Genomic DNA, 288,358 nt, shown 5'->3' with positions numbered 1-288,358 from the left:
GTGAACTGATTTACTACTGAAACTGCTGTTATGATCAGAGTGAAGGTATAAATTACACTTGAAAAATGATACAAAAATAAGAAAAAGAGCATGCTCTCTGTAAAAAATATAGTTTTCTGTTTCTTCAAAAAGAAAAAAAAGGATAATCTTAAAACACACCCAAGGGATTTTTAATTAAGACAAAATGAATGGATCTGATTAAGATTTATATAACATTAAGCCATTTTAATGCCTATTTGTTATCCAAACTTACTATTCAAGGAAGATTCTAGAAAGGAAAGCCTAATTATAATACACAGAAATTACAAAAAAGAGACTAACAGAATTTAAAGTAGGTTTGAAGAGAAAAATTTAAGACCAAGAATATTTACCTAAACATATAACCTGAATGTGTGAAGTGATGAAAGCATAAACTGTCAAGCCACATCCACTTTAGACAGTGGCAAAATGGATTTCCCACCAGCTGCACTTCCATTTTAAGTTTCCAGGCCCTGAGTTACAGCATACCCAAGGTGGTGTTAGAAACGCACCCTTTTTCAGGTCATGTGAAGACATGTTCAAGTGCTACTCAAAAGGGAGAACTCAAAAATTACATTTTTGCCATTACAGTGGCTTCCCCCTCCCCCTCATTCCTGCTTACATTTCCACCCAGGGCACAGAGTGTTACCCCATCGGTGTTTCACTTTACAATACTCAATCAAATCATGGTATTTAAGAATATTTCTTCATATTAAGTTCATATTAAGTTCTCATATCATACCTATTCACGGCCAGACTAAAAATAGGTTTGTACATGTTGACTGCCACCTTCTTTATTGCTGCTGCATTTGTTGACACTTTTTAATTTAAAACTGTGCTAAGAGTTAAACACCCTTTGGTGTTTGTTACCTCTCTCCCCCCATTCATTTTACTTCTTTCCTTTATAAAGAAAGAAAATTCTTGTTTAAAAAAAAACAGAAAAAAAATCCACGAAATTAAGTCCCATTTTTACACAAGAATTTCCACCTCCATTGCCTTTTTTTTTTTTTTTTACAGCCATTCATATAATGTCTGGAGAATCCATACTGCTCAACTCAAAAGACATAGCAAAGGAAAAGACACACTGGAAGGCTTGGCATAACTCCTACTGTGCTTTCATGAAAATGCAAATAAAATTCTAAACCTCTCAGATGGGTGCCATTATATAGAGTATAAAAGCTTTCTAATATTAAAGACAAAGGTCAATATGTGCTTTGCTGCTAGACAGGCCTGAGAGAGTTCAGAGGAGCACAGCCTTCCTGTTTTACCTGGCAGTTGGGTTTAATTGTTACTAAAATTTAATTCTGCAAGGGGGAAGACAGCAGCATATCAATGCTCCTCAAATTATCCTTTGAGAGGAACTAGTGCTTTCAGTTGCTATATTACAGTGTTTCTTCTCATTACAAGGTAACTCAAGAGAAAAGCCAAATTTAAAAAAGTCATGTCTGTTTAGTTTAATTATTCCCACCTCCCCCAACACAAAAAGCCTGCAAGTCTTTAATGCATTAACATACAAATGCCTTGTACATACAACATGTACAACAGCTGAGCCCTTCTATGACAAGTATCTACAGAAATAGAAATATATGATACCTAATATTTTAGGAACAACATTTTCGTGCCCTCTTTTATAAAAAGTATCCGCCTGCCTTCCTTCCTCTTACTTCAGTTTATTAGGAAAGGAAGATGTAGTTACAAACTTTCTCCTCCAATTCATCGTACAAGTAACTGAAACATCTGTATGCATGAAAAATTGAACCTAACCAAACCAATAAAATATCCTTCTGTGACACAAAAATTAGCAAGGAGGAGTTATTTTAAATGCAGTTGTAAATATGGAAATACTAAGATGCTAATACTTCCTTGGTGTTGCTATCAGTTTTAATAAAGAACCCAATTCAAAATTGAGCTGAAGAAGGAGACTTCAGGCTGCTGCATCCATTATTCTCACATCACAGGGAAAAACAACTAAGATAAAGGGACAAACTAGTGACATCAGTGGAGTTAAAGGGATCATTCTGTTTCACTTCATTACGTAGTCAGGTCTCCAAGTATCTTCCCAGCTTTTAATGTCAGTAAATAAACATTAAAAGTGCTTAATGTGCAAGGCTAATAGTGATGATAGCACTTTCACTGTTTTGTTTCATTTTGGTTTTTTGGTTTTTTTTTACAAAAACCTTAAAAACAAACATGAAGGTATATATAAAATACACTTGGTTTATGTAACAGACAGAATATAAACCACCAGACAAGAAAAATTATTGCAAAATAGATGAGGATGTTCTTTTTTTTTTCACTACCAAGTTGTAAAATAAGAAAGTTTCCTTTAGTTCTTCTAGGATAAGATACTAGCTCTCATTGCTGGATGTTGCAGATGTTATTTTCACATACTGGCTGAGAATCGTCTCAAAAGCTTCATCTCTGTGTACCATGGCACCAAAAATCAAAGGCTAAACAACAGAAAAAAAACACATCACGTTAGTCCAGGAAGAAAAATATTCCTCCAGGTATAATTTTGGTCAGGTCAATAGGAACAGATCAATTGTACTAGAAGTGCATTAATAAAGTCATAAGATTACTTTTCTCTACTAAATCCGTATTTATATGGTAGAGTTTCTAATATTTTCCACTTTTTTATCTTCTTCCTCAACTAATCATGGCATAAAATGCATCTGGACTGAGTATGAGGATTGGAGAACACTGTAACCCACTTTCGTCTCCATGCCCTTGGAGCATGATGTTTTCCTGATTGACCTCTGCCTTCATTAAAGGTCTAAAACTCTTTATCAGTGCCTCTACATTGTGGCTCATAGAATATATATTTAGGTAGATTACTATTTTCAAACTCCTAATTGTGAAGTACTTCTCAATATCAAACAACAAGCTGAAAACCTCATACAACTGTCATGTAACTCAACGAAAAGTTATTTGTAAGTGATTATTTTGAAATATGGTTCAGACATATGCTAAGAAATGCTTCAGTTGCCCAAAAGGCATTTGAGAATCTTCAGTCTTATGGTACTAAAGACTGAAACAGGAAAACTTTATCTGAGAGTCAGGCTCTTCCACTCCAAAGCCTCCTCATCCACAGATACTCTCAAGCCATAACCTTTTTGTTTCAGACTATGCAGCAGAGCAGCCCCCAATGCTCCTCAAGACGGATGCCAGGGAAAATCTTTCTAAAGTGTTAAAGTAAGATAGTCCAGATGCAGTAGAACAAGCTGAATGTTTAATTCATTAAAATTCTGAAGACAAACATACTGAATAGTAGACGAGTGAATTTAAAACAAACAAACAAAAAAAGCCAAAAACTGCTGCAAGTGGACAAAAAACCTTTATGCTGGTGCTAACCAGAGAAGGAAGAAAAGAAGGGTATGAAGTCAAACCCAGCAATATCAATACAGCCAGCTACTTACTTTTTGTGTAGATGGTGTCGATACAGCAATACCCATCCCTGATCCTGGGAGAACAGAGAGCACTTTATACTAAAAAGAAAAAAAACCACAAAAGATATCTTACATACTGAACAACTGCAAAAAATGCTGTGGAGGTGACACAGCTTATCACTGGTATGTCCTTCCAATATTCACACAGAGGAAGAGACCCCCAAGTCAGACCTTTGTTTCCCACCTCCAAATAAAAGCAGGCACAGTACATGTTCATGCTTGGTTGCACAATCCCTGTCTCACCTTTGTTAAAAAAAACCCTAAACAGATGCAAAAGGACTTTTATGGCAGTAAAGACTAACCAACAAACGTGCCAGCATTACTTTAAGTATGATGTTTGAAACCCATTCATATGGATTATTAATTCCAATAGGAATGTTAAATTTGAGTGTAAGTTGTCTGCTTTATAGACATGTGTTATAAATAGAAGGAATTAATTTGGAAATCTGGAGGTACCTACACAGTAGCAGACACCACGCTTTGTTTCTTTGCTCAACATGATTTAATCTGTGGCACTCATGGCCACAAGATGCAGCAGAAAGCAGGTGTGTTTAAAATGAAGACAAGTGAAGAAGGATGACATTGTACTTGCTGTGCTTCCAACCATGCACTTGGTGCCCATTACTGATGGGTCCCAACTAGATAAAACTCCAGCCCAACCCAGTCTGGCTATTCTAATGACCTGCCTTTCTTCAATGACAACAATCCTTCCTCACTTTGTGGCACCTACTTTTAAGATGGTGCATCTACCAATATCCACACCAAAAATAAAGTTAGTATTACGCCATTCCTGCTTCCAATAAGTCTTATTAAAGAGTATGCAGTATCTCTATCAATACTGTAGTTAATAAACAACACAATTTTAATCTTTAAAATAATTCAGGAGTATAAGGGTTTAGTAAACTACTTAGTCTTCATGCTCATAGTAAGTTTGCTCGTGGTGAGTCTGAATGGCTAAACAACCAGTTCCAGGAAGAATTACATTTTACTTGATAATAAAAATTTACTTGATAAGTTTACTTGATAGTAAAAATTATCAATGGTATGCTTTTTCAAAATAATAAGGAAAAATGCAAAACATGACTAGATGAAGAGAAAATAATTTTTCTCCCCTATTTGCAACACCAATCAGACATACCTTCTGGATATCCGTTATATCTGTTAGCTTTATAACCTTATTTTTTTTAGATGATCCAGATTTTGAGCTTTCGAAGCACAAGTAACTGAAAAAGAGAAAAGAAAATGTTAATTTTGATAAAGTATTCTAAAACAAATTTCTCAAATATTCCTCTTGTCTCTTCTGAAGTTTGAAATCTCAGAGGTTTAAATCAGCTTCAAAACCAAAGAAAGAGGCACACAAATTGCAGTTCAGTTATGGCTTGTAATTTAGAGCAAACATTTATAAATTCTAGCAACTGACTGATGTGTCTGAAAGCCCAGAACATACGGTATGCATACAAACACCCAAGAATTCTTGTATTTATATTACTGCATTTAATGGTTAAACCTCACAAGCATTTTAAAGACACACAAGGGACATATATCCTTAAACAACTAAAATACCAAATCTCAAAAAGCTTATAAATCTTTTACCATTCTAAAAGAAGATTAATGAAAAACACTGTGTTAGTTTCATGGTATTGTGATGCAGACAAAAGCTCAGATTTATAAATGCTGGAGAGTGGTCTCCATCACTAGGTGACATCGCATACAGATGAGCTTTACTTCTTTTCATTACACTCCAAAGGAACTTCAGTGCAAGACCCAAACAGTAATGATCAGAGTTATTCAGCCCTGGGAGGCTGGGAGGTAGTAAGGATTTAAAAAAAACCCTAAAAACAAACAAAAAGAACCCCACCAAAAAAAAAAACAAAAAAAAACCAAAAAATGAAAACAAAAACCAAACCAACCAACCAACTTTAAAAAAAAAAAAACCCACCACTAAAAAAACACCCATAAAAATCAAGTACTGGATCTGAAACCAAGGCTTGATTTTCAGTTTTCTTTCTATTACATGTAATTTCAAGGAAGCTATATATTAACCTTGCTTTAAAATCCAAAAAAACTATTTGCCAAATACCTGTTGATCACAACTTTCAAAGTACACTTAGCTTTTAGGTTTCTTTTCTAGTATATATATAGTTAGCACATTATCCACATCAAGAACTCCAGCTACTAACAACTGCCTATACAGAGCTACTCTGCATTCCTGTGCAAGCCTTTCAAAGCAAAATCACTTTTGTTAAGTGTTGCCATACGCCAGATTCAGCTCTCCTTGTGATGCTTTTTTGAACCTATAAAGCACTTGGAAACGGCATTTTTGTTTCAAAACATTGTTAAAGGATCACTTTTAGATTCAAATTCTTTAATGTCTTGCATTTCCCTCCTAAAAAATGTGTGGAGTGCAATGACTCACTTTTCTGTGACATAAAGAATTCCATGCCTGATGTAGTCTGTAGGCATCTTCTTATCTCTGTTAATCAAGCAACAGCGCCAGCCATTTTCAGATGCTGAAAAAATCATAACAAGAATTCTTAGTTTAAGAAAAAGAAAGAGAGAGACAGGCACTACCCCCAACAGTTTCCTTATAAAACAGAAAGCAATAAATATTAAACTTTAGATACTTAAAACTAAAAGTGCTTAGAAAGAAAAGCCTAAATAAGGTGTTTTAGCCATCATAACATCTGTTTTAACACTGGTTTTAAAAAACCCAAAACAAAAACCACCCACACAATTATTCCCTTTAACTCCACTATTGGATTTGCATAACCACAAAAGGCACATCAGGCTGTGCACTTTTTCAAAGAGCAAGGACATGGAATGAAAGCGGCTGTCTCCATTCATCCTAATTTAAAGCAAGACTTTTTAATCAAAAGCTTACACCTATGCAATGAACAGAAAGAGAATTCAACTTTAAACTGTCCTTGGCTTTTTACAAAATACTCTACTGATGGCATCATACCTGTCAAAGGACGTTCATTCTCTGACAGGTTAAAAACTTCATGGAAATTCCCCTTCTTGGTGGTATGCAAACGACTTGTGTCTTCATCTTTGCTTATTCCGGCTGGGGTGCTTGAGCCCACGTAGATTCTGGATCCTGCTGTCTGAATCTGCAGAAAAAGAAAACCACAATTCCAAAATCTGAGCAGCAACATTTAAGCTACACTCTTAAAAATAATTTGGCTGACTACTCTTTCTAAAAAATTAAAAAATCTATAATGCAACAATTTTCATTAATTACTTCAATAAAGTTAACTTTGGACTACTGCACTATGCTGTTGCTATAACACCAATCTCTAATACAGCACCTAAACACAACCTTTCAAAGTGCTGCCCTTTAATGGACACCCTTTGCAGGGGTGAAGCACATGGTGCTAAATGCACCTACCTTAAGATACCATTTATCTACAGTAAAGGCTATATCCGATTAGATACAGCTAAGTCACTGCACACAGCTCCAACGACTGTAACTAGTGGGACTACTAACAGACAATAGGTATCAGCACTTGGCTTGTCTTCAAGAGTTAGACAAAATATTACTGCACAAAAGAAGTTTAGAAAGAAAAAAGAGCAAAGAAAAAGCCACGCAAAACTGCATAAGCTCATTACAAATACAAATGCTGAAATTGAAAGCAAGTTTTCCACGCTACGATCCATACCTTTTCATGCCCTGACAGCTAGCAGGAAAAGAAACAAACAACACAAATGTGACAGTGACAAAAGAAAAAAAGTAAAATCTATTTAACAGTATAATACACAGAATAAAACATGAACTGAGTGACACTGCAAGATCTTGCTCACAAACCAAGAGACTACACACAATGAATGCAATTAAAAAAAGAGTTATCCGTGGTTAGAGCACACCAGTTCAATTTATTCAGGTTGCATTAGAGCCATTGATCTTTCCTTTGCTTTGAAGTTACACTGAATTTTGAGAGTGTTGACACATGAAATAAAATCTGAATGGCTGTCAGCATCCTTGTGGGGAAAACAGGCAGCATGGAGTTCCCAAAACCAAAGTACTTGAGTAAAATCTACTTCTAAACAGAGCTCCTCAAGCACTACTAGGAGACTACCCTAGCAACAAGCCTTGCTTCTGGAAGGATAGCAGGCAGTTTCTTTGGAAAGCTTGCCTGCATTTGGTTTTTCATCTTGGTGGGGCACCACATGATTCCAAAAGCTGTCTTTTGTCATTGATGCATTAGCAGCTCCGTTCTTAGCCCTAGCATACACATGGAGTTAAACAACTGGAAAACTGACAACATGGAAGCTCAGGACTAAGCTTTTCCTCTCTAAAGGCCCAATGCTGTTGAAGGCACTAATTTGGCAGCACTTGACACTTTGCAGGATTTAGAGCTAACAAAAGAAATCCAAAGCAAATGAAAAAATGTGTGTTGCAATTGCTAACTAGAAACCAGACTGACAAAACAGGCACAGAAGAGAGTTTTTGTCATCCACCTTTTAGGGTACAATGATACAAAAAAATAAAGAAAGTTGACATGGGAAGCAAATGGCTGATGGTAACTGCAATATTGCCTCAGGTATTGGCCTTCTGCGGTGTTCTTAGCAGTGATCAAGTCCCTGGAACCAAGGAAAATAACAGCTTCTCCAACAATCTGTGTACAAGTAAAGATGAGAAGAACTTTTTGAAATCCTTCTTAGACAAGTTATGTGTCTGCACATGCACATAACCAGGTGAAACTCCACGGCCCAAAACATAAAAAAAGATCAGGGCAAGAGGTCTATTGTTTTTTTGTGCTGGAATAAGGACTATTCCTGCTCTTTGCTACAGTGCTTTATACCTACCTGTTATACAAAGAGATTTAAAAAAGGAGTTTAAACTTCAGCACTACATCCCATCTGGCGGCTAAAAATGTGAGAAAGTTCTGCCCTTATTTCTAGTCCTGCCTAACACATGCAAATGTTTCCCCTAACCACTCAGGCTTGAGACAACCTGTGGTCAATTACTAAGCGAAAAGCATTGCATCCAATTTTGATAAGCCTTAAATCTAACTGGAAGTGATTGGATATGTAATGCTGAAGAGTCCTGATTGTCTAAAAATGTCACCAACAACCTAGAGGTAGAAATACCCGGAGGTATTCCATTTCACTCGATCTGTCATCAGCTTTTGACATACAACCTTTACCGATCAGATACTGTTGTCAGGACTGTTCTCTAAGGACATGGGGTCAGAGTGGTGGTACAAGCAATGAATAATGCATTGTGTCTAAGTTTACAGTGTCTTGTATGCTGTTTAATGATAAGAAGCAAAGACAATGCACACATGCTGGCATTACATGCATTTGGGCTCTATCTGTTCTATGAAGGAAATGAAAAGCCCATCTGATTTTTACCATTTTTGTATAAACATTTATTTTTCATACTATGAGGTCTGCAGAAATCTCTCAAGGGGTGTAAAATTACTGAGATCAAGTTAATGTTTTCAAAGATACTTGGAAGCACCTACTGCAGTCTTGCACATACTTTCCAGGCAGAGAAGCCAAGGCCACCAAGCCAGACATGACAGCACAAAATCTCTGGTCTACTTGTCAAAACTTAACCCATGAAGAAAACCCAGAGTGAATAATTACTCTCTAACTTTATGGATTCAAGCTTAGCAATTCAGAACCCTTCCCCCTCTAAGGCAGATTAGAGAGACCCAGCAAGAAGCTGTCACAACCACCACAGTATGTGAAAAACAACCTTTAAGCTCAAGAAGCACAGAAACTTTTAAGGCCATCTTCTGCAAGCAAGAGAAATACAGGCCACGGATGGTTTCACCGAAGTGTTCATTTATTCCTCTCATCCCTTGAAAAATAGGACCAAAAGATTCACTTTCTGTCATAGACTGTCCTTCTCTTCCACTTCCTTCTGAAATACTCGGATTATGCTGCAGTTATTTTACCACCAACTGCTCCATCACTCCCAGAACTCAAGATTTCTTCTTCACAACTTAACAACTGAGGGTTCATGTGCTTATCCCTTTTGCTCTCCAGTTGTTGTATCCAGGCTGAATTATTGCTCAGTGCTGAGCATTTCAGACAATACTCTCATACTCCATGACTGCAATCAGATATTGTGCTGAGAGGCATTAAGCAAATGCTAAAATGGGGATTAGACTGAAGATCCATTACAACTACTTTAATTTTTAAACTAATAAACATTGACAAATTCAGGGACAACGAAAAGCATAACTAGCTTTTCAGTTATGTCAGGCTCCAAAACAATTTATCAAGATGCACAAAAGACAACACTTGAGATCTAACTATGACATTTTAACAAAAAGAAAATGTACCGTTGGAGTACCAACATGGAGAGACGTCATTTATCACCACTATGCTGAAAGGTCACCTAATAAAAATAACTAAGACATAACACCTAAATCTGTAAACCACGTTATTACCTCTGCTAATGCTTATCCCATTAGTAAGGCACATACTATAATCAAGTCTTTTTTTTTTTTTTTAACTAACTGTTCTTCAATTTACCTAAGCATCTAAATTGCCACTGAAAAGGAATGTCTAAGTATAGAGGTGGATGCATAAATACTAGATTTTGACAATAAAATCACACAGAATGTATGTTAGAGAAACTGATATGAATATGGAAGGTGTTATATTTCTGTGTTTAGCTTCATATGATTCACAGTGTATATATATATATACACATATATATATGCACACACATTTTTGATAATTGATTCTTTTCCTACAACAGAACCCATAGTAAAACTGTGAATCTTGAAAATAATAAAAAAATAGAACTAACGTTGATTGTTAGGATTTAATTAACCTTATCTTTAATGTGCTCTAGTCACTGGAGAAAAGGGAAGGGGAGAAAGGGATCTGATTTTCAGATGATGGGAACAGAGGAACAAAAAGATTTATTACCCTTACCCGTCTCGACACTGTAGCATTAGATCTTTCTTTGAGCTGAGGATCTGTCAGGAGATTTATCCAGATGATATAAGGAGTATCATACTTAGCTCTTAGTCTGGGGCATCGTTTGAAGATAAAATCAACAAGGAAAAACTTTGTTCCAACATAGAGTCCTGAAAAAAATTCACTTCAGTATACATGTTGAAAGGCATTAAGAACATCACTGTTTTAATAATGTTTTAACAAGTTAATGAATGAAACCCAATTCTGCATCTTCAATCATGGTGTTAAAGCATTCCCTTGGTTTTATATTTTGATTCTTCTTCTAATGACAGAAAATTATTTTTCTTTTCCTCCCTGCCCAGATTACTTCCTCCCCATCCTCAGTTCTTTGAAACCACTTACATAGCTGCCATTATGCAGAAGAATATTAAAATAACCCAAACATATGTTCCAGAACCATTCTGAAAACGTGATATACTTCCAAAACAGAAAACAGACCAGAGCATTCAACTCTGCAGCTCCTGCAAGAATTTAAATGGCAACAGAGGGCTCTCACGTACTACATAAAAGCCTATCTTCCAGTCCCTCCTCTTATCCTATCCAAGTTATTTCCTCGCATTCTGCCAGATTAAAAAGGGCTTAAAATACTCTCTCAAAACTTTACTGAGTGTAATTCAGAACTCCTGAGAGTCAGAGTAAAAAGATAATTCCTCACACATCTAATTCAACTGCTGCATTAAGCAAACCTACATTTATGTTCAAGCTAACACAATTTCAAGTTCAGTGCCACTAAAAGTAATACTCATTTTACTATATCATTACTTTTATGAAGAAAAAAAAAAAAAGAGGTTCTTGGTTCACAGTACAGGGTTTCATACCTTAGAAAAACGATGGTCTCATGCTATAGTGACAAGCCTCTTTTCCCAACTTCCAGTTGAGACTAATTACCTGCAATTTCATCCACAGTTCATTTTGTCCAGCCTATCCTCCAAGTTTTACAAGTATACCCATCAACTTTTCCATTTTTTCTTACCCTGTCATCTTCATGCTTTCTATGTCTTGCCACATATTTATAAGGATGTATGAGCAAAAAAACCTCAAAATGTAGGACCTTCCAGAAGCCTTATATTTGACAGTCTGAAGAGCTCTGCTAACAGCTCATCATAAACTTCTCTTCAAGAAGCAAAAGCACTAGCCAGTCTTTTTCTGTTATATACAGAGGCGGTTTTTGAAACTCTCAAGACAAATGATGCCAAGTACAATGACAATACTTTAAAACACTGCGTTATTTATTAATGAAGGTTTTCTTTCTTAAACTCTAAAATTCTCCCTCTAAAGATCATGTAAATTTTAGCGCATTAAATCTAGACTGTAACAGGTCAATTATTTATTGTGTTTACCCAGTCCAAGGCCAAGAATCCTGTAGGGCAAAAAGCAGGATGCAATAAAAGCTGCCCACAGAGCAACATAGAGCTTCTGTGTTATTTCTGGCTGGACCCACATAAACAAGCTGCACAAAAAAAAGAAACAAAATTTTATTACTAGTGTTCCAAATACCAGTCAAGTCTTGTTTTAAAGGGAAAAAATACTCATATCAGATAACTTACTTTTTAAATTTTTCCAGTATGTCTGCCATCTTGCCAAAAAGGTTCTGCACAAGAAGCAAGAGAGTTAAAACCAAGTCCTGCATTGTTTTGGGGTTTTTTGTCCACATAATGGAAACCAACAGTTATCTTACTCTGTTGGTAAGCAATTTCCAGAAGTGTTTCTTTTTTTAACTAATTTTTAGCCACTATATACTCCACAACTGAGGAAATTAAGAACAGAATAGCAATACTCAATGACTTCCATCTCATTTAACACCTTGTTCTGGAACTTGCAATTAACTGTTAGAAGTGAAGAAACTATTTGACCCCACTGTCACTATTGAAATGTATCTACATTACTTCAAATACAGTTGTCAATCTAGGAGCTCAGAGTTTCTGTCAATAGGTAACAAAATGGGAAATTTCTTAGCCCTTTTTGAGCACTGAAATTTCAGGAAGTGGTTACTGAGTTCATGAAACGGACTATTAGCTTCCTAGAAGCCAGACACTATCAGGTTTTTATAATAAACCCATGGAGTTACTTGATTCCATGTAATTCCAACAACTGTTGATGCAAATTGACCTCTGCTTAGGACTAAGAGCCACCTTCCCTGCTGTCACAGCACCTGAAAATTTCACCTTCCCAATAAATTTCCATAAACATATGCACTGCCACCAGCAGAAGGCAGGAGCTGAGCATACGCAGCTGGCAAGGGAAAGGTAAATGCCGTTCAACAGCAGCACATCATTTGACATGGCACAAGGCTGCAGTTAACTGAGTGGTGCAGTCACTCAGCTGCTACCTCATCAAAGTGATGAAGCTGGGAGAAAACCTTCCTTCAGCCTCTCCCACACAAGCAGATTTCAGGGCTTGAAGGGGGTGGAGTTTTTAAAAACATGCTATTTTAGAGATGCAGTGCAAACTGTTGAATTAACACCTAAACAGACAGTAGCCTTCAGCTAAATCTTGAAGGAATAGAGCCTCCTACATCAGTTTTGTGACTAGCAGATTTAATATAAGGACCCACCCTCGAGTACATCGGTAAGATTCACTATCCAATCTACATTATCAGAAGCTTATATGAATATATTAGGGAGAAAACTGTGAAAACTCCAGAGCTCACTCAGGGATGTGACCAGAGAACCCCAATCAGTTATCTGAAGCACCATGCCACTTCAGAAGCTACCAGGAATCTTAACAAGATCTCCATTGCTCATAGGTAAAAAAGATCCCTATGCAAGGAAAGTATTTCTGAGTATTTGTTTTCACATGCTGCAAAACAACATCCTTTGACCACTTGGACTATGAACCTCCTTGTTTCTAAGGGAGCAGCCAGAGAGGTCTGAGAGCAGCACAGTACCTGCGCCTTCTGAGCCACGTCCAGAACAAGCTGAAACTTTTCAGACACAGTCAGGTCCTCTTTTGCATGTTCCTTAGGCAAGAAAGAGACAACCCATTAATTTTCAGTTCAGATGAAACGTATTTTACAAACTCCTCAGAATAAGGTGATCCCTCAACGTTCTCGGCAACAGTCCTCTCCCTTTAAATAGTCTCTAAAGTAACCAACATCCTCCCTTGTTTCAGATCTACTTTCTATGTGTCTTCCATTGCTGGTTATCTTTAGTATTCAATGCTTTGAGGGGCTCAGGGGAGACCTTATTGCTCTTTACAACTACCCAAAAGGAGGTGGTAGCAATGTGGAGGTGAGTCTCATCCCCCAGGTAACAAGTGACAGATCAAGAGGAAACAGCCTTAACTTGTGCCAGAGGAGGTTAGACTGGATATTCAGAAAAATTTGTTCACAAAAAGGGTTGTCAAGCCTTGACACAGTCTGCCCAGGGAAGTGGAGTCACCACCCCTAAAGGTATTTTATGTGTCACTTAGGGACATGGACCAGGACTCGCTGATGGACCTGGCAACGCCAGGTTAACAGTTGGACTTGATGATCCTAAAGAAAACAGAACGCAAGGCTTCTTGAAGATCCCACAGGACCTAACTTGTCCCAAACTACCATATTAAGATTTATTTCAGGAACGTATTTCAGATTTTGAGTATTTTAAGGTGAAGCACCTGAATCTAAGAGTGCTGTTAGTAAAGATTTCTGAAATTACAAAAAGAAAAAGTCATGTCTCTCACTCTTCCTTTCACAAATACCCACAGAGATGCAAAGGAAGGTTTAAACATGTAATTTTTTTCATAGGTGTACAGGCCAAGCTGATCAAAGACCTACCATGGGTTCAGAAACTTCAGGCACAATGCTCCACTGTATTCTCCAACCCCTAGAAATTATGGAAACAGTTAAAGAAAGCAAAAACTTCTCCACCTGCCAACATGGATTACTTGTAAATGGTTAAAAAGTAGTTTTCTGCAATAAGCATTTACGGCTTAAAAGTTAATATATAATCTCCAATTTAACAAAGAACCCACAACATGAGAAAAGCACAAGTGGCCAACAACAGCCAGCTTTAAAAATATTAGCTAAGTAGATACTACACAGAAACTACACAGAAGCACTGTTTGTGGGTTTTACAACAAAAGTTAATGGTGTACACAGAATAAATGATTAGAAATATTTTTTCTTGTTTTTTCATGTGAACAAAATTACATCAACTTATTCAGGAGCCTATTTCCTACCATGAATTTTCAGGGAAACGGTAAGTATCAATTAAGAAGTCAGAAGCTTATTTTAACATATTCACGTTAAGGTACTCTGCACCATTTTAAGGGGGAAAACACCATCAGCCTAAAAGAGCATTTTAAAAATATTCTCTTAATACAGAAAACATACATTAAAAAAAAAGTTTTCATTTTTAAAAGAGACTGAATTTACAAATGGAAGACACTTTGGATAAAGCATGCCAAGAGCTACGGAAAAAGGCAAAACTGCAACTTTAGGTGAAAGTTCTCTCCAGGGAAAAAGCAGCTGACTTAAATATTTAAGGTGATGTTCTCCAAGTACTCTAAATGCTGCAGAATTTTATTTTAGAATTTTAGTGTGCTGAGGGTACACTAGAATTTTTTGAGAGCATGCAATATTATTTATGATGACACAAGTCACAGGATACAAAGATAATTAATTCCCTGTAATAGTAAAAGATTTTTAGAAACTGACCAATGACACTAAGGATATTAGAGTTTGAATTTCTCTTTGTTAGACATAGTCCACAACATTAGAAAAGGTAACAGTTTACAACTCTATGCAAGAATAATAAGACATCTTTCAAGCAAAGCATTACAAGAGAATAAGATAATATTTAAGTAAATACCTGGCTATGAGGTAATTTAGGGATAACCTCAAAATTGCTAAAAATAAGAACATAGGAATGGCCCAGCCATGCCATACAGCATTCATGTAAATCTGCAGATTAAGAAGAAAAAACAAACAAAAAAAAGAGAAATATGGATTACAAACTGGGGTACAGTGAGTTGCATGAAATACTGTTTCCCACTGTGCTGCTGGGCTCAGAATCCTGCAATTCATTTAAAAAACATTAATAAATTTCAGCCCCCATGACTGACAACAGGCCTTATCAATGTAAAGTCAAAACTGAAAATTAATCAAATCTCTTGAGATTACACCTAACTAGTTTTCAGCTCCAACACTACAATTACCTGAAGGGGTAGGGGGAAAAAAGGAAGTAAACTCTAAAGTCTGTGAATCTGCTACATGACCATGATATGGTCACTAATGGTACAGAAGCAGAGTAATAATGATTAGCTCCATACTGGGCAACAGGGATAAACTCTCGCTCTAATATTTCAAGTAATTAAATCCCAGATTTTTACCAAGGCTAAAAAGATTGCAGGGAAACAGGTTTTATTTTACATAACAAGTACAAACACAAAGAGCTTCAAAAGGTATCCTGTTCCCTTCCCAGCTTCTGAAAATAGAGACTACAGTCTCTCTGTGAGACACGATACGGTTTTTACTGATAACCCCAAAATGAAACATTGCTCTGGCTCCCAGGTCCAGAGCTTTTAAAAAAAAATCAGCTGAACTTTCTTCTTTCAGCTTTTATCTGAAAAATATGTTTACCAGCAGAGGTAAGAGGAAAATCAGCAGATTCGGAGAAGGGACAGACACAGGGCACTGGGAAATAGAAGTCTCCTCCTCAATATTCCTTCAGTTGTGCCATGTAAAATAGCACAGGTTCTATAACTTACAGGAAGGAATCATTTAATGAAAAGGTGTGTGATATTTTCACCAGACAGGTTTATTCAGCTATGCCTATTAGTAATTCCTTTGATAGAACAGTATTTCTATACACTTGTGACCAAAAGAATTTACATCATTTAATTAACAATTAGAAGGAAAAGAAATCAAAACTCCACTAAATACTTATATCTCTCTGTGACATCCAAACCTCCTTAGATAGTACAGGAATGCTTGAATTTATCTCACAGACCTGATATTTGCACATTAAACAATACTGAAATCAAGGAATTTTTCCTCTCCTCACTATGATCCTAACAAGTGGCAGAAGAGCACTGATGGGGAACGATAGCTTCTCATCAAACAACCACTATCAGCATTTCAGCCCTAGGCAACAAGAGACCTTGCAGAGGCTGAAGTCACCATCAAATTACCAGGAGTGGGAGACAAGAAACAAGAGAACAATGCCCAAATCGTTTTAAGTTATTTTAATAGTGACAAAACTATGCTACAAGAAACACAGGATACACAATTTAAGTGGTTTTGAAATATAACTAAAGTGACAACTATTGGTATTTTGTGTTAAATGAAATTACACTATTTGATTTGACTTGAACTGTAGCACAATCCCTACTCAGATACGGTAATTTCAATGAATTTCAGCAAATAATAGATTTTTTAAAGTTCTTAGTACTCCCAGAAGAAAAGGATAACTTACAATAAAGGCAATAGCAGAAGTGTAGATAGAATACCAGTCTGATAAGGCAGAAAGATTCTTCACAAAATTAGTAACAGGTTTGGCACCTCTCTCTAAAGAGAAGTGGAGAAAAAACAGAACTGTTAGAATTAGCTGGCAGTAGTTAAATCACTTGTAAATGACAACCAACCAAATTAGAAAATTATTAAGAATACTCAAGACATGTAATGACAAAAGGTTTATCCAAATAAAGAAAAATTAAATCCATCAATGCAACTGAAAAAATAGTTAAGGAATGCTTTCCAAAAACTAAAGTATTATCCAAGACAAAGGTTATGTCTAAACTCTTAAACCATTCTATAGACAAAGGGAAAAAACCAACATCCTTTACAAGGGTACCCTGGATGCTAAAAGCAGTCTGTTCTGAGCCCTGTCCATACTACCCTGAAGACCTCCACACAGGGCAGTTCGTCCCACTGTAAAACAACGTACATCAGCCTCACTGCATTGCAAGCCACCAAGGAACAACTTAAAATCACAGAACCATTTAGGTAGGAAAAGACCTTTAGGATCATTGTTGCATCCAACCATTAATCCAGCACTGCCAAGTCCACCACTAAGCCGTGTCTCTAAACGATCTGTAGAGCCTTCCTGCCCACAGTCCAGGTAGGCAACACCCACAGCCCTTCCCTCCCTTGCTGCTGATTCAGCTATCTTAAAACAAGGCTAGATCTGTCTTAGCTGTGTTTCTGCAGGACTCTATCCATTAGTAGCACTTTGCTGCTTACTCTTTCCAAGCCAAGCAGCACAGCACATCACTGCCTCTGAAGAAGTCTGTCTCCCACCTCTGCAGACCTTTGCTCTTGCTGTCACTGTACGGGAGACTGACCTGTGCTGGGAGAGGCACATGCACAGATGCACACAGCCAGCAACAGCAAGAGGGGCTCTTTCTCAGCTCCCTAAAACCCACTAGTCCTTTACTCTCTTCCTCTAAGCTCTTCTACCACTTAGACAAAGTAGCTAGGGAAACAAGGAAACAGAAGAGGGCTGCTGCAAGACCACCTCTGCTTTCTCTGTTGGAACACACCGGTTTTGCCTTCCCTGCTGAGAAGAGTGATGACTCCTCTTGTACAGGGAGCCCCAAAAGCTCTCACCCTCATTTGCAGTAGAACTCACAACTTTTAGTCTTTCTTCAAGACAGCCTGCAACTTGCTGTCTTAGTTAGTTTGGCTTGAAATTCAGCTATTCTGAGCACACTTTCTATGGGAAGTAATTAAACAACTAGGACTAGATTTCTTCAGCATCAGTGACACGACCAAAGCAGTAGCTGAACTGAGTGAAATGGCATGCCCAAAGCACTGGAGGAGGTCATGGACTTAAGCATTGCTTCCATCTGCTCTGCTCCAGCACACTAAACTAAACCCATAGTGGAAACCACTGGTGATAACAAGGTTCTGGAGAGCTCTGAGTGATCATCAGGCACCTCGGACAACAGGGATCTAGATTTTATGGCTCACCTACTGGAAGTTAATAACCACTCAAACTTAGGTTTAATACTGTTTTTTAAAAGGTATTCTGAAGGTAATGCATGTATACCACTGAGAACAAGTCACAAGTATTCTCCCAAATGAAACTGGAACCAATACCAGAATTAATGAGAAAAAAACCTCACCTTACCTGGAGATTACAGACCCTTATTTCATCTCCATCTTCCTACCTACAATAATTTACCAATTTGGAACACATATTAACTTTTTTTTTTTCAGGTTAGCAATTCTTTGACAGACAAACTTTTGGAGGGTTTAACTGCTTTGCTTAACCTGACATCTTGCATCCTCCACCTTCCAGAAAAAAAATTTATCAGCTATCCAAGAGAAAGAAATGCAAGACACCTCAGGGTATGCACTGTCTGACACCCCCTTCTTCGAAAGCAAAAGCAATAGACCAGCAAGTAAACTACAAGCAGCTAGGACATGAGCAAATGAACACTCTTACTTCTGCCAGTGAACAGATACCCTATTCTCATTCATTGCATGTTCACACATTTTAATTAACATTATAGGTTTGATTCAGAGATAGATACCCTATGTAATTCAATACTAAGCAGAATCACAGCTTCTATCCCTACTTCTCTAAGTTACTTTGCACTCCAAACACTAATTCAGGGTTCCAGAACCTTTTCTGCTTATGAATTTTAAATGTTGTATTTTAAAAAGCAGCAATCCTGCCAAAAGAGTTACTAAGAACTACTGTTATTTCTAGACAATAAAATAGTGCTAAGTACTTACTTAATCTTCTCAAATTTTCAGTCAACCTGAAAAATAACAGATAAAAGCAATGTGTTAAATAGGTAACCAGTGCACAGTTGTGTACATTTGGTCTCTGAAATACTGCTTACAGTTATAAATTATATGTGCATAAAGCTTCACTCTTGCTTGTCACAAATTGTGTTTCTAGAAACTAATACAGTCCATCTTGCATCAGACCAAAAACTGAAGTGCAAAAGCACTTCAGCCTACAACTTGGTGCACAGTTTTTGGGAGGCATATGAAGGAGTCTGGTAAATAATATAAATCTTATTTCACTTCAGACAGCAGAAAAACTTAATTTCATGTATTGTCATTCACAAAACTTTTGAGATGGTTCTATGCTTTCAGTTTTATTACTTGTTATACAAACACTTGCTCAGACCATGTAAGAGGTTGTAAAATAAAATTAGAAGTGATGAAGAAAAGCAACTTGTAAAGAAGCCAATAATATCTCGAAATCACGTTGGGGATTTACCTTCTAGCACTGAGTGGCTCTTCTGTTTCCACTGTACTCTCTTCTGGCTGAAACCTGAAGTCCTCAACATACTCCCCAAATTTGTCACCAAGCCACTTCTGGAGTCTTGAAGAGACTGTGTGACATTGCTTATCTATAAAAAATAAATTGCAAATATTGGGATAATGCTAGAAGACATCTTTATCCAATGCCTGCTCCTGTTCCCACACACGATGCTTCACTGGGAAGCAGATTTTGTACAGATTTCCTTCACTAGAGCTGACTCCTGTATTGCTCTCAGAGCAGTACATGGAAGAGTCTTATTACCAGAAGTACAGAGAGTAAAACATCCTAACAAACAATAATTTTTTAGCAAACACCGTAAAAACATTTTCTAGTTAAGAGGCTTCTGTAAACAAAAGGCTGATGGAAATCTCAGTGCTCCTGTTGTGCTGAGGGGTGACCTTGAGAAAAGCAAGTGCAAAGCAAAGCACTCCAGAGCAGAGAGCACTCAGAGCAGAGAGCTGGACAACCACCTTGCAGCCACGTGAATTTGACAAGAAAGGAAAACTGAAGGAAGATGCTGCAAGAGGCATTTTTACTACCACTTTCTGACCACTTACAGTCTGTAAAAATTGTGTGTGTGTGTCTCTATATATCTATACAAATAAAACATGCAGTTTCTTTTTTCTAAAGTAAGGCTTCAGAAATTATGCTGCATATCCTACTTTCTATATATGGAATATATATGCACGATATTACCTGGAAAGTCTCATACAGCCAAGAAATGAAGTAATGCACACTTTCTGTATGTCGGTTTCAGTGGAAAAATATAACATAATATTTGGGTATATGGAAATAATATAAGGGTAAAAGGCTTAGGGCAACACAAGTGAGAACAAAATCACCTGTAACTCACAAAATTGTGTCTAGAAGGACCAGACAGACTATTCTTTGGAAATGTAGATCAATACAAAGTTGTAAAAAGGACACTGGTCATAATTATTCCAGGACCAAGTTTAGTACAGAACTCCATAAAATTAAGACACATGAAAGATTAACCAGCCAACTACAACAGCCAAAATGATGCTTTTAAGCTCATGAGAAAACACAACTGGTGCTCAGAAAATAGAATCAAATTATTTATTAATGAATGACAATGATATCTAGAAAAACAAGGCATCTAGTGACAGTTTACAGCTGTTGTCCATTTGGAATAATACTTTCATTGGAATACTTCCATTGGAAAATAAAAATATGAAGTAGCTTCCCACATGCTAATACTTGAGAAAGTACTGAGAAAGAAATGTGGAGTGTATCAGACTAAAAAACAGCAGGTTTTTTACATTGTAGTTCACATAACAGAAAGCACTGACATTATGGGAGTACAAGAGGAGCAATTTCAAATTTAGGACACAGATTTAAAAGCCTTAAGTCTCAATCAGGAGGTGTGGGGATGAAAGCTTAACGGTACTGAAAGACTGAGAATCTGACTGTTGCCTTAGTTCTTTCAAAAATCATTACATTCTTGAATTCATACTAAGCATTAGCTTGAGGAATGTAGATGACAGTGCAGGTGTCCACAAATGCTCTGACCAAGCTTACCTGTTCCATTGGTTTGCACTGGTGGTTTTGCAGGTTGCTGAGCTGCAGGCACCTCTTCCGTCCTGCAAAGAAAAAACAGAAACAGTGTGAAATGTTAAAGAAGAACTTATTCCCTTTTAAGTAAAGGAAGCACCAGAACCTCTATGGTTTCCATAGCTGAGATTATAAAATCACAACAAGAAAAAAAAAAAGAGGTACGCCCCTTCACAAGGTTCAAAACATTCATTGCACTTAGGATCCAGGGAAATACCATCCACTGGAAGGAGAGGTGGAGTTTAGCCATTTCATGTCACCAACAGCTCAATTTCATCTTACAGTTACTAAACAATTTACTATCAAATTCGTTGCATTAGTTTGTGTGGTATCATTCATTGCAATGCCTACCAGGAAAACTTCACAGCCACGACTTTTCTCACAGTAATAAATCAAAAGGGATTCCGTATCACAAGTTATAGCCACAGCAGTAGAGCAAAACTACAGTTTAATGCGTGAATCTTGAATTCTGCTATCATTACTAAAGTCAAACACCACTCAACCTCACAAGAGGAGTAAGTGTCAAGAATGATTTAAAATGTTATAAGCTCTCAAAATGCACAGATATCAACCAATTTTAACGTATCCTGAAAAACTTGCAAAATTGAAATAACAGCTTGAAAAACTGAGACAAAAATGTTCTAAAAATATATGTCAAGTAGCAGGCATCATTGGTCTCACCTTTCAAAATGAGTCAAGAATAATATTCTCATCCATTAAAAGTGAACAGATTTTTGTAAACACAAATGTTTTTGCCATTCTGCACATGTGCAAGCCTTCAAATTATATTTGCACTATCCACAGCCTCCAACTGCCAACCTGTCTTGAGAATACTTCAGGCTTCAGTCCCAAAGTCTTCAGCCATCCATGTACAGCCATCCTACAGAAAGATTTTTCTAATGAAGCAGCAGCTTTGACAACATAACACCAGCCACAGCAAGCTTCACTTGACAGGGAGTTGTATGATTGAAAACGTTACTGCTTGAAACAGAAAAGTGTCGGTTTTGCAATTTCATTATTACTCATTTATCAGATAATATAGGTAATTTCAAATGTTCCCTTCATCTTTTGCTCCTCAGGAAGGGAATCAAGTGAAACGTGGTCAAAAAAACGAAGAGTGGGAAGAGAGATCCTACTGCATTGGGCAGATTGCAGAAACATAGACATACAGTTCTCTCTCCTGATGTTCCTCTGGAAAGGACATTAGGAAAACATCTCACTGTACTGTCTGCACATGGAAAAGGCCATTACTAAAATGTGCTGACTCAACATCACCATACATCAACGGGTATGATGGAGAAACCTCAGAATTAATTACCTCCCTTCCTTCTTAACCATTCCTCAGATTTAATGAGATTACAACATCCTTGTTCATTTCTAAAAAGAACACTTAGAAATAATTTACTGATTTATGAATTATAACAGGACATTTAACTACACAGATGAGCTGAATTCAATGGTTTCTGCTTTCAAAGACACTTGTTTTCATGACTCTTCAGGACTTTTCCCCAGCATACACCCCAGAGTGTTTGCAGCAACTCTTCTTTTCAAAAGCCACTTGAAATTCCACCAATTTTTTTCTAGCTAAACATTAACTTTGGTTTCTATGCCATTTTCCCCCAGTTTCTATACAAACCTCGGGTTCCTCACCTAAAAACTCCTCCTCTTCCTGCTTCTTCTCCCACACCCTTGCATCTCCTCCATTTCAAGCACATTAGATGGTTACACCATATAGCTGGGCATTTTCATCTGCAATCTGTCACTGTCACTGTGCTTCACTGAAGCTGAAGACATATTTAGGTGGAAAGGAGGCAGTCACTCAGAAGCAGGAGCCAGTAACTCAACCCACTGCAGTCATGTGAAGGCACCAGGGTGGTGTCGCACCTGAACAACTCCTGTGACAGAGCCAAGACGGGATCCCACCGCTGCCAGCTGTCAGACTCTTCAAACTGGGTGTTCCTTTGACAGGCTGGGATGTATTTTTAGAAGCAGCACAGTGTCATTACTCCCCATGTTTCTTGGGCAAAAAAACCTCATCAAGAAGCAGTTCTGGATAGCAGCCCTACTGGGCTCCATCAGGAGCACATGACAGTTGGCTTTGGCCCTTCTTGGTGCTTTTGTTTCAGTTTTTTGGCAATGTCTTACTTGCCATCTGCCTGTTACTCCTTCCCTATGAAGAACCTGACCTTTACGAATCATCAGGTTAATGACAGCTCATTACTGCACCTGTGAATCAGGTTATAATTAGCTACTTAAGACAGATCTGGGCCAGGAACCTCAGAATTCATTGTTTAGGTTTGCACACCTACTGGGAAGCTCAATCCCAAAACCAGGTCATGTCGAACCACAGGTTCATCAAGACCACTGACAGAGGGGAGAAATTATTTTTGCTACAGTTTCTGCGCCACTCTTCATGCCAGAGACCAGTTATAAGGCTTAAAAACATAAAGAGTCCCCAGAACAATGCTGTGTTCCTGTGCGGGCCTTCCTAACCACAGCCTGCACCAAAGAAAACAAGCTGCATCACCTCCTCTTGGAGCACACTTTTCACACAGGAGAAGGTTTTAACTGGTAAGACCAACACATCCCAACCTGAGGCGAGGTCATGTTTAGGTAACCAGAGATTGTATCCATTTAAAGCACAGGCTGATTAAAGCAGGTAAGAGTCTCAATCCGTTGGGGAAACAAACATAAATGTGCCTTTTTCTTGTTTTCATTTTTTTTTCCTTCAATATACTGAAGTCAGGGAAACATGAATATTAATGAATTTTAGAGCTGTTCATGACCAGTACACACATACTACTCAAAACTGATACACTGTCCACTTACTGCTTCTCCACAGAACATCACTAAAGCACTATTTTTGTAGCTGCAAGTATGACACAAAAGTTAAGTGAGTCTTGACACTGAAGGCCATTTATCTTCAATAAATATTTTTGGTTTGTGCATATTAGGCCCTGAATAGCTGCGAGTTGAGATGTATGCAAATCAATAGACTCCCTCCAACAACTGGGTGAAGACTAGAATTGCTGTACACAACAGGTCCAGTCATTGCCAGGATGTTCTCAGACATATTCAAAGCAATTTTGCTACAGGCTAACTCCAAACTCACACGCAATCCACTATCAATCTTTCAAAAGCTCTTATGGAAGCTAGTCAAGGCTATTCTATGTTTCCTACTGTTCAAAGCAATCTGAATGTGTGTGCACGTCCATCAAAAGCACATTCCAACCTCATACATGCAAAAAATAAGAATAAATTAGGTATTTTCACAGTCTAGTTTAAAGACATCATTCAGGTATGCATGGCTTCTTAACCAGAAGAGCTCTTAAAAACCAAGTTAAATAATTTTCATGTTTTGCATCTCTTTCCCATTAAATACACCAAGCACTTCAGAAGCCTTTGCCATTCTCATCCACAATGAAGGAAGAGTGTCTTATGCAGAAGCACTGTCTATTTGGTCCTTGTAAAAATAATTCACAAAGATACTAATAAAAAGGTTTGCATGAGTCACAGCCTGCTGGTAGGTGTTGTTGCAAAACTTCTCTTCCTCTGTGATTCTAGCTCACAATTGGTAATATGTGGCAGCAATAGCTCACACATTTCAGATAATTTATGCACTTTTCTACCAGCAAAATGTCATAAGCTCCAGCTGCCATACCAAATGGGATGTCCTGAAGTGCATCTATAGAAAACTTTAACTGAGGCCATAATGTTTCTGAATACTAATACACACAGACAATTAACACCATGATAAACAAAACCATTAAAAATCCTCTTCTTTCACTGCTCTCTGTGCACAACTCAATGAAGGAGGCCCATGTTCTTCACTAGCAAAATAAAAAAAAAATCTAGATTGTGAGCTCATTGTTTTCTCTTAGCAAACATTTTGCATCATGTTTTATATTGCTACATGTATTGATCTGCTTCACAAATACTTCTAAAACTGCAACTTTTAAAATTATTTCTTTCTTCTTACACCACAGCATAGTTTTGTTTTCATTTCACTTCTGTAAGCAAAAAGAAAAGCAGATGCAAATATGTTTATATACTATCGTGGTTTAACCCCATTCTTCAACTAAGTACCATACAACTTCTCACTCCCCCTGCCAGGGGATACAAAATTTTAAAACTATGTAAAGAATTACCTGAGAAGTGGGACGAATTTGGTTTTGTGGACATAAGCAGAGAGAACTTTCTGCCATTACTTTGTTTAATAAAATTAAGTTTCCATAAGACATAAATTTGGCCTATTACTTATTTGACTATGCCAACATTTCACCTGTAGTCCTAATAAAAGTATTTTAAAATGTCCACAATGAAGTGCAAAAAGTAAGCAGTGAAGAAGAATTTCACATAATGAAGCACAAGTTAAGGAAAAATCACAGACAACCCAAATTTTCTCCTCCTGGGTAGGAACTGAAAAATTTTCCAAGTCTTATTTTGTTGTACCTTACATATCCTACCTGTCCCAAAAAGATTGAAATACTAGTAAAACTACTTAAAGACTCAGGTAAGAGGGATAATTGGCTGAATGTAATCCCCAAGTGCAATACGCAAGCTAACAGGACTAGTGTAATCCTTAGGATATCTAAATGGGAACACAACGCTCAGGAAGTAGCGTCATCCTACCTTAATTTAGCAACAACATGACTGCTAGAGATTTACTATTGTCCGCAATCCAACAAAGCACAGATGTTGACATTAACACTGATAAACAAAGACCTTCCATCTCTCTTCTCTGTAAAATGTGTACTCACAAACTGCAGTGGGCCAGATCAGACTCTGGGCCACCCTCATTACTCTGAAACAGGACAGGATGATGCAGAGGACGATGGCTCCTCATCCTCCTCCAGGACTCCCAGCAATGAGGAGATCACTCTCCCCCTTCTATGTGCACAATCTAGAGCCCAGTCATACCTGTTTTCGAGAGAAAGTCAAAGGCCCAGAGCTAAATACAAGCATGTGGAATTTGCATCTCAAGCAACTTCTTCAAGGCAGCAAGTCACAGACAAGAAGGTATCCTTAGTTCCCAGTTCCACCTACCACAATACTCATTGCTTTGTACTGCTGTTACAGAGCTAACAGATACTCTCAGCTTATGGGGATGGGTCCAGGTTTCTCCTCTTCAACTGTCCACTCAACATCAGCCTAATACACAGCCAGACCAACCAGCATAGGTAATAAAAATGAACTCTCACATCCCAGCTGTAAGATCAACTCCAGAATGTCACTAAAAAAAAAAAAGCCCAGATCAGAGCACTCTGGACCACCTTCTCACTTCATGGTCATGGCCTTGGAAACCAGACTCCTCCACAAGGACCTTCCTGAGCCCCTTCTAAGCACACAACTTGGCAGCACAGGTCAAGATTACACATAGACCAACCTTGCATGGAACCAGTGATTTTGGAAAACCATCAATGTGAAACATGACCCAAAAAAACCCGCACTCTTCATCTTAGGGCAAAATGGCTGAAGAATGGCAGCTGAATTGATGAAAAGGATAGAGTACTCTTAAGGAAAAGTTGGAACTCTTCAGTCTGGACAGAAGCATAAGTGAAGGAAGGACTGATCAAGGGTGGCAAATTAACAGGCACTGAACAGTTATTCACCAAATCTCACAATTCTGTAACCATGGGGCACTTGTTGAAACCATTAAGAAATCTGTTAAAAAGGAAAGTAAAAAAAAATGTGTATTTAGAGTCAAGGGGACTTATGTAATGTATTGCCTCCATAGCTTCCAGTGGTAGATAGCTCCAGCACTTTCAACGTTGTTAAATGGACAGCAGGTCTGCAAACAGAGATTGAAGTGAAAGGCAGCAATGCACCTTCTGATACCTTAAATACAGTGCTTATGAGGAGCAGCTGAGGTACCTGGGTCATTTAGCCTGCAGAAAAGGGGCCTCTGGCTTTCAGTAATTCCAGGTAGGCAAGATCCCAGAGGGAGGGCATCAGAAAAGGTGAAATAAAGAATATCTCAACTAGAAAAGTGTCACAGCACTTCTGTAGCTATGGAAACATGTATGGCCAAGTAACTCATACGTACATGGTGTTAATGATGTACTTTTACAGGAAAACAGGCACCACTCTCTCTGTGAGCTATTCTTTTAAGAGCACCTAGGGTGAAAACATACGCTTTCACCAGAACTTCTCATAGACAGTCAGAGATCTCAAGTGGCTTTCAGCTTTACAGTGAAGATATTTCTCTTACCTTACTTTAGGTGTTTCATTGATTTTTTGTTCTAGTTCCATTCTCCTCTGCCGTTCCTTTTCTAGCTCCTGCCTTAATGTTTCAGTGCTTGTTTCTTCTCTCAGCTTCCTGAGCTCCTCCTCTGTTAATTAAAGGAGAAGATAAAGATTTAGTTACCCTGAAGTATTTCTGTAAGAAATTTAAAATCTAATTATGACAGATTAAGTGTGGGGAATTTTTTTATCTGTGCTATACCAAATATGTTCACCAGAAAAAAACAAGTAATCAAGGGCTAGACAGACTTAATAAAAAGCACACAGCTGTATAATATACAAAATATTTAGTTACAATTGTTAAGCAAGGGAAAAAACAACTCTGAAGTTTTCTTCTGAAGATGCAAAGTAAGCCCATGGTACAAGCTATCTTTATTTAAATACAACATGACATGCTCTTCACTCCCCAAAGAAATAATCAGCAGGAAAGGCTGTCTACTGCTAAATCCAGTGGCCATAACAAGAAAAAAAAAAAATCTGTTTTTTTCCCTCATGTCTATGGGTAGGAAAACACAAACAATAAATTCACGTGAAGTTATATGATGCCTTACTGGACTGATTGTCCACACATGTTGTCACAAGCTTTATTTTCTGTATACTAATATGACCATCAGCATTTATAAAATTAGGCACTTGAAAAGTGTCTGCAGGGCTGAGCCATTTCTTTTTGTGCTAAAAAGAGAAACCTAATTATTTTGCTGTTGTGAAAAATTCCCAGAGAAGAGCAACAAGGCTGGTGAAGGGACTTGAACACAAGTATGAGGAGAGGCTGAGGGAGCTGGGGCTGTTTAGCCTGGAAAAGAGGAGGCTCAGGGGAGACCTCATCACTCTCTACAACTACCTGAAAGGAGGCTGTATTTGAAGGTTGGTCTCTTCTCTCAGGCAACTATCAGTAAGACAAAAGGGCACGGTCTTAAACTCTGCCAGGGGAGGCTTAGGTTAGATATTAAGAAGAAATTCTTTACAGAGAGAGTAACCAGACATTGGAATGGGCTGCTCCAGGGAGCTGGTGGATTCTCTGTCTCTCGAGGTTTTTAAGGTGATACTGGATGTGGTAGTGGATCAAGGGTTGGACTTGATGATCTCAGAGGTCTTTTCTAACCCAGCTGATTCTATGATATAAACCCCTGCCTGTCAACTTCTGGCACCCCTGTAATTTTATCTAAGTCAGATGGTCCCATTATGGTCCTGAGAATCTTACAGTTTTAAAGAAGGGTTTATGAAACAAGGAACTAAGTTTAAATTTTTACTCTCTTCTGAGGTTACACTGTGCCCTATTAACTTCAATGTAATAATTACATATATAAACATATACACACATACACACAACTTCCTTCTGCATAAGGCTTTTTTGTGTCTAATTAGCCTTGCTTTTTTGTCACTGGCAGAGTCCTTGTTCATGACCTTATTTTACTCTAGAGTTAAAACATAGTCACTATTACTGATAACTTTTCCCAAACAGGTATACAAGTGACATGAAAAACTGAAGAGTGAGATTCTCTTTTCTTTAAGTATTTTTTAAACAAAAAATTTACTTCACATTTTGTTCTCTGGGCTGTTTTTTTATCCGCTGTGCAAGTTAGCTGGTGGGAGATTATCTGCACTCCTGCAGCAATAAGAGGTTTAGAGCACAGAATTAGGAGAGATGGGAAAAAGATACATGAATCCAGAGGCCAACGTGATGGCTTCCACTGTGAAGCTACAGCTTGAACTCCACCAAAGAGAAAAGAACGCTGTCATCCATCTCCCCGCTGATGGATGGTTAGTGATCCTGGGAAGAAGAGCTGGAGCATAAAAACCAAGTTATCCTCCAGCAACTAAACCTGAGAATCCCCAAGAGAAGGGTAGGGAAATGTCACTGTTGCAGCAGGTATTATCTCTCATGTAAATAAATGGAAAGATATGGACATAAGGGTAGACTTACACATGGAGCTGTCCCTAATTACGTGTCCACAAGGAATTTTAAATCCAACAAGAAAACTAAGTTTATAATTAGTTTACACTACTGTCAAGGGCTTGCCTTGTTCCAGAACATGAGCCTGCACACAGCTGAGGGAAAACATCTGTTGCACGTCAAATGCACTGTAGCTTGTGCAATATCATGAAGATATCACAGAACATTCCAAAGCTTGACAGGGATGTTATCTTCTCAAGACCATTAAAGGAAAAAAATTCTCCATTAAGCACATTAATTTTTTTTTAAAGAGGAAGTGACTATGCATTTTGTGTAAATAGGAAAACCACAAGCAGTATAAATTAACTTCAATGTCCTTGAAAGTTTACTCAGATCTTCCAGCTTCCCTAATTCCCGTTGTTCTGATTGCTCTACATCTTGTTCTACTAAAACCAAAACAAAACCCCCAGAAATTCAACCACTAAGAGGACAAGCAGTGCCAAAGATTCTTTAAGGAAAGAGGCAAAGTTAAAGGGTTCACAACAAATGATGCAGAACTCCTATAAAACAAAACAAAACAAAAAAATACAACATCCCATCATTACGGTTTGTCACAGCTTCACATTTCAGAGCATTTCCTAACTTTCCCATACATGACTGCAATTCAAATCCACCCCACTGCAACTGCTCTAGCCCATTTAAGTCCTTAAAGCAGTATTTGTTGCTACTTTGGCAGCAGCATGGTCTGGCACTGTAAAACCTCCGTGTCTGGTTAGTTAAATACTCTTAACTCTGCTAAGCAACAGAAGCCACAGAGAGGGGAAGGGGGGGAATTTCTTCCTTGCTCTCTCCCCTGAAATAATCTACCATTTGGCCAAGCTGAGCTGCACTTTCAAAGGATATTTCTCTATCCCAGTGGGGTCCTCTTGCAGAATAAGTGAAGTTGGCTACAAAGAGCAGAGGTCACGGACCCCTGAGAAGAATCCCTAAGAACAGTTCACCACGATATCTATCTACTGAGCTTCATAGATGAGTATCCTTCTTGATGATGAGAAAGGAGTGCTGCTTGGATTCCATCTTCACACAGTCAAAACTGAAACATCCTGCCCACTCAGCGCATGCACAAAAGGGTAAAACATAAAAGGTCAAGCTTCAGCTTCAAGATTAATCAGCTTCCGTAATTTCCCTCCCAGGCATATCAATCACAGCTCGCTATCTTCTGCTGGGCAAGAAATGTTAAAATACTGCAAGAGGCTCAGTGTACATCTTAGCTGGGCCTGCAGGTGAAGTGAGCAGCCATAAAGGTGACCTGGTTAGAAGTGGAAAATTACTAACAGAAGAGTCTGCTGAAATACTGACAGGGAAAATGCTGGCAAGGCTGGGAACTAGGCCTGGGAACCAGAAGCATTGTCAAGAAGTGCAGCTGGCCTCTCTGAAGTACACAGCCAGGTACCCAGAAACCAGAGACATCCTGAGATACCACTGAGAGGGATGAAAACAAGGAACTGTAACAGCAACTTATCACTTGAAAGGTGAAAAATAGTCTGGAAAAAAAAGGAAAACATCCTGGGAAAGTAAGACTTGGTAATTGCCATTGGCTGTTCTACCTGCAAGAACAAGAAAACAATCTGGAAAAATAAAAGCTGGCACAAGAGAACAGAAAACATCATCATCTATTGGCTATTCTGAGTGAAAAGTAGAAGTTAGCAGTATCTATTGGTTGCTGAAGTGATTGTGTCCTACACATCTTTATTTCTCTATTATATAAGTATGGCCTAATTTTTATTCAAAATGAAGCTTCTCTCTCCAAGAACTTCCCATGCTCCATTCACTTTCCCTTTCCTAAAGAAGATGACTTTCTATGAGATCCTGGACCTTTGCCAAGGAGGGTTTGGTTTGTCCTCCCATACCTGGGATGGTTTGGCCCATATAAGGGGCCAAATATGGGCCAATTAGCTTGATACTGGTATTAATGTAAACATATGTATATGTGCATGTAAGTAATTCATCATAATTACATTTTCTGCTGTATTACTGAAAAGTTTGCTTCATTAGTGATCATTTTGTAGTAACCTGTAATATTATACACCTATGTGGTTGCTGCTATACTATTGATTGCTGCCAATAATTTATAAGAGCTCTCTTTATATAAATATATATTTATTCCACTCATATATATATTCACTTTATAAATCATAGGTATAGTTGCTAGGGGTGATTTTTGTGGTATTTGTGGCAATCTGTAATAAAGTAGAGAAATTTAAAGTAAAAAGCCTCCATGTCTTTGAGTATTACACAAGCCTATCAACCTACAGTCATAACCTTTATCTACCTACACACTGAGTAACCCTTTAGGTTGTGACAACAGGTATGACCCTGAAAAAATGCTTTAAAAGCTCACTAGAAAAGTCAACTTGTGTAGAAAAGCAGGACAATATCTGGATGCTACTGCACTTCTAAAAAAGAGCTGTAGATGTCTGTGAGATAAGGCCAACAGTGGTGTTCCAATGACATTAATCCAAGTATTATTGCACTGTAAACCCTAGGAGAACTGACCCCATAGCAAAGAACATCATCAGCCATGCATCTCACATGTTACCAAAAAGTTATCCATTTCATTTTTCCCACAGCATTTTATCCCCTGTGAGGTCTGATGTAACTGTCACACCTAACTCTTAAGTATTCAACCATTCAAATTCAAAGATTAACATTCAAAAAAATTTAGTTTATACAATGTAACTGCTACAAGATGAGATACCAAGTGTTGTGTTGCACCGTTGTCTGGCATCAGCTATTAGGGCAACTGAAAAATTTCAGTCTGCTCCTCAGAATACACAAGTTTGCAAAAAATGTTCTGACAAAAAGCACTTCAATACCAAAGTATTTAGTTCTGGTGAGACAAAAAGAATCTGAGTAGTATTTAGATAAGAAGGATGATACATCAGGCTGGGAAGGCGTGGCAGAGGGTTGGATTTCTAATTCCAATACTGCATATGCAGTAAAGCGGATGTTTCCCTTAATCCCAGGACTGAAGGTAGATTAGGGAGTTTCCTCGTGGCTGTTTCACATTACATTCCTTCCTAGGTCTAAAGGTACACTACAAAACCTCCCTCTGGGACAAAGTGATGAAAAATTCCTTCCAGAGCACAGCTACAGACTGCCAACCCACTGTTTCTAGCTACCAAATCAGTTTAGTGTTAAATCTAAGAAGACCAAGTTGAAAACTAGAAATGCCAAAAAGCATATATGTTCCCCATCATATTTACATGAGGAAACACCAGCACTTAACAAGTCAAAAATAAGCCTTCTACATCTATGTTTATCATGGCAAATCTCTTTACAACCCTTTGAACATTACCAGAGTTCACATTATTTAATTGGTCCTAAACACACTAAATTCAAACCACACACCTTCAATCTAGATTTCATCAGCCACACTGATGGAGTCAGACATTGGGAGTTGTCTCCAGCGCAGGCAGTTTCTACCCCTCCCAGACTCCTAATTCCTATAGAAAGCTAATATTTTAATTTTGTCCTGAGTAGACTGACTATATTACATTACTAACAAGATGTTAGAGGTCTAAAAACATATCTATTTTCATCATCATGGATACTGAAGAGCTTTTAGTCTTAAAAACCAGCAGCAAATGGGCAGGGCTGCAAAAGACATGAAATAACTCCATCACTTGAGATAAAGCAAAGATACACAGAGAACGATGTCTGACCAACAAGGCAGTGATGGAGGAAGGACCCACAACAAAATTCCCTAGTCTGCTTTTTTCCTGCTTACAGTTACTTTGCAATTTATATATACTCCTCTGAAGACACATTCACAATTTGCAGCTGTAACTGGATACAGCTTAGTTGTGCTATTTGTTACCTTACTCCATAATTCTCCTTCTCCAGGGCATGTCTTTCCACCAGTGACTTGAGAACCACAGAGACTGCCAAAAAATTATCACGAATTTACCCAAAAGGCTTCAAATAAAACATCAGCCTTTGATTCCAGACATTGTAAGATATTCTACTTCCTTGCATGCCAGATGCTTGGGACAGAAAAGTATTTGTTTAAGTCATCACTCTAACAGCTCCACTTTATTAGCTGTCCTTTCTTCTGCAAGTCACCTTTTAAGTTCATGTCCTCTTTCATGCTTGGACTTCCATGCTTCAATTGGGAAGCACAAAGCTCACCTCTCTAGGAGTACTAGCTTGAAACTTTTAGAAGAACCTAAAAATGTGCCTTGAAAAGCATAGGTTGACTGTCTAACCCCTTCCTTTGTCTTGTATGATTAGGTGGTTGCTTCTGAAATGGATACCAGCATTCTTATTCTTCAGAGCTCTTCCAGAGCTGGACAACAAGCAGTCTAGAAGAACTCTTTCTTATTTTTGGGTGGGGTTTTTTGCATTTGTGAACACCTTGCTTTATCAATTTAATGGTTTTCCCTTGTGGTCAGACCTCTTGCTTGAATCTGGCATGAATCTTTCATCCAGAAAACAAGGCAAAAAGATTTTCTAATAAGAATACTGGTGTCATAGAAAGCCAAAAAGCAGACAGACTCATTAAAGATTATGAATATTTATTGAGTTCATATCCTCCCCTCCTCTCTACCCTGTTTTATATAGGCATTTTGGTAGAGTGGAGAAGTGAAACAATCAGATATAAATCTCACATTTTCACTATGACCATCCTCCAGCTAAGTCTGCGCATATCAAAACAAGGAAGTGACCTGTCATGCACAATGACTTAAAAAACTTTAACATGGATCTGGTAGTTAAACAACCTCTTTTACTTTGTTTCCATCATTCTTTTGTTCCTTTCTTTGCTCTTTCAAAGGCAGAGCTTCTGCTCCAGTACTTACAATAAGCATAGCTTTTGAGGACCAGTTTTTGAGTCTCTTTGCATACGCCTACAGGGCAGGGAGCAGCGTGGGCTCTTGCTATGCAGATAGGAAATAAGCCAACTCCAATCCAGAGGCAAGGCCGAGTCTGAACCAACAACCTGCCTCTCGGTGCAATTAATATTCCCTGATACTATTCTCCTCACCTGAATAACAGAGTCTCATGTGAAGCGTTTTTCTCTTTTGTGAGATGGAGGCTGATTTACAAAGCACCTCGTACTTGACAAAGTCTTCCTCAGTGCAAACTGCTCCATTCTCTCTCACCATTCCCTACTTGGAGCGGGTGATGTTAGAAAGAACTAAGATGCCATTGTTATGGTTTGTACAAAACTGTTATGCTAAATACCAATTAGTAACTTTACATACAGTGCTTTCAGTGCAGCTTTATTGTGTTATAACTGACACAGATAGGATCATTTTTCCCCTTCATTATGAAGGGATTTTAAATTATGCTTCCCGAAAATATAGCTTACTGAGACAGATCCCCTTCTCAAAACACCAAGTGGGAAGTTTTCTATTGCTAGATACACTTAAAAAGTCAGCTTAAAAGTCATGAGAAGTACTGCTGCTCTGTGAATTTCCAGAAATTTCAGGGAATAAAAGTGCCAGAAGAGTTGCAGAATCCATCTAAAATGAAGGGAGCTGCAAAAATATTGTCATTATTGCAGGAATGGTTTTCAATCACTGGTTTTGGCAGAAGTGAAACAGTCTACAAATGTTGAAATAACGTCTGGCTTAGAAATAGCAGCAGGCTCTTCCAAGGCTTTTGTGTTACTAAGCCAAACAGGGAAAGGCAAGTTCCACACAGGGCTCCCAAAATCTCCATCCCAGTTCCACAAAAGGCAGAGGCACAACAGTGCTGACCATTGCCCTGCCTGGATTTTCACACCCTCTCAGCAATTCAGGAAGCTGAGCTGGGCATGCAAAAAAGGCAGAAGCAAGAACACAGCCCACCTACATAACACAGTGAGGAGATGGCATCTGTTCAAGTCTCTGGAGGAGCTCAAACAATACATCTCTCTCAGCACAGTGCTGCATTTTGGTTCATCAGTCCCAAAGATGGTGTGTCAATATGAGATCCTCCAGCTTTCTGGCATCTTCATGTACAGCATCATCATCTATGTCTCCATGTACATGCACTGTCCAACGATTTGGGCAGACTGCACAAGCCAGGACCAGAACAAGGACCAGCCCAGGACTCCAGCCTGTTGCTGCACTGGGCTGGAGTCACATCCTTTCCCTCTCTTCTGTGCTCAGAAATATCGTGCTCTTGGAAGTCAAGTTGAGAGCAAGAGCCCAACCCATCTCCTCCACCAGTCAGAACAGAGTCCTTGCAGATAAGAAAGGAAGGTCTGAATGTTCCTTAGTCTATATTGAGGCCTCTTAAACCCCAGAGAAGTGCTCTAACTTGCCCGTGACTGCCTCGTCTATCAGTGTTTCCAGGAAAATGAAGCCAGGGTTTTGGAGGTTTGTTTTGTTGTGGGTTTTTTTGTCCAGGAAGGCTGTACTCAATATACACAGTACATCATGTAAGCATCTCTGAGTATAAGCAATACCTTTCCTACACCTCTTCAGAAACTTTCTGTAGTTTTTGAGAAGCCTTCCAGTCAGAAGTCAGACCTAGAAAAACTTTAAATTTTGTTAGTACAAAGCAAGTGAGAGCAGCTCTGGTGAACAGACAGCTCTGTAGCAAAGCCTGAACTCACATCTTTCTACTGTGTCTTCTCTGGGTGCCCAGGCAAAACACTTAAGATTCCCCACCAGTCACCATACACAAACCACATCCTCATCAGAGAAACTCCACAATCTCAAGGGACACATGCAGATCTCCTAGGGACATATTTTTACTGCCTGAGAGTACAGGATTTTAAACTGAAAGAAGCTTAGGGGAAGAAGCAAAGGATGTGAGAAACCCAGGGTAAGCTCCACAGCTACAACAGCCTCAGTGCTCACCAGCACAAGCAAGCTTGGAGCCCAAGCTGCAGCATCAGGATCCCTTGGCCAGGGTTGACCATTTAGCAAGCAATGGCTACTATAGCCCAGAGCTGGTATTTGGGTGTCTCAGATATAGACAGCAGTTGCTTACTCTCTTGCCAGGGTCTTCACCTGCCCTGGATTCTGCTTCAGCTCTAGATTCAGCCTCAAAATTTTTGAACCTAAGATTCAGCTTACAGGCTGCCAGGTCATAAGAAGACAGCAAAACCAATGCAGTGAATCTGCTCTTCTCTATCTCTGCTATTGCAGCTGGTGTTTGACCCTCACGTCAGGAGAAATTACACCAAAGGTATTCTAACACAGTTGATAATTGATTCTGACTCAGTTTCATAGTCAATTTGTTGCATACAACTACTGTGGCTACTTGAGGAGGTATTAGCATTTCTGTACAGGACTGGACTTTTCAGTGTAGGTCTTCTGCTGGTCACAACCACCACCACACACTTTGCCTTCAAGATTTAATACTTTCTAACATCCCAGATCTGCCTGAGAATCATGTATGTTTTTCTAGAGCTCTACTTCCATGTAGTCAGTATTCTGCTAGGTCGTTCTTCATTCAAAGAGTCATCAAGTCATTTATACCAGAAAGAACGAGCCAGAGAAAATACTATGGAGTTAGGGACATAAAGAGTTCAAAAAGACACATGAGGATGAAGACTGTGCTGGAGCAGAATTTCAATGGGAAAGCAGCATAATCCCAAGTTATTTTGTAATACTGGTATAAAAATCACAACTGAAACCAGTGGTTTGGTAAGCCTCTGACAACTCCTGCCACAGTCTGCTGTACAAAGTGGAATGCAAAACCCTTGTGGGAGAGGACTTTATTTCCTCCTAGAGCTCTTCATCCTCATGTAGTGTTTCTTTGACTTACCAGGTAATGACTAACCCTCTTCTCTAACAGTCACCTGGTTTGTTTACTCTCATCTGCTGCTGCCACCAACTCCTCTTCTGTGAGCTGCTAAATTCAGCACTACAAAAGGCCTGAACATCCTTGAATAAGAATTAGCTAATACTTCATGTAAACCACAGGATGCATGTGTGCTTACAAAGCACCTTTTGGCACCAGGATCAGAGTGCTGATATCTCCAAAACTGTCCTCTATAAGCAGGCACAGGAAGCAACAGGAAGAAAAGCAGAGTGTTTACCTCTATGAGGTGCAAACCCAGAAAGATCATGGGTTTGCATAATTTTTGCCTTGCAAATGCAAGAGCAGCAAGCACAATTTTACTTCTTGTTTAGATACAATTAGGTTTTGAAATGGAAACACTAAAACCACTACTAACCTTACCATATCAACATAACTGCCCTGGGTCAGTAGTTGCCTTCCCACCCTGAACCCTCAACTAGCCCAAGGCAGTGCTCACGTGCATAAAAATCATGTGCATTATTAGGTTATAACAACACAAAATCCTTTAGAAATGCAGGATTCTGAATTGTCACAGCTCCAAGAAAAAGCTTTTTCCATCCACATTCACTTAAAACTCCAGCAGACTAAGCTCTGTGCAGTTTTCATTCAGCTGGTGTTCAAGTCTTTTTCTGCAACAGTCCCCACCAATACTTCAAACCCAGCAAACACGGTTCTCACGATTCCTGTAATAAGGCTCAGAAGGAGCCATTAGATCACAGAGACTAAGACCATTCCCACACAGACAGGAAAAGCAACTTCAGCCCCTTTGGCTGGAAGAGTGACATGATCACTCCTCCTTGCTTAAGACATTATTCAAGATCCCCTCCTCTGCCTGCCTCATCCTCCTCTCAGTCTGCAGCTTAAACTCCTTGCATTTCCAGTCACATTTTATTTGCATTTACAGCTATGCACACACTAAGCAATTCCTCTCCATCTTCACATCTTTGCATGTTTAGATTATCTCTCTGCTAAAGAAAAGATTCATCTGGCATCTTAGATGAAGATATTTTCCCTTTAAAGACAACAGCTTGTCTCTAGTACCTATTTGATCCAGATTTCCTTTGCAGCTTGTAGAGGCTACAAGGATTGGGATGTGTCTCCCTGAACATACTACTCAGCCAAACTACACCTATTACTTGTGCCCTACTAATGGCTGAACAGAGTTTAGAGAAGACTAATGGTTTGCTCTTCTTTAGCCAGGCACCTGCAACTACAGACCCACGCTGACTTGTAGCTGTGTAATGTACATTATGCATAATGTCTAGCTGAGAGGAAATCTCCTTAAACCTCCTGGCTAATGGCACAACAATACAAATAAGAGTATAGAAGAGGTGAAAATAAAGTCAGAATCAAGCTGATAACAGTTAGAAACTCAACACATTAAAAAGCAAATCCATGAAACTTTTAAGTATTTCCCTCACGTACTAGCAGTTGCTTTGATTTTTGCACATCCAGTTGGAGGAAATGGAGTTCAGTGGCTGTGGCAAGTGGTCTATGAGAAAACACAATTATAGCAAGGTGTCCTTAAAGAATTCCATCATTAAAAATAGTATGGAAATAGTGCAGAGCAACTAGCCTTCTTAAAAAACACCTGCAGAGAAACTAGCTGTCTCAAAAAGCACCTACTGCAGCTATAGGATTTAAAAAAAAAAAATGATCAGGTTTTCTTCCAAGGAAAACTAAACAAACTGCACATTTCAAGAATATTTTTCTGCATATCATTAGGTCATTTTTGGGAAGAAAACAATAGTGAAGCACTTCTAGTATCAAAAAAGCCCAAAACACTAACTCACAGAGAAGGAAAAAGAAAGAACTGCTACTTCACTCCAACTGACAAACACAGACCTATTTCAGCCTAAAATCTTGAATGGAGTGTAGGGGAATAAAGGACAGGCTTTAGCTCACTTATTTCTCAACCTGTTAATGATTCTTATTCTTGCTTTTTGGTACAGAGTTACAACCAACTTGCCAGGAGAACTCCACAATTTCAGCTACAGCAAACCTCAGGCTTGGGCGAAGAACTCCTGACCTCACAGGAAGGGCTGGAGACATCCAGAGCTGACTCAAGCTACACAGCTGAACTATCAGCCTGAACCTCCAACCATCTGCTCAACGTTTATGTGAAAGGGTGATCTTTGTTACCCTTTACCTTGGAGTTTGCTACAAAGGTCTGTGCAAAGGAAAAAAGATTCAGCTAGAAGTGGTAACATAGTTTATCAGAAGGTTTTCAAATTACAGCAAGAACATGAAGATTACAAACATTCATAAAAATAACATTCACCAGCCGTGGAGGTGCCCTTAGAACCCTATTACATTTTTATATTAAAAAGCATGTCCTAGTTCAAACCAGAGATCAGTTCTTGTAGGTCCTGCTGCTTCTATTACACACTAGATTACACCAGGAAATCATACCTGTTCCAACTACTTTAAAAACAGTTGGATTACAGAAGCTTAAGCAATATATTATTGGAGATGGAAGAAGTACATGGTAACTCTGTAGTTAAATAGATTCAAGTAAATCACTGAAACTAATGAGGCAAATAAAACAGATCTTTCAGTTTTTGCCTGATATTTCAACTGTGATACCTCTTCCAGGTATCTGTAGAAGCTGACAGCAGCTTGTTATAAATTCTTTCCCAGTTTCCTTTATCACGCCTCCCTCACATACACAAGAGGGGAAACATATCAAAGAAATATTGCCAAATGAAAAACAAGTTAGGGAAATTAATGGCAAACCCTTGAGAACATGCTGAAGATAAAATACAAGTCTTGTTGTTGGATTATAGTCTAGAAACTGAATAGCATCTACAGGCTTGTTATTCCTACCCCTGTCAAGCTCTGAACACATAAAAGCAACCCTCATATTCTGTAGTTAAAACCAAAACATTACAGTGACCATTGTGGGAAGCAACTGACCAAGAATTCTCACTGATTTATTACAGAAATCTCTACTTTATCAAGTTACAGGAATGTTTGTCTTCCATTTTTCCGTTTTTCACTATCCTATCTTAAAAATCAGCATTTCAGACATTTTGAGATTAAATCCCCAAAATCTTGCAGCTGCCTCTAGCCATAAATGACTCATATATATTTTCTCATGTATACAAACACACATATATATACAAATAAACCCAAACAAGTAACATCTGAAATCTACAGACACTCTTCTCTGTATCTCTTACATCACTTACCAGTAATCCTTATACTGTTAAGAGACGTATTTTAAGATATACTATTTGTCGAAACAGCTACCAAGGAAATGCACTGGTTGCCCCTTCAGAAATCTCTTCTTATGAATTACTACTAGAAAAAAAAAACTCCACCTATTCCGAGCATATTACAGGTTGACTTAGTTTCAAGACAACCTGCAGATGTCAACATCAAGACTTCAACTAAGCAGCTGTAGTCATGTAGTGAGGTATGTTGTGAGAAATGCAATGAAGAAAAAATATCCAAGTGACCCAGAAACCCAGAGAATGCTTTTAAGTTCTTCTTAGGGAAACATCAGCCCACGTGCTATCCGCACATCAGCACATCTCAAAATTCTGATGCCAACTTCTACAGCTTAGAGAAACCTTATTTCAGCAGGCTTAAGCCATTCCTCTCCACAAAGCATTTTATACTTACGTAAAAAGTGTTTTTCCAGTAAGGCTATTTCCAGGTGACCTTTGATCTCACTCAGTCTGTCAGACTCTGTTCTGTTAAAATCCGAGACTCCTGAAGCCATGATGACGGTCCCTGGACCAGCCTATAAGAAAGCCAGAACACACAGCTCAGAAGCATTTTTTTTTTTTTTTAAATTTAAATACATCAACTTATTTCTGGGGCAGTAAAGAAGCAACTGTGTGAGAAACATGCATGTATCATCAACTCTGCATGCCTCTCTCAGCATTAAATTACCAAAACAAATGAATGAAAGCTAATCAAATGCATGGTCTCTCTCCCATGTGAGTTTACAGAATACACTTCTGCAGACCTCAGGGAGTTACGGAAAACTAAGATTTCCCACCACCACCCTTACCAGTTTTGCTGCATCATTTAAGCCTTTCTTCTGCTGATTTAAAAGGCATATCTATCCCTCTCCTCTTCCCAAAAAATGAACAGTCAATGCATCACACTTTACCTATAAAATTGTAAAGCTATCAAAAATAACACTTTTCTAGATAACTGCTGAGCTATTAGAAAATACATATTTTATATTTTAATATCCATTTATAGAATGTGTACCTCTGAAGACCACAGGCTCTCAACAAGGAAAGGGTTCCCTACTCCCCCATCTCCCCCACAGCCCAGTTACTGCAGAAGGATGTTGCTGATGCCCAGAAGCTCATCCTGGCAGGCTAGGAGAGGGGGAGTCAGGAGACTGTGTGACTCAACAGATTTACCAGCACCCCTCAAGTGAACTCAGCACTGGAAATACTGCAAAAAGCAGGATTTAAAGAGAAAATTGATTAATTTGCAAGAGCAGTGATAACCACCACCTCCAGGAAGTGAGCACAGAAAAACTCCAAGCCTACATAGCAGAAGGCAGGTGATGCCATCTTTCTCTCATTAAGTGGGCATCTTCAAGCAGCAGGGAAAAGGGTGGGTGAGGGCATCTCCTGGGTTATGGTTGTTCAGCACTTGTGTGCCGTCCTCACCAGGTACAAGAAGTCTGTCAATGAGAATTACAGGAGCTTCTTCAACCACTTATACGCAAAATCAAAGTGATAGATTACAGAAGCCTACATCGCAGAACAAAGACAAAAAGGGATTTATTTTCCCATTCTAATCGTTCCCCCACTCCTTGTTTGAATCCTGAAAACACATAGGAACTGTACTGCTCTCAAACACCAGCTTGCTTACATTTAACCACAACAGCTTAAATTACATATATATATATAAACTCAAGTAATCTATAGGAGAGTTAATTAAAAGACATTTTCTGTGTTTTAGGAAAAATGTGCAGAAAGCTTACTGACAACAAAGTACTTTCACTGTAGGGAATGATTTGCACTTCTAAGGTAAATCAGTGTGGAAATATCTATTAAACATCTGTTTTCTTGCTTGAGCTGAACAGATGCTGAGTTTAAGCCTCTGAATTTGTCTATATAGGCAAATTAGCACTCTGTAGGCAGTTACTGCCCAGCATTTACCTGGTATCAACTCCCCACTTGAGCATGCTCAATACAATGCCAAGCAGAGATGCTATTTCGAGTGCCAAAAGCAGCAACCCACCCACACAGCACTCAGTCAATGCTGTTGGCCACGACGAGGAGCAGGAGCTGTTAGCTCAGCAGCAGCCCTAGCTGCTTCCCATTTTGGAGCCAGCACAACCATGTCATAGCAGAGGCAGACAGACCATAAGCAATCCTCACACAGGAAGCTGCAGCACAGCATCCTCCTCCCCATGCTCTACATTTCCTGTTCACCCCTGCCTTTAGCCAGAGAGGTGCAACAGCTCCAGACACTGCTGAAGAGTAACAGAGCCTGTTTTCAGATGAGCATGGGATGACAATTAACCTCTGTGTTGATTTCTTATCTATAGAGCTGGGTTGTATTTATTTACACTGCAAGGTTTAGTGCTATCACTTGCCAGACACTTGGAGAGCCCCAGGGAGGATGGTGTGGCTGAGGTCGAACAGCAGCACCCTTACAACACACTCCACAGGCAGGCACAAGGAAAGTGAGGGAGGAGAGAAAGAAGAAAGGGGTAAAACATATCTCAGCATATCCAAGTTTTCATCCTCACTGAAGATACTCAAGATATTTCACCCAGAGTTGTGCTACCTTTCAGAAATCCATCTGGAGAACCAGCTCTGCCTTTCCTTCTTCAGAGATGTTAAGTCATTAATTAAAGTCCAGCACACCTCTGACTGTGCCTCTTAGAAGGAAGGAAAGAGCAAGAGGTGAATAGCACTGGGGAGAGTGATACCAGTTAACATGACTCATTCTGAAAGTTTTCAAATGTGTTTATCTGCTTAAGCATTAGATTTTCAAGCAGCCTGACATCCGTTGATAGGTTAAAAATCAGGAGATACAGATCTTTAAACTAAGTACAAAAGGTTAGAATGACCTTCTAACTTAGAGGGAGAAAAGAGGAAAAAATTCCACTAAGTTAAAACATAAGGTTGCTTGCTAATAATACTAGGAGCAAGATCATGTAATTATCATGCAACAATAATACAGTTTAACCAGAGTAGTAAGATACACAGTAACACAAGTTTGGTGGTAAATAAAGCACCAATTTCCAAAATTGGCATCTCCATAATATTTTATGGATACCATTTAGAAGTGTTCAGAAAATTAAGCATGCCCAGGACAGCAATACAGGAGATATTTAAGCAGATGTTTCTTTTTGTCCCAGAAGTTTTTTCCCCATACCAACATACCTAAGATGACAAGAAATAAGGTTTCTACATTTGCTGAAGGTCTGCTGCCTACGTCTGAATTCAAGAAGTCCTTCTGTCTGAAGTTAGCATATCTGACTCAAGTCACAGGTTAACAAAATCCTTCTATTAATTCCAGCATTATATCTGGGTGAAGGTTTCTCCTATCTGCTGCCTCTGTAGGACAGCACTGGGACTCTGGCTGAATTAACTACATTGTACTGTACAGATGTCCTTTTTAGTTACTGATTCACAGGAAAAGCCTTGAAGGCTTCTGCAGATTTCTGCTTTTACTTCTACCTCTCTGGCTTTGACAGTATTTGACACAGAAGCCCTCTTAAAATGTTGGCAATTGCTATTACTTAGCCAAGACCATGCACAAGGCCTAGCAGTGCCCAGGAAGCCATTGAAATGCCCGAGGCGAGCGCAGAGTCAGAGACAGAGGGGTTAAAGGAACATTTCTGATGATGACAGACTGTCTGTAACCCATTATCAGAGTTGAGGGTTGCTGCTCCAAGCCACACCCAGCTTCGGGTCTAAAAACCACATCTCCCCACCAATGTTTTTCAAACCATCTGCAGTTTAGGCTTTTCATGACAGCACTTCCCAGTCCAAGAGTTCTCTGCCTTCCCTCTCCAAACTCCCTTTATCCTGTGAGCCCTGGGATTTTGTTCTATGTGCTGAGCACCGACACCACTGCCATTGTACAGCCACAGAAAGGGTCTAAGTAACTTCCAAGCAGATGTGAATTTGTCCTCTCCATGTGCAGCACAGCACATTTCAGCATTACACAGAAATATAAATGGTCAACTCTCTCCTAATTTCCTTCCACAACATTGTATGTATGTGGATGACTTTTCTCTAGGAATAACAAAATAGTGGTCTCATTTCCAAGTTTGCAATTAATCTGGAGAGGAACAGTTCTCAAACACAGCGGATGGGGAACAATAAGGACAAGGCAGGGCAACCCCAGGGGCATAACCATCCACCCAAGTCACTCCTCAGGGCCCAAAAAGTAACTGCAACACAACACAGGGAAGAGGTAGTTTGAAATACAAAAATTTAGGTTGCATTCACAGCTTGTCTTGAGTTTCTCAACTCTCACTTCATGTGCGTTTTCTTACTTCAAATTATGAAAGGGTTCCTCATGAATGCTGCATTTACCTGCTGTAAGAAAAGGGAAAACTCAACAACACTGTTTAAGAGTGAAGGCATCTGCATGAATAGTTAATGCTTAGCAGCTATTCTTGGAAGCATGCCCATATTGGAAGTCTCCTAAAACACAGCTATATTCTACATAAATTTTAAAAAATCTAGTGCTAGTCAGTTTTAGAGACTTTAACATCTTAACTGTAATATTTGCATCATGCTTCATACCTCCCAAGCATCATGCTTTATACCTTGCAATCACTGTAAATGGGGCTGCATTTTAGTTATAACTGACGTATCAGGAAAAGTCAAGCTGTACTGCAATTAAATTAATGTTTTCTGTACCACAATAACTCAGATTTAATCCAGGCATACTGGCAGGGAACTTGCATAAGTAGATTAGATTGCTTTCAGTACAACATGCCAGGTACAAGAGAGATTTGACTTATAATTCTCACTGCCTCCACAGGTTTAGACACAATTTGTTCTTTCACTCCTCTGCAAATGGGATGGTATCTCCTCTGCACCACGTTCATTCATATACCTGTACTGAATCTTTTCTCTGCTTTATAAAAATGGGACATGGTGGCACAGAATGAAGGGGAATTAATTACCGAGAAAGCAACATTGCCTCAATTTCCAATGTCACAACAAGTCAAATGCTAATATGTTCAAACTTAGGAAGTAAGAACGACCAAATTACTGCCTCTACCTATTTTGCACTTGTGAAGTTTCTACATACATACAGTATTGAATGTCTTTGCTTTAAAAAAACAAACCACCAGCTATGGTAAAGAGGGAAGAGAGGAAGAAATCCAGGAAACCATTCAAGAACTAAAAGAGATGTTTAGCAAAGAGTTAAATTTGTTAACCAACATTGCTGTCTTGGCAATGATTTGATCACAATGCCCAAATACCCACAGAGACCTAAGAAAGTATCTGCTATCCAAGGCATTATCTGGTAGTTGGCACACTTAAATGAGAGGGGGAAAGTACACACACAAGCTAGCAGCCAGCATGTAAGCCGAGTCCAAATTAGTTCAAATTTGGAGTAAGACACTTTTTGAAGAGAAGAAACCACTGAGGAGAACTGAAAGGAAAATATAAATCCTTTCAGACCCAGGCCCCTCCTATAAGAAGCTATCTGTGTGCTTTACCCAAACACAGATTAGTATGTTCATTATTGAACTAAACAGATAAAGCTCAAAGTTGTAAGGTAAAGAATACAAGATGACCTCATCTGACCATCCTTTCTGTCTTTTCACAGTGTAAATTTTGCATGTGTAACTGTGGTAAGATACGTTGGGAGTAAGCGCCACTCCGTATCTGTGGTCTGAGACAGAACATTCTCTTCACTTGTTGGAGGTGCACAACAGAGGATGATGCCCTTCTTCGCAGATGATGAGGGCCCTGCAATCACAAGCTTTTATGACAGGGCTTTTTACTCTAAAACATCCATTTGGGTCAAGTTGCTGCATACGCTTGTCAGGTTCAGATACATACCTAAAGAAGAGGCACCTAATGTGCACATTTCTAAGAGCGCTGCGAACCCATGAGGCAAAGAAGGACCCTTCATTCATATGACTGCACTGTACTGTTCTAATAGACAGAGATCTTTCTTTATTGACTCCATAACGATTAATACACCAGACAGGGGCAGAGGGAGGGAAGTAGAGGGACAGAGATGAAGTCTTTGTCAAGGGAATGGCTGACAATGAAGATGCAGATAAGGGGACCAGGACTTTAATTTTGCATGTATATGTTCAATTATAAGCCACCAATTTTCAAACCACGAGTTCTGTACTCAGATTTTAACAGAAACAATGAAGCAACAAAAGTGGAAGCACAGTACAGCTCACATTCATCTGGCTGCAATTTACACAGATTTGCATTAGCTTTTGTATGCTTTCAACATTTCCCTAAGGTATTAAACAGGAAAAGACCAATAAAACTTGGTCTTCTTATGATCAGTGTAACAGAACTATAATACTTAGTTGCTAACAGAACCTTTAGAAGAAAACAACCCTGTACACAGCAATTTAAGATTTGAGTTTTAGACACTGAATTAAAACCAATTCAGGTACAATTCAATCACATGATCTCAATAAAATAGAGACATAATTCAGAATTGCCCAATTCACATGATCTGAACCAGTATTTTAATATTGATTTAAATACATAAGCATTACTTTCTTTATTCTTGGCAACTCTGGAGCACAGGGGATTATTTCTTCTCCCTTCATTTTACAGATGGACAGCAGCACTCAGTTTCCAGATGTCTGTGAGGCCAACTGCTAATCCCTCAAACTTCCCATCTGAAATTTATCCCTGAATGTCAGACCTCTTTGATCATCCCAATTTGCTTATTTTGCCCATACGTGTAACACAGCTGCTGCTCTTAGGCTGTTACTCCCCTGATTATTTGGAGCTCCCAAATATCAGGAATGGGGCAAAACAAGTTTGATGCTGTTGCTGCTTTCTTCTCTCCCTTTCTCCCTAGTTTTAAAGAACTGTACTCAACTGTATCCCAAGTACTTAGATCACAACAGCCTACTACAGTATGTAAATCAGCCAGAAAGCAAAGTGTTTCTCTTCAAATTCCCTTCTCAGCACACAGAGCTCAACATTCTCAGAAATCAGAGACCATCACTGCAGATATCTAGTTGTAAGGCTTTATAACTATTCAAAACTGTAGGCTGACCTTGCTGCTCCCTCAGCCACCCTCCTTACCATCCTGGAGCTACTATTCCCCTGAAGAAACACAGAAGATAGTATCTAAAGTTTAAGTAATCCTTCTGTAGCCTCTAGCTCTGCCATCCAGATACTTCTGATTAGATACAAAGGGCATCTAATATATACCCACACATAAATATAATGCCTTAAGTTTAATGAAAAAAGTATTTACGCATAAAAACCTCAGAAAATACAACATTAGAAGGGCAGTAGCAGAGATTACTCCCAGTATACACAACACTTACATCCTAACCAATGACAGATGTCTACAGTAAAATAAGAGCAAAGGAATGGCATTTAACAGACTTCCTTGTCTCAGAAGCTTGAGGATTTGCATACAACAGACTTTCTGTGACCAAAACATGCTCTGTCATTACCACCTGTTTGTTCCATGACCATAGGAAAAACATTCTGGCAAAAAGGCTCTTTATAACCAGAATTGTATGTGGTATCATACAAGCCCACTTAAATTTAAAAAAGCTAATAGACACAGAAAAAGCTGCCAACCTCAGAGAAGATACATAAGCATATATGATTTGAAGTCTTTTACTTTAGAATTTGCTGTAAGCAAGCCCTGTCCTCTTAGAAATGAGCCTTCAGAAAACAGTCTGGTCACATTTTGGAGATAGAAACCGCACAGTAGGTTTCCAAATAGGGTGATATAAATTCTGACTTCCAAGTCACATTCTAGAATACAATTAAAATAGACAAATCTGAATTTAGATTGTAGCACTCCCAGCTCAAAGATCCATAGCCAATTTTTAACAGTTAAAGCAGGAATTTATTTTACTTTTTTAACCAACATTTAACCCTTCCTGAAACAGTGGCTTTTAAAAAGGTAGGTCTGTTTGGGTGCTCCCACTTACAAGCACCAAAAAGTTTTAACACCTCCTGCATAGGTATAAACCAACTCAACAGCATGAAAGCATTACCGGGTACAACACTGCAGTGGAGAACAAGGCGGTGTGACCCTGTAATGAAGCCATCAGAAGCCTTATCCCTACAGTCCTGGACGGTGCCATTGAAGCAGATCTGAGCTGCTCAGACTGAAAAGTTGTCTTTCCTTTTCATGTGTTCATTTGTAATTCAACAAAACAAAACAAAACAAAAAACCAGAGAGCATTCAGAAGCACACCCAAGGTTAACAAAACTCTCACCCGCAATATCTAAAATAAAAGGTAGGGACAGAGAACAGTAATACTAAGAAATTAATTTATCCTTCCACAAAATGGATGACTATTACTGGAAGGCTGCTTCCTAGTCCATAAATCCTCAAGTGTTAAATCCAAAATATAAGGATAAAGAATTACTAATTTCTGTTATTTTCTGCGTGACAACTATAAAACATCATATAACAATACTTAAATCAAGTACTTACAGGGTCTCTCAGCTCTTCATTGTCTCGCGCTGACGTTCGAGGTATTTTCACCGGAATTTCATCTCCACATTCAGTGTCTGAAGCATTTGGAGACTCTGCTAAATCAAGTAACTCATCTCTCTTGTGACCTCTGAACCTTATTTTGTCCAACTTCTTTAGCATGTTCAGCACTGCACTTTTCTGCTTTACCTTAACATGACGGTTGGAGTCTCTGCAAGATCAAGACATCAAGAGTATTTTAGAAAGCTTGCAAAAAACCTAAATAAAGACATTCTCATCATTAACTACTCCTAACCATCTTGCAAGGGCCTTCCTGCCACTGGATGAAAAACGTGGTGCAGCTTAGTTTTTTAATAGGCATTTTTCCTGCAGTGTAACAAATGCATGGTTTGTTTTTCAGTAGTTGATGATTTACCCTCTTCCCAGACTATTATGGCCTCTTTCTCCTGGCTATTTTTTAAGCAAGTCAGAATAGGCACAAGGTAACAACCTGCACTGTAAAGAAAGTTTAGGAAGTCTGTTCCTAACAGGTCACATGAAACAAAAACAGTTTAGCTGGTAAGTCCACATTCTTCAACTTACGATGTTTCTAATCAAAGACGTGAAAATCCACTCAGCTTCACAAACAACCTTTAAATTCCCAGACAAAGTGGAGCAAAAGAGTAAGGATGCTATGATATCTCCCTACTGCTTCAGGCTAAGAAAACAAAGTAGCAAGGGTTTACTGAAGAAAGCCACTAGACAGATCCATGCAGAAGATCCCATGCAAAGTCAGAGATTTTTTGAAACAGACTATGGACATTTAAATGCACTCCTAAAATCCTTAAAATTACCACAACTGAAAATCTTGTATATCCCTTGCTAGATTTTTATTACTCTCTTTGAGGTGCAAATGAGAATCACTTTATTAGTGATGTTTTCGCAATTTTTTAGGAATAGTAGGATGGTTAAACTTTTACTGTAAGAGAAACACCATAGCCAGTATTTTTACAGAATATTCAGGTGCCACGACATCCAGAGGAATGAGAAATGCCCAGAACATTCCACTTCCAGTGACGGTATTTGACATGAGCAATTCCTAAATCCTAAATAGTACTGGGGGAAGCATTTTGCTTTTTAAAAGACAATAGAAGAAAGAAAGCTAATTTATGTATGTAAACTGATTGTAATGATAGCTTTCCAAGACGTTGCACTGTATAATTTCTAATTTAAACCAGACCTGCCAAACTGGTCCCATTCAATGAATCACACTCTGTACTAAAGGTCCAAAGCCCCATCTTTAAAAAGAAAAAAAAAAACCCAACAGTTAGTTCATTTATCCTGTCATTCCAGCAATCTACCACTCTGGCCATTTATAACAAAGCAGCCACAATTTTCTCTCCTACAAATGCTGCTCCTCAGCTCACAGAGTTCCATTTGGAGGATGATGCAACGCTCTAACAATGGATTTTTAAAAATTTTGAGGTACTTGTTCCTGTTACTACCCTTTTGTCCTCTGTGGTCAACACCACCATCCTCTTCATTAAGAGTCATGCTTAGCTTCACGGCACATCATCCCAAGCACTGGTGTGAGATGAAAAAGCAAAGGCAGATTCAGACACACCTCACTTCAGGAGTAAAAAGAGCAAAATAGAAGAGCCTTTTGCTACCACAACCTTTGCACCTGAGGTAACTCTCGCCTCCTAACACAAACCTCTTTTCAACAGAGCTCTTCAACTTTCCCTATGAATTCTCTGCTTACCCTAACACTTTGGCAATGACTATTCACACTGAGTTCAAACTGGATTGTTCCCTTCAAAATCTACCTGAGTTCGCACCTCAATTAAATACAGAAGTTTTAAACTAATACTTTAATTAAATACAGAAGTTATTAGCATCCTTCAATTAAATACAGAAGTTTTAAACTAATACAAATCTTCTACAGTATAGTTGGCAAAAAAAAAAACCATAAAATTCTTCCTTTACCAGAGATGCTTAAAGTTGCAGCCCTGTGTTTAATCTACCACTTAGAGAGAATCACTTGCGGTAACTCACACCAAGGTTATTTTCTATGAACAGCTTTTCTTTGAAGTTCTTTTGCTTGTCAAAGCTGAGTTTAAAATAGAAACACTTCTTGCTCATTCATTGACTATTTGATGAAGAAACTTGTCAGTTATCACATCCATAAATATCTCTAGGCCCTTCTATTAATAGCAACAAGGGAACAAATCGTATGAGGGAAGTTCAAACCTCTGATAAGCACCGGCACAACTGTATTGCTCTCCCTCCCATTGCAATGATCTCCATCTACCTTCAACCAGTTTCACACACCATGTAAGAGATCTACAGCAAAGCAGCTGTAAACCAAACCCCGTCTGTTCATTATCCACAGTCACTGCTAACAATACATCCACACAAAGAAATAATAAAGCATGGTACAGTGTTATTCTTTTTCTGGTTGGCACCCATCAGCCCATATCAACATGGATAACGAGTATGCATCCCATGCCTTCTTTATCCCTCTTAAGGATGGAGCCATTACTCAAGGCTGCAGATGAGTATTGCTGTCCTGGATAGAATCAGGAGTTCTTGGCCTTGTCTTGTTAAAACCCCATTTATCTATCACTGCCCAAAGACAGGAGCTGGATCTGGACATCTTTTTATAGCCTGGCATATACAGCACTTCAGTGGATGTTTCAAGATCCAAATTCAGTTTTCTTTCCCCTAAGCAGAGATTCACATTCACTTATCACACAAAAGAAATGAGAAATCTTGAGACAGAGCAATCTCCAATCCTTCCCATCAAGCTTTGAATGAAGAATGAAAAACCGATGAGGTCAGTGAAAAGGCCCATCGAGATAACTGCCTGGAATGGACACCATTTGGGAAATTAAAATCCTAAGCTCCAGTCTCATCCTAGGATAGTTGATACATTTCAGCCCTAGGTCACAGAATAACCTGGCCAACAGATTACCCATGAACACGTTTTATGGCATTTTTCACTCACAAAACTGGGGTCCTTACCCTTATGTGTGTTACCACCTAGCCTTTTAAAAATGCAAATCTTTCTTTAAATCACTCCACAGAATGGAGTCAGCTAAATTCTGAAGCTAGCAAAACAGAGATGTCATGAGGGTCAGTATTTTTAAAGGATTATTCAGTAGGTTGACCATTAAAAGAGGAAATAGTAAAGAATCACATTCCAAGGCATTTTATATAACAAAGCTATTATATAAAAATATCTTCTCTGTTAAAATTTAAAAATAATACAATCATTTTGTCTAAAAATTGGTTTGTATGTACCAGGCTCCCAAATTACTTACAGTTACATTACATGAACCTAAGCAAAAACGTAAGCTTGCCAACAAGCTCCTATAGAAACTCATTATCTGGCCTCCAGCCAAATGCTGGATCTAAAACAGGCTTTTTATGTCAGCAGCCTGTTCTTGCAACCTGCAACTTTTTTTTAGATAAAGATCAATAAATCTGGCGACATTTCAGCAGTTTCAGGCTCCCTAGGTAAAATGATTCTTGAGGATTCTGTATTCCAAGTGAACTTGAGTCAAATTTAGATAAGCTTGAGGAAGCTTTTATAAAATGAAAGACCAGAATCTGACCTAGAATTAGATTTATTGTAAAATATAGTAACTAAATATCAAAACATTTGCTTCACCATCATAGCTATTCACCCCTCACCTTCTCTCATCTCTCCATCTCTATCCAAACACCCCTTCTGGACTCAGCCAGTTCAGCTGTTTCAGGTTGTTTCTAGTAACCCCCCATACCCACAGCATCCAAAGCACCGTGTAGTTTTGCACATGTAGAGTTAAGAGTGTGAAGGCAGACCCACATCTCCCTCTGCTTTCAAACTAACCACTAATAAATACTACAAAATTCTAACAAAAATACAGGTATTTTAACCCCATGTGTTGTAAACATTGTCATTTCCCAACACTTTCATACATGTGACAATAATTGTTCTCACTACCATACAATAAACAAGCTATAAATGAGAATTAACACTGGTATCATGCCTGAAAATCAACCTGAGCAAAATAAAATCCAATCCATGCTCCCCAATCAAATTTATTTCTGCATACAAACACCCTACCATTAATGCAAGCAAAAAAAGACGTTCCTCACACTCAATGCCACAACAGAAAGTGCCGCAGAGCACAGTAAGGCAGACACTGACTCTGCAAGAGTGATTTACAGCCAACTTTGTTGCAACTCACCCAGATCTAATAATAGTAGCAGGTCCTCAATCATAATATAGTAAGGATATCTTACATTAACATGCTTACAAACCAGGCTATTCAGGCACCCCGATTTTCAAGAAAGCAGCTTGCTTTTCTCTTGTTTTACTAATAGATGTCACACTAGCAAAATTAAACAGCAGCCTGTAAAAATTATTTCAAAGTCCTAAACCATAAAAAAACCCCTAGAAAACAGATTATGTATACAGGCTTGATTAGCCCTATAAGTCTATATTTTCCACGCTCAAAAAAACCCCCAAACTAAAATAATGTTCAAAGGTATTTTTTATTTGCCATTAAATCTAGTTGCTAAAGCAAATCCTTCAAGCCTGGAGTTCTATTCCTTTTACAGAGGGCCAAGGAAGAGATGACTTTATTTGGACCTAATATGTGAACCCTCAATTAACTCCCAAATAACTGTCAGATGTTCATTTTAAATGAAATGAAACCCAAAGACCCAAACCAACACATTCCAAATTTATTCTAAAAACAGAAAAATCAAGTTTTCCTAAACTTTCACCTAAAAATCATACAGAGATCTACAACAGCTTTTTCTGCCTACATTTACACAGAGGCTTCAGTAAGGAGACAACCTTACTGGTTGTCCAGGGAATACTAAGAGTCATCCTGCCTGTGCATTCTGGAGGGACTTGGTTAAGAGGCTTTTTCCCATGGACAACCTCCCCACCCCTTCAATCCACTGCTCCCCCATGCTCTGCTCTTGCATGAACATGGAAGAGGTTGAGATGCAGAAGGGAAAAGGGAACTCAGGCAAGGGTAGCACCCAGTGTACCACTATGTCTAAAATATGCCTTAATTCATCCCAGAGTCTCCTACTCTCAAACCCTAATGGCTTGTGGGTTTTGGGTTTCTGTTGTTGCATTTAGTTTTCACACATGAATACACTGAATCAGACCACGTGGCCTGGTAGACCAGGCAGAGATTGAACAGCTAAATTTTTATGTGGAGTTTGTTAGATAAAAGGTTCTGCTTCCCAACACGGGGTTCAGTTTTCCTTAGCTGTTAACAAAATACAAACCTGCGACACAAAGTCAAACAGCATTGCCCCAGCAAGTGTTAGTCTGAAGCCTGGTGGAAAAACAAACAACAAAAAAACCACTAAAACTTCATGGATTAATTTCATCCCAGGTCAAAAAGACCCTACAGGACTACGAGACAGTACAGCAACCTTCAAAGCATCCATGTTCTTTTTGCTAGAAAAACAGCTTTTCAGAAAGCTGAATATGACGCTGCAAATCTAACATGTCCCTAGTTCTCATCTGTACATCCCATCTCCTTCATATCCTCCTTTCAATGTGAAAATGTTTCTGCAGAAGTCCAAGGTGAGATCCCTGGTATTCAAGAAAAGCCAGGCTGTGTGTGGACAAACAAATACAGACATAGTTGTCAACACAGGGATGTTTTTTGTCTCATCATGAGGGAAGGATGTGCAAATTGAGGGAGTGGAAAGTATCAGGATTACATTAGGTATTCGTTACTTCTACACTGAAATGCTCCTGCATATTATCCTAGCAGTTGACAGGAGAGCCGGAACCCAGCAAGACACACCCAATCCATCCACATACCAACTAATACTGAAAACAAAGCTTGGTGGGTTTTTTAATGGACATCTGACTAAAACTGGAAGCCACAGTAAGTACATCTAAGCCTACAACAGATTCACAGTCCAGCTCTATATACTGCTCTGTGCAAAAAGTTCCCTATTGCTACATGACTTTTCCCCCAATTTCTCATTTTAATGAACAGAATCTCATTTCAAGTCACTGTCTGAACATTTTGTACCTATTAATATTTAAGAAACTCACCAGAGAAAGATCAAGACTGCACTTGAGAGCTCCTTGCCTGCTCAGTTTTTCAGAGAATCACAAAATGGGTCAGGTTGGAAGGGACCACAGTGGGTCATCTGGGCCAAACTCCCTACTCAAGCAAGGTTATCCTAGAGCACAGGATAAAAGAAGAAAAGCACACTATTTTCCCCCGTGTGCACACACTTCTCCCAAACTGCTCTCCAGAAGACTCACATCTGTGAAGAAAGCTAAACCTTACACACAGCATCTCTCCTTGAACAACAGGAAGTGGTTTCATAAAGGTGAAGTTGGCACCTTTCAAGAAAACTTTACATTAAGCTCAACTCAACAAGTTGTTTAGCACACAGATGGGTTACAAACCTCACTGAACCCAGCTCATTCATGAACAGCACCCACGTGAGACTGAGATCACTCAGGACAATGCAACATTTTAAATCCTCTGTACAGAATGATGTCATCATTTCTCATTGGAAACCAAGATACTTCGGGCCAAACATCCAGATGGATTGGCCAAGAGCAGCTTACAAACACTCTGTGAAGGTTGCAAGCATTGCACAAGTGCCCTCAATATCTGACATCAACAAGACACACAAACAAAACTTCAGAGCTGAGCTGTCCCCACACTGAACTCAACAGGTTCATCCTGAAATACTAGTCACTGCCTCAGAGTCACAGTCTGGTAAAGTCTTCTTCCAGTTACATACACTTTTGGCTCCAGGGCCATAATATACCCAGAATAGACTGCTTTCTGGTTTTGAGGAACACCTACTAAAAGCTCCTTTCAGGGTCAGGAGTCCTTAGGCTAGACAAGACAGAGATAGACTAAAGGGATAGATTTTGTTGGCATTTTTTCTCATGAGAGATGAAGTTATTAGTTAAGCTACCTATGGAGAAACATTATCCTTAGTAATTCAGGTTTATTTCTCCTTTAAACTTAAAGGGAGTTGAACAAAAGAAAAAAAAAAATCCCACCAGAATCACTTCTGCTGCATTCCTCTGCTGGCAGAAGCAACACTCGATTAACATGGGTTGGGAACTAGCAGGAAGTTGTGCTTTGGTGTTGCAGCCTTAATTAGATGAAGCTATTAATTAAGCATCAACTCTGAAACAATTTAAATTGTCCACTGACTGGGGGAGGAGGGGAGGAAGAAAAAAGTGGAAAGCTATGTAGCATGAGCTATGGTTCAACCCAGGGACTGGAGACAGAAGTTCAACATACTGATCTCAACTGCCACTGGTGAGGTTGTCACAGCAACCACAATACAGCTTCATGAATATGCATTACACTAAAATCTATTTTTTTCCCCAAAAGAGACTAACGTGTCATTCAGCTCACAACATGATGCTGCCTGGGAGACAAATCAGGGTTGCACAATAAAAGTGACTTGTCTTCAAACCTTTCAGCTTGGCTGTTGCAAACAGAGGGCTGGGGGAAGAGGGGAGTCACAGAACATGGTGGCATGGGGCTGTAGGGCTCTCTTCGGTACCTGCCTCAGATAGAGGGCACTTCAGACATATTTGGCAAACATTTCAAGGAAAACATTCCCAAAATGAGCTGTTTTGTCCCTGCAAAGTTGCAGACCTGTGCAAAGCATGAGCCTTAATCCTTCAAGAACCTGAGGACCAGCCCTCCAGTCAGACACAGGCAGTGGCACGACTGACCCTCCACAGAAGGATGGAGAAGGAAAGGGGATTGGCAGCTCAGTGCCCAACCCAGCCGAAACTGGAGGCCTTGGCTTGACCACCACTAGAAAATTGTAGGTGGATGGGCTCACAAAAAAATCCCAACCCACACACATGTACCTATTCAGGTCACACATCAGCACAGAAACAAAGGGCAGTAACTGTTTCCACTGAATAGCTGTGGGAGTTGTACTTCGCACTTAACTCTCTACTTAAGGTAACACTTCTTCCACAAACTCATAGCCACCCTACACGCCTCTGTCTCTCATCTGTCTGTCACCATGAAACCTAAAATTAGCAAGCTTTATTAAATTAATTTGTCTGTAAATTGGAAATTTTAACTCCCAAAGAAGGAAGATAAAGCTAATTTTTCCTCAAGACATATGTGTGGGAGAAAATTAAAGCAAACCATTGACTATGTCATCAGAAGAGCCACACCAAAAACCTTGCATGAAAAAGACCGCCTGCAGAGGAGGGAGGAGCCACCAGTTCAAGCCATGGTAGATATTCTGTAAAAGGGGTAGCATGTAATAATAGTAATAAAAGCCTATCGCAGTGGAAGTGAACCCCTCCCTTCCTAGTCACCCACTGGGTCCTCCTTTGCTGCCCTCATCCCCCCTGCTGTGTACCCTTCCTGATTCCAGAGGAGCCCAGCCAACCCTGAAACTGACTTGATCACAAGTTGACACCAAAGGGAGTAACCCCATTCTCTTCTGCCACAGCCTTTATGTCACTTGACCATTCATGCAGTTTATCAGCTCACTGCTGATGCAACTAATTTTTGTGTTTGTTTTCTAGCAAGGTCAGTCTAATCAGAGCAGACAAAGATGCAGTCTCACTTGGGTGGCACAAACTATTAGAGCTGTTGTGACTCCCACACAGAAAATGTCTGTGGTGGTGGGCAGAGCGAGAAAGCATCCTTTTACAGCAGCCACCTGCATTTACATGAGGTTAAACGACTCTCACCATAAAGACATTGTTTATAAAGCTACTATAAGGGACATTTCAGACACTGGACACCACAACTTCAATCCCTACTCTGAAGGACAGGAGAAGAGTTTGTCACAGCTTGTCATTGACAAAAGGGTTTTTTTCTTCTTCCTTGCTCTGAACTTTGTCTACTAGTCAGGGTAGAGCTGAGGGTGAAGACAGGAAGATGAACACTGCCAGCTCAGCAAGAGCCTCCACATACAAAAAGGCTCAGGCATCTCAGGTCTGGATGGGCTTCAAATAGGTAAAAAGCCGGGGCACAGAGGAAGTGCTGCCCTAAGCAAGCACCACAGTTCTATAAAAACAGAGAAAAGGTGTGACAGATGGGAAAGAAGGACGGGACACAACTAACAGAGGGTGAGATGATCTCAGAGGTCTTTTCCGACCTAGTTGATTCTGTGAAAATTAGGCTATCGCTGCATTTATCTGTCTTCCACTGTTCAAATAGAAAATGTAGGAAGCCTAGCTTGACAAAGCACTAAGAATAAAATTGGCCTTTTACAACCTACTTTAAAATAAATATTTAAAGTCAGAAGAACATATACTGGCATGGAACATTGTATTCAGACTAATAGGTTTATTACAGAAGATAATCACTAACTGTTTAGAAAGTGTGAGCCCTGCCAGCCCAAGAGAGTTTTAATTCTATCCCTTCAAGTAAAAAAAGGGCAAGTTATTGAGACCTGTTTGATGCTGAGTTTTTCGTGACCTCAACTGCATGTTCATCATCTTCAGATGGTAACTACAGATAAATCAGAGAATGGACGTGCTGCTAAGAAAAAGTGACACTGTGGAGATGAGCCGTAATTCAGGCTTAGAAAAAGTCACTTTGAGAACAATCTTCTAAGGTCTATAAAGAATAGCTTGGACCTAGCAGGCATTTCAAGGAGAGGACTCTCGGAAGCAGGCATCTGCTCAGGGTCTCTGGTCATACCTCACTCAGCAACCTTTGACAACAGAATAAAGGTATATTGCATTGCCCATTTTTGAAGAATGACTATGAATTCCTTTTTGTTGTGTTTATAAACAAAGAGGTACCCCTTTGAAGCAGGACACAGGCCACAGTTAATGACTGCAGCCTGACAAATCTCTGCTGAGAGCATGCAACCCAGTGATGAAGAGAAGCCTGTCCGAGCCCTCACCAACATCTGGACCTTGCACAGGCAACTTGCACTTTTGAGTAACACTTCCCATGTGCCACAGTGCCAAGCTCCCTGTGCATTACAGTTTCACTTATGGCTAGACCATACAGCAGGAATTACAGACAAAGACCACAGACCTACAACTGCTGTGCTACATATGCACTGTAATGAAATACCTATATTGCAAAAAAATCAAGTGTTTCTGATACACTGACTACAAAAATCAAAGACAGACATGGCTGAGGGAAGGAACTGAGTATTTCAACAAACACTAGTAGCTCTCCAATTGCCATACAGTTATAAAAATAACTTTAACCAATTAAAGGTTTTTAACTTCTCCCCTCATGGGTAAATAAGTTGAATATTGCTGTTCTGTGAAGAACTACAAAGCTACAGCTAGCACATGCCAATTACAGCCACCATTATAACTCCTATATGCCAGCCTTGAGCTTACAAAAAATATGTATAATCCCCAAATCACATACACTTCCATCCAAGAAGCAGAGCTGCTGCTCGTTCTGTTCCTTCTCCCTTTCTCCCAACAAAAACCTGAAAATACTTCCGAAGTTGGTGCTACAGGCCCAGAAGAGAGGGCAGGGGGAAAAAGAAGCCACTCTGCGGATTATGTAATTTTGCAGTGTTATAATTACTCATCATGTCAACTTCTAAATGAAGAGGCATGAAATATTGTGTAAAAACTTGCATAAATAATGCATAGAAGGACACTACACTATACACAAAGGAGGGAGTTACAGTTAAATGAAAAAGTAACAGAGAAACAGCAAGTTCCATACAGTAAGTCTGGCTTCAGGTATCAGCTTAATTCTGGCACTGTCTGTTCTACACAGCCGCTTGTAAAAGCCATGTAAACTATTCCTTGAAATCTTATCACAGAGTAAAAAACTCAAGGTCAAGTTCCCACCAGACTGACAGAAACATGAACAGCAGCTCTGCCAGAAAGCAGCACTCTGGAAAAGCCTCCTTCATCCCCCCCACACAGCCTGTCAAAAGATGAGATATTTTACTCCACATAGAAGAGTTTGGAAATAGCAGAAGTTGTGTGACACAGGCAAGCACCAAACTTGGCCTCTAAGTATTGCAGACCCCTCCTCCATTTCTTGAGAGTGCACCCTTTTGCATAAGTTCAATTGCACTGTTGGCACATTTGCTATAAAAAGAAGTAAATCACTGCACCTGAAAGACAGTGTGAATATCTGAACTGCAATTACTTGTTTGAATAACTAACATAGTGAAATGGCAGGGTCTGGATTGAAAGGCCCTGCTGTTCAAGGTAATCTCCCTTACAAGAGCAAACCTCTACGCTGTCACATTTCAAACTGCATCATTCCCACAGTAGGCAGAATATCTGCTCTTTGTCACCATGCTTACAATAGTAATCCTAAATAAAAACAAAACAACCACCCCCCCCAAAAAAAAAAAAAAACACAACACCAAATCTCAAGCTGGTATAGCCACACCAGGCAGCAGAGGGTACAATCCTGTGAGAAACTGGAGAAGCCCTCAGGAATATAATCACAATCCTGCAAATTAACTCTTTTGTTCAGTAAACTGCTTGGGTATTCTTCCATAACTGCAAATCTTTCCTCTCTCATGTTGATTTTAACATGTTTTGGAGCAAAACTCAGTGGAAATCTTTGCTATTAAATCTGATTCTTCCAAGAAGCACGTGTAGTGTGGGCATCTCCTCCACACTCTTTCCCTATAACCTCTGTACATCAACTGCTGTAAAAAAAGCCAATTTTGGTGACACTGCTAACTGCTCTAAGTAGAGGATTGAAGACAGACACCAGTTCAGTCCAGGAGAAGGCCGCTGTACGTGGTTTGCAGTAGTTACAGTTAAAATAGGTAGCTGGTGGAGAAGTATGAAGGTGAGGCTGATCAGAGTGCATTCCCTCACCCCACCAGCCAATACAGTCAGGGACAACTGCATGTCAGGAAGTAGAATAACCACAGAAAGAATGATGGAGCCTGTGAGTCAGATACTGGAGGGAAATTTAAAAACAAAAGAAGAAAAAAAAAAACAACAAAGAAACATTAATGAAGTTTCCCATGCATTCTTGTATTTTCTCCCACATTTTATTAGTTTACTAAACCAATTTTATTTTGTAAACAAAATCAAAGTAACTCATGACTCAAGACACTGAACACTGCTGCAAGTGAACTCTGGCCAGGAACTGTAACCCACTCATCAAAGACACACAGGGCAGCTCAGCTCTCCACCTTCAGCAGCTCAGTACACATGGCTGCACGGATGGCTGACGGAGGAATGGGAAGGAGACATGGAGATTTGCATCCATGTTCTACGAGCAATTTTGAGTCTTCCTTAGAGAATTAACAGAGTTGAGGAAAACTGAAGAAAAAATTCCATCATTTCAAGAAAACACAGAAATTATGCATTACATAAATCTGTAGAGAAGATACAAAGCCTCTTCCTAACAAGTAAACCAGCCAGCTGAGGTTATTACCATAAGCTTGCCCAGTTCTTATTAATTTGATCATATTTGTGAAAAATTAACATTTTAATAATGCTTGTTATATCCCATTGCCTCATAACTGCAGATGACAAAAAGTTATACACAGAAGTTAACAACTACATTTCTGAAGCTGCTTGGAACAACTGGAACAAGATTATCTTAGAGTAACTCTTTAAATAAAGCAGGAGGTATTAACTAACCCAGCTCCTGTCCTCTGCCAAGGGGGAGCCTGCTGTTGGCATCATCACCAGAGTACAGACATGTTCTAAGTGGCATTTCTCCTAAAAAAAGTCAACTCCTCTCTTGATAGAGTCACATTAGTAAGGTTTCCACCATGTTTCAACATGAAATGTACTGGACACATGGAAAAGGAAAAAAAAAAAAAAAAAGGCAACCACAACTCTGTCAGTTTAATTTTTTTTACCTCAAACATGGGGTAACCTATGGATCCAATGGTATTTGCACTTCATGGATCAGCTCTTTGGTTTACTAACTAAACCTGTACAAGCACTCTGATTCATCATATTTTTTGCCTGCTGTATAACAACAAAAAAAGTATTTTCTTGTCTCAAAATGTCATAAATACACCGTGAAGCCTGTCAGGCTGCTAAGATGATCCAAACTCAATGACAGTAAATAGCAACCTGGCACATAGCTGAGAATTCAAACTCAAAATTTAAATTAGCACAAAGATATCAGGAGAGAGTTTAGTAACAAAGTGAAGAAACCAAGAGAGAAGAAAGAAAATTGTATCAGTCATCATTTCAATCAGACCAAACATCTTAAGAGCCAGCTACAGGATGGCATTTACGTCTGCCTCTAAGGCTGGGATGAGCGCCAGAATTACACTACTTGAGCTGACTTATTTATGCCATGCTGACACTTCAGCTGGCAAACCATAAAGGTCCAAAGGTCAAAGCACTTTAAGGTAGAGAGCCATGTACATTCAGTGTATCTTTCCAAGCAGTTACAGTTGGAATGGGGAAGGAAGGAGAAGGGAGCATTAGTCCTTGCACACACCCACCTGCCACCATAAAACCACTTCAGCTGTGCCCATTTCAAAGCTTCCTAAATTCACAAAGGAGATTTCTGGAGAGACCTCACCTTTCTTCATCCAACCACTCCTAAGAAATGCTGTGTTTTTTCCAAGTCAAAGCCAGAGAGAAGGCAGTGGTGCCTCATGGAAACACTGAGAGGGCCACGTCACCAGCTGAAGCCCAGAGACCACTCACAGGCCTCCAAAAGACCTCTTGAAAACTCCCTAAAATGAAGGCAGAGCATGACATTTTTGGCACTTCTGTCAGTTTGTTAACAAGGATTTCTTCCAGCTCTAACTTATTCCCTATTACTTCAATAATATTCACATATTTAAATCTCAGAATTTTAAAACCTAAACCATAGATTTCACTTTTCAAGAATGATTCTAAAAGTTAATTACCATCAGGCTCAAATTCCGGTTTGGGATATCAAGCCTTTTGTTTACACTACACAAATGTTTTAACAGACAAAGTCTCTCAAAGTCATGGAGACTGGGAATTCCAAGACCTCTTGCATTAATGTCAGAAGCATACTGAAGACAGTAGAATATGATGGAACCACCAACTAGCACTGAACTCCCACTAACCTGTGATTTGTCTACATAATTGGCATAGAAGTTAAAAAAAAAAAGAAAAAAAAAAAAGAAAAAATTATACCATGATATTTCAGAGATTTCAAGAGCAAAAAGTGCTCAAAAGCAAACTACAAAGCATGGAATTTGGTGAAAGGGAAAAAAAAAAAGAAAGAGGACATCTTCAGATTTCTCTGTTGTAGGCATCTGGGGCCTCCATCCAGCTGCAGATCTAGGCAGGCTGACTAAACTTGAGCAGGGACTTGGATGGCTGTAAATGGGAGTCTGTTCTAAGCAAGACCGAAGTCATGGAAGTTGACAAGAAGCAGGGACAGGCTGTCTTTTGGGTGACAAGAAAAGCTGTAAATACACAATGAAGGGACAGTTCCTCTCCTAATGATATTCCTGCCAAGCCCTTCTATTTATTGGACAATACAAAAGCTTCAGAAACTAAACAGCAGTTAATCAAGGACTGTACTGGCTTTTAATTGCCACACTCAGCCCTGATGCACCACAGCATAACAAGGCCATCAGGCTTTTCAACAGATGTATTGCAACAAGCAGAATAAAAACCACTCCCTACTAAAACCTCTCCTTCAGAAGAGGCAGCCACACAACCTAGAGACATGAAAACATGTTTTTCTGAACTAGAAGACTGTTTTCCAGTAAGTGGGAAGGTTTCTGAGTGCCAAGGAATCACAATCACAGTGGGATCAGAAAGTTGGATCTGATTTGTGTATAACCAGCACAAAGGAAATTGACCATGAGCTCACATATGTATGGGAAAAACAAGGTTTTGGATTTGGTATAGAGTTAACAAGGCTACAGAAAAGGTCAGACCACTTCATACTGGCATTCTTACACAGGGTGCACACTTTACAATATTCAAACCGCTAGTTATGACTGCATTTTGCAAAAGAACTTTTACTTTAGGAGTTGAATCTACTAGTTAGTCTTTATTTAAAAAGAAAAAAGTTATTTCAAATTATTATTAACTTGTAAGAAAGAAAATCTGCATGCCTGTAGCTAATCTACATCAAGAGCTGATGTCTGGTGGTTCCTCCACAATTCAGAAACATCAGACATGCATCTGCTTCCTATACACAGTTTCTCATCTCTCATTTCCGATAATGAGCAATCTGTGGTCAGACAGTCATCTTCAAGGTCCAACTGCTTCCCAGTGTTTCCTCTAAGTATATATGTCTTTAACTGACTTTTCTTCTGACTTTTACAAGAATACAGTATTAGCTTTATAGCAATTAAATAACTGAATTTTAAAAAGCCCTAGAAAACACCCAGTCTATATATAACTACCAACATTTGGTTCTCCAGGAGCCTTAGAAAAGAGAAGAAAAAGCAAACAAAGCAAACAGACACTTTTTTCTGTGAGTCCATGTAGTGTTTCAAAAAACTCACCTAACACAATTGTTATACATTGTTATACATATATAAATACACATATGACATTTTTGTTCAATGAGTGAGTCTGCTGTACTTTCATATTAGCTCTCAGATATGATGAACTTTCAGCCAGCTGAGAAGAAAGCCTTTTTCAGGGTAAAATAAACAGATGTACTTTACTTAAGACAATAAGGAATACAAACTGCATGGAAAGATTTTCCATGATTTAACAAAGACAGTAAATTGTCACCAACAGCAGACTAATGAGTCACAGGCAACAGCTTAATACTTAAAGCTTATTGCTTAACAAAAGAATACTTATGCAATTTCAAAGTATTAATAACAAAACACATAATGAGTTTTGAATACATCCCATAGTCTCAAACCAGGATAGCCTTATGCATCCAAGTGAAATCAGAAGCAGACACTGGACACAGCCAGGCTTGCATTCCACCAGGAAAACTGAGCTGAAAATTGCTGGACATTGTTTTTTGTTCAAAAAGCATTTACTGTCCCTGCTCTGCTTTAACAGAGGACTGCGAAGGCCAGAGAGCTTCACCAGGCAAATTCAAACTGCTAAGCAAAGTGAGCTCCACATTCCTCCTGTAAAATATTCCGAGAAATGGTATTTGTGCTTCATTTGATTTCAGTGTGTTGTCATAAAGGGATAAGTGATCCAGCATTACTGGAAATCTTTGCTGGCAGAGCCCTCAAATCGGGGAATGGTTGCTACTGGAAGAAACAGGAAAGACAGAGAAGTATCTTTACAAAAAGTGTATTTGTTGTAAAAATATTTGCTAATACAGTTTTCTGGAGAAGTCAGAACACTTTTGGCCGGCTATTCCCATTACTGAAAGTAAAAAGAAGAGCTGTTGAATGCAGTCCCATAAGCAACTCCTCCCAGAAGGGAAGGCCAAGACCCTTTCATAAGCATCAAAAGCTTTTGTATTCAGAACATTTCTCTTAAACAGGACAGAGCTAGCTCCAGATAATCTGGAACAGACCATAGTCCTCACTTCTGTTTTCCACACCTTTGACGTTAGTTTTAATTACTGCAAGTTTCCAGGAAGCTCTTACATCTGAAGAAAACCTTGCAAGCACAGCACGCTCTAGCAGCTGGCAGTTCTCTTAAAGATCAACATATCCAGCCACACTCTTTATGGCTTGTTGGAAAGGACATTTCTCACTGTACAGTCTCAGGTGATCTCACAGAACTGCTGAGACCACGCAGGATTTTACACAAAAACAAACCACACTACATTTTCATACAAAAAGTGATCTCAGACACCTGCAGGTACCTTTTGGGTCACTTCATAGACTTTAAAAGGAGTGTAAAGATCCTGAATAAATAAAAGCATTGCAGAAGTACAAAACCGTATAAAGTTAATCTAACTGGAATAACACCTACCAGTGGTTTAATGCTTCGAAAAGTCAGACCACATAAAGAGTGTATTTATACAGATGTTACCTTTTCCTGCTCCTTCCAGTGACATGATCCTTGCAGGGTGATGCAAGATTTAGTGGTCTACAAAGCTAGTTTTTACTACTATCTGATGATCAATGTCCAAAGTCACCCTAATATTAGTTCCATGAGGATACTTTGGACGTTTTGCTGCTCTCAGGTTCCACACTTCACAGCTACCTTTGCTCCACACAAACAGGATGGATGGCAGCTGCTAGGAATCAAACCTCTCGGCTGCACACAGCAAGAGGAAGCAGCCAGGATCTTCAAGGATAATATATTCAGGCATCTCCGTCAGCATTACTCCCTGTCTCACAAGGGAAAAGGTGATCAAGAGGAAAGATGAAGTAAGCCTCTAACACAAAAATGAGTTCAGAGATAGGATCATGGATTATAGATCATCTTGCAGCTTGATTTGAATCAGGTAGCCAAAGTCACATTCACTGAGGGTCATATAACTGCAAGGAACTTCAGAGGGCATTTCATCTTTGGGTGCTTAGCGTGCTATGTTTTTCCTGTTGCAATATCATACCTTATTGCAATAGTTGTGCATCTTATAAAATGCTCAGAGCCCAGGCTACTGGTACCTTCACTCTCAGAATGGGGTCATAGATATTTTCAGACTGGTCTCTTCTCTACTGCTCAGATCTCCAAAACTTGAACTGGACATGCCACTCTCTCCAGACAACCCAGAAAGCATAAACTCATCCAGTTTCTGGAAACATGTTACTCCTGGACCAAAACCTGGTAATTATAATGGTAGTGTCCAAAATCTACTATTGGGAGTGGTCCCACTACTACAGAAGAGTCCAAGGAAGCAGCATGTACCCAAAGCACACAACCATACAGCTCCCTGGGCTCTGATCTGGAGCAAATTACAGTAAATTACAGGGTTTAGACACCCTCATCAGTCCTAACATAACTAGGCAGGGCCCTGAAGTTGTACAACTACAGACATCACCTGGCAAAAGTATGGACTATGCGTGGCCCTCAAACCACTTTTTTTAAGAGATCCTTCTCCAGATGTTTCATGTTTCCCCATCCCTATGGTTGTGACACTGTTTAAAAACTGCTGATGGTTAAAAATCCACACACTTCTCTGTAGCCCTGCTACGCTTCCCCAGGAATTACAACATGCTGTTAACCTTGAGAAGTGCAGCAAGTTATTTTAGGGCACAATTACTGTGCACACCTGGGAATGCAAAGAAGAGATCCAGAGAGAAGGCAAGAAAAACACGCAAATCACTTCCCAAGCGCAGAAGGAATGTGGAGCCTTAGGTAGTAAAATACATGGTGAAAGGTTGGAGGACTTCTTTCTGAAGGTACCTCTAAAGCTTAAATTCCCTTCAGGAGTCCCCTTTTTTATGCACATTTCTAACTTGAAGAAGCCACTTTTCAAAATTTAAGCTAATGATAAACTTCACATTATGAATTAAGCCCTTTGAACATCTAAAGATGCTTGTGTATCCTTCATTGAAAAACCTGGTACTAATTTTCAGTCTCTGAGAATTGGTTGGTTTCCAAACCAGTGAATTTGTTCTGTGATGTGTTCTGTACATAAGTAACCTGATACCTGAAATGAATATTGAAGGAACAAGTGGCTTTTTCAACATGGTAAAATGCCAAGCGTTAATAATGCCAGATACTAATACAAACTGCTGATAGTCCTGTCGAGAGGTCTGATAAAACAGTTTTAGCAGCTGGAAATTAATTGCACTCAGTCACTAATTGCATACATCAGGCCAGCATGGAGTGTATGGTTTTGTTCTTTCTAATTAAGGTAAGTATAGACCTCTCATGTTGTGCAGTTGCTCTTGTGGGGTACTGTGAAAATTTGAAAAGTGTCTATTAACCACTGTATTTGGACATAGATAAGGCAAGCAACTGCCAACTGCTTTTTCCACGTAATTTTGCCAGTTTCTTTGAGAACCTCCAAAAAACGTCCTAATCAACTACACATACCTACATGCGCAGGAGGGGACACTCAAAGGTCAAGAGATGAGAGTGTCCTCTGCCACGCAGTTTGATGCGAAACCCAAGGACAAAGTGACATTTTGTGCTTTATGCCTTTTTCTTTTTCTCCTCTCTCCCTCCTGACCATGACCAGTGTTAGCAGCATTACACTAACAGCTTTATTCTGCACGTGAAAATGTTGAACTAAAAGTAAAACCCCTGTTTATGAATTCTACTACAAAATTTGTAAATTAACTACAGAATTACCCATATAGGCATACAACACAGATGTGGTAAAACAAGGAAGCATCCAAACGTCACTCAGTTTAGTCTACAGACAGATGCTCACCTTCAGGCATGCCACAAGGGAAACACAGTAACGCATAAAGTGCCCACGGAGCAGGCTGGTCGGCCCCAATGGAGTGCACTGGATCCAATGGTCGGCCCCAATGGAAGGCTGCTGGAGAAACCAAACCAGCCCACAGCAAGAACGTGCCCTCACAAATGTAAGCAAGCATCCATTATAAGCTGCAAGGAGCTGTTTCAGAGAGCAGTCTGTATCAACACACAGCAGAAACACCCCATGTGACTCAGCATCCAATGATTACGCTTATTAGGCATGTGCAGCCAGAAAACCTAGTCACAAATCCCTTAATTACAGGTCAAAAGAGTTGTCAAAGCCTATACTGATGGGATCAGGAAAACACTGAAGTGTTTGTGGCTTTTAAACAAGGAACATCAGCTCCTGCGGAAGAGCAAAAGTACTCAGAGAAGATGCATCAGTGATTTACAGCACCAAAGTGACCTCTTGGACCTGCATCCTAAAAAAACATACATACAATTTACTTTAGAAGTTTCTTACTTTTAAAGCATACTGAGAAATGTGACGCCACAGCTGGAGTAATGCGCCCAGTTCTGGGGCCCCCACTACAAGACATACATGGACATACTGGAGACAGTTTAGCAAAGGGATCAGAGCATCTCTCCTGTGAGGAGAGGCTGAGAGAGCTGGGACAGTTCAGCCTGGAGAACAGAAGGCTAAAGGGGGGAATCTTATAACCGTATATAAATGCCTGAAGGGAGGGTGCAGAAAGGACAGAGTCGGGCTCTTCTCAGTGGTGCCCAGTGACAGAAACAGAGGTAACAGGCACAAAGTGAAGCACAGTTCTCTCTGAACATCAGGAAACACTTTTTCATCGTGGAGGTGACTGAGCACTGGCAAAGGCTGCCCAGGAAGGTTGTGGAGTCTCCATCCTTGGAGATAGTCAAAAGCCCTCTGGACTTGTCCCCAGGCAACCTGCTTTAGGTGGCCCAGCTTAAGCAGGGGACTGGACCAGGTACCTTCAAAGGTCCCTTCCAACCTCAACCATTCTGTGATTCTGTGAAATAAACTTCTGTTCTCTTCAGCTACTGATGAGAGATCTAGAACAAGTTTTAAAACAATGCACCAAACTTCCTGTAACATGTATCCAGAACAGATCAAGTGTTCTTCACGGACTGCTACAAAAAACTTTCTGCATTAACATGGGATTTGCAGCTAAATGGAATTTCAGTTTCTATAAAGATGCAGATAGCTTTTAAGCTTAGAGACAACTTTAAGTATTCTCAAGAGATGTTTAGAAAATACTACCAGTGAGGTTTTTTCCCTTATTAACACAGGCAAATATTAAACACATATGGAGACCCAAGAAGTAAATAGAAAGGATTTTTCAAATGCAACTGAAGAAGTTGGGAATCTTTACCTTCCATGATTCTCAGAAGCAAAAAACCTGCATTTTTAATCATTGAAGCACCTCTGACAATCTGGTTTTATAAGCCACGGAATTAAATTTATGGCTATCAGTGCATTCACCAGGAGAAAGGATTGGGTGGTAAAGAGAAAAGGGAAAACCAGCAAGAGCGCTCCCAGCCACAAATGCAGTATTTCTGGGTTTGCATCTGATAACTGCTCTTTCAGTTTAGTCAAGGCAAGAAGATTTACTGTGCAAACAAAAACGTACTATTAAGGTGAAGAAAAAAACATCCAGAACTTACTCTCTGAGAAGACTGCAGAGCCTGTTAATATTTATGAAGTCTGAAGTAGCTTCAAAGACTCCTTCATTTTCTTATGTCATAACAAAAAGCACCACTAATTCATTAAATTTCAAGATGAGTTCACCAATGAACTGTTTTAGTAAATCCTGAGCTCCAAGGAAAATGTCTAACTTCTTTGTTTTGTGTGTCCCCCATAGCAATGCAAACGGCCAAAAGATGCAAAGAGAAAACCTGCATTTGTTCAGAAACTTGAAAGACCAAAACACATAAAATCACAAAGCACCCAACACTACAGCCGATCCACTACATTTGACATCTATATTTCTGTGCACAGATTAATTCATGGATTAACCTGCCAGATAAAGGGCAGAGGGCAGAGAGAGAATCTGTTTTGAAAGACCCTGATTAAGCACTTACTGTCAAAAGCTTTCCCTCTGATCAAACTCTGTGTCATAAAAATAACCCATTAGAGAAAGTGATCTCTCCTCCCAGCATGGATGCTGCCATGCAGATATTATTTAGCTGAGAAAAGTCTATGTAGGAAAGAAACAGAAACAGTGTACAGGATAAAGGTAGAAAATTGTGTACTTTATTTGGGCCTGACACAGTCAGGTTTGGACAAGAGAGCTTTCAATTTGAGATGGCAGAATCCTCTGCACATAATACTGGAGTATTTTGGTAATAGCTAGGGCTTTGGAGACTTCAAAATTAGAGGGTATCACTGCTAAGCCTGATAAATACTGGAGGTAAGGATGGGAAGAAGAGACCGTGACCAGCCACTGAACAGTTACATAGCTTCAACCCCAAAAATTCAGTGAGGTATGTGGCCCTTGACTCAAGCATTCCTGAACAGTATTTATTATCCAGACCTGTGAATAAAAAACAAAACATCAGGAAATGTGATCTATTACTCTTTTAATAAAAAAAAAATATTCCCTGTAAAACTGTTAATGGGACCATATGTTACACAAAACACAGACTCTTATCTTCAAGAATCCCTATGGATTTGGTGGTAATGCAGCCAAAATACAAAACATGACTTTTCAGCAGACAAAATGAGGAGAAAAGGAGTCTTTGTTATTCTTCCAACAGATCTGCCATTGCTTTCTGGGTTAAACAGTCAATGCTTCTCCCTAGATTTGAAGTCGCCTTATTAAGGATTGAATATTCCGGTATCAGAATGATGCTGATGACTATGTAGTATCACATGTATCCACAATGTTTCATACCCCAGACGTATACCCCACCTTCAACAGCAGCACTGATCACTTCTCAGATACTGCAAACAGAACTGCAAAGGTTCCGTTCCCAAAATAAAATAATCCAGCTGGGTTTTTTTTCCCAAGTTTCAAACAATACTGAATCTCTTTGGTATGCAATATTGCCTCAGCCATTCACTCTAATAACGAACTTCTATTCCTATAAGCTTTGAATATCACACACCGGGAAGAGAAGACATAGGACCAAGGAATAGTTTCTGCATCCGTTACCTGCTACCACCAGGAAGTAGTTTCCAGCCAGGAAGACAGCAGGGCTGCCAGTCAGCCCCCTGATTTTGCCTCCTCAGCTGTGAACTCCCTTCTACCAATCTCCCTGAAACCACGTCCCACAGAAAAGCAGAGCCAGGACAGACTTTTCCCAGCTGCTGCCCTTAATTCCTCCCGCCCCTGCAGGCGCTGACGTCAGGTCACCAGGCCACAGCGATGATGCTCACAAGGCATTAGGCAGGAGGTCAAAGCCTGACTGATGCCTTCACCCGGAGCAGAAGCCATACCATGCCAAGGAGTGGCACATACACATCCAAACAACAGCAGGCTACCCCACGCCACTCGACAGCCAACTCCTGAACAAGGACATGCTGAGCAGATCAGGTCTCACCAGTGCCACAGTTAAACGAGAAAAAAATAAACTAAACCCATCAGTCTGATACTTTAGCACAGGTTAGTCCCACCTACTACTGGACAAAACCAGCTCCAAGTGCTTACCTGCAGACCAGGAAGCACGACATGGCTCATCTTCAGTCTGGCATCTCAGTCCAAACTTGCCTTTATTAGGGCAGAGGGATGAACCAAAAATTCTTGTGGCCACCACAAGAAAAACAGTGAAACATAACTTGGGCTTTCTTGGAAGTTTGCACAGTTTGGTGTCATAAGATGACCAATTTTATATTTTACCCACTTCAAAGCTAATACCCCAAATGTCAGCTTCAGCAGAACACAGACTAGGACTAAAAAAAGCCCTCCCTTTCTGAATAACTAGATAGGGTATTTGATAACTAAATATGGCATTAAAAAAATTAAAAGTTAAACTAACATTTCTAATTCTGAGGAATGAAACTATTTATCATATGTTAAAAGCTAAGACAGGATGTTGTCAGAGCACAGGGACCTGGGAGCCCTACTTTATTAAATATTTCCTCTCCTCACCCACATCTCAACCGCCACTGGAAATGTGATACCCAAGAACTTGTCCATCATTCATTCCACATCCACACAAGCTTAACAGTACCACATCTACTCAATCTGAAATGCTGCAGCAATGAAGCACAACACAAAAACGTGACAAAAAGTTGTCATTTCCAATTCGCGCCATACGTGCTTTTAAGCTCAGCAACGACCCACAGAAGCATGGAGGAGGTCCACAAAATAAGCGCACACCTATCGACCTGTCTAACAGCCGTTTACCGCGGCTCTGCCATCCTCTCAGTCTCCTTGAAAGTAAGCTCTCCAGCTGCATTTCTCTGGTCCTACTCCTCCAGCACTCCCGTGCCTCATTTGCTCCACATTAAGATGCATCCAGATACTGCATGCTCTGAGGGATCAGTACATACCTGGCTGCTATTTAACATGTGGCTAGCCCCTAACTCAGCTAGGCTCAGCTACCGCTCATGAAGCAAACCCCACAACATAACCCGCGTTCCCAGCTCTTACTGCCAAATAGGATGCCACTCAGCGCCAACCCGGCCGGGAGCGGCAGGAGGTAAAGGAGGGGGCGACACAGCTTGCACCGCTTCCCCCTCGCCAAGGGAGATCCCCGAACGCAGCCATAGGAAACACCGCTGTGCCCAGAGCCAGCGGCGCGGCACCGAGGGGACAGGGACCAGCACCCACCACACGGTCCCCAGGACAACAACTGCGAGCCCAGCTGGGACGGGCTGCGTGTGCACACAGGGATGTGACCTTTACCAGGTTCTCCGCCGCCCCATGCGCTGTGTTTACTACAGCCGGTGGTGGTGATGCCACCGCCCGTCGCCGCAGCCCAGGGCAGCTGCTCCGCGCCGGAGGGGCGCGGGGAGGAGAGCAGGGCCGCTCCTCCGCCCGGGAAGCAGGGAGAGGGGCAGCCGGACGCTCCCTGCGCGCCCAGGGACAATCTCCCGCCTCCCGCAAAGGCCCGGAGAGCTGGGCCACCGGCCGAGACCTCTGGTGGCTCCCCCGCAGCGCCCCGGTCCGCCCCTTCCCCACCGGACCCGGGAGAGCCGAACAAAAGGCAAACGAAGGACCAACGAACAGCAACCCCTCCCGAGGGACCCGCTCCGGGAGCGGCCCGGGCAGCCCTACCCCGGAGCGAGGGGCGCGTCCACCCCCCAGCCCGCGGGGCCAGCAGGTCCCGCTGCCCGGCCCGGGGACCTGTGCCCGGCTGGTACAGAAAGAAACATACAAGCAAAAAAAAATATATTACTATTACCGTTATTATTAATTTTTTTATAATTATTGTTATTCCCCCGAGACGGCCGGTGCGGCACTCACCCTGCTCGGAAATCGGAGCAAACTCTCATTCACGCTCCCCGCCGTGCCCAGGCCGCCGGAGCCAGGCGACGCCCCGAGAGCCGCCGGTCGCTGAGCCGGGCCGGGCCGGGCCGCGCGCCGCCGGGGCCGGGGCCGAGCGCGCCCGCTCCGCTCCGCTCCGCCCGGACAAAGCGCGGCGCCGCTGCAGGCGAGGCGGCAGCAGCAGGTGCCGGTCCGCGCCGCCGCCGCCGCCGTTCCCAGCGCCCGCGCAGCCGCCGCCGCCGCAGCGCCCGAGCCGCTCGCCGGGGCCGCGCCGCTCGCCCGCCCCGCCCCCGGCGGCCTCGCGGCGGGATCCCGCAGAGGCGGGGGCGGGCGGGGCCGCGGGCGGGCGGGGGCGGTGCGGCCCGGCCCGGCCCGCAGCGGCGGCGGTGGTGCAGAGCGAGGCGCCTCGCCGGCCGCAGCTTGGTGGGGACCGGCGGCGGAGGCAGGTCCCCGGTGCCGCGGCCCGCCCGGCGCGGCGCCCGCCGGCTCTGCGCGGAGCGGCAGCGAGCGGTCCCGCAGCCCCGCGCCGCGCCCGGTGCGCACCTACCCGGAGCTCGCCTGCGGAGGAGTCCAGACGCCCAGCAGGCAAGACCCTCCCCACTGCACTGGCCGCCTGCGGTGCGGCAGCAGCGGGCACCGCAGTGCTCGCAGCGGGGCTGTGCTGCCCGAGCATGCGAGCTGCTGTGCCGCGATGCGGTGTGCGGGCAGCGCTGCCCCGCCGTGTGCCGGACCCTGAGTACCACAGGGTCAGGGGCTCTGTCGTGCTCCGCACTTGGCGAGGGCACGGACACGGTGTCAGCCTTGCCGGTGCTTTGCTGCGAGCCTAGGAATCGTATGGCCGGAGCTCGCTGCGCTCCAGTGAAACAGGTTCTGAAGGCGAAGCCCGTTCCCGAGCCGGGGCACGGCGGTGGCAAGGCTGGGGTTGCAGCCCAGCCCAGCACCAGCCCTGGGCCGCTCTGGCACCGGTTACAGTGAGCCAGTGGTGCCCACGGGCTGGGCTGGCCGTCTGCGGCTTGAATGCACACACGCTGAGGAGCTCTGGCCCCCAGGGAAGGAAGGGATCATCCTATGTACAGACCCTCCTGGGTCAACACTATGTGTGCTTGTTAATTATTTAGTAAGCATATAGGGCTGTACACCACTGCTCATGCACTGTTTGTTGCGTTTTGTGCTGCTTGTCATTAACCCTTGGTCTCTTTTTTATAGCTTAAGAAATACAGAGAGTATATGCCATAAGAAACCCTTTTATTTCTCATTCCTGTCACGTCCAGTCTTCTGGGTTCGGTGCTGGAGGGGCTGCCTAACGGCGTGGCTGCTGAACAGCATAAGCAATATTATACAATATACAATTTTGTAATAAATTTGTCTACCTCAGTGTGTGCCTCTAGCGCAATGGAGATTAGCTGTGGTTTGCTGCATGGCATCCTCTAGTGAGCCCCTGGAGAGGGTGGCCCTGACTCTGCTGCTTACATCTAGCAGATTTGTCTATTTGCAGGGGGGTGACATTTTGTGCTCACCAGTGTCCTCATATTTCACATCATCTCATGCCCTTCGTGTGCTGCCTTTGTAACTCTTTAATTTTTGAGATCAAGAATTCATGAATCAAAAGATGGGGGAGTGGAGAGGCTGAGTCAGATTGTGAAAAAGGAAAGCCAAGTGAGAGCGTGCAATTGCATATCACATTTACAAACATGGTTTCATTCATTCATCTCCATATGTTGCTCCTGTTACTACTAATAAAGCTCTAGTTTCTCAGACTGGAGCTGTCCTGGAAACACTCATTTTCATGGTTTTTTTACTTTATAGCCTCTACAGTATTTGTGTTACAGTATATTATTTTCCTAATTACCTTTTCATTGCATTGAACATGTTAATATCAGAAAGAATTTGATAATATGAATGTACTTCCCACACAATCCCTGTTGTTCCTATTATTTGATGTGCAAAGGAGTGACAGATTATATACTAGTAGCAATTTGTTTCCCTCTATACTGGTAAGATTTCCTAATTATAAAAACAAAAAAGCTTTTTCCCTGAGCGCACACCCCTGTTTGATTCCTCTTTCTTTCCTCATCTTGCTAATGATAGCCAACTCCATCATGGTGATTTTGGAGCTGCTGGAAATCTAGCTTTGTCTACTGAAAGATTTCTACAGAAACCTTTATAGGCAAAGGGAGCCAGAGAGCAAGTCTGCTTTAAGCATAATGGTGTCTGGGGTTTTCTTCTCTGGCTGGGAGGTGTAACTGTGGAGTGTATAGTAATTAATTTAATTCAATGTTGAGAGAAAAGGAAGAAGAATTATTGTATTGGGGAAAAAATAAGAGCCTTTTAAAGTATCAGATGTAAGATTTAAGCAGCCATTTCAATGACCTTTGTGATTTCTATTTCAGACAAAAGGCAGCAACCTAGTACAAGGGTATCATTTATCTTCTCCCAGCCTCATCCTTTGTTCTCCTTGGGTTTAGCCTGTCACTTCCTGGGGTTTGGCTCTGTCCCTTGTTGGGACAGCAGCACTTCTCACCCGTGACTCTCAGAAGTGCTGTGCCAGCAGGTGATTTTTTTTTCTACTACTTATTTCACATCTTCTCTGCAGTGCAACCTCTTTTTCTTCTTATGACCCTCTGAGTTTCTCTACCTTATTTATGCTTCAATATTTCTGCCTTGCCAAACATTGCACTGGTTACTTTACCTTTCCCCTCTCTCTGCTTTTTGTCCACTCATGGCTTTTCTCTCATTTTTTAGCTCTTTCGTATATCTTCTCCTTCTTACATATTTCCCCCCCCTTTCTGTCTTTCTTTTTATATCTTCTCCTGCTGTCTCCTTTCTGACATCCCACTTCCATCCACTGTCTTATTCTACCTTCCTCTTGACATTTTGTCTCCAAGCTGTTCCTTTTATTATTGTCCTTTTCATCCCTTACATTTACATATATATGTAAAATAATAAATAATGTAATAAATATTTATAATAATATATTACATATATATGTGTACACATATACCTGTACTCTACTCCATGTCTTCCATTCTCCAGATGAAACAAAGGAATTACTCATTGCTGATGGTCTGATCCTATTGCATCCCGTCCTCAGCACCTGAAATACACTGCTCCTGCCCATTGCCAACACATATATTGAGTAGACTGAAGAATTAAGTGTGTGGGAAATGTTCCTAAATTCAGAAGTGTACTTAGGAAAGCATCTTGCTCAGTGTGCACTGTGAACAGAGCAGCTGTTATGCTCTGACTGACAATACTGGAGGAGGACTACAAGTCCTTTGAATTCAAGGACCTAAGGACATTTTCTTTACATTTCTCACTTTCAGGGTTTTTTTAATGAAAAGATTATAATATTAGGTAAGGGACACTACCATCTCTTTGAATTATCCCTTGGATCCTGGACTGACACAAAATAAGACCTCACTAAATGGTGTGTTTTTACCCAATCGTTTTGGTTTATACATTCATTAAGCCACTTTTCTGCAGTTATTGGGAGAGAAATGCTTTCTCTTTATCAGTTCTAAGCTTTGTCTCTGAAAAGGGCTCTATATGGGGTGAGACTGGGATCCTGGCTTGTCAAGCTTCCCCTTTCTTTGGAGCCAAAGGGAGAGGCGAGAGCTGTGACTGCAGGATCATATGCATTGGGTGGGAGATGGAAGAATAGATGTATAAACCAAAAATACTACATTAACCTCAGAGGGCGGGGGGTGGAGTAGTTTAATAATTATTACCTTTGACTATCACTGAGAACAAACACCATCATTGGGGATCAAGGGCAAATGTTAAATTTTGCTATTTAAATAAGAGTCTTCTTTTAAAATAAATCATTTAATAATTAAACTTTCTCTTTTTTTGTCATTCAAAGAGCATACTACTGACTGGCTGGAATGAAAACAGCTCTATCCCACGGACTCCACCTCTGCTTTCTAGCAGCTTACCTGACTCATAAAGAGAGTGGGGGGTTTTATATGCCACCTACATCAACTCAACATTTTCCTTTGTGGTGAGAGTTAATCACCACCCTTGTCATATTATTTCACCCTATTGAAGTCAGGATTCTTCACCTTTCAAACCAGCCTTAAAACATAGGGTGAAATTTTTTTCTGAATTTGGTAAAGTATATAGGTGGTCCATTGCAGTAAGGTTCTCTGTGTTGTTAAAAAACAGCCTTTACCCTCACTCTCAGGAAAGAGTTTCCATTTGCAGAGAACACATCTCTGACATGAGGTGTGCCACCTGGAGAGTTGAGATCCTCAGCCTGAAGGTAGAGGACCATCCCCCAGGTAATCATTGCAGGTGGTGTGTGTTGAGGAGCAAACTGTGGGGTTTTAGCCATGATCAGGATTTAGCCATGAAGAGGGTAAAGTTTTGCTTATATTAGACATAGTCAGAAAAACTAGACATGCTTTGGGCACATAAAATCTCTCCTTATAACCTGTTTGTATAATCTGTGTGACTCTGTCTCTTGTGGGCAGAAAGATCATCCGTAGTAGACTGATATTTGTGAAGCAGAAAAAAATTACGTGAAAGAAGACTGGAAGGTAGGAATGAGAAAAAAACACAGAGATGGCAATATAATGGGTACAGTATGTATAGAAGGCAGTGGAGGAAGGGATAGGAGGAACAAAAAGTGCACCTCCTGAAAGGCTATTGGGGGTTACAAAGAGCACAGAAGTTACCCTTCCTCCTGGAAAATGTGAGGAAGCTTAGGCAGAAAAGCATGTGACTTTTTGCAGAAGAAATTCTTGAAATGAGGTACAGGAAGGGTGGAGAGGAAGGAACTGCTGTGGAGCTCAGTACTTCAGAACACCTGATGTGAAGGAGAGCCGGGGAAATAATTTGGTAAGAGTTTCCTCATTTCTCTATTGCAAAGGCAAGTAAAATCACAGAACGGGAAGGAAAGGAGAAAACCAAAAGGACTGAAGTTAACCATTGGCACTTAAGGAAGGGTAGAGAAAGGAAGCTGCTGCCATGTTGGCAGAAATGAAGAGTCCTCTTTGGGTCCTCTGTGCGACTTGGAAATTGACAGAGTAACAAACGGGGTGCTACAAGACAGGAGACAGGGAGCATCCTGTCAGGAATGAGCTGTTTGACCATATATAATATAAATCTAAATATAAATATAAATATAGGTTATTTCCTCTTTGTATTATTCTTGATACATTTAAGTCTTAAAATGCACTGCAGATACAGCGGCTGTACTTTGAAGATATAGAAGCTGTAGTTGGCTCAACCTTCCTGTAACCCCCTCCTCTTTCTCACATACCGGAATTAACCCCGTTTTATCTCCTCTCCTGCACTGTGGGTCCTCAGCCTAGCTCCAGTCATCCTTCTTATTGATTGCACCTGCTTCATAACTGGGGCACAACTCCAGATGAGGACTTAGCAGTCACCTGCAAAGATGTGCTTCTCAAAGCAGAGGCACTAATAAGCCCTGGGAAGGAAGCATGCTGGGAGAGACACCAGCAGGGCAAAAGAAGAGCAAAAAGAGAGCACTTTATCTGAGAAAAAACAGACTTAGGAGATGATAGGAGACTCTAGGATTACTGCAGTGGGGAGACTAAAGGCATGGAAACCTCAGAAGGAAGGTGAATGTGGGAGGATGGAGCCATGGATGATTAAAAATAACAGTATGGTACAGATAATATGGCACTCTGCTGGTATTTTAAACCTGCTGCCTTTGAAAACCCTTCCAAGTTTTGAAAAGCAAGCCTTACATTTAATTGTTCTAATTGGTATTGACCATCCAGGACCACTGGCATTTTGAGCCTGTCATTTTGTCCAGCAACCCCCATTTTCTGCACTGCTGGTCTAGTGGTTGCAACCAAAGTCTACAGCAGATTGCTCTTTGTACCCCACCTGATGTAAATATTGATGTATCCCCAATTATGTTTTGATTACTCTGAAAGGGAGATGGCGTTTGTGACTAGCACACTAACTCCATGTGGTAATGATGCTATCACAAATTGGAGGTAAATTAAAGCACCATTCACAAGCAATTTGTACAATGTGGAATTTGGGCCTGGGTTAATTGGGACCTGAAAGCCTTTTTTTTTTGGTGTTTCTGAACAACTGCCAGCTTTTCAAGCCTTTGGCTGTTCCAAGTAATGCATTAGTCTCTGTACAGATAACACATGTGAGATGGGACCAAGTGGCAACAAACCTGCCGGGGCTTTGAACCTCCTGGCACTTGTAATGGGTGTGAGAAAACGTAGGAAGGAACAATAAATAAAGGAATAAAGAAAAGAGAAGTAGAAAGTGAAGGACATCTCTGCATTTTGATAACAATTCTTCAACAGCACAGCAACATAGAACAGAAATACATTGTCTGGTTAATGTAGAGCAGTTATTTGCTAAGCCAGAGCCATCTCCTAGAAATTTTGAACCGTGAAAGGTATGGGTTTCTTCATCTTTCTCCCCTCCTCCCTTGCCTTTATCCTCCCACTTCCGAATAAGGATGTAAATGATGTTCCCCTCATCACCAGTGTAAATTTATTCATGAACATTTTTAAATGGCTTATTGTCAGTTCTTGTTCCAGAGTTTACTTTTACCTTCAATAACTCTTGTGTCTTTAGTGCTCACCATGTCTATTTCTGGAGAGAAGTCAGCTTGCCTTTTCAGGGAAGCTTTGCTGTGCTGTCCTAGCCACACTTCACTCCTCTCCTTGCATCTAGCAGGCTCTCCATTTTCCTGCTTCCTATAGAAGATGACCTCTAATACTCAGAGGACTTTCTGCTTGTGGTAATGTGATCTGGTGACAGCAGCAGAAAAAGGTGTCAGCAGTCCTGGATCGTGTTCCCAATCCGGTCTTTGGATGATGTGAGGTCTGGGGAAGGACATTTATCTTTGTTTCCCTGCAGGCTCCAGTAATAGTCACACATCTCTGTTTTACAGTAAAATTGCTTTTACAATGCCAAATTAATTATTAATGCACACATTACAATATTTTCAGTATCCTGTAGCAATGAAATCAAATACTGTGCCACTTGCTGCCCTATGGCTTGTGGCATGCCATACAGTCCTTTCAAATGTACCTGTGTGGTACCCCCACCTCCTGTGTTTGCACCCTGTGTTCTGAGGCACCCAGACTTTATAGCCATGATAAAGCAGCTTTCACATATTCCCGACTTTTTTGGTAATTGCATGATTTCTGCTATTTTTTCTTAAATAATTTTCTGGACTTGCTGAAATGTGAGCAATGTAACTGGGAAGTGATGATTGAAGTGAGAGACTCTCTTCTAGAGGGAATGTCGGTCGTGATTGATTACAGCTGCACACATCAGGTCCTCACGTGGCGCTTTCTCCCCATGTAGGGTGAGATTTGGTGATATCGCCCATGTCTGTTGAGCAGACATGCATTAGACCCATATATATTCCATGAAGGTTGTTAAAAAGCTTTGCTGGGTTTATCTCACCCATGCCTTTGAGAATAGGTGGTAAAACCATTGTGATGTACCTACTACATCACTCAAAAGCCTTAATGACATTAGTCTGATCTTCAGTCCAATTTGGGCACACAGCTTTCCACTTTGACTTGGATTTGTATCTGAACATACTATTCCCTTTCAACATAGCTTGGCCAGAGTACAGATTTTGGGGTACTATCTCAGATTTTGTTTCTTTTTGCTTTATAAATGATCCGTGGCACTGGAAAAGGTCACAGAAACCTACTAAAACCCGGATATGGGTTGTGTGGGAGGAAGAGGTGCCACATGTCTGCATTGGTTCCAACACAACTCCAACTTGGAAGCAGCTATCATCTGGAGCGGCTGCTTCTCCCTCTCCTACCCACTCTCCCCTTACAGCCTACAGGTACTGGGCTCTGGCTTCTCTCATGTTTTTGGCTGAATGGCTGAATTAGCACATTTTTAATGGAAGCCTTTTTCAGCACTGATGAAAATGGTCTAGAATTTTTCTAATTCTCCATTACTCCATAAAATACTTAAAAATAGTTTGCTTAAAGGCCATAGCAGTTCTTTAGGCTTATTATCATTAGTAGTTTAGAGACAATGGCTCCATTTTAAAAGGGGTTCTTTAGATATAGCAGACTAAGTGAGTTTATGCTCTTCTGCTTTTCCAGAGAAATTGAAATGATGTGGTTAAAAATCAAATTATTTTCATTTTTTATATGGCACAGAGCAATTTATTTCAAATCTGCACTTTTTATTTTCAATAGCATAGGGTGTAATAGAATAAGTAAAGCACCTTTCGTTAGTCACCTATGATTTTTGTTCTCACACCCATCTCCAATTGTCTGTACTTTGCAAACCACCAAGAAATTATGTAAAACTTGTGATGCTTCTGAGTAGTGGAGCTGCCATGATGTCTTGCTGCTTCTGCCCAGCAGGATTGGTCCAGGTCGGTTGTAGCTCAGCTGCCTGTACATGGTTGGCAGGCCCTGACCTCTCCCTGCCTTCAGACTGACTTTGCTGAGTTAGTCTAGGGACAGCAGCTAAACCCTGCACAGAGACACAGAGTTGTTGCTGACAGGTTGATCCCCTGTGGGTCCAGTTGAGTTGAAGTGGGATATGAATGGAACAGAAGCCTTTTGCCTCAGAAAGAATTTGTGGCAGGAGCAGCAAATCCTAATGACTCTGAAACTTGGAGAGGAAGTTTGTGCTGAAGTTTATGTTGTATAAGGTTCTGACTTATTGATAAAACCCTGGGAAGGAAGTGAGCCTGTTTGTGTTCTCTGTTGGACTGTGTTAGTGCTGAAGACTTTCTGAGAATGTTTGTGATAATACAGAATCACAGAATATTCTGAATTGGAAGGGACCCACAAGAATCATCAAAGACCAGCTCCTACAGGTTTCTCTGAAACCCTGGCACTCTGTGTGAAAGTTGCCTGGAGTGTAATTGTAGCAGATGCTGTACTGGGTGAACTCTCATAAACATTTAACAGGTATTGATCTAGAGAAAACATAATTTTGCATTTATTAGATGCTGTTGGTCAAGCGTGTAGATCAGAGATATCCCAAAGCAGGTAGATAATGAGTGCTCTTATAAAGAGCAGATAATAAAGCTTTTTAAAGAATTCATTAACAGTAACAAAACCTTGATAAAATATAAAGTCTGATTTTTATAAAGTACTGAGCCTTCTGGACTCCAATGGAAATCAATGTCAGCTGTTGTTGATAAGCATCTCTAAACATTGTATTTGTGGTTTCAGACCCTGGTTAAATCCCCATTGACTTCAGACACTTTCACTCTTTAATCAGCCTAATGACTGCAATATTTAGTCTTCTGACAATCATTCTTCTTGCAACATTGTCGCTCTGCTTGACTCATGGGTAAGATTTTATTTTCCTTAAGAATTCAATGTATCTTCTCTGCAGAGAGCTCTGATCTAGGGTCCTGCTCCTTACTTTGTACATAAGCATCTGTGATTGATAGCCCCCCCAGCCCTGAGAAGTACTTGCAACTTGGGCAGAAATAGCACAAGAAATGACAGCTCTTTCTGGTGATTAAAAATGTGTTTTCTAAAAATAATAAATGGGAATTACAGAACAGAAGAGAAAATATTATTGTAGGGAGTACTCTGTTCTGAACTCCCAGGCAATGGGTTAAAAGAAGCAAGATAAGGATCAGTCAAAGAGTTAGGACACCAATGCATTTGTTCTAAAGAAATTTAAAGATCTCTTTGAACATAATGTGTCTGTGTCAGAGCCTGAATTTGTAGCATTTCTCTCTATGTAAAGGAGTAAGGGACATCTTCAGTTTTAACCTTTTTTCATAGTCTTATATGCAAGCAGGAATCTCTTCACTAGAACACTGCATATGTGTATCCCAGGTTAAAAGCCATTTAAATGATAACTTTATCATTCATATCATATGCAATGCAGCAGAACATGTGGAAGTTGGGATGGGGCCTTATTACTGGTACTGGCTTACCTGGGAGGAGACCTAGGATCCCAAAACTGTTCTCTGTGCCCCTCCGTCATTGGAACTGGGCATTTCAGAACAGTTTACCTTATTCTAGGAAATTCACCTCCTCTTTAATTCAAAGCAAATATTACCTCATGATCACATGCCAGACAACATACCAAGAGAAAAGTTGTTTCCGGCTCCAAATATGACTATCGGGTTTTGCACAGGAGGCAACATCCCTAAAGTCTCACGGTGACTCATCACTCTTCTGATCTGCTTCAGTACCTAAGGCAGAGCTTGGTACCAAATAATCACAAAATATTGCTTGTTTTCTCAACTATTACTACGTAATTATACCTGTCAGATGAGCAAATTCTTGTTTAATAACTTCCAGGTAGATGGCTGTATATTATATAAGGGAGGGGATTTGCAGTTTGCAGAAATATGCTGTTCCAATAACAGTCATTTGTTGACACCTGGTAATTTGTAAACTGTATTTACCAGATCTTACAAGCATTTCAGAGCAAATTAATCTGTTGGAAAGCCTTTTCCTTTTGTTGGAAACATTTCCTAATTAATTGCCCTTCTTTGTGTTTCAGAGAGTAAAACAAAAAGCATCAGCCAATTTCACTTTACATTTCTCAGCATATAGGAATAAAGCCAAGTATTCTTTCTTTTATGTGATAGGAGAAACTAAGGAAAAGGACAATAATTGAACATAACTAACAGGACATTTCTACTGAAGGGACAGAATAAACAGCAGGTGCCCACTGGCTCTCATTTACTCTAGCAAGGATTAAAATAGAACATCAGAAGATTAGCAAATACCAGAACATGAGATGTCCAAAAGAGCTTGAGGTTTTCCTACAAATGTTTAATTTTTCACCAAAACGTAAGAACAAAGTCTTCACTCTAGAAATGTATCTTTTATGGTTGATTAGGAAATTACAGAAAGGGAACAGTCTGTTGGGCATGGGAATTTACAGTGGATGCCCCAGAGCTCATCACAGCAAGGACAACTTTCAAAGGACAAAGAAAGAAAAAAAATCCAAGTGCTGTTTCTACCCCTGCATGAGGACAGGTCCAGAAGGCCATCTAATAGTCCACCCGTAGTCAGCCACGCACACCACTGTCACCAGCTTGGCATTGGTCCTACAGACTCAGCAGCAGCAAGGTAAAAAATGAACAAAAATTTTGCAGGAGCTTCCCTGCCTGTCTCTCTCCAACTATATGTCAGGCCTGAGGAAAACAGAGACAGCATGGGATTTCTCAGCAGGGCTCCTTTCCATTTCAGATCTGAGACTGTGGTGATTTGTATCTTGGAATATGTTTTTCTGTTCGTTTTCCTTTTAATGATGCTGAAGAAAGGGGTGTCAACACAAAGGAAGATGTATCTGTCACTCCACACTGCTCTGGTTTTTGCAGCAGTCAGGCTGCTGCTTGGAACTGGCTGGAAAAATTACTGTCACTGGTTTTGTTGTTGGTTTTCTGAGGAAAGAAAAAATGCCAGAACTGATAACTGGTTGACTCAGAGCGTACAAAGACATAAAGTAAAAATGCACCCAAAGATTTTCCTCAAAAACCTGAAACCTTCCAAGTGTCACCATGATGCTTCAGAGTGCCTTCTCTTGCATGGCCATACCCTGTGTCCCAGGGACCTCAGTGGCTTGGACCTGGAGACGAGCATCACCTTCCCTCCTTAGGGGTCCCTGTGGAAGTTTCTGGCTGCAGTATCCCATGGGAAATGCCCATCAAGAGAACACAGCCCATAAAGCATGTCCTACCCATCTTCAGTCTCCAAGTCACAGAAATGATGAGGTTGGGGGTGCCTCAGGCAAACATCTTGCACAGTCCATGCTCAGAACAGGGTCAGTGACTGTGAGTTGCTCAGAGCCACATCCAGTTGGATTTTGAGTATCTCCAAAGATTGGTATTCTGCAACCTTTCTGAGTAACCTGTGCCAATGCTGGGTCAACCTCACAGTAGAGAAGTCAATCATGATGGCAGCACTTCCTACCACAAAACCTAATAACCCCAGGTTCTTTATCTCTCTCTCTCTCTCTCTCTCTCTTTGTTCTTTTGTTTTTTTGAGTTTTTTTTAAATGGAGAAGAAAGAGATGCAACTATTTTCATAAAAAGAAGCCTTTTTTTAAAGATTACTTAGTGTTTCCCTCAATAAAGTCTCCACATGGACACTTTGGGGATAATCCCACTACTTCTGTCTTCATACCAGAGCAGCACCTGCCTCTGGGTTACATTATACAATGTTGACAGAAGAGTTGGTGGCACCACTGATCATTAGTAACATTATTTATTTATTACCTGGCAAGTGCACTCAGGCTTTTTGTGGTAGGCACTGCCCAAATGAATCAAAAGGAATACAATCTGTTTTCAGAGCAGGTGTTATTTAGCTGTTAAACAGTCAGCTGCAAAGAAATGGGTAGAGAGAAGCAAGGACACTGAAACTGTTGTGCTAATTTCTGAACTTCAGCATCACTGTGGCCACATATGGGAGAAGAGCGAGATCCTGGCTGTGCTGCCCAAGGGTGGGTGTTAGCCAGTCACATGGGCAGAGGTGTCCTGTAGGTGTGACCTTTCCTGGAGTCATATGAAATCACTCTGCTGTCTTGGGCACTATATTCATTTTTTATAAGCTGCAGTACAAGTGCACTTAAGAATTAATGCATATTTTAGAAGGATATACTTTTTTAAAAGCCTAAGAAGTAGTCATTTGCATTTTTCAGTTGTGGTGTTTTTGTCAGGAAATGTGCTTAAGAGAAAAATAAGCATGTGCACAGTTATTCCTTCTCTTGGAAAAATGCCTTTCCGTTGAAAAGACATATTTTTGAGTCTACAAACAGAGCAGTAGGGGATTTCTTTTCCCAATACTGCTTCCCAAATAGAGGAAAAAAGGAAGAAAATTTGTGATTTCACCAGAGGAAGAAAATGTGGTATTTAAGGGGGCAGGTGTCAGAGTTTTGAAGGCTGTCCAGGACTTTTGGGGCAGTCTAGCACTAGCCCTTCCAAATGCCACCTCTGAGAAGAATGCATGGGGAAATTAAGAAAGGGCATGAGGGGACACAGTGAAACTCTTAGCACATGAAAATCATGTCTTTGGAGAAGAAACGGCTTTGCTGGAGCAGAAACTCAGTGCTGAGGGCACTGACGCCAACTTCGGCTTCTAGGCTGGAGGGTGTTTTGGAGGGCTGTGGTGGAGGCCTTGCCTCCCTGCTCCCTGGCATCCCGAGCAATGCCACTGTACCCTTGCAGCTGGATGTACCCCCACTTCAAGTGCTCCACATTGCCCCTTGCCCAGTGCCTGCCAGACCATTGAGGCTGCCAGAGCCCAGTACTGGTGCTTCATGGCACAGAGCAGCCAGCAGTACAGGAGGCATCATCTCACATACTGATTTGGAGCCACGGAGGTTTGTTGCGTGGTTTGGAAGCAGGAGCTGGTATCCACTGAGATGTGGGCATGTCAATCCAGCCTCGGTATCAAAGATGTCTGCTCTCACAGGGAGCAACCAGGAACTTTGCATAGACTTGGTTGCAACAGTGCTACTGCATCTGGTTTTAAATGCAAATGCAGGCAGCAGTGGAGAAACCAGGCTCCTTCCCAAGGAGGAGAGGCAGGGCTGAGCATGCAGCCATTGCTTTGGCACAGGCACCACTTGAGGTCCTTCTCTGATACTCTCGAGTATGCAGACCGTATGTTACGTCCCAGCTTTCTCTCTCCTGTTTACTTCTATCCATTTTCCCATGTGCCATCAACTCTCAAACTCTTTTTTCTCTACTGGTCTCTCTTGGCCAGCAGACTGTAATTCTGAGGTCATCTTCAAAAGAGACAGAGAGCAGTAAAACCCAAGCCCTTGGGTAATGCTGGAATCTTATCCTCCAGAGAAGCCTTGACTTTCAAGAGCACTCCAAGTGCCCTCTGAAACACAAAACCACTTACCAGGTTGCAACTCAGTTATTCCCTTGACCCATGTAGTAAAGCACATGTAAATTTGTAGTGTAGCAGAGGCACAGAGTTTTTTGATGGTTTACATACTGCCTTTTTGTTACTGCACTTCTGGATGAAAGCAGTCAGCTGCTTTCAGCAGTCAGCAGATCACGGCTCTGCAGGTTGTGGCCTAATGAAGAGAAACTCAGAGGGAGGATCAGGCTTCTTTGGTGTAAATCGTCCAGTGAAGACTTGCTCACTCAAAAGCAGAAAGAACCAAATAGCAGAAAACAGTTCTTTCCATCAACATGTAGCCCAAAATCACTTTGATGTTTGACTCCTATCCACATTTCTGTTTCTTTTCCAGGTGATTCCTGACACCTCCTGTACGCTTTTCTACTCTCTGATATTTTTTGCTAGCTAATGTGAATAATGAGAGATTTCTATAGCTCAGCTAGCTAGCTTAAAAGTGTATTTCTTTTGTATTCCACTGGAATACATGGTGTCAAACAATAGCCACAGAAATGCAAGTACCCTCAAAATAAACTTCTACCTACATGCAAAGAAAAAAGGTTTTATTGGAGATTGTAATAACCACATAAAATTATTTAGACCAGTTTCATATAAGGTGGCTTCAGTGATACCTTGCAACAGTCTTTGACCCATTCCAGCAAGATTTCATTTAATCCATACTGCAGTCAATGTTTTCTTTGGAACTAGAACATATTTCTCAGAAAGATGTTCACCCTCCATCTCATATTTACTAAGTAGATGCCAACTAGGCCTGTGTTCAGCGATGCTGACAAGTCCAGTGTTACAGGGATTTAAACAGAAAACAACAGAAAGCCATACACAAAACAGAACAGTTCTTGTTGGGATTTCAAAAATGCTTGCACAGGGTTATGGGGTATTTATCTCAGATTCAGAGCTATTCCTTGTCTCTGACTCAGACTCTCTCATCTTTCAATACAATTACTCTGTAGAAGATCAAAAAAGAATTAGATTTTTTTTCATGTTTTCTCCAAGCAGCTCCAACACCCAGCGAAAGATTTCTCAGGATGCCAGAGCCAGCGAAGTCAACCTCAGCCCCCAAAAAGGGCTCCAAGAAAGCTGTGACAAAGACCCAGAAGAAGGGCGATAAGAAGCGGCACAAAAGCAGGAAGGAGAGCTACTCCATCTATGTCTACAAGGTGCTGAAGCAGGTTCATCCTGACACTGGTATCTCCTCCAAGGCCATGGGCATCATGAACTCTTTCGTCAATGACATCTTTGAGCGCATTGCTGGAGAAGCCTCCCGCCTGGCCCATTACAACAAGCGCTCTACCATCACCTCCCGGGAGATCCAGACAGCCGTGCGCCTGCTGCTCCCAGGAGAGCTGGCCAAGCATGCTGTCTCTGAAGGCACCAAGGCTGTCACCAAGTACACGAGCTCCAAGTAGCCGGACATCACCTCTGCAGCGGGACCATCAAGCGCCAGGCCCTCCATGCAAGCACGGGTAAGCAGCCATGGTCTGGATAAACGTCACAGCTACTATCCACAGCAATTTGCAGCCTTGGGATGGGCATGAAAAGCTGCCCAGTGGAAGAGGAGACAGTGATCTGGATGTCAGCTGATTTTCGTAGTCTGCTCAGGACATGGAAAGGATTTGTCAAGGCTGGTAGAGGAGGCTCTTGCTTTCACATCTCATTCAAAGAACTGACCAACCATACTGTATCCAGTCTCCTCTGTGCTTGGCAAACATGCCTGTTTGGCACTGGCAGGGGAGACTGGCAGTGGCAGAGACACAATCCCTGAAGTCTTCCTGTTTGACTGCTTTGTCACAGTCATCTGATATGGGCACTGAGGAGTCAGCACTGGCATCCTCTCTCTCATAGCCTGGATCCCTCGTGGTGTGCAGTGGCTCAGCCCACCCTGTGCTGGCAGAAGCAACAGCTACCAGGCACATATTGATTCAACAGCTATCTGTGCTTGACAGCCTGTTTTAAAGAGCAAGCCTGGCAGGCAGGCAGATGCCCAAGTTGATACCAAGTGCTAATCCTCCTCATTGCTCCCGATGAATGAGCCGTGGAGCAGGCTGAGGGTGCTGGCACTGCCCACTGCTTCCACCTTGTGCCAAGGTGGAGAGACGGACAAGGTGGGATGTTGGGACTGGGTCACTACCTTTCCTAGCTGCTGCTGCTTTGCCTGCTTTAGGACTTGCTTTGATGTGCCAGACTTTGCTAATTCTGCTGCTTTTCACAGACTTTTCCTGCCTTGATGCTGCCTGGGCACTCCCTTCCACCGTAAGTGTGGGTGAGAAGGAGTGGGGCCCATGAGGGTCCCTTCTCCTGTGAGCTCGAAGCTGGTACAGGACAAACATTACAGAAGTGTTGGGAGGGGACTGAGGATTTGGGAAGGCATCTGGTATGGGAGCAGAGGTGGCTAGTGCATTTTGGGGGGGAAAGAGGCTGGCTTGCTGCAGAGATCACTGTGGGCATCTCACCTGGCCCTGCCTTCCCTGCTTTGTTCAGCAGTTAGAAAGCAAAACCGAAAACTGGGTCTAGGTGGATACATAGGGACACTTGCCTGCATCCCAGATATTTTGAAGATTACTCCCCACAACTTCTCAAAGTCCACAGTAAGGTGAGCAATAATAGAATCTTGTTAAAAGCCATAGAGATTAGTGGAGGAATATCTTGGTTACAGGTTTATCTTGCCCAGACTGCTGGATAGCAGAAGAGCATGTGTAGCACTGGTGTGAAGCTGAAACTTCCTACTCAAAACACAAAATTAGCCAACATTTAAAAAAAATCAAAGTCTCTGGTAGGCAGTAATGCTCAGATAAAAAATATGCATGTCTAAAATAACAACAGCTTTCTGCAACTTATTCTGTAAATAAAAGGAACAGCAAAGGCACAGGATCCAGAACTAAGTGCAGATTCTCCCTAAACTCCAAGATCTTGTTTTTAATTGAAAAGTAAATTCATACTCCAAAATAGCAGCCTTGCAGTACATCTCTTAACTTTCCCCTGCATTTATTTCTATCATGTTTCTTTATGCTTTGAGAGTGACTGGAACCTTTAAAAAATTTACATTGCTTTTGGAGCTGTAGGACTCTGCATCTCCAGAATATTCAGTTATTCCTTGGTTTTATAACAGCATTGCAGTCATTTTCCAGTTGGTCTGAGGAGAGGACTGCATAGACCTGTTCAACCAAGAGCACCTCAGAAACCAAGAGCAGCCTGGATGTGTGATCTCTTTGCAGGAGTGAAGGTCAAATTGTTTATGGGCTGCTCCCAGCCCCCTGCATTGATTTGAACACCCCACACTTGAAAAGGGATTTTCCTACTCCACTCTGCTCAGTGATAACACACGGCTGTGTTTCATAGCCTAATGCCAGCAGGAATCTCTGTTGATATCTCTCAGAAAGAACAACACCTGGTTAGTTGGCTGCCAGGACCCACAAGGAGCTGCTCCCAGCAACAGCCAGCACCTGTACTTAGCAATATTGGTAACCTGGTCCACTTGGCCAGGACGCTTTGGAGGTGACAGCTTACTCCTTACATTTGTTTTCAAGTCAAATAGTCTAAATCAGATACCAAAGATTAAAATGTACCTGCAGTGGGCCTAGAGCCATCAGTAATCCAAACAGTGGATGATGCATAAGGGGAATATAGGGAGTGAAGGGCTGGTTGGCATTACTGGAGCTTTCTTCTTCTGTCCCTATGAACTGCAGATCAGAATTCATCCTCTTGGGAAGTCATCTTGAAGGTAGGAATTCAAAGTAGAATAAATCCACTCCAGTCCAAGCAGTGTGTGTGGGCCAGGACACACATCTCCTAAGATTACTCGGCACAGCCTCTAAACCCTCACTCTTTTGAGCAGAGCAGAGTCCTGCTTCAGTCTCCACAAGCTGCAGGAAATCAGGAAAACAAAGTGAGATGTCAGTCCTCCAGGGTCTCCTGGGCAGCTCAGGGAGCCAGGAATGAGGCTGGTCACTTGGGCGAGAGCTGCTTCTCCATACACCTACCCACAGTACCGGTCGCATTTGCTTCTGCCATTGTTGCCACTCTCCATTTTTGGAGGTTGTTTCAGAGAGAAGAGAGACAGTGATTTAAGGCTACAAAAATACCTGAACACTTAAACAGGATTTTTATATTGTCTAAAGCCAAGTGATTGAGACTGATCACATCCAACCATTTATAGTCTAGGTTGTCCTTTCCCACATCATTTGCTCTTCAGTCTCCCTTTTGTATTTCTTTTTTAACTCACCCCCAACATTGTGAAGCACAAGACTGAGGAACTGATCTGTGTTAAAATGAAACATTTTTCATTTTTTTCCCCTTCGTTGAAAGCTTTGTTTAAACCTGGTTTTGGTGGCTGCTCTGTTCTGTCACTGTTGTACAGACACTTGTGCCAGTGCAAGGAAAGGATGATCCAGGAAAGGCAAGGCTGGTATAAGCTAGGACTGACACAGAAAGCAGTTGGGAAGTTAATGGCCCCAGTGTCAAGAAAAAATGAAGAAAGGAAATCTGAGTCTCCTGCAGTGGTCCAGTTAGCAGCAAAGATGGGGCTTTTAAATATGCCACTATGGGTGTTACCCTTGCAGTGTCCCACAAGCAGTTTCTCTGGCAGTCCCGATGCTGTAAATCAGGTAAATCCCGTTTCTGCAGATCCCAGAGGACTCAAGTGTTTCACAAGTGAAAGAGAGCAGGTTGGGAAGGGGACTCTGCTCCCATGCAGCCAGCCAGCTGTAGCAGTTGGAGGCTCCTTGTTCAGGCAGATCTGAAAGGCAGCCTGCCCTTCCCACATCTGCCTGCTGCTGTACTGGAGCACACTCACAGCAGTTTAACGGGAATTATTTTGAATGTGATGAGCTTGGACTGAGCTTTAATATTAGAGGAAATAGAAGGTGGTCTAAAAGTTCAAGGATCAATTGTTCACTAATCTGAGGTGTGACATATTTCACAGTTCCCTAATAAGGAGATTTGCTGCAGAAGAGGGGTTCTGCACACCTGTACTTTTAAAATAATACATATTTCCAGATCTGGAATTGATAAAACATTTAAAACTGAAGATAATATACCAAGCACCACTGTCCCTATCTGATTCCTGCTACAGTCCCAGGAGCATCTCTGGGCCACTCCTGTGTTTTGTCCATTAAAAAAGTAAATCAACTACAGATTAAAAGTTGGAAAGGAAGATGAAAAATGTAATACAACCTTCCTATTAACCTCATATTAACCCCAAGGACATCACAGCATTGAGTTATTTGTTTTCATGTACAAAAGAGATAAAACAAGCTGCTATGTAGATCTACTTCTGATTTTCCACCCTGCTTCTCTAGAAGGGCTTAAAGCCCATCTGCCCTTCACAACAGAGCTCAACCTACAGAGGAATTGAGTGGCCACCTGCATGGAGGGTTGCTCCTACTCAGGACAGACAGCATGGTAAAAACAAGGGTAAAAACAAGTGTGGAGGAAAGTGCTAGTCCTGGACACCACTGCATGTCCTAGGGAGGGACACAGAGCCCTGCCCAGCAGAGCTGTGTGGCTGTGCAGCCTTCTGTTCTGGTGACAGGCAGCCATGCAGATAGCTCCAAGTCCTGACCACCCCTAGAGTAGAGCTTGGCATGGCCTCTGCACAGCCCTGAGCATTTGTCCCATCGTAGCATTTCCTGATGGTTTACATCCAGATCAAATTGTTTACAGGGAAAGGAAGAATGTGAACTACAACATAAAAATTATTTGCTGACAGAGTTTTGAGAGCTTCCTGGGACCAGCACCTGGGGAGCAATCTTTCATGCTTACTTCATGCATCATATCTCGTGGGCTTATGTGCACAGTTTTTCTGACAGTAAGTGTAACATCAAGTATGATTCATGTTGCTGCTGGTTTATGACCTCTCTTAGTGCTAATTACCTGTTTTCTGTTAAATGTATAAATAAAATGTAAATGCCAATCTGTTGGAAATCAATGAGACCCAGCTGTCAGGGTGTCTTTGCTTTCTTATTACCTTTGCTACCTTATTACCAAGATCCCCCCAAGTCTTGCATTTCTCCTTCTCCGTGGTATTTCCTTCAGCCCTGGGGTGACAGCAACCACCCTTCCAGCAGAGATGGAGCCCAGCTGGTCCTGGCAGAGGGTCAGTCAAAAACCAGAGGAGCCCCACACTGAAGGGATGTCCCAGGCTGCCACTGTGAGTCCTCATGGGGCATCACTCACCCCAAACATGGGTGCAACATAAACATCTTTTTTTTCTCTCAAGCCCTTCCAGTGAGCTTGCCCCAGGCAGAGCTGAGCCTGCAACCTGTCCTTGCCACACTCCTGCTTGGGTGCTTGGGGAGTGCTCTTCATGGCACCCATCACTTAACCCCCAGGTGAGAGCAGTTTTGACTTGCACAAACTGAACACTGTGGTTGGAGAAGTGTTTTATGCACATTCAGGATTTCTGTTCATCCTAATCAACAAGTGCTCCCCCAGAAACCTCTTTCCTTGGACTGTGAGAAGTTTATAGGCAACAAACATGGAATAAGATGTAGTGTCTGAATACTACAGGAAGAAAAATATCTTCCCTTTAAAGAATGATTGGTAAATATGCTCCAGTGAAACACTCACCTGCTGGACTTCAGCATCATAATGCACTCAGTGGAATGGGAAATTAATATGCTGTGCTAGACACTGTTTGCTGGAGAAACAAGCTAAGACTTGAGATATGCCATATGACAGAAATTAGAGCTAAAAATGTTTATAGTCTCTATAAAGACAGACTCACAAGCTTAGCATAATTGGGAAAATCAGTATTTGGTGAAAAAAACCCTTATAACTAACTCATCTGAAGTATTTCTTTCCAAAGAAATAAATTATACTGCCTCTAATACTGATTTTCATTTTGATACCCCTTTGCAGACACCCACAATGAACTTTCATAACAGAGTCGTCTCCTGGGTCTCAGGAAGACCCAAACCAGATTATAAAAGGTAGAGCATAACCTATGATCATGCTTCTCCTGGACAAGCAGTCCACTATTGAGCCTTTGCCAATGGATGTTGGAGATGCTAGAATTTGGTTCAAGGACAAACGACTGGGAGAAAAATCCTTTAAGACTTGCTAAACACATACAAACTACACTGAAAATTATTATAGACTGAGAGAATACTATAGACTGAGAGGAAGTTACTGTATGTGTCTTGTCTTATTCCTATGGTCTTTCTTGCCTATTCTGTCATGGCCACTGCTGGAAATAAGATTTTGGGTTGGATGCAATAAAGGGCTGGTCCAGGTTATATGCATACACTCATAGAAAGTCTACCTTGTGCTATGCATGAACTGTGAAGAGTTTCAGGTGGTTTTCTTGGGCCTCTGGAGCTTAGAATAAAGCATAAAAAAACCTTTTTACCTTGCTTTTCTATGTGGCTTCTGCACTAGCATTGATGGTTATGTGGATGCTGTTAGCCTGGCTTACACAAAAGATGTGAGAGATGTTTTGTTGCTAAAATAGTTAAGGTTAATAAACACAGATGGTGTGAGAATGAGGAATGGAGCTTCTGCTTTCTCATGTAACGGAAAGCTGTTCTCAAAAACATTTCTCATTTTCTCCCTTGAAGCAGTTGATTTTAAAAAAAGTGTACACAATTTCCTGCATTTTAATGTCCATAATGCTAATTCCCCCCTCAAAAAAAATCTGTTACAGAAATTCATTCAGAAAAAAACATCTTACAGATTTGACTGTCTTCTAATGACAGAAGAACATCCTTAATAGTAATAACAATGAGAAGACTGGTAGGAGTGGGGAAGGAATGGCAATGGCTGCGTATGAGGCACCAGAAGGAACCAAAGGGAGGAGACTGTAAGTGGATGCTACAAGAGTGACAGATGCTGATAGGACCTTGATGAGAAGCTCACCAAGATGCCAGCATACACAGAGCATGCTGCTGCTCTGAACACAGCAAATGAAGGGCAGGGAGTAAATCCTGGTAACTCCCAGAGGTGGAGCAGGATGGACAGTGCAGTATCTGCCAGAAACTAAAGGGTACAAATGGCACATCCAGAGCCAGCACAGGTCACCAATCTAAGAACAACATAGGGTATTTGATGTGGACATGAGGGCACTATCCCTCATCCTCAGAGTCATTGCAAAGATGGACACATGCATCTTAGTGCATGTTGGTCAGACAGCTTGGATACATCCATCTCGTGAGTATGTAGGTGTAGATATGAGTGTGATTGAGTCAAATCAGTCTTGGTTTAAAATGAAGTCGCCTACCTATGAGGGGACAAAGTCACCCTCCTAGAGGGACTTTCACTGAATTTGCTGCATTGTGGCTGCTCATCAATCCTTTGGGGCAGGAAGTCTCTCATCTTCTGGGCACCACTCGCGTTTATGGGCCATTGAACCTCCTTCTGGGCAGGTGTGGAAAACACTCTTTATACAAAATACATCCATATTTGCCAAGACTCAGAAAAATGTCCATCACAACTTTTTAAATAAACCAGGAGATGTTTCTGACCTAACCTGCCCCATGGGCTAGGACACATCCTGGTGAATATCAGTCCTGCCTCTGAAAAATATAACTCCAGATGGGAGAGCCAGGAGTGCTGTTGATATAAGCACTCAGCCTCCAATCTATGTCTAAGACTGCCTGGAAAAAACAACGAAGGAGTGAATGTAAGTGCACCACACTGAATTTCACTAAAGTGAAGGAAATGTGAGGGCACTGCAATTTACCACCTTTTTTTTCTAGGCTTTTGGTTCTTTGGAGTGCTGCAATATTCAAGGGTTCCCAGGAAGCCTGGTCTTACAGGCACTGATAGAAAAAGGCTATTGAACTGGTCCATCCCAATAAAACCTGCCCTTGAATGAAGCTTTCTGAGGCATGACTAAGTTCTAGCAAAGTGGGAAGCCTATGACAGCAAGGACTGCCTGAGCATGTTGAAAGGAAGATGGCTGCTTTTGTTGGGAGGTTACTTTTTTGAGAGGAACATTTATCCCACAGCTAATTTATCCTGTCATCAAGGTAATAAAAAGTTGTATCTGAGTATAGACTTCAGAGATGCAGCATCCTCCCCTCGATTCCACAAACACCCTGCAATGCTGCATCCACATGAACTCACATTAAGTCCATGCTGCTCCCATACTGACTTGCACTCTGTCCCAGGTCTGGAGCCAAACAATTGCAGCTTTAAGTGGAAAGCTCCATGGTAGAGCAAAAGAAGAAAATTCAAATTCATCCCTTAGTGCCTTTTGCAGCCTGTTTTGTAGCAAAAGGACTGAGACACCTCTCCCTGCAGCTAATCTTGGCTAACAAAAACTGTTTCCGTGGGGTCTACCAGCACCACTGGCCACTTAGCAGGAGAGAGCCAGAGCTCTTTTTAGGCCAGATGATTCAGCACAAAGAAGCCTTTATAGCTCAGCAGCCAGCATCTTGTGCCTCTTCTCATCACGCTTCTTCTAAGGTTTTAAATACAAGAGGACAATAGTTCTTACAAACCCCTGATTCTGTCAATTCCCTGAACATACGCCTGTAATGCTCTTTCTGGCATTTAAGTATCTTTAAATGGAAAATATAGAGCTCTTAGGAATCATGAGATGTTGCATTCACCATCTCCTGTTCAGAGCCAGCATCTTCCCTAGCACAAGTTAATCAGGTAATCACCACTTGTGACACCCTGTGTTACTAGGGCAGGACACTGAACACCACAGAGCAGCAGCAGCAGAGAGCTCGGTGCAAACAGCTGTGTGCCGTGAAGGATGAGAAGGAGGTCATCCATGCCAAAGGGTAAGTATCACAGCAACCAAAAGCTCAGCCATATTTTAAAGGGATTAGAAGTACATAAATGGCAAGGAGAATTTTCATAACAAAAGACTAAATACATGCAAGCAACAGTAGCTCTCTGCTTTATAGGGAAGTTATACCAGATACAAAGGAACAGCAGGAAGAAGTCTTATCATACCTTGCCAGCTGCTGTGGGGCTTGCAGCATCCTCAGAAACAGCCTGTATCTGCTGGTCCAGGCAAGGAGCCTCCCTGAGGTTGAAGGTAGAACAGAAATCATGCCTTAAGTGCCCTATTCACATGAATGGTCAGTTCAGATTGTTCAGAAGGAATACTCAAATTTGGGAAGTTTTTCTTCCTTTTGTTTGTTTGGTTTTGGTTTTGGTGGTGGTGATTTTTGTTTGTTTGATTTGTTTTGTTTTGCTACTTTGCCATTTGGATCACATTCTTCAGGTTTTATTCAGGGCTTAACCTGGCTGTGAGTAACTTTGACACCCAGCTACACACCCATCAAGGTGTGAGCAGGCAACAGCTCTGAAAGTGACTTGGAAAAATGTGAAGGCAACCTAAATATTGGCAGTTTTGCTTCTGGGCACAAAGATGCCAAAGAATCTGTGCCTATACAGGGCTTAAAAATTTTGTACTGATACTTAACCCTGATATTTTTCCAGTTTGTCTCTATCAAGCTGTCTTAGGAAGTGCAAGAGCATGGAGCCACTGCTTGCTGACTTAGTGCTACAGCTCGGAAAAAAAAAATTAAGAAAAAGTACCCTGATTTCTTTCCTCCATCTGTTTGGATGAGTGGGAAAGGAGACTTTAAACAAGACACTCACCTGTTCAGAGAAGCAGTGGAAACGCTGGCTGCAACCAACTGCTTCCTAGCACATGACCCCTAGCCCTGCCATTACTCCTCTTCCTAACCTGGGACATGCCTTTCTACCCCTGCTGATGAGGCTGGGGTGCTATTTGAAAAAAGAAATCAGGGAAAATACATGAAGGAAGAAGCAAGCATTTCTGAAGCAAAGAATAACAGATCAGTACCCTAGAAAATGTTTGCTTTTATAACCTAAGTGATTAATGAGAAAGTGCATGTAAGTTGGAGCAGGAATCCATTCCCCAGTGAATGTCATCTCCTCCAGGCTCACCTGGACATCAAGTATGTTTTCACTTTCTAATATTTCTGGTCTTTTGGACAAGGGGTCATCTTAGGACAGGGCCAAGGGTGAGGATTCCTTGGATATTAGACACCGCAGTACTGTTCTTTTAATCTCCCACACATCTCTTTAACACAGCTGAATGACTGCACATAGGTGGAAATCTAACCTGTTTCTCATTCTAGTTTCAAAACAGGTCTTCTAAGCTGGGTCTGACAATCCAAGCACTAGTAATAGTAGCATCTGTTGTTGTTGTTATCAACCTTCATAAAAGGTCTTTTGCCTGTCCTTGAAGGCAGCTTTGCAGTGAAACAGTTTCCAGCCCTCAAAATGGTGTTGTGTCAATTTCTTGGTTATGTCACATACCTGCACTTGTCAGATGGTGACCCAGAAGAGGTAGCAGCCATATCAGTCTTCTCAGTCCCCTAGAGTCAGCCAGGTATGAGGTTTGACTGGGTACTATAAAAGATTTATTGGAAGACATGTGGCTGAGCTGACATCTCTGATCCCTTGTGGGATTTCATGGCACAGCACATGTCAGGTTGTGTTTCACTGTGCAGGGCTGCTATTGTCCTGTGCTGGCATCTCCCTGGCTCTGCCACTGAGCCCTCACAATCGAGATTTAAGATGTGGATGTGCACAGTCTAAACCACGGTATGTGTTATATACTATGAGCCTTGTTAGAGGCTCAGTTGCTCAGTAAGCTCCAGTGAGAGATACTACTTGGATTCTCAGGTTATAATTAACTGAGAGTTCATTAAGAATTTAAATTCTTTTTTAACAAGGTGGAGAAAGTCCTTTTCCATCATCATCTGAGATTTAGTTCTCTCCTTCAAGTCAGCCAGATAAGGCACTTCCACCAGGGTGCTGAGTCACACAGCTGAAGATGGTACCACCTTGTCCTTGCAGAAATGGATGTGATATAATCTGGGTTTTGAACCCTGAGCAGAAACAGTGCCCGTGACGTACTGACAAGCTGAGTCACTGAGACAGCCACAGGAAGAGAGGCCTTGGACACAGCAAACACGCTCTCCTGCAATCCAGTCCAAAGCCCTGACCCTGAAGGGCAACACACACAGAGCTCCTTCCAGCAGCTCCTGTATGAGCTTAAACCTTCCTGCTGACAGTTATTTTCATTCTTGGAGATAAACTGTGGATATGGCAGAGCAGTATTTGGTATAAATCAGCTCACTGAAACTCAGCCAACTTGTGTCAGGGCTGAAATAAAACTGAAAAGATTAAGTCTTCCATCCCAATTATTTTATTTTTATTTCTGCAATGCTAAAATAATTCAAATGAGAGCAGGTCTCGACAGCAAAGAAAACAGATTTTCTTCCAGGGAGACTGCTCACAGGCACAGGACAGACTGGCAGGATGGCAAGGAACAGCAAGGAGGAGCGCCAAGGGACCCTGCCAGGTACCAGGGGAGCAGCAGGCAAGGGCCTATCCCTGGCTCTGCTGCGCTGCCCTGCTCCTCACCAACACTTTGCAATCTGCTCAGTCTTCAGCAGGTCCCAGCAGTGCACCATTGGACATGTGCACTGAGCTCATGGTGAGAGGCTGTAACACCACTGTGTGCAGCCATTTGTAGATGACTTTGGATAGTGGGACATTTATGCCCAATGCTTTGGCTTGCTTGGCATAGAAAATGGCAATTTTCCAAGCAAAACTAGCCCGATAGGGTGTTGTCCAAGACTTTTACTCCCATATTTCACAGCCTTCCACACCAGCAGGCTGCAGGGAGGACCCAGCAGGCAGGAGGTGATGACTGTTTCTGTTCACCAAGAAAGCCAGAGAAAGCATGGGGCTAAGCCTGCCCATCTCTAGCTTAGCCTTTACAGATGGTCCTTAACATTGACAATCCCATCATGCCATGGAAGTTTTCAGAGAAGACCCAGGTGACAGCCTCCAGTTTGTTCTCTGCATGTCTGTAATTGCTTCCAGACATGGGCATGGCACTCCTTGTTGCAGTCTGTTCAGACAGCATAAAACCACAGTGCCAATATCTGCTTAGGTCCTACCTGTACCCCACAGTTTTCCAGCTTCTACAGACAAGCACTGGCCTCATTTGGTCTATGTCAGGCTCAAAGTCCTTTCTGAAAAGTTTCCTCTTTCTTCTGCTGCCTCACTACAGGTGGCTTTGGCTAGCTCTGCCCTAACAGGCAAAGAGGTACCATTTCCTCTCCCTCTGAGCTCCTATCTCCAGAAAAGGTTAAAGGTGAAGAAATTAGACTTTTGTCCATCTCAAAGATCCCCCATCACAAAGTGCAGGTGAAAAGGCCTCAAATCATCATGCCACCACAATGGAGGAGGTAAGTGGTTTTGGTGGAGTTGAGGAGGATTTTTAGTCCCCACACATGCTGGCAGCTGCAAAAACGCAGCATAGATGAAGTAACATCATTTTGCTTTACTCAGCTCTGCCTGGATGACTGGTATCTGATGTGCTGGCATTTCTCCTCACTGGAGTTAAGAGCAATTTCCATTCTGCAAGCCAGCTGACCTGCACTAGGATGAGGTGACCTACACCCCAGGAGTGCACGCTTTCCTTATTTTAAAATGGAAGGAACCTTAAAACCTTCCTTGAAGACCAATATTTGAAGTTAGGCAAGGCTATAGTAGATAAGATGTGGCAGAGGAGAAATATAGATCCAAAAAGGGCCCAGCCAGCAGTGTCTGGTGTCTGTGCATCCCCCAAGATGTCACATTCCTGACCCTCCCACCAGCAGTCATATGTAGGCTATTAAGTGTTTGCCATGGTAAGCTGCTGGGCTGAGAGATGCTGAGCAGCATCTGATCCAGCTCAGCATGCTGGAGGCTGGCATAGACATGTTGTTTCCACAGATCCCATGCTCACAGGGACATAGCCCAGCCAAAAGCCCTTCCAGAGCTACAGCCCTTCCAGGCTTTTATAATCTTTGTGTGTATTTATAATCTTTGTGTGTTTTAAGGCAGAAACTCTGCCTGAGTCACCTTGCAGCAGGATTTATCTGAAAACAGGATGTCAGGGACTCAGATCATGTCCTCTTGGGCAAGTGGAGAGCCTCTTGAGAAGATCATGCCTGTGGCTCTGCTCTTACTCACTCAGCTGGCACAGCTGCCTTGCCTTCCCCACAGGAAGCCTTTCTACTGAAAGGAAAAACTCAGGACTTGTTTCTGAATCCAACAGAGAGCAAGATAAAACCGTCGGGGGGGGGGAAGAAATAGAGTGTGCAACTTTTGCAGACAGCTTTTGCTGTCTGGCATCAGTTGCACAAGTCTGTTGTGCCTGCAGCTGCTGCCACAAGTTTTTTGCCATTCCCACGCCTGTCCTGGAAGAGGTTGTCTCTCTGCTGTCTGGAGAATGTGGGTATGGGCAGGAGCCTGAGAACAGTCTTGGACTTCAGGAGTTTCACCTGCTTACTGCATAGGGCTGACACTACAAGGAAATCACTAAGCTACCTGGCTGGGTTTCTCTTGCACTGAGCCATGGCAGGAACAGCACAGAAGCTGGGCCAGCAGCTTCTCTCAGACTCGGCTCATAGCTAGTGTCAGTGGTCATGGAACGGCCTACACACATCCTTTCATCTTTTGGTTAGAAAATTATCCTTCCTCTCACCCTGCCTCCTGTAAGAAAAGGGTTAAGAAGAGCACAGATCCCTGAAGCTTATGGAGACTGGTTAAATATCATCATAGACTGATGAATATTGTATTCAGCCATCCCTGCTCTCCCTCCAGTGTTTTTTCTGCCTAGCAGCATTGGTCAAACCCAGCATGCTCATATCTCCCATGGGCATATTCTGCAGTAGTTTTAATTCCATTGTGAGGTGGGTATTAGCTTCACCCAGTGCTATAATTTTGAAGGTGGAACCACAGGTTCTCTCCTCTACCCATGATGTGGAGATGTCCTGAGGCAGGCAAACCTGGGCACTCACACAGAGGCAGCAGGAGGATTAGGAACAGTTATTTGAAGCCTGTGTCGGTTCTCCTGATGCTGAAGGAGTTCAGGCCTAGCTAGCAGAGCACGGTGTTTTTCAGGCAGCAGAGCAGGCTGTGTTTAAATTCCAGGGATCTGGGTTCCTTTGATTCTTCTTGCAAGTCATATGAAATACTTTGCAACTTATTTCATAAGGTATTTGCGGGAACAGAATCTGACATGCTGCATCTCTCCCCAAAACTGACATGATCCTAACATGATACAGAAGGAGTTTGGAGGATTAGTAGCACTTAATTACACAGTTTTTCAAGAAGTATAAATCTTCCTTATAAACAGGCTGGGAGAGTCACAAGTTAATGACAAATATTTGTTCTCTTTAATTGTGTGTACCAAGGGAGAAGAGCCCAGCTTCCTCCAGCTTTCCTCCTCCATCACTCTGACAGCTCCAACACCACCTGCTCTTACAGCAAAGTGGGCACAGAAATAAAATCCATGCTGATTTTTGGACCAGGCAACAGAGGCTTGTAATGTGACAACATGCACTCTATTTATAAGTACCAGTGAGGAACTTGGGCACACCTTGTTGCAGATGGAGTGATGCACTTCACTTGTAACAAAGAAGTTTTATTGATATAATTTTTTATTGATATAAACCAGCAATTTAACAAAGTTTCATAGTAAATGTGAAAGTTGTTTAATAAGATTTGATGGCAAGGTACACTTGATTATTTGCAGCATAGAGGACAGAATCAGGCAAAACAGTCAGACTCTCCTGTTGAGTCATGAGGTTCAGAAAGGACCCTCTTGTCCTCTAAGCTTCTATTTTGAGGGGAGTTTTTGTGTGGCTGGATCCAGACTTAGTCCCAGACTTGGTCAATGATTTATATCTAAAGGATTATATGCACAGTCAATTTTTTTTATCACTTAGCTGAGATTTCAAAGTTTCAGAAAAGCTAAAAAAAAAAAAAAAAAAAATTCTGGTCCTTCCTCCAGGCTGCTGTTTCTGTACCTCACTTATTCTATCACCCTTACTCCAGGATCCCATCCTTCACAAACCTCATTGCTCCTACTGCTTCACCTCACTCCTGAGCTGTCAAGGACCTTGAGAACTCTCCTCTGCCTCCCAGGCTCTCCCAAAAATGGCTTCTACTCATCAGCAGTTCTTGCTCCTTGTCCTCCTCCTCCTCATCATGTGTTCACCCCTCTCCTTCATCTGTGAAGACAGATTAAGCCTGTATCTTCTTTGATCAAAGCCTAAAAGTACTGGATCATCCTACCCTTCTCTGGTTTGTTCCTGTTAAGTAATCAAACAAAAAAGAAGTTTCTGCTCCTCTTGTGTAGCTCTCAGATGATGAAAAAACAGTTTCATCTCAGTAAATCGCTATTGTAATACACCACAGTGAGGACACTGGAGGACTGACCAGCCAGCTGGTCTCACCCTACAAGACATGGGCAGAGTGATCATCAGCAAATGGAATAAGATGCATTTAAAGGCACAGCTCCGGGGCTTCCAACCTGAACACTGTGGTCCAGAGAGGTGACCAGACATCAGTAAGTGCCAGATGGCTGGCTCTCAGGAATCTGTGGTGGCAGGGAAATGGTGTGAAAAGAAACCCAGAAACTGCTTTTCAATAGCAGTGTCATCCTGCTGAGTGCCACCAGCATGCTATCAAGCCTCGTGCATTTCCCCGTGCTGCCTGCTGTGCTGGGCTGGCAGGGAGGGTGTTGTGTAGCCAGGCTGGAATCTCCCACAGCAGTACCCGGCTGGTGTAGGCACATCTCCATGACCCACATCACCCTTCAGATGCGGGACAGGGCTTGTCATTTACAACCTTTAGGTTTGGGGGTTTTTTTGTGGTTTGAGTTTTTGTTTTGCTGCTTCATTTTGGTTTTGGTTGGGGCTTTTTTGGTGGTTTTTGTTGTTGTTGTTGTTTTTTGTTTGGGTTTTTTTTGACTGGTGAACGAGCAGTTCTTTATGCTATAACTATTGGGGAGAGCTGAAGATCTACAGATGTGCTCTCCCAAGACAAACATGGATTATGAGTACTCTCTTTCAAGGTTATACTTGCATAGTCTGTGGTGTAATGGGGTCCTGATCCACATGAGGGGCTTCAGTGAGCTGCTGCAATGTGAATGGTAATAGTCACAGCTGCTATATAAGGTTCAGAAAAGATTTATGTCTTTGAAAGATCAGGATTGATGCTGCTCCTGTACAGAGAATAAAAGATACATGTAAACTTTGTCCTCAGTTGTTCATGTTTATGCTTCTGCTCTGTGAAAGTAAAACTGATTAAAACTCATGAAAACACCATGAATATAACAAAGATACTGTTGTGCATATTTAATGTTTAATACCTTTGAGTATTGGCACTAGTATTTGGCCCCCTTTTTAATGACTCTTTTTGTAAGGCCAGACTTGAAAAATCTGCAATTTAAAAAACACTTAAAAGGTAAATTATTACATTTTCCTACACACACACACACAAAAAAAAAAAAAGGAAAAGAAAAAACAAAACTTCATTGGATGCTCTTTGAGAGACCTGTTGTTACCATTGTCTTAGAAAGTATAGCAACTCTACCATGATTAATTTTTCATGTGTTAGGTAGAAAGGAGTAATTAGTGTGCTTCATACTGATTGTCTGCAACAGCTTTCTAATTAACTAATTGACTACAGAGCTAAGAAGATTCAAAATTAATTTTTATATTTGAATTTGGCCAGACCTGTTTTAAGAACCATGAAGGCAGATTAGTCAGAAGCTTTCTTCTAATGTCAATCAGACCACTATTTTGGAAATAGTTGTATTATCACCAGGGCAGCTGTATTGCAATGTCTTTTGCCTCTACCTGGTGGCTGAAAGATGAATTGCATGATTCCCAATTTTTCTTATGTGGGAAGCAGACAGTATTTTTGGGCAAGAATATATGTATAAACATGAAAAGCACTCTAAGCTGCTCCTACCCAGGAACTCCACTTTTTTCCCCCATTCCACAGTCGGGTTCCACTATTGGAAAGGATTGGTCATGTGGATATGTGAATAGGATATATTCATCACAGTGTCAGCAGTCATGACTCACATATCTGTATGATTTCTTCAAAAGCATCAGCAAGCTGGTGTCAATGGATGAGCAAAATCCAACAGATACAGTCAATTCGATTTTCAAAAGGCATTGGAGAAATCCTTCAACAGCAGCTTGTAAAGTAGCTGCCATGGATTAAGAGAGAATATCTTCATGTGAGCAAGCAATTGGCAAAAAGCAGGAATACACCGGCATTATTCACGGAGAAGGGGAGTCCCAGCTGGAGTCCTACACTGACATATGCTGCAACTACTCTGAGCAATGAGTTTCTATAAAAGCTGCAAAAGAATGTGAATAATAGACCTTCTGGGATAACGGGTAAAGTTGTCAGCTGTACGCAGCTGTCTAAAGTCATTCAGCAGTTGCAGAAGGGTTTCAGAATACACAGAAATTGGACAGTAAAATGAAAGGTGAAATTTGCAGATAAAAGATAGAGAAGTTTAAGTCAAACCTCTTAGCAAGCCCAATTCTAACTTCCAATATGCAGAGATAAAACCTGAATAAGCTATTGCAAATCAAAGCATGATGCACATTTCTGAGCCCCCATTTCGAGGCAAGTATAATGTGAAAATAAGTTACAAAAAATAATTTGCAGCCATTAAACCTGAAAATAAATAATTGAGGAGGGACTGTGATGGCTGTGCATGAAGTCTTGAGCAGGGTGAAGAAAAGGAGCAGAGCACATTGTCTGAGGATGTCTGAGATCCCAAGCAGGTGGCAGACTCTGCAGGGAGGGAAGGGGAGGGTTTCTCACACAGCATGTGCTGAAGCTTCACAGCAGTTTGTGGGAGGATGCCAAAGTTTACACAGTTCAGAAAACAATCAGCCAAATTTATGGAAGAAAAATCCATTTGACACTATGAAAAACAAAGGTGCTATTTCTGGTCAGGAAGTCTTTGGACCACAGATAGTTGCAGTCTGCAAGCACTTTCATGAAGCACCAGCACCTGCATGTCATCTCCTTTCACTCTGCCTGCAGGGCCTGTCACTGCCCACTGCCAGAGACTGGGAAACCCTTTGCTCTGTCTGTTCTTGGTTTTTATGTATCACTCATATTCAGTACCTACCACATTTGAGGAAAAACATCAAAGGTACTAGGCATTTACTGGAGCACATATTATCTCCCACTAGATGACATCTCAAACCTGAGAAGAAGCTGTTTATCTACAGGCTCTATAACAGGAATGGAGACAGCTAGCCAGAAAAGCCTTAACTAAACGTGAAAGAAGGCTAAAATATTTTCCATTATTATGTCCATAGTGTACAACAGGTGCTCCACTGAGAAACTTCAACAAATTCCCAAATATGTGTGCTTAAGAAGTCTGTATAACATGCATAGCTCACCTTAATTCTGGCATACTCTTGGGAGCTTGACTTTGCAAAGACAGTAAAGCCCATGGCCAGACAGCCTTTGAGTATCTCCAGTGATGGAGACTTCACAACCTTCCTGGGCAGTCTGTGCCAGTGCTCATTCACTCTCACAGTGAAAAGGTGTTTTTTTGATGTTCAGAGGGAACCTCCTGTTCCGTTTTGTGCCCATTGCCTCTGGTCCTTTCACTGGGCACCATGAGAAGAGCCTGGCTCCATCCTCTCTGCTCCCTCCATTCAGGCATCTGTATACACTGATGGGATCCCCCTGAGCTTCTCTTCTCCGGGATGCACAGTCCCAGCTCACTCAGCCTTTCTTCATAGGAGCGATGTTTCAGCCCTTTCATCATCTCCATGGCCCTTCACTGTGCTCTCTTTAGCATGTCCATAACTCTCTTATACTGGGGAGTACAGAACTGGACCCAACACTCCAGGTGTGTGCTCTGTGGTGATGAACAGAGGGGAAGGATCCCCTCCAGCCACCTCCTGGCAATACTTTGCCTAGTGTACCCCAGGAGGACACTAAGAGCTTGCTTTGCAGTGAGGGCACATCACTGGCTTGGTAGTCCTGTCCCTGAGGCAGATCCTGTGCACAGTAGGCCAAATTCCACTTTCAGCTATTCCCATTACTTAAGAGAATTTTCTGGATCAGAATGAATTTGGGTCCATTAGTGTCATGGTTTTGCTGGTTCTTAGAAATCAAGCAGGAATGGCCTCAGAATCTCGTCTTCTGGGAAACGGGGGGAGAAGTTCAGGTTTGCTGCAGAGGTTGGAACAAGGTCAGAGTGGAAGCTCTGTGGGGTTTTGTTCTCAGCCTGGTTGCCAGCTCTGGATTCTGCTTAGATTTTTCATCAGAAAGGAACTGTTTCTGGAGTTCTTTTTTTTTTTTTCCTTTTCTCTTCCCTGTTCCTGTTTGTTTCTTCCTTAGCAGTAGTTCTTGTGCACATCAAAGAGAGAAGGAAAACTATACCGCACGATTTAGCCAGCAGAAAAAGTGAGGGTTTTTTCCCATTGGGGATGACTTTTTTGTTGTTGTTTCTCTCCCTCCTCTCTCTCTCCCCTTTCCCAGTGTGTGTGTGGGGGAGGGAAACCCATTTTCGGTTTTCTCCAGTGCACCCTGGAGGGTGTTACTCCCACGTGGCAACGAGCAGTGATTCCACAGCACCCCCTGCTGACCAGAATAAAGAACTGCAGGCTCTGCGTGTTCAGTGATTGAACAGCACCCCCTGGTGACCAGCACAAGACACTACAAGCTCTGCATCTCCAGTGATCCAACTGAATCCAGTCATCCAGCACCCCCTGTTGATTGTAGTTAGAATTGCACCAAAGGGCACAAACTGAACTGTTTACTTTTTTTTTTTCTTTGCTTATTTATTGGTTTGTTTTGAAGGGGATTATTTGTGGGTATAGGAGTACTGTTTAGTTGTTTTACTTGTTTTCTTTCATTATTTCTGCCAATACACATATATCTTTAAATAAAGGGATGTTATTTTTCCTTTTTCCACAATTTTTTCCCCTTCAATCAGAGCCTCTTAATTTTGAATTTACAATTGCTTAGAGGGAGAAGTTTGTCTTTCTCGTAACTCACCCTCAGCAAAGAACCTATGTCCCATTTAAACTGAGACAATTAGCTAGGTCAATATAACAGAGCAGAGAAGCAGAGACTTTACTTCCATCACTCATGGCAGACACATTCAGTATTGTGGCTTGGACAAAAAGTCTTGCAGAACCTCATCCAAACCAAACTGTCATTCACCAGAAGTACCACTGAAAATGAGGCAAAGAGACAATCTGCAAAGTAATGAGCATAAAATCCGAAAGAGAGCATATCCTTCCACTGCACAGAATCAGGAGAACAATGTTGCAGAGATGAGAGATGTTTCACTGAATGTACTGTAATAGCCACCAAGTTCCTACCCAATGTATTAGCAAGGTTGGCTCCTTCTGTATTTTAGGAAAATGCTGCCTTGGGGCTGAACAAACCATGTGATTGAAAGTTACAACATATGAAAAAGGTAAGGCCTTTCCAAGAGAGCCTTGCCTCTACCCATAAAACGGGTGGAGATCATGGATTAGGACAGGAAGCAATCTCAGTTGTATTATAGTAAAACACAGATGCAGGGCAATATGCCTTCAGCACCCCTACTATTCACACATCTTTGGCATCTGCAGAGTATATACAACATGCAGTTGGGTGAGAAAGCCGAGACAGAATCTCATCTTCTAAACAGGAAGACAAAAGGCTTCCCTTCATCCCCTTTCCTAAGAAGCAACCCACTAGCATCCAGTGATATCTGCCCATGAGAAGTCCAGCATCCCAGCACTACAGGCCCGTGGACCCAAGAGTCGTCTCTGCCCTAGCCTGTGCTGACAGCATGGTTTGCTGGTTACAATTTTCAGAATAAGCCAATTTTGACAACCTTTTTCAGTGACAGATGTGGGAATATTTTTAGTTCCAAGTCTCTCAGCATCCTCGTAGTTCAGAAAATATTTCATTTTTTGCACTATGGGGGGAAATGGAGATCACCACTTTCTAGTGTTAGAGAGATGCTCTCTGAGTAGAAGAGAGTCCCAGTGTTTCACTCACGGTCTACAAAACTCAAGAACACCCTGCATTTCCTTAACATGACATGGCAGAAAGTACAACTAGCTGTAGAGACAGCAGCTAGGGTTGATGCTGCACACTCCAGTCACTATGGTTAGAGATATTCCCAGAGGATTTTTTTCACCTGAAAATGTTTTTGTGCCTCGAAGACAATAAAATCATCAAGAGGGCATTTATAGCTGTAGGTCAGGTCTGGAATCATAGATTCATAGAATCATCAATGTTGGAAGAGACCTTTTAGATCATCAAGTCTAAATGCCAACCCAGCACTACCACTGTAATCCCTAAACTACTAAAGTACCAAGGAGAAGCAGGCAGGGTGGTCATGGTGATGTTTTGGCTCTGCAGAGCCCTGTGGAACCATTGCTGTGATATGAGTGGTGGTGGATTTGAAACCAAAGCTACTCTGTGGAAACCACCTTGTGTGACTCTTGTTTGTTTGAGGCTTGTGAGACCCATGTCTGTTGGTACAAGGAAAATCAGCCTGGTAGCAGCAGCAGAGAGGGAGTACATGCCTGACAGCCTAATGATCTTCCCATTCCCCAGCCTGTGTAACAAGTGATTATTTTTGTCCTTTTTTTTCTGAATACAGCTTTCAGACTAGAATAAGTGAAGATTGGGGTGTTTGGGGGAATACCAGATAGAACAAGAAATGACCCCTGGCTGCACCTGAGCAGGAAGGTGGGTCCCTTGTATCCACATGGCACATCCTCCCACAGCCTCTGTGGTGCTGCCAGTGAGGCTGCTTTGTGCTGAGGGGCTCCAGTTGCTGCAAATAGGCTCCACCAATTTTACTTAAAAAGCAGAATTTGGACCGCTTCCCAGATTATAATTACCTATATTTAAATACAATGATAATTATGCTACCTAACAGAGACCTCAGCACACAAAGCTGACAAGTGATGACAACTAAAGTCATTAAGAGTGCAAACGTTCTTCCTCTCTTTTATGAAACAACATTGAGTGATCTCTGAAGAAATCCAGCAACCAGAGACATATTCTGTTAATGAGTAGTGAGCCTGGTGAAAGCTCCTGGAGAGGCAAGACAGCGATTTCCCCCAGAAGAGCCTTGGTGCTCAGTAGCTAGTAGAGCAGCAGAAAAGCCAACACTTATAATACTTGATTTTGAAAATGCAATATGTTTCATTCATCTCAAATGAAATTTTATTGTCTTTGGGGCACAAAAACATTTGTTTAGACTGGGAAATAAATCAGGGGAGGGGCCAGTCTTTGGCACTGAGGCCAACTGGTACAGCATGTCTTGCTCCCACAGAACAGCTCTTCTACCTTTCCCAACACACACAGGGTAACTCCAACAAAGTTTCTCACTGGGCATAGTCCCAAGGGCTGTGCTAAGCACAGCCTGGCATGGGATGGCACAGGGCAAAGCTCAGCCTGGTAGCACAACAGTGGTGCAATGCAGCAGTCCTGCACAGCACTTGGACCTGACCGCTGTGAGTGTCTGCAGGATGACATGGTGTCTCTGCACACCCATCCCAGAGCCAGAGAGAGCCTTAACTGGGGCCCATCACAGCTCTAGTTCAAGTGGTTTGGTATATTCCTCAGACACTTTTTATTTTTCCACATTTGGAGGTGCCAAGCTGATGAACACTTAGAAATATGTTACAAAATGCATCTGTGAGAAAAAGAATGACTAGTCCTAGACCTCTTGAAAAGAGATGAAAAGATCGTGGTGTCTTCAGCCCAGAATTAGAAACCTTCCATTGTGCTTTAGGTATGAAAAAGACTAAGAAAGGGGAAGAAATAATGATAGTCATAAAACCTCACATGCAAAAAATACAGTGATTAAGAGAGGTGCTGAACACCTTCTTTTGCTTAGACTGCCACAAAGCCTCAAACTCTGCCGTCATCCGAACAACCTGTTACACTGATTTCATATTTCCACATTAACATTTCATTTAATATTTTTATTTTTTCAACAGGTCAACTAATCCCCTGCCTGCAAGTGCTTCATTAGAGCTGTGTGCTTCCTCCCCTAGGAGTCTGAAATACCTTGTCTTCAAATGGAATTGAATTTCTAGGAAAGGAACAGGTTAGACCAAACGCAGAGTGTTCTTGCTTTCACTCCACCTTCATGCCTATCCACCAAAAGCCCTTTGAATATTCTTTGATTAGCAGGTGAAAGATTTTCCCTCAATGCTTTCCTTCTGCAAATGTTGCTGTGTCCAAAGAGCCCGTGGCAAGCCAATGAAAAACAGCCTACAAGGCCCTACTGCCAGGGAGGAGCTGAACAGAAAGGTAACTGGGTGTATAGATGTTACAAAAATACTCAGGGTTGTTGAATCCAATGACATCAAATCCAGTCAGCTTCTGGAGAAGAATCTCTTGGTCCTGAGAGAGAGGGTAATATAATGGTAGATGATGCTTGGTGCTGATAAGGATAAAGTAATGGTGACTGGAGGAGAAAGCCTAATCCTGTCTCCATTTAAACCATGAAAAGTTCAGAAACTCTTAGTTCACTCCAGAAAAAAAATATTTTGGAGGCATTAAAATCCCTGGAAAACAATGTTTCAATATGAAATGGGTGTCTAAAGAGTAGAGAGTGTGAAGGAATTACTAGGGGAGAAATTGGAGTAGGTTGGATTCTAACATCATGTTGCAAACTCCCCGATGTAGTCACCAAGGAGTAATTACTGATGGTGCTACGAGAACATTATCTCTATGATCCCATGTAGATGCAGAGCTTGCCTACCCCATGAGCGTACTGTGCAGTCCTGCAGAAGACTTCTCCACAGCCAGATACATCTCTATCAGTACTTGAACTCTGCTACTTAATCTACTAATCCTCTGTGTCATCTCCTTGCTTCTCATGGTTCTTGTAGCACCATCAGTAGCTGCTCTGTGGTGACCACATCGGGGTGTTTGCAACATGATGTTAAAATCCAGCCCACTCCAATCCTTAACCCATCACTTAGTCAAGCTAGAGTGTCTACCAAGCTAGTGTTTCCCTTTTGTACTTTCTCCTTATTACTTAGTCCCCTAATCCCCTGATTAAACAACAGGAGCTGGCAAAGCATGATACCTGTCCTACTGCACCTTTATTTTGATGGACTGACAGAAAACTTTCAGAAAACTCTTGGGCAAAGCCATGAGAGCAGATTTTTTAATCTGTTTGTACATCATAAGGTGAGACCATACATCACAAGGTGAGACCCTGTGAGAGAGAGAAAGGGCAAGTCCTGTAAAACAAACAGTCAAAGACAATTTCCAAGGTTTTTTTTTTTTCCACTCAGTACCTCTGTTACTGTATAGGAGAGATAGGAAAAGTAAAGAAAATCCCATGAATCTGTAGACCTCGGCTTTCTACTCTGCTTACTTGAACTGGATCATTAGTCTCACATTTTTTGTACTAGTTTGTTACAGTATGTGTTACAGAGCTTGTTATTTTGTAAAACTACATTTCTGATGCATTAGTCTCTACATCACTTTTCTCATAAATAACAGTCAAGTCATATTCAGCTTTTATTTGCTCTTGGCCACCATGCAATTTTTGGGCGTGAAATTTGCTCTTCTATTGGTTTATTTGCCTATTTGCATGTTGTAACTAGTGAAGCCTTTAGCTAACTTAAGTGAGGAGGGAAAAAAAATACCCAAACCAATTTAGAGTGAGGAAATTCACAGGCAGTGTTTGAGTAGGGTGGAGCTGAGCTCCTTAGGGTAAATTATAAATGGATGGTATGAAGTCTAAGGAAATAAACAAGTTCCAACACTGAACTGCCGCTGTCTCCACCGAGGATTTTAAAAGAAGCAACAGTATGATTCACTACAACAAACTCACAGAGAGCTCCAAATTGTTTCTTCTCTTTCTGAGAAGAGAAGCTACATACAGTCAAGAAACCTTGAACATAATTCCTGCAACAAGGTTCCCAGCATTTTGAAACCCGTTCTTATCTCAAAGAATATGAATGTTAGGAATAAAAGTATTTTCTGAAATGCTTCCAAACCCATATGGTTCCTGCAATAGGTGAAGGATCATATTTCACTTTATGGAGCTTGAATTAATTCTTCTATTCCTAAAATAAACTCAAATGAAAAGTGGAAAAATTAATTTTTTTGCTTATTTTACCTTTCTTGGCCTGGACATGGAACAGGTTCGTATGGGGACTGGAAGTCCAAATGCCTGTTCACAGAGCAACTTATCATGCTTCCTTTCTGTAGTGATTGGAGAAGGTGTTTAAAATCTTGGATTTATCCAATTTAAATTCACTAGAATTATACTCTCAGCTTCAGTCCTCAGACTAGTTTGCACACTGTAGAGACATGAGGTCTCTTGTGGGAGCTTTGGGCAGGTGGAGGTCCCCTCTGTGGTGCCCTTCCCCAGAGAACCAGGGGTGACTTAGCTGGTGGCAGCCCAGGGCTCCAACCTGCCTCCTGACATGGGCAGGGGAAACCTTCAAAAGTGAGTAATTCCTCTTAGTTTACCCTTTTCTTTTAGTTTGCCCTTCTCTTTTATAATTAGGTTTTGTCTGATATCAAGGAAGACTGATCTCTACTGATGTGCAGTCCCAGACAATGAAGAGGCTCAACCTTGGGGGTAGGATGTAAAAGCAACCAGCACAGGTAGTCTAAAAACTAGCAAGTTATTTGTTATTTGGTTTTGATTTGGGTTTTGGGTTTTTATGGGGTTTGTTTTTTGTTGGGTTTTTTTTGTTGTTTTTTCATGTCTAATGTGTTGCCAGTTTATTTGAAATCATGGGTAATAAACAATGTTGCCCTCCAAAACCTAATGTTCACTTCTAATGTGTGGCACAAAACATCCATTTTCTTTCCAGGTGCTAGAAAATTGGAAGGTTGAGGAATAAAGCATCGTTAAAGGTTGCTTTATTGCTGTGTGTTGTGGTTTCTCAGGTTATTTGCTCAAAGCATTACTTAAGCAGGAATAGATCACTGGTGCCTTTGTGAAGTAAATACATGCAGTTATGAATATGTGTTACATGTATCAATTTATGTTAACCCCATGTATACAGAGATCTTGTACAAGATACAGTTTGTGTTACATGGATGCCTAAAATTGAGGATAAACTTTCTTCTTCTCCCTCTAAGCAAGAGTCTGGTTGGAGGGGTGGGGGACACATTGCATATACCCCTTTCTGCATATAGTACACAATTCCAATGACAAAAAAAACTTTTCACCATTCTTATTCTTATCCAAAAAAAAAAAAAAAAAAAAAAAGAACTGTTTGTAAAACAGCATTACTGAATGTGAATTTTTAAGTCTTTCCTCAAAGTACTTGTGGGCCAAGATGAGCAGAGCTCCATACCCTTCCATAGAACCACCTCCTCCATAGGGACAGATTTTACACTGAATCACTTAATCCCAACCTTAAAAATATTATTGAATCTAAACGCAGGCAACTTCAGCTCGGCATTTGTCTTCCTCTGGGCTATGGATCTCACAGCAAGTTAAGGAATGATTTTTTATCTCTCCCCTGGTCTTGTAAACTTCATGTTTTAAGAAAATCCCTTCCAGTTAAATTATTTGGTTTTTTTTAAGCTGAGCACTGAATGGAGTTGGGCAACAGCTCTATTTTTTTTTTTTTTTTTTTTTTTTTAGTTTCTCAGGGGGTTTTTTTAAATCCACTTTGTAAAGAAACTTGACATATTTCTCTCCTGGACAAGTTGAAACAGAGCATTTTTTGAACTGTGAAATGAGTATGTCATCAATTGGTACTAAGGAAACAAAGGGTCAGGCAAAACCTCTCCCACTTGCATTTTTTTATGGACGTTGCTCATCATAGTGATGTCAGTGTGATTTCTTCTACAGAAAAGGGCAGCTTATATCAGAAAATCTGCAGAACCAGACACAGAGAGAGCATCTGATTTTCTTAGAAGGACCACCCTTCACTAAAAACTTGCCTGTTAAAACAAGAGAGAGATGTAATTCTGTTTTTTCTCACTACCTTGAGTTACCTTTACCAAACATCCTGTTTCACTATTGCCTTCTCCGACTCTTCTGGACACGCAGAAACAGCAATAAAAACAGATCCCACCAGCAATGACTTATGATCTAGCACCAGCCCCCATTTCTGTATGGAGTGATCTGGGAACAGGCATGAGACATTTCACCACTGAAAAGTGATTTGAGTTGCCAACGTGTTAATTAAGCCATTCTTCTCTCTAGGGCAATGAGTCAGGGTTCAATACAGTATTCACCATTTGGCATTTGAAATTTATTTTTATGGTAAAATAATATGACAAATGGTGTAATGTATGCAAGAAACAATAGGGATTATACTTTTAATAAGAAAACATGGGAACATGTCACAGCAAGACAAAATTAACTGAAAATAGAAGGCAAGTCATACAAACAGGGAAAACATGAAGGATTTTGTCTAATCATACATTTGACTGGTTTATACAGAAGCTTTTACAGTATCTTCCCTTCCCAACTCATAGAGGTTGCCTCTTATTGCAATAAAATCTAAAGAAAAAAGTTTCAGTTGTCTTTTCTTGCAGATCTATTTTATCTAATAAACCCTCTTGAAACGTACTTGGATCTCACTTTTGGAAAGACAAAAAAAAATGTTTTATAACAAGAGCTTATTTTTCAAATCCTGGGCATTAAGCATGGCAACAAGAAAATGTAGAGTGAAGCAAGAAAAGTGTGGACTTCAAGTAGGGTTTTCTTATACAGAGTCCCATGTTATATCAATTAACTCAGCCACCCAGTGAGTTTCTCGGTTTCTGGAGTATAAAGCAGATCACTACTGCCACTCAAACTTGATAAATAGAAGCTTATGTTTATTTTTTTAACCTATTTCTTTCCTCTTTCTTTTCTTGACGATCATTTTCATCAGAGGATTTGAAAAGCCAAGTGAGCTTCTAAATTCCATTTAAAAAATCACTAACTGAGTAAAGCTGAATCAGCTAAACATCTTCCAAAACTTCAATTTATAGAGCTCTTTTTCCTCCTGACAGACATACTGGCAATAATCCAGGTGGTTGGTTGTTTTTTATTTCCTTTCCTGTGCAATAATGCAGTTCCAGGGATGAAAGCCGATGAAAGAATCTGTTTTGTTCGTAGTCTCCTTTTAAGTGCTGAAGAGCCTGAACTGACAGTAACAGATCTCTCTAGAAGTTGCCTCCCAGCTCCTACAAGTAACAAAGTTTTGCAAAATTCCAGTCGGCAACTTTGGGCTCCTCATTGCTCCCATCCCCGGTCTTCTTCCTACGTAAAGCTCTTTTATGGGGGATTTCTGTAGGTTAGCATCGGTCTTTGTCACCGACGGCAGGTAGGTTGAGCACCGAAGGCGGGTTTCCCGCATCATCTCCGCCGCCCTAGCCCAGGAGCACGGGATGCGCTGCCCGCGCCCTTCCCGCCGCACCCACCAGGGGCCACTGCAGCCACGGGGATGCGGACGGGCCCGGGCGCATCGCTGCGGCGCCGATGTCACCCAGGGAAAAGTGGCACGACATCAAGTACTGAGCATAAATTCGTAGAATTGACATTATAATCACCAGTGCAACATTTTCACGCGGGGGTAGGCTTTGCTTCGCCCCACAGAAAGTTTGCATCCTGTTTATCGTTATCTGCAATTGCCCCAAAGAAATCTTTTAACTCAAGGCTCTAGATCCTAGCGGTTGCTTTGCGTTGTTTAGAGCAAGGCGCGAGAGTGGCAGTAGATCCTGCGTGAGGGTACCAGAAGCCCCACCTCAGGCCCCCACATGATGCTCACTTTGCCCTGGAAAGTAATTTCACTTCCCCCCTCCGCCCTCCATAGCGAGAATTTAAGAACATAAGTTAAAATAAAATTCGGTTTAACTTTGTTCTGGACGACGGGTCGGAGACGACAGGTGGTTGCTGCGTGGGGAAGGGACTGCGCGTCGCCGCCCGCGGCTCCCGACCCGCGGAGCGCCGTTCGCGAGGGGCAGCGGGGCTGGCGCGGCGGTTCCTGCTCCGCCGGGACGGGCAGCTCCCCCGGCCGCCGACAGGCGCCGGGCGGCGATGCGGGAGCCCCGCGGGGCCGAACTCGGCCCGGCCCCCGATGCCGCCGCCCGGGAGGGGCCGGGCGGGGCCGGCAGGAAACCCCGCCCCGGGCAGCGCCCGCCGCGCTCCGCGCAGGCTGCGCTGCTCAAGCGGAGCCGAGCTGAGCCGGGAGGCTGGAGCGGGACGAGACGGGACAGGACGGGAAGGGACGCGACGGGACGGACGAGGCGCGGCGGCTCTGCCGTGTCGCGCAGCCACGCGGACCCGCGCCGCCCGCGGACCGGCCCCGCCGCGGGGGAGACCGCGGTGTTTGATTTTCTTTTTTCCTTTTTGGCGAAGGAGAGGAGCAGCAGGTTTATGCTAATCGCTCTCTGGGGAGCGGCGGCGGGAGGAGGAGGAGGAGAGGAGCCATTTTGAACTCACTTCAAAGTTTAAGGTGGAAAAGTTGGAGCTCTCCAGCCCACTGCCCGCGGACCGGGACGGGGCGCGGGGCTCGGGGCCGGCGGGGCTCGGGAGGCGAGAGCGGCGGGGGCCGGGGCGGCGGCTGATGGATGCGGGCGGGCGGGCGACCCGGCGGGTGGATGGATTGTGCGGCAGCCCGCTGCCCGGCCCCGCTGCCCGCTGAGCTCCGGAGATGCCGCGGCTGCTGTCCGCCGCCGCCTGCGTGTCCTGGGCCGCGTTGCTCTGCGCCCTGGCGTCGGCGGGCGGCGGGGACCCGCGGCCGCCCCGCGCCGCCCCGCTGCTCCACCTGCCCGCGGGGGCCACGGACGCCCGCTGCCGCCGCCGCCGCCGCCGCCGAGCCTCCGGCGCTGCCGCCCGCCGGGCGCCTGAGGGCGGCGGGGACCGCGCCGCGCCGCGCTCCGCCCGCCGAGCCCCGCGGCGGCAGCGGCCCCTGCCTGCGCCGCACCCGGCACCGGGCGGCCAACGAGCCCCGCGGGGCCGCCGCCGGCTGCGCCCCGCTGCCGGGCGGGGAGGGCGGCGTGCGGCGGGGAGAGCGGCGGGCGCGGAGCCTCAACAACCCCCCGCAGTTCCAGCTGCCCAGCTACCAGGTCTCCATCCCCGAGAACGAGCCGGCCGGCACGGCGGTCATCGTGCTGCGGGCCCAGGACCCCGACGAGGGGGAAGCCGGCAGGCTGGCGTACTCCATGGAGGCGCTCTTTGACGAGCGCTCCAACGACTACTTCTCCATCGACACCGAGACAGGCAGTGTGGTCACTGCCCGCAGCCTGGACCGGGAGACGAAAGACACCCACGTGCTGAAGGTGACCGCCTCCGACCACGGTTCCCCACGTCGCCGCTCGGCCACCACCTACCTGACAGTGACTGTGAGTGACACCAATGACCACGAGCCAGTGTTTGAGCAGCCTGAGTATCGGGAGAGCATCCGAGAGAACCTGGAGGTGGGTTATGAGGTGCTGACCATTCGCGCCACCGATGGTGATGCCCCAGCCAACGCCAACATGCTTTACCGCCTGCTGGAGCCAGGAGCTGGTGATGGGGTCTTTGAGATTGACCCACGTTCAGGGGTTGTGAGGACCCGAGCCCCAGTGGACCGTGAGGAGGTCTCTGAGTACCACCTGGTGGTGGAAGCCAATGACCAGGGCAAGGATCCAGGACCACGCAGTGCCACGGCTATGGTGCACATCACTGTAGAGGATGAGAATGACAACTATCCTCAGTTCAGTGAGAAGCGCTACCTGGTCCAGGTGCCAGAGGATGCCCCAGTGAACAGCCAGATACTGCAGGTACAGGCCACAGATCGGGACCGGGGCAGCAATGCCCAGGTGCACTACAGCATTGTGAGTGGCAACCTGAAAGGCCAATTCTATATTCACTCTTTCTCTGGCGCCATCGACCTGATTAACCCTCTGGATTATGAGACTATTCGGGAGTACACACTCCGTATCAAAGCCCAGGATGGGGGCAGACCTCCTTTGATTAACTCCAGTGGCATGGTGTCAGTGCAGGTTGTGGACGTGAATGACAATGCCCCCATCTTTGTGAGCACTCCATTCCAGGCCACGGTGCTGGAGAATGTTCCGCTGGGCTACTCAGTGCTGCACATCCAGGCCGTGGATGCTGACTCTGGAGAGAATGCCCGCCTGGAGTATAAACTCATAGAGATGGCACCGTCCACTGGAGGTGCCCCTGTAGCAGGTGACTCTGCGTTCCCTTTTCAAATCAACAACAGCACAGGATGGATCACTGTGGCTGCAGAGCTGGACCGAGAGACTGTGGAGAACTATCACTTTGGGGTGGAGGCCAGGGACCATGGCATACCAGTCATGACCTCCTCAGCCAGCGTGTCCATCACTGTCCTGGACGTGAATGACAACAACCCCACCTTCACAGAAAAGGTGTATCACCTCAGACTGAACGAGGATGCAGCTGTGGGCAGTAGTGTCCTGACACTGACAGCAGTGGACAGGGACGTTAACAGTGTTGTGACTTACCAGATCACCAGTGGCAACACCAGGAACCGTTTTGCCATCACCAGTCAGAGCGGAGGGGGGCTGATCACATTGGCCTTGCCCCTGGATTACAAGCAAGAAAGGCAGTATGTGCTCACAGTCACTGCCTCTGATGGCACTCGCTTTGACACTGTCCAGGTCTTCATCAATGTCACAGATGCCAACACACACCGCCCAGTCTTCCAGAGCTCCCACTACACAGTGAGTGTCAGCGAGGACAAACCCATTGGCACCTCCATTGTCACCATCAGTGCCACCGATGAAGACACGGGGGAGAACGCAAGAATCACTTACATTTTGGACGATAACATCCCCCAGTTCCGCATTGACCCTGACACAGGCACCATCACCACCCTGATGGAGCTGGACTATGAGGACCAGGCCTCCTACACTTTGGCCATTACAGCCCATGACAATGGCATCCCACAGAAGTCGGACACCACGTATGTTGAGATCCTCATCCTGGATGCCAACGACAATGCACCCCGCTTCCTGCGTGACCGCTACCAAGGCTCAGTTTTTGAGGATGTGCCACTCTCCACCAGTGTCCTGCAGCTGTCTGCCACCGACCGTGACTCAGGCCTCAATGGACGTCTCCTCTATACATTCCAAGGTGGTGATGATGGAGATGGAGACTTCTACATTGAACCGACTTCTGGAGTGATACGCACACTGCGCAAGCTGGACCGTGAGAACGTGGCTGTCTACAGCCTGCGGGCCTTTGCTGTGGACAGGGGCAGCCCACCACTGAAAGCCTCTGTGGATATCCAGGTGACTGTGCTGGACATCAATGACAATCCCCCTGTCTTTGAGAAGGATGAATTTGACATCTTTGTGGAGGAGAACAGCCCTGTGGGCTCTATTGTAGCACGGATCAGTGCGGCTGATCCTGACGAGGGGACCAATGCACAGATCATGTACCAGATTGTAGAGGGGAACATCCCTGAGGTCTTCCAGCTAGACTTGCTCAATGGAGACCTCACAGCCCTAATGGACCTGGATTATGAGAGCCGGACAGAGTATGTTATTGTGGTGCAGGCCACTTCAGCCCCTCTTGTCAGCCGAGCAACAGTGCACATCCGCCTCCTGGACCAGAATGATAACCCACCCGTGCTGCAGGACTTCCAGATCCTCTTCAATAACTATGTGACCAACAAGTCCAACAGCTTTCCCTCTGGTGTGATTGGCAAGATCCCAGCTCATGATCCCGATGTGTCTGACAGTTTGGCTTACACCTTTGTGCAAGGCAATGAATTAAACTTGCTCCTTTTGGACTCTGCCACTGGGGAACTCAAACTCAGTCGTGATCTGGACAACAACAGACCTCTGGAAGCCCTTATGAAAGTGTCAGTCTCAGGTAAGCAAGCGTTTGAGCACATTGTTCTGCTTGTCAGACCAGTATGGGGGCATGGGCAGAAATAACCCACTTGCAGATTAGCACGCAGCTTTTGGTTTCCTGAAGCAGCAGTTTATATGTGAAAGTTTTGGAGAGGAACCACAAAAATGTATCAAGCCCATGTGCTGTGGATTGAAGTGGTGCATTGAAGTTGTTTAGTAAACGTGGATCACAAGGGTAAATAAATACAAGTGTGCGTGGAAGGGTTCATACTCTCTCAGCTGAGGTGGTACCTTGGCTGCAGCTTTTCTGATGTGGTTCCATAAAGGTAGTAAATGATGTAACTTGTGAAGATGTAGAGAATTCCATCTCTAATGCCATCTCCCCTCCCTCTTTTTGCCTCTAAAAAAAACCCAAAAAGTTGACATTTGGATATGTTTGCTTTTTCAGCAACAAAACACATTTATTCCCTTGTGTGTACCCAGAGGTTTGACTGGAAGATCGTTAGACCTCAGGCCAGATCTGGTGTGGCCTGGATGGATGTGACATTGGTGGAGCTGTGCTAGTTTGCATTGCTGGCCCACATTCCTATGGGAAATGGCAGCTCTGAAAGCAATGAGTTATGGCTGTGTGATAGCTGTGTAACGTGGCTAATTGCCCTGGAGTTGTTTTAGTGGCACTAGGGGCAGATACTGGCCAAATGCAGTCCCAAAATCAGGGCCGTTGCGGGGAAGGGAGAGGAGATGAGGGATACTGTGCTGTTAATTTCGTTGAAGAATTTGTGTCTGTGTGTGTGTGAAGACTGTTTGGTATCGTCCAGTATATACTTTTGTGTGAGCACACATACATGCTCTTAGGATATTATTCCTTTTCTGCTTGGTTGCTTGTTTATCATGGAATTACTTTTTATGCCTCTAATTGTGGCATCAATCATGCAATGAGTAATTTCCTCTGCAGGTGACACTCTATAAAGTTTACTGTGGACCTGATCCCATATTTCTGTTGACTTTCAAAGGTTTAACCAGATATATTCCCTGCTGCCTCTCTCTGCAAACTAAAACTAATATTTGTGTTATTTTTGGAAAGAAGAAGAAAGTACTAGGTAGGTGAAATGACACTTGGGGAAATGCTTCTTTTTGGATGGTTCTATTTAGAAAAATATTAATCAAATTGTGGCATAATCCCAGTAGTGGTTGCTTTACTGTAAGGAGCCCCAGTGTGCAGCAAGGCCTTGGAAGAGTGAACCGCACTCTTCCTTGTGCTTATAGGCTTGGGATCCTTTTTGCTTCAGAAAAATAAAACTGATATTGACTGAGCTGACTGATTTTGCTGCAGTGTATCTCCTGACAAGCCACTTCTGGTTCTTACAAAATGCGAGGGGGGGGCAGCTTATGTGGTAAAGTGGCTTATAGATGCTGTTTCCATGTTCTGTGAGGACTTGCAGGAAAAACAGACATTAGGCTTGTGACCTTAAAGAAAAACGTTTGGATTAAGGTGCAGGTGATTGCATGGCTCCTGTCTCCAAGAACTCATCTTAGAGCACAAAGCTTGGAAAAGTTGTTTCATTAGATGAGGTGAAGCATATATTCAGAATAGAAAACTAGGTGACGTGAACTATTCCTTCTCAGTGTAATGATCTATGCAGTTGAAGTGGGTGAAGTCTAAGGTAGGAATGAAGAGCTGTTTTCTTATGCTGGAGATTGGCAATTCCAGCATAATTTTCATGTTTTGTGTGTGAACTTTGAAGCTCTGCTGTGACGTTCATCAAAATGGACTGTCTGCTGTGTGTCTTGAGATATTTGAAAGGTTAAAGCTTTTTATGGCTAGGGTTTTAAAATAACAAGTACTGAACTACATTTGACAGTTTTTTGGAGAAGTTTGCTGTGTGGAAATTGAAGGAGCAGGGTTTGGCATTGTGTGATTGGTCCGTGAAAGTCTCACCTGCCTGCTTTCTCTGGTTTATCTGATGCAGTTTAAAAAAAGAAAAGTGAGAGAGAAGAAGCTCAGACAGAAGTACTCCACAGGGTTATCTCTAAGTATTGCAAAACACCTGCAAATCATCTGCTAAACTGACCTGCCAGTTAACTGAAAAAAACTGTGTCTATGCAGTAGCCATTAACCTCTGAACCCAGACAAACACAAAGTCCTCCCCTACTCCCAGCTGCTCTTAGGTCAGGGAAGGACTGGAACTCTTTATGAACTTGGGGAATTTGATCTGTATATGAGTCGGAAGTAACACTGGCGCTATAAAAATCTTACTTCCAGCTAGCGATGTATGGTGGTGCAGAAGGATGTGAATGTGTGCGGTGCTGGTGCATGCACGTGTGTGTGCAGTGCTACGCAGCTGAGTTTGAGACACTGATACGTGGCTAAACCCAGTCTTTCATTTGACCTGGGGATTATTCAAATAAGCATGTCCTTGTGCATATAAACAAAATTTAAGAATCATGAAGACCAACCAAACGGAGCTAATAGGCTTCATAAAACCGTCAGAAGTTTCATATCATCCTTGTCAGAAGCTCCATGGGATGGTGGGTAGCTGGGGCTGGCTCGGGGCATGTGTGGCTCCGCCCTTGCCCTGGTGCTGCCGTACCCTTTGGGATACCTGTTGGCTGTGCCCCCACAGCCAGTCAGGAACCAACCCAGGCGGAGGAGGGAGGAGTGTGGGTGGTGTGGATATTAGCATTTTGCTTTGGATTGGGAAGGAGCTTTTGAAGTCAGTCTCTTTTGAAGTGAATTTCTCTGGGTGTCTGTGCACAGCCGTCTGAGTGAACAAACCGGACCCCTTTTGCATGAAAGTAATCCACAGGTGTTCCAGTGGTTCCTTAAAAAGGCACATTCTCCTTTTTCTGGTGTACCTTCAAGGCCTTCCTACAGAAAGGCAAAGCTTGGCCTTATATTCCCATTGTGTCATTGTTATTGTTTCAACAACTGGGGTGAAATCTGGACCCTACTGAAATCCTGCCCTTGCTTTCCAAGATCTCACTCTGGGCTTCTAAAACAAGTGGTTGAGAGTTGATCAGTCTGTGATTTCTTAGTGTTATTTATAAATACATGGTATAAACTGACAGGATGGTTAAATACGATTACTCTTTGTTTATGAAAATGTTAAGTTGGGGTTTATTTAATCAAAAAATGAGTCAAGCATTGCTCAGTTCACATTGCTTAGGTTAAACATTATACTGCACTACACACCAGGGCTTCAGTGAAGGCTGGTTGGAACCTCAGCTTTGCACAAATGTTGCACAAGTTTTCCTGGGTATCACATTGCAAACGCTGCTGGCACCTGCTTGGCTGTGCTGCCACAAGTAGTCCCACTTATCATCAACGACAGCTCAGTGGGATACAATAGATGTGTGTGCAAACTCCTCTGGGAACCCAGCCTAAATCAGCAGTGCAGACAAAGCCCAACCTGACTGGATGCTACACCTTTTGAGTGGTCCAGATGTAATGTAAAATATCATTATGCAACATACAATATACAATTTTGGGAAGGTGGTGCACCTCAGACGGTGAGGGATAGACACCCAAGCATTTCTGAGGGCATGCAGGCTCAAGTATCGTATTTTACATTTCTTTGGCTTTTAATCTCCAGGGGCATTCAGTGAGTTATTGGCTATGGCAAATAGAAATTAACATAGAGATCGTTTGTGTTGCAATCAACTTTGGGAATTTTCACTCAGAGCTTGGTAAAGGATCTTTATTATGATTGTAATTTAAAAGTCATTATGCTAATGATCCTGAATCTCCAGGTCTGTGCCTTCTCCATACAAATGTAACAGATGATGCAATACTTTGGTGCAGCCCTTCTGATAAAGGTGAGGCCACAGGTGTGCCTGAGATGCAAGGCACTAGGGAGATTACTTCATGTGTGTGAAGATTTGAGATGAAAGGGAAAAAGAAAATTTGAGTGAAAAGGCATCCTTGTAAGCATAGGGGCATCTCTGGGCACTCAGGATGTGGGTCAGGCACCTTGGCAGCATCAGGGTGCACCCTAGCCTTGTGCCCCTCCATTTGGGCATCTGGCAGATGAGGCCTTGTGAGCTTTGGGGGCAGATCTGCAGGGTGACTGGTTCTTTTTGGGAGCGATGCTTCTGTCTACCTCCGAGGACTTGCTCTTAGGACCAGTGAGGGTCAGTTAGCACCCAAACTGCTCTCCATGGCCTCCTTCCCAGGGAAACACATTCCTGCAGGCAGCTGGGGTAGGGATCCCTGTGGGTTATACAATTAGGAAATGATAAAAAATGGATGGGTGGAGACTCCTCACTTCCCTCCTTCCTGGTAAGAGGATGTGTTTCAGCCCATCCTGTGGCTGCAGGGCTTTTACACGCTGGCATTCCCAGGGACCTCGGGCACTTGCACTTCCCTTGTGCATCCCATGCTACAGCGAGGGGAGAAAAAGCAGTGGCTCAAAGGCTGCAGAGTCTGGAAAACAACGGTGAGGAACCTGTTTAGAAAGGTGGCATGACACCACAAGCTTCAGGATTGTATCCACAGTCCTTACATGATGTGTTAAGTGGGGCAGAAGTGAAGGATGACTGATAATAGCTAGTAGCAGTGATTTTGAACATTTACATTTATTTTCCTAAAATAGCAAATCAAGAGTAGTGACCATCATTTAAAGTTAGGGTAGCTCCTGGATCTGCAGCGGCTACCTGTATTTTTTCTTGCATCCATATAGGTTCTATATTCTCGTCTGTTCTGTAGGCAAGATGCATTTTAGATGTATGGCCCTCCAGCCTACCAGAATGTGACTTTTCCATTCTAGCTGTACGATCTGTTCCAGCTGATAAAAAGCTGTGGCAGCCTTGTTGCTTTCCTTCCACTTCATCACTGGATTTCATAGGAGTGGTATATTTTTGTTTCAAAAAACAGGAAAACATCTATGGCAATGAGGAGCAAATATTTAGTGAAAGGCTGACTGACAAAGTAACTTTTTGCTGAGATAAAACATGTCTGCTGTCTGTAAATAAATAAAACGTTGATACTTTTCTCAGCAATTTCTGAGAAAGAGGGAGACAAGGGTAGCAAGGAGAAGGTATAAGAATGAGACTGAAGATGGGAGAGGGAGAAAGTTCTTTAATTGATAACAAATCTCGTGGGAAAGAAATTAAATGTAGAGAAGTATGATGATGGGATTACCTGAGAAACTTCTTTCCTGATTTTTCAAATTATTTGCAAATGAGGATATAGTTGTAATAATCATCTTTTTAATTGGATTAGTAATTGTTTTATATTTTTTGATTACTTCTTCAGCTCCAGGGTGCATTAAAGAATTGATTTCCTTGTTGTATTCCCTTGTGATTTGCTTCCCTCTTAGAAGTGGGACTGTTAGAAGTCACTGAAGTGTTCTTACTTCTGACCTGCACTTGCAGGTTGAGAAGAATCCTCTCTTCTTCTGTTTTTCTGGTCACGTTTCCTTGCAGTTCAGAATTGATTTAGGCTGGGGTTGCAGAACCTGCTGCAAACTGCCAAATACAGAATAAACATTGAATTGTTGTCAAGGTGATGGCAAAAGAACCCTTTGTTCAGAATACAGGAAGTTTTCTAAGTTTCACTGTTAGGATGATAGCAAGCCTGCAGTAGAAGTAGTGGTGGGGAAAGTAGGTGATGTGAAGCAGCGGGATTTTATACTTCATTATCTCCAACATCCCAAACGCTACCCGAGGAAGTGGCTGGCTGCTGATAAAGCGTATCACTTTGCATTTGATCATTGAATAGTCCATTTTCTTTCAGTATATATACTTAATACCTTGGAACTCCCTTCCATTGTTGACTCCCCTCTTTGAGCTGAATGGGTTTTCTGAGACATCCCAAATCTGAGGAATGTAATGTTAGGTTTTGAAGTATAGCATTAGGTGAAGGTAAGTAGTGTGCTCACTGCTCTTCTGTAGGGTGATTGAGAGACACTTAGCAGATGTTTGGATGGGAACCCAGGCATCCTCAGTTTCCACCAGTCTGGTCAGAGCATCTTGGTAAGAGTATCTTGGCGTCCTGGGATCTCCCAGCATCTCCAAGGAAGTTTTGGGGTGACTCATCCATGGTCTTCTGCCTCCTTCTTGGAGTGTGCAGCGGGTCTGTCAGACACCCCTGCAGCTGACAGGTTGTCTCCAGTGTTTGGGCTGGCTGGGTGCTCAGGGTACCTGGGTCCAGGCATGCCCCATCTAAGGCAGCGGTTCCAGTTCAGCCAAATGCGTAGCTGCTGCATTCATTGGTATAGCTGAGCTCACTTTTGTCTGGTTATTTTGGGTACAGGCAGCAATGAGCAGTAGAGTACATGTAACTTTGGAACATATAACAAGGTTCAACTTTGCGATGTCACTGGGCCACTCAATTCCTTCGTGGGACAGGTGAGACTGATACAAAGATGCTGTGAATGTGACTGCTCTGAAAGTTGGGGCAGGAAATGAGCAAATGTGAAGCAGAAACCTCCTCAAACCTATGTGCAAATGCCTTTACAATATTTAACAGCGTAGGCAACTCTAGCTGTAACGCTCATGCATGGAGGATGAGTAAGGGAAAGATCAAATGTCAAGACACAAGATCTGTGCTTTCCATCCCTGCACCCTCTCTTTCGTAAGCGCTAGGAGGACAAACTCACTATGCTCGTGTGCTTGAGGCAACACCACAACTTACCTGCTTACCTCAGTATTGCCTAAGTTGCAGCATTCGGGCAACTGTCCCTCTTGGCTTCCTTTGACATTTCCAAAAATATCTATGAGAAGTCTTTAGGAAATGTAGGAGGGCTAGAAGACCTGAAGGTATTCAGATCAGATCTAATGACAATCTCTGGCAGTCTTCCATGTTACAGTTTTTCTGTCCTGGTTTTTGTGGGAATTATGATGTTTTTAGGTAAAATAGTACTCCGAACTACTCTGACATCTACTTTGCCATTTAAGAAATAAGCATGGTGGTGATGTCTTTTATGAATTATAGGCTTTCTTGTTGTCTGGTCCTTCTTTTAAGACTATTTGGACAAAAGATTGCATAAATCAAAGTACAGAGTAAGTTGATGTGGGGCTCAGTTCTTCAAACCTTTGTTCACAGTGGTTGTCCATTGGAAAAAAAAGAACATCTCAGACCTAATTAAATTCAGTTTTGCCAGTTTGTGCTTCTGTGACAAGTGACAGTATTATTATTTCCCCCACCCCAGTGGAACTCTTTTTCCAGTGTTGAAAAACACTGAACTATTTATAGATATAACACAAGTTTCCAAAAGGGGCAGGATGTAATCTTTATGGAAAATTTTGAGATCTGGCGAGATTGTGCCTAACACTTTTTTTTTTCCCTTTTTAATTTGTAAGACCTGTGTGCATAGACTTTGCTTAGGAATGAATTGCAATGTATTGATTTCGTTGGACTGAAACAGCATTATCAAAGGTACGGCTTGGGTTTTTTGGACAGATTTTTATCTCCTACCATTATAATCTCTCTACATCTCTTCAAATGTAAGCTGCAGCCATGACTGGTTTATAAGCAGGAGGGCTGTTGACTGGAAATGTCCATCTCACCCCACTGATTAAATAGGGAGCATAAGTGACTGACTTGGGCTGATTGCCTTGTTTTTAGGTGTCTGAAGTTCAGTGGGACGAACCCACCCTGAATGTGTGTTCCACAACGGAAGGATTTGTTTCCTTTTGTAGGGTTGATTGGACTTATTTCTGTTACAGCAAACTACCTGTAGTAACAGGCTTAGCAGACTAGATAGAAAAGGTGGGGGAGGCTATAATTTGCAAACAGGAAAATATTTTTCCGTGAATAATATTAGGATATACTTTAAATATTGTAAAGAGTTTGAGTGAATCATGGGAGAAAGTATGCTTTTATGGGGATTTGGCATTCAACAAAGAAATAAAATTTTAACATACTTCAGAAAGATGATCTTCACACTTGAAAAAGAAGCACTTGGACAGAAAGGTAGGATTTGCTGTAGAGAAAGGAAAACTTTTGGACTTTGTTTCAACAAGTCGTTAATACTGCTAAGCTGTAACCACCTTCGTATTTATTCCAGTGTTTACACTTGCCAAGCACAAAAAAAGCAAATAAATGAAACTGTAAACCTGTAATAAATCCTCAGGGGACCACATAATAAACATAGACTTGTTATGCTTATCAAATACAAAGGAAAGTATTCTGTTTTCAACACCATTGCCCAACGTGTGATAGATGCTGCATTCCATCAGGTCTCCAGCACTTTTGGAGATGACGCATACAGTCAAAATATTTCAGTGCTTTTTGAAGGAAGGAGAAAAGTCTGTTGTTAACAACCACTGTCAACACAGCATCTCCTGCCTGCCATGATGTCTATGGGCTAGGTCCAGTTTCAGAAAGAAACAAAAGTTTCTGGACCCCACCAAAAGGGGCAAAGCAAGGACTATGTTATGAGACTTGAGTTTCACAGATATGACAACCAGCACCTAGCAGAATGTCTTTACTGTTAAATCCCAAGGGGCAACATGTTAGATCTGGAAGCAAATGTACTCAAGGTGGTTCTCTGTAGCTGCCATGCCACCAGAGCACACATCATGAGTACAAAGATCTGTTGGATTGGTTGGGTTTGCTCTTTCCTTTCACTAGCTACAGGTCAGACTCCTTGGCCCTATTCAAAACTGATGTTAGCAAGTCATTGAACTGATTGCATTGAATTCCTGTCGTAGCACTTTTGGACTTTCCAGAAACCAGCCCAGCCCCTCATTTATTGTGTGCTTGCAGCAGTGTTTGTGCTGGCTCTGTTTCTAAAGGAGGTCCTTGAACATCCAAACTGTGATTTTTTTTTTTAATTTCTTTAGTTATCTGCATTTAGTTTAAATCATTTAAAAGCTGTCTCACACCAGTGCATTCCTTGTTTTAGCAGAGCATGATTACCAGCCTCCAGACACTTTGGGCACTGCTCAGCATGACTAGGGAGAGGCATTTGGCACCTTTCGTGGCTTAGGTCTCCTAGAGGACTTAGATCTAAGCATCAAATGCCAAAGCGCCTCGCTTGTAGGTGCCTGTTCCCTGCAGCTGTATCTTGTTTTAGTCAGTTAAGTGTCTATAAAGTGGGAATACTTGAAATACCATCCCACTACAGCTTGGGCACTTCACTCAGCTTGGTGATCAGGACACTCAACAAGGGCAGAGATGGGCTGAGCTCCAGCCCTTGATGTCAGAGCTCTTACTGTGCTATACATTAAAGAGGAGCCGAATAAGGTTCAGAAGGTGCTGTGGGACTCACATTTCCCATCTCTCTGCTAAGTGTCATAAGCCACAGAGTCAGGCTCACGCTTGCAGGGCACCGGAGAGGTGGCTTTCTGGTTCATGTTCGTGTACATGAGCACCTCCATTTCAGTCAAGCAGCAGTATGGGCAGTCAGAGTTGGACTCTCAACTGCTGGATGCTGCTTAGGCCATAATAAAAGCTGGGTCATAAATCTTTCAGGCCATGTCAGGACTAGGTCAGTACTGGTTGTAGCCAGGAATTCAATTCTTCTCACCTGGGAACTCAAGGGTAAAATAAATAAGAGCCCTGGGAATTTCCATGGAGGTACTTTCCTATTGGTCAGAGATGATTTTTTTGTATTCTGGCTTTAACTATTTGTAAATGTATTCTGCTTTTATGTGGAGTGGCCCGTAGATGGGCTAAAGGGTCATTTATGGTATGATTCATGAGCTCAAACTTAAATTACGCTGCTAAATATTCAGAGTTCAACCCATCTTCGCCTACTGTTTAATCCTCTTTCTCACTGCAGTTTGCCATGATGATAGACTTGCTAGTAATTATCAACATGTTGCTACTTGTTGCTTGGATCTGCTGGCTTTTCCCGCAACATGCCCACAGTTGCTATAGATGGCCAATGCTGTCCTAATACATATAGGAAGGGTCTCTTGGCAGCAATGACTGGGTTGAACTACCCCATCAGTTGACTCAGTTTCCCTTCTCATGGGGTGTATTTCTGGTGCTGGCCTCCTTTGACTGACACTGTGTAATTTAGCAATGTGTGCTCTGCATGATGAGCTCTCCATCTGGCAGATAATTGCTTGCTAGTTTAAATCCCATCTTAACTTCAGTTTCTCGAGATCATGAACCTGCTGGTGCCTTCTGGGTGGTTTTGCAGGGTGTTTGCAGAAGGATTTGTTACGAGCTAAAAAGAAGAGTTTTTTGGAATGTCAGGTGAGACAGGTTAACCTTTAGGTCCTGCTTACTAAGCTACCTGACATTCTGCATTGAGTTTGGCAGTCTAACACCTGGGTTTGTTGACCAAGCTGCTGACAGTAGGCACTGATTGTTTGCACTGATTATGCGGAGTGGGAACCCTGGGTATATTTTAGGACTTGGTGGATGCTAAAAGCTTATTACCAAAAACATGCTGGTGTTCCTCATTCCTTCTTCCTTATCTTCTTCTCCTGTCTCCCTTTGGATCCCACTGGATCTGTGTGGCTTGTGCTGTTGTGCAGCAAGGTGCCACATCTGCAGAGTGTGCCTGCTACAAGTTTGTACAGGGACGTGCACAGCGCAGACCTTGTTGGGCTGTTTTGTAATAGCTGCTGTAAATAATTGGACAACCACCAGGCACCGACTGAGCGACTGCCCTGAGAGATACCCAGACAGCAGCGCTGGGGACTGCGCCGGGCCTGGCCAATGGTGCCTGTGGCAGGCACTGGGAGCTGGCTGGCAGCTGCCCACCAGACACAGTGCTTGCTGATGGTGTGGCAGCATTCTTTCTTCTTTCTCACTGCCTTCCCTCTTGCTTTTGGGGAGGCAGGGCAGATTTTTCATCTACCTCTCACCCTTTTCTAACCACTGTACTGTTACTTGTTATTAGCTGGGTACACTGGTGCAGGACAAGGGTGGGGTCCATCCCTCCCAGGGATGCCCCATGAGATGCTCCCAGTGAAACCAGTGCATTGCCCACACAGCCCTTGCACTCTCAGTGGCAGTTCTGGGGTTGGGACGTCAGTGATGATGGCTGCCGGTTGCAGCTTCCAGAGGTTTTGCAGACACAATCCTTTGCCCCTCTCCTTTTACAGGGTCTTGAGAGCCACAGCATGAGGTGGTGACAGTCCCAAAGAGGTGACCAGCACAAGCAGTCACAGGACATCTATGTCCAGCTGCAGGTTGCAGGACATGCTGCACACTGAGTGCCGGTGCTTGTTGTCTTTACAGTGTGGGAGCAACACCTGTGCCCTGAACTGGGAATTTGGCCCAGTCTGGGTATTGCTGGTGGCTGTATTTTTTTTTTTTTTTTTTGCTATTCCTTGTTACAAGTTGCTGTTGACTTTACTGGCTTGTTCTTTTGAGCCTCAGCTTCCCTATGGCTCAGCTAATAGTAGTGTCTGGGACTTTATTCAGCTTTAAGAGGCTTTAAACTAAGAAATTCCTATTTACTGCTAACAGCATTGATGGACATGACTGATTAATGGCAATAAACTTAGGTGAGAACTGAGAGACAAGGACAGTTTTTCTATTCTATGAACATGTTTGTTTTGTATGACTGAGTTTCATGAACTTTTGTACAATCTGCTTTTAAACTATGTCCCTTGCCAAGTGGTTGGGGATTTCTTAAGCTGAGATGACTGATTCACTCCTTTATCTCAGCCAACCTGCAGCAGACTGGGCTGAAGCTGAGGTGCTGAGATAATCAGATAAAATTCTTCACACCCCTTCTGGCAGTTGAGTATCCATCCTTTTTTTCCCCTGGGGCAAATCCTCCAGGAGAGGCCCTTTCTCCTACTCTGAGATGGTGCCATTGACTCCCTGGGTTTTTGCTCCATTTCTCTTTGATCAGTCTGTAGCTGTTAAAAGATTCCATTGCTCTTTTCAAGGCCTAAAGGGAAAGTAAAGTGACAACTTTGATGGCCAGTTTGAAAGCTTTGTCAGTCTGGGAAGCTTCCCATGGGGTAAACAAACTCGCTCTACACATCCTATACTGATTATATAGGGTGGCATTTTACTGGTTTAATGCTGCATCCAGTTGGGATATAGTGTGTTTTCAGGTATTTAAATGAACTTATATAAATGACTAATAAGAAAAGACTAACTACATTTTGATCCAGTGATGAAACTGAATTTTAAAGAAATCAGGCTGAGATTTCAGCAGTTGTGAAATTCACAGTGTTGTTCTTTGCACTGTAGAGCCTTTGTTTTTACTGCTGTAGTCATATTACATGACATTGCCTAATAGGGCAAGGCGTATTCTTGGCTCATTCAGCAGGTAAGACTCCCAGAGGGTCACTGAATCTGTTCGTGTACTCTACAGAGAGCTCAATCCGATGATTTTACAGCCATGTATCTGCATTTGCATTTCCCGTGCTTTTTTCTTTGTGCAGTAGTTTTCTCTTTTACTCTATTGTGATCATCCAAACCAGGCCTCTGACTAGTTTTGTGACCAGTGTCATCCCTTCCTGCATCCCACCTGTGTCAGCCAGCAGCTGATTAGCTGGTGGTCCATCCTGGGGATGGGTTTTTTGCTGTTGAACCCCTGGTCCATCCTCATGATGCAGTGGGAGTGTCCAATGGGTATAGGCACCTTGCATAGATGGTCAGGTCATGGGGCTTGCAGGTGTGAGCTGGTCCTCTAGCAAATGAGAAGCTGATCCATTAGAGCTTCAGTGTAATTTAATCCCTTTTGGAAAGAACCATCATCCCACACTAAGAAACCACCACTGTTTCTGTTTCTTATTAGACATAGTTTTCCCTTTCTGTTCTTAGGCCTTTTGTAGCATTTAATTTTCCATGTCTCTTGGAACAGGTTAGCTTCCATGTGATGGCATTTCAGCACCTCTTGCTTTTCCTTTGGTTGGATCATGTGTTGCTGCTTGTTTGGAGGCAACGCTGCTGCTTCTCTGAAGAAAGCAATATATTGTTACCTGGGTGTGATGTGCCAGGATCACACTGCCCTCCCTTTGGAGATGGGCCTTCCACCAACTTGAATAGTACTGAAAGTGTTTTTTAAATATTTTATTAAATAAAATTACTCTGTTTTCTGAAAATACACTATTTGGGTGACCTAATTTTCTTACCCACCCCTGTCTCTGTGTTTGAGTTGGTTCAGAAAGATGGAAGCAACAGACCAGCCAAAAAATGCATTGGTGCATGGGGCTTCCGCTGCAGGGGATTAATAAGTGAGGTGGGTTTTTTAAATAAAGTGAAGTATTACATGCTGTTGTACAGGACACTGCAAATATCTCATCTCTGTACAATTCTGGTAGTTCCTAGTCAAGAAAAGTTCATGTATATTCTAAAGAGGACAAATCAGGGAACAGAGAATTTGTTTTATTGGAGGTATTATTTATAGTAGAAGGTTGCATCTTTCATATTGTGAAATGAAAGCCAAAGATGAGTATGATTGCTGCCTACCTCCCTGTTGTGCTTATGGAAAACAGGAGCAGGACAGGCAGTGTAAAGGAACAAATCTGTAAGTGAACATACTCAATGTTTAGGTGGGATATTAGAGGGCAGTTTGAAACCTTTAGGGAAACAAATTTCTGGGACGATGTCTCTGTGAAGGGATCCAGTGAAGTGTAACTAAGTTTAAAATTAATCTTGATCCATTAATAAGCTGAATAGTTTATAAGTAGTATTATGTATATACAACACATTTCCTGGAATAGCAAATTGAACTTGCTGGTGGGAAAAGGATTTCCTATTCTCTTTTTGCTGCAGAAATTAAACACACATATTAACAAACTGTAAGTGCAACTAGCCCTTTGAACTGCCTGAGCTTGTGTAAGTTGCTCTGTGTTGGTTGCAGCATTGCTATCTTCTCCTAAACTTGGTATCAAAAGAAGGTAAAAAATCCACAAAGTAAGGGGTTCAACAGATAGGTGAATGGGGCTGGCAGTTATTCACAAAAGTCACAGTCTGCAAGTTGCAGCTAATCTGAGCCAATCTTGCTTCTGGCTGTTACAGCCCTTTGCTTCCCATCACCCATATGACCTTGTGCTGGGCTATTTCCATGCACCAAGTTTCTAAAAGCCAATCTACCATTAAAAAAACCCAAAACCAAAACAAACTCCTTACTTAGAGTGGAGAACCATTCAATGAGTATCAGAGATAGTGCAAGAGAGAATGAAAGTTGACAAAAAGCCAAACTAACAATAAAAACAAGCAGACATAAAACTTCTTAGTGTGAAGAAACAGTTCCATGCAGGATGAGTTCCAGTGCAGAGGAGGAGAAAGGCTATGATAGGCAACCCTTAATTTAGCTTAGGGCTGCTGTGCATTTCCAGCCAAAACCTAAAGAAAATACTAGTTTTTGTTGGTTTTCTTTTGAGTATGATTTTTTTACCTTGTGCTGGAGCAGTTCAGCACATGCTTGGACAGGCACTAGGGACGGTGTAAAAGCGAAGGCAGCAGTTAGGGGGGTTTAGGCTCTACCCTTGTCTTGGTGGCATCTCTGCTGCTGCTTCTTGGAGGAGATATAATTTTGGCCATGATTGTTGTCCCTTCTGGAAGGTAGAAAATGTCTAGAAAGTCCTTTTAACTTATGAAGAGATTGTACTGTCCCTCCCTCAGGCCTGGCAGACCACATGGACTCAAACTTAAGTGAAAAATTTGTTCCAGTGCTCCATGTGCAATACTCAGCACCTAAACCATGTAGGCAAAAGTGTCAGCACTCACCACTCTCTTCTGTGGGTACAAAACTCCCAGCTTTCATTTGCATGAACTTCCGCCACCTAAAAGTTCTACAGCTTGAACTTGCCACAGATTTTGTAATTCAAAATGCAGCTGTGTTTTACCAACACCAAAATCTCAAGAGATTCCATAAACATGTTTAAAAACATCTGTCTTGAAAACACACAGAACACAAGAAAAATAGTAATAAATGAATGCAAAAATAAAAAACTTAATATTTTTCCAGTGTAGATTTCTGCCTTTCTAGGTTTATTAATTCAAAAGATTAACAAATTTCAGTTAAAAAAAGGTAACATTCTCTGATAATAAGAGTTTTGGAGTGAGAAAGTGTACATATTTATGAGCTCTGGCTCAGTCCTTTGAATTATCTAAGCACTACTGTAACTGATAAGTGAATGCTGATAACCCTGTTAATATTTCAAGGACTCTTTGCAGCTATAGGGGAGCAGTTGGGAACTATCACATTCCTTTGCATTGCAGGACGGGTTTTTTATTTGCTATCCTAATGGTGTTATATGCATACAGGGTTTTTTTTGAGCTCAGTTCACCTTGTCTCGCAGCAGCTACTTGGCACACAGCCTCATGGACTCTTTAAGATGCTTCTTACAGCAGCTAGGCTCATTGCTTGCCCTGGTGTGGCTGGGATTTGGATTGCAAATTCCTGATCTGAACAAAGAGGAGGAATAGAAAAGACTGGTCTCTGGCTTCTCTCACCCTTTAGGAAACTTTGCTGGCTTCAGAGGATTGTACTTGTAACTCTGGCTACACTTCAGAAAAAAAAAAAAAGGCTTATATCTTTGCAAAGATGGGTGCAGCCCCACCAGTAGGCATGTTGCTAGAAGAGGGAAGAGAGAGGTGGCTCTGAGAAGGCTGCTGGGATTTCAAGCACCATCGTATCTAGGAGCTACCTTGAGCTTTGTCCACACTTCTTGTCTTTTTCTCTTTTCCTGCTGCTTTGTTTCCTCAAAACCGTGGGGCTGGGAATCTGTGTTTTTAGAAAAGACACAGGATGGGAAAAAAAAGTGGATGGAGACAAACTGTGTGTGCAGGATGTATCCACATGTGTTCCCTCACCAGGTCGTTGGCTGCATCCAAGGGCTGTGCAACCTGAGAAACAGATACCTGTAATTGATTTCACGAGACAGTATCAACTGGATAGGATTTGGCCTGTGCTGGCTTGTGTTCATTGAGGAGCAGGGGAGAGAAGTCAAACTAAACAGGGTGACTCATGAGCATCAGGCTCATGCAATGGTTTGTATGTATAAAAATGCTCAGAGTTGGGAAATGGGCTGTCATGGTTGTGAAATCATTATCTCCCTTTGGCTTGCCGCTCTTTGGAGACATGGGAGAAGACCTACGAAGTCCCTGTCAGCCACAGTCAGAGGAAAGGGTGGCTGTGTGTGGCTGACACCCAATTGTCCAGGGGCTCTGGACAAGGACAACTATGTTACTGCAAGGCAGCTGCTGAGACTATACTTGTGTACTTGCACCTGGGGCTCCCTTTTTGCCATCTCCGTCATTAATGTTGACCAAGTAAGCTCAGACCAGTGGTTTGTGTGAAAACCTTTACTGATGACTTTGTGCACTAAGCAGCCCTCTGGCCTAAGTGGCCTGTAATTATTCAGTGTTTTGGTTAAATGTGGCAACTGCTTCCCTGAAGCCAGGCTTGTGCAGTGCAATGAGGAAAGGCACTGCTTTCTTGTCTCTTTGGACTGTTTTGATTTGAAACCATCCTCCCTCTTCCTGCTCTCTGGCAATCCTTTGTTAAAGATATTCACCACTCTCTGGGATTTCTACCTCTCTAGAGGCATAAAGTCCCGGGTCTGTGTCTTAATGGGCTGGGAGGAGCCAGGTGCAGGCAGGGAGAATGTGGCCAGATGGACAGCAGGATTACTCTGTCCCAAACCCTGGGATCAATCAGAAGAAATACAGCCAGGGAACCTGGTTTGATCTGTAGATGAGAGCTCTGGCGGGTGCAGAGTGGGGGTGGTGGCTGGGAGCTGTGCTGGGCGGGAAGGAGCCCCAGGGCTCCCTCAAACTGATCTCTGCACACAGGAACAGTTTCATGAAAGCATGGTCTTGAATATAATATGCACAAAACGAGCCTCTGGGAAAAACTGGTGCTCACCAGAGAAGTTTTTTGGGTGTATCCTGCTCTGTGAGTGAGTTAAAATTTCTGTGAGATACAACACACCCTTTTTGGGTGAGTTTGTTAGTCACAAAGTACACTGACTTCCTTCTGTTTCAGGAGAAGTGAATCTGGAGGAGAGGCAGGTAAACAGTGAAAGAGGATCTCCTGGCACGGCTCATTTTAGGGATAGGAGGCTGCCCAGGGACTGGGACTTGGCTGGGCTGCCTGGCCAGTGCCATACATATAGGTAATTAAGGTATATCCTCCAATTAAACTAAGTGGTCCTTTTATTGATGTGGGAGATCAATGAGCCCAACTGCTATGCAGATAGCAGAAGAGAGTCTTGATGATTTTAACCACTGCTTTGCATGCTTAAGTAATTCAAAGTTAGAGAAGACCTACCCTGTTAATATTTACAGAGGCTCATTACATAAGACAGGTATGCTTGCCTGCCCCACGGGTTAAATGGCTCAGCCTGGCTGGGCTGGAATGGCTCCCTCTGCTCGGTCCCATGCCAGCATGGCCAGGTCTGTCTCTGCAAGCGAGCCAGCTCAGCAGGGTGCTGCTGCATCTGCCAAAAACTGCAGCAGGTCCAGGGCTAATGCTGCTGCATTATATGTGGCAGTGTTATGTATGTAGGTACATGTGTGTGTGGTGCCTTATTTTATTTAGAGCTATAAGCATCGCTTCTCAGACCTGCTAAATTCTATGAGGCCAAAGGGATGTCCAAGCTAGTGCTAATATCCCCATTCTAGCTCTGCGTAGTAACAAATATTAAAGAAAGTGTGTGAGAACCAGGACAAGTACAGACTGGTCCTTCCCTCCTTGTACTGTCCCAGCTCACAGCAGGCAGATGTTTAGGGGCTTTTGGGGCTACAGGTTTCCCCCAGTCATGGTGTTGACTCACTCTGGGGCAAGTCAGTGCCAAAATCCATGGCCCCCTAATCTCTCAATTTGTTTAATCCCTCTTTGAGGTTGCTGTTTTCCCCAATGCTTGATCACAGTCCCCACCGTTCAGATGCACACACTTGCAGAAATTGTTTTCTGTTAAAACATGTTGCTTGGTCATCTCCCTGGGTGATCTTTAGTTTTTATATTGTTATTTATTTCCCTTCTTGTTGTGATTTTATATTTTCTTGTCATGCTTCCTCTTAGCCATCTGTCTTCACATCCTACAAGGAGTGCTCCTAAGTCTTGTAATATACTTGAAGATGATTTTCTCCAAATGTGCCTGACTTGCCCGGGAGTTGTGAATGAAAGCATCCCACTGTATATGGGTGTATTTATGTCCAAACCTTTTCCAGGGAAAAGGCAAGTTACAGAGGTGGTAACTGTCTGCAATGTTCTCAGATGCTTTGAGCTTTGTTTTTTTCCTGCCAAAAAAATTACTGTGTTTACATTGTTCTTTAAAACTTTTTTACAAAACTTGCAAAACTCTAGACATAGAAACATCGTCATTCCCTGATAGCTGCTGCTGGTGACTGCTGTTTGAGGGGCAGTGGAGTGCTCAATCTAATTTTTTGTTACTCTCTTTGCTCCTGCCTCCATCTGGGCTGTTTTGGATACAGCTAATACCTGTTTCAATACACAAACAGTAGCTGTATTGCCTTCCCACTCAGGTCAGAGCGAAGTTTAGTCATATATTTCAGAGAAGAATAAAGAACCAGGTGTAGCAAATGTATTTTTACATTTTTATTTGTATTTGTTGGCAGAATTTTAGCTTGCATATTGTCAACACAAAAGTAGGCAACAGAGCTGTGCAGAGCAGCGTTTGCTCCCCTTCCAGTGCTGCAGGTGATTCAGAATAGCCGTGACCTGGGTTTCTTGTCAGAATTAAGATGTTCATCCCCATTTGGCTCTTGATTACATTTGGGCCTGTCTTCAGATAATTGCTGTTGTGGAAACAACCAGGAGAGGGTGGGAGAGATACCCGTGATGTCAGGGTCTCTGCTCACCTTAAGGCAGTGTGTGTGTCACACCCGCTGAGCTGACCCCTGCATTGCTCCGTGGGGAGCAGGGACCCTTCTGGCTCTCATCCCTAGGGAAGAGCTTGACTCAAGCTAAACGTTTCACCCTGTTTGCCAGCTTATTTATTTGTTTATGTATCTCGATACTTTTGGTATTATAACCACATTAATTGGGAGCACATCTGAACTTGATACTTTAATTGCTGTATGAATTACCTTTGAATCGCTAAGGAAAATCCCTGTATTTTCCTTTAACAATGCTGTCTACCTGCTCAGGATTTTGCTTTGAGGTGGGACAGGTGTGTCTGCCTGTCTTCTTAGACCCCTTGCTCAGATCTTTGTGATAGAAAGGCCAAGTGAGTTCATGTGGCCAATTTTTATTGTTTTTAAAAGAACTCTTTCTGCTAAAATCAGAACACACTGAATTTTTTTCCTAAGTCAAAATCAACTCAAGAAATAAGTTTTCTGTAGGCTTCAGAAAAAACTCAAAGCAATGAGAATATTAGCTAGATGGTGAATGGAGTTCAGGGCTTTAGGAGCTTCATGGTGCTGTGGGAGAGGCTCTTCATGGGAGTCCTGTCACCAACCTGTCAGAGAACAACTTTACCCAAAATAGGAGCTCAGAACTCGTCAGCAACATTGGATGCGTATTATTTCTAGGTATTAGATTTAATTTGTCTCCATTTACTAGTTTAAAAAAAAAAAAAGACAAAAAATGCAAAGCAGAAAATTTTAAGCAGCATTGTTCAAAGGACATCAAAAGCAAAGTGTATGCTGTTTTACTTGTGTTTGTGTTTTTAGGGCATAGAGTCTTGATCTTGGTCTCTCTTTGGATTATATATCACTATAATAAAATGAAAAAAACCAGCAACTCTGCTTTACTTTGCATACATGTGGGAAACAGCATTTGTTTTATTTATTTTTTTCGAGTTTTCCATATATTTTTTGCCTCCACTTTTAGACTTAACTGGAATCATACTGGTGGTGTCTCAGACACAGATGATTGAGCAGGGAATTATTAACCCAGCATAAGAGCTAACATGAGGATTACTGGAAAGTTCCTGCCTGTGTCAGCTTTAAGTGAACTGTGTTACTGCAAAAGCTGCAGAAAGTTCAAATTACTTGAGATCGTGCCAGAGGACTGTCAGTGGTCTTTTGTTAGAGGCTGACCACCTCAGGCAGGGCTCACAAAGGGAGCCTATTTGGTTTAAACTGAGCAGGGCTAGTTCTGTGCTCCAGAGTTACAGCCTAGCTACCTTCCCCTACATCAGCATCTCGGATATTAAAGCTGATTATCAGCATCTCTCCAAAAGGCTCCAGGAGGAAACCTGGCAGTTCTCTGACTCAGTCTTGCTGGCTTTAATGGGAACTTACTGCAAAGCTCCTGTGGTCTTGTGGACTACCTCCATTTTTACCTGAATCATAAAACTTGGTTTTGACCAAATTCTGCTGGTTAACCCCTCCATGTTGCTGACTGACACCTGGGTCATGGGTGCTGAACTGGACATCCAGCTCTGCTGAGGCTGAACCCTGCCAGATTGATATATCACGGAAATAGCTGTACTCTGAAGCCTGGCCAGTCTAGATGAGGCTCTGTGTCTTTTCCTGAGTAGTGCAAAGCTGTGATGGAGTCATCTGCAGGGTCCCTTGAGGTCCCTTGAGGTCCCTTGAGGTCTGGGTAACAGGTTTCCACAACCATCAGTTCCGTTCTCGCTGTTGCTGAGAGATGTCCTCTCCATTGCACATTCCTCCTCTGTACAGGCAGCATTGCTCTGAGAGATCTCAGATGTGGCACTGCTATAATTCTGGAGCACAGGAGCCTGAAATGTCATCAGTTGCATGGATGGACTGAGGGTCTTCAGTGCATTGGGGCCAACCCTTTCTTATCAAATTGAATGGGAGTTTGGAGTCTGGACAACTCCTGTTTCTCATGTTGTCATTTAAAGTGTCCACCACTGAATAACTGATGTCCTTGATGCCAATATCTGCAACATCTGGATTTTAGATTATTTCAGGATGAACTTGTCTAGGTTGCCAAACCCTGGAGACGGGGGAAGCAGAGATAGCAGCAGAACCAGGAACTGTTCTCCACTCTTAGCTCCCAGAGAGGTTGAGATCACCCTTCAGGAAACTGGAAGATGTTGAAATCTCTTCATACTATTGTACCTGGTGGTGGGAAATGTCTAAGTGGTACCTGTAAGAGGGCATTTAGAGGGCAGAGCAGTGGGGACTACAGGGATTTCCATCAGTTCCCCATTTGCTCACACATACCAAAGCCACTCATCGCCAGCAGCTGCCCTGAGTATGTGACAACAGCTTTCTCCTGTGCTCCTGGAGGACACAGAGAGGATCAGCTGCATACCTTGTTGCTGGTGGAGCTTGGTGCTCTGCAGGTAGAGTATCCTGACAGAAGTCATAACAGAAGAAATAACCTGGTTGGTGGCATTATGTCAGCAAAAATCATGACTTATGGCTTCTCTTGCCTTTTCACCTCTTTTCTAGATTGATTGACCTGTGTCTTCAGCTTTAGCCTGGGAGGTGTTGCCTTCTGGGATGATTTTTTCAGTCACTGTCAGCAGATTGGTGAGGCTGAGCCTGACTGTCTGCACCTGTGTCTCTGTTGACTTTGATGGATGCACGAGTTTGTCACTGTTCAAGCTACTCCCAACTTGACCAGCATCTGTCCTGGAGGACTGGACAAGGACCAGCCTTTGTCTTAGCTGAGAGACAATGTAATCTATGTACAGAAGCTATAGATAGCCCAGGGCTAAATGTACGCTCACATAACTCTGCTGCCCTCTGAGGAAGAGGCTGCATTTTGGGAAAGGAATTTATCGCTCTCAAGGAGAGAAGTGTTGCATATCCTGCCTGCTCCCAGAGGTCCTCACCAGAGGTCCTTTTTGCTCATTTGGGGGTGGGCTGTGGACACACAGCCTTAACTGGGTGTTGTGTCTTGAAGTGGGATCTGGCTTCCTGTCCCTTTACTGATGTAATTTTTCTGACAAAGCTTATTTTCATTAGCCAAATGTATAGGCATTCATTAATGCTTTCTAAAAAAAAATCCTCAGACCCCTTGGCTGAACACTTCAGAGCTTGACTTCTTTTTCTCTAACGATAGAATGGCAGAGACACAAGCACTACCAGTTACTTGGTGGCTGGACCTCTGAGAGGTCTATAAATATGCTCATATTGCTACATTTGTCATGTTTTCTGTGTGCCTCTGTGTGACCATATCTCAATATATTGCTGCTGCTGTTTTTGAGGTAAAAATACTGAGAGACCCACTATTGTTCCAGTATTTTAGCCCATAAATAGTGGCTGTAGCATGAGACAAGATCTTGTATTAGTTCGACCCTTTCAGTGGCTTTCTGAAGCCATTTGAGCCAAAGGCACAGATATGCAGGTTTATGTGGATTCTTTCATAAACAGAGGTGTTTCCCCAACCACTTTAATTGTAGGGTTTTTTGTAACATCTCTTTCTCTTATATGTGCTGCTTCTAGAAGAGAAGGCTCAGTACAGTAGTTGTTTTCTTAGCAAGTCAAAGGCTACCCTGCAGGACTCTATTCTACTCAGGCGTGTCTAACATAAAATTAGCTCCTTTCTTTTAAGTACTGTGTATTGTATAACATAGTATTGTTATTGTATAACATAGTATTGTTATTGTGTAACATAGTATTGTTATTGTATAACACGAAGTGCTCTTCTTTGTGTGCGTACCTGCACGTGTGAAGAACACCACTGCGGTAAAAGGGAACAATTCTTACAACACGTTGTTCGGGCCATCAGCTGCAGCGCAGGCGGTTGTGGGGGGTGTGTGTGTGTAGCCTTTCCATCCCTCAGATTCAATAGCAACAGCTGCTAAGGCTTTTGTGCTGGCTGTGATTGCAAAACTGCTCTCTGCCTGTTGCTTCCCGTGCCGATCCGCCACCCCTGCAGCAGGCTGCGTGCGAGCTCTGGGTAGCGTGATCATTTGTACAGGATGAATATCCAAAATCCTCATTTCGCGCTCCAGCATCTGCCACTGATTTACTGCGATTTACTGTTTCAGCTGTGCCACGTAACCTGTGTTGATTTATTTCCCTTTAAAAGTAGTAACAGGTCAGAAATCAGAGCAGAAAATGCGCTTGCTGGAACCTGGGTGGCTTCGAGTCGGCACCGAAAGGGAAAACAGGGCGGCCCCATAGCTACAAACCATCCCGCGGGAATGCAGAGCCCTTACGGGGGCTGAGCTAATGTGCCTCTGAATTGACACCGGGTGAGAACTGCGCTGTGAATATTGAAGAGTCTCTTTTATCGTATTCCCCATGAGGTAATTCCTATGGAATAACATGAAATCATTGATGAAAGGGAAACTCTTCATCTGCTTATTCTAGAGAGAGACGGCGATATTGTACAAGAAATCCTCTGTAAATACAAATGGTGAGAAATGGTTGCATTTGATTTTGTTGATGGAGATGTAGCAGTGACTTGGCAGATAAAGACTGACAAATGTTAAAGAATCCTTATTGTGGATTGAAATAAAATACAAATTTGAAGAGGTATGTAATATTCTTGTCATCTGTCCCTATGCAATTCATCTTTATAGGCTTACAAACTCACGAGGTACCAAAACTGTTAGATCCCAGAACACCCATGTTTTACACAAATATGCTTATAGTTGATTGGTTTGGTCTTTTTTTTTTTTTTTCCCTCTCTATTGTTGTCTCCCTTTACAGAAGCAATCTTTTGGCCAGCTATAATGTAAAATTCCTGATTCTTTTCGAAAACTCATGTTTGCCAAAATGGTAACCTCATAGATTATTTTCTTGTCAGTAAGGCTTTTAACCACAATTTTGGCAGAGCCTTAAAACATGCCCTTTCTCAGGAAAGAGTTGTCTGGGCTAGAAAAGCATTGGTATTAAAAAGAGGTTGTCATAGTGATTGAAACCTCCTCATAGATATTCCTTAGGAAAAGTAGGCTGCAAGATGCACCTTTGTAGTCCCTTTTTTAAGTAAGGGACCCTTTAAATTGAAGAGCCTATTTCATTGTCTAAATGCAGATTTCTGTCACTTGTAAAACAATAGGACTCTGGAGTGCTGTTTGTGTATCAATGCTTCTTTTAATTACTTTCTACAAGAAATGGCTCAATGGGAATTAAGTTCCAATTTCTTACTATTGCAAGGCACCAGGTTTTTAGGTCTAAACTAGGATCATAGCTTGGATCCCTAGATTAATAGGAAAAGATTTGAGGAAGACACTCAAACTGAGCTCTGAATGACCTGCTCTGAGCAGGCTTGAAAAGCACAGCCTGGGAGATGCTTCCTCGTAGAAGTTTGGTATTTTGCCTGAAAAGACCTAAAAAGGGTTGGGACTTAACTGTTATCTCGGGAGCAGGCAGATTCAAATGTATGATCGGTGTGTTTGGCCCTGGACAGAATTGTATGCTGATACAAAAATAAGAATTGAGAATATGAACAAATCATTTTTATACTAAATCTAGAAATATAGTATTGAATCAGTATTAAAGGTTTCTTATAGAGAGATGTAATTATTTATTTGAATCACTGTTATATCGGTGCTATATTTCTGTTTACCAAAATAAGATGAGGAGGCACATGTTTCTAGGAAAGGGTCTTTACTATAAAAAGGGAAGAGAAATGTATGCTGGATAATCTGGAAAAAGATTGGAAGATAATTAAACTAGGAATAAAATATGCACGGGAGGTGGGATGAGGTTGTAGAAGTCTCTTGGCAATTATATCTTTAAGTGCTTGGAGTGTCCGGATGTGCTTTATTCCATACACCTACTTTCAATTCTTTCATAACACATACACATGCAAGGAATATTAATTAGATGAAAGCTAAACTTGTGGCTAACCCAGAGCCATCTGTTAAAAACTTTTTTACCTGGCTGCCCAACAAGAAAGGTCTAATCCTGAGATACATGGAGACAGTGGCAGAATGAGAGGTGATGATGTGAGCTGCACTGGATTTCAATGCCTACTCTGCAACAAAATTAACCCCAAATTCCAATCCTGTTGGGATTAAAGGAAGAGACAAAGCAAGAGACCTTTAGGAAGATCTTGTTATTTCTGGAAGTACCCAAAGCCCTGCTGGGAACGAGGCCTAATGAGAACCTATTATTGTTCTTATTGTTGTCTCTGAAGTCAAAGGGGCTTCTGCAATCGACTTGAAAGGAGCAGGACCTGGGAGCCATTTATTTTACTTTCATCTCCTCTGTGAGAGTTCATCAGTTCCAAAATAGTGACTTCAGGGTTTATAAGTATGGGAAAATCCATTTGAGTGAGAAACAGGGACTGTTTTTTGTATTGCATCAGGGTGTTTGGCAAAGCGGCAGTGTAGTTTAAATCTAGCTTACCATGGGTGCATCTAGGTTAGCATTTTAGATCAGATCACAAGTGTGCTTTTGAAGCAGATCTGTTCGTTTCCACTTGCTCCACTTTGATGTGCTTAGTGCTGTCGCCTGGAAGTGCTTGAACTGGGCTCCTCCCAGATGAAACTTGTCCAGAGGCTGCACTCTTAACACTGTCAGCCAGTCCTCAGGACAGAGCCAGAGCAGGCGACACCAGGAACCCCTGATACGTGTAGAGAGAGGTTGTCAGGCCCTGCTCTTTCACCTTATAGATCCTTTTGCACTTCCCTGTCTACGTCATGTGCCTGTGCTGCCTCAGCAGCCTGGAAGGGAATATGTGCAGCATCTTGAGTTTCTGTGTTGTCCATCCTTACCTGGATGTCAGGTTGTAGCCTGGAGCAAGTCCACAGGTCTCATCAGATGAGGAAAATCCACAGGACGGCCACCAAGCTTGCAAGATAGCAGGAGATAAGTTTTGTCATTTCAGCACACAGCCATGCTTGGCCCAGTTTCTGCCTTTTCTTGCTCTTGGGATGCTGCAGCAGGTGCTAGGTTACTACTTTCATAGAAAAAAGTCTTCCTTTCACATAAACAGCTGATTTAAAATATTTAAGAAATAATGGGATAATTGGAATGTGTTTAGTAATAGATTTTTAAAGCTGCATAACATGGTTAGCCTTGACATTACACTTGGCAAAATAGTTGCTACAGATGAACTGACAGTTGAAACAATGTTTTGAACAATTATTTTGTCTTCCCTGTCTTCGTGAAAGCCCTGAAGTTAAAGAGGACCAAAATCTGGATCCAACTCAGAGTTCTTCTTGCATGTTATTCTCCATGTGAGAACATGCTGTAAATGCTCATTCAAAAATCATTTTGAATTAAGAGGAATAATAAAGGCATTTGGCAAAATTTGCTTTAATATTCCCTTTATGATGGCTCCCACCAGCTACAGATGTCTCTCTACGGTTTCAGCTTGGAGACTTCCCTGGTCCCCCTTCCCTGGGGCTAGTTTCACGCTGCGGTCTTTCATCCCCATTCCCTGCCCCGCTGCGTTAGGGACCTGTGGGAGCGCTGGGTGCAGCCATTGTCCCCGAGTTACTCATCAACCGGAGGGGCCAGGGGGCTGGGGGAGGAGGGGTGTGGGGGGTGCCCCGTTACTGTGGTTACCGGCAGCATCGCGCTCCGCTTGTAAATGCGATCTTTGACCGCAGCCACTGCTCTGGAGGAATTTTCACAGCTCCCAGAGAAGACAAAACTCCGGGAGTTGGGATGTAAAGGTTATCTGATACAAGGCGGATGAAGCGGAGGCTTGTTCTGCGTGAAAGCAAATCCCTCTGCCTCACAGTGAGGGAAACGTTGGGAGATTTTGAAGTTTCAGGCATATTCCCTTGCAGCTATGGTCTTGTTAAATTTGTTTTCTCTAGCTCTGGTACAAGGGTCGTGCACAGTGGTAAGAGTTTGGCCGTTGGCCATTTGCAGAGGTATAAGGTCACTCAAAATTGTTCTTGCAGTTGTGTGTTCACAGCAAGAAAATTTTAATGAGTCTTTCATCGGTAGCAGCCAGATTGTATCTGCTCCAGGGTATCACTCATCTGGCCCCAGCAGAATTAATGCATTGAATGCCCTGAGCTACAGGCTGAACTTGCAGAAAAGGAGCTCAAGTCTTTGTCTGCGTAGTCACAGCAACAAAACCACAGATGAACTGTAAGTTTCTCCAGCATCTGACAATAAACATGCTTTAGCCTGAAAGGTTGCGATCACCTGCCTGTAGGAGGTTGTTCTGAGTTGGGACTTTTTTTTAACTGTTTGAAAAAGATGTGTCACTAAGTAACAGAAATTGGGGCCAGAGCACCGGGACATGATAATATCACTTCATTTACTATTGTACTTTGTCTTACATTGACTGTTATGTTACATAATAACTTTATTTTTCAGAGGAATTTGTATCCATAGACCATATGTATCTATTCTGTATCACATTGTTATTTACTTGAATTACTTACAATGTTGAGTTCAAGGTATGAGTTTAACAGGGGAAAGGGCTGGTGCTGCACTGGCACACTGTGTTGGCTCCTGGTCTCAGGAAGGGGGTGAACAGCCAATCTCTTTTGAAACCAAAGGAATTAATGTGCTTAAACCTGCATCCATTTTTCTCTTGGTTCCCTCTGCTATTGTGGGAAGCTCCCAGAGTATGATTCAGCAGGGGCCAACGATGAGGTTTTTAAGATGCTCTCCTTGTGCCACTTCAGGAGCTGCAGACAGAGCTTGAGGGGTGCTGTGAGGAGAGATGTCCCAAGGCAAATGTGAAAGTTAAGGCAGTCAGGGTGGTGTAGCAGGTGGAGGCTGTGTGCCTCTGTAGGATCACAGGCCCCAAAAGGAGATGATAGGCCAGATACAGTTTCACTGGGGTTTGTACTGTGGCATAAAGGGTTCTTTTTTAGTGCAGCCAAGAATTCCATTAGCCTTTTCTTTTTCCAAACAACCTGTCTCCTATCCATTGGAAGTATGTTTTGGTTACCTTGCATTACATAGTGGGTCTTATGTGGTTTAGCTCTAAAATGCATCTCTTTACATGTGCTCACATTACAGTGGATGCCATCACTTTGCTACAACCAGCTCCCACGAGCTTTAAGTCACGCCAAGTGTCCTGCTGACTCCCTAGGTCTGTTCCCACTGGGGACGTGAGCAGGATTTGGCTGCTTGTGTGACCACAGCCTGCCCAGCACAGTCTGTGTGACTTGGGGCATTAAACATATTGAAGAGATTTGAGTGATCTGGGGTGTGAAACCTTAAAGCCTGCAAAATTGTAGTGCTGTAATGACATTGTGAGGTGTTTGACTTTACAGGAAATCTTTTGCTCCTTTCTTGTAATTTTTGAACAACTATCACATTTGTAAAAACAGAAACCTCCAATCTCTTTCACTTGAATGCTCTGAGAAAGGAACTCTTCTCCTGTATCTTAAATGTTCCAATGCTGTCTATGTCCCCTCTCTACTTCCTGTAATGTCACATTGCTTTGGACTAGGAATTTCAGAACCATCAAAAATAAAATACTAGATATTAGGCAATATCACTCTTATATTAGTAACTTTGCATTAGAGAAAATCTGTCCTATGAAAAAATTTTCATCTATGTGTAAAAGTATCTTAAAACTGTTTATACTCTTGCTGAATTACATGAGTGGTCCTTCTGCTAATAGAGGTAAATACCAGTGTAATTTGGTTTTTGGTGGAACTCTTTCAGTTTTCCTGTAGATACCAGCAGTTTATACCCATTTCTGCCATTACCCATCATTGCAGAAAGCAGACTCTCAAAATAAATTGGTCTGAGAAACTGTTGGCAAATAAACTATTGCAATTACACAGTTTAGAACGGTGCTAATGAGGATAAATTTGCATGGATATTTGGCATGATTCATCATGGCTGTCAACCATGTTTGTTGTTTCTGCCCAAAATACTAGAATACTTGTAATTTGGTTGCAAGTGCTAGGACAGTTTTCAGGTATAAACAGGTCAGTTCTCTGTAGAGTACACAGACAATGAAGCTTATTATAATAATTTTCAATTCTAAGAACTCTGTCATACAAACTCATAAACACCTTTTTGGGCACTGACACCACAAATTCTTCCCTGGGTGAGCTATCCTTTCTACCTTGAACAGTTTCACTAACTTCACTCTAACTGCCTGGGGAGGAAGAGGTTTGCAAGACCAGGTCAACAGTTTGACTTCCTTTCCCATGTGGAGCTAGATTTCATTGTAACAAGCTGATTTTTACCATTTTCAATTAATTTTTAAGAGGACAGACTGTTTTTGGTAAGCAGTCTAGACCCAGTGGTCTGTCCTCTTTCCATATGGATTTTTCCTGCCTGGCAATTTTGTAACGTTTTCCTCTGTTGAGATCTATTCTTATAAGAGTCATTATTTTGGTAAGAGCTGAACACTTGCAGTGATTTGCATACCTAAAATGCTGAAGTTGCTTGTACAGTAATACCATTAGGCTTCCGACGTCTCACATATTTGTCTCCCTGTCGGATTAACTGTTCTTGCTATGCCACCAGGAACATCTGTCAATCTTTTCTGCACTGTCTGGCAGCTTCATTAGGGATCTCAAATGCTTGTAAACACCTTGGGGCTGGAACTGTCTCTGAATTTTCTCTTGGCCAGTGTGGTGTGTTTAGGCAGTGCTGCACCAACTGTGGTTTTAAGTCACAGACACAGATAGTATGAGAATACTCATAAAAAGCAGAAAATTCTCGGTCACATTTTGAAGGGTTTGGGTACAGGCCTCTCCCACAGAGGTCATTGGAGTAGGGAGAACTTGAACTTTTCCATGTCAAGCCTTTAATTTCCAGAATGTCCAGGTTTTGTTCTGTACTGCAGTCTACTGGTGGAAAGGTATTTGAGGTCTGTGATTGATAGCTGTTATCAGTGCTTCTCTTTTTCAGCTACAGTTCAGGGATGGTGTGAAGAGAGAGCAACCAGGAGCCAGGTCTGCCCTATCTGGGGTGGATCTTTTCCATTTTTATGTGGAACCTGTGCCTCAGAAATGATGCAAAAACTTTTTTAATGGATAAATTATGTATTTTTTCTCCCAAATTACATGTGAAGTCAGGTGAATGTGTGATTCTTTTCACTATGGAAAGTATGCTGTGTTTTCTGGCTTGGCTCAAACAATTCACTTCAGTTACCCAAATCACGGGATCAAGAAGATGAGGGAGTTCTGTAATCCTCTTGCAGATTTGCTGAGGTCAGTAGAGTTTTCCTACCTGAGCCCTTTGAGCTGGCCTAACAGAAAATATGGGTGCCTTATCGTGACTACGATTTCCCTCAGGGTAGGTGACATGCACTAGTTAACTGCAGAATAAAATAAGATTCTCCCTCCCATACATTCAGATCGCCAGTACTCTCCTAAGCGTCCTTCCTGTGCTTCTGCTGATATTGCCAGGGCTAATGTAGCTCTTGCTAATTGAATTCCTAGTGCACCCTTCTGGGGCTTCTTTCCCATAGGATATGAATGTGATCTAGGAGCACAATCCTTCTGTATACCCAAATACAGAAGACAGAACTGCAGCTGTAGCTCACAGGGAGTTTGGTCTATTGTTTTACTGTAGCTTTAGTTCAGTCTGTTTTCCATGATGTGCAGATGGCCCAGTTCTGAATAGTGTTCAGGCTTGCATTTCCTCCATGTATTTTTCTGTATAAATTGTCTCTCTGTATTTATTTGTGAATATCTATTTCTCTTTTAAATAATTTAAAACTCTTTTTAAGGCAGTGACATAAACTATGGTATTATTAAAAGAACAAACATGTTGCCTTGTTTTTATATTTAGCCCAAATTACGATGAGCAGAGAGTGATTTAGTGGGACTTTGAGGATGTAATGAGTCCATTAGAAGGCTTAAAAATTCAGATTGTGAATCAAATCCTGACTCATGCACAAGAAGTTTTGACTTGCTGTGTTAGTCTGTTGGATTTCACACAGCCAACAAATTCATGAGACATATGAATTATTGGCCTTTCAGCATCTCCCTTTTCCTTTTTTAGGTAAAAAGTTGTTTTCATTCTAAGTACAGACATTTCATATTATAGAATTGTTTTGGTAACTGTAGACTCCCAGTTTGCATTTTCATGCCCTTTCTTGGTAAAATTGATGCTCAGGTTTCCAGGAGGTTTGCATTGGCAGAAATCACTGTCCAACCTCAGAGGGCTGTGGGTGCCTCCTGCACAAAGACTGTGCATTTCCTCCTCCCTCTGAGCTGCTCTTTGCCTGTCGAGCAGTCATGGCATGGTCAGGATGGCAAAACAGGTTCCTTAGCCAGAGAAGAGTACTAGAAACAACATTAGCACTTCTTTCGTGATGTGAAACTCTTGCAGGCCAGCACACTTACTGTTTTTCTGAATGCCCTGACACCCAGAGCCCTGTGATTTCACATGTATCAGTTTCACATTTTCATTTTTTGGGTTAAAAAGCCCAAAACACTTTAATGAGCAAACATGTAATTGCTTTAATACAATTTCCCAACCTGTTGCAATTCCATTTTAAAATCAAGTGTTATTATGAGAAAGCCGCACTCTGACGGTTGTGCCACATTTTAATAGAGTCCTGGGGCCTAATTCTGCCATGGTTGCATTAAGCAACACTTTGTTCCAATGGGCAGTATGGCAATTACCAGGTGTGCGTTACTGCACACCATGAGTAAGCATGTGATTTAATTATCTCATGGGAGATTCTCATTGATGTAAAAACAAATATTGACCCTTCCAAAATCTAATACCCGAAGTTTAGCAAATCTGGATAAAGCTGTTTTCTATCTGAATGCCAAGAATATTTATTAAACGTCAGGAACTCACAGTACAAATGTGGTGGGAAGGGTTGGCCACAGCTCTAGAATTGTGGTATGGGCTGGAACCTGCACTGTTCCAGGGAATGGGAATTTTTCCTTTGACTTGGTGAAGAGCAAGATAAAGATCAGTTTGCTGAGCTCTGAGGGACCAGTTAAACAACTCTGGTGTTGGTCACATTCTCACGGTAAGCTTATGAACTAAATGTGCTACTACTTCAACAAATAAATGCCTCTAAATTAACACTGATAAATTAACTAACCTAATCCTTTGCTGTAAATAATGTCTGTTCTGTGGCATATTTTAGCATGTTGGGATCTGAAGAGGTTTGTAACAGAAGAGCAGAGTATGCACTCCAGTGAGGGAGAGCAACTGTCTGTAAGCACACCTTACTTTGGGGGATCTTAACTGGGCATGAGTCAGTATAGATTTTATTAGCAAAATTCTCCTTTCAAGCCTGTTTACGTATAATGCATTAAGCAGCTTTTATCAGATTTTCTTTCAGAGGGAGAGACAAGAGTCTCTGATGACAAAACTCATGTCAGTGTGTTGTGTTTGCAGGTAGCTTGAAGGAGGGAGTTACATGCTGTAGAGTTTATTCTCATCGGACTGATGAAAATCCACTCATTGCTTATGGGCTTGTCTTAATTTTTTTGGTCATTCTTCATTGAGTGTCTTGGGTTTTTTGTTTGAAAGATGTATTGCTGCCCCATATATTTCTGCTATAAAGCTGTAGAGCTGGATTCTCTGACTTCTGACTCTGAAAGTGCATCTTCTCATATGAGGATTTGAAGTTGCAAGCCAGGGGAGCGGGAGATCTTGGTGTGTGCTCCCCTACACTGGCTCTGACCAGGATGCTGCTTGGTGCTCTGGGTGTAGCCTTGATGGTGCAGTTACACTGGCCTCAGGTCAGGAGAGCCACAGAAAGCAAACCTGGGAGAGAGGAGATGAATGGGATTTATCAGGTGGAGGTTTTGTCCTGTGAGGGAATAGTGCTCTCTCCTTACAAAATAACAAATTACGTGTGGTTTGCTTCATTAATGTAACTCATTTGGTGCACTGAAAAGATTTAGAGCAACAGGATCAGCCTACAACATTTAACAATTTATCTTCTAATAATTTAAGTATTAGTTGCAAGGGATGTGGAATCAGGATATGCCTCCTTATCTCACTGAGTCCTTTCTGGTTTGCAGACTAAGCTGGGCTGCCTGTCTTGCATTCTCCACTTGATTCTTGCAGCCAGAGTTGTAGCACATGCTATGGCATGGAAATGCTGTGGCAGGATGTGAGCCCATGAAAGGCAGGGACAGCCATTAGGTCTCCAGCATTAGAGTCACCTTTACTTCCCAAGTCACACATCCTGAGGGTTACACAGTATATTGTTTTGTTCATAGTCTGACGATTTGTTCATGGTCTGTTTATTCATGAATACCAGCTCAGTAATTTTGTTTAATTCTTGACAAATAGTTACCTGCAGCATTATATATATATAAATAAATGCCTATAGAGGCTATGCACTTTTGGGTAGCATTTTTTTAGGGATCTTACCTTGGTCTTCAGAGAAATTCAGAGGAAAAATGTACTCATAATTAACTATATAACATCTGCTCATATGATTTACTGCCACACTTGCAGACATGATTGGATTCATTCACTGTGTTGGTATATTTGCTCTGCAGTATATTACCAAATTTGTATGTAAGATTGTATTCTGTAAGAAATACAGTAGACACCAAATCTACTGTACCTTCTGCATAGTGCAGCTGTCATACAGAAGATTCATTCCTTGTGCCACAGAAATATCTCAGGTGGTTCTTGTTCTCAAAAGGGAAACAGATTTCTTATATCATGACTTTTGATTACTTTTATCATTACTTATATCATTATATCATTATATCTTTGATTACTTATATCATTACTTTTGCACTCTCCAGAGTATTGGGTGAGGACTCTGTGTCAGGCAGCGTTGAAACGTAGAAAAGTAGAAGATCACAGAAAGACAAAAATATGTTCCCCTTCACAGCAGGAATCCCTCCCTGTTAAAGCAAACAGAAAAAGAATTAGTCTATAAATTCCCTTTTTAAACTTCTATCTATTGAAATAGGATTATTTGAACAATATAATAGAGGAAGTTATGTAAAGACTTTAATGGTGCGCCATGTACTGCTTTCAATTGTTAATAGAGAACTCTTTCATCAGTTATATTTTGCTGTTTTGATGAATAAGTGTTTTCATCTGAAGATGATGAGTGAAACTATGAAAGATCCAGTGGAACACGTCACTCTGGCAGATAGATGGCCTTGGGCAGCTCGGGGCAGCTCATCAAGTAGGTGCCCGTTTCTCCTGCGGTGCCGATGGGAGCTGCTTGGAGGGAAAACGCTGCCTGGCTTCTCCTCCTAGTGACGATCTTGCTGCTTTAAAGAGTATGACAGTAAAGGAGCTTGGTTTATGCTGCTTCGAGTAACAGCTTGATCATACAAGCCCTACTTACTTAATCGTATTTGTCTGCTTAGACCAAGACCAGGGGCAATTGCAGAGCTTCTGTCCACCTCTTACCAGGGTGGACCCGAGTTGACTCCTCTGACATGGGCCCTGGCTCCTCAGAGTTTAGGCCTTGCAGTGAGATTCCTTAGGAGTGTGAAGGTTTCTAGGACCAGAAGAGTAAATTAATAGAAAAGTGCTTAATATGGAGATTTACGAACTTTCTGTGTCACATATGTAGATAGGTATTTAAGAACTGAAGTGGCCACACACGGGATGTGTTATACAGTTAAAGCCATGTATCAATCTCCCAGCTGTGGCACATGGGACAATGTAACTGTCCCCTTGGGTCACCACTCATTGTCTTCAACTCAAAATATTAGCCCTCTGTTTTTTTCTTTTTGCGCTGCTTTTATAAACCTTTGGGCAGGAGCAATGCATTCTTGGCATTGTTGGGTGTTTTGGGGGAACACAATTCCATGCATTCTTGGCTTTGGGAAGTGATCAGGCAGAAAGGTGTGAGCTAACATCTGATGATTTATCATTGTTTCATCAGAAAAGGGACATAAGACCTTATACAAATACTGGCTGTATAAGCCCAGAAAGTTCTTTCACATGGGGCTGTTTAAGCCCAAAATAGGAATATTGACAGCCTTGCATACTAGAGAGGTGTACTCCTGTTTAAACCCACCGGCATTATACACTTGCATGTTAATTTTGATAATGCGATAATGGAAAAAAGTGTGTAAAGAAGAGATTTACTTTCGGGAAACATATGAAGACTGTGAAGGCTTAATATGTCAAAATGTTGGGTACTTTGTTCGGTCTGGGAGGTCTTTATCTTTGTATTCATAACAATGGTCTTCTCCAACTTAGGATTTAAGTTCATTGATGTGCTGTCTTGGTGAATGAAGAACTTCCTTTCTGTACTGCCAAGAGAAAAAAACCAGCATACTTGACTGAGATTCCCCTTGTAATAGATCCAAAATCAGTTACTTGACAACTGATCATATGTTCTTGATTTATTCATAGCAGAAACCTTGAATTTAAACCCCTTTTTTATTCCATTGCATACATTGTGTAGCAGAAATTGGCTGATTTAAAGACAGTATTTGTAAAAGGAATATGCCAAGCACTGTCTCAACTTCACTCTCTTGCAGAAAGCACTGGCAAATTGGATAGGCAGTAAATTGTTATAATTCACCTATGAATTCTGTAAGAATTATCTACAAAGTCATCACACTTCTAGGTTTTCTTGGACAAGTCTCCTTTCTGTTCCCGGCAATTTTGTCCAAGCAGAAAAACAGGACTATATAAAAGCACATTATGTTGGGCCCTTAGAAAGTACTTTAGCTGTGTGAAAATTTTGCCTGAGGAGGTGTTTGATGATTAGGCTAATTAAATGCAAGCACTAGGGCAGATGCGCTAAAGGTATTTATGGAAGTTTTTTCTTGGTATAAACAGAAGAGGAGCCGCTTAAAAGGATGAAAGCTTTACTTTACGTCTTTCAGGCCTGAACCAGAGCAGTAAGTAGCATGACTGCTACTTTGGCTTTAAAGATAACATTGCTGTGAAGACTTGTCTGTTTTTAGGTACACAGTTTTCTGGGTGATAGTCTTTTGAAGTTTGTGATGGACTACTTTGTACAAACACATGCATGAAGTGTTTCCAGCCCTGGGTCATGATAAAGCCTCTTTAAAAGAAATCAAGTAGTGTATTTTGTTCTGGTTCACAACAGCGGTATTGAATAACAGTGAAAACCTTTACTGCTTCATGAACTGGGAGAGAAACAGCAGTCTGGTCCTGAAGGGAGGAAAGTTGTGATGTACAGAGCCTTGAAAAGGTGAGGTCCCAGGGCTTTTGGGTTTATATTCTGAAAGAAATAAAGCACATTTTCTTTTATAGACAAGTCAGTCTAATTCTGACTTCCTTCAAACAAGAACCAAGGGCAGAGTCAGGAACTGCTTCTGAAACAAAGCAGTCTCCCAAGGTGAGGTGAGAACTGAGGGAGTGGGAGGGAAAGGAGAATGCTATTTTTTGCGGGAAGCTGCTGCGGGACACTCCTGCTTAAACTGAAAAGTTTTCCTGTCTTGACTGCCCTTCAGTTCCCTCTCAGCCCTTCTGAGTGAGAAATACCTGGTGTTCTGGATCTGGCAAAATGTCTGTCTCTCAAGGTGTGAAGATTCCTTTTTACATCTTTATTATGAGAGGGAATATGTGAAAGAGGAGAGTGGGAAGGGAGGAGTATGTGAGGGGTCTTGGGGAACTTCTTGCTTCCCAGCATGTGATGGACACAGGAATTAAACTCACTGCTTGAAAGATGTGACTGTCATTCATTATCTGTGTTTGTTCTCAATCCATATGTGTGCAAGTATATCTATCTCTGTGTGTATGTCTATGCAATATATAGTCATATATTGAGATTTTGTGTGACAATGCAATTTCCAGTTCTGTAAAGACTGTGAGAAATTGCTTAGTAGCATTTGAAATAGATGGAAAATAGTGAACCAAATTACTTCACTTAAAAACAAGCCACACTGTAACCCCCCAACAAACACAAAATCCCGTTCCAAAAAATAAAAAAAAATCATATGCAGCATCTGCAGCTGGAAATGGTTCACCTTCAAGTCTGAAAGTGAAAACTCCTTAAAATGAAGGAGTTGGGGGGGAGGGATCATAAATCCAGAAACATTCAGTTTTAGAAATTTGAGATTTAATGCTTTAAGAAAGGTGAAAGCATTTATCTTTTTTCAGTATATATACGTATGCCTGCTTTCAGTTGGAGTACTGTAAACCTCATCAGAAGCACTGGAATTGCTTCATGTTGGCATCTGTGAATGTGAGAATGGTATTTGGCTTGTGATCTTAATGTTTTAGCTCCTCAGCACAACTCAAATCCACAGGTGAAACATACTGATATTTTCCTGTGAAAGTGTAAATTCACAAGGGAAAAAGATGAATGTGTGGAATGGTATCATTAAAGCTGAAAGCTAGAGGGAAATTGTGCAAAGTCCTAAAACACAAGCACTTAGGCTCAGATCTGCTTCCATTTTAGCGAGTGCCAAAACTGCTATTGTTTTCATTGGGAGTTGGATTAAGACTTTTATTGATATCATGCCAGTTTGAATTCCTTCACTTATTTTTGATCTTGACAATCACTTTTTCCATTGCAGTTCCATTAAAGATTTAAAACAGTATAAGAAAACTCAGTGAAAAAATAAATTAATGCACTTAAATTGTTGTGCAAATGGATACAAATTAAAACTCATTCACATAATTGCAATTCTATCTTTACACCAAACAATAGAATCTAAACTTTATTCTTTCACTTGCTAATTGATTTTTAGTTCATTGTCTGTTTTTTTTTTTTTCAGGGGTTTATAGAGTATCAAAGTAATTGAAAATAATTGGTCTTTCAGTTGTTTTACAGTTAGTACTTGGATAATTAAAAATGAAACGGATTATGCATGTTTTATTTTAATAGAACAATTAATTATTATTCAGTGGCTTCTGTGGAGTATTCCTGGCAGCCTCAAAGCGACAGAGACCAGTCCAGAACACAGAACTGGCCTCTATATTTTGGCAGCAACTGAAATTGCTATTAGGGAGTTTCCACAAGGAAATAAAAATAAAAGGACTGAAATATCCTTTCTTAATCCAGGAGAAACTGCTACAGCAGAGATTGGGAGTGGGGCAGTGAGAGGCTGCAAGTGTCAGAGGGTGCTGGATCAGCTACATCTTCATTCACTTTGGCTTTTTTTTAAGACTACAATAGAAGCATCTATTTTGGGATTTTATGTAGATCTAAATAAATAGTTCTTAGTCAATGTAGTAAATTCTGTCACAAACAACTTCAGTATGACGATCTTCCAAATTATGTATTTACATCATTCTGAACAATTGTAAACTTGGTTTTAAAGACTGTTGGCTCAGAATTTGCCTGTAGAAATAAATGGAGATGCTATAGGCTTTCAGTGTACAATTTTGCTGTCATTCAGACTCATCATGATTTATTATTGTTTATATGATTTTGATATGAATTTGAAGACAAGATAGCCAAGATATGGTTTGAGGAAAATTGATATATTGCATCTAAAATGTTTCTGGTGAAGAACCAATGTGTTTTCTTCCATTTTGGTTTTGAACCTCCACAACGTGAGTTCTTTTGCCTCCAGCCTTTGCATAGGATAGCTGTAGGAGTATTGCAGTACTGTTTTACCACTTCATACAGCAAATATAACAGACAATTAAAGATAGTTTGAAAAACACCTTTTTTTTTCAGATTTGAAGGAACTTTTGTGAATAGACCAGCCTCCTGTCCACAACATGCAATACAACTTTCATATTACACGAAGCAATAGGGCCTGATGTGAACAAGGGAAGTTCTGCAAACTGCATCTGTTTTGGGACATTTCCACCACTTTACCTACATGATCAGGGTGTTGAGGTAGTGCACGCAGATACTGAGTAAAGCGGTATGGTACGAGGCATCATTCCCTCTTCTGTACACAAGGACATACAAGCATTAGATGCAGAGTCTTAAGTCAGTCCCAGCAGCCTGTTGCTCCCTGTGAAGCTCAGGCCAAGGCATATGCTGGTTAATGAAGCAGGTATGTATGGCCTCCTTCACTGTCCTTGTGACAGGGCAGGTTTTTAATAGGGATAACGTGGGGCTAGGGAGCTTGTCACCTTCACTCAGTACTGGCTCTATGCTGGCTATTGAGGAGCATGAGCATGTTACTCTATCTTCCCTGTGTGACTGGACCAGGAAAAGAAGTATATGTTAGATAAACCCAATAAATGGAAATATTAGAGACACCTTATACCTAGGTTTTTCCCCTTCTTTTCATATATTTCATTCTACATACATTTCAAAAGGAGTGAGCATTGCCAAAAGGAACAAGCGCCATGCAGGGACGATGAAACCAGAATTTGGCAGCCTGCAGCCTGCCAAGGGCTGGGAACCAGGGGGTACAGCCTTCATGGGGCGCCAGACAGGGTAGGCTAGACCACATGCAAATCCTGATTTGAACTGTAAAAGCACTTTTGGGATGGGTCTTGCTGGGATGGGTGTTCCAGATCATTCTCATATGCCCAGGGCGTATGTAATACTGTTTCAGCATTTGAGACTCATAGAGCTGTTAGCTTTACTGTTGGAAGCAGGAATGCCAAGTTCTCTCTTCAGTAGCAGTCCTGTAAGCCTCATCAAAATCAATGGCGTTATATCAGGTTCGCATCTTCAGGGATTAGGAGAGTGATCTTTTAGCTTCGTGACAGGCTTCAAATACACAGCTAAAAAGGTAGTTGTTTCCTTTGCCTTGCTACAAATCAAGCAGCTCTTCTCCAAACAGATTTTAATGTGTTTTGGTGGCCTGAGTCTTTCACCCATTGTGCATGAAGCGTGGTGTGAAGTTGCTCTGCTCGAGCTCTAGTGCTTCCTTGCTTTGCAACAGTTCTGTACATGTGTTCACAGCTGGATGAACTTGCCTGGAATGTGCATTGAACCTATGTGGTTTCATTCTTCAGGGGTCTTCTAACACTCCATCCGAAAGTTGCTGATAAAATTGTCCTTTCCCTGCAGATTTATGAAGATTTCTCAGGTCTGCTTTTGAGTAAATTTGCATTATTTCATGGCATGCGGTGACAAATCTGAAGTCTTGAGCTGCACTGGGGTGCCATCTGCATCCGTGGCTGAAGGTGCAGCTCCTGATAGATTCGCCTTTAGGGCAGCAAAAAGTACTGCTCAGAACTCTGTACCCAGCCCCAAACAGCATTACTGAATTTCTCTAACAGCTTCATTTTTTAAAAATTGTTATACACACACGGACACCGAAATCTCTGTCATTCTGACTGCAGTGGGTTTATGGGAAATGCAAACGGATTTCACTGAGAAGGGGTGCTGGGAAGGAAAGTGTGATCCATCACGGTGCAGCTGCAAGGACATTAGCAGACCCATTGCCGGCGGCTTTCTGCTTTCTATTTTCAGAGCAGGCACACATACTTTCTGTGACTAGTTTGGAGTGTTACCTGCCTAAAAAAATCCCTTGATCCCGTATACTCTCTGAGAGGCCTCTCAGGTGGGAGAACACAAGCTTAGTAGAACAGAAGAACTCAAATACTAATCAGGTGGTTGTTTGAATAGTAATACTTTTTTATCCTTTTCTTCACAAAAGGCTTCATGAAGGTGTGGATTACTTGTTAACAGTTGAAGTCAAGTAGTGATAGGGGAATCCTTTCTCTCTATTTACACAACATAACGCAAGAAAGCTGTGTTTTTGAAATAGTCTCTGTAAGGGCTGTTAAAACAAATGTCTCCACCCTTCACAAATAAAGGCTTTACTGGAAAGGTCGTTTACCATGTATAGAGCAGAGAAAAGGAAATAAAGCTGGTAAAAATACCCAGTTCACCATGGAAATGAGAATCCTGGCCGTTCTTCCCTCCGTGTTTGCAGACATATCTCTAGTGACTCCATTAGCTCTGCACAGTTGAGCACGGAAAAGGGAGAGAAAAGCTTTGGGGGAACAGTCTGCACATCACCTCCCTAAAACCAGTGCATTTCTGAATTTGAGGTTTCAGAAGAGCCTCATGCCATTTCACTCCTCTAAGAGCTCCTTAGCATGGATTGCTTGTGGGGGACTCAGTTCCTGAAGGCTGATACGTGCTGTTTCTGAAGATTGATACTTGGCTGTAGCTCACTCATGCCCTGGAGATACCCGTTCCTTTGCTAGTTAGTCAGCAGTCTTATATTTTGTATACGTTAGCTGCTACTTCCCAAGAAACTAGAGGTGAACCACAAACAGGTTCCAACAAGACCCTTTAAAATGCTGAAAGCTTAGAATGCAAGTGTTTAAAAAAAAAAATCTTACATATCTTTCTTCCTCAAATTTTTAATGGACGTTTTGTGTGTGTGTATCTTTCTAGGGATAAAAATTTACTTGAGGAGATCTAGAAGTATAAATTCAGCTGCAAATTGAATTGAGAAGGAATTCCCAACTCAAGAGGGAGAATGAGACTCCTCTCCAGCATTTGGGGACACTGGTACAAAGGACATGTTAGCAAAGTTTATTGCTGGAATGTAAAGGAGCTGAGCAGCCTAGGCAGGGAGCATTGGAGGCAGGGAGTGAACAGCACTTTAGGAATGCGGTGAACCTCTTAACAATAATTAACTACATATTCCAGATTCGATGAAAAAGCTGCAACTGCTTAATTTCTTTTTTAAATTGATTTTACACGTTATAATAAATGGTAGAATTATGATGATCAGCCAAATAAGCTGGGGTGGCAAATGAAATGACCATTATACAGGACAGGGTGTTACATTGTAATTTCCATCTTCAACTAAAATATGTCCAGTGCATCTTTCTATTGTTTAAATTGCTTAATTATTATGTTCTATGAAGATATTATTTTACTCAATTTACTATTCTTTAATTTGTAAGGTAAACTTGAATTTGGTGCCAAAAGGTCAGCTCATGAATATTTTTTAGTTTTTATTTCTTTAACTTCGCTTTAAAGAAGTCTTTCAGTGACCAACATTTTGCAGTTTAACTCTGCTGATTCTCTGTGCCCTGTAAAATAAATCTGCATTGAATAAAATAAGGAATAAGAAGCATACGGTAATGATCGATAGAACTTATCAGGAGCAGGATGCCACTGGCTTGCCCAGACGTAAATTCTTCTGATCATTGGGTCTGCAGCATGTTACCCCTTGCAGAAGCAACTTCTCCAAGAACTTGCTTAGTTTCTCTTGGCAAAGGTATTCTCTGATGCAAGGAGGATGAACACCCTGGGTGTCAGCCTTGAAAGGCTGCAGACCCCTGACCTAGCCAGCATTGGTCTAGGGGAGACAGATGGATGTGATTCTCCCAGCATGTTTTAAAATATTGGTAAAACTTTCTAAATGCTAGTCTATACAAGTTAACCAGCTGAGTTCGCTCCCTCTTCAGTGCCCTAGGAAGGTGTGCTCCAGAGCTTTACCCATCTGCTCTGCTTTGGAGAAATACAGCAAGATCAGATGATAGACATTCTTTCTCACAAACGTATTCTTTTTTCCATACTCCTCCTTGAATGAGCTTGTGCCAGAAGTCGCTGAGCTGTTCGGAAGGCTCCGGAAGCCAGTAATTTGCTCACTTCACAAAAGCTACCAATTTTTTGTGTAGTTCTTACCATCTAAAGGCAAATATAATTAAGAAATTTAGTCAGTTTACAAACAGGTCACGGATCATCTAATAAACTGCAATTGTTGACATTTATGGAGGCTTTTTCTCCCAAACGTTGTTTATGGAAGGCAACTGGCAAAAGCAACGAGACAAAAACTGCTGTAGGCTCCTTTTCTGGGCAGCGCTCAGCCTACAGCTCCTCCTCCCTCTCTCCCCAGCATATCTTTTGAAGCTCTCTTTTAGTATTTTCATGTATGTACATGTGCTACTCTTCAAGTGGTGCAGTAGTTGATTTTCTTGTACTAAGAGCTGTGGGTTGTTAATTGCTGGGTAGAGTCTGTCCTTGAAGCAGCCAGTAAATTTACCATCAGGTTTCTCTTATTTCAGTTTACTGTGGGTTGCATCCCATTCTTGTACCAGAATCATCTACTCCAGTCAGAGGCAGCTGATCTGAACTGAAAACCTCTTGCTGGAGGCAAAGTGCATATTCTCTCTTCATTATCCATACCAGGCTTGTGAGAAAAAAAACGAAGGCGGGGGAGGAAGGGAGAACCAGATCAGGGAAAGAGTTGAAAGATGGGAGTGCTGAGCTGAAGCCTGGTCTGCCTTCAGTTTTTCTCCTGTGATCTTGCATGCTCATATATGGTTAGTTGCATTCAGAAGAAGGAAAATAAGGTCAGTCAAGGAATGACCTGGACCTGAGCTTCTCAAAAACCAGCAGTGGTGTGTTGCGAAGTTGTTGTTCGGCACCATTGGTAAGGAGGCAAGGACAGATCTAAACATCCTGTGGGGATCTTCAAGGAACAATAGCATCTTTTATACTTCACATCTATAAAACAGATGAATCAACTCACCTGAGGCAAGAGAAGTCAGGAGCAGCTGACATCAGCTGCCAGGAGCTGAGCTGCTCATTCTTTGGGAGTTAGCACATTTTCCGACTGACACAGTCTGCACTCCAGAGGTTGATCCCTCCTTCCCTGCCAATATGAGCTGGGGGCAGATGTTTCGTGTACTTCTTCTGTTGTGTCAGACAGCTCACCGCTCCCACAGAGCCCGCCATGCAGGAGCACGGTGAGAGGCCCAGGTGGATGCTCCTTTCGCTGGACATAATGCTGGGCAGGAGGTGTTGTGCCATGCTCTCGGTGGCATCCCCACTGGGAGTGGTACCCTCTGCCTCACAGGGTGTTGAGGACAGTGCTGCCCTGCACAGCATGGGGACAGCCTTGCTCTCCCTTGTGATAGAAAGCTGGGTATCAGTGTGCAGAGCTTGGCTTTTTTGGTTGGTCTGTGTGCAGTTCCACAGTTGTGTCTGAGAGGCCAACTTTTTGCCCCCAAAAGTTTCCATAGCCGGAGTTTTAGCACAAAAGTTGACCAAGAATGACCAAGATGGGATTTAATTTGTCCATGAGAAGACCCCATGGTGCAAAATCCCCCCGCTTCCTGCACTACACGAGTCAGTGTTTCATCCATGAATAAAAGCCAGAGAGAAGCCAAGTTAAACTCATTTAATTTTTTCTTTTGTCAGGGCACTCAACCTGGTGTGAAAGACTCATATTAGTAGGATTATTCTCTTGTCAGATGGAAGCTGGAGATAGTAGTCCCAGATGTGCACGCCTGGTTTGAAGGCCTGATTATCTTGTTCATGTCACTTCTTGGCCTCTTATCAAAGGAAGTTTCACGCACATCACCTTCCAGCTCCTCACTCTCAACTCCGTGAGGAGGAGTACACTGAAACAATTTCCAGCTTGTAAGCCGATGTTTGTAATTTTTTTCCTCTGGGGCAGTAGTGTCAAGAAGAACAGGATCCTGAGGGAGGGAGGATGGAAGAAGGTTTCTCATGGTTGAGGATGGTAAATGAGGACAGCAGGAGGGTTACAGCACAGTGTATTGCTGAGCATGAGGTGCCTGTTGCTTGGAGCTTTTTGGGTGGCTGGGATTTGATTTTAAATCATTTTTAAATACCTTTGATTGGTAAAATGAAGCTTAAAATCTGAAAGTGTTCTCAGAGAAGAGACCTTAGGGATGATTCAGAAGTAGTATAAATATTCACTTTTTTAAAAAGCAACTATTATTTCACTTTTACCAGTATGTCATTAGATTAACTAGGAATTCTTGTATTTCTGGTTTCATTTACATGAACCACTTTTTATAGCAAAAGTATCAAGAAGAGAAACCAAGTGTTTCCTGCTTGCAAAATCCCCCAACATCATTTGGTGCCTGTCATGGTGTCACCAGGCTGAACACAAACATATGTCCTTCTGAAACCAGCCCGAATATAATAAATCTAGGAGCTTCCATCTCTGTCATTCACTGGAAGGGAAAGCTTCTCTTTTCCCAAGGCATGTGGACTAGGGGCTGTTTAACTGAGCTGAGCAAACTGGTCCTTGGGTGCCAGGCAGGATAGGGGGAGCTGCCAGAGGACAGGTAGCCCTGGCTGTGGGGCCGGCTGTGGGCTTGACTGCACCCCAGCTTGAAATGTTGAATGTGTATCCTCAGGGTGACTTCAAGAAACGCAGAGAGCCAAGCCCACATGCTGCACCACAACAGGCGGTGAGAGAGGGAGGAATTAAAGGAGAGGAGGTGACAGTTAAAGTAAATAGGTGTGGTGCTCCCAGTTAGGTTGGCACAGGCAGCACTTGTGAACTCAACACTGTGGCCATCTCTCTGGTCCAGGTGGACTTGAAGTTACTTCTGTGATTCAAATAAAAACACTCTCAAGATATTCAACTTTTATCATGTATTATTAAAACAGTAACTAGTTTCTGTTAAGAAAAGTCCAACTAGTGAAGTTTGTGTTGGGTTGAATTAGCTTCTGTCACATCTGAATCCTGCAGATAGAAGTATCACTAGAATTAAAGATTTACTCATTGTATTTGGCAGATTACTTTTAAATATGCTGGTAGCTGTGTTTGTTCATTACTACCACTAAACTACCATGTGTTGCATAACCAGATAGTTGTTGCTTTAATTTGTAAGTCCTCTCAAGTCTCTTGTCTTGTAATTATATTCTACTATTTCTGTATCACAAAACTGTTCTATAGCTCTGCTAGCAGAAAATAAAGATATTTTTGTTACCATGTGTCAAAACACATATTGTGTTATAATTCCCTACCTCTTTACATGGTGTGAAAAGCCAAGCAAGTTTATATTGTGCTGTGATCTATTCCTAAAGTCCAGCTTTGGTTTCCTCTTATAGCTCTTTTGGCTTTTATTCACTCCTGTAATTTTTCACCTCCTTATTCTTCTTCATTATTTTATGGTTATTTGTTAGCAATGTCTGGCATTGCATCACCCACCCCTCTGCCTCCCTCTCTATTCTCCCTCTCCATTGCCAGTCTGAGAATCATTGTTCTCTGTTTGGTGATGTTGCCTAGGTCACAAATTGCATCATTTATTAACATTTTTGCATAGCTCTCTTCTTTCCCATACCTTCTACATTGTGTGTGTACATCAGTGTACATCAATGTAGCTGTCACCAAGCACTTATTTTCACTTTTTAATTAGTATTTTGACTTTTCAGCATTTCTGTAAACCATAAAAAGTGCCCACAGAGAGTTGGTTTTGCAGAGCCACATATTCAGCCATTCCCCCAGGCCTGCAGAAGACCCAGGTTACATAGACCTGAGAGGTATGTCTGCGTTAGGAAGATGTTTACATGCTGGGGGATTGTCAGCAGTGGAAGCAACCACCAGCTATCAGCATGCAGTGTAATGTGCATTGTGGCATACAGTTGAGAAGTGAGAATGTATATTTAGGGAGTAAGAAAAATAATTATATTTGGTTTTATGCTGTATGCTGGAGCCAGTAATGAGACCTCTGAGACAAGTTCCTCCTGTTTTTTTGCACTTATCTTGAAGCTCTTCTGAATTGTCAGCTGTGAACACAGGGAGGTTAGCACCCTCTTTGCTTAAGACCATTTAATCTTAGTACTAACCTTTCATCGCAGAAAGCACCCGTGAGTCCTGCCACTGCAGGTTCATTTCTGTGGCATTCCTGCATCCCTTAGCTGCTGTGCTCTGTCTCTGCTGACCTGCAGTGGGTACCAGAGCAGTTGCAGAGAGGGCCTCCTCTTGGCTCACATTTCTGTCATGATCCTATTAATTACGGACTTCCCTGCTACCCATCTCATTAGTTTTCACTTGAAAATACTGGCTCAGAAAATTCCCCTGTATTCCTGAGGTGATCTTCCCTCCATATGTTTCTTGTATTAATCCCATCCTAAACTCCCAGAAGGCAACGTCACATCCCATTCTCTTTGTTACAGACCACAGGTTTTGGCTTTTCAGCATGAAATACCAGTCACAGTTACTACTGTCATCTCTCTGTCTCCAGGCTTTGCCTCATGTTTGCTTCTTGACTGTGAGTTTGGAGAATTTTGGGTTACGTGTGTCCTTTTCCACACATTGGTCTCTGCGGGAGTTGCAGCTCAGTCAGTCTGAGCAGTCCCTAAGCCCACAAAGTAAATTCTCCACGAACATATGCCCTAGGACCACAAATCCTTTTCTGCAGAGACACCTCTACTCTGTTACTGTTATCTTCTTGTATTTTAGAAGCCTACTGACACCCAGAGACCAGACAGTCCTCGGGGATGAGAAAAGAGAGGGTAAAAGTTTGTCAGGCTCCCTTAGGGTGAGGGGTGGTGGAAGGGCAAGACCAACAGTCAGCCTTGTGCATTTACATCTATGTTTGCAGTTGGGACCCTTCCTTGTCCACATCAACATGTGAAGAAGGCATCAGTGACTGCGGGCACTTGAACCTTCTGGCACCTGTCATCACAGGCAGGCAGTTTCCCATTGGAGTTTCAGAATAGAGAAATTTATAGTGAGAAAAGAAGGAAGGACTTTGTGGTCACAGAGAAGTGGAAGAAGGGACAGACACTGAGGGGAGGGCAAATCTGATACTGGGAGACGGAGTCCTGCTGCACTGGCAGAGCAGTGGGAAGTGACAATGTATCACGAGTAAAGGCTGCAGTTACCTTAATGGCCTGGAAATCCTAATGTGCCAGGCCTACAGCAAAATGTGAGCTCTCCAGTACTATTCCTTAGCTCATGAGGATCCTATGAGCATTACTGCTTTGAGGACTATATTTGCTTTTGTTGATGAGCCAGCTTTCCTTTCTTTCCCATCTCCTTTGAGCTCTGAGGGAGGACTTCCCACAGTTCCCAGTTTTCTTCTTTGAAAGCTCTACAGGTTCTCTTCATCTGCTCCAACAGAAGTATCTTCTCCAGGCCAGAGCAGACAGGACCTGAGTCCACACTAGTAGTACCAAACAAAAAATAATATGTAGTTACCCTTAAATGATTAATTTTCATATCTGCATTCATGAGTTTCCCCTGCCTGTGCTTTTCTGCCCCACTTCTTTACTGACTGTTGACAATTTACATTTGAAGTAGTTTGCTTCAGTATTAGTAGATGTTTTGTGACGTTTGGGATGCCTAACTGGAACCTGTTCACCTCCTCAAACGTGCCTCTTTGCCCTGCTGTGCAAGTAAGTCTAGCAGCTGAGTAGAGAGGGATTATCTTCTCTAGACAGGGCTTTGAGAAACAGACTTTAATTAAAGATGCAGGATGGAGCTCAGTGATCACCTCTGATTACTGGTGCAAATGCTTTAAGAAGAGAAATTAGAGCAATGGCTTATTAAGAGGTGGGTTCTCAGGTCTTAATATCTCAAGCACTTCAGTCTTTTTAAAGTGATTTGCCTAGATTCTGCCTCCTGTACCTGTGTGCAAATCTAGAATAACTCCAGTACACCAAAGGTGTTGCAGGGCAGATTACTTTACTCCTTTGAGTAGAGGCTGTTTTGAATTCAGTGCTGCTGAATGCATCTCTCTACTTGGAAAGAAGAGAGGGAAGCATCATATTTATTTTACAGTAAAAAGTGGTAATAGAGGAATATTCTGTTTCATGTTCTTATGACCTTTTTGTTTCCACATTATTTCTTTTGACATTTCTCAGCTTCTGCTGGTGACTTGGGATTTTGGTTTTGCTATTTTCTAGGACAGTGTAATTATTCAAAATTACACCCTTACAGAGGAGTGCACAGCATGCACCAAGTGAGATTAGTACTTTAAAGTAATTACAAAACCATCATTACTTGATTGGCAAGTTAAAACAGTTATGAAAGAGAGGTACAAGATGCACTCAGAGTCCTAAGGAGCCCCTCTGTACTCCCATGATCTGCAGAGCATCCTGTGCTTCCCAGATGACTTCTCAGTCAGTAAAATGCAACAGATGCTAAATGTTGCTGTATATTAAGAAATTGTAATATCCTGTGTATTGGCTTTGAGTAGTGTCTGGCTATGAGTCATGGACCTGTACAAAAAACCCCTAAACTCTGGTTATGAGCTTGGATGCAAAGGAAGAAAGGTGTACTAGGTAGGTAGTAATAAAATGTTTCCTCTTTCTGGGTGCTGACTTAACTTTAACCACCTGTTACAGCATTTTCTGAAGCTTCAGGTTACTGCTGTAGAAACAACATGCGGAGATGTCTTGAGCCAACTGAGAAAATGAGTTGAGAGAGGTCATTTTACAGAGCTTGAGCTGTTTTAAGGAGCACAGTATCCTGGTGCCGCAGCAGTTTCCTGTTCACAAGAGCTCTTTCAAAGACAAATATGAAAAGATGTGGAAGGATTTAGCCATTACACACAGAGCCGGCAGCAAGTCCTGAAGCAAGAGCATGGAATTAGATTTCCATAACAGGAGACTGTGAAATGTCTTCTTTGTCAAACAGGTCTCTGAGAAAGACACATTGGAAATTTTTTTCAAGTCTAGAATATTTTATCTTGAGTTTGAACTTTCTTTGAAATTTTACTGCTTTTTGTTTTGCTTTTTTTTTTTTTTTTTCCACTTTTAATTTTACAACCATCTTTTATTAGGAGATTGTTTGGTGTGTTTTTTTTAATGGAATAAAGCAGAAGATAAGTTTTTCAACTGGGGAAGCACTTTTAAATTTTACCTTAATGAAATCAGAGTAAGTTAGATTTCATGAAGGCACACGTCTGGCCAAACACACCCCACCCTGTAGGCCTGATGCCCATGAACAGTTCCCCCCCAAAAATTCACTGTTGGAGTTAGCTTCTGCATAGGAGCTCACCCATGTGAGCTGTCCTCTTACACCTCCACCTCCTTGTAGCTACAAATGCAGCAGTTTGTTTTACCTGTCAAGAAAGGAAAAAAAAAAACAGAGTAAAAGCCAGCTTCTGTGGGGCAATTCTCTGCTCTTCTGGGGGCACTGGAGGAAGAGCTGCACCCATCTCTTGTTAGCAGCCACAGGAGTGGAGATCAAGAGCTTCCACAATTTTCTAAGGTTTCTGGTAGAAGTGTTTTTCTCCAGTTGATGCTTTCTGCAGACGTTGCAGCCAGCTGTCATGATACTTCTTTGTGCATCTTGCTCTGTGTTTCCTGACCTGAGGAATGACAACGACGTGACAAATTGTGGAGCCGTGTTGGGTGACAGCTGGGTATCACTGCTGGTCACCACGCTGCCCCCAGCCCTTCAGCCTGTGCTCCCCCTGACCTGGAGCGTGCTGAAGCCCTCCCTTGCCTGGCATATGTTTACATGAATTTTACTGTCCTTTGCACTAACATTGGCCTCTGCTGATCTGCAGCTTCCTGTGCAGCAGCCCTATAAACCTCTACTGATCCGGGTTATGGCGGCTTTGCCTTTCTCCCCATCACCAGCTGTCACATCCAGAGAGAAACAGTTCCTTCCATGCAAATACGGAACCTCTAGTTGCCTTTCACGTGAGCCCACCTGTGAGACATTCAAGGCAGTTAATGCTTAAAGCAGCCAGCACTATGAGGTCCTGCAGCTGTGGACCACCATGGGTAGGATTTGGCTATCTTACCTCTTGCCTTTGGTATCAGCGAGTTTCTTGTAGGCTGGGAGGCAGAGGGGGGTTTCTGGTAGGCCCTGTGGAGAAAAGGAGCGGATCATGTGGGATGTTTGCAGGGGTCATTAATGCAGTTCAGTCACTGCAGGTGCTAAAACTGGGTGTTCTGTCAGCTTTTAGGAAGATTTTTCATAAAGATGCTCAGTACTGGCCAAGCACAGGAATATCAGCCTAGATCTAAACAGGGCTAAAGAAGTTTTTAAAAACCGAGGAAATTTTAGAAAATACCTAAAATACATTTTTCTTCTGAGACCTTTATTGTTGAATTGAGGCCATGGCATAAGCCTAATTTTATCAGTGGAGAGAGAGAATGAGTGGCTGCATTCAAGGGCATGGTCCACAGAGCTGATGGTGATGACCCCAGAGTTCAGGTGATGAAAAAATGTGCTCTGGACACTGAAACACAAATGCTTTCCACTAAACTTCAGCAGTAGTCTGAGCTCTTGGAAAATGACTCGACAGTATGAACCATCCTACAGGAATTCAGATAAACTCTTTGAAGGGAAAAAATCCTGATTTACAAACAGGTGCTTTTCACAGGGTACAGTATAAAATTCTCAAAAGGATGTTTTAAAAATAAAATTAGTATTTATATTCTCTCAGGAATAACATTTATCCCATGTTGTGTGCATACAAATGGAGGACACAGGTTTGGTACATTTTATAGATAGGTCATAGGACAAACCTCTACTACTGCTTGGTGAAATCTCATCCTTCTGACTCAGTGGTTTCTTGGGAAGCTGCACTCTCTTGGAGTCATACCAAAGTACACTCTTGGAAATTGGGCTGAAGGCTTCATATCCAGCAGTCCTGTAATGCTCAGGCTCTGCTGATATCAGTGGGATTATAGGCATAAGGATTCCTGGAATGAAGATGTTTATGTTTTACTAGAGTGATTTACATTTTAAGGCTCAACATTAACAGTGACAGTTTTTGATGGTATTTTGCATAGGCTCAATATTTTATATTTTTCCATAAAATATAAGCAAAACAATGAAAAATAATGCCTTTAAAGATATTAATAGCAATCTACTGCTACTATAATGAAGGAGATGCATATATTCATTAACCTTTTTAGAACACGCAAACAACCTTGGGAAAACTCAATGTACAATGACACTTTTTTTTCCCATTGTTAGTTTATTCCATGCTAGTAAAAAAATGCTTTTTTCATGGCACCATTAGGGTCATCATATGTCCGGCTTTCACTGGATGTATCCTCTTTTACACTTGGAAATTCTGCTTGGGTTGAAAGAGAAAGCTTTGCTACAGGTGTTAAGAGGTACAGTGATCTAGTAGGAGCATTAGTTTCAATGAGATGCCTGGAAATAGTGGATAAATTGTCACTGCACCAGGAAAACTTTGTGCCGTGCATGATGTAGATAGTAGAGGGAGTTGTCTTGCCCTGCTCTGTGGAGGGCACGTGCCTACTGGATCTTGGCATGCTCCTGTAGTAGTGCTCTGCTTGCTGTTGAATACCCTGATCTCACCAAATACAACTTCCCTGGGTTGTCTGGAGCCTTGGCAGAATAGGGAGGAAAAAATTATTACCCAGAAGAGAAAGACACAGTCACCCTGCCCTTGGCCGGAAGATTGTGACCACTTGGCTGAGCCTAGCCTGGCAGACTCCTGGTAATGCCCCGCTAATGCTGCGGTAAGATCAAGGATGTATCAAGAGCACGAGTTTTTGCTCTGTTATCCATGATAGTAAATTCCTTTAAAGAGAATCTCTTGCTTATGGAAATTGTTGGATAGTCTTACATTAGTCCTAGAATACAAAATACCCGTTTTGCTCAAGGTCTGCGTCTTACAAAGTGTCTGGCAGAAAATCTTATCTAATTCTTAAAGAAGTGAATCATGTAGTTATGACTCCATTTCTGCAGTTCAGCTGAATAGAAATCCTTAGATAGGCATTTGAGATTACAGTATCATTTCTGAAGATCAGTGTAGTTTCTTTGTTTCACCAGTGGCTCCGAGTCACTGATGTTACCCACTTTTGTCTGTCATAACTTGACCTGCCCTTTCTCTCCGTCAGCTTCCCAAGATGACGTGTGGCAATAGGAGTCAAGCTCTTGCATTCTCTTGATTTTGTCTGTGGGGCTGCTTTTGTCTTTGGGAAAGTTTTGGAGAGAAAATACCCACTGCAGGTTCAGGACTGTAGAAACAGGAAACAAGTGCTTTGTCCTTTTTGATTCATGTCCAGCACACTAGTTTTAACGGCAGGGATCCAAGAATAATCTCAGTTGACCATGTGGCCAAAACCACCATGATCTCATTGCCAGTGGCCAGCGATGCGTAGATGGTGAGCTAATCAAAGGGGGGGTTTGTTTTTGCATTGCGTTTTTAAAAGATTGTGTAGGTTGCCTATCAACAGAGAGTCTGGACAAAGTAAATAGCATTTTTCCTATAAATATTCCCAGTGCCTGGTGAGTCTTTCCTCAAACTACAAAAGTTTGGTAAGGGCAGTTTTGCCTGTTTGTTTTGTCTTCTGTTCTTACTTCCTTAATCACATGATGCAAGCAAATTTTTTTCATTTCCATTTCTTATTTGCTTATATTTATTTCCTCAAGTTTCTGATTTGCTTATTTGCTTCTTACTCTGCTGCAGTCAGCAGACCTCAATTAACAGCAAAGACCAGCTAAAAACTGGTCAGCTGTAAAATCTAGTAAGAAAAAGGAAAATCTATTCCCTTTGAAACCAAAAATGAAGGAAAACGTGATATTTTGTTGAAGGTAATATTTTCATTCTGGGGATTTCTAATTTCAAGCTAGTTGTAAGTCTAAATTCCTCAGACTGTGAGGGATGGGTGTATTTTTTGTCAGATTCCAGCAGATAGACTGTGATGCTCCCCATTGCTTCTCTTGAATTTGATCTACTTCTTATTAAAAATTCTTAAACGTTAATTGAGAGAGGAAAAGGGAAAAGAGAGAGTTATAAATGCTCTGAAACCTTTCCTTTTAGACATGTGCTACAGTTGGGACATCTGTGCCCCAGTCTTTGTTTCCATCAAAAAATTTAATGAGAACTGAAGCAGCATGAGAGTGTTACCTTGCTTGTGTGGGTCCCTCATGCTGGAGCCTGTTTGAGTCTCCTGGGGCAGAAAAAGTAGCTGAACCAACTTTTCCTGTGCCTGGTGCATGTGGAAGCTGACACATAGCCATTAATGCTTGTCCTGTCCTGGAGGGTTAGCCCTCTGTTTTTACCTTGTATTAATTTGCAAATGGTCTTATGATGACAGAAACCACAGAAAACAAACAAAAAAAGGTACACATATGCCTAAGAACACTCTTATTTCCCAAGCTGGGCTTCAGTGGATCGTGAGCACCACAGCTGAATTTTTCTGGTTGTAACTTTTACCTTGTAATTAACTGTTTTGAAAGCTTGTCTGTAAACAGAAATGACATCAGGAAAACATGACCATTGTCTGTCTTTCATTGTTCCCTCCTTTGTTTTCCACTCAAGATAGCAAACCTGAACTCCATCCAGCAGGAAGTGTCCCTGTGATTTCACTGTGGGTTACAGCAAGGAGCAGAGCATATCTCCAGGCAAAAAGGAACATGGGAATATGATGACATTTAGAATAATAAACCTGGTGCATTTCATTTTGCTGATGCTGCTGTGAAAGGATACCTTTGAGGTTACTAATATGCAGTATGGGTGCAAACACGGAGGCAGAGAAGCTATTTCCTTATCACTGTTCCCAGTTTTGAAACTCCCAGGCCCCCACCCCAATTCCTGCTACCCCACCCTTGCCATCCCCAAAATAGTTTTCATCTGTTCCTGCTTTGCAACTGCAAAGGGAGAGATTTGAGTAGAGTTCTGGCTTGCCTGGGGAAGTTCTTGCTTTAATCAGAGCCAGTGAGTAAAAATGTTTGCAGGGGATGTGTAGCTCTGAGGAGAATGGAGGCTTTTATGGTGACCCATTGGTTGTCCCCCTGGCAGCACAGTCAGGCACCCCACACAGGGGCTGTCCCTTTTGAAGTGGGTAAGTGACGCAAAAGAGTGTCTCAGGGTAAACACACTGCTCTTATCTTATTGTGTGTATCTTATACGCCATTTACTTCAGGATTAATGCTGGAGCATCCTGTGACTGCAGTTCAGTTTGTCTGGTGCTTTCCCAGATCTTTAAGAAACCTCTTTCAACTCCTGTATACCACTGGTTACAGCTGGGCAGGTAGGGATGCCCATGAGTAGCCCTTTGGCTGTAGGTGGATGGGTGACTGGGCTCCCTGTGCCTGGGCTTTGTGCCCCCCGATGCGGGTTGGCAGCTCTGCCTGCCCCTTCCAAGACACTGCGGCCACGGCTGCGGTGCACTGTGAGATGTGGCTGGAAGGAGTGCCTTCTGCTGGGAAAGTATCTTTTAGCTAAGGACATTTAGCTATGCATTTAATTAGAATTAAAATGTAAATTATATTAAACCCCTGTCCCTCTAAAGTTCCTCTAAAGTTCAGAGAAGCTTGAAAATTATTGCAGTAATTAGGCAATAGTTTTGGTTATATATGAAGCAAGATCAAGCTTTACAGGAGGTGGCAGAGCCCCCAGCAAGTCAGTCTGTGGATCTGACTGGTGCAGTGATCTGGAGTGGGGTTTTTCATCTAAACAGGTCTGATGAGTGCTGTAGGATACACACTTTCCATGGACATTAGCATTAAATGGAAATCCTCATTTTCAACTGGAGTTTGGAACCTGCATCGCAGCTGGCATGCTAGCCATGGAGCAGCAGTGGGAAGGGCTCCTGGGCTGTGCACCCCACCAAGGGCTGGTGTGGCCAGGAGCTGGGCAGGGTGCCCTGCCAGAGATGGCAGCAGGAGCCGGACACAGCCGCTCCCCCGGGGCTGGCTCAGCCCCGCTGCCAGGCACGGCTGGGCAGGGGGAGTCTGGCCGGTCCTTGCTAACAAGGAAAAACATCTGAGGTACAGGGAAGTGTGCAGAGCCCAGAAGGAAAATCGCTTTGCATTTTAGCCAGAAGGAAAATCTCCTTGGCAGTTAAATAGTCTGTAAGGAGCTGGTTGTTAGCATGCTCAAGCTATCTTCCCACATATCATACTTTTCTCTAAGTATCCATCATCCTTTCTTCTTGTGCTTTCTGCTCTGGACAGGGATTTGTTTTCTTGCTCGCCTGGTTTCTGCTGCATCCCTGTCAGCTTCCCCTGCCCACATCTCATACCCCACAGCAGTTATAGCCCATGAGCACTAGGTACCCGAAGAGCAAGAAGTGATGCTGTGGGAGGGCTTTCAAGGAAGTTAGGTGTATCTTCTTCCTCACTCATTTAGAATCCAAGAGTGCTTATTCCTGCCATCAGATCCAACTTGCTTTACCTCCTACCCTCCGGAAATGTTCCCCCAGACTAGTGTTGTCAACCCAATTAACATTTCAGATTTCTCAGCTTGCAGGTGCTGGTTTCAGAAAAGCAATCTTGTACAGTGTTGAGCAATCCAGTTGGCATCAATTTGTTCTTAATCCCCTGTTCAAGCTGCAGACTGAAATATGCTTTTTTTCTTTTCAGTGTTGTGTACAAAGTAAATAATCCTGAACAGCACAGGCTACATTAAAGATAACGATGCCAAAATTGGTTTGTTTTTTTTTCTTTTGTGCACGTTGGGAATTCGCAGTTGCTTTATGCACAATTTCTCCTACTGCAGTTTGGGGGTTTTTTTAGCTGTCTGATTTAGCTGGTACTGCTGTGGTTGCTTGCCAAGGGGACTGTGGGGTGAGTGCTGCCATGAGCTGCAAGCCCCAAGTCTCACTGCCCACCTTCCCCAGGTGTCTCAGATATCCATCTCTCTCAGGATGAACAGATGACTCATCTTGAAAAAATAAGTACAATAAAGTTTGACTTGAAATGTTTAAGAGTGTCTGCAGCTTGTGAGCAGGAGAGGTGGCTTTGCCTGGAAGTGTCTGGACAGACTTGTCGGGATCCGTTGCTTGCACCGACCCTGACATAATTTCACAAGTGAGGATGTGGCTAATGCTTGCCAGGGGCAGTACAGCAACAGGGCACAAACTACAATCTAAGTATATACCCTGTGTCGTGGCTGGGCTGGGGCAGACCCTGGGGTGCTCTGAACTGCTGCAGTGGCAGCATGAGGATGCTGGAGGCAGTGTGGTTGATGCTGGTTTAAAGAGGGCTCATTGTGGGCACAGCCATACATTGGCAACTGCTTGTCCTCCATCAGTCTTCCAACCTTGGTTTAGTTAATCCCAGATACCTTCTTTTCCCAAAAAGACGTCTCACCCAGGACATTCCCCTTCCTTGTAGCTCAGTCAGGGCTGGGTGTGCCAAGGTACTTGCAAACACCATGCGGCTCAGCTGCCTCCTGTTTTACCTCACCATGTGATCTAAAATACCCCATAACACTAGGTAACATGTCTTTCTCTTCCCTCTTCCTGTGACCATTCCAAACTCTCTCTTCTCCAGAGATACTGGGGCAACGCTGGCCTGTGTTTTCAAAACTGAGCATCTGCAGAATGGGGGCTTCAGCTGCTTGTCCTTCCGGGAAATTGAGAGATGTCAAGGTACAGATTCAGATACCTGATTTTAGGAAAACCCGTGCAACTCAGGAGGTGCAGTCCATGTGACGTGTCTAGTATCTACATGCTTGCCGTACTCGTCCATCATATTTTACTTTCTGCTCTTGCCACCTTTATTTTTCAACCCTGAGCCATTTCCTTGGCAGACTGCTGTTGTTTGGGGCTGCAGGGTCAGGAGTGAAGCTCTGTGTGAGTGCGCTGGCAATAACTCAGAGAATTAGGCTTTAGGCCCAATTTTGGCAGGGAGTGAGTAAAGCCCACTGAAGTCAATGGGAATCTTCCTGTTGGCATAATGGGCTTTGGAGCAGACCTGGGGTTCAACATTCTGTGGAGCAATGGTTCCAACATGAACCTTTGCACTGTGATAGATAATTATTTTTATATATTGTTTCCAAAGCCCACAACTTGTGTTGGCTGTCAGTGCTCCTAAATGTGGGGAGCTGACTGGCAGCCTGAAACAAGATCAATAACGTAAGCTTCATGTGGCCAAAGAGAATCATCTCTGTGTTGTTTCCAATCCAACTTGACATAAAGACAGAACTGCTCATCAGTGGTGTTTTCGATCCCAAGGAGAGGGAGGCTTTGACAGAATTCATTAGTGCCTAGCTAAGACATGACAGGATGTTATACAAATAAGTTTATGTTTTTACAAAGGGAAGTGACGGAGAGTACTTCTCATGGATGTTCCTTTTCTTGTTTCACACTATTTAAAGTCACTTTTCTCTAGAAGAAGAGACATTTGCACTTTGATCTATTTCTGCCCCAAAACAGAGATTACTTAGGGATGCGGAGGGCACATTTGCTACTGGCCATCCCTTTGGTCTTTCAGAGAGTTAAGGCCAAAACCAGCCCCTGCTTCCTTTTCCAAGGTGCCTTGAGGGCACACTCAAACTGAGGTCACATACACAGTTTCTATCCTTTTTCTAGCAGCTTCTCTAATGGGGCTGCTCACTACCCCTTGAGGCGGGGTTTTTGTAAATTATGCCTATTCTCCTTTACCATTCTGGTAACGTTTTCTTGCTGTGTATTACTTAGTTTTCTACTTGCCATTTTCTGTGCAGTTTATTTTCTTTCAGGTTATTTTCTGTGCACTATAAACTCCTGAACTTTTCCATAACATAGAAGGTATTGTAAGGACTTTTTCTTATGAATGGTCATAGACTTCTTATTTCTACTCACCGAAGTGAAGCTTTGTATCACCTACAATAATGGTTTGGAAGGGATAATAAGAACACACTGACATTTTTGCATTTTTCAGTTGTCTCCACGGTAGTGGGAGCACAGTGCAGGGAAAAGGACTCAGCCTTCCAATGCTTGCAGACTTTCTGAGGCAAACTCAAGGCAGGACTGTGTGTCACTTCTGTTGACATCTGCTGATTTTTTTATTGCTGTTTGCTCATCAGGAAGTGTGTTTTGGGTGCCAGATCTGCTCAGACAGCCAAGCATTGCCTGCAGAATCTCTTTCTGTGGTTTGGTGCTACTAATGTGCTACTGACACCCAAGCAGTGGAGAGGACGCTAAAAGCATGACATCCTCCTCAGTAATTCCAGGCTTAGTGCTGGATTAGGTGTGTATTAACTCCCATATCTAAAGACATGGCTGGAAGCAAATGGGGGATGGAGGTTTGATCATTCCAAGCCATGGCTACCCATGGCTATAACGGCTTCTTACGAGCTGAAAAGAGCAAGTTTGAACCTATGGAGTGTCCTTATTCTATGTTTTGCTAGCTAAGGAGTTTGGATGGCTGTCGTAAACAATGACATCTGTTATTTCCAGGTGTGTTGTCAAACAGAATTATAATGGGTTGGGTTGCTATTTCTGTGAAAGAAAGCTCTGATGATAAAGTATTTATATAAAATATGTAGCTTTCAAAATTAGCCCTAAAACCTTTGTAAGTAATAAGCTAAAAAAGTGTTAATTGTTTTATTTCTGCAAGCTTAAAAAAAACCCCAAAAGAACCTTTTTAGCCAGGTGCTACCATTGCCAAATATGCATTTCAGTTAAACTTTGCTGTATTTACATTTCTTGATAATAAAATTCTTTGGTTTATGGACTGCCAGAAGATAGAAAGCTGAGATTAAAGTCTCAGATTTGATAAGGTTTGTTGTAAAGTAAAGGTAATAATGAAACAATGCTTATTTAGTCAATTCTCTAGTTATTCGTGTATTTTAGAGAGGTTCAAGCTTTAGTCAGCCTTGCTGTCTTCTCTTTTCTTTGTAATGCATCAGGGTACATGTTTGCTACTAAATCTTTTCATCAGTTTGATGGAGGATGAAGATGAGTAATTCTCTTTTTAAGGATTGTATTCAGCAATGACAGTAACACAAAAGACAACAGTTTGCTTTGATTTCCACCTTCTGGAGATTCCTTTTGTAGAAAGGATACATAAAATAATATTGCCAGGATAAAAATTTAGGTTGCAGGGACCACATCTGTGATTAAAACATTTTTGGTGTAGCCACCTTGCTGTCCAGAATAGTCTTTGTTCATTTACTGGTCTGTGAGACTTTACGAGTCTTATTTTCATCTTTCCACCTTGTTCTTGATAAACCTGGCTGCAACAGCTTTTGAAAGAACCTTTTATGATGTCTTTAAGACATTTATGTTGCTTTCATCACCCCAGTGTCTCAGCATTTCGTTGTCTGCACCCACGGCTTCACAGTGTACATGTAAGTGCCATTATCCCTATCTTATGGAAGGGAAACTTAATTGACAAAATTGACAAAAGCTGTTGGTACAAGGGCTTAGGAGCCAAGCCCATAAAAAGCATTGTTTGAATCCTGTCTTTCTCCTTGGTCTGTCCTGTGTTTCCCTTTTCTCAGGTGGCTTGGGCTGCTAAGATCAAGGCCGTCTGCTCAAATCACTCTTAGCAAGATGCCTGCACATCCCATCTACCAACATGATCTGAGTGTTTAGCACTCTTTCAGGAAGACACTTGCATCCAGCCAGTCTACTGAAACCCAGCAGATGATGGCTGTGAGAACTGGTGACAGCCAAGCCTTGTGTATGTGTGTGCAGTCATCTGTGCAAAGGTCTGCTCCAAAGAGTAAAGTGTAGCCAGAGTTTCTCCTGAGTGGCATCACTTGAAGGATGTTTCACACCCCTGACTGAAACCATGTTGTACCTGCCAAAACAATGGTAGGGACTTTTTAGAGCTGTATCATAAGACCTCTGAAAACTCAGATTGTTAGAGCCTTTTTAGCAGAACAACAGATTGGTAGTGCATGTATATTGGGTAGCTGCATATGGTAGGCATCGCAGACAGTGGAGGCCATGAAGTAGTAGCACTCCATAGAATAGTACTTCTTAGTGTTGTTTTTCTGACTTTTCTGGCAGTAAACATTGTAATCATTCATGGAATATTTCACTTGTAAATCTCAAAACACATACATATTGGATACTTAGGGCTTAATTCAATTCCCAACAAAGACAAAAAAATTCCACTGTCTTTATTGCACTTGTTTCAGCCCTCAAAGGGAATGTTGTCTTTTGAAAGTAGAATAGATACTAAGTTGGTCCCATAAAACCACAGATTGTTTCAACTTTCCTTGAGTTTCTGAATGAATAGATGATTGGATCCCGTGATGCTGCTCTCAGCCTCGCTGGTGATGTGAAAGAGGCGCTTGTCCAGCCGGCTGTATAGCTGTGCCGTTCTTTTGTTGTCTATAGTACACATGCTCAGCTCCTTTTTACTCTCTTTTTATTTTAATGCTCTGCAACAGGGCTGCACAAAGCCGAACTGGCTTTTAAAACACAACTTCATTTTGCAGCTATACGTCTGTGCCCAGATTTCTTTTGTGCTGCCTGTGGAACAAGGAGGTTGTGTGGTATCTGACACCAGGCTTTTTCCAGTGATTTATTAACTGTGTCAGAATAGCTGTTGTGAATGCTGGGAAGCTCTTGCATATTGTGACAGTTGATATTGATTATGACAGTTTGTAGACTCTAGTGCGTTGTCCGACAGTGGATCGTATTTTGTCTTCTTACTATACATACCATGGGCTATAGATCATAGTGTTTGCTTTAAAAAAGGACCCATTGTCCAGCGTTCTGCTGGTATGAGAGAACTTCTGTAGTGTATTGTGCAACAAATAGCAAAATAGTTCAGGCACCCAATGGGACAGACAGGCAAATGTCAATTGCTTGATGAAAAAAAAAAATTAAATAGTTTGTTCTGCTTCTGGCCTTTGGGGGAATGAGCTGTGCAATTGACAGAGGTGGGTGAACTAGTCTGAGGATGTAATCTATGAAAATACTGGTGTCCTGTATTGTCCGTTGGCCAGAAATCCACAGACCGTGCAGGAGGAGGTTGCAATGAGGATTTTGGCTACGGATCATTTTCAGAGGTTGCTTTGGGTCTTGATGGAGGCTGAGGCATTTCTAAAATGAGTCTGAAGAAGAGAAGATTTCTGCAAACTTGGGAGAAAGTGAAAGCTGGTGCGTGAGCTTCTGTGAGGGGAACGTAGAATCATAAAATTGTTTACTTTGGAAAAGACCTTTAAGATCATCAAGTCCTACCATTTGCCCAGCACTGCCAAGTCCACCACTAAATCATGTCCCTAAGGGCCACATCTGCACATCTTTTAAATATGATGGTGACTCCACCACTTCCCTGGGCAGCCTGTTCCAATGCCTAACCATCCTTTTGGTGAAGAAATTTTTCCTAATACCCAGTTTAAGCCTCCCCTGGCTCAGCCTGAGGCCATTTCCTCATCTTCTCACTTGTTATCTGGGAGAAGTCAGAGAATCACCCTAAACAGTGACTTCTCCTGACTGGCTTTAGCCAGGCAGTAGTTAAAGTAGCACACAGGAGAAAAGATTTTTCTGTTTGCCTAAAAGCTGCTTCATTATGGAAAAAAACCAACTGTAAAAGCTGAGTTTTTCAAGACAACCTGATCAGGAGGAGGTAGTCAAAAGCTATTTGGTTAATGTAATTTACAATATTGCTATTGTAATTCTGGAGGAAAAATCTTCCAACAGTACATCTGTTTTTAAAACAAAACAGCTCTTGAGGTGGAGTGATGGCAGGTGAATAGGAAAGAAACCATTCTTATTTTTCTTTTCTGTTTCTGCATGACCATAATGGGTCATAAACACACACTTTGAGATAAGAAACCTTAGCAAAATGACCTTTAGCAGTCTATGCTATTAGATTTTTGATCTCACACTGGCTTTAGATTGATTCAAATGCAGTTCCTGCTGCAACTTTACGTTTATGTGATTCAAAATCCATTTCTGCTCGTACCTTGTGGTTGAATTGAAATAAATGTAGCAGGTTACTTGTGTAATGATTATTTCAGGAATACTTAGGGCTAAGACTTTGGCACCAAGCTGGGACCTAGGGGAACTAGATTTAGTTCTTAACCCCACTGTGGGACTGATACTGGCCACTCAAACCAGTTCATCTTTCTCGTGAGGTGAACTCATCCTCATTTCTGGTTGTTTATTTACACAGTGAGATCTTGCAGAAGGAACATTTCTATGAGAAGCCAGTCTTGATCTCTCCTGGAATTTCTAGATGCAGCTCTAATACTAACCATATTTTCTGCAATGCGATCTATATTTTAATGAGTCCTTAATGTTAGTAAGGAGACAGATTTAAACTAAGTGGTTTGATTTCAGTGATGATGCAACTTCCCATTCCATACCCACATTGAACTTAATTCAAATTAATTCTAGCACTCACTGTGTCACAGTTGTGTTCTGTAATGATAGAATGCTCTAGACTTTATACATTATAGCACTACTGTAAGCCTCAGGGTGTACTAAGATTTTACAGCAGCATCTCTCAGTCCAGTGTGTGTATTAGTGCTATATTTATATAATTAGGGGTTTTATTGCAGAACAGCCACAGCAATATCAGAAATGCTTTAAAGCAGTGGAAGAGTTTTTAAATGCCTGCTTTTCACTGCAGACATATTTTATTTATTTTTTTTTCCTAATATTCATAAAATATTTTGAAGAATCTAAGTGTGAAGAATGAAGAAGTTCTGATGTTCAAATGTGAAGACTTGTTTCCTCAGGTGACTTATCTGAAGCTCTGATCACAATTCTCTGTCTGTGTATATTTCTGGCTCCTTAAGCCTGAGACCATACCTGGAGAAGATAATTTTGGTATCGTGCTGTAAAAAGTGACAGCTTCCCAGCACCAGTTGTAGACAAGCAGTCACTATCATGAAAGGCTCCTTCCTCTTGGCTTCCCCTTGGCCACATGGGGCTCTCAGACTGTTTTTTCACTACCCCTTGCTAGTTGTTTGCCTGGGATCTTCTCCAGATGTTCTGGCCTCTTCAAGATGTCTTGGATCCTTTGAGTTGCAATCCTTAAGAGATTTAATTTTGTTTTCCTGAGTAAAGACATCACTGCAGAAGGTGGATACATTTCCCTCTCCCATCCCAATTCCATGAACTGCCTTGCAGATCTGTTTTATTTTCAGGAGACTGTGGGAGCCTCCTTGTCCACAGGTTGAAGCCTGCTCTCTGACATCACTGTTATCTTTCTCTCTTCCCTTCAGATGGTGTCCACAGTGTCACAGCGGTCTGCACCCTGCGTGTCACCATCATCACAGATGACATGCTCACCAACAGCATCACAGTGAGGCTGGAGAACATGTCCCAGGAGAGGTTCCTTTCTCCACTCCTGTCCCTGTTTGTGGAGGGGGTGGCAACTGTGCTCTCCACTGCCAAGGACGGCATCTTTGTTTTCAACATCCAAAATGACACGGATGTCAGCTCCAATATCCTAAATGTGACCTTCTCAGCCTTGCTCCCTGGTGGCATTAGAAACAAGTTCTTCCCCTCTGAGGACCTGCAGGAGCAGATCTACCTCAACAGGACCCTGCTGACCATGATTTCCACGCAGAGGGTGCTGCCCTTCGATGACAACATCTGCCTGCGCGAGCCCTGTGAGAATTACATGAAGTGTGTCTCTGTCCTGAAGTTTGACAGCTCGGCCCCGTTCATCAGCTCCAACACTGTCCTGTTCCGCCCCATCCACCCCATCAATGGGCTGCGGTGCCGATGCCCCCCGGGCTTCACGGGGGACTACTGTGAGACGGAAATTGACCTCTGCTACTCCAACCCTTGCGGGAGCAACGGGCTTTGTCGAAGCCGAGAAGGGGGCTACACTTGTGAATGCTATGAGGACTACACTGGTATGTGTTTATCTTATCTTTGACCCATGATTTATATGTTAGACCATCAGCCAGGCCAGCTCTGTGTCAAGCTGAAATTGCTGACATTCTTAATCAGAGGGAGAAGAACTTCTGGCACTGCCTTCTAGTCAGGAGAAGGCTTGTGAGTGTCACACATCACTTAGGGTACGTCCCATATCTCTGTGCGTGCATGGTGGTAGGAACTGTGCCTTGCTCCAGGCCACACAGAGGGACTATCAGCTAGTGAAGCCGTTTGCACTCTTTGAATTTCTGCTCAAAGTGCTTTATGAAAATTTATTTCTTCTGTCTGGAAGGAAAAAGATGGGACACATCCCCTGGCTCATGGTCTTGCATGCCTTCCAGGCCTCTCTGCAGTCCCTCATTCCAGGATGTAGTGGGGGTGCACAGCCTCTGTAGGAGGTCCTCAACCCTTGGTCATCAGCCAGCATAGAGCATTAAGATTGATCTTGTTCCCAAAAAGCTGCAATAATACACACTTAGGGGAAATACTGCAAGTCAGCTCTGGTTTGTAAATGTCCAGATAAAACTCCAGAAGGACATAGCTGCTTCCAGGCCTGTCTCCAGCAGCCTGCTGAGGAACGTACTTTGCCTCATCGTGGACTTGACAGCTAATAAAGATCAAAGTGCTGCTTCTCAAATACTCCTGAGAAGTTACGAAAGAATATTAGCTGAATGTTTTCTGGTGCTTCAGTAAAGTCAGTGGGATTATTTATGTATTTGAAATTGCACACGCATTTAAGCATTCTGCACTGACGTGCTGCCTGCTGTAATTTACGCTGGCAGCTCTGCAATGTCTGTTGTGACCCCTGCAAACAAGGGGTGAAGCAGAGGGGGGCTGGTTCCCAACACTGCCTCTCACTGCTGAAGTTATAAAAAATTGAAACCGTAAATTATTTAAGCCTCGATGTAAAAAAAAAAATATGGATGATGTAGATCCAGCCCTCCAGGTGGAAGGGTTTTCCTTCACTTTCTGTGGCTTTTGCCTCAGGGCTGTAATCAAAAATTTGACTGTGGGAGAAGCAAGGAGTTAGTGAGCAAGGGCGTGGCAGAAAGGGAACTGGGCTTTCCCCAGCAAGGGGAACAGGAGATGCTCCCTGAAATATGTGCAGAGCTTAGGGCAGCAGGACCTTCCTAAGAAGATGCAGACAAATTTTTTGTCCAGTGGGAGAAACTCTGAGTAGAGCTGTGAGATGGCTGGGATATTTGGTGTTTGTTGAGGAGTAATTTTCCTGCCAGGCTGCTCGTGAATGAATTCCACAGTCAAATACATTATAAAGTCCATTATCCATTAATACACAATACATACAGCATTGGGCATCATGAAGTAGATTTTATGATCGGTTGATTTCATTAAAAATGTTTACCTAATATTATGCTGTAAAAAGGAGTGCTTAGAAGTAGCAAGTTTCATTAAACAAAGTTATGCATATAAATGAAGTTAATTCATCCATGTCCTAGGTTTTGGAATGACATGCATTCCACCACATTTTGAAAGTCTCTTTTTAGAAATCTTCAGAAAAAAGGCTAAATATACTTTCAAAACAAAAGAGAATAAGCTTATATTAATAATTGATGAACATGTTTAATACTTTATGCTGTAGTCAGAACAGACACAGTACATATTTATAAGAGAAGCACCATATTATTCATACACAAAAAAGATTTGATCTGTAACTGTATTTTCAGTACATAGTTGTTGAGTTAAAAATTAACTGTCCTGCTGGCAGGATATTAAGGTGATCAGAAGTTAAGGAGTGAGCATATAGCTTCCCTCTCTTTAGGTTTCAGGGTTAACTGCACTTCAGTGAAACACTTTCTTCCTTGGAAGGATAGTTTGATCACATTCACGCTGGGCAGGGAAAAACACATCCAACCATGATCAAGAAGGCTCTTATCCCATAAATTGATACAAACATTATTGAATATTTCTGTTTTATTGCTGAATGAAAGTAGTAGAAATTTAGTGTCTGCGCTGTGATTGGTTTACGTTACGTTAGTGCCTTTAGGTTCCATGTTCCATGACAATGTTTTACCTGTCAAACCTGAAATGTATGGTGGCCATTTTGGTTGATTTTCATCTGCTTTATAGAACAAGGTTGAAAATGTTATCGACAATTAGTCTACTACTAGAAATATTTTAAGAAGATGCATTATTGAATTTTGTCCCAATCCTTTTTTAAGAACTGCTATTTTACCTATGATTTTAATCTTTTCTTTAAATATGTTCATATCCATTTGCAAGTTCAGTTTATACCTTGAATAATAATACTGTGTTTTCAGCTTGTATATAAAATTATTGTTTACAGCAATCCAGATTTTATGCTTCAATAGCAACAGTGTATATTGGTTCATGAAATGCAGCGATCATAGATTGGAATGAGCAGAAAGTTGCTAAGTCTGAAGGTTGGAACATTCTGGTATTACTGGAATTTTATCATGGTACTAACTCAGTGCAGTAACATCTCAGTATGAGGTACTTACAAATCTTTGAATTAGTTGTAAAAGATGAAATATGAATGGTGATAGTGAATGACATGCATCCTTCTCTGGGAGCTCTCACGTTTCCATTTCCCAATTAAGAGCCTACATAGAAAAATAATTATAAGAAAATACCCAGATCTGTCATCTATCTTGGGAGATAGGCTGCAATTCAATTAGAAATCACTACACAATCATAACCCTGTACTGAATCTATCTGATTGGTCGTCTGCTAAAAATATAGCGTTTATTTCCTGTAGAAGATAATTATGTCCTATCTTAATAGGATGGAATTTCCCTCCATTTTTCCACACTGCTTTGAAGCACTCCATTTGTTTTGATGTAATTGTTAGTCATTTACACATGATGAAAGTTTCTCTGTCTTCAGGAGTCTTCTGTTACGGGCACAGAGGTAAACTGAGCTTCTGCAAGGTATTTCTGAAACCTGATTACTGGCTAGGTTAGGGTGATTTGGAATTCATTTCACTTCCTGTGATGTAAGGAGGTGAGTGAAGAAGTACATATATTTTTAATCATATTTTTTCAGACTGGCAACCCATTGAACTTCTTTTCTTTGTATACAGATTAGTGTAGAGAAGTGAACAGTTTAAACACTAACATTGGTGGCAGAGAGCTGTGTGTGTGGCTGAAGGGTTAAAGGGTGTAATTTAAGTTAAGCAAACAAATTTAATGAACTATGTAAAGCCTATGTATTTTTTCTAGCTTTAGTTCATGTATCTTTGAGTGCTGCAGAAACAGCTGAGGTGAGCTATAGGTGAAGGCTTGGACAGAGGTGAAATTGTCTGTACTCCCCAGATGGCAACCCCATGAATAGTAAATGCATCATGTCATCTACAGCAGTTTTGGAGGCATGGATGCCACAGCAGTTCCTGAATGAGGTGTACTTCCAGCCCCATCCTGGTGCCTATGTGACCACTGTGGCCATAAGTCACCACCTTCTTGGGTATGAATTCCCACAGTTCCTGCCCTGACCTGGGTACCTCCTGCCATTGCTTGGTCCTCCTGCAGCACTAGGGCCTCAGTTCTTCTGCTCAGCAGACACCAAGACTGCTCCCAAAGAGTAAAATTTAACTGACACATAATAAAAGCACTCTAATGCAAAAAAAAAAAAAGCACACCAACAACCCCTGAAATAAGGAAGAGATTTAATGTTCCCACAGTTCTCCTCCTCTGTTCTCATATCACATTCTCTCTGCCTCCTTTGCTACATAACCCCTAGCAAGGAGCAGTTTGTAAGGGGAAAAAGATCATCAGAGAATTCCCCATATCCTCTGCATCTCTCCTTGGATTTCACTTCAGAGAGGGGAGAAATCTTAAGTGGTTGTAAATCTTCCAGTAATCAAATACAGCAATTAGAGATCTTTTATGTGTTACACTTTTTTTCCTCCTAATTTGTATCTGTGATACCATATTGACATGAGGAATCGTGACATCTAATGTGGCTTCTGTGAATTCTGACTTTGTGTCATGAGAAGGTAATTATAGCTGGTTTCATAGCATCGTGCCAGAAGTTCCTGTTCATATTGCTTAGTCAGTTCTCGGTGTTTGGCTCTTGCAAACATACAGCATAGAAGTACACGTGAAGATATGCTTCTGTGTTATCTTTACTTATATCCATTCTTCAGATAGTGATTTCTCAGCTTGGTCTGATACCAGATTCTCATTTTTCAGGCCAGAGAGATTTATTTGAGGGAATTTCAGCTTTCAAGTAGAGAAATCTGGCAGCCAGGGTAGTCATAATGAGTGTTTTATCTTGGGCAAGAAAGTCTGAAATTCCGCTCTCAGTTACACTTCTGGAGCAGTGGGATCACAGGTGTGTAACAGCCAAATCCTGTACAGCAGATCTAAATTTCATTCCTACAGGTACCTTACTGTATCTTTAGCTCCTTGTTTAGCTTATGAAAGGCCATGGTTTTATGACAGCAGGGCTGAACAAAAGTTATCCTTACAGGGTTGTGGGGCTTTGCCAGCACTTTCAAGCAGCTGTGACCAAGTTTATCTTTAATACAAAACACTAAATAAGAAGCTTTGTTGTTTACAAACATTCCGATGAAGGTACAGACATTGCCCATGGCATGTGACAGCTTCATGGGCCATGAGTGATACCTCATTCAAATGTTAAGGCAACATAGTAAAGGTACTGAAATATTTTGTATCGCTGCTGCTTGAACAGTGTCCTTTCGTCTAGGTCTTCAAAGTTATGCTACTGGATCCCAGGTGCTTTTATATAATAAGGAGATGAAACCTAGGCAAGATCTAATCCTCTAAAAAAAGGTATACATTCAGTTTCAAGGCTTTAAATATAGTTACAGTTACTAGGGTGCTGAGTGATTTGCAGTATTTCCAGAATTTAAAATCTTAACTTTTTTATGAAGCTTTTCTGCTAATTTTGGATGCAGGAGAAGTAGAAGAGTGCTGGCTATCAGTCTTTTAATAACTTTTGTTGTTTCTCAGTGCCTCAGAGGAGAATACCTGGTTGCCTTACCTTGCAGTTTCTGTATGGCATTACTGAGAGAAAGCTTATGGAGGGTGGTTCCATCCCAGTGAAGGTCTGTATAGCATTGGAGGTTTAGATATTTTTCGAAATTTTCTTCTTTTCCATCAGTGGTATACCATGCTGTTGTTCTGATGTTTGTAGTGAAACTAATTCTTCATAACTACAGCACCATTTCCCTTTGATTGCTGTGTACCTGTCGCTCTCTGCAGCCATCTTTTTCACATCTGATGGTGATCTAATGATCACATCATCATGATCATTTGTTTATGAGGTCCATCCTTAGTTGATGTCCCAGCACAGTCTTTTCCATTCATCTTCAACTTAGAGCCTCTGTCTCATCAGCATGAAAATTTTGTGAGAAAAGCCCTCTTCTGCCTTTATTGAATAAGCAGACATCTCTGTTGGTGTAGACATGGCCAGCTGTGTCCCTGGGGCTGGCAGAAGTTGTGTACAGCCAGATACCTCAGTTTCCTTCTAGCCCTTTCTGAGCCCCCAGAGGCTCTCAGCACTTGAGTGGCTGGCAAGGACCCTGTAAACAGTGCAGTGATGATCCAGAAGCAGAGCTTAAATCCTCCAAACATTTTTCAGAACATGACTGGTGCAAATGCTGGAAAAGGCTATCATTAGTGTTATTTAATATCTTCACCAATGATATAGACAAAGGGATTGAGTGTGCACCCTCCACAGGTTTGCAGATGACACCAAGCTGAGTGGTGTGGTTGACACACCTGAAGGACAGGATGCCATCAGAGGCACCTGGACAAACATGAGAAATGGGCCCATGGCAATTTTGAATAAGGTTTAATAAGATCAAGTCCAAGGTGCTGCACCTGGGTCAGGACAACCCCTGGTATCGATACAGGCTGGGGGATGGACACATCAAGAGCAGCCCCGCCAAGGCGACTTGGGGGTGCTGATGGATGAGAGGCTGAGCATGACCCCAGTAATGGGCACTTGCAGCCCAAAAAGCCAAATGGGGATGCATCAAAAGAAGGGTGGCCAGCAGTGCAAGGGAGGGGATTCTGCCCCTCTGCTCTGCTCTGGTGAGACCCCTCCTGGAGCACTGCACCCAGCTCTGGGGTCCCCAGCACAGGAAGGATATCAGCCTGTTGGAGCAAGTCCAGATGAGGGCTACCAAGACAATTACAGGAATGGAGCACCTATCATATGAGAAAGGCTGAGAGAATTTGCATTGTTCATCCTGGAGAAGAAAAGGCTTCAGGGTGGCCAAATTGCAGCCTTCCAGTACCTGAAGAGAGCCTACAAGAAAGGTAGAGAGAGACTGTTTGCAAGGACGTACAGGACAAGGGGGAATGGTTTCAAACCAAAGAAGGTAGATTTAGATCAGATGTTAGGAAGACATTCTTTACTGTGAGTGTGATGAGACACTGGAATTGGTTGCCTGGAAAAGCTGTAAATGCCCCATCTCTGGATATGTTTAAGACCAGATTGGATGGGGCTTTGAGCAACCAGGTCTAGTGAAACGTGTCTCTGTCCATAGCAGGAGGGCTGAAACTAGATGACTTTTAAGGTCCCTTTCAACCCAGGCCATTATAAGAATTTCTCTTTTTATGAACTTCACCACTCAGCTATGTACTACAAGATGTTGTGTCTCATAAATCTTACTCTCCATGCTTTGAAGTTTCCACGCCAAAGACCAATGAACCCCGAATGTCATCTCATGAGCTGACTTCATGTCTAAACAAATAGGGAACCCATACAACCTTTTCATTGCAATTAGCCATGGATAATAAGTCTTCCATTGGCTACTGGGCATTGCATGCTGCATTTAAAGAGCACAGCAGTCAATTGTGGTATATACTTTTATTTCTCTCCTTTTAGGACCATGTCCATTTCTTGTCATGAATTCCTGAAAGTAAGTATTATTTTTGGATATTTAGATTAAGATACATTACCTGGCAAAATTCTTGCTTTTGAGTCTATATATATTGTCAAAGAATGGTGACTTCTGATCATTGCAAGCTGTACCTGTACAAAATACTTCACATCTAAGGACTGCTGTGGATTCTGTAGAAGTTACTAACAGCTTTGAGTCACTGCTTTGAGCAAGGGGGTGTTGTCGCCTTCACCAAAGAGATGGGAAGCTGAGGCATACCATCTTCATCTCTTCTAGGTCACATAGAAGCAGTTGGTGACAAGTCTAAAGTGGCTGAGGAAGGGCCATTCCTGGGCTGCCCATGGCTAGAAACCTGGGGGAGATCCCTGTGAAAGACATTTCTTTCCTGACATGGATTCTCAGCAGAAGTCTGCATGCCCACTCAGCTGCTGTTTTTAACTCTCAGATTTACTGTGCGATATTAAACCAGGTCCTTGCTTGTTTTTGAGGCAAGGCTTGATGTTAATGCGTGCAGAGATGGGGCCAGCACATCACAGCCTTATGGCTGGACTCATGTGATGTTGGTTTGGACCTGAGGTTATGGCCCAGACAGCACAACTGCATGACTGCTTGCTCCAGAAGATAACTGAAACAATGAAAACGGTAAAAAATTTCAGACGAATGCTTAAGTCTATTATTGTCATGTTTCTGTTGATTATATTCCTGTCCACATCTGTCACCAAGTCACAGGAGATGAATGTTGCAAATCTGGAGTTTATATCAGATTCACAGGACTCACTAAAGAGGTCTGCCATTTCAATAGGTGGATTTTTATCTGGAGGATATGTCCTTCAGTTAATCTTCAACCTACGCTCACTTGTCAGGATGCAAAAAGCCTTTCCTAATTGGATTACTGTGGTGTATTTGTTGACAGTTTAGTTCTCCAATGGAGTACATGGCCTGCAGTCTTCCCAGCAATCTGCTGTGCTTTTTCTTAAACCCAGGCAAAGAGTTTTACTGCATTACCCTCATCCTGATGTGCATAAACTAGGTACTGTTTAAAGTTCAACAGTTTTCTCATCATGTACAAACCCTCCCTTGCCCCCCACCCCAAGATGCTGCATGTGGGATGGTCTTTGATTCAGCTGATCTCGTGCAAGTGCTGGGGGTTCAGATGCCTCTTCTGGAGCCTCGTGTCTTATCCTCCTTGCCCATGGAAATATTTGCACTGATCAAAGTCCTTTGCTGTCATGTGGAAACCTAGCTACAGACTTAATGTTGCATTTGTTCTTTTTAATTAGTTTCAGAATTATTTGACAGGAGTCATGTTCTTCCTGGGTGCTCCTGCAGTGGAGGCATGATGGGTGCTTTGTAGAAGCAAGCAGCAGATCACACAACGATGTAATCAGTTAGCCCTGGCTTCAGAAGCTACCTTAGTAATTAATCTCCAATATACTTATGAATTCAGCTCTTCCAAACAGTTCAGGATCTAGGAAATCCTCCTTACAGATTACAGTTTATCTTCTTTTGCTTCTCCATAAGACAGCTGTGGGGCTGGCTGCTGCTTCTCTTCATTTAGCCACTCCCCTCGTTTGTCACCTGAAGAGTTTATCACTGATGATTTTACACTTTCTCCCCCGATGCTGATAATTTAAAAAAAAAAAAAAAAGTGAAAGTATTTTAGCTACATTTTAGCATAACTTGTGTGGTGACCTAATTCAGGGTGGTTCCATGCTCACAGTTACATTTTCACACCTACTTGGTATTAATGCCCTTGGTGTCTGTGAGATCACCTTACGGTATGGAGAGAGGGCAGGTTCTTGGTTTTGGGGTGTACCACATGAAGTCAAGGCTTGCAGACATGAGAGGTCTTACGAGTATGAGCTCATTGGTTAGTGGTGTTCCATGGGAGAGAGAGAGATGTAGTGAGCACCTCAGGTTTCCTGGTATACAATGGGCTGGGCTAAATTTGGGATTCCCTTTGTTCTAGTATATGTGAGATCTCTTTTATGGTCTTTAACCTGTTGTATATGTATTTCTTTTTGAGTGATACTGCTCTGTCAATTTTAGGCAGATTTCTGTATCTTGACTGGTTCTCCTGGTTTTATATTAATGAGATTTTTGTTACCACACCTGAATGGGAATTGCAATTCTCCCAGGCCTTGTGAAAATATTTGTTATAATGCATTTGCTTATCATCACTGGTATAACTAAAAAAAAAAAAAACGTGGAAAGTGAAGTGTAATTAAACAAAGTGGAGGTATTTGATATTGTAATTTTATAGGTACATGTAAAACCCCTCCTCACTGACACAGCTCGATTCCCACACACTGTCATAATTGTGGAGATATATATGCACTGCAGAACATTGGTCTGAGAGAAACTACATGCATGGAGGTTTGTTTTAATTAAAATATTTTAAATAACAGGTTATTAAACAACGGCAAATTTCTCTGTGAACATAGTTTACAATTGCATTTTTATTAATTTAGCCGAGTTGAGCCTAGTGTAACAAAAGATTTGGGGTTTTTTTCCTCATCATTTAATGTCAAAAAAGTTAGCTGGATTAAATTAATACATAAGTGCATTCTCATTATCCAAACATACACTTGCTAAATGTCAAAACAACCCATATATTAGACTACCCTTTAAGTGGTATTGTTTTTTCTCACTGAAAACAAATCAGATAAGGAAAAAGGAGAAGAGAAAGGAGGATAAAAACCTAACAACTTGCCTTCAAGTTATTTGTGCAGAAGATAAAATCATAATGAGATAGTATTTTTTCCAGGATGCCTCATGTTCTGGAAAGCCCCTCACAGTGTTCACAGTAGATCAGAGGAAAAGACCAAAAACAAAGAAATTCCAGGACATCTGGAATTAAATATTTTAGATCTTACAAAACAAAAAAAGAAATTTAACTTCCAAGAAACAAGGTAATGGGGCTCATTTTTCTCCTGGCTGTAAATAAAAAACTGGGAAACAAAACTGTAAAGCAATAAGACTGAATTATGAAAAATATATTTTGTTTCTGTATATATATTTATAATTCTCAAACATTTTTATTTACATCAGTAGATAAACAAAGGAAAACAGCAGGAAGGATGGTTGGGTGCAGAGATGAGGGTATCAGGATGATATCCGGTTAGGGAGGAAAAAAGCATAAAGTAGTTTCTTGTGTCTCTGTTCTTTGTGTTTGGATGATTGAAAGTTTCGACAGTTGAGCACCAGACTGAGGCACTTGGCCTTGAACATCAAGATAATTACAGTTCTGCAATACAGTTGTGCAGAGCATGGTGGGAACCACAACTTCATTGTTGTTGCAAATGCTCTTTTGTTTAGAGCATCATGGTTCAGTGCCTGCATCACAGCCCTGCTCCTCCTGGGGCAGGTTTTGTTCTGTGACCAGCACTGTACGGTGCCCCCGAATCGCAGCTTCCTGAGCAGTCACCAGTCTCAGTTTTCAGTTTCTAAAAATCGAGATGAACATGTTTTACTTCAGGCTGTTTCTCAAATTCCCCTAGTGAAGCATATGAGACCTTTTATACAGCATTTTCATATAGTATAATTAAAAAGCATATTTTAATTAGATAGGGCCACCCAGCTTCAAAGGGTCAGCACACTGATGTGCATATTGTAAGAAACATGAAGATGACTGTCTTATATTAATAATTAAACACATTATAGGTGATATAATAAAGTATAATAACTCTAACAAGATGGTAATTGTTTAAAGTTACTTTAAAATTGAACAGTATTTTATTAAAAGGCTGAATTTTAATCTACTGAACTATTGTAAGCAGAGTTAAGTATGAGATGTGGAAACTGACTGGACTAATTTTTAATTAGTTCATTTAAAAGTACTTTTTAAGAAAATAACTTTTGAACTTCCACCTATTCTGTAGATTTAAAAATACATCAACTTTGATATTTTCTGTGCTAGGTGTGTGTGACATTACAATCCCCTTTTCAGGACTCATTAACAAAAAGTCAGTTTCCCTGATTAAGTTGCTTTTTGTTTTCAGTTTGTGTTCCTGACCTGTGTATGAAATATTTTTGAGGCTACCAAAACATAAGATTATGGGATTATCTTTTTAACCCTAATCCTTTTAATTTCACAAGCAAAGGGGCACTTTTGTTGTTTTGTTTTGTTTTGTTTTGTTTTTTCAAAATTTTCCTTCAGTGTATAACAATGGAAATTTGATGAGCATCAGATCGTTTTGCAAGTACTGTCTACTCCATTATGCTAAACCTCTGAACCTCTGATCCACAGTAAAGACAGTTACACAATGCTTGCAAGTATATCTTCCTCTTAAGATAATATTTCTTATATAAAATGAAAATATAGAGCACTGAACTTCTAGCTTCCCAACATGTAATTACAATACTAGATTTACTTTAAGCATGCTTTTCCATTGTATTATTAATATTTTATGGCTTCTCTTCAGTTATTCTCACTAATTGGCCATTATGCTTCTTTCCACCAGAGCTTCTGGGACCACCTAGGATGTTAAGGGACATGGTTTGATTTGAGGTCTGCCTGGTTCTAAATGCCATCATTTTTACCATAGTGCTGGGTTACAGAGAAAATGGGAGGGTGAGATTTCCCTGTGAAAATTTCTACTTTGTGGAAAACACTAAATACAGGCTCTCACTAGCCTTCCTCTAATGGAGATATGCAGAGTTAGCTGCTTGAGCAGTCAATCCTAGCAGGCTGCTGGGGACAAGGGCAGATGGCTTCTTCTGTGTTTTGTCTCTTGTTATGAGCTGAAACACCGTGTCTGTAACAGCTACATGGAGAAAATTGAGTGGGATCTTAGTGAAATAAGGGCTGAACTCTCCTAAAGAAAGCAGCAATGTTCGCCCTTGAAATGGAGACACTGATCTCCTTTTCTGCATATTCTTCAGCCTTTATCTTTCTTGCTCTTTCTGAGGGCAGTTATTTGCAGATGTGTTCCCTTTTTCAACTGCTTTGAGATATTAACTTGCTAAAAAATAAGTGCTAGAGCTTTCCTCTTCCCTACCAATTTGGGAACTGGGAGCTGCAACCCTTTGGTGTTTTCTGTGGAAAGCAGCTTAGGGAAACCAGACTGAAAGTGAGTGGGAAGCCTAATGGTGCCTGAAAGCATGTCTGGTTCTCCAGCTTCTGAGTTCTGTTGATAAAAGATGTTACTGCACACAGAGACCTACCATAGCCACCTCGCCTTGCTTGCTTTCCTCATTCACATAAATCATTTAATGTATTTGAAAAGCCCAGTGGGAGGCTGAAATAGCCTGTGGAACAACAGCCTTGGGGAGTTAACAGTGCCACTGGTGGCATTTGGTACCCAGTAAAAATTGCAGTTCTGCGTATGAAATAGTTGTTTTTGTCATCTGAGCAGAGGCACACCAAATCTGAGGCCCCTTTTTCATATCTCACTGCTGCCTGTGGAAGGAGGTGAGAACTGAACATGGCAGCTGGTTCCCATGCTGAAGTGCCTGCAGGTGTTTGGGGATGCAAATACAGACCAGCCTGCAAAGGCTGTCCTGAAGGGAACGTGTCCTGTCAGCCACAGTGGCTGCTCCAGCCTATGGTTTCCTCCATGTGCCCCTCCTCGATTAACGCTCCTGGAGAGGAATCAAGGGGCAGAGAGAGCAGAAAAAATAAAATATAATATCAGACGTGTATTTAGTAGAAGTAGAGGATGATTGTGTCTCTTAAAAATAAAAGGAGGGAGGGCTATTCCTCTGAAAATGAATGTAACTGTGTTATGCAGAGGTGTGCTTTGTTCTTACACCTCCAGCTTTCTCATTGGTTTTGAGGTGGGATTATTAGGAAGAGATTTATTCCAAGTAAGACATAATGCAAATTGCAGACACAATGGCATAATCTAGTTTGATTTTTATCTTTGACATCTACAGTTAATGTTATCCTTCTGATAAATACATCCAGAGATAATGCTTAGGCTTTTTTTGAAGGGCACTGCTTCATCACCATATCTTACCCCAAATCAGTGCAATTTGCATTATGATAAATTGTCTTACATGTAAACCTGCCACAGAGCTCAACATAAGCTGGAAATTTTGGTGCATTTCATTTTTCTCTTGTGTAGATTTGTACTGTGTTTAGTCCTGAGTGACCTAAAAAAGTCTCTAAAGCTTTACCTTACAGGTCAAATGCAGAAGAAGATGAGACCTTGCAAGGGCCCTGAACAGTACAACAAATGGTTCAATAATTTAGAGAGCTTAGAGACAGTTGTCAAGTCAGCTAAGAGTAAAGATTAAGATGTTAAGAAATTACCTGTTGTATTTGGTAGTACTTAATGGTGCTCACACCATTGCTGGCCTCATTACTGGAAGGTGAAGGGTGAGTTGTCTGGTGTAGATGCAGTGGAAACTTAATGACTGAGAATTTTTAATCCTCAGGAAATATACAAGGAAGAGAAAATAGGTATTCAGGACTTAGTTGTGACTTTTGTCTATGCTGGACATGGCATAGGAGAATGAGGTCCAGTGACAGCATAAATTGAGTATATATCATCTTGAGAACATGCTCATAATTTCTGGAATTCACAGACTAATTCATTTCTCCAACAGATGTGCCCCAAATATCACTAATCCTCCTCAGTATTGTTTCTTTTCTCCCCCTCAATTATTCCTTCTCATTTAAATGCAAAACCACAAAACAACCCAAATCCCAAATCATCAATCCATCCATCCATCTATCCACCCTTCTCTGCAGGGTGTCTTTTGTTTTGCGTTGTTTTTCTGACCAGGGAAGGGGAGGATGCTGCATGTAGAATCCTGGGCCTGGTTTTGGGCTGGCAAAGGGCCAGGTACTGTTTCAGTGGCTGCTCAGCATGTGCAGTGCATCAGCAGGCATAGCCCAAAGCTGCTTGAGATGGAGACCTGAGCATTCTGCACTCTTGGTTCTGTAAAATACAGTTTAGCTTGGTTTCTAGTGGGAAAGGATCAGGAGGTGGCATGGGGTCCTGGCCTCTCCCTTGCCTGTTTGGCCTATGGGACTTTTTCACACATCGTGATCCTGCTTCTCTTCCCATGAGCTTGCAGGACTTCTCAGCAGCTGAGGTACAGATGCTGTCCCCGAGGACTCTGGTGGAGAGAAGAATTGTGAAGGGCCAAGTAGCATCATTTTGTTGGGATGGAAGTGGGAATGGGAGCTCCTTCAGAGCAGACGGTTTTGGTTGTGTGTTTTGGGCTGGAATTTGACCACCAAGAGCTCTCACATGCCTTGGGGGCAGCAGATGCCACCCATAACTTCAGAAGCAAATAAAAGAAAATAAAAAGCCTCTCATGTTCATTATTTTGAAGCATCTCATGATTAAAGATCTTATGACCCTTATTTAACTGAATCTCATGACTTTTGGAAATCTGATTTGGGAGTTATCAGGGATGCCTGGGAGCAACTTTATGGAAGAAGCACAAGGAAGGGAGAAGGGAGATTGTACAAGGAGAGGTATGAGGTATATATATATATAAATGTGTATGTATATATATCTGTGTATATATATATATATACATATATGTGTATGTGTATATATATATATATGTGTATATATATATATACACAAAATACCACTGATAATTCTGCCCACTTTCTTCTTACCAGCTCAGAGCTTAGTGCTTATGCCCATGGAAAAAATAAAACTAGATCCAGAGAAAAAGGGTGATTTCCTGAGTATCTTATATAGGATCATTGTCTATCACCTCAGAGAGCTACTTGGCAAGCTATATATATAATGTGAGAGGAATGTTTTTGCTGTTACTTTGCTTAGTGTTTTAAATTCAGGTTACTCTCTTGCAAATACATCTTATTAAATCTGGAATGGTTAGCAACTGAAATTGCTCAGGACAGCTATCATTGCAAGTCAGCAGGATTTATTTCTAAACAGTGGGAGTGTGTATGTGTGGTGTGTAATTATGTGTATATTTATGTCTTATTTTACTTTAACCCATTTCTCATAATAAGCCTTTATAGGGCAGAAAGCAGCAAAGAGAGCAGAAAGCAATAAAAAGTAGGCAGACCCCAAAATGGACCTTAAGTTGGTGTTTCTCCCTGTAAGAGGTTTTGGGCTAGTTTTACTTAACCTAGACTAGTCCCAAATCTAAAACCATAAATGAACAGGTAGGTAAAAGCTAAAAAACAAAGTGTATTTTCAAATTTAAGGTTTAATAGCAGCGTAATGCAGAAACCTCATGAAGTCATGACCATCAGTGTCAGTATTGAGTCTGCACAGCCTTTCTGAAGTGACAGGAGTGGTGAGGCTATTGATTTCTGAGGGACCCAGGTTTACTTCTGTTACTCAAATAACCCTTCTGAGTCACTTGCGTAACATGGTACATGAACATAGTTGTCTTCTAATTAATCGTGGTTACTAGTACACCAATGCCTTGTAACTTCTGTTTGTTCTATTTGTTGTTTGATCCAGCTTCTCCTTCATTCAGAATGACTTGGCTAATTTCTGGGTAACTGCTCTCTAACTTCTCTCATAAAACCAGCAGATATTTGTTTGTTGGTTTGTTTGTTTGTTTAGCATTTCATTGGTAAGTGGAATTTGCTGGGAGGTAAGGCTGACCTCTCAATATGTTCTGAGTGTAGGCTCATGCACCACAGAGCCACTGAAGTCATGAATTTCTCTTTATGGGCAAAATCCAATGTTAATTTAATTATTTGACTTGCACCTGTGCTTTAGGCAAATTTTCCTGCAGTATATCCATGCCCAGTCAGTGAAGTGGGTATCTACTGAAGGTGTTGATCCAGTTCATCTAAGCGAAGCATTGAGCCACTAGACTCACACATGAGCCATCTAAAATGGCTTAAAGCTGTATTTCCATAACAGTTAGACCTTTCTAAGACCATTCCTTCATTCTTATTCCTGTGTGCATAGTCCTGCCTTCTTCCCTGTGCCTGCTGAGCTATTCATCCCATCAATCCTAGGAGGGACCTAATCAGAAGATCACTAACCCTTCAGTAAAGAAATGAATGGTGTTTTGCCATCTTACGTCTACAGATCAGTCAACTGCAGGATTACATGAATGCTAACAAACTGCAGCATGCTTGGGGAAAGGAGGGGACTATGGTAACTCCCACTCAGTCTAAACTATGGTGAAACAACCCCTAAAGCAGGTCCATTGGATCCCAGCCTCTTTATCTCTTGTCCCAGTAGAGATTTCCAGGCTGATTCTGCAGCTAATTTGTTTTTAACAACCTTCTTATTACTCAGTGCACTGATTGCTTTAGTGCCAATTGTCATGTAAGGGTAGAAGTGGTTTAGTTACTAAAGGAAAAGTAGTATTGATTTTCCCATAACGTGCAAGATAGCAGATACATTTTTAATGATAACTGGTTCTTTATTAGGGCAATGGGTCAATGGGAATTCTTTGAAAAACTTAGTTGTCCTATTTTTTCTCCTTTTGTCCTATTGTTTCTCCTTTTTCCTTAATTCTTGTTGATTTTCCTTTTTACTTCAAAATATATCTTTTTTTTTTTTAGGCGGACTGCTTAAATCAGCTTCTCAGAATGCTTTCAGTTCTGGTAAAGCAACTATAAACATAGAGATTAATATGTTAATATAGATTACTATGTGTCTAGAGCAAATGGCAGGATGAGGGAAAGGAGAAAAGAGTCAATTCAAGTCAAACAATTACAGATAGTGAGTGAAAAATTAACATGTGTAGAGAAACTGGAAAAAAAAATCAAGAACATCAGAGCAGGTCTGCTGCTTCATGTAAATATGTATTTAATGTGGTGTTTCAGTTGAAAACAATTGGAGAATAGTGCAAAATTATTGAGAACTAGTCCCTAAACCAGGATATTGGGAAAACATACTGCATAAAATTGATGTTTAGAGGAATTATGTATTTATTTGGATGCCATCACACTGTTTCCAGCAAGCTTTCAAATGTTATACATTGTTGTTGTAAGGTCAAGCAACTCACCAGCTAAACCACAGGCAGATTTCTTGAAAGCCTAGCTCATTGCTGCACACCAGTGTGCTGTTTGAAACCCACAATGTTCAGCTCACAAGGCATTTACAATTGTGAGATTATGTTCTCATTTTTAAGATAGTTTTTGTTTCTTTTCCCTTTTTTATCACCATTTATTATTTATTAGTTAAACTTTTATTACTTTAGTTGGATAGGTCAGAGGAAGACCAAATCTTCTAGCTGGACTTTGGCTTTGCATGTTCTTGTTATCTTGCACCTGATGTTGTGATGTCCTTACTTACACAAAGTTAATAACAGAAATTTTATGATTAACATCTTTGTAAAGTTAGTCCTAAAATCAAACAGGATAGGTATATATTAAAGACAGCATGTTTGTGAGTAGGACACAGTGTCAAAAGCAACTATCGCATTGTGATCTCAAGGGCTTTAAAACCAGGAAGCACTACATAAAGGGCTGTGAAAAAGCCACGGGACTCATAGCTTTAAGAGTCATCAATATTAATTGGGAGCCTATAAGATCAGCTACTGTTGTGTAACAGTAAATTATTTTCTGGCGAGGGCTGGAACTTCTTCAAAGCCCAGGAATCTGCCAGCAGATAACGGGCAGCCATGGCCCATGTTATCTGACAGTGCATGCTTTAGCTTTAGCAGCTGGACGGATGAAGCTTCACATCTGCTGCTTGGATTTCACAGAGCTGTGATCCGTAACTAGTTTAGTTAGTGATTCCTAAAATGCAGGCCAGTGTGAAAAATGAAATTGTATTAGCCAAAGAAATGAGAGGCAAAGGGGAGTTTCATGGCCTGGGTGAGGGCTGAGCCATGCCAGCATTGCCAGCATCACAGACTGACCTCAGGCTGTGTGCAGTGGCTATTTGGGCCATGCTTTTATCACCCCAGCCCCTCCAGACCCTCACTGCACAGCAGCTCTCCCTCTTCTGTACTATTTTTTTCTACTGGACTGTAAGACATCCCTTCTGATGGTGCATCCCAGCCCTCTGACCTTCAGCTGCAAGGAGGCACACAAGAGCTTTTCAGTCCCAAAGGCTGGCTGATGCAGTTCCCTTCCTTTTCTGCTCCTCAAGTAGCTCTTCCCTTAGGGTCTTCTGACTCCCAGCTCTTCCTTCAAGTTCATGCAGGCTTTGGTTCAAGTTTTGAGGATGATTTTCAGGCTGTGCCTCAAAGTGCCTGCAGGGCAGAGCTATGGGACAGCAATGTGTCCGGGAGGAGGTGGCCACCCTTGGAAGTGACAAACCCAAGAGCGACACAAAGGTGCCTTCTGTTGACAATCCTGATCAAAGCACTGTTTCAAATTCTTGCTTAGATGGCTACTCTGTAAAGGCAAAAATGCTTTAAGTCTTTCTGGGCACTTTTAGAAAAAAGGGTAATTACGGATTTATCAGGTTTTTCGGTAACCTTTGTGCCTCGGATCACAGTGACGCCTTGCTGTAGAGATTTCAAAACCACTATTTTAATATATTTTGGTAAATACACATAAAATATGAAAATTTAACATCAAAGAATATGCATCAAATCCAGTTCTCATTTACATTACAGACTAAAGAGAATTCAGAATAATTTTAGTAACTGGGACATCAATGATGCTATAGCTGAATGAATATAGGACAAAGGATCTTATTTAAAGTTGAAGTATATTCTTTTAAATTACGTCTTTAAACACCGTAATGAAAAGCTGTAATAAACATAATTCAGTAGAATATTTCTGTAAGCTTTCTTTTCTCTTAAGTAGTTTTATGCTTGTATAGGTATCTAAACAAACGGTCTATATATTCTTGTTATATTAGAGGATTAATACAGAGCCATCAATGACTTTCAACTTAGGCTTTTATATTTCACCTCTGTATTGCCATGGCATTTCCACAGCATGCTGCAATGCCAGGAATCTCTCCTTTTAGTGCACTCCTTTTTCTCTCTGTGTATTCAAGCCTGCATGTTATTTGCTTTTACAGAATAAATCATTCTGTTCTCAGAAAGCCCTGAAGATTACATTCTTCTGTGAATTGGAGAGTTATTTCACAAAATATCCTACTACTTTTTTAAAGCAACAAACCTGTGTTTAGTCTTTCTATAGGAATTTGCATATTTCCTTTTTTTTGAGAGAGAGTTTTGGTACACAAGATATTGTGTAAAGAGGATTGGCTGTGCTTATGCAGTGGATCACCAGCAAGTGTTTTTTGTTGTGTCCTTTGGAGCATCTGATTTATGTGTGTGCTTTGTGTTGTATATCCAATACACTGAGGGAATTTTCTGTCTTGGATGATGTATACAATTTTTTTTCTGAAAGAAACACATTGTAGAGCATTTTAAAGTATAAAGGAAAGTGTATTCACATAATCTTACCTGATACTTAGAGCTGATAAATCATAGAGTCATAGAATATTCTGAGTTGGAAGGGACCACAAGGATCATCAAGTCCAGCTCTTAAGTGACTGGCCTGTATGGGAATCAAACCGTGGCCTTGGTGTTATTAGCACCATGCTCTAACCAGCTGGAAACAGGAAGATATTTATCAAGTAATTGTCACAGCATTTCATGTAAAATGTTAAAGTGAGAATATGGGAGAATCAGTGCTGAATCAGAAAAGCTCTAAGCACAGACTGGAAATTGAACTCAAGGCTCTATGGTTTATTACTTCAGAGTAATGCACAGAGCAGGTCCATCCTCCAGAGCTGAGCCCAACATGGATGGGGTGTGCATTTTTCTGGCTGCTGATCATAGCAGCCTTTGTGTTTGCTCCTGCATTCTGCCAGCTTAAATCATACCTCTCTGAGAGGCATCTGATGTGGATGTGAGACAAGAAAGGCAGCAAAGCTGGAGAAGCAAAACAGTCGGGCTGCCCAGTTCACCTTGTCTCAGAGGTTGCTACCCCTGGGGCAGTGGCTAAATCAACTGCAAGCCATCACAGTTTACAGCCTGGAACAGAAAAGTGATGCAGATCCAGGTCTGGATGCAGCAGTACTGCTGGCTGTAGTGTACTGCCCAGTGTGGGCAGCTTTGGCGTGGGAACCTGTGGAGCAGGGCTGTGGGGGCGGCAACTGGAGCAAAATTTTCTGTTTAAGTTTGCTTTTGTTTGTGAGTCACTACCCACAGCTCCTGCTGCTTTTACTTTCCTGCAGGAATGCATTTTCACGGTTTTAATTGTGCTTGAATTAATCACAGAAGCAGAATCACAGAATGGTTAGGGTTGGAAGGGGCCTCTGGACATCATCTAGTCCAACCCCCTGCAAAAACAGGTTCACCTAAAACAGGGTGCACAGGATCTTGTCCAGATGGGTTTTGAATATCTTCAGAGGAGACTCCACAGTGTCTCTGGGCAGCCTGTTCCCGTGCTTTGTCACCCTCAAAGGAAGAAGGTTTTTCCTCATACTCAGAACTTCCTGTGTTTCACTCTGTGCTCATTACCCCTTGTCCCTTTGATGGGCAACACTGGAAAGAGCCTGTCCCAATGTAATTGTATAATCTGGTAGCGAATAATCATGCAAACACTGAACTGTTGGTAGTGTATTCCTTCAGCTGGCTGTATTGAATTGTTTTGCTCTACATTTGTTTGTCAGACACTGTTACTGGGTGAAATTCAACTATATATGCCACCTCCAGTTTCTCTGAACAGTTTTACTTGCAGGATGTGAACGTGCTTTATACCTTAGGAAGACACATGCCAAAACATAAATGTTAACTAATTAACTCACATAGAGGGTTTAGCTTTCTGTACAATGATTAATTCAGCAGCTGCTTTTGTCCCAACTGCAGCATATTTTTTAAAGTGAATATCCTCTGTACGTTACTTTTTTAAAATTGTGATTAATTCTCAGATTTTGGGCAAACACAGAAAAAAAAGCCACAGCATATGTACAAAAAAAGACACCTCATTCTTTAGTATTGCATTTCATCATGGCTAGGCTTTGCGAATGAAGATTTGAGAAGGGCTCTACCCACGCTTGCTACAAGCGCACTGATGGCTAAAAAGGCCAATGCGAGATAGACAAGTCCGGTTGCAGAAGGCACAGCAGAAAGACTCCCCAGGTGATATCGACAAGACGCGATTCTTTCTGCGTTGTCTTTTCTCCTCAAGAGTGATCCTGCGTGTGTTCTCAAAAGCAGCAGCAGCGTTATAGATGGTGTGTCTCCAGGCCTCCCGATTGGAGGCCAGGGTAGACCAATGGTGGTGATCAATATGGCCAAGGCTGAGGGATTGTTTCAGGCAGTCCTTGTATCTCCTCTTCGGGGCTCCTCTCTTGCAGCAGCCAGTGGCAAGTTCCCCATAGAGCACGATCTTAGGGAGGCGGTAGTCCTGCATCCTGGAGACGTGCCCTGCCCAACACAGCTGTGTTCTCAGCAGCATGGCCTCAATGCTCGTGACTGCTGCCTGTTCAAGGACAGACGTGTTGGTCACATAGTCCAGTGGATGTTTAGAATTGTACAGAGGCAACGCTGATGGAAGCGTTCTAAGCGACACAAGTGGTGCCAGTAAATGACCCATGATATTGCATTTAACACATCTTAATACATACTTTGAAGATTAATAAAGACAAAGCATTTAAGGGGGAAACAACTTCAGCAAGTGGCACAGAGAATCCATAACTTCTGTTGAAATTTAATGTGCCCATCTCCAAAGGGTTCAGAAAATGGCCTTCACCTTCCGGATGCATATGTGGGAAAAGGTGGAAGCAATCTATATGTTGTCTGTATTCTACTTATTCTTGCTTCAAATGTTTGGAGAGCTTCATCATGAGATCACCTATACCCTGCCTCTGCCATGGGCAGCAAAGCCAAATTCCATTGAAGGTGAGGTACAAACATTTATCTGTTTACACAATTTCCAACCATAGTGAAACACCAAAACTATTTACATATATTTTGGTTGACAGGGAATGTGTAGGTTTTTTTATCCCCTCCCATAAAGAACTGATTGTCACCAGTTTTATATTTGTCACTCACTTTGGAAGCAGCCAAGGAATCTGAAAACCATAGCCAATGTTAGATATTTGCAAGAGGATTGCTCAGCAAATCATATCCTGCACACCACTGAAAATTCATGCTTGAAAGAGGATGTGGCATCCTTACCCCCATCAGTGACAGTCTTGTACCTCAGTTGCAGAGGAGGTCAGTGCAGGAGTTTGGAAGCAGCTTAACCTGTAGCAGAACCACTTGGATAGCAGAATGTCACAGCTTGTTGCTGGGGTGAGGTGTCACCTTCTCTGATGTTTTTCTCTCCCCTTGCAGGAGAGTACTGCGAGGTGAATGCGCGCTCGGGCCGCTGTGCTCCAGGGGTGTGCAAGAACGGAGGAACCTGCGTGAACCTGCTGATTGGGGGCTTCAAGTGTGAGTGCCCCCCCGGCGAGTACGAGCGGCCCTACTGCGAGATGACCACCAGGAGCTTCCCCCCACAGTCCTTCATCACCTTCAAGGGGCTGCGGCAGCGCTTCCACTTCACCGTCTCCCTCATGTAAGTCCCCGTGGGGAAGGGTTCTGTGGATGGTGACTTCTCACTTGAGCTTGGGGCTGTTTGTTACACACTGCCACCCACCGAAGGCCTACCTGTGAAGGTCACTTGGGGCATTTCTGACAGCGACTCCTGCGAGCAGGGCACAGGCGTGTTATTTGAAAGCATTTGATTTCTACCCTGCTGAGGATGCTGCTGACTTTCTGACTCACAAGTGCTGGGGTGTGTGTTGGCTTTGACTCTTTTCCTAATTGGGCCTGTGGCCCCCTGACCTTCAGACTGGCTGCAGAACCAATCCATTTGTTCTGCTTGCTTGAGAGTGCTCTTCCCATCTTCTACTTCCAACCTGTGAGAGGGCCTCGGTATGTCAGGTCATGGCTGAGCACAGGATGGTCCTCCTGAGCTCCTTGTTCTCTGTTGGTTTCCAGCTTTGGGCTTGTGACAACCCCAATTGATCCAGCTCCTCGCCTTGCTACTCCCGACCTTCACACCAAGTCCTGCTTCTGGTCCCATCCTGGCTGCCAGGCATGAGCAGTGTCATCCCCATCCCATCTGCCCTGTATCCCCATACTGAGCAGTCTTCTTCTGGCCTGTCTGTGACTTTTCCCCTGGGGTGCTCAGGGAGGCAAGGGGGAGCAATGATACCAGCCACACTGCATGGACTAGGGGTCTCCCTCCCCTGAAAAAAAAACCTCTTCTGGAGAAGACTTCTCGGGTCAGGCGTAGGGCTTGCCTGATGTGGAGCCAGAGCTCCATGTGCACACATGCCTCTTCTCTGGGGAGGGGCTGGGTTTGCAGCTTTCCCATGGTTTAGCTGGTCAGGATTGACCTTTGGTTTTCCCTCTCAGTTGACTGTGAGTAAACAGCACAAAATGTGTTAGTCCCGACCCTAAAGGGCAGGGCCAGGGATTTATTAAGAGGTACAACAGCAGCTGCAAGGACAGATGTGTTTGTGTGTCTGTCCAGAGAAAGTAAAGTGCTCAAGGAGGACACCTTCAGGTGTGCGTCCCATCCACCACCCAGTCATTTTACATCTGTTTTACATCTCTCAGGCCGCTTCTTTCCAGCATATTTTCCAGTACTGTCCTTTAGCATAATTTAATTTCCTGAACTAAGAAGCCAGATAGATTCCCCATATAATGCTTCTTTTAATATAGGTAAGTAATACCCTATTCCTGGAAGTATTCAAGGCTAGGTTGGATTAGACTTTGAGTAACCTGGCCTAGTGGAAGGTGTCCCTGCTCAGAGACACCTGGTTGAAACTAGACGGTCTTTAAGGTCCCTTCCAACCCTAACCAGTCTATCATTTTATGATTCTATCATTTTGTCTTTTTTCTACCTTCATCCTGAAACCTGAAACTTTATGGAATCTTGATATTTTGGTTAAATCAGAAATGGTTTGCATATGAGCCAAGGCAAGGGAGAGTTGTGCCCATGAAGATTATTTTAGAGCATCAGAGCTAAGTACACAGAAAAACTGAGGAGCAAAAGGCTCTGTTGGACTTGTCAGACCCTACAGTGAGTGCAAACAAAGGAGCGGTCTGGGCTAGCTGCCAGCATGAATTGCCTCCACTACCCTTGACTTGTCCCCTCAGCCATGAGGTGTCATTTTTCAGGCTTTCGGGAAGAGATCTTTGACGTTTAGGGTACTTCAAGTTAAAGTGACTCAAATGCTCTGTGTAGAGGTTATTGAGAAATAGCAAACTACTATACCAAGGTAGGGCTTACACCAGGGTTTCTTTACCGTCTTTAGAACCACGGTGGCATATTTAGTCATGAGCTAAACACCATTTAGTCCACTGAGTATGATTAAAAGTCTAGACAATCACAGGGTTCATCCCACACTGTCTAGAATAGCAACACATTTAGCTTTACATACCAAGTTCACTTTTATTTACACTCACTACCTCTTTGGCTTTTATTATCATTCAGTGTAAGTGGAAAACATTATGTGAGGATAAGCAAGAATTAGCAGTTTGAGTAGATGATTATTTGCCATTATATATTTTGTGATTTGGGAACACTGGTAAAATCCCAAAGTGTCTGACTTCCTTCAGCCTCAACTGACTCATGACCCATTCCTGGCAAAGAGCAGGATCTTTGCATTTTTCAGTCTTATAATTAAAACATGATTTTTTTTTTAAAGTATTTATGTTACTGACCAGGCATGTCTTTTTCTCCCAACATTGCACATCTTCCTTGCTTATTTCAACACTTACTACTCCTTCCCTCCAAGTTACACTCTCAGTGGGGAGGTTTTCTCATTATTTATTCAAAATTCTCTCTAAGGAAGTGTCTTTTTTTCCTATGCCATGAGATTAAAAATATCCCTTCTATTAAAAACAGTATCTTTCCCACAGTTAGTGATAACCAAACAAGTTCAAAGGCAGTAGTGGTTTAACAAGAAGTATGGTACAAAAGATGGAAGTAAGCACAGAGTAAAGAAATATACAAAATAGCTCAATAATTTAATAGCTTAATAAATAATAGTTTCATACTTAAAATTATGATAGAGAATTGTAATCATATGAGAAAAATATATTCAAACAGAACTAAGGTTCCTGTTTTTGTTAATCAAATTAAATCTTTCTGCCCACTGAAGAAGCATATTATTCCCAATTATAAGAAAAATATTATTCCCATTTCCTTTGCTCACATATGTTCTGGACAGATCTGATCAAAATATTTTAATGAAGCAGTTATCCCTGAAAAAAGTATAGTCTTGGGAAATGTTTTACAGGAACTGTATTCCTTGGGATGAAATGTTTGATGGTGAAAAGTGAAAACTAAATCCATGTTTCGGTAATACTGAAATATTTCAATGGTATTGTCATAATTAATTTAGTTTGCCTTTTACTTGTATAATATTATTTTATATTACGTTAAACAATTTAGAAATAAATATGTATAGCAAAACTGATTGAAAGTAATCAAAACAGTCATATCATATTTTGATGGGTTGTAACGCATATTCTTTGGAAATGTCAAAATTTTGACTTCTGTTTTCTGAACCAGAACAATTAATTGTCTTTCAAAAATATGAAAAAATCTATAAATAAAATTTCCCATTTCCATGTAGCTCAGATTCTGAAAGGTCTCTACTCAGTGTGATCCACAACATACACATCTGACAAACAACTTTTGTTAAAAAATATTCTTTAGTTTTGAAACTTTTTGTTTCAAATACTCTGATGTTCTAAAGTACTGCTTCTTTCACATTCTCTGAATGCATGTTTTGTTGCATCATATGAGAGTCTTGCTAGTAGATAGGACATGACAGGTATAAGAGTAATTTCTTCTCTCCATGGAAGACAGTTTTCATTAGCTGTGCTCAGCATTTGATTCATTTGTAGGAAAAGTGGGTTAATTTAAATCAAGGCAAATTTCCTGAAGTTCAAGATAAAAAATCAGATTACACTGCCATTGGGAAACACAAGAAATTCCCATGGTTTCTCTCTTTTTCTCTCTTTATCTAATATTAATCTTTGTAAAAATGTTTATGTAAAGTGTAATAATATTTTTTGCATTTCTAAGTAGATGAAAGCTGTGTGCAACTCTCCAGAGATACTAGGATTCAATTAAAAATTATAAAATACGACATGCAGAAATTTGCAAAAAAGTGTTCTGGGCTGACAAAAAAAAACCAGTCAGGCCTTTTTAAAAGTGGGGTTGGCCCTTTTTCTGCAAGAAAGGTGTGATACATCCCATATTTGAAGCATAAGAAAAATAAAACCAAAACCCACCCATTTGTGCTGATCTAGTGGAATCATTTAAGTGTTTATTTTCCCTCCTCCAATTGGGTGACCTGTTGATTGATGAACCCTGATTGTCTACATGGTGTTATTAAAGTAACTCTTATCTTTCTTTTCCCTTGCCTCCCCATCAGGGTTTTTTTAATCAGTTGATGACTCTCCTTGTACCCTGTAGACAGCAAGCAGTCAGCAAGTATCCCTCCTTTGATGTGAAAATGCTTTCTAGCTTTCGGACTGTTTGCAGAGTGTAGTAAGTGCTACTGTTTGTCGAGGGTCAGATACTGACACTGCATCTTGTGTCTGCCTAATTTTAGCCCTTGTGAGGGTCAGCATCCATAGCAGATCTCTGAAGAGTAGGTTTCTCTAATTTCCATCTTGCTTGCCTTGTTGATTGTGAAAGAGTAGACTTATCCTGTGGCTGATTCTTCAATTTTACAATTTTCTGTCTGAAGAGATATTCAAAGGCTCGTTTATCTGCTGAACACAATGCTGTCTTTCTCCTGGGTGACTTGACCGTTCGATCTTTAATCCATAAGCTGTTAAGCATGAACTCACCCCACGTCTCTGTGTTCTAGGTTTGCAACCAGGGAGAGGAATGCTCTCCTCCTCTACAATGGGCGTTTCAATGAGAAGCACGACTTCATTGCCTTGGAGATCATTGAGGAGCAGATCCAGCTCACCTTCTCTGCAGGTGAGGTCTTGCTTGAGTCGAGCATTCCTGCTTGTGGTCAGGAGATCCTCTCAAGCCATTTGGAAATGCACTTCGTTGATTTTATATGGCGATTTGCTGCCTCATTAATTTACTGGCTGATATTGCACAGTGAGCAACTGATGCCAGGTGTTGTGAAGTACTCCAGATTGTAGCGGTTTGTGGTGGTTACATTTGCTGTCGTAGGCAGGAGCTTGTCAACATATCAGTTATAAAAGGCAGAGTTTATGACTACTATAAAAGATTGGCACTAGCCTGAATGTTGGCCTCCAAGCCGATGTTTGCTTAAATGAGACTTCATTTTATCACACTCTGATAAATGTTGTATGCATTTTTACACTACACCATCAATGAAACATAGGTGCATAAATGTTATCTAAAGAATCCATGCAAACCAAAGGAAAAGCTAGCAAAGTGAAAACTGCCTGCCATTCATTAGGGATTCGTGAGGAGCACTGCTGTTGCTGGAATGCACTTCTGCACTATTTATTATTAACAAACTAAAACTAAAGAATTATATTTACAACAATTTTACTTAAGTAAAAGGTATTATGTATTTACAAAAGATACTTCTCCCCCCCCCCCACCTCCCTTTATATCAGTCCAAGGAGGAGAAGCAGTCTTTTTCTGTTCTCAGAATTCCAGCTCTCTCTCTCTCTCTCTCTCCAGTAACTCTGCAGCACTTTCGTCGCAGTTGGAACTTCTTTATCTCTCTCTTATTCTGTGTTGGCCTCCAGGGCTGGGCTTACCCCCCTCCTGGGTTAAAACCGAAGGTTGAGGGTTACCCAGGTCCTGAAGGGTTTCCTTCCATAGACTTGCAAGGGGACACTTGCTTACTATGGATCTTCTTCCACAGGGTTACAGGGGATAATGGTTTAAGAGTTCACCCCTGTTTCCCTATGGAGGTCCCTCCCCATGGGAGAACAGTCCTTGATTGACTTCTCGGCATGGGTCTAGTCTGGATCCCTTACTCGGATCCCAATATCCCACCTGAGCCATTTTCTGCTCCAGCGTAGGTTCTCTCTAGCACCAGCAGCACGGATCCCACACATGGATCCCAACATCCCTACCTGAACCGCTTTGTGTTCCAGCGTAGGTTCTAATACCCGTCAGGGTCATAAATCTTCAACAGCAGCAGCATGGATCTCTCACTGAGATCCCAAGCTTATCTGAGCCGTCTCGCTCTAGCATAAGCATCGATCCCTTCGAGGGTCACAAAGTCTTTAACAGGACTCTGCCTCATCTGAGCCGCTTTTACTCCAGCATAAGGCTTTCTTTCTGTTAAAGTCACAAATCTCTGGTGCATCCACAAGCTCCTCTGTGAGCCGCAGGGGGGTCTCTTCACCCCAACAAACTTCTACAGGTGGCAGGGTTTTATTTTTCAGCCTTTACCCTGCTGAAGGGAGGGAGAGCGAAAAGGAGAAAAAGCAGTTCTCCCCCCTTCGAACTTTTCTTCTCTCTCCTGCGACTGCAACTTTGACCTTGAAAATCCTGTTATCTCATGGCTGGAATTCTTCTGCAGCGGTTTCTCGTCTAAGCAGTTTGTCTTTTAAACCTTTTTTTTTTCTTCACTCTCTCACAAGAGAGAAGGGAGGCTTCAGTGTTGCACCTGGCCCCCCTCCCCAGCCCAAGCTGGGGAGGAGGGGGCCTTGGCCCTCCTCGGGCCCACTACCCTTCTACATGGCTGCTGCTCCTAATTTCAACTGCGCCACAACCTTCTCTTCCGTTTTCTTAAAGATGTAATTAGCAAAGGCGTCACTGAACTTTTTGATTGGTTTTTTGTCCGGAAATCAATGCACTGCAGAAAGACCTCCTCTGAGAAGAGGTTATAAACAACAACAAATTTAGGAGAACTTAGCTGCCCGCTCATTGCTGTGGTGGGCTCGGAAACAAGAAATGGAGGCTTTGGCATTCGCTGTGTTTATGCACTTGGACTAAGCCAGTGTCTTCCAGTGCTTGTCAGGAGAAGAGAGAGGGTAAGGCCAACAAGCAAAGTTCAGGGTGGCACATATCCCTGTCACCATGGCATTCTCCCAGGGTAGAGATTTTCTCCAGAAAACAAGCCCTGGCGGCAACCAAGTTCTTCCTGATGAAAGTGTGATCAGAGCAAACCCTGACCATTCCAGCCTGAACAGAGGGCTGCTTCTCAAGTTAAAAAAGCCCAAGTTTCATCCAAAACTTCATGCCCAGCTGTGCTAATTACCATGACAAGGGATATCAGGGAAGCTGGTAGCGTGCTGCTGTGCAGTGTGGTCAAAGCTCATTGAAGCCATCAGGACTCATCCCCAGCATGTCAGTAGATTGAAGTCCCTCTCAGTGGACCACTTGCATTCCTGCTACAACCCAGAAACATATCTGTGCATTCAGTGGCCAGGTTTTGGTGACTTTTTGAAAGCTCAGCAGTGGAGACAACCTCTAGTTGTCACAGGTTTAGGGTATTTTTCCACTGAGACAGAAACAAGTATCTGAGAAGGGCTGTTGTCCTGTAAGTCGAGTAAGATATAGATCAAGTGAGATGTTTGTGCCTCTGTACTGGCACGTAATTCGGGAAATAATCCTGCTATTTCCCATTATCTGCATTCAGGATAGACATGCGGGCTCGAGTCAATAACTGTTTTATTTTTGTGGAGAGTGAGATACTGCAAGCAGTAAAGCCATAGAAGGAGAGGCACGGTCCACGTTGGTGTTGCGCACTCATCAACAGTGTTGGCTGCTTCCCTCAGACCCCATGGTAAATCCTGTGTGACCCCATTGATTTACCAGTAATGCTTAAGTGCATATTTGGGCCCTTTGGGTTGAAGGTATCTGGTTTCATTTCCCCTTTATTACCTTGGAGTTGTCCAAATTAGATTTTAAGGCAGGTTTTTGAATGGATTAGTGTAATGAAAGAACATGCTGCAGTCAGAGAGATGTGCTCTGCTCCACGTGTCCAAACTTGAACCAAATTGCTTGGAAGGTACCCTGAGGATGAATGGGGAAAAAAATAAATTCTGCTTGCACTTATATGCATTTAAATGCAGAGCAACTCCTTTAAAATACATGAAACTAAATTTAGATTTGTACTGCTGCACCTGAGAACAGGTCTGGTCCTGTATGTTACAAATGGTATTTTCTTTGGAAGGAGAATGGTTTATGTTTTATAGTTTTAAGTGGCTTTTAACGAACAGTACAAGTTTTGGACACCTAATCTGACTGTTTTACCTGTCGCAACAACTTTGTCTCAGAAAGCAAAGCAAAAGGATTGCAGAATGGTGAACTTCCTTATGCATAAACTTGATAGCTGAATAAAAAGCATGATTATTAGCACAGATTTTTTATCACTAAATGACAAAATCCATCACAGCAGGATGTCATACATGCTAAGCTGAAAATGTTTAAATAACAGAAATATATAGGATGGGAGTTAAAGGAGAGTAGGGGATGCAGGAGTAACACTTCACAGAGGTATTTGTTGCAAAGAGAGAGAAAGTACATTTTAAGCTCAACGATACTATGAACTTTGTTAGCTTACAAGGGGGAGTTACTTTTCCCATTGTTTATTATGTAGAATGTTCTAACTTAAAAAAAATAACACCAACAAAACAACACCAAAGAAACAGAAGAAAAAAAAAAAAAGCTAGCAATCCCTTCTCTGTGCCAGGCCTATTGTGTACTTTCAACATGAATGTTTATTTTGCTGCTACCTTGAAACAGATATGCCTGGTTACTGAGTTGGCTCTGCTGACTCAGTCCTGGCTTAAAAGCTTTGGCTTTCCAGTTGCAATGGCAAAGACTTACTTTCAAATTTAAATACGGAAAGGCTGTCAATAATTTCATTAATCGCTGGTAAAATTTTTCTGGGACCAAGTTTTATATTAGAGTACTTTTGGATTTCACTTTCGCAGCTCTGTGAAGGAGTAGGCTTCCCTTCCTTGACAAAAGATCCCATCACAGTGCTCATCATATTAAACAAACCTGGTGCTTTGGGCAGAAATGCAGAAAAAATCATGTACGTTTTTTCCTCATTCCTTATTTCCTCCTACATTTTTTATTAATAGCTATATCTACCTAATGGATCTGCTACTGTGCTCTGCAGAAGCATGATAAGAAGTAACATCATTCACCCAACTGTTGCAGAAGCTGGTATTTGTGCACCAGAATAACTCTGTGAAATTGGGGATGTTTACTGTCTTGCGGGACAAAACCCCAGATTACTCCGTGATGAAACAAGGTGGCTGCGACCTGCACCCAACAAGAGTCTCTCTGTGTTTCTTGCAGTGATGGTGACTTTTTTTTTTCCTGTTTTTCCAGGGGAGACAACCACTACAGTGGCACCGCTCATTCCGGGAGGTGTCAGCGATGGGCAGTGGCACTCGGTTCAGGTGCAGTACTACAATAAGGTAAGACTAATTGTGTTGGTGATAACTGTATTAGTTGTAAAGTAATAGAGGCGTGGGTCATCTAGCCCTGAGTTGATGTTTGCAGGTGACCTGAATTTTATTTATTTAACCAGGCACACTGGTACAGCTCTGCACAAATGATACTGGTCTTGCTCATTTTGCCTGAGACAAAAAGCCCCTTTGAGGGCTTCTGACCTAGTATGTCCTTTCCAGAAGTACTACCAGGGAACCCTCAGGCACTTGGAACTATTTTAGTTTTGAGTTCTTTAAACCTTCACAAGTGTCAGTGTATCTAAAAAAACTGCTTCACCGATTTGATCTTGTTAAAGAATTGTACTATGCAGGAACCTTCAGAGTAGTTAACTACAAACCAGAACTGTAGGATTTTCTGAAGCAAAGCAAAATTCTTCACTGTAGCTGTCCTTTCTTGAGCAAAATGACAAGTTTAGCTTGCACTAGCTTCTCTGTTTTGGAAAATGTGGTTATATAATGGTTGACACCTTTCAGCAGTAAAGCACTGTCTTACTAAGTAATTTTTTTGTCTGCTATATAAGAATATGCACAATAGAAATGCAAAAAGTGTTGTTGCAGTCCATGGCACTCAGAGGTGGACTCTAAGGTCTCTGTCCCACAGGTGCACCTGTGGTCCTGTCAAGAGCAGGTTCAGTCTGACTGAATCAAAAGGAATGCAGGGTCTCTGTGCAAAGCAGCCATTCCATGATGAACCAGAAAACAGGCTTTTAGGGTGTATGGTGACACTATTTGCAGGTAGATGTCAGAGCTCTTCTAGAATCTTTAACAAAAATTAGAAGATTCATTTAGTAACTGAGAAGTGTTGCTTTTAAGTCTGACATGATACCATTATGGAGGATCATATAAGGAAATAGAGGAGCATTGTTGGCTGTTAAAAAGGAAACAGGATACTGGTGTAGGAAGCTGAATGGAAGATGAAGGATTAATATGATCAGCAAGTTCTTTATTTCCCAGTGCTGCATCCTTTCATCACAGTTTGTGTGGCAGTTGAATGGGAGGATTAAAATTTTCTTTTGACTCCTAGATAGGGTCTCCTAGCCTAAGAACATATTATTGAGGAAATAAAACCCTTTTTTATTACTTTTGTATTTTAAAACTTACTTTATAGGTTTTTTACTTAATATACTTAATATTCTCTGTACTCTCTTGAGCCCAAAGAAATAGAAATGAAACTCTGTGTTGCCATGCATCTGTGGACATTGTGAGGCTCTTCCTTACAATCTGCAACATGCTATGTTTCCTTGTCTGTGTATTTCTTAGTGGATCACTTTAGCAGAGTGAACGGCACTTGCTGAGGCGGTGGGGGGACACTCCAGCTTTCAGGCTCCTGGGCACAGCTGCAGAGACAGCCACTGGAACAGCTCACTGAAGTGCCACTGAGCAGATAAGGGGCCTGAGCAGCCCCACAACACTCTTTAAAAGGCAAAGAGATCTGACACAGTTGTTAAAAATAAACCCCTGCCTCATTTTCAGGGCTTGCAGTGGTTCAAACAGACTGGTGGGTGAGCCATGTTAGCAGCTTGTGTTTTCTCATTGCTAACACGTGCTCCCTGTCACCATTTTCTTCTTCTGCCCCAGTTTTTCAAAGCAAAATGAGCCACTCTCCACTGAATGGGAGGAAACTCAGGGCAGAAAGGGAGAGCAGAGGGAAACACCAGGAAACACCTCTGACTTAGCTGCCTTTGCCACTCACATGACATGAAAGTGATGAAAAGCAGGGTCACTGTGTGGAAAGCAGCACTGTGCCCTTTGCTGTCTGTGTGAAAGGCCGAGGTCATCACCTTCCCCTTAGCAGTATTTATTCCAGAATGGTTAAATTGGGGCTGGAGAGGGGAGCTCACAATATTGAGTCAATGGCACAAGATATTCTAACCAGTACATATTTAGCATGCTCTCAGGACTTCCCAGCATAGCTGAGAATTGCATGTGTTGCACCAGCTTTCCAGTAGTGAAAGGAGTGGGTGCCACAGGGCAGTGGCAGCTGGAGGCGGCTCTGCAGTCCTGCCCACCGGGCTGCCCCCACACCCTGCCCCAGGGTTAAGCCTTCGCCTAGGCTGGTATTTGTTTGTAAAGCAGTTTCTTGGATACTTCATGTTTTAACAAAGCTCGAAGTGAAGTTCTTGTGAGGAGGCTGAAAAGACAGATAATTTAGGGATTTGAGTTGTGCCAAGATAAATGGGATGCTGTGTCTAAACTTGATGCAGCTGAGATGTTTGAATAACAGAGTACCAAAAACTCATGAGTTTGCTTAAATCATACACGCATATTATTTTGCAGGTACTGCATCCTTCCACTCTTTCTAAAATCCTACCACATTGTCAGGTCATCATCCTGTCACTATGCAGCCCCTTTGCTCCGTTTTAGACATCTCTTCCCGATGTTGTCCATGGGAAATGCATAATCATCATCCCACATACCCATAGAGATCCATTTTATTCATTTGTCTGTCTTGCACAAAATAACTCCTTAAGGAGTTATTTATTCCTGTGTTTTCTTACCCCTGAGTTATGTTGTTTCATCTCTCTCCATCTACCTTTTGCTCCATCAGCAGGTTTTCATTATTTAATAAATATGATTACCTTTGTCTATCCATTCATCAGTCCCTTCTTGTGTCAGTTCTGTGCTTATTTTGCACAGCAAAAGCCATACAGACTTTTTGAATTTTTATTATTATTATTATTCACAGTCCTATAGCTGAGTGCTGCCAGGCTGCTTCTCCTGCTACTGGGGTTATTGCAGCTGTGCCTGTCCTCTTCCTACCCACCACTGTGTCCTGGGGCAGTGACAGGTTTCTTCAAGGTGGACGCTTTCCTCCTACCTTAGAAAGTGAGACGTGGTAGTGTGGGTTGAAATAAAAGGCAATTCAAAAATTTCCTGTTGTGCTCACAGCAAGTGTTTGGGATCAGGTATTCCCTTGGCTTCATCCTTCTTTCTTAGTTCCTTTATTTGTAAAGCTTCTTTAAAGTATCTTATTTAAAACTAAGCTAGAAACTATTCAGTTTTTTTCTTCTTTCTGCATTTGTATAGCATCTAGCAAGAAAAAAAAAAGGTTCCATCTTCTTTGGAGCTTTCACATAATGATGTAATTTGCCTACGGAGTATTAGATTTCATCGCAGCCCAGGTTAATTTTTCATCTTTAGTTTTTGAGGAGAATGGCTAACAGGCTTTGATACATAATCTAAATCATTTCAGTCTAAAGCAAATTTTCGTAGATGATTTTTCACAGCTCTGAAAGCTGTTCCTGCAACCTGAGTTGATCATGGTCAGATATGAGCAACGGTTGAGCAGATTTTGGCACCTGCAGCTCCATGGACAGTATTTGGCTGGCCATCAAGGATTGGATGACTTGGATACCGGGGGCAACTCTGGTGGGAAACTTCACCAGCAGCTATTTTCTTAATGCACAGAGTTCTGCAGCGTCCTGGTGATGTGTGAAGTCACCCTGTACAAATTCAGTTTGGTAATAACCATAATGAAACAAGAACTAAATATGGAAGTGACTCCTGTAAATTATTTTCTGTACTCAGCTCAGAAGCGATGTGCTTGGTAATGTTTATCTTTAGTGTTGTTGAAAAATGCTGATTTAGACTTAAATGCATATCATGAAGGTTCCCTGCTGCTTAGGGACAAACACTGGAGCCTCATCAGTAAAAGGTGAGTCCAGAGCCAGCTTTGCTTCGCTGTGTTTGCAGAGAGGCATCAAACCAGTTCTCTGTCAGCTCAAGTATTTGATGCATTCTTACAAATCCTGGTATGTGCCAGCACTGTAAAACATTTCAGTAAGGAAATGGATTGTAGCAGAGGAGACAGGGAAGTAATGATGTTTCATTTATTGTGTAGTGATGGAAATGGATGCTCCCTATATTGGAGGATATAAGCTGACACACTTGGTTTCAGTGGAAGTGCCTAAGGGAAGCACACGGAACTTTTACTAAGTGTTGGCTCTGTGTTGAATTTCTGGAAGGGAAAACACCAAGGGGGATGAATTGGAAGTTATAAGAGACCAGAAATGAACTAGGAGTGTTTTATAATCATTCTCTAATTCATAGAATCATAGAATCAACCAGGTTGGAAAAAACCTCTGAGATCATCAAGTCCCACCCTTGGTCCAACACCGCCGTGGTTACTAGGCCATGGCACTAAGTGCCACATCCAGTCTCATCTTAAAAACCTCCAGGGACAGTGAATCCACCACCTCCCTGGGCAGCCCATGCCAATGTCTGATTACTCTCTCTGTAAAAAATTTCTTCCTGATATTCAACCTAAACCTCCCCTGACAGAGCTTAAGACCCTACCATCTTGTCCTACTGCTGGTCATCTGGGAGAAGAGACCGATGCCCACCTGGCTACAACCTCCTTTCAGGTAGCTGTAGAGAGTGATGAGGTCTCCCCTGAGCCTTCTCTTCTCCAGGCTAAACAACCCCAGCTCTCTCAGCCTCTCCTCGTAGGGCTTCAGTTATATATTAGAAGTCTGTTAGCTTCCTAGTAGAAAAGTATCAGCTTACCTGTTACTTGCCATTATAGATGTTTGCTGTCAGCATGGGGAAGACAGGGAGGAAAGCTATTCACTGACTCTGATAGCTCAAATGCATTACTTTCTGGGATCCTGATCTTGCACCCATTAAAATCAGTGGGAGGTATTGAATTAAAGGTGACCTGCATGTGACCTGCTTTCTGAAGAGGTATATATATATATTGATAAGAAATTTAGGGGAAATTGGATTTTTAAAATTATTTTGCAAGGAAATGTGGAAGAAGGGGAAGATTTCAACCTGACAAATAAAACTGATAAAAAGTAGTAGAAATAACCTGCTACTTGTTCACAGAATAGCTGACGTGATAACAATGTGAGTTGCCCTATCTGCCTCATAAATGTACTTCCTTTCTACACAGTGAGATTATAGTCAGTCTCTGATGGACTTTGGTCCTCATCCTTTGGCTCTCCTGAGCCTGCCAGCATGAGTGACAGTCGGTAGGTTTAGCTACACTTATTTGGAATAGGAGCAAAACCATGTTTGATAGTAATGACAGTATCAGTGATGTCGCATGAACTATTTGTCATTCATTGCACATACAGGATCACGTATGATTGTAGGCAGTGCTTGGGACAGAAGACTTTACTGAGCCCAGTAGTGAGTAGTGATTTTAATTAAGTGAGAACTTCAAGCCATTCTCCCAAACTTCTGATAGAAAGGCAATTTTGTTCAGAATTTGAGATATACCATCAAACTTATGTTAATGTTTTACCTGACTCTTTACCTCAGGGTAAAATTCATCATTTGGCACAACATAAAAATGTTTTGCGTATGGACATGTTCCTTTAATTATAGAGGGCAGGTACATGTATATTTATGTGCTTCGTATCTTATGTGTTACTTATACATATATGACATCAAAGTTGCTTAAAGACGTTACTGTTCTGTAGGCAGAAGGTCCTTCTGCATCTGCTAAAGGGAGCACAGGATAGTTTTACCTCAATGACAGAAAACCTGAGAAGAGCAGAGAAAAACAAGCTGTCACTGAGTGTCTGATGTGCAGTGCAGTAATTCTGGGGGTTAGGATGAACAAAACCCTGAATGACTCACAGAATGACTCACAAAAGTAACAACTGTAAGACCAGGCAGTATGTGTGCGTGGGATCCTCTTCCATGGTCAAGAGGTATAAAATGATGGGCGCTCCGGAGAGTATCTCCACTATGCTGTTCTCTTGAGCCTGCGGTCTCCTAGGATGAAATATTCAGGACAAATGTTACTCTTTTTACAAGGCTAGGATAAGCTTTCTTCTCATACCTGCTAATCAATAGTAAGCTGCTGTTCTTTCACTCCTTCCTTGCATGTCTTCAGACTGAAGAGTGCCATGGTTGTTGTTTCAGATACTTGAGTGTCTTAGGAGTAGCCCACTCTTTCAGAGTGGTTCTATCCCTGTGCACTTCCCACCCAGCAGAACCCAGACCTGCTTTTAGCCTGAAGACAGCTACTGGAGAAAACAGGCAAATACTTCTGTTAGAGATAAACTTGAAAGAAATGAGGACTGCTTAGGGTAGATCTGTGGTGTGTTGTGAATTCAAAGCACAGGAGGTGCACTGCTCTCAATTAAACTCACTTATGCATTCAAAAATCTCCTGCCTGTGGTGAGTGGTGGTTTCTCCTGAGTTAACTGGCCTTCATCTGGGGCAAGCTGTGGCTTGAGTATCACTGAAGACTGAGCTAATACTGTAGAGATTTAGCTCTCAGCCCACTCATGCACTAGAATTTACCAGTACCTTCCCTTCCCTCATCCACTGGCTGAAAGCTGTTTCCAGGTGCCAAAACACCCTCTATTTCAGTGCCAAGTCCCTCACTGTAATTTATTTTTCATACCTCAGGTGCCTGCTGCAGCTCTCCCCTTGTGCTTGCTCTTCTGGCGAGTGAGTGGGCAGGAAGGCGGCTTTCTCCCTCGCCTGTGGGTTCCTCGGCCAAAGCTGATCCTGAAGGGTTATTTACCCGTGCCCGTACAGCTGTGCTATGGCGCCAGCAGACTTTATTTTTTGAAGTCTGCATCCACAAATCCTCCATACTGTGGATCACTAGTAGTGCCCACAGAGTGGCTGTTGATGCCAGGGGTAGCACTATGTCTGGGCAAAAACAATGAACTCTGTATCTGTGAGACCTCAGTGAGCCCCATTTGCTCGTGTGATCTGAGTGGTGGCTCTCCAGCACTGTTGGACACAGCTTGTGTGCCTTGCTGTGCTCCAGACAGAGCTACAGGCAGCTGAGGGTCTTCAGGATGATTTGGGTTTGGGACTGCTGCCAGCTCAAATAGACTTGGGATGAAGCTGTTTGCAACAGGGGAACAGATCCCATCTGCACTTGCTTGGGACTCGAGATGAAATGTAAGAGCAGGGTCATGGAGGAAAAGTCAGGAAGGAAAAAGCAACCCCAGGCCAGGTCAGGGCTTCACTTGATGCTGTTTCTGTAGCTAGTCAGGCAATATGGTGGCCAGAAAGAGGAATGTCATATGGAAGCTCTTGGGACTATAAATGTTCAAAGAAGCTTAAATTTAGAGATTACCTGCAGATAGTATCTGTCAATGCTCTTACTGTTAAAATAAAACAAAAAACATCTGCAGATCTGTTCTGAACCACCCAACTTCACTCCCTGCACACTCTTCATCTCCATGTGCAATTTTTGTCATGCTCAAGTGTACTGATTTTGTCTGGGATAGAGTTGACTTTCTTCACAGTAGCTAGTACAGGCTATGCTTTGGATTTGTGCTGAAAGCAGTGTTGATAAGACAGGAAAGTTTTCATTACTGCTGAGAAGTGCTTGCACTGCTTGGCCTTTTCTGCTCCTCAGGCTTCCCCACCAGCAAGGAGGCTGGAGGTGCACAAGGAGTTGGGAGGGGACACAGCTGACTCCAGCGGACCACAGGGGCATCCCGTGACGGAAGGGAAGAAGAGGGAAGGGGTGGGTGTTTACAATGATGGCATTTATCTTCCCAAGTCAGTGTTACGCATGATGGAGCTCTGCTTTCATGTGTGCACAGCTTTTGCTTTACCTTGTAAATTGTCTTTATCTCAACCCACAAGTTTTCTCACTTTTACCCTTCCAATTCTCTCCTCCATCCTGTTGTGGGGAAGGTGAGCAAGCAGCTGTGTGTTCTCCAGGCTTAGCTGCTTGCTGGGGTTAAACCACGACACTAAGCAAGAAATAAACACTTTGCAATAGGCTGGTGTTCAGCAGCTTCGGGATAAAGACTTTCTAAAATGGGCAGGAGGAAAGGCCTTGAGATAAAAACTGCACTGTTTTCCTGACAAGCTTGGATATGTAAACGGAAGGTTGTTGGATTTTGAGTTTGTTGAGTGTTTGTATTTTGGGATCAGGGAGGAGGAGCATCCCCCCATTTTCTGAATTAAGCAGAAAAATGAGCCAGTTTCTTTGGTTGACTTTTTTGCACAGGTGCCTTCCAGATCCCTAGTCCAATGGCAGCTTCTGGTGTAGCAAAAGGAAGAGAGCAAGTAAATGTATAGACCTGACAGCCCAATGAACCCATTTTGCTTCCAAGGGAGTCATGAGCAGGGAAGCAGCAGCCTCAGGAAGCAGGAATGGGGAGAGCGCAGCAGTCAGCAGGGCCCACCAGCAGGTGCAGAGGGGCAGTACACTGCAGCAAGGGTGGCACAAATTCACAGTAGATGTGTCATGTGTCCAGCTGGAGCATGCCTGGCTCATATCAGCACCTGCTTCAGCTGACTGCATAGCAAGCATAAGCTCTTGAGTTCAGTCTTGTACAACCTCTGCATTTTCTCATACTCTTACGTGCATTATGACTGCCACTCGTTAGCGGAATTACCTTTAGGATTATGTTTATAGCAAATCTCTAACATTCATCACTTCCTTTGTTTTACTAGAGCCTCTGTTTTGATTCTGGGATCTTGTGTGATACAACTGCCTTACAGTGACCAGAGGCAGAGCAAAGAGGCATGTGCGAAACTTCCCTTTTAAAAACTCAGATCTGTTCTCCCACCCAAGACCCAGCTGGGACCATATTTCACATAGCCACAAGTCACTGGGGTGGTGGCAGATACACTAAAAAATTAGGGTGAACTGGTGCAGCTGTGGGCAACTGGAAGCTTGGTGGCCACTTGTGATCCCCTGCCATGGGCAGGCAGGATGTGTCCTTCCATCCAAGGACATAAGCACAAATGGCACAGGCAGTCGCAGGCAGTGGGAGTAGTGCTGGTCTGTGTTGGAGAGGTTGATGTAGCACTTTGTTTTGAATAGGGTGGGATGAGCACAGCAACCTCTGACGGTCTCCTGCAGAGACAAGCACAAACCCTGCTGGTTACAGCACACGTGCCCCTGTACCAGGTGCCTGTGGAGCTGACAGATACGTTATCTCATCTCCTTCTGAAAACTCAGACCCTCTCTGATGATGGCAAGTTCATCTGTTATGGAAATATATTCTGTATTCAGGACTGACAATTGATTTTGCCACTTGGCTTTGGAAAAAAAAAGATATATATCAACGTTATAGTGAAACTTGGATTGTGACAGCTGTACCAAAAGACATGTATGACACTGGTAATTGCTTTCTTTCCTATAAAGGGAACTAATTCTTGTTAGAAGTTCTGGGTTCTCACCACCCTATTCCCCCAGGACCAACAGGCAAACAGGAGCATCGTGAAGTGGCTCAGCACAGGCTTCCCTGTACCAGCCCTCCCCTGAGCTGCCCCTCGAGTGGGAAGCTCCCATTCCAGCACAAACACCTTGTTTGCTCAGCTCTTGGTCTCCCTGCTGAGCCTGCCAAGGAAGCTGCCAGCGCTGTGGGTGATTTATGAGGCAGGCACATGCCTGTAGCTGAATAGGGATTGCCGGTTCCTTGGAGCATCGCCACATAGCTGCCACCAGCTAGGCATAACTTCTAGTCATTGGACCCAGGGTGAAAGACACTGCCCTCACGTATCCAGGACACCATCCAGTATCGTTTACTTCTTAATCTGAACAGTCAGGAAAAGTGGTTGGCAATTAAATTCTTAGATGGGTATTAGGTATTACCCCTTGTGTTGAGGAGCACCTCTCACATCAGAGCAGGGTTGCCCCAGCTGAGTACTGAGTTTTGTAACTTGGTTGGAAAAGACAGACCCCAACAGAAGTCAAAGAACTGGAAATGCAATTGGTAATAAAGGCTGGGTATGACTTGTGCAAATGTCTATCACTGGTGACATCTGAGCAGATGTAATTGTGACCTGAGGGAGAATTTATGAAGTTAATCCTCATGGTGGCTTCCAGACTAATTTGTTAAGGGATTGAGGGAGATTTTCTAAATAAACAATGCACTTGTTGAAGATTATGGTAATGCCACTGTTGATCAGATGTGGGCCCTGCCAGAGTTTAGATTTTGCTGGCTCAGATTGACTTGCTGTGTTTACAGCATCTGTGATCAACACAGACCTGCTCCAGCATTGCTTGGCATTGTGTGATAAACTCAGAACAGTAATTGCAACTGTCAAGCAAACAATGGGCATGGGGAGGTACTAGAAATACTGAAAATGTCATTCAATTAGGAGCAACCTACTTCTCTGGGCATATTTTTCCAGGAAGAAATAGAATTTTGTGGCATTTCCAAACCTAGATTCATAATATTTCTAAAAAATGCCGATATAGCTTTTAAAGGCTCTCTCAAGTGTGCAAGGCAGAAGGCGTGTTACAATTTAATGCTTCCTCTTAAAACAAACCACATATTCTTACTGAAGATTTAGCGATATTTCTCCCAATTTTGTCATTTCCGTATCACCCATCTCATTGTGAATGTTTAATATTTAATAGTGGAATGCTACTGTGGGGGTCTAGGGGCCAGTGGTGTTACAGCAAGGAGGAGATTGTGGATAGTGCTAGCTTCCAACAGAGCATGGATGGTTAACTTCACCAGATCATCAATTTGTGCTGGATGCCTTTCCTTCTATGGCATTTTCATGCGCTCAAAAGTTCTGCCATAGCTTAAGTACAGGAAAGCTTGCAGGACATCAGAACCACAGGGAGCATAACCACAGTCAATTCATTAGGTCTAGTTTTGAGCACTTAGCTGTACTTACCTGTATAAGTGTGGGGCCTCTTCTTCACACAGAAAGTTACCAGGGTTTCCTCAGTTATACATGGAAGAAAAAAATTCAAGGGAAAAAGTCACTTTGTTTGCTAACCAAAATTTTAAGCAGCAGCCTGAGAGACAGGCGTGTTCAATTTACTTTTCAACTCAAAATGTCAAGGAATTTTGACTGAATTTTGACTTGGATTACCAAAATGGTTAACCAGAAGGAAGTTCTGGTAGCTTTCACAACTTTCTCACAAGAACAGAAATTACTGTATCAGCAGAGTGTTGTGTTTTTTGGTGGGCAGGCTTGTATACTGGTGAAGCATGTGGTAGGTAGTGCTGGAGGCAAATGTGCAAGATGAGAGTATGAGGAATTTGTAGCTATGCATTTGTATTACTTACCTATACTATGTATTTTTTGTGTTAGTGGGCATGGCCATTAAAAAGACCTAGCAATTAAAATTACAAGCAGCTAGAGGAAGGGAAAGAAATTAGATTTTTCATTGCTGAATGCATATGAGCATTTTAGATTTAAAGTTCAAAATGTTTTTCTACTCAAACACATAAAATATGTTCCTTGTGTCTGAATGCAAAAGATGTCATTTCCCACATGTTCAGAACTCAATTTTTAAAATGCCATGAGAAAAGGTAATCTCAGAAAAAATAGTTCAGTTTATGAGTCATTTCCTGGCTTTCTGGCTGATGATTCAGAGACTCACATCCTTGCTGAGGTCAAATTCATCCTATTCCACCCAAATCCAGAGGTTCATCAATGAAAATCCTAGTCTAGGTAAGACCATGGATTTGCCATATAGAAACTGAAGCTTGACAGATTCTGATAGGATACAATATATAATTATAATATATATGATATGCAATATCATTAATAGTGAAGGTGTATCATCTTCATGATAATCTGCTCACAGTTCTAATAGTCTCACTGTCCCTTGAAATCTTTAAATCAATTTTTATAAAGGAAAATTTTTGCTTGGATGCAAGTCGTGTTATTAAGCAGGACTCACTAAGTGATGTTCTGTGGTTATATAAAACAAAAGACTGATTAGATGAGAACATGAGTGCCTTCCATCCAGAAAATGTGGCAGAATCCTCCTCGCCTCGATCTCCCACCTGTAATATTGCAGTTGGGAAGCCTAGAGCTTAGAGCAGGAGAAAGAAATGTTGCTACACATTTGTCCTGTTTGTAGATTCTTTCATAGTATATACCACTCCCTCAGTGGGACTTTGGTCTGGCTAGCCTGTGATGACCATTTACATTCATAACATCTCCTGCAGAACACTGAAGGACTGCCTGGCTAATATTTACTTTTTCTTGGTCTTTCTTGAATGTAATTGCAGAGCCCTTGCAGGTGTTAGTGGGTGTAAAGGGGTGGGAGGTGGGCAGCTGATCTGCCCTTGCAGAACAGGGACATGTGAGTCTGGATTTTAAAAGCTCCTCCCAGCAATTTACCTATATTTATTCATGTGGACTTCAATTAGTAGTAATTGGTTTTGTTGGTTTTTGTTTGGGTTGGTTTTTTGTTTTTTCCTGGTAGAGGGTAAGTGCAAAGTGATTGATATCTGGGAAAGGAAATCAGGATTTGGCTGTGGAGCAACATTCCATTGTCTTGACACAAAATAACAAATAACTCGACTCTAAATCTGTGTCTCGGGAAATTAAAGTGTAAAGGAGTGAAAGTCATTTGGAGGTCATTGAGATGTAAAGTGTGACCTGCTCTCCAGGCCTGAGTAGCTTAGCTCTCAGTGACAGCTTTGAGAAATCTCTCAGGCGACTGGGGAAGAGAGAGCAAGCTCGTACCCAGTGCCTGGCTCTTTCCCTCCCCTGCCTGCTTTTGGAAGTGTTGTTCTCACAGAGTTTGCAAACACCACCTGAAAACACTGGTCTTTGTGGTGGTGATTTTATATGCAAACACAAACAGTAACTTTCCAGAAACCACCCACAGGTTTTTCACTCTGCCAGTGACAGTAGGGACCATGTCTTGTCAAAACCAGCCTGAGCCCCTGCTCTTTTGGAAGCCTCATCTTTGGCAAGGCTGTTCAGTGCTTACTCCTCTCACTCCTGGATTTTAAAAGGTTTTACTCATTGTACCCATTTACAGCATTTACTGCCACTCTACATCTGTGCCCACCCCACACCTGAACTGAGTGTCAGCTGTGTGGCTTTCCTTCTGGTGTGGGGCTCTCAGGTCACCCTGGGGAACTTGGCACCCAGTGGTGCTCCTTGAGCCTGTGTTTACTCAAGCCATCTGACACCTCTACACTGCAAAAATCTGCAGACATTTAATGGCACCTCCCAAAATGGTGATTTTCAGCTCTTTCTGAAGGCTGAGGAGATGCAAGGGCCCTCCATGAGAGCTGGCAGACTCTGAATGACCCTTGGCTCACCTTAAGGCCCCGAGGACAGTGGTTGAAGGCTACGCTGTGCAGCCCAGCCTGGCAAGGGCTTCTGCAAAGCCAGTGGAGTCATTGAAATGGCACCTCAGGAATTTGGCGCAAGTTCTTTGAAGTGCACTCTTATCTCCATTTAATCATGCAGTAAATCTACAGTAGCTTGCTGATTTGCGAGTAACTTTTCAGGTATTATGCATCTGTCTGTGCAGTGAGAGGAAGCAGCACTTTGCAATCACCTGCCCATGCAAGGCTCTGTGTGTACCAGGAGACCCTTGCATAGATCCAGCCATGGAGGCAGGGGAGAAGCCCATGGAAAAGTGCGGACTTTATAGACTAAAATTATCTACATTATCTACACTAAGCAGCAGTTTGCTTGGCCATCTGTCACTAGGGATGCCTCTGGGAAGGAGTTAGTTGCTGACATGTTGTGCTATATCTAGGTATTTTTGGGGGTCTGAGAACAACAAGATTCACATCCTGGATGCAAAATTATGTTGTAAAACATACAAGATTTATATAAAGCCAAAGATATTTGAGAATGGTACTTTGTTAGGTAGATAGGGACAAATGGCAAAGAGAGAAGGGTTTGCTGAAGTGGGAGAGGACAGCATGTGAAGGAGAACAAGGATGTTCTTCCAGCATCCTTCACATGCTCTTGTCTCCCAGTTCTCCAAGGATGCTGGAAGAACATCCTTGTTGGAGTAAGAGAAGGAAGCAGCAAAATAAGCAGAAAGGGGTTCAGAGGGCAGGAGAGGTCAGGGAGAAGGCATACCAGCCGCAGGGCCAGAGCAGAAGGGAGGAGAGAACTGCAGAGGGTGGACAAGGGCACCCCTAGCAGCAGACCACCATGGTTAGCGGTGTCTCCCACAGGGAAAGCTGAATGTTGTCTTGAGGAGTGAGCATGGTCTCTTTACAGGCAAAACAGGTCCTTCTTCTTGATGATTCAGCATCAAAGAGCTGAGAAGCATCTGGGAATACACATTTGAGGATAAAATTTCCGTTTGCAGACAGGGAAAACTCTTCCTATCGGCGCTACAGCAGCCCTTGACAAAAGTAATCAAATCTAAGAATATACCCTTTGCAGTAGCTGGATGATGTTTGTGAAGATACTGGTCACAGTGTGGAGGCAAGGAGCACGTCTGGACACTGTGTCTGTGTGACAGTGGCTTTTCACAGCATCACTGCCATTGACCACATGTTGGGACAGGAGGGCTGCTCCTCATCTGTGCCCTACCACTGAGAGAGCAGCAGCAATTTGGGCAGTGCCATTCATTGGTGCCAGGTCTCATAGCTGTGCCTAAAGCCCCCTTGCTTTGAATATCAAAGTTTAGCCTCTGGATGCAGCCTGAAGGAGATAACAAATGAGGCCAGTAAAACCCGCCTGACTTTGTGGCCCAGCCCAGATCCTGAGGATTGGTGTTGCAGGGCGTTTCTCTAGGAAAAGGAACTGGTCTGGTGGCTTTTCAGGATTTGCATTTTTGACTCACTGATGGGAAGCTTTCTTTTTAGTTTTCCTTTTCACTGTCACAGGTTCTCATGTTTCTGTACAGACTTGAGCCAAGTTTGTATAAAGAAATGCCATTAAAACATTCAGTGAATAAAGGGGATACATGCATCAAAGAAGTAAAGGGGTTTATGTGAAACGATTTGTCCTGCCTTTCCCTGGTGACTAATCGGGATATGTAAAAGATTCGCTGTTCTTCACACCTCCTATTTTAAAAGTGCTCTGGAAATCTGTAGAGGGAAACTCTCAAAAACAAAGATTAACATTAGTGGTTTATCTAATCTGGCCTAATTTGGAGTTTCCCGATTGATCAGAGTGATCTGCAAGTCCACTCTAAGCTTCTCCGGCATTTCCTGGTCTGTCCCCCGGGACTGCGAGGACGGTGCTTTCCCTGTTTATTTTTTCCTGTTTATTTATTTATTTTCCTCGCTGGGGGGGCCAGGCTCAGGCAGCTTGCCCAGGGAGACCGCCGCCACCGCGGGCCCTTAATGAGCTTTTTGACCACTGAAGCAGCACAGCATCGCCTGGGAATCGGAGGGGGTTTCTCCCTTGGCCGCGTCAGATCGCAGGGCAGGGGCCGGCGGGTTAACGAAGGAGCCGGGGCGGCTGGCGGGCTGCCTAATGAGCGCCGGGGAACCGGGCAGGGGGGACCCCGCCGGCGGACGGAGCCCCGGCAACAGCCTCCAGTGGAACCCGATGCCAGTTGCTCCATTTTTTTCCCATTATTACTCTAGCTGGGAGCGTTAGAAAGTGAAGAGCCCCAAAGGGTATGATTGTGAGGCATTTTCCACCCAGCACTTTTGAGGGTGATAGGCTCTGGAACCGGCACATTAAGAATGCAGAAGAGAGCTTTTTTGGTATTAAAAAAATAACTAGGAAACAGATTCTTTTTAACCTTTAACCACTCCAAACAGCCAATAAATCATTAGCTACTGATTAACAAAAACAGAAGGGTAACTTATTGTCTTGGTAAGCAAACTCTTGGAATCACTGAAAGGCTGGCACTGGCTTCAGGATTGCTTTTCTTCTTACACATTTGCACTTATTAAAAAGACAAACAAGGGCAAGCTCTGCATATTAAACTATGCCATGCAAAGCATTTTGCTAAAACACTAACTTTCTAAAATAGATAGATTTTTAATGTGTTTGCTGAACTAAGCAAATGCATTATTTGCACTCTGCAGCATCCTGTCTGTCCCCCAAAAGCAGGTCTCCTCGTGCCAAGCATAACGAGGTAGGTTGTGTCTCATCTGCAAGCATTCCCAGTTTGTGTTTTCTAGGTCTTGGCCATACTTACAGTCTGCTGCTGAATGTCTCCTCAGCTCCTTCAAAAGACTTAATGGAGTGACTAAAGCAGGCGGAAGACCTCCTAGCCGAGGTCTGGGCTGGAGAGCACAGCTTTCAATTCAGTCTGAGTTCAGGAAATATCCATGATGTTGGAACACTCTCTCCCATGGCCAACCAGAACCACTCTCCCTCTTTCCATCTGTGAGAAAAGTCAAGTGGCAGTTTTTTATCTACGAATGGAAGTTGGAAAAAAGTGTTCTGGTAGAAGAAAAGTTTGTGAGACTTCTGGAAAATACTATTATCGTGCAGATTAACTTATAGAAGGGTGAGACCCAGGAGTCTGAGTGTCAGCACTGCTGCTGATTGTCTAAAGAAACATTTGCACTTCGCAGTATTACTATTACATGTACCGTCTCCAAAAATTGGACTATTTGCTTAAACCTCTCCAACAATTTTGCAGCCTGACTTTTGGAAACAGTAGAATATACAATGTAAAAGTACAACAGTTAAGTATTTAAGACAAGCTTTCCATTGTCTGTTAATCTATATGTCTATTCCATTCACTGTGCATCATTAGACCATCTGTGTCTTTAATAAGTAACTATGTGGGCTCTCATAGTTTAAATATTTACTTTAACATAACAAGAGAATCCACATGAAACTGAGATATATGAGAATATCCATGTCTGATGTTTTAAGTGGAATGGGAGTGGATTTGTGTAGTAGGTTTGCAAACTATAAACAAATGTGTTTTGATGACCTGCTCTCCTTTATCTGGTCTCCATTTATAAAACACAAGTTCACAGATTAAGCTTCTCAGGGTTTTTCATGCACTTGAGAGAATCTACAGTGTTTCTTGCTGTTGAAGTTGTGGTGAGAAGTTCAAACTTTGCTCTGTACTTGGTTTTCATGAAAATCAGATTTGGCATTGCTGGTAAAATACCTCCACAGTGGCGTTCTCTCAGTAGGACCACAGGTGGCCAAAGGGAATTCCATGTCCCTTTATAGCTTGAGGAGGTCACTCCTGCAGGTCACTGCTGAGGACAGCAGATGAGTCTCACTGTTATCTCCGCTATGGTCAGAAAGGGACCTGCAGTTTTCAAAAGTCATTACTGTAGTTGCAGTCTGCCTGTGACTCTGCCTGGGCAAGTATGAATGTCACGGGTTAGACATGAGATTGGAGATTGTCACTCATAGATCAGAACCACTAATCTCCTTCATGAAAGTTCAGTGAGGCAAAGTTAAGGTTTGCCTTTTTAGGTACTATTTTTGCCAATTTTAGGTACTGATTGCCGTAATTTCAGAAACATAAATGTGGTTCATCTTGTTTTACAGATATAGAGAAAAAGTAGGTGGGTTCTGCTGTCGCATGTGGATCCTGAGACAGGGCTGCTTCTTTGTCTTTTCCAAGTGCCTCTGTATGGGATTATAACAAGAAAACACAAGAGTCAGTATAACAAACAAAATGAATTTCAATAAGGGGTGCACAGAATGTTTGAGGAATCACTACCTGATGGTGATGAAACACTGCAACACTCGGAGCTGCTTTTTATTCCTGTTCGAGTCCAGGAATAATCCACTTCTTTCATAGTTTGTTTAAGGGAGACCAAGTTCTCCCTCTGGCACTGCTTGGTACCTCATCTTGCCACTCAGTTTTACAGCATGTGGTCTTTGAAGTTTGAATCCCAACCTCTTTCTGGACAAGCCCTGACTGAAAAGGCAGCCTTTAGCATTAGGTAGCAAAAGATAAGTTTTCAGCCCCATGAGCAGGAACTCAGTTACATGACTTGCATTACCATTAATGGGGGTCATGCTGGTAAATTCCTGTACACCACATTGCACATTTACTCATGAGTGCAGAATTGGCATAGCTAATGAAACTTGCCTTTCGTCTAGCGTGGTGTTTCAGGAGATGAGTCTGACAGGCAGAAAGGACTGCTAAGTACCTAGATGAAAGTCTGGCTTTTAACTCCTTGAACATATTTCCAGAAAATAATAGTGTGAGTTGATGCTGGTTAGTGTTAGCTGTTCCTCCTGTTAGGGATCAGTCTTGCTCCAATAGGGCTTCGTCGAGGCAAAGATCATGCTTGAAATGTAAATCTGTGTGCTGTCAGTGCTGGTAATTCACTTTCTTATGCATTTTCCAAGTACTGCTTACTCTTACTTATTTTATTTCAAACATAGGCCAGTCCTCTGCTAACACCAGCTTCTATAATCATAAACAAGCTAAGTTATTTTTTATAATTTTCATCCTTGCTACTTTCCCAAAGATGATCCCTCCTATGGATGAGCATCATCTGGTGATTTCCAGCCTACATTACTCATGGGCATCTCATATCCCTTTGTTCTTTTACTGAGTCCATTGCAGTGATTGCATCTTCTCATATACAAAACCCTTACTCAGCCTTTACTTTGCTAGAGTAAACATGCCAAGGCCATTTTGCCTGTTTGATTAGGTAAGCTTTGCATTGCTCTGGCTGCCGTTCTGTGCACTGGGTGTAGTTGGAAGGTATTTTTAATAAATGAAATCAGAATTGCCCACAATATTCTATCCTGTTCAGTGTCATGAAATTTCCCTAATATGCATCTCTGCAACAACGCAGTGTTGCATTTTAATCTCACCATGATTCCTAATTGTTTTGTAATCAACTAGTAGGGGGTTTTTTCTTATTTTTCATGATTTAGTGCTGATTGTCTTTGGGTCTGCAAGAGGAATTCTTGTCACTAGATCCTAAGTTTCATGTTGTGGGATTAATTCTCTTTTTTGCATGCAACTGTTCAAAGTCATTCTTTTTTTAATGCATGATGCTCTAAATATTCTTTGCATCACCAGCAACCTATATTTAATATTAATCAAAATATTAAATGAAGACAATCCATTTAATGATTCAGTTCTGAAGGAGCTCCTAAATTAGGCTTCCTCTGTTCCACTCTTTTATTTATTTCATATTATTTCAGTTATAAAATGTTCCCTATGCTAGCTGTTGAGAAGATGAGTACTGTAGTACTTATTTTGAGTCCTTGTCCCATTAAATCCCTCAGAAAATCTCTCTTTCCTTTCCCAACATATTCTTCCATTTTGGTAAAAAGCCCATTCCATCAAATGAACCTGTTAATGTGGTTGGAAAATCAGTATGTGTTTGAACTAAGTATGGCCTGAATTGACGAAACGTTTCTTTATCTTCACTGAAATATTCCCTTTCTTATTCATCACCTTATGATTCTGTGTGGTCATCAGAGCTGAAGAGATCTGCACTGCAATGAACAGTCAACATCTAGAGAAACATTTTGCAGCTTCTATGTTAAATAAAAGTAGGAAAAAAAATCAATTTTCCACTGCAGCTAGTGACTGTGAAGGAGCAGCTGCAAACTGCTGAGTCTCATCAGGTTGCAATCGTGATTAACATTGGGCAGATCCCCCCTGCTGCGAGAATAAATACCCAGCCTTTGTCAAGGCTCCCATGTAAGAAACAATAGATTATTTCAGTGAAGCACAAGAACATAAATGTTAATCGAATCATTCCTTCGAATGAATAGAAGTAGCACCCAGAATGTAAACATTTTAATTTTGGAAGGCAAGGTCTGTCTGCCTGTCGGTTGGTTAATTTTCTATGTATTTTTTCATTTACTTTGAAAAGCTGCTCACTAACATTGCCATCATTGCATACAATAACATTTTCAGCAGTGCAAATACCTATGCTTCCTGTCTTTCCAAGCTAGGCAGTGGCAAAGTCCGGGGAGTATCGGAAAAAATAAAATCAGCTTTAATATCACTCAAGAGAGGTCAAAACCTTTTACTGAATAACTGCCAAACTATGTGATCACATTAGTTCTTGGTAGAGGAAATGGAACATACTTTCCAACTGGAATTGACATCAGGAAACGTATTTTAAAAATGTTTTTATACATCGGGATAATTACCCTTAAAAATAAATCTGTCTCTCTTTACAGATGATGAAAGTGGTTTTAAGTATTTTAACAAATTTGTGTGTGTATAAGCAAAACAAAAAGAAGTGATTTATCCCCTTACTGCTTCCTTGCTCGCTGTACAAATATGGAATTTCAGAAGGCAGTTGAGCAATACATGTTTTAAAGTGAGCGTACGGCAAACTACAGTGTGATGCCCAGCCATCTTCATTTTCATATGGTTACAACTTCTATAACACATAAAAATATGTTTTGGCTTTCAGTTGTGCAGACTTCACTCCAGTGAAGGGTATCTGTTTGCCCCCAGAGGAACAGCAGCAAAGCCAGTGGAGTTCAGCTCATTGCTTCTCTTGTACCCATAATGTCCTCAGAGATCCTGCACCAGTGGTAGATGAGGACTCCTTAGCTCTATATGAACACTGAACTTGGAAAAGGTTTTCTTAAAGAATTAGCTAGTTCTTCACCAAGGCTGCTATGCTACTTTTATATGTGCACCCTTTTTTAACAGTCCTAATGCACTTCTCCACTGAATGGATCTGTCTCTTGAGTTCCTGCACAGCAGATATCATCTCCTGCCAGTCATGTTGGGATACATCTTGTCAGTTACAAATTCAGTAGAGATGAAGAACGTGTTTGTGGTAGAGGCACAGAAGTTTGATGGTTGGGATGGAATTCCTGGTGGTCCCAACAGGCTTTCCTGTCTGTTGAGATCACTGAATTTCCCCAGGTGTTGGTAGGTGCTGAAGTGGGGACAACAACAACTGACAGCAGGTGCTTGGCAGAGTGAGCCAGAAACAGTGAAGGTGTGAAGCTGAGTGTGATAATTCTGGTTTTGTGGCCCATGTTCACCAGGGCATGTTGTGATTGGGTGGGCAGGAGTTTCCTACTGCCTGGGAGAAACCACAGATGAGGGAAAGCCACAGCTTTTATTGCCTCTGTAAAACACATTTTTTTCCCATCTCCCGTGCTGCACCTGCAGTGTCAGTCTGTGTGCCTGGACCAAAGTGTCTGCATGAGCAAGCACATTCCTATCCATTATTTTTGACTGTCCAGCTCTGCAGACCACTGTCTCTGTTCTCCTGTAACTAGAAACTGGGGACTTCTCAGAAGGCTCAGCAATGGGCAGTGGTATTTCCTGCACTCCATCCTGTAGCTGGAACAAACAGGCTTCAGCTAAGTTCCCTCCCAGTCATCAGACAACCTCTCACTACAGCCTTTAAAGGAGCCTGAACTCAATTTCTGGCAAACCTGACAGAGTACACCCATCAGAGAAAATTTGATTTAAGCCTTTAGCCTCACTTATAATATTACATCATTTTAGGGTTTTCATTCATTTGAGGTGAAGAGGTGCAAAGTGAAGACAATTTATTAGATTTTACTATGCAGTAGTGGGAAAACACCTCTTTGGGATTTTTCCTTGCCTAAATGTTATAGGATAGCTCAACTTCTGCTTTCTCTTTACATATTCTACTTTTGTCCCCTTTGGGGGGTAGTAGGAAGTATGTTGTCGAGCTGACTGAACCAGCATTTAAATCCCATGTGTATGTAGCACTGTATGACATGTGCCATTTATTTTTTGAAGCCAAACATTGGCCGATTAGGAATTCCCCATGGGCCTTCTGGAGAGAAGGTGGCTGTGGTGACTGTGGACGACTGTGACACAGCAGTGGCTGTGCGCTTTGGGAGCCTCATTGGAAACTACACCTGTGCTGCCCAGGGGACTCAGACTGGCTCAAAGAAGTAAGGATTCCTTATATTTGTGTTTTCCACTCATTCTCTTCTTCCAGTGGAGAGTCAACAGGATACAATTAACCACAAAGCACTAAGCGACTACCCAGTAAGTTGGAAAAGCAGATATGATGTAACAAGAAAAAGTAACAAGGTTTAGTTTGGGAGGTGGAATTTGTTGGAGGCTACTCCAAGGGTCAGTATATCAAATTTCTTCTAAAATTAAAAACCAAAAACAAGGAAAAAAAGACCTGAAGGTCAATGCGTCTACTTGGTGTGAAAATGTAGACAGAAGGACAAGTAAAGTGTCAGACTTTATTAATGAAGAAGATAGCTGAAGAGCTTATTACTCTCATCATTTAAGTTTATAGTCCTATCTTAAAAGGAAATAGATATAAAGGATACACAGAAAAGGCCATTGAAAATCATTAGGTGTGAAAAAAAGTTTCCTGAAAGACCAAAAAACATTAGTACTTTTGAATTTAAAGAGAAGATGAACAGTAAGCAACATAGAGGGGATATAAAGTAATGAGTAATGAGTGATAGCAGAAAGACCATTGGTGCTCTAATCCGAAAAGAAGGGCACACTAAAAATTGGGGCTAATTCAAACTGACCAGATGATACACTTCTCACACAGTGTGGAGTCATTTAGTAGAACCTGCATCCACTAAGTGTAATTAAGACTAGGATTTTCAGAAGCTTTTAAAGGGGTTGGCACTATATAACAATTAAGTCATTATATAAAAACATGCAGCATCACAGCCTTTGTGCTGAGCAGCATAAGCCAGTTCCTGCATGACTGGGATCAGAAACAAGCATCCTGTGGCTGCACATTTTTCCATAATTTTTACTTTCTTCTTCATATTGGCCACTATTAGGGACAAGTCGCTGGATTCTCTATGAATATAACAGCTTCTCAGTTAAAAGTTAGTGTTTCGGGAAGTGCTCATGTAGCAGAGGGAAGTGCATGGCAATATGGGTAGACTAAACAGCTCCAGTGTGCTTGTGGAAGCAGTAAGATAAAGAACAAAACAAATTAAACTATTTGCAAGAAATTATGAACAATTCTCTTTTTCTTCAGATCTTTGGACCTAACTGGTCCTCTCCTCCTTGGTGGTGTCCCAAACTTGCCTGAAGATTTCCCAGTGCACAACAGGCAGTTTATTGGCTGCATGAGGAACCTCTCCATTGACAGCAAGCCCATCGACATGGCCAGTTTCATCGCCAATAATGGCACTCTGCCAGGTATGAGTGACTAGCACCCCAAAAATCAACACAAGAAAGGTCTCTGCTACAGCTGTGTGTGTAGCCAGGCTTAGAATGTTGAAGGGGCCAGCACCAGGAGGAAGCCCAGGAAGGGGCAGGGGACAGAGGGGTCTGAAATGAGGCCTGTCCCCCTGTTAGCACCCCTGAGGGTAAAGCAGTCATGTGGCAGGTGCTGCTGGGCATTGTGCTGCCACCGTGCCACTGGCGTGGCTGCATCCAGACCTCATTTGTTTGAGCAAGGTGCAGTCCTTGCCTGTGCCAGAGAGGCACACAATAGCCTGTGGCACAGGGCACACTTCCAGGATTAGGCAGCACACTGGAAAGGACTGGGCTTGTTTAGACCTTCTGCATTGCTAGGTGTTTCACCCAGGAATTTACTCCTAAGTGAACTTTTCTATTTTTTAGCTACCTTTTAAATGTCATCTTGCTCTGAAAGCCAGTGGGATTAGTTCATGAAAAAAGACAACACTTTTAATGACTTTTTAATAAATTGTCATTGTTCTGTAAATAAAGTTCTACAATCCTCCAAATCTGAAACCTGCTTCACGAGGCAGTCTGTTTGAGATTCTGATTTGGTTTCCAGTCTTGGATCCCTGATCAGGATTAGTTCTGGTGATTAGGTGTACAGAATGTTGTCATCATCCTAAAACTGGCTCTTACGCACAAAAATGGCAAGTCCCTTCTGTCCATGCTGCTGAAGGTCTGTGTAAGAGCTAAATTGCAGTTCTGAAGTATATTGTGTTGATTGTGGATTAAGAAGGAAGTTGTAGCATACACTTTTGATAGATAGATTTGTCTTTATGAATTTGACATATGATCAGCTCACGTGAACTTTGCCATCCACGTTTTGTTTCATTCACTTCACTTCTTCAAAAAAAAGAAAGCAAGAAACCCAAACCTATGTCATGTCTTTACATAAAACCTCACATAGAGTAATTCAGAGCCTTTTTCTTGTTAAAAGCTTGCAGAGTAACGGTTTTGCTGAATTTCAGGCTGTGCAGCGCAGAGGAACTATTGCGAAACCAACTGGTGCCAGAACGGAGGCACATGCATCAACAAGTGGAACACGTACATCTGCGAGTGCCCCGTACGCTACGGAGGGAAAAACTGTGAGCAAGGTAGGGTGCAAACACCTCTTCACACATTGTCAGGTGTCCACATTTCCTTACCTGTCATTAACATCTCACAGCACGTATGTCAAACTGTCATGCTCAAGGGTAGCAGAAGATTGCAGTTGAGACTAGAGGTCACCCGTTATCCATTTGAAATAATTTTAGAGATCACTTACATAGTAGGTGACATACTGTCATGAATAACAGCAGCTTTCATTGATTTACTTACATAAGCAAAGTCTTTCCAAAGAACTTGGCAGTATTTAGTAATTTGTTTATAGTAAAAATGCCTGATCCTAAGCCCCTTTAAATCAGTGGAAAGAATCCCGCTGACTTTATTGAGCTTTGACTCAACCCGGGGATCAGTGTGCAGTTTTAATCACCACTTTCTTGGCAGGAAGGCATTCTCTGCTAAGTATGAGCACTTTCAGTTTTACTGGGTTTTTCTTTGATTGAATACAATGTGCGTATATGTGTAAAACCTCATTAATAAAGGATAAGGAAGGAGCAGCAGGTGAGTTTTATAGGGTGTGAACGACTTACAGTCACTTTCTCACCTAGAAGCGAGGGGTTGTCCGTGTGGGGAGTCCCATGGGGTTGGTACTGTAAGGTGGCTGTTCCTTTGGGGTCTTTCTGGAGCCTTCCAGGATAGAAAACCTGCTTATACTAGGCATGGCTTTCCTAGAAATAGAAAGCCAAATTCTGTCCCCTGATGCAGATGTGGTAGGTCTTTGCTTCCTTTATCCCCTGTGACACTTAGCCCAGAATATTTTGCATTGTGATCCAGGATTTTGTTCTTTTGATGTATCTACCCCAAACCAGATATTCTGGATTGCTCTCAGCAGAGTGTGGACCCTGGAATTGCAGGTCTCCAAGCTGAGCTGCACACACCACAGGGATTTTCAAACCCCTTTACCACAATATGCCTCAGCCTGGGCCAGATCTAGGTGTTGGCAGCCACTCTGCCCTTACCTGAGAAGCAGCAACTCAGAAGGAAAGGACACATGGTTAAGTTTGTGTCTTGGAAATAAGGATTTGTAGAGTGAGGAGCAGGGAAAAGGAATGATGGGATGGAGACCTCTTCTTCTGTTCCACCTTGTGCAGAGCCCAGAGCTGCTATTATTGCCCCAGTGAGGTACCTGCTTTCTGTAGCAGCTCCTCAAGTATTTTGAGCTTCACAGGTTTGTATGAAGATCTGATTTTCCCATGTGTCTCATGCCAAGTATCTTTGTTGGTGGAGTTCTTGTGTTTTTGTCATGACCAGCTGATCTCTGTGGTACAAAGCCATGCTGATGTGTCCTGAGGGAGTGCCAGGGCCCAGCTCTGCTATGACCTGTGCTGGTGTAAATGGGGAGTAGTGCTATCACATGCAAAGACTGTCCTTCCCTCTATCTTTATCTTAGTTTTCAAGTGGAAATTCAGAATTTGACCTAACGTGTGTTTTATTTATGATTTTCTTATCCCAAATTCAAGACCAAACCATAAAGTTTGGGATTTAGAAAATCAGCTCAGAACTGCTCTGTAGACATCACTGGAAACTCATTATAAGTTCAGGTAATAGAGGTGATGACAGTCACATCAGCACTGCCTCCCTCGCACCAGCAGTCACCTCTGCCTCCAGCACTGTGCATTCCTGCATGTCCCCTTTGACACTCAAACACCAGGTTCTTGCTGATGCCTCAATTTGTGGTGTTTTTCTGAATTTTGAGGGCAGCAGGCTACTTGCTTCTTTGATGATATCTGTGGGCCAGTGTCCCTATGGAAAAATTGCCAGCCAAGAAAGAAATTAATTTTTCTGGGATGTGACCAAAGATTTCAGGACCCTGAAGTTAAAGTCAGGAGGAATCACAGTTATGCAATACTCCTGGTTCTCAGGTTGCTCATTTGAATACTCGGCTATGATCCTAGCAGCATTAGCTATTATTAGGCAGCTATTTTTGAAAAAGTCTTAGGTAGAATATTTGCATTCTTGTGTAGGAGTGATTGGCTGCTGCATTTCTTCAATCCCTTTGGCAGTGCAGGATCTGCTCCACACTCACAGAGGACAAAGACTTTGGCAGCTTACCAATCCATCTTTTTTGATATCCTGCTCTTCAGAAATTCTGGATCTAGTTTGCACTAGGATGGGGTGTTTGAACTTCACCACCCTCCTAGGACCTGCTGACTCACCTTCTGGCAGCTCCCATCTCCCTCTGATGACATATAGAAGGGAGATAAAATTAAGAAAAAATTAGTTTTGCCTTTGTTGTAATTTAATTCTTTAAAAATATTAGGTATTGCAATGCTGTGAGGAAGATCTAGCAGCTTGTGTCTGACTCTTGGATGGCCAGTGTCATTGCACTAGCCTTGGGCTGACCACCTCAGATCTGCATGTAAACATAAGCTTTCACATGTCCTACACCCAAACTGCAGGTGACATCCCATGGGATGTTGGCAGCGTGTTTCCCCAGACCCTCTGTCTCCACAGGGCATGGCCTTTATGCCTTTCTGATAGCCTGTTAAATGTAGGAGTCTTTTAAAAGTGTAAGTAGATACAGAGGCAGTGCTTCAAAGTGACAAACCCTGAGAACACAATTAGTTTGCATCACTCTGTCAGGGAGAGGCTGTGCTGGGAAGCGTGTGTGCTCGCCTCTGTGGTGACAGGGGGTGGTCAAGTCACATCTGGGTACACTGGATGTGGCCACCAGCCCCTCCATGTCCCAGGCATGGTCCCAGGCATGAGGAAGGGCTGGGGGAAAGAGGGAGGTCAGAGGGGGCTGATAGATGGATTTCTATTTTAACAGCAGTGGAAGGTGCACCCTGGCCCCAGGGAAGGGAGGAGAGCTGAGAGGAGGTGTGGGAAGGGAATGGTATTTGCAAGTACAGAAAGTCACCACCGGTGAGAAAAGAAAGAAGGTGGCTAATTGCCATGCCAGTCCAGTTCTCCCAGGAGCAAAGCCAAAACACTTCTGAACAGCATTCCCAGCCTCCAGCAGGTGGGAAGCCCGCAAGGTTTGCATCCTGGCTCTGCTCTCCAGAGGCAGATGGACTTAAAAGTCTCAGCAACTGTCTAGAAAACCATAAGCAAAGTTGGAAGTTGAGGTCACTGTGAAGGTCAGCAGGGAAGAGGAGGAAGGGGAAGGCTGACTTTTGCACAGGTGGAGCAGGAGGAGGAAATAATGCTGCTCAACACCATTGTCCAGGTTACTTTTACCTTGATGTGGTGCAGTGTGGGCTCATGAACTGTGCCCTCACCCAGACTGCCAGAACTTAAGCACTGCGTTGTAGTTTTGAGCAAGCTGGGGACATCTATATCTGGTGACAAACTTCTTTAAATTGCAGTTTGGTTTTCAAGAGCAGGCTACACTGGAGTTGTTCCACCACATACCCTCACTAGCATTCATGGAGGACTGAGTATGAATGCAAAGGGGAGATCACAGCCTGGAGCAGGAGGGAGAAGGACTGTCCTTTGGGGCTGTCTGCACTTAGCCTCATGTGGGGTGGTTGGGTAACTACCTCTTAGAGAAAGGCAAGTCAGGTTACACATCTGGCTTGGCTAGTGACAGCCCATTAGTCCTTGACATCTTGTTTCTCACAAGTAGGGAGATAAAGGGCTTGCACTTTTCCTCCAACCCCTGCACTCCACTCCCTGCCCCAGCCATTCGCTTTATAGACACCAGCAAGGCAGACGTATCAGAATTTGGGGTTTGGGTTTATTCCTCAAAAAAAAATGACACTTCACATCAACTTTATTCCATTTTCTGCTATGGTGTCATCCCTCCACCTTTTTCTAAGGACTTGGCATTTCATAGTAGCACATATGCAATTGTATATACATGATCTGTCCTAGTACAAAAAAAAGGTGTTAGAAGTGTTAGTAGATTATGGTAGTGTGGAGAAGAGGAAAGACTGTTAAGCCCTGTCATCTCACTGACCATCTACATGGACTCAGCACATGACAAAATAAAAGGCTGGGGGCTAATCTAGGGGTTGTACCCAGTCTCTGGGGTCTGCTTCCACTGGCAAAAAGCTGCCATGAATGTCACCAACGTGCCCACAAATAAGGATGTCAGGCAGGGGGTGACTGCAGATCCCTCTACAAGGTGCCATGCACGGTGGAGGTGTCATATGAGGTGCTGCAAATAGCACAGAGCTCCCATGGCTTAATCTGTGCTTCTGATCAGTGGGATCAGCTAATCCATGGTACTGTAGCTCCTGTTACCTAAGGTAACTTTAAAAGTCCAATGGGTGGGTGTTCCCCTATTTTCCATCAGCAAAGTACTTTCCATTGAAGGCTGTCACCTGTGTCTCCCTGTACGAGCTGTGTTCATGCAAGGTTAGAGAGGAGGGCAACTCTTCAGCTGTCACCTCAAGATATTTAAGGCAGATGATTTAGGCAATTCCACATAAGACTTTCTCCCTGTGAAAGGGCTGCGTAGCAGGGACTACTAAATAATCTGGCCCTGGAGTGTTCATAATTAATTCCTATTTCCTATTGCATCTCAGCCTTTTCCTGTGTTTAATCTGTTAATTAGAAGAAGGTAATCAAGGATATGTTGAAAACATCTGCGGCAACTGTTGCCTTCATACTTCCTGCTCTGTCCACCCACTCATCAGCAGAATTGTATCAGCAGAGATCTTGAGTTTACCTTTCTAGGAACAGCTCTCACCTGGGTAATGCCATAGCAGTGTGGAGGTGCTGCTTTTCAGCACAAGCAAGATGCCTACCCCACTATAAGGGTAGATTGTGAATTTCCAGTATTATCAACTGCTTCACAGTAACTCCCCTAGACTGTCTCTTAATCCATAGTAGATTAAATATAGCTCAACACAAGAGGGACTAGCTGCCTTGTGTTATCAGTGCAACATAGAATCATTTTTTCTCTTAACCTTTGTCCTGAAGGATATCAACTGTTTTTCTTCTGTATTTTGATCTACAGCAATGCCTTCTCCTCAGCGTTTCAGTGGTGAAAGCATTATCATTTGGAGTGACCTTGACATTACCATCTCTGTGCCATGGTACATTGGGCTGATGTTTAGAACTCGGAAAGTCAATGGCATGCTAATGCAGGCCAATGCTGGGGCTGCATCCAAGATCAACATTCAGGTAAAAATGTGACTGCCTTTGGTTAGAAAAGAATTCATTCTCCCCATCAGTGGATGTGGATGTGACCAGATGAACTACATAGCTTCATCCACACAGCTAAATGCACATCAATAAAAACATTTTATTACTTCAGTGTTTTACAAAGATCAAAAGATGAATGATCAAAATACCATAAAAATCATATTCACTGGTTTAAGATTATTTTTTTAATCAGAGGTAGTAGTATGCATTAATATAGATGCAAAAAATGTATCTATTGTTTTGGGGGTGTTTTGTCCGTAAGGTAAATTGGAGTCTGAATGTCCAAAGTTACACAAGGAGTTCTTGCCAGCATTTGTCTTGTCTTTACTCTTTGGGCTTTTTTCCTTTTTTGGGTTGTCTTAGGAAATGTTATTATCTTTCCCTCTCCTTCCAAAGCATCCAATACAGATACAAAAGACTTTTATTTTTTTTTTCAACAGATACTGAACAACTACGTGCAGTTTGAAGTGTACAGTGGCCTGAGCCAGGTTGCTAGTTTAACAATGAGCCAGTCACGAGTCAGTGATGGGGAATGGCATCATTTATTAATAGAGCTGAAGAGTGCTAAAGATGGTAAAGATCTCAAGTACCTCGCTGTCATGTCCTTGGACTACGGGATGTACCAGGTAAGGCAGCATCTTAAGTTTGCAGCTAAGCAATGCAGAAATGTTTTTAGGAGAAAGTAGGATAAAGGACTGTGGACAAATACTTACTCTGTGAGACATTTTCTGTGGTGATTTGTGCCTAATGAATGATATTAGTTTATTAAGCCTAATGGTAAGATATCTTATGAAGAAGTCCTGGCTCCTTACTGCTTTTTTATTTTTTCTGTAATCTACTGTCAGCTACTGCTTGACTCCATCACTACAGAAAGCAGGCTGGCTGTGTCACAGATGGTGATAGTGCTTTTTATTGGCTGTCCTTTTCCTCAACAGAGCACTGTGCAGATTGGAAATCAACTACCTGGACTGAAAATGAAAAGCATCATTGTGGGAGGTGTATCTGGAGACCAAGTCTCTGTTCAGCAGGGATTTTATGGATGTATGCAGGTATGAAATGAAAAGTGTAGCAATAGATTTTGAACTTGTGACAAAATACCCAGGTGAAAACGTGGGGGTTTCTTTTTCATCCATCCTCAAACATTTCTGTTTCTGTCATAATATAAGAATCAAAGTATTAAAGTCTACCCCCATTTTCCCAGGTACAGGTCTGATTGCACAGGGATACAACATTTGACAAAAAAAAATCTGGGTTTGACTCATCAAGTGATGTTTCTTTAAATGTAGCTTCATCAATTAACAGAAGTAGGGAAACACATAGTACTGTACTCTGAATGAAGACTATAATTTAAAAATAATTGTCTTTTGTCGCCAGGGAGTACGAATGGGAGAGACATCTACAAATATAGCGACACTCAACATGAAACAAGCTACCAAGATCAATGTGAAGGAGGGTTGTGAAGTGGATAACCCTTGTGATTCCAACCCGTGTCCCCAGCACAGCTACTGCAGTGATGACTGGGACAGCTACTCCTGTGTCTGTGATCCAGGTAATCTGGTGACCATCCTGTGCACTCATCCAGGAGATGGATCACACCTGCATGCACTCATCAGAAGCAGTGCAGCAGCAGAAGCATGAATGCAAAGTGTTCATCTTCTGATTTTTCCTTTTCCAGTCAGTATTATCTTTCTCACTCTTATCCATAGCACTGTGAAACTGCAGTCATGGGCTAAGGATCTAGGCAACGTATCCACCAAACAGAAAGACAGTCTGTGGTCCAAAGGACTCCTATACACCTCCCCTTTTCTTTTCTCTGCTTTTTTTTTTTTACTTTTTATTTTCTTTCCTAGCCTTTTCTGCTGTTGAATTTCAGTCTCTCGCTCTGCATCCTAATCAAGATACTTTGAATGTTTTCTCTGTTTAGGTGCATGGAGCCAGCACATGCTGTCAGTACCCAGCACAGTCACCTCCCATACACAAGCGAAAGAATACAAAACTATTTGTAACCCATGCCCTGAATATAAAACTGGGAACCAAAGGCACAAGGGTGTTCAAGCATGGTAACAGACTGTCAAAAAGAGCGGCCCACTATCGTTTTGGCTGTACAATTTTCCCATTTTGAGAAGGAAAAGAGTAACTTATTTCTGACAGTATCTTAGGGGGAATCTACTGATTACTGTAGATGTGTTATTAGTGTATAAGCTTAAGATAGACAGTCTTTTGGAGACATGCAAATTGTAAATTACAATGGTTGCTCTAATTTTATGACCTTGTCTCCCCAGGGTACTTTGGGAGAGACTGTGTTGATGTATGTAACTTGAACCCATGTGAGCATGTCTCCACATGTGTGCACAAACCCAGCTCATCCCATGGCTACACCTGTGAATGTGGACAAAGCTATTATGGACAGTACTGCGAAAGCAAGTAAGAGAATTATTTTGTTCTTGGTTTCTCAATCCTTCCAGGTAGCTCTTCTTCTAAGGCAGCAGTCCTCTCACTTCCTTTTCCACTTTGGTTAGCTTTCCTGTTACCGTGAGTGTTCGTAGTGGATGGTATTTGCAGGCTCTCTGCCTTTTGGCATTCCTGAGGTCATTCCCAGAAAGCAGACCAACTTCCATATTACTCAGGAGCCACTCTTCTTCATCAGCAGCTCAGGGGCTCAACCAATTGCGTTGTGTTACACAGCACTGCATCTCACCTGTACCTTGTGGTGGACTGGCCTGAGTTTGTTTTGCATCTGTCCTGCACCTCCCCCAGCACACAGAGCAATGCACTCAGTTTGGTGGCCCATAGCCAGATAAAATCGCTTTGCAGTTTGGGTCCAGTCCCTGGACTGGCAAAAAGCCATCTCCTCTGGACAGTCTGGGAGCCTGTGTCTGTTGCTTTGTGGGAGAAACGTGCTGATTCCCTCGTCAGCAACTTCCTGGCCTCAGATAAGCATTCAGCAACCAGCCTTATCCCAGAGGCGGCACTTTGATTTCCTGTAATATGGGCCATTCATGATGTGCAAATGAAGTGCATTTGTCTGCCCATTTAGGAATAGCTCATGTGATATTTCCTTCGCTTTGAAAACTGCAAGCTTCTTCCTCTGCCCTTTGTTGTGTGGGCTTGCAAATGTTGGCCGTGTGGTTGCCAGATTTGTCTTTCATTCCTCTGGATTAGGGACACAGAGACATTGTCCCCTGTCATTATCTGCTGACATCATGTCAAGTTCAGCAGTGTGGTTTTCATATTCTAAAGCATAGAAGTACAAACCTGGCAATTACTGTAAACAAAATTGGTAGTGGTCTTCAAAACAGGTGGGAAATAGCTTTTCTTTCCTAAATTGAGCAGGAAGGGGATTCCTTGTGCATTACACTGATCACAGTCTCAGCAATGTTGTCATTTAGGCTATTGCTTGACAAAGATTCCCAGGTATTAGAGACACAGGTCACTGCCTCTGCCCCTTCCCAGAGGTCTCCTTGCCAGCACTAGTGTTGGGGCATCCGCGGGATAACCAGCTCAGAAGCTCACCCAGAATAAACAGTACTGGTGAAAATGAGGGTTATCCTTTGGCAGGGTAGCATAGCTTCCAACGAGCTGTGCTGCTGCACTCATAGTCTGAATCACAGGCTTTGATTCATAGTCTGGATCAAAGCTGACAGCCTTCCCTCATCCATGTCTCCAACCACATGTGTCCTCTGCCTCCCCTATGGCAGACCAGGGCTTTTCAGACCCTGCAGTGAGCTGTCTGAGAAAGCCACGTTGGCTGAAAGTTGTGGCTTTTCTTTGCACCTGAGCTGGTGTCCCTATAGGCTGGACAAGAAACCCTGCCACCCACAGCCGGGCTGGGGCAGGAATCTGTGGGGATGGAGAGTGGGATATAAAGTGTTGGTTAGCTGTATCCCAAGGCAGTTTGTGGTGGTAGGTAAACCATGCACATGCTCAGTGTCACTTGCACTTGTAAATATTTAGAGGAGCGTTCCCTCTAGGTTTTCATAGCACTGATATTCTAAATTTTCTTGCATTACAGTGCATATGTATTTATATATGTGTTGGTTGTTGGCTGAGGTACATTAATCTCCATAAGCTGATGGAGTTGAGTGCAGATTTGGCCCCAAGCTCTTTTTTTCACACTTTTTAGAAGGAAACTTAAAAAACTTTCTTTCAATTTGATTTTCTTTTATAGGATCGACCTACCTTGTCCCAGAGGTTGGTGGGGAAACCCCATCTGTGGTCCATGTAATTGTGAGACCAGTAAAGGGTTTGATTCTGATTGCAATAAGACTAATGGAGAATGCCACTGCAAGGTAAGCAAAAGAAACCAGCCTTAAGTCAAAATTTCTTTAGTTTAAAAAGTAACTGTACTGCTAATAACTATGGGTGAGTATGTGAGGCAAAGTACACAGAGTTGTGCTTTGTATGTTGTATATATATATATGTGTGTGTGTGCACTATGGAGTTAATCATTACCCAAAACATTTTGCTGGCACCACCCTTCTCAAAATCATAGTGTGCAGCTCTTATCTTGTTTGTGTTTGGAAAACCGAACTGAGAGGATGAAAGCCTGGCTCTGATCTCTGAAGTGCAGCCCTGTTTATCAGGTGAGATCAGACAGGGATGCAGAGGAGTGCCAGTGGTATTTTGTGTATCACAAGTGAGTAATAGTCATGAAACAGCTCAGGTCAGCTGGGTGAAGCTCCCCCCTGTGCAGTGACCAGCAAAAGGCCTAGCAGCTGGAGAGAGGTAAAGAATACGAGAGGCTAAATGCTTTCCTCAGTGCCATCTCTGATGAGTTTAAGAGGGAATTTCCGTGGACAGGCAGGGACAGATGGGGCACATGGGAGTGGAGGCGCCGTTAGTGAAGGTTTTACAAAAGACTTCTCACAATAGGTTTTACAATAGGCTTGAATGACATCAGAGGAGCTGGGCCTGTGCAGACTAGCGGCTGTGAATCCAGCCCCCTGCTCCTTTCCAAAATGCCAGCAGGATACACAGCAACTGTTGCATTAAGTGGAGTCAGTGGGGTGCCAGCTCCATGCTCTTGTGCAATCACGTAGTGCCTCAGATCAAAAGCATGTACAGATGTAATTTGAATATGTGATCATTGCTCCCTCTATGTGAAACACAAATGGACAGTGCAAGAACTTTCCTTACTGGCTTGTTCGTGCCATGGAGTGGAATTGCAAAGCAGAGAAAACTGCAGATCCTTCAAGAATAAGATTAGTGGGCACTGGCATCAAGTGCTCAAGAAATAACGTGGACCCTCTGCCCCCACTGCAAATGGCAGTGCAAACCCTGGGTCTCTGTGACACAGGGCAGCCCCAGCACTCAGCTCTGCCTACCTGGCTTACTTGGGCTAACATTTTCTGATAGCAGTAATGTCATTTTTATCTGTGCTTTGCAAAATTAGCCCTTTTATGATGCACATGCTGCTAGAGCAGGATTTCGGAAATGTTGCTAATTCGGAATGTAAGTCAAATACCTTGTGTCTATCGTTTTGTTTTTTCTAGGCAAATTACTACAGGCCCCAGAACAGCGACACTTGCTACCCCTGCGACTGCTTCCCATCTGGCTCCCACACGCGCACCTGTGACATGGAGACGGGACAGTGTCCTTGCAAACCTGGTGTCATAGGGCGTCAGTGCAACCGCTGCGACAACCCCTTTGCAGAAGTCACCGTGAGGGGCTGTGAAGGTACCTCCTGTCCAGCATGTGCTGCTGATCAGCTGGGCTGCAGCTGCAGGGTCAGAGCTTCTGGCAGTGGGCAGGTGGGGGGACACAGTGGTGGCAGTGCAGCTGTATCCTGGAGCACGTGTGAACCCAGGAGGATGGCTCCAGCAGAGGCAATGGGAGCTGCAGCAGCCTAAGCATGCACCCTTCCTCTTAATTCTGTGCCAGTATGTCTCATGGGGACTGGGCAAAAGCAAAAAAACTCTTATGTTTTCAATTTTCTTCAAATGGAAATATAGCAAGCTGGGGCAGAGCAGGCAGGGAGCAAAACATATGGAGAGCAAAACACTAATACCAATTTTTCTTTAAACCTGAGTTCATCTGTCAGTGCAGTGTTGTACTGCTGAACTGCAGATGAACAGGTGGGTGAGAGCCCTTGCACCTTCTGCCCACAGAGTATGTGCCGTGTGCCTCGTGCACTCTGCCTTTCTTCCTTGTCTTGCCCGTCCTGCCTTTCCTCTCACCCACCCACCCACCCTCCTCCTGTGATCAGCACAAAGCTGCTGCAGCAGCCATCTCACCACAGTGTGTGGGTGAAATGAAGGAGGAATGTTTTCCCACAATAAAGGAGCAAGCGGAGATAGACTGAGCCAAAATCCAGAGCCCCATAATCATCCCGAGCTCTCCTCTCCCTATACATGTCTGCCCACTCTGCAGGATAAGGAGCAGCTGACAGGTTACAGCTTGGAAGGCACTGCAGAGCACAGGTATCCTGAAAGGGCTTATGAATTACAGGAAGGTCCTTCAGATAAGTTGAAATATCTTCTTTTTGTGATTTTTGTCTTGTCAGCAAAATTGCATAATTTCTTTTTCTGCTTTCAGTAATTTATAATGGCTGTCCCAAAGCTTTCGAGGCTGGTATTTGGTGGCCACAGACCAAGTTTGGCCAGCCAGCTGCTGTGCCATGTCCTAAAGGATCAGTGGGTAAGTTCCCTGGATAAATCATTAACTACTTTATCTACATGCCTGTTTAAAGGGGGGGGGGAAAAAAAAGAGAAAAAGTGTACATAAGGAATGGCATTAATTCATTGGGTCTAGAGACTGCAGCATAGCTCATGCATATCATGAGCAGAAAAGTTTAGCTAGCTGAAACCAAAGAACTGTTAAAATACATTTGGAATACTAGCAATAAATAAATACAAAAGTGCAGCAAATAAACACGTACAAAGAACAGAAAATTTCTATTTTCCGAAAGGCACAGTCCAATGTTCTATTTTCTGTTTCTCAAGCAGTTCTTGATCGTGTAACTTTTAGCTTCTAGTGACTTGTAAATGTTCTTTTGCGATACAGCTCCTCTGGGCGAAGATAAAATGAGGAAAATCATATACGTGATGACTGCTTTACTAGCGTTGCAGGCTACTAAAGCTAAGAGTTACAGCAGAACCCATGTTTTTCCACCCAATGTCTTTTCTCTAACCCATAAGTGAGATGCTGAAAAACAACTTTTTATAAAGCATGTGTGTTGTGTTGTTTTGTACAACAGACAAATGACAACCTGCTTTTTTATACATGTTCTGAAAACATGTATCAGATTTTTGGAAACAGAGTTTTCAATCTTTTCTGAAGGCTGTTCTGTGGAAAATGAAACCTCTGTCTCGCTTCTGAGCCTGGTAACTCTGCTGTGAGTGCTTCTCAAGCTCAGTGAGTTATAAATAGTTATGTGACTGCCCCAAATGTTACTGGGGGTAGAACACTGCCTATAGGTGTGCAGAAGATTTGTGGTCATCCAAGCTCACATTCTGAAGATTTTAGGTGATAGAATTGATTCATTCTTTTTAAAGTGAAGACTATTTATATTATTAAACACTATAAAGTTGAATTAAAATAAGCTTTCTGTACAGTTCTTGTGGTCGACCCTAGTGTTTCTTCTAGAAAATAAACTAGTAGGCAAGGCTATAGGAATTCATAGGAATTGCATGTTTTAAGTAAATTTTACAGAACGTTGAAAAAAAAAAGCTATATTATAATGAGTATTCAGATAAAGAACTTGAGGCTTAATTGTATTCACCTAATAATGGAATAGAAATAATATAATTAGATGCAGTAAAAGTTATTATAATCCGTATTTAGACATTGGTAATTAAATGCCTTAGACACATGCAGTATGTTATGTGCAAATTAACTAGCACAAATGTAAATTTTGAATCTGTAACTTGCAATTCACAATGAAGGATCCACAGCCAAGAATCACATTTTAAAATTATTTGACAAACAGTAGAAAGTATAATAGGCTACATTAAACAGTAAGCTGCTCACAGTCCATTCATAAGTGGCAAAAAGGCAACTATGCCTGTTGGCTGAAGTGTGCAGCATGTGCAGCATGTGGAGGTGCTGGCATGTGTTGACATGAGGACAGCATTTATCCAGGAGGTCTTCCTATACAGGCTATTGCACAGAAACCTGAGCAGGGATTGGTTTTCAGGAGTACTTAGGAAGTGCAGCCTTTCTCATATTTGGTATAAATAAATGAATTAATTTGACAACATTAGGGCAATGAGGCTAAGAGCTGAGTTGGCAGAGCTTGAAGCTTGCCTGACTTTTCTCTGAAGCCTGGGAAAATGTTTCATGAAGATGAGTAGTCTTCAACTTTTCTCTGACACGAATCTCTGGTTTGGAAATTCAAATACATATGTAGCTCTAAGAATCTTGAAAATGTAGGAAGTCTGAAAGCTTAGGGTGGTTGAAATCTATGAATATGCATCCCACACAATTCAGAACATTATTTGCTATTGATGCTTTGTTTCCTTCAGGAAACGCCGTTCGCCATTGTAACATTGAGAAGGGCTGGTTGCCTCCTGAGCTTTTCAACTGTACCACCAACACTTTTGTGGATCTAAAAATCATGGTAAGCTGTGTTGTTTTTCCTTTTAATTTGTAAAAGATCATCGGTTCAGACTCATCACTGCACCCAGTCTTTTGACTGAGTCTTTGAACCCCCTCGTTTTCCATCAGGACCCTTGCACTTTTCTGGCTCTCATTTACATTTGCCCTTGAGTTTTGTTTCCAACCCTTTCTCAAGACAAACAAAATTTTTATCTAACAACTCCCATGTGCCAAAAATCCCTGAATTATGATTGTCTTTGTAACTAGAATGAAAAAGAAAAAAAAGACACATCATTGTGTTTTTTCATCCTTCCTGTCTTTGATTCAGAATGAGAAGTTACACCACAATGAGACCAAGTTGGATGGGGACAAAACCATACGGATCGTGAGAGCGCTGCACAATGCCACCAAATACACACACAGCTTGTATGGCAACGATGTCAGGACAGCTTACCAGATGATGATCCGAGTCCTCCAGTATGAGAGCCAGCAGCAAGGGTTTGACTTGGCAGCCACAAGAGATGTGGAATTCAATGAGGTAAGAGAGTTTACTGTATGCTGAACCCTTATAGTTTGCCTTAAAATATAGATACCAATGGATAATTAAATTTGTCTTTCACCAAGGTGCAGCAAATATCATGTAATTGCTTAATCTGTTTCACAGATAAGCCAGTCTTCTCAATTTGGAATGGAAGGTTGGTTATTCATGTGTGTATGCACATGTATGTGTGTGTAATACAAATATAATGGAAAGTGCTCCTCTAATAAATATGATCATAGTAATAGCCAAAAGCAAGATTCTATATATGAAAAAAAAAAGTGTTATTCCCAGCTAAAATAGTTTTGTGTACTGTATTCAGTTTTGTTGTAAAATGTGCCTAATGTGATCATGTTCATTTAAATGCACAGTGAACTAAGTCTGAGCCAGTTACTGACTCTGAAGGTTTCCTCTAATTCGGTTTGAAAACACTTGAGTCATAAGTTGGTGCATTGAAAGACATTCCATGTCATATTGATTTTTTATGGCACGTACTAAAATCCGTGCCAGAGAGCTTCTGCTGGCCAGAGCATTCACAAAAGGCCCAGTTATTACCAAAGACCTGGTAAAATCTAGTGACCAGGTCACTGTTCACAGTACTCCATGAGGACCAGCCAGGTCAGGCAGACTTTGGGGTGAACTTGGAGAGCCTGTGCAAGGCCAAGCTGCACCAGGAGAGGGTGTCACTGAGGAGGTAGGAGCAGGAGGAAATGTGGCTGAGAAAATTCCTCAGTGTCTTGAGCTGTACAGTCTACAGAGAGCAGAGAACTTCTGAAATGTTTAACATTTGAGATGCACCAGATTTTGAGAGATTAATTTTTTTCCTTTCTTGTGGACTGGGAAGTAGATGAATTCCCCATTCAGATCTTGAGAAGGAACTTCATTTTTAGCATATTTTGTTAAGGAAAAATAAGAACAATAAGCAAAAAAGAAATGGTTTGGAAACCTTGGTTTAATTTATTGTTCTCTGCATTTGGCACTGAAATTCATGAAATGTTATGTTTTCAAGAACTCCCTAAATATTTTAGGATAGGTAGGAATTTGAAAACTAATGGATAAAGCTCATGAGAAAAAGGAGGTAACAGCCTAGGCTGAAGGAGCACAGGGGAAGAGTAATTTATTTTTTTATAGTCTCAGATAGAACCCTAAAAAATAGATAATAGAAAACCATAAATAATATTCTCAAACATTGAGGAGGCCTGGTACCAAATACTGCATGTATCTCCTGCATTCCTGGGAACCATGTCATGCTTCTCACCTTAGGTTAAGGTGTCACACTGGCAGTCTCTTTTAGCTCCAATACGTGCTTGCAGCCTCAGACAATACTTAGAGGATATAGCTCCTTCTAAATGAAGCCTAAATATTTGCCTTGGCTATTTTAGAGCTTGAGGTGATCAACTCCTACCATCATTTACTCAAATTTTACCTTAATTAGGAGTTAGGTTTTGTTACAACAATATAGTTCATATGTACACCAAGATTAAAACCTTCTTAGCACCTCTCCCGTTTAAGCCATTTAACGCTCTCCTTTGGGGTCAATCTTCTTCCATTCACCCTGAGGGTCTCTTTGCATATTCTTCTAAGAAAGGGCAGAAGGGAGAAGTCTTCAGAAAGAACTTCCTTTTTAATACCATTTGTAAGCAACATAAAAATGGGGAGACAGTAACATGGTTTAAGTTTTCCTATGTATTTTCAAGTTTTTCTGGGGAAGTTAATACTCACTTTTGTAATTTTTCACCGTATAAGTTGTCTTTGTTATCCAGGAAACAACAAAGTAAAAAAAAAAAAACTAAAATAAAAAAGAAAGTCGTATTGCTATCTGTGTCTTTCTTTTGTTTTTCAGCAAAAAAACTTTATTTTGATTTCTCTGGGAGAGTTCTGCAGTATACCTACTAAAAGCTGTGCTTTTTGTGTGTCTTATCTCTCTGAGACAAAGAAAACGTGGTTAGGTTTTCCTTCTGCATTTTCTTGCTAAATTTCCTGTCATTAATGGGAAAGTAGGCAGTTTTCTTACAGCCTCCAATTTTGGCTTACATTGCTCATAAAAGGTTTGGAGGGATTTGCTTTATGTTACAAAAAAACCTCAGGGTGAGTAACTGGTGTGCATATTTTCATATGGCTGCAGTAGAACATGCCTGCATTAAAATATTTCACTATACGCTCACCTAAGGCAGTAATGCCAGTCATTTTCAATATTCCTCACATGAAACCCAGCACTTTGTTTGCTTCATAATTTAGGCTTGTACTTTATTTCTCAGAATATTATCAAAGTGGGCAGTGCTTTACTGGACCGCAGCAACAAAGAGCACTGGGAGCAAATTCAGCGAACGGAGGGTGGCACCGCTCACCTGCTCAGGCACTATGAGGAATATTTCAACAACGTGGCCCAGAACATGAAGAAAACCTACCTGAGACCTTTTGTAATTGTTGCCACTAATATGAGTGAGTATCTGTGCTGAAAACTGCCATTTAGTATTATTTTTAAAAATGTGCTGAATAGAGGTGCTAGTTATTTGTTTTAGTAGTACCCACTGAGAAAAATCATTGCATTCATTTCAAGTCCATTGAGCCTTGATCCATATCTCTCAGTTGCCATGGGGGTCTCCTGGGAGATGTCTGATCTGTTTTACCTCTGGGCCATGTTCCCTTCATGCTCCATGTGGCATTTTGTTGCAGTCACAGTAGCGTAGAGATAGTAGGAAGGACTAAGTTTGTATATAAAGGTAATGCCTTTTGGGACCAAGTAGTATAGTTGAATGTAGTAAATCAAGTTTTTGAAAGAATCACACCACCACTACCTGAAGAATTACTGCAGGACAAAATGAGCAACCCAACTGTTGATCAAATATTGCATATTATTGATGCGATTAGCATACGAATGGACTGCACAGGAAGATGGTGGAGTCACCATCCCTGGAGGTGCTCAAGAAATAGCTGGACATGGCACTTAGTGCTATGGTCTAGTTGACAGTGTGATGATCAGTCAAAGGCTGGACTCAATAATTTTGAGGTCTTTTCCAACCTAAATGACTCTCTGATTCTCACATGCCCTCCTAGCCTGGAACATATCCAAAAAGCCATCTTCTGTAGAAATTCCTGTGCCGAAAGGTATTTTCTTGGAATCACTCATCCAGGCGTTCAACCACCCTCCCAGTCTTGCAATAGGCATAATCAGAGCAAAATTAGAGTTGGATCAGGGGTTGGACTTGATGATCTTGGAGGTCTTTTCCAACCCAATCTATTCTATGATTCTATGATTCTATGAAAATCCTTGGGATCCAAAATATTCAGAATGTGTCTAAACTGAGAAGGAAACATCAGGCATACCAAGACACCTTTGGCACCTATCACAGGGAATGTCTCCTCTGAGAAGCAAATAGCAGTTCCTTCACTTGTAGAACTGGGATGTATTCCGTAAATGTCCCTGCTATACATGTGTGAGTGAAGCACAACAACACAGCCTGGTCAGCTTCTTTTCTCATTTTCTCCCCTGTCCCCTCTATTTTATTTTCTTTCTGGGTACCAACAATCTGAGCTGATCAGTCCTGCTTTGAGCAGGAGGTGAGATAGAGCTGGGTGACCTTCAGAGGTCCCTCCCAAGCAGCATTGCTCTATGGTTTTTCTTTCAGAGGTGCTCTTAACCACTATCAGCCTGAACTCATATTTAGCTTTTCAAGCTGTTGCTTTTATTTCAAACCTGAAGAAGGGCTTATGTGCCCAAAAGTTTGTCTTAGTTTCCCAGCTACACCCATTGCCTACAAAACTTGTCCTGAGAATGCTTCGTGTTCTTTGGTCACAGTGGCATAAAACCAAAGGCATGAGATAGTCAAACTACAAAGGTTGTAATGTCCTGCATCAGCTTTGGAGGGGTGACAGACTATTGTTGAACTAAGCCAAACTGAAACATTTTGATTTCTGCTTAATAAACCAAAACTGAAAAACATTTTGATTCAGGACTATGAGAATCAAAATATTTTTATCTTCACGCTCAGAAAAAAAAAGTGTGCTCAGCATTTTAACCCACCTGAACTGAGATGAAAACAAACCCCAGAATTTCTTGCAGGCTGTAAATCATGATTTTTTATTAACCAGTTCTTTCTGTGTAAAAAGGTGTGAGCTTGGGAGGGGTGAGGCAACTCTGGCCTGAAAGGGGTCTGTTTTCTTTTGAACAGTTTTTCCAGGTGAACATGGTGTTAATAGAGTTTCCTAATGTCTCTTCTGGGAGTTATTTAGAGACTGGTAAAGGAATGGGAATTTACAGATCTTAACTTGGATATTTCTTCATACAGAAACTTGCAGTGGATCACAGCTTTCGGTGTAGGGTTACCCCCGGGACTTCCAGCTTTTCACTTTTATTAGAACATGTAAATTGGCACTCAGTGACTTCTCTTAAATGGGAAAGTTAAAACCAACTCAGCTGCTTTTAAATATTTTGGCAGTTAGACAACAGGCAGAGATGATGAGGTGAGCTAGGGAGAAACTGCTGGTGTGAAGGAAGGAGAACTGGAGGACTAAGGAGTAGTCCCAGGTAAAATCTGAGTTATTTTCTTTGCTTGGCTGACTTTACAATATAACAGATGTAGAAGAAGTATGTTTTTGAAGCAGAAGATTTAGTCTTCCCATTAAGAAGCAAGTCTAAAATTGGAACATGCAGCACATGCTGGAGCAAGCCAGCAGCACAAGGAGAAGCTCTGTGAAGCAGGAGCATTCACTGAACGGCAGCCAAGGAAAGGCCTTCATGAAACCACAGAGTCAGCTGCTGCTGGAGAAGTACCAGCTAAGTGATCTACCTAGAGGTGGATATTAGGATATTCGCTGAAAGGGTGGTCAGGCATTGAAACAGGCTGCCCAGAGAATTCACTGTCCCTGGAGGTATTTAAAAGACGTGTAGATGTGGCCCTTAGGGACGTGGTTTAATGCTGGACTTGGCAGTGCTGGGTTAACAGCTGGACTCCGTGATCTTAGAGGTCATTTCCAACCTAAACCTTTCTGTGATTCTTTATTTCCAATGCTTGCAGTAGTGTTTTTCTAGTACGAGATACTGTCTTGTGAATTCCTTTCCACTGTGAAATACATGTATAATTTGATAAATGTAACATAATGCTGACACGTAAGCTTTTAATTGTCCTGTAAGGCATTAATTGAAAGAAATTAAATTTTACTTTGTATTTTGGGGGTTAAATTTCTTATCTGCATTGTGCAGGTATTTTAACCTTTCAATCCTGTTTCATTGTGTTGCAATATCATATTTGAAAGCATTGAAGTTAATTTTATGGGAAACGTTTTCCCCCCCCAGTTATTGCTGTTGACATCTTCGACAAGTCTAATTTCACGGGAGCTAGAATACCACGATTTCATGAGATTAAAGAAGATTACCCAAAAGATCTGGAATCATCTGTTGTCTTCCCTGATACTTTGTTCAGACCTTCAGACAGGAAAGGTAAAAGTCTTCTGCTGCCATTTGGAGAGCAATTATAACTAGTTCCCAAGGAGCATGATTGATCCTCACAAAGCAGAGTGGTACTGGGGTGAGAGCAGGGTCTGCACAAGCAAACATTATTTAAGGATGGAGCAGCTGTGCATACTTGTGAGGCATTTTGCTTGCCGGCAGCAATGGGAGCATGGGGGGCTGTGTAACTGGCTGTACCTGTCTGTCAGGTCTCTCTTGCAGCCCCTCCAACAGCCCTGTCAAAGCGGGAGAAATGCTCTGCCTCTGTTCCCACCAGGATAGGATGGGACGGCTGCCCAGAGCCTGCAGTCCCACAGCTGCCTTCCTCCATTCACTGCAGAGATGGAGGGATGTGGTGTGAGAGATGGAGAATCCAAATCTGGGAGCACAGACACGTTATCAACAGAAAAGTCTTAAGCTGAGTGATTAGGGAAAATACGTGCAGAAGTACCTGCTTCCCAGCCTCTGAAGCACCTCGATATCGCTGAGAAGCACCACAAATTTCCTTGGGCAAGAGAAGAGGGAGAAACTCAAAGTGCAATACACATACTGTGTCTGAATATCCTCTGAGTGGGGAAATAGTAACACTTGTGAAAATAATACATAATAAGCTCATACAGCTTTACGACTTTTTGTTCTTAAGCAGGGCATCTGTTTGTATGACTTGTATCTTTTCTATAAGAAAAAGGGGAAAGTGACTTTTAAAAGATACTGTCAAAACTTATAGCTCATTTTATGACAGAATTAGCTGGGAAAAATCCTATGTGACTAGTTGGTGTATTCATAACACTGGTTCTGCCATATATAAGAGTACATGCAATTTAATATCATGCTTATTGTTTTAATGTTCTCCTTAAGTTATGTATGGGGTATTTATACACTTATGGATTTTTTAGCTTAGAAATTGCTTATTTTCTAGCTAGACTAAATGTTTTTTTCATGGTTCAATGGTTGATTATCAGCTATATAACTGTGAAATGTGCTAAAATTTTATTAAAAATGTCAAATATAACATTAAGGGCATGCTGAGCCTAGAGTTATAACAACAGTAACATCTCTGTATCTTTACAAAGAAAAATTACCCGTTTAAATGGTAGCTCTGAAGCTGTGTGAAAAGAATTTAATATTTGTGTTAATTCCATAGCAGTGCCTACAATGAAGCCTTCAAATCAAAAAATATCCTCTAAGTTGAACAGTGGTGCATTCAGCCCTGAAAGTGCTTTTGCAAAGAGAAAGAAGCGACACCCAGAGGACTCAACACATCATACTGTTGCCATGGTCATTATATACCGATCCCTGGGGCACCTCCTGCCTGAAAACTATGATCCTGACAGAAGGAGCTTGAGGTAAACCTCAAACCTGTCTGTGAATAGTGCAGATCCCTTCTTCTACTTCCTCTGAGTGTGTGGGGGAGACAGAGCTGCTTTTATACTGACCATCATGTCGGTATAATGTCATCAGTGCTGCAGTTGTCACCGCAGTACTGTCTCTTGTCCTCTTCTGACACACTGTAGTAGAATAACCATGTCAGAAGTGCCAGCAGCTTTTGGTCTTTGTGGAAGGCTGACGGTGCATCTACTTTCCTTTCTGAGTGGAAGTGATTGGAAATCTTTTATTTGGACAACCTAGCGAGTCAGTGCTTTGAATTTTCATGTTTTGATCATTGTGCAATTTTTCTCCTTGTGCAGATTGCCAAATCGCCCAATTATTAACACACCTGTGGTGAGCACAGCCATTCACAGTGATGGGGAGTTTCCTCCCAATCTGGTGGAAAAGCCCATGATAGTGGAGTACACCATGCTGGAAACGGAGGAGAGAACGAAGCCTGTCTGTGTCTTCTGGAATCATTCCATCACGTATGTCTCCTGCTTACTTTAGGGCTATGAGTGACAACTGTCTCAGTAGCAGAGAAGCCCTGCCTAGGAAGATAATTCTGGAGGAAAACCCTTTTTGGTCTGTTTATTCAACTGGCAATTGTTTTCTGGTGAAATAGAGCCATATATTTCCCACTAACCTGAGAAAAATGAAAATAATTATCCTCAAACAAAGGATTAGCCATGTAGTTTCTAACAAACACAATGCTGTCGTGACTTTCTGCAGGGTTCAGTTTCACCCAGCAGTAATAAATCTCACAATTACCTTGTATTTGCTCATGCTTTTTGCTCACAGATATATATGTGGACAGGCATAGTCTGACTCCAGTGTTTGCATTTGTGGCTTGTCTGAGGTCTTTAAGTCAAGATCTCCAGGAGGTGATTCAGCTCTTACATGGACTGAATCTTCTCCTGTTACATTCCAGTGATTATGAAAAGAGTATATGGCAAACAGGCACCCATCCTGTGTGCCTCAGCCAGGGCCAGTGCAAAAAATTACAAAACTAAATCTTCATGTTGGTAAAAAGGAGGAATGAGGTTTTGCAGATAAAATTAGATGAGTAAAGATTTTAAATTTCTGAATCTCACATTTTTGTATCAAAAGTCAATGCAAAGGCAGTTGCACTGATAAGAGGTAACTTACTTTTCATTTCATCAGGTATTGTGGATGTGAAAAACTGGAGGGAGAGGAAATACCTTCTATGGGACCTCAGACCTCTTCCAGTTGATGGAAAACAATTGTAATACATAAGCAGAATATAAGGAGAGAGTATATGACTCTCTAGGAGGCAAGTGTTAGGAAAAAGATGAAATACTCTGAAAATTACTCATTTAGGTCTTTTGTATTGAGTGAAGTTCAAGAGAAAGACATATTTTTCTTGAAAATGAGAAAAATTATATTAACTATAGCAGTGTATGCTGATGTTTTGATGGGTTTATGGCATTGTGGACACAGCACAGTCCTGTTGTAGATATTTCAAGCATGTGGATGAAACAAAAGAAATTGTGTTGAGAAGTAACTACATAGTCTGCGTGTTATGCTTTCACAATGTTATTATTACATGTGCGTTGCAATTTCCAGCTACAAACTTGGGTATATAGTGAGAGGATGACATGGTCTGCCCAGGGTAAGGGGAATAGCTGTTACCCAAAAACTGTGGAAAAATCCATTACAAGGCCATATCCTGTGCTGGAAATGAAAAAGCAAACTAATGTAGGAAATGTGTGCCTCCTGGTCAAAGGCCTCAGGAGATTATGTCATTGAAAGGATCGAAGAGGCAACGCAAATCTCTTGTGTTTGCAATAATAAACTACTCCGTTTGCCTGGATGTGAAGTAGGCAAATGTATTTGCTTGTATACACAGATGATTCTGTCAATTATGGGGGAATAGCAAGTCCTTTTCATAAATTTTTAAACATTGTATGGGCTTGAATAACTCATTAGCTCTAAAGTGATTCATCTGTTAGCTATTTGCTGGCAACATCAATGGCATTGTTGTCTGTGTTACATCTTCCTGCAGCCGCAGTTGAAGAGCAGCTCTTACGCTGCATGTAATGAAAGAGATTTTAGAAAGTGAGTACTTTCCAAGAGAAAGTGATATTAAAATTGTGTAACAAATACTTTATTGCTGAATGAAAAAGAGGTCCTGTCATATCTAATTACAAGCTTTTTCAGTAACTACAAGGCTATTTTTATTACTCATTAACTTCAAAATAGAATAATTAATATTGGTACAAAATAATTTACAAAGTCACTGGAGTTAACCAAAACTACACAGGGAAGAATTGGTAATACAAGAGAGCTCTTGAAATGAAGTATTATTTATTAGAGAAGGTTTTAGCCTTTTCTTTTGTACTTTTCAGAGGAACACTATAACAATATCATATTACTGCTGAAACATATTTCACATAAAAGCTCTACAGGCAGTGTCTAGATCTGGGAAGTAGAGATGGCTCAAAAACATGTATGTCCCTGTGGTTTTGGTATTTCTACCTTTGTTACAACCAATTTTTTCTGTGCAATCTCTTCCCCATATTGCTTGCATGGTCAACGATCCAAAAGCAAATTTTTACAATTTTTTTCCTTTTAAAGTCAAACGAGGTTGTTCTAAAACCACAAAATTTGACCATGAATGCCAGCTGTCTTATCAGAAACTACTTAAACTGAAGGTTTTTTAAGTTGATTATATACTCTTTCAGGCAGGTGACAGCTATAAATATTTCTGTCTTGGTACTTACAGTCTTGTGTGGTTGCATAGCTCAAGCTCCCATAGAGAGCAGTAGCAGCAGGAGGCAAGGGGAGATCAGAGGATTACTCTCTGAAATACCTTTTTTCCCCACAGGATTGGCGGGACAGGTGCCTGGTCCTCCAGAGGATGTGAGCTGTTTTCCAGAAACCAGAGCCATATTGCTTGCCAGTGCAACCATATAACCAGCTTTGCCGTCCTGATGGACATTTCAAAACGAGAGGTGGGTGACATCAGACTCAGGACTTTTGAGGGGTTTGGTTTTCAAGGGCTTTCATTCAGAGCCTGAGCTTTGAGCATGACTCAGACCATTGTCAGCAGATCCATCCCATGTTGCAGTGTTTTTGCCTGTCCTTGACAGCACCTGCCATTGGGACTGCTGAAAGGAGCTTCCCACCTGGTCAGTGCATCCTCTGGGTGCTGCCCATACACACTCAACATGCTGAGTGACTAAAGAGGTGGCATCATCCACTCCTGTTGGTCCTAAAGTAAATCTGTATGCTGGCTCACTAGTATTGAAAGCACTGGCATTCCAAGTAGTAGATTTGATTGGAGGAAAAGGAAGGAAAAACTCCAAGAGAGCCTGTCAGTCTGTCTTTCTGCAGAATGGAGAGGTGCTTCCTCTGAAGATCGTCACCTACACAACCGTATCCATCTCGCTGGCGGCTTTGCTGATCACCTTCATTTTGCTGGTCCTGATCCGCACACTACGTTCCAACTTGCACAGTATTCACAAAAACCTGGTGGCTGCCCTTTTCTTCTCCGAGCTTGTCTTTCTTATTGGTATCAACCAGACTGAGAACCCGGTAAGAGTTACTCTGTGCTTATTGCTAGAGTTGTTGTCAAGTTTTAAGTTGCAACTTTCACCTGCTTCCATCTGTTTCATTTTCTTTTCTTTTTCACTCTGGCTTCAACAGTAATTACAAAAAAAATCAGACTTTTAATCTATTCATGTGTGGTTTACGTGATTAATAGCAATGGCAGGCAATAGGACTGTATCCTATTTTCAGAGAATATATGACAGCAGCCCTGTTGAAGGCTTATCCCAGGAACTAACACTGAATACTGATTTCTTCCTTGCTTTCCATCCATGTGTTTTCTGTCTTACTGTCTGTTCAGTAGGAGGCTCTCCAGTTCCTCCTGCCACAGGTACCTCACAAGCCCAGATGGCTTTTGGTGTTGACTGGTAGGTTGACAACTATGCGTTGCTGGGCAGGTGCCAATATGCATGTTGCACATCCAATGGCCATTCTGGAGAAGCCACTTGCCAGGCATGGGACAGCTTGCTACATCCAAGATTCAGTAGGAAACCTGTCACTTTGCTTTGTGCCTTCCAGCCACAGTGATTATTGGCTTCAACCCATCACATCTGTTGACAAAGCTCAGTGCAGGCACCTCCAGCTTTGTGCGTGTTAAGAAAGACGAGATATGAATGGACTGAGATATATACACTGCACATGAAGTGTGTATGTTCTGTACTTAGGACCTCATTGCTATCTCAACCATGTGGCATTTTGCATGGTATTGCTGCTGGTTCTTAGTAACATCCATCCCAAAAGTCATGGCTGCCATGCAGACAGGTAGGAGACAGGCAGACAAGGGTTCCAGCACTGCTCGGTCACCTGTACCAAACAGCCAGTATGCAGATGGGGGATGACATGCAATAAAAAGCATGTCCATAACAGATAGGAAGAATATTCAAAATGTTGCTGTAGGGATGATCTGAACACTGTGAAGAAAATTTGTCTTATAGAAATCCATTACTATACACACTTCAATCTAAATTTTGAGAGGGAGATACAGTCTTGAGATGAAAACAAACAAACAAAAGCTTACTGATTCCGCATTGTCCAAGCAGCAGAAATGGGAGAATATGCCTACATTCAATGAATATCATCGTCGCCATCATGGTAATGACACCATGGTGCCTGACCACACAGTTTTCCTTGCTGTATAACTTAATCCTAACGTGTCACTCTACTTCTAATATCCATTTGAGCTATAACATACATTTTAGAAAGTATCTAACCTTGACTAATTTCAGCTTCTAGCAATTGAGTGCTGACAAGGCCTTTTCCTAGTAAATTTAAGAACGCTCTTATAAAAATTGTCTTGCCAGGAACCCTCTGTTTAATAGTATTTCTTTTGGAAAACTGTATAAAATTAAGCTGCTTAAATTCTTCAATCTCCAAGATTCAGGTTACTCTGTTGCTTTTTTTTCTGGGCTTCTTTTCCCACTTTAACTTTTGAAAATTTGTGAATGCCAAACTGGATGAAGCTTTCCAGCTGGTTATGTCACTTCCAGTCCCATATTCCAATATTCCTCTGTACCAGGAGCTCAGGTCCCTTATCTGCTGCTTTGGGGAGATCATCTGCAGTGACCTGCCCTCTGGGATATGGTCTTATATCATGTGTGAACTCATGTTGTCTTTGTTTTAATATACGCGAGTTTGCATATTAAAATAACTTTGTTCAAAGGAGCTCACCTTGCCAACTGATCTACAGCACTTCATGTAACTTGACCTTTGCCATGCCTTGCTGAGCACACCACTCATTTTTCACTGCATTTCCCTGGCAAGGAGGTTATACTCTTTCAGTTCTCCAGCATGAATACCAAGGGGTCAGGGGCCAAACCCACATCCCTACAGAATTTTGCCAGAAATTATGCAGTAAATGATGGCTCCTCATTTCCAGATTTCTTTCAAAGTATCATGAAACACCAAGCAAAGGTTTATAAAAGTAGTAAAACAGTTCATTACATCAATACCATAAATCCTAATGGCTGTACTTGGTGAGATTGTTCTCTTTTGCTCCTTCTCATTTTCCTGCTTTGGGGCTCATGATGTGATCATGTCCTGTACTGTTACCAGGACTCAGTGAAAGACCCAAAACTTTTAACCCACTTACAAAGATCTCTAAGTTACAGCAGAAAGCTGCTCCTTACAGCCTACCCAGTCAATCTGAGAAGGTAGGAGGGCTGTAAGCCATGTCTGCCTGAGACAATTATTCATCTGTCTGTATGGAATGAGAGTTGTCTAACGAGTCATGCACTGATGAACATAAAGAAGTGAAGAATGCTGGAGCACAAATAATGCCGTACTGCTTGGCACCCAGCCTGGTTTTTATGGGTTTCTGTAAATTAACAGTCACATTTCTGGGCGAGGTTTTAATCTTTCCCTGGACTATTGATAGAAAGTGATTTATTTTCTTTCTTTTTTCTTACCTGGAAAAGGTAATGTTCAGGGCAGCACTCTACTAATGTGCATGTGAGAGTAGGAACAAAAAAAGCACTGCTTACACAGAGGAAAGAAAGATGGTTTATTTGGTTATCTACATTTTCAATAACACTCAGTGTTATAACAAAGCTGATACATTAAGTGAATCCAGAAAGCTGGCGGTCTTTGTATGATTCTTTTGCTCAGCAAAATTAAACAGGGAAATGTACATTTCTGAGCATTATACCATGAAAAACCACTAAAAAGTCATGTCAAAGTCTGAAAGCAGGGTCAGTGCTGCATGGAAACAAAAGATTCCAAAACACAATGTAAAACTCTTTAAACAAAAATTGAATGGTTGCATAGAGTGCTCTTAACTCAAGCTTATCAACAGATCCTTGGCAATATCCTTTGCTTTGCTGCTGAAAAGAAAGTTAATTGCAAGATTTCAATTCAGGTGTTGAATGCTTGTGGTCATTCCTGGTTTCGCCCATTGAATTGTTAAGTTGGAAGAGAAAACTGGTTAGCAGATATTACAGAAATGCAAGTCTTTGAAGGTCAGGGGTTTCAAGGTGGCTATTTGATCACAAAGTTGAGTTCAGCTACCAGTTTGCTCATTGTAGCTGTTACTCCTAGTCGCAGTGAGGACCTGGTCTCTTTGGTTTCAGCAGGTCCTTTATTTTTGCTGTTCTCAGCCTGGAAGAGCTTAGTGGTGCACTTTGTGCTACTGATGTAGGATAAAAAAGCAGGACTAAACCTGGGACTGGAAACTCCAGGTCCCTTTGTTCCTAGTGAAGACATGAACTACCCAGTCAGCACTACCCTGCTTTCTCTTTGTCCTCGTGGCTTCTGTGCGTGACTGCAAGTAGCACAGCCTCAAGAGGAGGGTAGAGCCCAGCATTTCTGGACCCAGATTATCCTACGGCCTGGTGGTTAGAGTGGTTTTCTGCAGTGAATGAGAAGAGTGTTAGCTCCCCTGCTCAAGCCAAGTAGAGCCTAGAAGTCACTCTCCCACTTTGTAGTCGAATACTCTGATTTTGACATTAGGTGAAAGAGTGGTCTGCGAGATAGGTGATGATCTACTTCTGGCTGCATCTTTTAGTCTGGTGATAATGGCCAGGTGTCCTCCATGACTTGTTGAAGTATAGATGTGCAAGGTCTGCAGGGTTCATCAGTGAAGGGCAGGATGCAAGGATTAAAGAGATGGCCACTGCCTTATCCCATGGATGCATCCATGCTTTTGCTTCTCAATACTTTTTTTTAAAGAGTCCCAGAAGAGGAGATGTAGATGGAAGAGACTTTTTCAGACCTGTGACACAGACGCAGAGGGGCAAAAGAGTCTGCTTGTCTTATGCTGGATTATAAGATCCTGTCACATTTTGCCTATTTGTGACATTTCATTTCACTGATAAGAAAGTTCCTCAAAGAAAGGGTGGATTTCTTCTACAGATCATCCGTTGCTCATGTTCAGCACATTCATTTTTCCTTGCCTGAAGCTTCATGGATTTCTGTCCCCAGAACTAAAGTTTTCTTGAGAAAGAAAGACTTTCTCAGGGACAAGTCCTAAACTGAAGGCCTAAGATCTTCTCACACCTCTCTCCACCTCTGCCAAATAAAAGAAGTCTTGCTTTGTACTTTTTGATCTACTAATAAAGCAAAAAACATAGTCTACTTTAAAACAAAACAAAACTGTACCAAAAAAGCATACTTCCTTGGACAGAGATCTTTCTGTCTGGAAAGAGTGTAGTATGAGAAAAACCCATAGAATGGCCCTTGATATGGCAGTGGGAGACACTGAGTCAGTGCAGGGCTGAGGGTGGCTGTTCTCAGGAGTAATTTATTGATTTAGCAGTTAGACCGGTTTAGCTGATGCAGTTAAACATGCTGCGGTTGAATTTGCTGCAGTGGCATTGTGCAGCTGAGACTCATACACCAGGCAGGGCAGAGGATCTGGTGTATGCAGCCTCCAGAGCAGCATCCTCGCCTCCTACTCCATACCAGGAGAAAGAGCCAGGAGCTCTTCCAACCCTGCTCCTCCTGCAAGCAGAAGGAATCCTGTCAGAATGGCTCAGATCCTCACCTTTGCAGCAAATATGCACAGTGAAATTAGCCGCAGAAGAGGGAGAGCAAGGGCAGTAAGTGAAAGTGTGTTGGGTTGATAGGGTGAAGCTGAACCAGCCTCGGGTGACATAATTTATTTACTTTAAAAAAAAAAAAGCTTTCACAGTATGAGTAGCTTTACTTAAACTCTTTAAAACATAATTAATGGCAGTATATTTGTTCTGCCAGAATCTTTTTATTACACTTGCCATTAGCTGCACAGGGGAACCGGTGACTCACCAGGTTGTGATTCAGAAGAACAACTCTAATTTCCCTGCCCTTTCCCTTCTACAGTTCGTGTGTACCGTGATTGCCATCCTCCTGCACTATTTCTACATGAGCACCTTCGCGTGGATGTTTGTGGAGCAGCTCCACATCTACCGGATGCTGACTGAAGTGAGGAACATCAACTTCGGGCACATGCGGTTCTACTATGTTGTTGGCTGGGGCATTCCTGCCATCATAACAGGTACCCTCAACCACCCCAAAACAGCTTTGTTTCCCTTTATTGGCTAAATCCCAGGAAGTTACCCCATCCAAGACAGTTATGGGTGTTTGCCTGAATCAGGGCAACAAGAAGTCATGTCTAGCAGAAGTAAGCCTGAGTTTGGCAGATCTGTGTACCAAATGTCTGTTACCCCAGTTGAAATGATACTGATGGTTATGCAGTAACACAAACATATATGCACCCCAGTTAAATCAGGACTTGATAACACTGCTTAGAAATAACAGTATTTTTATTCTAACAACTTCACCCGTAGCTTTCAGCAGTTTTTCTTCCCTGTGCTGGTAACTTACGGATACAGACACGTGGTCTCTCAGGGAGGTAGCTGAAGTGGCTTCAGAAGCAGTGCTGTCCACAGGACATTACTGCCCGTCACTGGACATTCCACTGCCTACCCTCAAACAGCAGTAAATGCTACCTGAGGGATTTCAGTGGTTCCATTTTATTTGGCATAAAAACAAGCTGGGAATAATCAAGCAGCCTTTTACTTCATTTCACACACAAAGGCTACAACTTCCAGTTGAGGAAAAGTAATGAAAAGCTGGAGGCAATAATATTTTAAACCGATCCAGGGTGATCCACAGGAGCACATCCATCTCCTGCCCTCACCATGCCTATTTTTGCCATCAGACATTTCCAGTGCTACCCCAAGCACTCGGTGTTGTGTTAATTCAGGCAGACAGCTCCTCAGGAAGTGTGCTTCACAGAACAGTTGGAGTGGGTTTTTTTGGTTCAACTATTTCATTATGTATCTGTTGCCATATGGGAAATCGGATCATAGGCAGGCAGTCAACTTTTATCCAATTACTTTTATTTTTATGGATATTAACATACTGTCAGCAATGGCAGAAATTTAGATGTCTTTGAGATCAAACAAATAGCTATCAGTCATATACACTTGCAAAAATATTATGGAACAAGTTAGAGTTAAAAATACATATTTGGGTTTTTTTCTCTGTGTGATTTAAGAAAGTCTAATACCGAAACACAGCATAGGCTTGTACAGGTTAATTCTCTCTCCAGAGAGCTGGTAAGATTTTCCATCTCTTCTTATGCTTAAATAATTTCTACTTTTACCAATTTATCCAAAACACAGTAGAAAGCACAGTCCAGAAGTCTTCAGCGCTGTATCCCAGACATTTTAAATAGAAAGTGTCCTTGAACTTCTGAAACATTTCAGACCTATGTGACTTCTGTCCATACATACAGGACTACTGCAGTATATTCAGGAACACTGAAGTGTAATCAGGTATTTGGCAGCATCATTTCTGGTGGAAAAGAAGAATCATTAAGTAACAAAATCTATTTGCATTTCAGAACACATAACCCTTTAGAAGAATTTCATCAGAAGGATTTTCTGTTTCAGGTTTGGTTTCCCTCCTGAAATTTAAATTAATTCAGAACTTCTCAACAACAGTATTATGCAATCTAAATATGACAGGCATACCATTTTTACATTTTTCTACTTAGATTTTGCTCTCTGTGATATTTTGCACTTTTAAAAATATGAGTTATGATTCCAGGTTGTGTCCTGTAATTTAATTTCTAAATCTACTGAATTTGTAGTTCCATTTAAATGAAAAGTCAGATCCCTTTACTGAGGAAGTTAGAGGATTTTGTGAAATGAAGGATAAAGAAAACTAAGCCTTTAGTTTGCCCTTCCAGGCTTATAAATCATCTGAAGAGAAAATTATTTCATCATAAATAGCACAATGTGGGATTTCTTGCCTCTGAATAACTGTTACTGTACCTATTTTAAATAAGCTTCTTTATAAAGTTTAATTTCTAAACACTTAAAAAGTTCCAGCTTCATAACATGAATGTTAAACATGATTTAAATTGCTTTATGAGAGAAGCATTATGTATTTTCCTTAATAGTGGAATAGTCTAGATATGTGAAGGAATTTTAATCTTGGGACATGCAAAGGACTTTTTTGCTTTATTTGAAAGGTAAATATAATTTCATCTTTATCATAGCTATACTGAGTTAAAAAAGAAGAAGAACCTGCAGTAGCAGTGGCTTTTTCTATAGTTTATTATCTGTTTTGCTTATTTATTTTCTCTATTTTTTATGCTCAAACTGACATTCATTTCAAGCTGGGACGTGGTGGTCCTATGGCATCTGTGATGGGACCAGGTTCCTTGCAGAAGGGAACTCTGACCTTTAGAGGAGGGTAAAACTTAATAAAATCTTTACATAGGGAACACTCCAATAGGGGAGAACCACATTTAAACACAGCATTGAAATGCAAATTGCCATAAACAAAAGTAGAATAGAAGTTGGGAGAAAACTTACAGCCATCCAAAGAGTGTGGATCTGGAATATTCCTCCATGGGGAGCAATATTGGAACATTTTAAATTTGCTTTAAGTTTGTTCATTTTAAAGTGTAGTTTGATCCATCTCAGCAGAGAGACTTTATGACTTCCTTGCCTCAGGAGCAAAGGGCTGTATTTGGCACCCAGCAAGACCCCCCAGTTCTGCCCATCCTCGTGGCAGCACGCTAACTGGTTGACCTATGTGTGCAGTAACTGCTTTGCCATGGAAACTGCAGTGCTCATGTTAAAACAGGTTCTTACTTAGCCCTAAAACCAATATCCCTCTGAAACTGGCACTTTTCAAATCCTAAGCAAAGCAGTGAGTCAGGAGAGAGCTGAGGCTGACCCACAGTTGCCTGAGTCATACATGGCTGCTAAGCCCACAGGAGCTCAGGAGGGTTGAAACATGCCTCTCTGGCAGCACCTCCCCACAGGATGGGTGCTGGTCCCCATAGGGCTCTTGGTCATAGGAGCCCAGCCCCAGTTCCTGCAGACATCAGCGAGGTATCAGTCTGCTAAGGACAGCTAGGCAGCAGCATTTAATTGATGTACCAAAATGTTTTGCTGTATTACATGGCATTGGCTTAATTCTGCCTTTGAATGAAGTATTATTTCACATGCTGTTGACTGCTGTAAAATCTGAACCATGTACCCGAAGACTGCAATTTGCCCCATTTGTTAGGGAACTTTAGGGTAGGATTTTGAGAGTGAAAAATTTTGCTGCCTGCCAATTAGTCTTAGAGCCAGAGTCAAACTATAGTTTAAAGTCCCATAAATGGGGAAATCTAGTCCTGGGAAACAGACTGTATCCATAGAATTACATCTGTATAAAATACTTTATGGTCCCTTAATCCTTTATGGCTAATTCTTTCTGGATGGCAACTGCTGAAGGGGGTGGTGGAAGGGCCAATAAGAGCAGGGAGGGAGACTGGTCCTATCTCATTCCACATTTCAGTGAAAACAGATCCAATATCCACTGCTTTGCCAAGTAGCCAGTTTAGATTTCATAGACCATAGGCCTGTACCAGATGTGAATATTGGCTGTGGGCCAGCTTTAAGCAGCAAGAGTGAAACGCAGCCACCTCTGCCTTTTTTCAGTGTCTTTTCATCAAAGCACACAGGCTTCAGTTCAAAAAAAAGACAATTATTAATGCACGTGAATCCTCCTTGTGGAGAACAGCGCTGCCGTCAGCCCCGGCCGCCTCGTGAGTCAGGACATACGCTCAGCGCAGTAGGTGCCCCCCGTGCCCAGACAACACTCTGCAGCCACTTGCCATATGTCATTGGCCACAGGCCTCACAGGGATCAGTTTCTGTGTCTTGAAGACCTCTGCAGACAGGTACACCTGTCCCAAAAGGAGAAAAGGATCTTTGCACAGGAGCTAGTAGGGCTCATTAAAAGAGATTTAAAATAGATCTGAAGGGAGAAAGGGATAAAACCAGGCTCACTAGAGGTGAGCCTGAGGGCAGCATGCCAGTGTTTGAGGGCTGCTATGCTAGTGAGGTCCTTTCATCTGCCAGCTCAGTGGAGGTAGGGGATGGAGATCCATGTGGCAGCAAAGACACAAGTGTTACTGATGTGTTAGAAACCATGGGAACAATCATAAGTTAGGGGGTGTTTTGACTGTCTAGAACTTGATGTTGGTGACAAAACAGTTGAGTGTTTATGGGTAAGAATCAGTGGGAAGGACAACAAGGCAGGTATCATGGTGTGAGTCTGTTATATACCATCCAGCCAGGATGAAGAGGCAGAGGAAATATTCTGTAAGCAGTGAGAGAACTCTCACCATCACTAGTCCTTGTTCTTGTGGGGGACTTCAACTTAAGAGATGTCTGCTGGAAATACAATGCAGCAGAGAAAAGAGTCCAGGAGGTTGCTGAAGTGTGTGGAAAAGAAATTCCTGATGCTGCAAATGAGTGAGCCAGCCAGGGGAGAACCCCTGCTGGACCTGTTCTTTGTGAACATAGGCGGACTGGTGGGTGATGTGGTGGTTGCAGTCCATCCTGGACACAGTGATCACAAAATGATGGAGTTTTCAATTCTCATAGAAGTAAGGGCAGGATTCAGCAGAACTTCTACCTTGCAATTCCAGAGGGCTGACTTTAGCCTGTTTAGGGGCCTGATTCACAGAGTCCCTTGGGAAGCAGTGATGAAGGGCAGAGGAGTCCAGGAGGGCTGGACTCTGTTCAGTTCTGGGCCCCTCACTCCAAGAAAGACCTTGAGGTGCTGGAACAAGTCCAGAGAAGGACAATGGAGCTTGTGAGCGGTCTGGAGCACAACTCTTATGAAGAGCAGCTGAGGGAGCTGGCGTTGTTTAGGCTGGGGAAAAGGAGGCTCAGGGCACACCTTATCTTAAAGGTCTTTTCCGACCTAAACAATTCTATGATTGTATGATTTTGCAGGTCAAAGGCAGCAATCCCATTTCATCACCATATGAGCGAGGTGTAGGTCACCAAATCAGGCAGCACTGTAAATCAGCAGGTGAAGGTTGGACTCAGAGAATCCCTTGGAATTGTCCAGGTTTTGAAAAATAAAACAATAAAAGATGTGGTTTTAACTCAGTTGCCTTGGGGCATTAGCAAACTCCATTTCAAACAGTGCTGAAAGCAAGGTGAAGTACCTAGAATGGCAGTTCAAAATGAATCCCACCTGAGCTCAAGCAGTTAATTCCTGTGTGTTCCCAGGTTCCTTTGTTGCTGGTGTTATTTTAGTGACAGCAAACTCACAGCAGTTAAGAATGCACTTTTTTTTCATAACATAGACATCTACTCAGTTATGATTCATGTCATTCTGCTGCACAGGCTTATTGAAATTCCTCAACATGTCATTCACCCTCAAGGCTCATACTGTGTGAGTATGGCTATAAAACTGTGCTGAAACAGAATTCATTTGGGACTTTCATTTGTTGTCATTTTTATGCAGCTGAACTTTGTTCTAGTAGGCAAAACTCATAGTATCATTTGATATGGAGTGAGCAGCATGAAAGTTTAATATTTAAATAATTAATTTTAATATTTGCCTTGATTTTGCCTTCCCAGACTGTCCTATTGAACAAATTTTACCACAATAATTTTGTTTCTCTGAAAATATGCCTGGTTTTGCCATGATCATTTTGCTTGTTTGAAAATATTCCTGGTTGTAAGCAGAACCTTTCTGATGTACTTTTCCCCCCCATTTTGTGACCCAGGGCTTGCTGTTGGTCTGGATCCACAAGGCTATGGGAACCCTGATTTCTGCTGGTTGTCTGTTCATGACACCCTTATCTGGAGCTTCGCTGGGCCCATCATAATGGTTGTCATTGTAAGTAGGGTGGAGGTGGCGTCCAGAGCCGTCTCTTCTTTACTGCTACCTTTTCTTTTATGTTCTGTCAAACAGTAGTCATAATGCAAAACAGCTGTGTTCTTTACATTTGAAGCAGATGTATTGGAGCTTGTGTCTTTTGCTTAAACAGATAAGACATGAGTTAAGCTCCTGGAATCAGAGGGCTGCCTGTCAGTACAAAGATTGCTTGTGGAGCAATGGCTGTATGGCCAGAAACCTATTTATTTTTTCCCATTTGCTTTGTTCCATGTTAGAAGGGTTTGTCTGTGAGCTTATAAAACAAATTAACAAAATGAGGTGTAACAGGTCACTTCAAGCAGAAGTCCTAAAGGAATATTAAATATTTTCAAATTCGGGAATTTAGAAGAATGGGCTGGTGTTTAACTTCTCTGTTAAAACTTCTCCCTTAAAGTAATACCAGAAGATGAATATTCATGGTGTAACTCTTATTTTGAATGCCAAATGCAGTTCTGGTCTCCTCATCTCAAAAAATGTGAAGTAGACTTGGAAGCAGTGTAGGTTAGGATCCCGACTCATCAGAGATATGGGACAGCCCACACTGGAGGACCAACTAAGTGGACTAGGAGCCTTAAGCCTAGAAAAGAGAAAGCTACAGAGAAGGGGGAAAGGAGGAGGCTGTAGCAGTGTATTGGTCTGGAGAAAATTACTATGGGCCCAACCATTCAGAGTCTTTTCCAACACAAGCAGCAGCAGGAGGTGGCAGATTCAGAACAAACAGAACAAGCTGCGTCATTTCTCCACAGCATGTTAAGTAAGAAACTCCTGCAAACAGGACAGTGGTGATGCTAAAGCTCTGCAGAGCTTTGGAAATTCTCAGCACTGATATTCACTACGAGTAAATAAGTACATCCCAGATGAAGTCAGTGGAGGCTGGAGGATTTTTCAGGGGAATTACCCCTGTACATTTTCTCTGTTAGAAAGATTCTTAAAGTCTGGTTTGACTCAACTGAAATAAGATGCTGGGCTGATTGGACTCTGGTCTGGACAAGGACAGCATTTCTTGATTTTTTTATCTTTCACTCAAGCATTTTTGCATAGGGCTGCCTTACTAAATTTCATCCAGATCAAGTCCTAGATTGTCCTTGACTGTGTTGCTTTGAAACAAGGAGAATCTTGTAATTTAGAGAATTAAAGCTGAAGGGAAAATATTCTTGGCACCACAAACCATTTTAGGATAAAAATTGCATTGTTTTTGAATATAGAGATCTAACAAATGTACAGAAAGAATCTATGCTGTTATTTCAATTTTCCTTTCAGATAAACACTGTCATCTTTATACTAGCAATGAAAGCATCGTGCAGACGAAGACAACGTTCATTTGAAAAAACTGGAGTTGTGTAAGTTTGAGTTCAAAAACCTGTAGAAAAAGTCCTGTCCAGAAATAATAAAGGGACATGATTACATTAAAACAACTTTTGGAGTGGGAAATAAAAAAGGTTTTGGGGGATACAGTGTTGGTAGAGGCAATTGGAGCTGCTTCACCAACATCTACTCTTGGGATTCCCTTGAAGGCCCTGTAAAATCTGCACCATCAAGTGGGGGCAGAAGAAGGGAAGAGAAGGAAAAGATCTGGTCTCCAGATGATATCATTACAGGCCTTCCAGGTCTTTCATCATACTCCCTACTACACTGTTACGTCACCTCTGCCCATGGCATGCTCAGGTAGACATAATTCTGGGTCTCCCTGTGCTTACCTGTGGCTCAGAAAGGTCTACCCTGTCATATGTCTGGGTTACCAGCTATGTCATGGCAGAGACCCACTGAAGTTCCTGTGCTGAGGGCCAGCCTCCCTGAATCCCACTCCCAGTGGGATGAGCAGAAAACCTCACAAGCTGCAACCTGCTGCCTTCCTGAGCTCCTGTGACAGTCTGTTCCCATTAATGTCTGTTTTGCCCAAAGCTCAGAATTTACCTGTGAATTCAAATGTGATTAGTGGCAAGACAGCCCCCCCTTTTTTTTTTCTTCCAAATAGAATGTGAGATTTCAAAAGGCTGCTTCTGCTGATCTTTTTTCAGCCCTGGCTGTAAGGTGCTGTGTACACACTGGCATGCCTTTTCCAGCCCTAATGTCCCTCGAGCTGTAGGCTTTGTGGTTCTCTGAACTCTAACCCTAACACCAAACATAATGAACACTAGAATCTGAGGGTGAGTTCCCCAGCAATATGGGCTCAGTTAATAAAAGTGTGGAAGGAGCAGTGTTGGTGCAGTGCCATGCTCTCCTTGGCATGCCTGTTCTGGTCCCAGTGTGCCTAGAGTTGTAGGCTTTGTGGTTCTCTGAACTTTAACCCTAATAGCGGCTTGGGGCTGAAGATGAGGTCCAAATCTCCCTAAACCAATGGAGTATAATTGCTACTTAATGGCAGAGAGTTTGCTCATAATATAAAACTTTTGCCACTAGAATTGTGTCTGTCTTTCGAAAGTGTCTGTGAAAATCATGGTTTTAAGCAAACAAATATTCACCTGAGTGCCCTTGATCAAAAACCTTGGGCAGTAATGTTGAGAAGGTATGTGACAGTGAACTTGACAAAGAGAAATGAGATGGAGATGGCCATTTACTGCTGAGGTCTCTTCCTTGGAGTCAACAAGGCTAAACAGGATGGGCTTTGCAAACAATCTGGTTTGTTTGAAGAGAATCTTAGAAAGGGACTTGGAAAGAAATCACCCTTTTTTACCTGAATATGCTAATTCATAGAGTAGTGCCATGAGAGAGCTGGGAACTGGGAGCTGGTGAACACTGCCCTAATTTTCCCAAAGGGCCTTTCCAGTTGCCAAGTCACTGGACCGTCCCTGGAGAGAAGTTGGGCTGTTCTCTTGTATCCCAACACACTGCAAGTGTCCATCTGTGCTTGCTTTACAGCTCTGTGCTGCGAACAGCATTCCTGCTCCTGCTGCTTATCAGTGCCACGTGGCTGCTGGGGCTGATGGCGGTCAACAGCGACGTCATGACATTTCACTATCTCTTTGCCATTTTCAGCTGCCTGCAGGTAAGTTGGATGGTGTCTTGTTTGTGGCACACCTTCATGAGTGCACTGCTGCACCCAGGCCTCCAAAAACCTGCTCAGCATGAGTTAACTTAAGAAAAACAGAAAGCTCGAGTACATTTTGTGCTCTCTTTTCTCAAAGAGAGGGTTCTTTTCACCAAAACCAGAACTGTAAGTAATTGCATCTCTCACATTTAGTCATTCTAAAGGTAAGTGCACTACTATAGTAACCTGTGACAGATAAATAACAGTAAGCAATTATACCTTTGTCTTTCTAGAGAAAAAGTCTTTGTTACTGTCTTCTGTGTGCTTATTGTTAACAGTTGTTTTGTTGCTACCACAAATGAGAGACTGGTTTTTTTTCAGCCAGAGTGGATGACTCCAAGGCTTTCACAAATTAGGTTACTGTTGAAAGAACTGAGTCAAATAATGATTTTCAAGTCCAGCTCCTTGTATTAGGGTTTTACTGGATTGCCTGCCCTAGTTTTTGCACGCTTGTTGATTAAAGATGCAGAAAATAGTTATTTGTAGGAGACCTGACATGGAAATAGTCATGAAGCTTCATGTTGGTCACAATTTGAATGTGACCAAGGATGGCAGTAGCTGTCCTAGCAAATGCCTGCAGTATTGAAACAGCTACTGCTATCAGGACACTCTTGTCAGCTGCAGCACAACAGCAACAGACTGCAGCCAAAGAGAAAAAGAAATCAGATGGGTCTCCTTTGGAGATGACTGTCAGTGCCCTGGAAGCACAGCAGGTAGGCCAGTCTGGAGCAAGGTTATTTTGCCGCTGCAACTGGTGTGCTCTGAAACAAATGCAGCTACTCAGGCTGTTAAAACAGGCTTCCATAAGTCTAAAATAAAATTAAATTAAGTATAAACCTCATGAGAGGGAGGAAAGTCAGCAGCTGGAATTCTCCAAACTTGTGCAGAGAAGCACAGTGGTATGTGGCATTTCACATCGTCTTCTTTGAACTTGTATTTTTAAAGAGACATTTATGTGAATTTTATTAATGAATAATCCCTAAGTGCTAGTGCCAGCTAAGATCACAGTTGATTGAATGTTTAGAAAGTGAGCTTGAAGTTTAACATTACTCCAAGTCAATTGCTTTGGCTGAAATCATGAAATTCAGGTTTGGTGGTGTTGGTACAGCTGCAACTTCATGAGTGATTGGCTTTCCTATCCTGTATCTCCAACCAAAGCTGATAACAGTTTGGCAGCTGCAATTCCCTCAGAGCAAATACATCTGAAGGCACACACGTGCTTGCCCCCTGCTCTCAGTGAAAGCTGTTAATGTGTGTTCCTGGGAGCCAACAACTGCCCAGCCCTGAGGATTTTAGTGGTTTTTCCACTGGGAGGTATTGGTTAACCAGGGGACTTAGGCAGCAGAAGTTGAGAGACCTCTCTGCCACCAGTATCTCTTCACATCTCACAAGGCTTTCTGAAGTTCTTTTAACCAACAGTACTAAGGACACCTTTCACAGAAGTTCCTCATTTCCAGAGGTTTTCACTAAAGGCTGTGATCTTTTTCATGTGCTGCTATTGATTTTGTCTCATCATCTGTGTAAAATCTCCAGAATCTCAAGTTCAAACTCCTTGCAACGTCTTCCAGTGACACATGGAGGTTCTAATTGGATATTTTGAGAAGAAAGTTTCTTCCCAAATCAAGCTGTGCTCTGTAAATCCTGGAGAGACACATCTTTGTGTGTATTTTACCAGGCCTCTTATGCACATTTGAACTTGGAAGCAAATTATGAAGGATTCCTGGGAGATCAGTCAATGCTATTTCAGTCAAATAATAGCTATTGCTTTTGAAATACAGAACCATGGACTACAAACTAGAATTCAGGGGTTATTTCAAAACTGCTCTTCTCTAATATCCCTATTTGCAGTTTGGTAATAGTGAATCATTTACATTTATTCTTTATCTCTCTACAATTATCTAGGGGCTGTTCATTTTCTTCTTCCACTGTGTATTTAACAAAGAAGTCAGAAAGCACTTGAAGAACACTTTAACTGGAAAGAAACCTCTTCCAGACGATTCCACTGCAACAAGAGCTACATTATTAACTGTAAGAAAAAAGCACTGGGAAAAAAAAATGTCCTCTTGCTGGTAGAAGTTACTTAAAATAAACTTATAGGTGGCTTGTGTGTAATAACGTGAGCTGTATGATTGCTTTCAGTGACTTGTACAGAGATTACTGATGGCCTCTCTCAAAAGTTTTTACTATTTTAATTAAAGCTTTTGAAAGAAAATAATTCATTTCCTCAGCATCCAAAACCATTTGGTTCCTCTGAAACTTTATACATTTGTGGGTAACATGAGCTTCTGGAGAGATCATTCACTATTGCTTTTTTTTTTTTTTCCTTCAGCGATCTCTGAACTGTAACAACACGTATATAGAAGAGCCAAATATGTATCGCACAACGATTGGGGAATCCACTGTCTCCCTAGAAAGCACCGTCAGGTCAGCCAAGAGCCACAATAGCTACCTTGCTTATATTCTCAGGTAATCAGGTGGCAGGTGCATGGCTTCCAGGTGCTTGCCTTTCCCTTTCCGTTGCTCTTGTGGAAACCAGAGATGTGGTTCAAATGCTACTTGGTTTATGTCTTAACAGTTCTGTTTTGTGTGACTGTCCATTTTCTTTGGTGCATTTTCTGTTGCATCTTCGGTGCGGGGTTCAAACAGTGCAGTGGTTAACATAATAGTTATGTTAACAGTGTGGGCCGTGCTGCTTGCCTGTTAAAATTCAGACATGTCTCAAGGAGTGCAGTTTAGCTCATTAACTTTGGGTTTTTCAGAGTGTGATTCATGTGGCTGAAGGCAGACAGCTGCATTGGGATAGCCTCTGTCTTGCTGCAAGGTGACCACGTGGGCAGTCAGGCACAGGCTGGCATCCACTGCAGCTGTCTGCATTTGACCAGACAAATCTCATCTGCATGTCTGCCTTGCTGTTAAGAACAGTAAAGTGACCAAGAAAGTCCTCTGTTTTTCTTTTCAAAGGGATGAGGCTGCTCATAAACTCAGTGGATCCTCAAGTCAAGCAAGGGCTGGCCAGACTGAAGCAGATTCCTCTATTTTTCATAGGAATCCATCAAAATCCAATGGTAAGAATTATTTCTTAATGCTTTGCCCCATTTGTGTACCTTCTACTTCTCGGCATTTTCTTCAAAGTCTTCTGTAACAAGAACAATAGTTAGTCTGACTTGGATGTGTCTCATTCTCATTATGATCTTGGCATAACAAGCTATGTGATGGTTGCCTTACAAGGAATTCTGGAATGGAAATATACATCTGCTTCTTGCAATGGTTCAGTTTTCATCTGATAGCTGTCACAGCTGTTGACAGTTTATGGCATCCCCTTTCTTTCTCACAAATTACATGCTATTGCTCTTGATTTTTAGTTGGAGAACTTCTAACATTTGAGACCTTGAGGCAATATCCTCCTTCACTGCACTGTGGTTTGTACAAGAAAATGAGAAGTGCCTCTTGTCTGGTTTCCTTTCATTTTGGTCTTGCCATTAAATTTTGTTGGCTTGTAACCGTTTTTAAATTAGGTGCATTTCAGATTCTTGATATTTTTAAGTACCTTTGTTTACTGTGTGTTGTGTTGATAGATCCTATAGAGTTACTGTTCTGCATATTGAATAGGGAAAAATGTGCCCCCACTCTACTCTGCACCTCCTGTACACATAAAAAGTCCTGCCCACTAGCTGAGCTGAGTAGTTGTGCTTCCCATGATTACTTAGGTGGATGCTGCAGTCCTTCTGAATTAATGCTATATATACTTACGGATGTAAGAGCTCATCCCTGGCAGGGCTTGAAACAGTCCTTTCTTCTCCTTGTGCATTTGTCAGATCGATTTGTTAAACTCCTGTTTTCACTTTCATCACTGTTTCCCTTTTCTGCATTTGTAGACCACGATTCAGACTCTGACAGTGAACTCTCCCTCGATGAACACAGCAGCTCTTATGCCTCCTCCCATTCATCAGACAGCGAGGAAGATGGACTTGAGGCGGAGAAAAAGTGGAACACATCTACTTCCAAAAATAATGAACGTGGCCCACTCCACAGCACACCCAAAGGTACTCCCAGTGTGAGGGGAAAGCAGCAATGCTATAAAATAGCTTTAAATTAGACAGGACATATTTGCCAGACTACCGTAAAACTGTAACAGTATCTCTACCTCCGTGCCTTGCTTCAGCAGAGGTCTTTGTTGTTTCCATCGTAGAAATCTTTCTTCTTCCCAAAGGCTTGTTCACAGGGGTGACTGAGTACTGAACACTGAGTGCCCTCAGGCAGAGTGGGCTTTGCAAATGGGTCCCCACAACCCTTGAACATAGCACTATCAGGTCAGCAAAATCTCATTTGAAGAAGAGGAGAAAGAAGCTGCTTGTTTTGAGGGCAGGGGTAGGAAATACCTGCCTCTCCTCATTCATGTGTATCCAGTGGTGTTGGACCTAAAGAGTTGGAGATCATGTGACAGGATTCAGGCATTTCTAAGCATAGTCAATTCTGTCCTAATGAAAGACAGCTTTGAATGACAAATATTCAGGTTGTGTGCTGAGGCTGTGCATAGATACAGCACAAGGTGGCTTGGGTGCCCCCCAGCCTTAAGAAACCAACCTCTCCAGGGAGGGATTTCTAACCCTGGAGAGGTGAGAGGGTGAGTTTGCCTCACACTTCTCCATAATGGAGTGAGCAGCCTTGCTCTGGGAAGGGTTTGGACACCCTTCCATCCTACCAGGTATGTTTTAGAGGTTTAACGCACCCTGAGGGCAGTGCAGTCCAGCAAGGACCATATGAAGGATTGCTCTGCTTTGACACACTGCTTCTCTCCTGCTACAGGGAATAGACTGGTCAGAAAGCGGTTGAGAGAACATATCAAAAGTGTTTTTCGAGCTAGTGTTTTTTTGCATTGCAGTTGATACCCTTCCCAATCATGTGAAACCCTATTGGCCCACAGAGTGTGTAACAGCCAGCGACGGCGAGGACCCCGGCGGGAAGCCAAAACTCAAAGTAGAGACCAAGGTCAACGTAGAGCTTCACAGGGAAAACCAGGTGAACCATAACAACGAAGCACCACAGGACAAGGAGAACGAAGGGCAGCAGAAGGAGAACAGACCTCTGTCCCACCAGAATAACCAGCAGCCAGAGCAGAGGAAAGGTAGTGCAGCCAACCTAGCCTCGCAGTTGGCCTGGGAGACTGGGGGGTTAATGAGCATTAATTAGTTCATTAGGTAGCTCTGTCAGGGAAGAATAATTTCCAAATGGCTCCAATCTTTGTAACCAGATATGCCATGGGAAGCTAGTAAGTAGTTGCTGAAGTCTAATCTTCTGGGTTTGGAGTAAAGTGACAAATTAGGAGTCTTAGTAAGAAATACGAAATGTCATTTCTTGATTGTGCTCAGCTTAAATAAATGAAATACTGATAAATGAAATTACTGATAAATGAAATTACTGATACATTTAAAGATTTTCATCATTTCCTCTTTTCCATAACAGGCATCTTGAAAAATAAAGTTACCTACCCTCCCCCACTGGTGGATAAGAATATGAAGAATCGTTTGCGGGAAAAGCTGTCGGATTACAATCAGACCACGATCTCATCCAGGACTACTTCCCTGGGGACAAATGATGGGGTCCGCTCTCCTTCAGACTCGGGGGTGACAGTAAAAAGTGCTTGGAGGGAGCAGTCTCGAGACCAGCTCAATGGTATGGCCATGAACCTCCACGTGGGAACAGGACACGCTGACACCTCAGACTCAGAGTAAGTGCCATATCAGGATGCCCTGGCTGACCTCGCATGACTCTGGTCTCTCCCTTCACCTTCCAGCCCCAGACTCCCACATGAACAAAAATCTCATCTGGTGGCTGGACCAGAGTCCTTCACCGTAACTGTCTTGATGGTTTGTCCATACCATGTTCCTAAGCCATGGTGTTTCACTGATGAGAAGGCTAAAACAGGTATCACAGGCAAGGTGCCGTGACAGACACATGTTACTGGTCACCCTGGCATTCTCTGAATTGGCAAGCTGATGTGTTACTGGCACACTGTGGACAAGAGCAGCCTAGCTCTGCCTTGTTACCTTGCCACAGGAGTTTGGCGAGAGTTTGGTGTCCATCTGGGCAGAGGGAAACCATTGCTGGGGCAGGAGATCCCAAGGCTGGAGAGAAAGTCAAGCTACTGATCATAAATTACCAGGTGTGTGATTCCCACCTGGTGCATGGCAATTAGTGTGTGAATTTGCCATTGTAAACTAAATCAAATATTAACAAAAGGCTGAGCAAGCTCTCAGCCAAAGGGAATTCTCAGAAACCTCATTACTCATCGTAATTCTTGCATTTATAATTAAAACAATGGCCATATGTAAAGTCTGTGCAAGCATTTTATGCATATAGTTTCTTTTTTTATTAACACAAATAAGTCTTATCCTTTCATCAAACCAAGAGAATATTTCTCACCCAGCTTTAACTCTGGCACTGTCCCACCATGCTTTAGACACCCATGTTGTCTGGGTGCACAGACCATTCCCAGCTCTATAAAAGCAGATGTTTGAATTGCTGGGAACTGACTGATGAATTAGGTTCTGGTTAGCTGGAAAACAGAGATGTCTTTAACAAACCATAACTACTTGCTGGTACCAGGTACTGTATTATCTCCTCACTTTTGCATAATGGAAAACTCTGCTGTTGGCAGCAGATTGCATGAACTTCTCTGAAACACCAGGTTTGTAACAGCTTGTAAGATTTGTATGTGAATCCTCACTGTTAGCCAAACACGAGCCCTCCATAGAACTTCCTCTAAAGCCTGTTTCTCTTGTGTACTCCTGGAACTGTTTCTCCCAGCTGGTCTTCCCCCGCAGGGCAGAATCCCCCTTGCAAACACTGGATTGGCAAGGCATGGTAACTTCACGGAGCATGAGCCCTTACTAAGAAGGATTAGGTGGTTTTGGGTGGGGTGGTTTGCCTGTGCCTGTTTAACCCTAAGCCTGCATGATTACTTCTTCTCACTAACAGAGGCAGTAATGAAACTTCAATTTGAACCATCAGGAAACTGTGATCACCTCTGCGTGGCTCTGGACTCCTCGCTGCAGGGTCGCCGCCTGCCCGCCTCAGATTTCATCAGAGTGGCCGTGTGCTGAGGAGGGTGAGGTGGGCACTGATTCCCACACAGTTTCACGTGATGGCACACTCCTGACCACTCACAGTGGGGACACAGTGCCCAGATGCACTTGCAGTAAGATTGCTGTGTGGTGCGCTCCTCACGGCATGAACCCGTGCCGAAAACACATGGAAATGGCCACAGGGATGCACTGTGATGGACGGATACCTGTTCGTAGTGCAGACAGCGCTGCAAGGGTTGCTTATTACAAGGGAAAAACAAGGAAAACCTTGCTATTTTCATAGTGGACCTACAATAAGTCAATCCGTTAGCCTGGAGACAAGCACTAGATGTCTCTGGTGGAGTTTTGATGGCTGCAGTGTGAACCCTTCAGCTTGCTGGGCTCTAGGGAGGAATATCCCAACAAGTGTCCTTTGGTTTCTATGCCAGCATCTCTGTCCACCCCCCTATGGACACATCGTCTTAAGAAAAAAGAATCTTTTATATATATATAAAAAGTGTAGATACTTTTATATATTTTGTATGGTGTTGCTAAAGAAAAAGTTCCTTTGTATATTTTACATTTATACTTATCTTCTTAATTTGATAATAGGAAATCAATTAAAAAGAGGGTTTGATATTTTTTATATGAACATTGCACAATTTTACTTGAATTTGGCGTTTGGTAAAGTAACTGAGGGTTGCATGGAAGCCACCTTCAGACACAATGCAAGTTTTCAGAGTAATACAGTGAAGATTACATCAAAATCCATGACTGTAATTTATAAGTTTTGTTGACAGATTTTGGAACACTTTAAGGGCACAGTATGTTTCTTTCATAACCTCTTTTAAAACCCACAAAATTTTGGTTTTTTCATTTTTTGGTGTTTTGACCCCCTTCTCTGAAGTGCATTGAAATGTTCAGGAACTGAACTTCAGGACTAAAAAGAAGTCAGAACTTTGTGTAAGATTTCAATGCAGTCTTGTCTGGAAGAAGTCAAATCAGTATTTCTCTTATCAAGAACAAGAAAATAAGTAATATGATTGTATGATAGGTTTTGACTTTGGTCTGGCTCTGAAACAAACCAGCACTCTGTGTGTCCTAAGAAGAGGGCCTTCCTCCCAAGGGGAAAGTTCTGCCTCAGGTGCAGTATTTTATTTTATTGTATTTTAATCTTTTTCCCGCTGGGTTCAGCACATTGCTGATCAATGCAGAAATACAAGTCTTTAAGACGTCCAGGTTTCACTGCCCAGCTCTTTGACAAAGCCCTGGCCTTTTAGTGTTTCAAAAAGCACATGGAAGGCTTAAAGTTTCATATTTCCCACAAAATGTGCTGGTTTCACAAGCATAGGAAAGTTAAGTGTTACCTATCTGCTGTCTTCACCTTCCTGTGATGTGTACAAGTAAAGGAAGATCAAGATGTGAAAAAGTTTGCATCCAGCCGGCACAGAGCTCAGCCAGTGGCTCCCCGTGGTGGGAATATGTGACTCCAAGGATGGCAAGGGTGTGGCTGTGACCTGCTCTCTGACAACAAGGCTTTCAGGAGCTCCTTGCTTGCCATAGCAGCCCTTTTGGGAAAATAGTGGCTATTGTTTGTGCAAATGTGTGTGAAAGGGGAAAAAAACCAGAAAATCAGGCTAAATAAAATGCGAGAGTTGAGGGAAATATGAAAAACTGTATGCTGTAATCTTGATTTCATTATATTCCTATGCATTTTCAGAAGTATCAAGGAGGCCTTTGAAAGGGGAGAGGGAGGAAGGATGCTGTTCCTTTAAAAATTATGCAACATATTGCGTGACATGTTCTGACAGAAAAAAAATTTGAATGTTTTAAATGTACACACTTGGCTGTGTACTCAGGCATTGTGTATAACCCATGCTAGTTGTTTTCACATCTGTGTATGTATATTTTGTCCCAGTGAGATGTAGGTAGTTTTTATTTTGATCAGAATTGTCGCAGTAAATGAGGGTAAGTTGTATTAATGACAAAAAAATTAAAACCTATTTTTATGACTTTTTAAAAGCTTTATGGCAGATTAGACACTGGAGGTTGTTGTTTTGTTTGTTGTTTTGTTTTGTTTTTTTTAACAAATGTATATTTATTAATGTGCAGAACACTGGAATTGCAGCACAGATGAAAGGAGAATTTACAATAAATTAAGAATTTTTTTGAACTTGTGTTCATCTTCTGGTGGTTTATTTTAAGTGCAGTGCATATGCTGAGGGTCCAAATGGCATTTCCCAGGGTTTAGAAAGTAATGGGAGCGGGGAACATATGGGTACCCCTCGCTCTCACTGCGGAAGCAGAGGCTGTAAAGCATCAACGAGCCAACACACACAGCTCTCTCACCCTTCCAGCCCAGTGGTTTGTGCCCTGTGCTGGCACAGGGTACCACTGCATGCATTGCATTTCAGTCCAAACCTGTGGCATTTTTCAGACATGGGAAATGGCCTGTTGAAGAGAAAAACCCTCTGCTAACCCAGAGCAAAGCAGATCACCAGGAAAGCACCAGGTTTAGAAAAGAAGGTTGGAGAAGAGCTAAAGGGGGTGAGGCAGGCAGCCAGCCCAGCCCAATGACAGCCTGCAGTGACAAGGACCATTTTTGGACTCCCTTGGCTACATTCTTGGCTCTTCCAATCCAACTGAGGCCAAGCCGTGGTCTTGCTCAGTCAGTACTTTTCAGGCTGTTGTGAAAGTCTTCATTCATGCATCTCCCAAGGCACAGCAGTGACCTGCACATGTCTGCCAGATTTCTGGAAATAGAAGTATTAGTATCAAGTGGCCAGTGTGAAGTCAGGTGGAGAGCACCTCGCTACTGTCATGATTTAAGGGCAAAATCAAAGACAGGATCTACAGTTTGCAAGCAGCTCTGCTAAAACTTGCCACTAAGCAAACTCAAGTAATTAGCCCAAAGGGAAAGTGTTCTAAATTTTACTGTACAAGTGCATTTTTTGACAGAACACTTATACTTGAGTTTTTTCTCAAGTATTAGTTCACTTTTCTGTGGAAAAACAGAAATAAGCCTTAGGCTTTCACATAAGCAGGATAGTTAAGGGACAGACCAGCCTGTGATCCTGTCTCCAGTAGAGACCCACAGCAGATGTTTAGGAAAAGAGGATTATCAGCCATGCTTTACATGGCAAGTTGGCCCCAGCAGGGTCCACAGACCCAAGCACGCTGCAGCTCAGGGCTCCCCAGAGGGAGAAGTTGTGCATGTCTGCAGCAACAGATTTTTTTCCCCTCATATGTCTGTCAAGTTGTATTTTGGACTCATGTAAACTTCTAGTATACGGTGGGTTGTATGATTTAGATACAAGCAGCAAGAGAAAGTTCTTCCTCATCTTTAGCTTCATTCCTGTCCCCTACAATGCACATCTTTACTGCTTGCAGCAGGAGAGGCAGTGAGCAATCATTTCTCAGTCATCTTCTCCGGGTGAAAGAGGGAGAAAGGCTCTCTTCTAGAGCACTTGGATTGTATCTTTCCACCTGAACAACTTGGATGTCTGTCACTGCTCCTTGTGCAGAAACACTGCTGTACCTTTTACCCTTCCTTCTTGTCCTTCTTCAACCCATTGGCAGGTATAATGTGACCTTTTTGGCGGTGGCAGATAGAAGAGACTGAAACAGCCCACAAAATGCAAGCAGTAGGCCTACCAACACTCCAAAAAAAAAAGAGAAAATAATTTAAAAG

At 42.1% G+C, this 288,358-nt stretch overlaps 3 protein-coding genes across 8 annotated transcripts in view; 2 read left to right on the top strand and 1 right to left on the bottom strand.

Annotated features, from left to right (window-relative positions):
• GRAMD4 (GRAM domain containing 4) overlaps positions 1 to 73,463 on the bottom strand; it is a 74,893-nt gene extending 1,430 nt beyond the window's left edge. Inside the window, exons 1-19 of one of the 2 annotated variants that reach the window (XM_050324150.1) lie at positions 73,329 to 73,463; positions 48,750 to 48,960; positions 40,749 to 40,869; positions 27,396 to 27,516; positions 21,152 to 21,213; positions 19,568 to 19,700; positions 19,072 to 19,097; positions 16,805 to 16,896; positions 15,200 to 15,291; positions 14,164 to 14,212; positions 13,294 to 13,365; positions 11,954 to 11,997; positions 11,747 to 11,856; positions 10,362 to 10,516; positions 6,427 to 6,574; positions 5,881 to 5,974; positions 4,603 to 4,687; positions 3,435 to 3,503; positions 1 to 2,468 (exon numbers count right to left, since the gene is read on the bottom strand). The exon at positions 1 to 2,468 is cut by the window's left edge and continues 1,430 nt beyond it. In XM_050324150.1, coding sequence (XP_050180107.1) covers positions 2,367 to 2,468; positions 3,435 to 3,503; positions 4,603 to 4,687; positions 5,881 to 5,974; positions 6,427 to 6,574; positions 10,362 to 10,516; positions 11,747 to 11,856; positions 11,954 to 11,997; positions 13,294 to 13,365; positions 14,164 to 14,212; positions 15,200 to 15,291; positions 16,805 to 16,896; positions 19,072 to 19,097; positions 19,568 to 19,700; positions 21,152 to 21,213; positions 27,396 to 27,516; positions 40,749 to 40,869; positions 48,750 to 48,960; positions 73,329 to 73,357 — 1,815 coding nt within the window. In that variant the 5' untranslated portion in view covers positions 73,358 to 73,463 and the 3' untranslated portion in view covers positions 1 to 2,366. Of the gene's footprint in view, positions 2,469 to 3,434; positions 3,504 to 4,602; positions 4,688 to 5,880; positions 5,975 to 6,426; positions 6,575 to 10,361; positions 10,517 to 11,746; positions 11,857 to 11,953; positions 11,998 to 13,293; positions 13,366 to 14,163; positions 14,213 to 15,199; positions 15,292 to 16,804; positions 16,897 to 19,071; positions 19,098 to 19,567; positions 19,701 to 21,151; positions 21,214 to 27,395; positions 27,517 to 40,748; positions 40,870 to 42,669; positions 43,038 to 48,749; positions 48,961 to 73,328 lie in introns of those variants that run through there. The other variant, XM_050324152.1, reaches the window with a different exon arrangement.
• A 290-nt stretch (positions 73,464 to 73,753) lies between these two features.
• LOC126644518 (histone H2B 5-like) lies at positions 73,754 to 93,118 on the top strand. Of its 5 annotated transcripts, XM_050323987.1 has the most exons (3): positions 74,096 to 75,900; positions 77,212 to 77,629; positions 88,187 to 93,118. In XM_050323987.1, exons 2-3 carry the CDS (start codon positions 77,569 to 77,571, stop codon positions 88,594 to 88,596), a joined length of 471 nt encoding a protein of 156 aa, XP_050179944.1. In that variant the 5' UTR covers positions 74,096 to 75,900; positions 77,212 to 77,568; the 3' UTR covers positions 88,597 to 93,118. The 5 variants fall into 5 exon arrangements, with proteins under 5 accessions (XP_050179946.1, XP_050179944.1, XP_050179948.1 ...); XM_050323989.1 differs by lacking the exons at positions 74,096 to 75,900; positions 77,212 to 77,629 and adding an exon at positions 73,754 to 73,934; XM_050323991.1 differs by lacking the exon at positions 77,212 to 77,629 and having other exon boundaries at positions 74,105 to 75,900.
• Positions 93,119 to 117,612: 24,494 nt separating this feature from the next.
• On the top strand, positions 117,613 to 286,840 carry CELSR1 (cadherin EGF LAG seven-pass G-type receptor 1). The gene is given in 36 exon segments (XM_050324656.1): positions 117,613 to 117,747; positions 117,749 to 120,806; positions 183,777 to 184,415; positions 206,456 to 206,678; positions 211,003 to 211,118; positions 215,427 to 215,515; positions 236,826 to 236,983; positions 238,054 to 238,217; positions 239,231 to 239,356; positions 244,270 to 244,436; positions 244,898 to 245,083; positions 245,393 to 245,506; positions 245,832 to 246,006; positions 246,740 to 246,881; positions 248,626 to 248,746; positions 249,950 to 250,133; positions 250,992 to 251,093; positions 252,920 to 253,014; positions 253,321 to 253,530; positions 255,789 to 255,972; positions 258,827 to 258,970; positions 260,124 to 260,325; positions 260,668 to 260,835; positions 263,196 to 263,322; positions 263,705 to 263,905; positions 268,709 to 268,883; positions 274,424 to 274,536; positions 275,836 to 275,915; positions 277,435 to 277,561; positions 279,506 to 279,631; positions 279,933 to 280,069; positions 280,565 to 280,668; positions 281,479 to 281,646; positions 282,486 to 282,728; positions 283,067 to 283,331; positions 284,582 to 286,840. Coding segments are annotated over 36 exon segments (8,793 nt in total). The 3' UTR covers positions 284,607 to 286,840.
• Positions 286,841 to 288,358: the final 1,518 nt, after the last annotated feature.

This window comes from Myiozetetes cayanensis, unplaced genomic scaffold, assembly GCF_022539395.1.
Source record: "Myiozetetes cayanensis isolate MyiCay16 unplaced genomic scaffold, myiCay2020 scf3, whole genome shotgun sequence".
NCBI classification, from domain to species: domain Eukaryota; kingdom Metazoa; phylum Chordata; class Aves; order Passeriformes; family Tyrannidae; genus Myiozetetes; species Myiozetetes cayanensis.
The sequence above is the reverse complement of the archived record's forward strand: the minus strand, read 5'-3'. Positions and strand labels throughout refer to the sequence as shown.

What these genes read in the sequence shown, in the direction of transcription:
- LOC126644518 (XM_050323987.1), top strand. Translation starts at nt 77,569, where the DNA reads ATGAGGTGTGCCACCTGGAGAGTTGAGATCCTCAGCCTGAAGGTAGAG. An exon ending in GGTAGAGGACCATCCCCCAG is followed by an intron (nt 77,630 to 88,186) that starts GTAATCATTGCA and finishes TTCTCCAAGCAG; the next exon opens with CTCCAACACCCAGCGAAAGA.